At 41.8% G+C, this 274760-nt stretch overlaps 1 protein-coding gene across 1 annotated transcript; it reads left to right on the top strand.

Annotated features, from left to right (window-relative positions):
* Positions 1-46606: 46606 nt before the first annotated feature.
* hs3st4 (heparan sulfate (glucosamine) 3-O-sulfotransferase 4) lies at positions 46607-149320 on the top strand (the record flags this gene model as incomplete). The annotated part of the gene is made up of 2 exons (XM_080775357.1): positions 46607-47496; positions 148678-149320. The coding sequence occupies exons 1-2, from the start codon at positions 46787-46789 to the stop codon at positions 149318-149320; spliced, it is 1353 nt and encodes a 450-aa protein (XP_080631483.1). The 5' UTR covers positions 46607-46786.
* Positions 149321-274760: the final 125440 nt, after the last annotated feature.

Below are 274760 nucleotides of genomic sequence, written 5' to 3'. Positions count from 1 at the left end.
GCCTGTGTGAATTCATCTCAAATTCACTGTCCTGCCAACACTGAACTGTGGGATTGTGGGTATTTGGGCAAACCTGACGGTCGGTAGGCTAGTAATTGAGCGCCACTGATTGCTCCCGATGTGCAGGTTGGTGCTTTGCATGGTTTCCTCCACCATCGGTGTATGAATGGGTGAATATCTATTGACTATTGGTTGATTGAAAATTTGTATTCACAGTTTGTAGAATGGGTACAGTTCAAACGAAAGTACAGGTCAATACAAAAACTGCTGCGAGGATATAACCAGAAAAAGCACTATAAGACTTGTTTACACCAGGGTTAACATCAGGGTAACATTTAAAGACATTACACTTTGGATGAAAAAGCTATATAAATGCACCATTTACCACTGAGCAGCCCTTCCGCACCCATATAAGGTACCTGGTACATCAGTTGTTTCTATATTATACTTTAATGACGTAATTAAAGTGTAACATCAAAGCTCCATTCATTGAATATCTCCATGGCGTGAACATTTGACACGGCTCTTAAATGGGGTGACTTATTTTCTCTCTGACAGCCTAACGATCAACCCCCCCCCTTTTTTGTACTCTCAAATGACATTGTCATCATCATTTTCCTCCCACAAGTGTCCTATTTTAATGTATCTTTTATTACAAGGCTTCAAAGGGCGTATCATTAGAATAAGAAAGAGCCTTGTAAATCCCCATTGTAAATATATACAATACAGCGTCTTATAAGCCTTGTTGACTATAGTGACTACTTTAGCTCTACGTAATAACATTCATGCACAGTATATGCCTCTATGTAAAGCATAGATTCATGTGTTGCTTGGATGAGTCTGTGAATATTAGCATTGTCAGTATAAGTAACCCTGTTCATAACAAACAGTTGTGACGTGGTTTTTTATGAAGCCGTTTCATCACATTTGAAAATTACTATATAAAGTCAATTTGAAGAGTACCAGTCCAAAATGGCGAAACCTTTTTGAGAAGGCTATATGGATTTATTTACGAGCGTTCATTGAACTCATCCTCTACGAGTAATGGATACGCCTCCAATCTCAGTAATAGTATTTATGAAGTACTTAATGGCCATTAATGCCACCACCATGCTATCAGACTGTCTTCCTGTCCGTCACCGTCACTTAAAATACACACATTCTTGCATCTGACTTAATGCAGAGAAGGCCATTTTACTTAACTTGTTTGTACTGTGTGCCTTTTTGGTTTATGAAGCTGCTCAAATACAATTATTCAACCTTCACTTCCATGTTGTCACTGAGGGTATAAAACCTCCATGGATCCCCTGTCTGCAATTATAAATTAACATTTTGGTTGTTATCTCCGTATTTAATGTCCGCCATCAACCGTTATCAACACCATTCAATGCAGCCAGTATGGACATTTCCACATACTGACGTTGTTGTCAGCCATTGTCCGACGTGGCATTGGTCGCGTTGTCCTACTATTACTAAACAGCTAAATCTAACCTTAACTCTAACCCTAACCTCAGTCCTATCATATCATTCTTAACCGGCCATGTAAGTCAGTTTCACTATGTTTTCACTTCCGAAACATTTCACTTCCACCTACGTATATACCCGCGGTAGGCAGTATGTGTAAATACCCATACTGTCCACTAGGCTGCATGCATTTAATGGTCTTCATATATGAACATACTGTTGATTATTGGTTGATAATATTCGAAGCGGGTGTTCTAAATAGAGGTGCTCTGATCAGGTGTTTTGAGACCAATCACTGATTGTTTTTCTCACAATCGGCTGATGCCAATCTTGTGCGTAAGGGGAAAATTTACAAAATTATTATAATGTCAAAACCCGTGTGTGTGTGTGTGTGTGTGTGTGTGTGTGTGTGTGTGTGTGTGTGTGTGTGTGTGTGTGTGTGTGTGTGTGTGGTGAGGGAGGGAGAATGTTTAGGCCTGTCACAAAGCTGCATGACAATATACTATATATCTGATTGACTTGTGTTTTTTCCACATCAAGTCTAATATGAGTGAACGTGATATTTCCTATGGCATGCCTTAATATTTGTGCATGGAGAGAGAGCTCTCTCTCTCTCTCATTAACTGTAAAGACTTGAGTTTTAGATATGCTATTTTCAAATGGGCAAAAGTTTTAGATCTGCTATTTTCAAATTGGCAAAATATATAATATTTTTGGTTTTGGTTTGTAATAATAATCAAAATCTACAAAGTAACTAAAGTTTTCAAATAATTGTAAAACTACAATATTTTCTCCTGGGATGTGGTGGAGTAGAAGTATTGCAAATTAGACATAAAGTTGACCTAAAAAGTTTGTTTGTTAGTATATGTGTAATGCAAACAAAGAGGGTAGGAGTGCACACCAAGAGTAGGGAGGTGCTGACCACGGGAGATAAACTTTAAAATGGAAGGGAGAGGTCGCACAACTCATCCCGATGCCAAAAAACGTTTATTTACCAACGTTTAGACAAACGAGTTGCCTTCTTCAGGGTATAATGCATTAGAGACATGGGATGCATAGCAAGTGTTACCACTGTCTAATATTTCAAAGCTGGAAAAGCCCATTAACAGCTGAGTGTGTTGTGTGTAGTGTATCCTACTACTACGTTTCATAGTGAAAACACAGTGTGTTGTGTGTAGTGTAGCTTACTACTACGTTTCATAGTGAGAACAGTGTGTTGTGTGTAGTGTAGCCACTACGTTTCATAGTGAGAACAGTGTGTTGTGTGTAGTGTAGCTTACTATGTTTCATAGTGAGAACAGTGTGTTGTGTGTAGTGTAGCTTACTATGTTTCATAGTGAGAACACAGTGTGTTGTGTGTAGTGTAGCCTACTACTACGTTTCATAGTGAGAACACAGTGTGTTGTGTGTAGTGTAGCTTACTATGTTTCATAGTGAGAACAGTGTGTTGTGTGTAGTGTAGCCTACTACTACGTTTCATAGTGAGAACACAGTGTGTTGAGTGTAGTGTAGCCTACTACTACGTTTCATAGTGAGAACAGTGTTGTGTGTAGTGTAGCCTACTACTACGTTTCATAGTGAGAACACAGTGTGTTGTGTGTAGTCTAGCCTACTACTACGTTTCATAGTGAGAACAGTGTGTTGTGTAACTTGTGTGTAGTGTAGCCTATACTACTACGTTTCATAGTGAGAACACAGTGTGTTGTGTGTAGTGTAGCCTACTACTACGTTTCATAGTGAGAACACAGTGTGTTGTGTGTAGTGTAGCCTACTACTACGTTTCATAGTGAGAACAGTGTGTTGTGTAACTTGTGTGTAGTGTAGCCTATACTACTACGTTTCATAGTGAGAACACAGTGTGTTGTGTGTTGTGTGTAGTGTAGCCTACTACTACGTTTCATAGTGAGAACACAGTGTGTTGTGTGTAGTGTAGCCTACTACTACGTTTCATAGTGAGAACACAGTGTGTTGTGTGTAGTGTAGCCTACTACTATGTTTCATAGTGAGAACAGTGTGTTGAGTGTAGTGTAGCCTACTACTACGTTTCATAGTGAGAACAGTGTGTTGTGTCTTGTGTGTAGTGTAGCCTACTACTACGTTTCATAGTGAGAACAGTGTGTTGTGTGTAGTGTAGCCTACTACTACGTTTCATAGTGAGAGGACAGTGTGTTGTGTGTAGTGTAGCCTACTACTACGTTTCATAGTGAGAACACAGTGTGTTGAGTGTAGTGTAGCCTACTACTACGTTTCATAGTGAGAGGACAGTGTGTTGAGTGTAGTGTAGCCTACTACTACGTTTCATAGTGAGAACACAGTGTGTTGAGTGTAGTGTATCCTACTACTACGTTTCATAGTGAGAACACAGTGTGTTGCGTGTAGTGTAGCCTACTACTACGTTTCATAGTGAGAACACAGTGTATAGCACAGTGTAACGTACTGGGAGCTGATGGTAAGTGTAGTGCTCCACCTCAGCAATCCATCACCTATCTCCCAGAGGTCTAGCACATTGAAAAGGGGATAGATATTGTCCAATACTGACAATTATCCACTCTGCCTTGACCTTCCTAGTAACTAATTAGTTTTGTAACGCATTAAGTAATTTATAGACTGAGAACAGTAACTTAATAACAAATTTCTACTTATGAATAGTAATTGTTCAATTACCATTATGAATTATGAACCATTACTATTCATCACTATTCTGCTCATGTCATAATAGGTGAATATCCAGCTGAAATAACACAGATTTACAAAGCAGGCATCTTAGCTTAAATGATCTCAGCTTCATTTACTGTGTCTCTATCTCTCTCTCTCTCTCGTTGAATATGCAACTGTTTTATGCAATATTGTATAAAACTGTATTGCATTATGAAACCTTTATTTATTTATTTTTGCTACTAGATAAGATGCTTTCAAAGCTAACTAGCTCGCTACAGTATATATTTAGCTGATAGTCTCATCAATGTCTGTTGACCGTTGAGAGATTTGACACTAGCTTGGCAGTGTGCCAGTATGGCTCGTCTCCAAGTGATTCACTGCAGCTTTGATGGCTTATAGGATCGTTTATCGGCACTATATACCATCACTGTTGTGTAAATGCCTTTTGTTTGTTTGGTTGTTTACACATTGTCTTTGCAAATCAAATGTTGGACTCGCACTACTGTGTATTTTCAGTATTTTCTTTTAATGGGAAGTAAATAAAATGTTCCTATAACTCTGAGGGGCCCCTAGGGGGCCCTGGATGCCCAGTTGAAGGCCCATGGTGTGTAGGCTACAGGGGGAAAAAAAGGAAAGTGCAGACCCCTTGGGGACCTAAGGTCAATGAAGGATGTGTAGGGTTTAAGTGTTAAATACCAACATTGTCCAGGGTACTGCCATCAGGAGACATTAGGGACTCAAGCATGTGTTCCTATTCATCTTCATGTGCGTATATGCACGCATGCGGCAGTAAGATTCAATCATTTTCCTCTGGATAATTCACTCTGCCACAAAGCATTTCATGAGACATATATTTAAAACACCCAATCCAAGTAAATAATGAATACAATTACAGCTTGCTGTATGAAAGCACTCTTGCTTCATAATGCATGATACAACAGAGCATGATTCTTCAAAAGAGACGATAATGAATTGCCCCTCCTATACCAGCAAATCATGTCTGAATACATTGTCTCATGGAGCCTTGGTGACTACAGTTCTTCCTAGATCTCCATGTAATCAGTGGGCCCATTATATCAAACGGGAGCTATATTATAGTATTATCTCAAATCATGTCATTATTGTTCTGCCCAAGACGTTTTCCATACCATGTCAACTGATAATTTGGTTCGAGCATGTAGCACCACGCCTCCCTGTGATCATTGGAAGTCACATATGGAAGCACGTCTGCCAGCTGTAATGTTAATCAAAAAGTTCCAACTAGACACAAGAAACCTTTTTTTTATATTTCTTTCAAGTCAGCGGCTTAGAAGATGTTCAACGCGGTCATAATTATAATGACAACATGTTCATCCGAAGGATATCTCTCTACATTAGGCCGATCAAACGGTGCTTTATGCTTTTCAGTGATCATACTACAAAAGCATTTTACAATTAAAAGCATTCTATACGTGTATTCTTGCATGTATTGCACATACATGGCTTTACAGTATCATTTGCAAAGCTATGGTTGTAAAAAAAAAAGAGAGAAACTAAAAAAAAAAGATATGCCTTGAAGACATTTCAAGAGGCACCATAGTGAGAAATCTAATTTCCTTTTGCAGGTTTGTAATTTCATGAATTCAGTTCTACGAATGTGAAAGTGTGGGGGGTTTGTGGCTCCATTGTGGAACTAGGCAGATAACATATCTGTATACCTTCTGACCACACTGGACACCTACCGTAGCCTATAACTGCTTAACATTACATTTCATGCAAATATTTCATAGCAATTTTATAACAAAATTCATATAGCCAATGTAACATGAATCCATGGATTAGTATAGACTCAGATTAACAGGCATCCATTATGACACATCCCTGTGCATTTACTTTACATTCTGCCTTAACGTGTCATATTTCACAAATATGTGACATACTACAATTACACATGTCCCATAAACGGCTTGAAAAAGCTTTACCTTGATTAAATGCACAGGACTGCAATCAATGCAGTCATGCTTTGCCGTCTAAAGATTGAGCTAACGCGCTCCTGAGTCCTGACACATAATTTCCTCTGTGGTTTATAGACACTGGTCTTCTAATTCAATGCAAAATGACCAACACGATGCAAACCCACTTCAAATTGTTTTTTAAATACACCTATTTGTTCTAATTCTCTTCCACTGCGCCGTCATAATGCAATCCCATTAACCGTGAGAGAGACGGACTGAAAGCTGTCACACATGCTGAGGTAGGGCTTCTAAAGAGAGAGAGAGAGACATCTGTGTGCCAGTCAGCCATGCGTGCAGTAAACCAGGGCCATAAATTCATAGAATTGAATTAGCCATAACATGAAAGGATGAAAATCTAAAGTGATAGATGTTCTTGCAACGGCGCGTGGACAGGCATTAGAGCGTCGTGCCATATTTCAGCGGGAACAACTGCGGCCGACCGCGATGGGAAAGGAAAGCAGAAATATGAATTGCTTATGCCTTATAATTGAACTTTTCCATCCGTTCTGCGTTTCATTCCATCCTCCTCCGCCCTTATGCTGTGGTGCCACGGGTCCTTGAGGTGCACTGCCTGGGCACAACATGAATAAGTACCACGAACAAAGCCCTGCTAGGATTGCATTCATTTTGCAGAGGCGGTTTCCTCCTGTGCTTCCGACACGACAAGGGTACTTCTGGTGTAACGTCACTGTGCTGAGATGAAATCTAATCCAGCTACTTGAGGTCTGCACTCTCACTATAGAGATGATGGTGTGTCCCTCCTTCACCGAACAACGTATAGCCTTAAAAATGCAGCTCATATCAAATGAGCAACAACAACAAAACATGCATCATTACAGAGGTGGACTGGCCCCTAGAGACAGAAGAGCAGCTTTTTGGATAGATGGGGATGGAGCTCCAAGGAAAGCCATTTATATGATGATGATGATGATGATGATGGGGGATCAAATAGAGCATATGAATATTTAATCACAAGTGCTTTGTCTCTGATGCCCTGAGGGGAAAGAGGCAACTAGCTAACACAATGCTCCTCTCATTTACTTTACGCGCCACCAATATTAAAGCATATACTTGAGAGAAAATGGTTGGCGGGAAGAGGAAAACATGAGAATAATGAATGGCGAATAGCTCTGGTCTGTCTGAGCAGCTATGACTATTAATACTCCACTGAGACCTGAGAACCAGATTCCACAAAATGTCCTCGAAGTCATGACAGTTTTCGGAAAAACCTATGTTTCTAGCGGTACTCAAACTATTTAATGTCAAGGACCACCAGAATATATGTATTTGGCCGCTGACCCCCATCTGAAAATATGTTGTTCCTCGGACACCCCAGAAGCAAAGATTTGAGTTAAAAACGTTTGCTGCGAAAGAATGATATACTATTTTGGGCGCAGAGTGCCTATTTTTCAATAGCTAAAGTTTAAAAAATAATGGTTAAAGTGGTTAAAAGCTAAGGTGACACAGGTGAGTGCTCTGGTCTTAAACAAGCAGTTGGAAAATGCGTGCGTCTTCAGTTAGGAGAATATCCTCCATGGTTGGCTGCTTACCAGCACCATTTATGAAACCCTTGGGTCGATTTAAAGGGATTTTCTAAATCTCATTGCCTGGGTGGAATACTTACTGTATGGTCTGAGACGAGAGGAGGAGTCAGATGGGGTGCAAACCTTAAAGCCTGGCCACCGGAAAAAAATCAATCAATCAATCAATAAATAAATAGACTATCTACAAGCTCACAACCCGTCACAGCGTAACATGTTGTGAGCTTGTATATCTGACTGCTATTCCTTGAATAACCATAGTATATAGCTGTGTGTGTGTGTGTGTGTGTGTGTGTGTGTGTGTGTGTGTGTGTGTGTGTGTGTGTGTGTGTGTGTGTGTGTGTGTGTGTGTGTGTGTGCGCTCTATGACCATTACTACTATAGATTGAAATGCCACTGATCAAAATACAATGTTAAGGGCCGATGATTGACTCATATTTAGTACTGTATGTGACACAGAGGCAGAGTTTGATAACCAGGACACAGACATGGCAAAACCGCTTCCCTGAACGAGGACACAAAATAAATACAGTGTGGATAAATCAAATCCTAGGATAGAAAACGGCCACCAGAAAAACAACGCACAAATCTTCAAAAATGTATTTTGTGATACAATGCGGCAAACGGGCATTGAACTAAAGAAGCATCATTAAATGCAAATTGAGCATTTTTCCGAGTGACATCTCTCTCCAGCCGCTTTTCACATCTCGCCACCTGTGTTCCTTTTCAATTGCACATGACCCGGAGAGACACGCTGGCCTTTTGAACTTTTAAATGTGAGGCCTGCAATCATCGCGATAAATAATGCCATCAAAACTACTCATTTTCAAGATGGGAGCACATCTTGCACATATCAAATGAGACACTTTGCCAATTACTGGAGTGCCACGGTGGAGTTTGAATGTAGGATGATGAACAAGACTGGGTCAAAACATAATATATTGCTAGAATGCAAATTAAATGCTGGAGAGCTTTTTTAATTGAAAGGAGAGGGAAACGATAAAACTCAGTCTGTGTAATCTTGCCGGTGGCAGATTGTTTTTTTTTTTCTTTTCTTTTTGGCATGATTCAATATTTAGTCTAGTCTATGTAAAGATGCAACATTCAGCGATATTCCATATCACTGCGCCTAATGGCTGACATGACGAACAGAGCTAGGTTATTAAATATTTTCAACTGAAGGGATTATTTTCAATGACAGCCATTCAAATCCATCCATGCAGTACCCAGCAGAGTGACGTGTTAGCCATGGCATTGATAGCCTGAACCAATCAACTTAAAAGGATAGTTCAACCCACAAAAAAGAAATCATTTTTTTTCCTATCAATTACTCGCCCCATGGAGACGTAAATTGTTGTTTTGTGGCATTCCTTACTAAGTCAATAATTTGATGACCAACAGTGGTTCCCCGAGTCTCCTTTGTGGTCATCTTAATTATTAGGCTTAAAAAAAACAATATCCATGAATTTAAGTCTCCATGGGGGTAGATAAATGGTTATTTTGGGGGTGTACTATCCCTATAACTATGATTATGAGTTATATGACCATAGCTAACTAATGGATATAACTATAACTATATTCTACAGAGTGCGTGCAAGCACACACACTTACAGACATACGCACACACGCATGCACACATTTCCTCGACCAGCAGCTAAATGTATAGGGCTTCAGTGGTTAATGTATGTTTTATAATAATTCAAATCTACAAAGTACCTAGTAACTAAAGTGAAGTAATACTAGTAAACTCAAGTGTATATTTTGAGGTATTTGTACTTTACCTAGGTACAGTAGCCTACTTAAGTAAATGTACTTAATTACTTTCCACCACTGCTGCTTGGTTAAATATAATAATAATTATAAACGTGTGGAGTTGGGGTGGGAAATTAATAGATTTAAAAAATGTTGACTGAGTCAGCTACATTGTCAACCTAAGTCTAAAACTCACCTTTTTCTCTTTGCACTATAGTTAGTTTCCCCCTAGATGTTAACTGAAGCAAATGTTTTGACAGTTTTATGCTTGTGTTCTTTATCTGCGTTTCTCATTTCTGTTTGTGTGCTATTTCTTGATACAGTGTTTTTGCTGTTGTGACGTGTTGGGGCGACGATGCACCATAAACAAATGCAATTGATTTGAACATACTACTATAATTAATATTCTTACATACTATATAGTGCATTAATATTCTTACATACTGTATAGTGCATACATGGAACATGGAGTGTTGGCAGATGATGAGTTGATTATAGCAAGAAAGTGTTCAACAACATACCTTGGAATCAGTTTAGTTCTGCCTGCTGTATAACAGATGGCAATAGAAAGCTCAGACTGTGTGTGTTCGTGTGCGCGCAAGCCCAAGTCCAACTCTGAGCCTCTTACCTTGATATTTTACCCTGCCTTAACCACCAGTCATCACAGCTCATGCCTAAATCTAAACCAATCAGAAGCGGAATAGGGCGCGTCATGATATTAAAGTAAACCTTATAATCCTCTGAAATTGTCCGCTAATAGTAACGAGGTCATTTACATTTCAGTAATTATAACTATGTACAGTAATTGGAAAATTACAGTAATTAGTTACACTTATAGTTACCGCATAAAGCAGTGAAGTTGCTTATTGACACGTTATTCCCAACACTGAAATAATGAAACGAGACTTTAATTCCACAATCTAGCAGACCTGCTATTAACTGTGGATATTCCCAACCTATAAACTCTTACTGCCAGTGGTATTTGGCTGAACTGTAAGGCACAGGGAAGCACAGCATGTGTCTATACAAAGTCACAGAGGCGTTCCAGTTCCTTCTCGGTGTGTTCAAAGCGGTACAGTGCAGTTGACGTTGAAACCCTCCCTCTGCATATACTGTACTGTATATATATATAACATAATAACAGATCCTCTGCTCTGCATTAGCAGGCAGCTATACGGTCTATATCTAGCCGAAGCGACCCTGCGGTGTCACGCTGTGACTGCACCGTGGCGGGTGGATTCTGCAGGGACTGTGGCGGATGCAGTTGAGCAGCGGAGGGAGGCTGACATGCACCTTTATCACATGGCTTAACCCATTCTGACCTGAGATCAGATTCATACGAGGTTTCCACGGGACACACACTGGTCTGATGAACCCATTCTGACCCGAGATCAGATTCTAAAAATGTCAGTCGTTCTTCGATTTTTTCAAAAATAAGCAGAGCTACAAGCTCGTATCGCGCCACTCGGTGGCGCGATATGAGCTTGTAGATCTGCTATTTTTCAATAGCTAAAACATAACATGATGCTAACACCAAAATGGGTGCCCGGTCAGAATGGGTTAAGGAGACTAAGGCTGAGGAGGAGACAGGGCCGCTGATGAATGGGATGCAGGTCTATGCCTCTCCTCTTCCCTTTGACAGAGCCCCTGTAATCTGTTACAGAGCGGACCGTTGCCTCCATTAACTTCTGACACATGCACACCTGCACGCTCCCAGACGCCACTGACCTGCCACTCCCGTGCGTTCACTCCCACCAGCCCTTCAGACTATACTACTGTGGAGCGGGAATAGTTTGAACGCTATACTGCTGCTACATGTTTAGCCCATTCTGACCTGAGATCAGATTCATACGAGGTTTCCACGGGACACACACTGGTCTGATTAACCCATTCTGACCTGAGATCAGATTCTAAAAATGTCAGTCGTTCTTCGAATTTTTCAAAAATAGCAGACCTACAAGCTCGTATCGCGCCACTCGGTGGCGCGATATGAGCTTGTAGATCTGCTATTTTTCAATAGCTAAAACATAACATGATGCCAACACCAAAATGGGTGCCCGGTCAGAATGGGTTAGATAGACAATGCCAGCGTGGATGAAGGGTGCTGCTGTGCTGCTATAACTACAATCCCCTGTGAGGGTAAAAAGGATATCGCTGCTGTAACACACTGTGTGTTTTACACTCGGGTCGGGTCAGGAATTATTATGCATGCCATGATTGGAAAACACTTAGCGGTCAGCGTCTGCCGTTTTTTAAATGTGCTATAAAGTGGCGACTTAACAACCCAGTGTACTATAATGTAAAATGTGAAAATGTAACTAAAGGAAGGCCGACCAGGTCAAAAAACGAAACGAAAGATAACCACGTCCTCTGCTTTTCTCCTGGGCGATGTTTAACCCTGCAAGACCCGGATATGTTTCTACTTGCAAAAAAGAGATTTCAACCTTACTACTATTTTGTACTACTAGGACTTTGCAGAGGAAAATATGTAAAAGAAATATATATTTTTTAATGCACATTTATAATAATTATTAAAATAATAATAATAAATGAATCATTTACATTTGGGGGATATCTTTCACAATAATAAATGTACATGAGGAATACAGAAGACACAACAAGCTTTACAGTATGTTATGTACCATGACATTCAATGCGTCTCATACGGATCCCTTCTAATAGATTTTCACAAACTGACTCCAGAAATCTCTCACACAATGAATACACACCGTCGGATGAAATGTACTCGTCAACGAACTGCAACACCAGAAAGATATAATATACCAGCTGAAGGCAGAACTGCAGTCATATCAGTAGATATGCTGTCAAAGGAATGGGAGCTTCCAGCAGCTACTCACTGCCACATCGTGACATTATTTTTCTCCTCTGCTGAACACGTGAACACTCATGCATCGACTTATTTTGCAATACGACGTCTTAGAACAAGTTCACTACATCCGAGTAATCTCTGTAAATAAGTCAATTGGGTTGACCTTTATGTTCTGGCCTGACAGTATACTTAGAAACTAGAAAGGTGCGCCCGGTAGAGCGCTAATCTCCACCGGGAGGAAGGCCCTGAAGCTGTAGGCATGTATGCAGTGAACCAGGGCCGGCGCTGACCATTTGGTTGCCCTACGCATATGTTTGATGAATGGTCTAATGAAGTGCTGTCACCTCATAAACACATGTAAAACTGAAGAAAAAAACAAAACGGCATGTGTTTCGTCCGACGTACTAACAGTCTGACAGGCATCAGTACGACACCCTACCCAAAACCCAGACTCTAAACCTAACTTCTCAGGGTTAGTTTTAACCTGCTACGGGTTAGTTTTAACCTGCCACGCAAGTCTTGAGCCACAGGTTAGTTAGGGAGTTGGGGAGCGACGGTGTTGTCGGACTAATGCCTGTCAGACAATTCTTAGGGGTGTGTGTGTGCGTGTGCGTGTGTGCGTGTGCGTGCGGAATGCACAGTTTTGTGTGTATGAGCACGCAATGTGATCAACTGATTGTAGTATGGAATGTGATGTATGATGATGTACAGTGTTACTGCTGTCATTATGTTGTAGTTTTGCTACTTGAATGAGTATTCTACGTTTATTATAAAAAATATATACATTTGGGTAAAAGGTATTTTTCTGAGTTATAGTTCAGTCACTTCCGGCACTATGCCCATATATGGTGTGAGTCGGTAATGGTTCACAATCGTTGTTTGCTTCAGTCCGGTCAGGAGAAATGTTTGTAGCGTGTTGCTGAACAACAGGTGTGACAGGTTGTAGTTGTAAACCTTTACATCAAGACATATTGACTATATGGTTTAAATGTCTTTGTCACGGGGCAAGCCCTATACAAAGACACTTGAAACTGCTTTCTATAACATGCAAGGACTAATGTTTTAAACTTGTGTATGGAAAACTGTGTTAACTGATTGTTTGCTAATTGTCTCTCCTGCACTGCTGGTGGCATTGCCCTTGATTTAGGAAGTGCTATGCAGGGGAGGGGGGTTACTTATTATGCTTTGAGTATTTGTCATTGAGTGTTCATGCTTATTTATATTTGTTTAATGGTAACACATCTTTAGTATGTTTAGGTTACTTTTATACAAGGGATTATTTATGGCAGTATTTATTTATAAGTATTTATTGAGAAGAAAGGTTGCTAATTGCTCTGTGTCCTGTGGTAGGATCCACCCCTATTTAAGGGAGGCTGCAGGTGGGTGAGTTGGTTGTGGGCTTTAACACAGGTAACAGTCCTGAGGGAGAGCTACAGGGCCTTGTGTGACCAAGGTTTAGCCTGGAGAGAGTTCTCATCCTATTTGGTCTTGTTCAATTGTGTTTGCCTAAGTATTTGTTTTGTTGGTCTATTGTTGGCCAGTATTTAGTTTGTGTATGTGAATTGCACTGAAGAAAACTGTCTGGAGGTTGGTGGAGGAGTTTGGGGAAAATAAAAGCCCTTAACGAACATTTCTGACTGTTCTTGGAGCCTTGGCCGTTCGGGCAACTTCACAGTCTTATTGATGGAATAAATTGTATTTCAGTGCGTCACTGTGTTTATGGGAACTTCAGAGGGCAAATAACTCATTCATTCTCTTCCGTTTATGCAGCAGCGTGAGTGAGGTGTTTGTATTTCCCTTTTTGCATTTGTTTATTGTTTGATATTTCTGCAACAGTTTGACGTTGTGTATTTGTGTGAGAGACAATAAATGCACCAGTGAGAGAGAACTACCTTGCTTCCTAGCTGAAAGGAGTGACATACAGTATGATGATAAGAGCACCCCTCAATTCACACAAATGTGATTTGATCTATTAGTGTAGATTTTCATCTTACACAAACATTAAATTCCCATTGACAATGAATGGAGAATTCACGTCATATGTGTCTGAGCAAATCGGCTTAGTGTCTATCTTTGAGGGGCGCTAGGCTAGCCCCTCCTATATACAGCTTTAATATGTGTCTTTCAACGATAGACAATAAAGACAAATTTAAACAAACATTAGCACCCGTTGCTAATGTTTGACATTATGTTTGTCCTATACAAATTCCCATTGACAATGAATGGGCAATTTTACGTCGGTGTCTGAGCAAATATGTGTCATGATGATGACAAGAGCGCCACTCACTTCACATGGGTGTCATTTTAAGTATACACATGGGTTCTAGCAATGACATCTGCGTTCTAAAGTGCTTTGTGCCAGATGCAAGATAGCTGAGGCCATGAGTCTTCATCAGGCTTTAACAAACAAGCTCATTTGTCTTCATTATAAAACAGCTGTGGGTCCACCTGTCACATGTTCAGCCCCCCTCCCCCTACTGATGATGCATCACTTCCTTGTATTTACCTATAGTCTTGCACATTGATTGACATTAATTGGGGTCGCATTGCATTGGTCATTTTCAATACATTTTGGCATTTTAATTCAGCACAAACCATATAATGTGTCTTGAATCATGTTGGAGCAGTGGTTTTCAACCAGTGGTCCGCGGACAACACCAGTGGTCCTTGTCTCCTTGAGCGGGTTCCAAGTGGTCCCCAGCTAAAGTGTTGGTAACCAAATGGACCCTTACAGATCATAGGAAATAAGGGTCCAAATTGGTTTCATTTTATCATGCCATCAGGCGGGGAGAAGAAGGAGAAATGATTTTCCTTTTTCCGTCCACGATCAGAAGAAATGTCTGAATCACACATCTCTCATGAGCCTTCCACCCCAGTGTGGACATCATTCTGTCCTCCTACCTACCCTCTGTTAGCACACGCATTCTGCAACCATGTGGAAAGCATAAGCATACACTGTCACAACAATAGGCTAGCATCGCACACTGACTGAGAGTGTCAATTTTAAGCTGAACGATTTCTGCCTACGTACAGTTAAAACAGCAGTTTTCTTTATTGTCCCCATTAGTATTATTTGTTTATTATTTTTTTGCACTTTACAGTTGATTAATTAGGCTAATTAGCAACAAATATTGATTGCTTTATGATGATTTATCTACAATTTATGTACGTATGTCTAATGAATTTATGTTCTTGTATACAAATCGGTTTGAAAGTGCTCTTGAATTAATCATATTAAATGGGGATGTGTGTGAAAACAGTGTTCTTATCCTTGTGTTAAATGCATATATGTGTTGGCTAACTACCTCTATGCTAATATAGCTTGTGCAATTAAGGATAAAGATTTTTTTCCCCCCACACACACACACACACAACAATCTTAGAAGAAAACTAGAAAAAGTGTCCAGGTCTCCACCAGGAGGATAGGAGTGTGTGTGTGTGAGATGTTTGGCAAAATGTTTAGGAGCTGTGTGGCAAAGGTTTTTCTTTGGCCTCTATGGAGTTGGCATACAAAGTTATCCACAGATCCGTGCAGTTGGAGGTAAAAACACTTTTCGGCCAGTTATAGCGCCACCATGAGGCTGAGTTGAAAAGTTCATGTGGCATTTCTTCCTCGGCCTAGTGGGAATGTGCGTGCACAATTTCACGGAAATCACACGATGTGTTCATGATTTGCAGCATTTTGTTTGAAACCGTGCACTCGTGCGAACTTTGGAAGCCAATCTTAGCCAATCAGGATGGAGTCGGAGAAATCTGAAAGACCCGTTTCGTTGAATGGTTCTAGAGAGACTGTGTACCAATTTGCGTGATGTTTGGACAAAATCTGTAGGTGTACTGTCCAAAAACTTGTTTTTCACAAAGCGGCCTCCTGGTGGCACTATAACAGGCCGTTCTGGAAAATTTCGGGCAGAGGTTCATCGTTGACATCCAGGGAGTGTGTGTGCAAAATTTGGCATCGACCAGGTTAACAGTGCCGGAGATTAGCTGTTCACGGAAGGACGGACGGACGGACGGACGGACGGACGGACGGACTGACTGCAAAACATACTCTCTCCCCACGCCTTCGGCCTGGTGGAGACAATCAGGGCCAGAATGTATCCCTTTACATGATTTCACACACAAACAAAGCACTTCCCTCAGTAGATTCCGAACCGAGGTGGAGAATTCTATGTTACTCTTGTTGTCTTTTCAAGTACAGTATTTATCATGGAGGAGACGGTTATGTACAGTATGTACCAGGGAGATTTGTCCGAGATTCAGGATATACTTCTCCATTTAAAGAAGACCAGAGGGCAGGGAAATGTTCACATGGACAAGAAATGTGGTCTTGCTCATAGGATTGTGATAACACACACCCAGGCTGGGTTTGAGTTCATCCACTATGTCGGGGAGATAAAGATTCTGGTTTGGGTTTTCTATTTCTTCCAGGATACGCAGAGTTCTTATCACAGGAGTGGGACATGGTGCAATTTTCTAAAGACAGAAAGCCAGTTAAACTTGCAGAGCATGCAGCGGTTTCAAAGCAATTGCATTTGTGTGATTCTTCAAACACGACGGATTATATTGCTCGTGATTCCACTATTCTCTAAGATTATAAAATACAAAATACCTTATCAGTAGGTTATATATGATGCATAATAATCCCACAAAAGATTACAAAAAAGCCAATTTTGTTTTATAAGTGCATATTGAGACAATCCAGTTATGTCCTTTTGATTTATAATATCATCTGTAGACTATATGTATGAAATTAAAGAAATGGAAATATATCACTATAATATTGAATTCCCATACATGCAAAATAGCCAATATTTTCTGTAAACTTGCTGAGATTCTGTAAACTTTCCGAGATGTTTCCTATAATGAGTCACATGCACAAAATATAAAATATTTTTTGGTTAAAACAAAAGGTTTTTTCTTTTGTTAAAAGGTTAAATCACTATATTGTGATGTAATCATCGCTATGAAGTGTTTGTTCAGTAACATGAGGCCCCTTGTCTCTCCAGCTGTTTAATAAACAGACCATTTCTGCCAATCAGGAGAGATTAGTCATTTATAAGCTTAATTTTTATAATGTTACAGTTCCAATTTTGTCTGCTCATGAATTTGTGTTTGTGTCATCACTTACACTTACACTTGTTTAATCTGTGGCCTGACTGTGGCCCTGACTGGGTTCTTAATTGGATACAATTGGTATCCCAGTTTCACTTTCTGAAAATGCATTTTCTGTTTAATAAAAAGCTGGAGAGACATTACTGCAACAAACACTATAGCAATGAGTACCCTATCACAATATAGAGCTTTTAAACACTAATTTTAACCAAAGGAAAATCACTTACGCTACTTTAAAAAGTGATTAAAAAAGTTTTTCATGACTGAATGAAATGCATATTAAAAAGTAAAAGAAACAAAAGCAAAGACATTCTGCTGAAGCATGAAGGTCACAGAGAACTCAGAGGATAGTGCAGAGGAGCCTTTATCAATTCATGCCACGTCCTGAATGAAAAGCAACACAAGCCATATCATCAATTCACGAGGCTCTAAACTGTCCAATTAGTCTTATCTGTGCTTTGCAAGAACAAAAATGTGTCATTTAATATGAAATGTGATAGAAGTGTGTGTGAATGTAACCGTTCCAAGAAAGGAGCACCGAATATATCACCTATTTAATGCCTAATTATATAATAATTTCAATCGGCGCCTGTTTTATGAGGTGCCACGGGTGATTGTGCTCAAAATGACAAACGGAGATTTCAATTAAAGATGGCTTTCATAAATTAAAATGCTCCTGCTATGCCATATACACTCAGCGTTATGCAGCCGGTGAGGGTGTGCTTTAATCCTTAACATGATTGACTGAAGTATCAAAGTGTTGTGTGTGGGTGGAATGCTGAGATGAATCAACTCTGTCCTGGGGAGCGCAGCAGTCCAAGAGGGTTTGGTCGTGACTTTTTAACATTGTTGTCCTAAATAAACGATGTTCCAGTGAAAAGTCTTTGTGACTATGACTATACAGAGTGTTAAGGCCTATTCATAGTCTGTATTTTCGGTGGTAAGGTGACCACCGTTCCGGTGGTGAGCTGACCACCGGAGCTGAAATAACGTTGAGCGGTGGTGAGTAAAAACAGAGAGAAGGGCTGGAGCGGTGGCGGTGGTTTGCTCTTCACCGCGGCTCGTGACGTCATGTTGTAGTTCGGTGGTCACCCCACCACCGTAAATCCAGACTATGTATGAGCCTTTAAGGCTCATACATACTCCAGTTTTTGGTGATGGCTTATCACCGCGGTGTAGTTTTTAAAGGGTTGGAAAACTACACCATTACGCCAGTCGCGGTGATGATCAGCTATCACCGCGGACACAGACCCATCTCTCTGTTTTTACTATCAGACAAGTCTTTTCACTCTGGAGCTATCACCCCGTTCACTGATTGGTCTAGAAGTTGGGTAAACCACAGGGAGGCGGGGTCAATCCTTCAGGACGAGTATGATGGCCTCCACTCTTATCACCGTTTTGAGAGCTTGTAGATCAGCTATTTTCGGGGCGCAACCCAGCACTCTTTAGCTAGTGGAAATGCTGTGTACGACATGGATTTCGAAACAAATTTGTTTCAACGCAAAATACTGCGTTCAAGTTCAGGAGACCGAATGCTGCCTTCGGGTATGGCATGGAAAGGAGGGGCATGTGCATTTATCCTTCATAGTAAATGCTGCCTTCATGGTCTGGAAACGGCAGTTGTTTTACAGACGGGTAAAAGGGCAGGGGCTGAAGCCCCTTTTGCTGTCTATGTATGCACGTCCCTGATACGGCCTCTTTTGCAGAATGCGCTCCACAACATCCCGGCCAGAACGCCATGTCAAGGTCCATAATCAACTCTCTGCACGCAAAGTCAGCCTGGGAGAGTCAATGCCGTGAATGTTTAGGAGAGGTTGGATGCTGCAATGCATGGCCACTACAAATTGGCAATGAGTGGACCGTTTCCCTCAATGACGCCCCGGGCCGTTGCAGCATCTGAATGAATTGTAACATATGATATAGCTTCAATATCAGATTAAAGACGGTATTCAAATATGTGTCCAGTGCACTCTTTGTGTGTTGAATCGTATATACACCTCAAGGGGTGTCATTATCGCCCCAGGCATCAAGTGCTGAAACCATTCCGTGCTCCTCCACAGGCGAGCCTGTGTTTCCCTCTCGGCAGGTGCCTGTTGCTATAGGAAGTGTATAAATCATGGAGCGCGTGCGACAGCTGTCAGCCACGATGACACTCCTCATAAACACTGGCTGACCGGTGGCCATGGCATTGTGCTTCTTCATCAGCTCGCAGGCCCGTCACAAAGCAGCGCTGAGGGCAACCGTCAACCACCGTCACAAACCGTCGACATCATTACCGCAGGCTAGTGGGGGGAACACCACGTCGCACTCGCTGCTTGACAGACAACACTGTTATTATATCCCGGCTTTACAGTCTTTACTTCTGCTGGTTTCCTTTAGCACGATGAATTGTATAACGTTGTGCCAACCATGCAGCAGAGCAGTAGAGGCACAATAAGGCACACAATAAATTGAGTGCAATGGGTTTACGCCACGCGGCAACACACAGCACAAGCTGATGTCGACGTGAGCGCAGCCGGCCGGCCTGCCCTGATTAGATAGACGCCTGGTTCACATTAATATTTCAAACGTGATCATTAGGATTATGATCCAATAGCAAAGGCCACGCAGAGTAGACAGTTCCACGCAATTAAAGCAAGCTGGTGAAAATTCAGCACGCGAGGAGTGGTTTATGTTTTTTGCATGGGGTATAATATGTAGTGTATGTATATATGTATTTATAAAATACATGCATCATGATATGGATCTAAGTAGACTATAGAAACGTAATTTTGCTCCATATAGCCTACCATATTATGGTATGTGGATTCGGAATTGGCGCGAAACGGTTTGAGAAGAACTACTGCTTTAGAAGGCCTTTGTGTGTGTGTGTGTGTGTGTGTGTGTCCTATATGAACCACTGTGAGGAATAATAATGTCTCTTTATAAGCTGACAGCAGCCCATGAGTCTTTGTGGGCAGCTTATTGCCAGACATCTCTGCAGAAGAACTCATGCTTCACACAAAAAAAACCCCCATCCCATTACTTTTTGACGAGCTACACACATGGCTGCAGCACACTAGACCATTTGGACCTGAGGACGCATCTGTGTCGCCGTAGCTTTTATTTTAACCATTATGTTAAACTTTAGTTGTAAAATTGCATTTCTATACAAGCTCATAGCGTGGCAAATATGTACAAATCGGGTCCTTGACATGAAATAGTTTGAGCACCACTGATTATAGAATCATAGGGTTTTTTTCAGAAAACTGTCAGGATTTAGAAGACATTTTGTAGAATCTGGTCTCAGATCTTAATGGGCTAGACAGTTATAGGAAGTGTTTGTCCCCATAGTGTCGCATGGACTGTCTGTGGTTTGATCATTTCCAATTGTCAAAACCAATATTCAGACTGTTGCATCGGAGCATCCCAGTGGATTTCCAGATGATTTGACCAGTCCTCCTGCACCTGTCCCCCGACCACACTGTTCCATTGCTGTTGTGCTTTACCAGCTGGCCATGATAACTGGGTCTAGGCTATAACTATTTGGCTAACTAGAGGCAAACAATGGATATATCCATGCTGTCTCTATTGAGCCGTAAAAAAAACACAGAATGGCGAGGCAATGTCGCTGCGAGTTAGAGAGAGACACGCACGCACGCACGCACGCATGCACTCACTCACTCACTCACTCACTCACTCACTCACTCACACACACACACACACACACATGGAGTTCTTATTAGTGCACCATCAGTGGAGGATTCAGAACATGGTCACACTTTATTCTGTGGTGTGACAAACTGAGAACATTATCATTAGGCTACTGCTTTTGAACACTTTTTTAATTATCACAATTATCTGGTACCACAACTGAAATAATCATATGACAGATTTAGTTTTTTTTTCTTTTTTTTAACAAAACATACATTACCAACTTCCGCCCTATATACATTTCAGCCATTTGAAAATAGACGATCTGTAAGCTCGTGAGCTTGTGGATCTGTTATTTTCAAAAGATTTTACACATTTGAACTTTGAAACTTGTGGTCATTGTCCCCTCAACAAAGGGGACATTCTGCACAATCACAATGAGTACTTAATTTGTACTTTTGGTAGATTTTGATTCCAATACTTTTGTACTTTTACTCAAGTTCATTTTTTATTCCAGGCTTGTACTTGTAACAGAGTTTCTACATTGCAGTATTGGTACTTTTACTTAAGTAAAACAAGTGAGTATACTTGTTCCACCACTGGTTACTTGAAAGCTTGGCCCGATATGGCCAAAGAAACCAAGGCGATGAATCCCCTGTTGAAGCAATCCTCTGTCCATTGTGTGCCCACAGATGGTGTCCAACCTGAGAGAAGTCACCTTGGATTGGAAATGCACTACTCCCCAAGTTTCTTGTTTCCCCCACCCGCAGGTAAATGAACCCACTAAAGCCGGGTAAGTGTCTTTGTCATTTTAGATTTTAGCATCCGCAATAGCACACACACGAGCGCACATACACACACATACTGTACATGCACATACTGTGCATGCAGTACACGCACATACACGCACATGCATGCACATGTTGCAGAGTGGCTCAGAGCCTCAACCTGATCATGGCCTCAAAAGTCTAATATCTCCCCCGGTCCATAGGGATATCCCTTTGGTCTAGTGGTTAACTCTTGAGCCCCATTGCCCCCAGCGGCTGTCCATCTCTGAACAGCGCTCAGCGGGTCAATGGTTCCAACTCCGATGTTGCGGATTTTCCCCCTGGACCCCCCTGGAGGTTAAGATATTGGACTTTCACGCGTGAGACCTGAGTTTGAACACACACACACACACACATGAAGACGGTCGCACAGAGGGTCTTTCTTGGCCAACCAGACTTTGAAATTGGCCACCAAAGCCGATTCATGGTATTGTATGCAGCAGTGCACTGCTGGGATTACACGAAATGTTAGTGGGAAAGAACATGCCAGTATACCGCATGTTGAAGGATAATCCTTGTGGTGCTTTGCCAGCTGCGGCAACCATTAGATTCCATATATAATACTCTATACTGTCGTGTCGTCGTCTTTAGTATCATTTTGAATTGTTAGAAGTAAAAAAAAAAAAGGAAAAAAAGAAAGGATAATCCAAAAATGCAAAAAAAAAGAAAAAGAAAAGATTATTTTGTCTTTTATTTAATGCCATGCCAGGTTTTTGATGTACTCAGCTGCTTATGTGTTTGTCTTGGAAACAGAATATGTGATTTATAGTTAGGCGGTGGTGGGGGTGGAGAAGAAGGCGAGGGAAGCTGCTCTGTTCTTCCTTCTTGTCGTGCGCTGCTGCTGCTGTTCACTTCAGCTTGCCGTACGTCCACCCCGATACGCACCCCCAGGCAACTGTGCCTTTCATTATTTCTTTTGAAACTTTCATCTGAAGTCTCGGAGGGATTAGAGCCCTCTTGATTCCTGACACAGTCAATGAAAAACAAGCCTTTTATATACAGAGAGGCTTACAGCCCAGAGAGAGAGAGAGAGAGGCTGAACTGAGAGACCCCCACCCACCCACCCACCCACCCACCACCACCAACCCCCCCTACGCCACACACACACACACACACACACACACACACACACACACACACACACACACACACACACACACACACACACACGCACGCTTCGCCCTCAGCCGGGAGGCTACAGTATAGTGATGATTTACACAACAAGTGGATGGATGCTCCCGTTTGTTTGTCTTTGTCATGGTGCAGCTCCTCGTCATAGTCACATTTTAGGATTGTTGCTGTGCTGTAATAATATCCTGCAGTGTTCATTTAACTGACGTGTAACCAAATGGACCCATTTTGGTTACGTTCGTACACATTGAGTTACAACCAAGGTTCATGTTTTAAGTTGTTATTAGAGAAAGTAAAAGATGAGATGAAATGAGATTTTTTTTCATTTGCTGCCTTCTTTCGTTTTAACGATTTTTAGCTACTTTTGACAGGTGGACGGGGGCATTCGAAGTGGCTAAATATGTATTTTTTTTAATGGCGATTTCTTTATTTGCTATAGTCCTACGTACTGTACTAGACCCCAGGAAATTACATCTGGCCACAAAAGATCACAGGTATACTGAATGTGAAGCAGGAGGTGACACACTGACACACAGTATGGTATCCTTTGGGGATACTTGGGGATACTATTGCACCCAGTGGGTGGTTAAGAGAGTGGTCAAAGTGCGTACCACATAGGCTTTGATGGCGGATTCGCTGCACATCAGTCATTCACTGACTCTCTCTCTCCCCTATTTCCTGTCTCTGTGCACTATGTACTATCGGGGGGGGAAAAAAAGATCAAACCAAACAAAACAGAAAAACTGCAAATTGAATCACTGGTTTACCATCTTATCGACACAAGCCCACTGTATACACTACAGCGGGCATGTGATGTAATGGAGGTGTATGCAAATGTTGATCTGTTTGGATTGGCAGGTTTTGGCATCATCCTCTAAAGATGAAATGGACTTGACAGATGAGCGCTGTTGCGGGTGCTGAACCCCGACTAATCTAATATGTTCTGTCTGGATTGATATAAAGTTAGATCAGACCCCGCACAATTATCTGGGGCATTTGGATCAGACTTAACAGGATCAATCCCCTCGATTGATCCCTGGATCACTGGATTGACCTTTTTATTTACTTCTCAGTTGGTGCCAAACAAACAGTTAGACCATGATATCATTATTTTCCGCGCTGCCGTTCCCATCTTCATGTCTCATTAATATGCGCCATGTGCGCTCAGTTTTAACATAATATTGCATGCATATACTGTATCTATGGCATGGGGGGGCATGACGTTTTTCTCTAGTATGGAGAATAACGGGTCATCTTAGAATTATCTCATATAAGAATTGTGGTCCAAAAATAAACAAAGTGTCTCTGCGATATTGTCGGGGTGGTGTCTCCGTATCTTTTAAGACAGTCAGTCACTCATATTTGAATAAATACACGAACCCGTGGACTTGGCGCCTTCTAGCGATATTGACGTCAGACTTCAGTGCTCTAATATACGTATAGGTGACCGGGGTCCCCCAGGTCTCTATGCTTGGTCCGCTCCTTTTCCCTGTCTACATCAAATCTCTGATCCGACTAGCTCATTGTTGATCGACACATTGTGCGCTTGTATAGATGAACTGAATGTTTGCCAATGAATTGTTTCAAAACGTCCCGATTTCACTGACGGGGAACTCAAGGAATTGTTTAGCAAGCAGTTATTGAAAAGTGGTTGTGCGAGCTGGGTATTAGGCTATATTATTGTGTTGTATTATTCATTCCTATTATACAAGATCCTCAAGCAAAAAGGCCGTGACAGTTACTAATCCAGGATAGACAGACGACGGTGGCCCTCTATGTCTTAACCCTCTTATCTCAGACTCTGTTTGAATGTGACAGTGCATAATGATCAGCAGGAATGATGTCGGCTGATTCCATATAACTAACCGCTCCATGGGAGAAATGTTGCAATCCCGGTTTCTCCTACTGCGAACACTCTGGTTATTAAATAGTGTCTCCGAGTCCCGTTGGGATTTACACACTGTGTAATGATGCCACCCTCCTTCCTCTTTCTCCTTTGAGCTTACCTTTGTCAGCAGTTTCATTACTTTGCACTTTGCTACTAAGCAGGTGGAGCTAATCTATCTAGTTTGCCCTTCAGTTATGGTTTACTGTCCGGGGGACTGGACACAAGTGTCTCCAATAATCCCTTAATTAGGCGATGATGGACTATTCATTTAGTATGCAAAGCTGCAAATCTCCCCCTGCACTGAGTGGAGCGCCTCTGCAGTGGTGCGCAGGCCAACGCTAATGATCTCGGCAAGTGGCAGCAATCCATTGCAGTGCTGCAGCGAGTGCACATTAATCTTGCGGGGTGATCCAGTTGATGAATGACCCTGGCCCAGAAGCCCTGGCAGATCCCACCTTAATTATGCTGAGGGAGCCACACCTGGGAGGCACTCGGGGACGTCGTCTCGCAAAACTCGGGAACGAGCGACTCAGGAGAAGGCCCACGAGGCCACGCCGGAGCAGCTTCCAGCACGGCACTCTAGTCAAGGTGCCTCCACTGCTATACGCGTTGTGGGAGAAGTGGAGGGGTTTAACACCACTCCAGGGGAACGCATTTAGATTGAGTCTTATACTTCCCCTAGCCCAAGTTGTGGAAAGGGCAAATGGAAGTCATCAATTCCAGACACCTCACAATGATGGGTCATTAGAGGCAAGTGTTTTTTTTTAGGCCAGCTCTCTGAGTGAAACTCATTCAAGAGTTTTCTTTTTTCTGTGATTAGGCTTCCTACAAGAGCATTTTCATCACTTTTCCAATAGTGTCACAGTTTAAGTTCGCAAATGGGTTCCCTCATCACATTTCTAATGATCTTTTTTTCTCCACATGGGATTTTCGATTTTTGAAGAAAATCAAGTCTGTGGTTAACATTAGAGTTTCATTTTTTGTCATAATAATATACAGCAACTAGATAAAGTGCCCCTCGGCGCACAGGTCTCCATCAGGGCAGATCAGGGCAGATCCGTCTTGAACACATGACTAATGAGATAGTGTGTAACGATTTGCAGGATTTTTGTACAGAATCTGGAGGAGTAATATTAAAAAAGGGTTTTTCCAAAGTCTCCCTCCTGGTGGCGCTATACCAGGCAGTTCTGGAATATTTGGGGCAGAGGTTCATCTTTGGCATCCAGGGAGTGTGTGCAAAATTTGGCATCTACCGGGTTAACGGTGCTGGAGATTAGCTGTATGCACAGACGGACGGACGGACATACGGTCACACACACACACACACACACACACACACACACACACACACACGGTCGGAGTGCAAACCATACTCTCTCCCCATGCCTTCGGCCTGGTGGAGACAATTAGTATCTCAGCTGTGAATGATGAATATTGTAAAAGATAGTGTAAAGATCATTTGTGGAATTAATGTTGTTGGAACAAAACGAGTGAATATCATAATTAAGCCTTTGTTTGCTACAGGGCTTATCTCCTTGGCTTAATGTATCCAAAACCTGAGGCAAAAATCCCATTTCATTTGGTGGTGGGAAAATTACTCACATTTTGTACTTGAGTAAAAGTATCAATACTGCAATATAGAAATAGCCTACTCTAAAGGTGGTTGCACACTGGACGCGTTTTGCGGAAAACCGACGGAAAAAACCTTAACCTCAGTAAAACTATACCTAAACCTAACCTCAGTAAAGTATACCTAAACCTAACCTCAGTAAAACTAACACAGTGGCTCGTTTCCAAGAACCCTGAAAGCGAGGCAGATACCTTATTAGCTTCTTGGAAGGGGTGTGAACCCGAGGCGGGGGTATAACTTCCTGGTTGGCCTACAAACAGAAGTCACCCCTGGCTGAAACAGTCTGTAGCGCTCCCATTAATTTACTGCTATCACATGTGCTAAGGCCGAGCGTGTTTAATCAGCCTCCTCATGTTGGCACACTAAAGATAGCTCACTGTGCACAATGTGAGAAAGCAGACGAAAATAATGTGATTAAACCTCAGTATACGGAGAAGAAAAATATTTGAAAAAGACATGAAAAGTCACAAGGTCCATTACATTGAGTAACCGTTCCGGGAAGTGGACGCACAGATGGTTCTCAATACATTTCACACATCTGTTACATCTCTGTTTCAGATTCAAGTAGCAGGTCCGTTCGAATCACAAATGAAAATCTTAAGAAAAAAATCTACAGCACTTTAAGAAGAAGGCAGGTTGATATCATGATTAACTTCCGTCGTCCCTTATTGAAAGGACGTGTCCCTTATTGAACTGATAACACACTTATGTTTGGGAAACAGTCAATGACACACACGCACAAGCACACTCGCAAGCTCAGGTCGCGGCCCAATTTACACTACACCTAAGTAGAAATAGAAATAACGTGTTGTCAGACAGAGGTTATACCCAAATTATACACACTTATTCCTACATTTTGGTCTAATAAAAAATCGCATAAGACCTAACAAAGCCTAATAAGAAATAACATGTTCTTAATTATGCTTTTATTATTTCATGTTATTTCCGTTTACTGTTTTTATATAGATAATACTGTAGGATACGTATACCATTTAAACCCTGAATTATCATTTTTGTTCTGTTTTCACCAAATCTCTATCTACAAGCTCGTAGATAGGCTATTTTTGGCTAATGCTGCCTCCCAGAAAATGGATGCTGGGGTTCAAGTAGTTAATTAATGTGCAAAAACTATACTTAACATTTTATGGGGGCGTACTTTTTTTTCTCTTGGAAATAGGGGATGTTCGTATTTTTTTGTGGCTTTCGCCTTTATTTAATATTTCTATGGAGGGACAGACAGTAGGCTGACAGGAAATGGGGAGAGAGATTGGGGGGGGGGGGGGGGTGACATGCAGTAAAGGCCGTCGGGATCGGGAGTCGAACCCGCAGCACAGACTGGATTACCAGCCGTGGTGCACTGGACCACTGAGCCACGGCCCAGGCGGGGTGTTGGTTATTTGAATGCTTACCCCATCGGGAATCAAATGGGCCTCAGAAGAGCCAAAGTGCAGCTCCGTGAACTCTATGACAATCTTTCTTACTGTATTAAGAAACGGGCTGAGAAAGTTGTGCGGCTCTAAGGGGGGCCTTCCGTTCTGTCGGCCCTCAGCCTTATCCTGTGGGGAACACCTAATCCATGCCAGCACAGTGCGCTGATTCACACATCCTCCATCTTCCGTCCAGTAATGGTCTCCATGGTCCCCATATGTCCTTACGCGACACTATTGAACACCCGTTCAGGGAGAGGTTATTGGATTCTCCCGCGCACAACAAGTCCCAGCATGGGCAATTTGTCCTCCTCTCCTCTCCTCTCCTCTCCTCTCCTCTCCTCTCCTCTCCTCTCCTCTCCTCTCCTCTCCTCTCCTCTCCTCTCCTCTCCTCTCCTCTCCTCTCCTCTAGCCACTGTGACTTATCTGGGAGCAAAATTTTTAGAAAATCTCATTATCTCTGTGTTTTTGAAATGAGGATCAATGGGGATTTTGTCCCTTGTTTTATTCATAAAGCTATACGGGATGCAGAAATTGACCCATTGTGCATTTCCAAAGGTATTTATCTTCATGTCGGTTGCATTTGCATTAGTTTCCTCTAACGTCTACTGTACATTCATCACATTTGTTTTAATGTTTAACTAATGTTTTACTGTTTTAATTGTTCTACTTGTTATTAGATGGGTTTATCAGCAGCATTGCAGCGGTTTTAGCCACATCGGCTGTGCTGCTGTGAAACATCAACATGCATACAATTGCATTCACTTAACCCATTCTGACCGGGCACCCATTTTGGTGTTAGCATCATGTTATGCTTTATCTATTGAAAAATAGCAGACCTACAAGCTCATAGCGCGCCACCGAGTGGCGCGCTACGAGCTTGTAGGTCTGCTATTTTTGAAAAATCGAAGAACGACTGACATTTTTATAGAATCTGATCTCAGGTCAGAATTGGTTAATCAGACCAGTGTGTGTCCAGTGGAAACCTCGTATGAATCTGATCTCAGGTCAGAATGGGTTAAAATAAAGTTATAGGATCTAAAAGGTCAGCGGGAAACCGGGCAAAGCCCCCAGGGAATTTTCTTTTAAGGACTATCTGCATTTAATACGCATCCATCACTTTTTATCATCTAATTAGACCACACAGTGGCAGCCCGGTCAACACTGGAGGAAAGCAGAATTATTGATTAAATAAAGTGTGGTATCTATCATTTCACCTGCAGCATCGACACGCCGGCCAATTGGCCACGCGGTGGACTAACAATATAACCTGAACAAATTATGTTGTGCCATTCAAAACTGTAGGCGTTTGTTTATTTTTCCACGGCGGCGAAGAAATCACCCCGTCTGTTGGCAGGTCATTATCTCTACGGAGAGATTTACCAACACACATCGCACCGTAACTAATGCGATGCCAATTTAGCCGTCCACACACACTGCATGTTCAAATGACCACTTCTGTCCCTGTATGTGTTGGCATGTCATTAGAGAGCAGCATTAAGAAAACTGAGAATACAAGGGTCATGATTGTGTACAGTAGATCGGTGGAACGGTTTGTTGTACAGGGCAGTATAAAGCTTAACCCATTTAGCCCCGACGTCGAAATAAAAATAAAAAAGTCTTCTGAAAGAATATATATTCAAAGATTTGTGCCGCATTTTCACGATTTAAAAAAAATAGCAGACCTATGAGTATAGCTAAAGTATAACATAATGCTTTAATAGTTAAAACACCAAAAGGCGTTCCCGCCCAAAGCGGCTTAAGTGGTTAAGAAATGCAGTAAGCATGATATGGTAGAATTGTTTTGGGATTAAAGGATCATATTTCTTTGTATTTTCGTAGTGGCTCTTGCCGGAACAGGGCAAATGAGGAAAACAGAAATATAATTGGCACGTGTTTAAGTCCATTTGCATTGGTGCCAAAGGCATCTGTGTTTTTCAGAAAACTCTTGTTTCCTGGTTTAGAACAGTAGTTCTTAAAAATAGCAGATCTACAAGCTCACAGTGCTTTTGGAATGTTTGGAATTTTTTTTAATCATTTTTAGATTTATTTATAATTTTTCTTATTTACACAACTCTGGGAGGGGTCCTTGGGGGTTACTACTAGCACAAAACATGTTCAGATGTGCGCGACCAAATACAGGTAGGCCTACATATAATTGTGGGGGTCCTTGGCACGAAAAAGGACATTTAAAATACATAATTATGATAGATTCGGCCTCAGGTCTTTATTCTTTTGCTATTGGTGCTATAACACATTTTGTTATTGGTGAACCTCATACAGTAGCTCAGGCGTTGCCGTGTTTATACCGTGTTTACTCTACTGTATGTCCACAAATGGTTTTATTTCTCATCGTAACACATTGTGGTGTAGTAGCGGAGGAGGCTGTTGTAGTGACGTGGGCAGGTGCTAGAAGAGGAGGAGGAGGACCAGGTGGGAATATTTGTGCTCTTGAGAAAGGTGTGCAACCAAATTAGCCTGCTGGAAAAACTGTGTTTGGACGTATATGCACAGTACTTTCTCTATAAATACAGTATAGCCTAAAGTCATAAATTATTGTTATGTTCGTGGGGGAGCAACAGCATTGTGTAACAGACTATTGCAGTCTGCGTTGAACTAAGCCAGGGTATAGGAATAGGACAGTGGTTTTCAACCAGTGGTCCGGGGACCACCAGTGGTCCTTGAGGGGGTTCCAGGCGGTCCCCAGCTCAATGATGGAGAGTTGGTAACCAAATGGACCCTTATTAGATCTTTAACTCTTGAGAATGTAAAATGGAACCAAATGGACCTGAACATCTGCATTACTTAATTTACAAGATGTCTGCACACAATTAGAGAATGTAGAAGAATTGTTATTTTGATCAACGTTGGCCTGTTAATTCTCCTAATGGTGCCAACATCGACAATACAGCGCATGGAATTGTGCACAAAATCTTATCCGACGAATTTGTATCTGCAAGGCTAAATCTCAAATGGTTGTCCGTGGCTCAAATACCGAATAAATAATGGGCCTTATATGAAAAAGGTTGAAAAACACTGGTATAGGACATCTCTTTTGCCTGCCACAATAGACTATATACACAGTAAAAGATCAGACTATACACAGTAAAATCCTTAGTGTTAACTGAGAGTGTGACCAAATATAACCAAAAGGGTGTGTGCAAATGGAGAGTGTGTGCAAATGCAACCAAAAGGGTCTCACGCAGTGGTGTTTTTGGCAGCAAATTTCTATTTTAGTCTAGTCATAGTCTTTGGAATGAAACTTAATTTAGTTTTAGTCACATTTTAGTCACCTGGAATGTTTTAGTGTTGGTCTAGTTTTAGTCGACGAAATATCATAAGATTTTAGTCGACTAAATCTACAGTTGATTTTGTCGACTAAAATGTATTTTGGTGGGCCTTGATGCCGTCGTAATGGCTGATTTTACACTTTTACACAAGCTTGTTTGTAGATCAGCTATTTTCAGCATTCAAACCAAGTGTAAAATGACTTATACTGGATCTTTTGTCCACTAGTCCCTTCCTAACATTTTAGTCTTAGTTTTAGGTGAAAAGCTGCCTCATTAGTGTTAGTCTAGTTTTAGTCGACGAAATATCAAAAAAAGAAAAGCTGCCTCATGGTGGCGCTATAACGGGCTGTTCTGGAAAGTTTGTTGGCATCCAGGGAGTGTGTGTGCAAAGTTTGGCATTGACCGGGTTAACGGTGCTGGAGATTAGCTGGCAACAGACAGACAGACGAACGGACGGTGTGCAAAACATAATCTCCCCATGCCTTAGGTTGGTGGAGACAATTAAAAGTGTGCAAATGGCTTCCCACATGAAGAAGTGCTGCAACCTTGCAATTTCCCAGAGTTGCTTGTTATATTTTATGCTATTGTCACGTATCTTTGTTATACCGTTGTGATTTTGTTGTTGATTGTTGCTGAAAGGTGATGTAACACCTTAATTTCTCTTCTGGGATGGAGAGATGAATAAATTACATATAGTACCTACCTAACTACCTTCTTCTAAAACAGGAGTGTTAATTGCATTCAGCAGAGACGGATCAAGATTTGTCTCAGACAATTCTCAGTATACGGCACCCAATGTAATTAGTCTAACTGCAGGGCCGGAAGAAACCTTGTTCTTAAAGGAAAGGTTTGTGTGTCTGTGGCTACATACATTAATTGGACATCAAGTGTACATGTTTTCTTAAATTAGGCTTGCAGTGACTTTACAAAGCTCCACACTAGTCCACACTTCATCCCATAATCCCATAAAATGTGTTCCCACTTACTGTACACTTTGAACCTCAAAACCACTAAAAGTCAAAGATCAATCCGCTTCGAAATTAACTGAAAAGCGTGCTCCTCGGAGCTGGGTTAGGCTGGGTTGCCTAGCTAGGGCCTGTAAACTGGCCATAGCCACTTGGAATGGGATCTGACACACACACACACACACACACACACACACACACACACACACACACACAGGAGACCTGGGGTTCCGAAGATCCCACTTTGAGAACCACTGCACAAACAGACCTACCTCTGCTAAATGCCTAAATTAGGCTACACATTGTAATTGTACAGTGTGGGCTACTGAGTTGCGTAAATCTAGCTTTGCATGGCTTTACTCAGCCCATTTCAGGATGTTATAACCGCTTGCCAAATAGTCAATTAGTGCAAGGTGCTATTGTAGTCCCCGTACGTTGTAATCGCTGTTGTCATATCACACCCACATATGCCCGGCCCCTGACTGTGGTATGTGCTAAAACCCAGCCTGCAGCTTCTCTTCTAGCTCTCATCATCATGGTGAATGCTAAAGACCACATGCATACATGATTTGCAGTGGTGGAAAAAAGTACTTGCTTGTTTTACTTAAGTAAAATAATCAATACTGCAATGTAGAAATACTCTGTTACAAGTAAAAGTCCCGGATTCAAACTTTACTTGAGTAAAAGTACTAAGGTATTGGTATCAAAATGTACTTAAAGTACCATACCAACCAAGTACCAAGTACGGAATGTCCTTTTTCAAGTTTTCAAATGTATACAAATCTTTTGAAAATAGCAGATCTACAAGCACACTATGCGTCGCATCGGCCACTGATGATTTGTACTTGGTTGGTTGCACGCTGTGTCACACACCCAAAGTAGCCGATCTACAAGCTTACAACACGTCGCACCGCAACACGTTGTGAGCTTGTGGCTCGGCTATTTTGGGCGCGTGACACCGGCGAATAACTAAGTATAAATCACTCTTCTGCTATGACATATGCTATCTCATTATAACGCTGCAGCCTGACACCTTGTTGTTGTCCCTATTGGAAAGTATGTTGTGCTGAGATACTGTATGTCTGTTACTCTAACCAAACCAAATGCTACCCATGGTGTGTGTGTGCACTGTGCAGTGCAGAGTGTTCGGGGGAACTCTGAGTTACTTGACCCGTGGGTCCGTTTTAACAACTTAAACCCTTAAGTATTTCTTTGACTGGAGTAAATGGTAAATGGTGCATTTATATAGTGCTTCTATGCAAAGCGCTTTACATAGATTGCGCATTACATTCACCCACATTCACACACGATACCTGCAGAGAAAACCATGCAAGGCACCAACCTGCACATCGGGAGCAATTAGGGGTTCAGCGTCTTGCTGGACTGGGAACCTCCCGGTTTTCCCGTCCGACCGGCCGTTCTACCGGCCACTCTACCCCTGAGCCACCGGGGTCCCCTAGGGATCGGCTAATTTAGGTGAACGTTCACGTATGACTAGTGTTGGGAACAAGGAATTTCTCGGGTTTAAACCTTAAAACCCTCCTTTGCCTACCCGAGAAATCTCATGTTTCTTTAATGTGTTTTTATCCAGAATTAATAGTATTTTATTTACCGTCTGTTAGCTGTTTTCAGCATCCGTCGCTAGCCTCCGGTGGCACCCATGTGTGGTGACGTCATCGAATATCCAAAATCTCCACGCACACGCACGCAATCTAACGCATTTATAGGCCTCAGATTGAGCTAATGGAAGATGTTTAGAGCTTAATAAAACTTTAAACCGACCTCGCGGGTACAAAACCATTTACGGTTCCATTTGTACACTCTCAGAGTGAAATTAAAACATTTGAATATCAATGCTACTGTATACAGTAGTAACTGTATAGCAGACATCAACCTAAAGTATTATAGACGAATAACAGTTTAAGTTCAAATGTTATTCTGACCCCTCCATGAAAAGGCGTCGTTGTCCTGACCCCTTATCCATCATTTATACATTATGGATAATTAGTGTGGACTTAAACTGTTATTCGTCTATAGTACTTATGACCTGCTCAAAACAAGGACGCTATAGGGCTCAATTACACTCTCAGAGGTCAATTAACAAAGGATTTTACGGTGTGGTGTCGAGCCAAATGCATTTCCCGCTAGGTTCAGAAAGAAAACATGGAAATCCCTTATTAAGTTTATAAGATATTATGCCAATTCATGCTCTCATGTTTTAAGCAGCCTGAGAAATTAGTTTTCAGCCGTGCTGTACACTAGACTCTAGTGTACAGCACGGCTGTACTCTAGTGACTAGAGTATCCATTGATTATTGACTGCACTGTGAAGATCTTTTGCATCTGCTTCCAAGAGACAAAAGTGCATTATAATGGAAATCATTTCTCTGAATTCCTTCCCTCACTCGGTCTGAATTCCCATGCTCATGATCCACACACACTAATTTGCTAAAGAATCTATTTAATGTGGCTCTGAAAAGCTCCACCATGAAAAGCTCCACTGGCAGACATAGATGGTTAAATACTGTAGCGTAGCTTCTCACTTGGAGGAAACAGAACCAGAACAAGAAAACTTCCATTGCAACGCGCTGTGAGCTTGTAGACATTTTCTCAGAATGTTTGTGCCTATATTTTCATAGAATGTTTACGTATTTTCTCTGAATATTTGTCTATTATGATATGCCTAGGATAAGGCAAGTGTTTAAGGCAGAAATATTTCAAGGGTGTGCATGTATACATGTGGCCATTCAAGTTTAACAAAATTTGAACTTAAGCACGCAAACACAACAAACGTAAATCTCCTTTCACGACAGAATGATGGAATCAATCACCCTCCAACTCCTTAGATTAAGAAGTGCACACTTTGGCCCACATCTCATACCGGTGTACAATGTATTTCCCTTTGGGAATAAAAAGAGAAAGCTTGAAGGATTTTTGAACCAAAGAAGTGGCACAACAATGTCGTACCCCCCCAAAAAATACACATAATTTATTCTGGCTCGAGGAGCAGATCCATTAATTCAATATAATGATGACCTTCTTACCTCCAGATGGTCAGTTTTACTGTTATGAATCATGCTAGTCAGACATTACTGCAGTGACTGATGTGTATGGGTGTGTTTTATACCTGTTACAGTATGGCCCACAAAACCTGTGTTTAAAAACAAAGAAGTGCAGTCCAGGCCTTCCCAAAATCCCCACATACAGTAGCCTCCCTCCCTAATATTGTTGAATTCCTGTTGAATTTGGCAGGACAGCAGGTGTGTAGGACTAGGAGTGAAGAGGAAAGATGCGTGCACACTGTCTTCACTCACAGCAAATATGTTTGTGTTTCGGAACTTTCGGTCGAACTGACCCTTCATCGGGTATTTGAGACACCCGATGAAGGTCGGTTTGACCGCATCATAATTTCAACAGTTTTGTGGGTGTGTGGGTGTGTGTGTGTGTGTGTGTGTGTGTGTGTGTGTCTGTGTCTGTGTCTGTGTCTGTGTGTGTGCAGTGTGTGTGTGTGTGTGTGCTAATAGTGACATAAAAGTGGTTTGACTGGCACAATAATCTTGTGAATTGAATTTGAATCGGCCTGCTTGGTGCCCCGCCCCCATTTTGAAAACCTTGACCATTCACCTTTACGGTTCTGTAACTGTATACAAAGAGTTAGGATTTTATTGTGTAAATTGAGGCAATTTTTTACCGAGATTGGAAATCAAATGGGGGTCTGTGGCCTAATAATGTATATCAAACTTGAAATTCCAAAGGTTGAGAATCACTGATGTACAGTACAGAGCAGGGGTAGATATTCATACAATATCTGACCGACAGACCCACATATCGGCTATTAAGTCCAAATAGAAAAACTATCCCCACCTAAAGAAGGTTTATTAATATTATACTTATTATAACACTGATACTCCATGTTGAGAGTGACAGGGCAGGGAGGGTGAAAACAGTCTAATTAAATTAAATTGAGATATTCCTCTAATTTGGCCTTTTTTAACTGCAATTTACAGTCTAAATTGACGTTAAAAAAGGTATAAGGTCCTGGACGGATATTGGCCCGAGGACAAACTTAGTTGCCTACCCCTGCCGTAGAGGAAGTGTCCTTATCACTTATCGGAGTCATTGGTTTCCTCGTGAAAGAGAAGCTGAGGAAGGGAGAATAATTAATTGTGTCAGTGATCTCATCAAGACATGCATCATTCATCATCATGGCAAATCGTGTTGTTCTAACCCTGAAATCTGAACCATGCAGGGCTCTGGTAAAAATGCCTACACGTCCTTTGTGTTCAGACACAGCCACGGTCCAATTTCCTTCCCCTGGCACTAAATGAGTCTTTCGCAAGGTCAATACTCTTCTTAGAGGGATTACCAAGCACTGAATTACAAACGAGACAAAATCCGGGCAGATATATAGGCCAAATTACTACCTATCATAGAAATGATCATCACCGTAAAATGGAGCAGGTGAGGCATGTAACAGGATTACATCCTTGATGCACTGAACTAACAAACTAGATCTGATCTGTACAGCATGGCTGGGACCGCCTAGGTTTACTGAACTAACAATCTGTACGCAGTGCCGGTTCTAGGCCTTTTGAGGCCCTAGGCAACATATTATACAGAGCCCCCCCCCCCTCCTGCTTTGCCACGCCGGATAAAAATTGTAAATTTGCCATGAAAATGCTTCAATCTGGTGCACTTTGAGATCAAAATTAAGAAGCTAGGTGGGGGCCACATGTTTATAAACAAATCACAAATGTTTATAAACAAATCCCAAATGTTTATAAACAAATCCCAAATGTTTATAAACAAATCCCAAAAAGTTTATAAACAAATCACAAATGTTTATAAACAAATACCAAAATGTTTATAAACAAATCCCAAATCCCTTGGTCCTACCCCCCCGACCATGAGACTTACTACAGGTCAACTGGTAGTGGTCCTACCCCCCCCATGAGACTTACAAATCCCAAATGTTTATAAACAAATCCCAAATGTTTGTAAACAAATCCCAAATGTTTATAAACAAATCCCAAATCCCTTGGTCCTACCCCCCCCCGACTGTACGGGTGCACGCTTTTGGTTACTGGTTAGACATACCATTGGTTATTATCTCAAACCCTCACCCTAACCCTAACCTCCCACGGGGCAACACACCTAAACCTAACCTTAACCCTCTCCCAACCCTTAACACACCCCTCACCAACCTTAATCCAGTCGGACCAATGCTGTCTAACCAATGCTGTGTCTAACCAAAGTATGTACGAACAATCTGTCCAGCATGGCTCATACTGCCTAGGTTTATACGCTGTGGAAGGGGAAGTGGAATCACTGTTTTGAACCGTGAATGTGTTGCTATAGCATTGTGTATTATTACCAGTGGTGGGGAAAGTACTCTCACTTCATGATAGATATACTGCAGTATCAATACTGCAGTATCTGTTGCAAGTAAAAGTCCGGAATTCTAAATGCACTTGAGTAAAAGTACAAATGTTTTGGTACTTGAAGTACCAAAAGTATAAAAGTACTCATTATGCAGAATGTTCCATTTCAAAACTATTTGGATCCAAGGTGTAGTGGAGCAGAAGTAAAACTATTTTAAATTGGAAATACAGTACAAATGTACAAAAGTACAAATACTGCATTTTACAGTAACAAATGCACTTAGTTACTTTCCACCACTGATTATTACCATACGTACTTTGTATTCCTGGCACCTATACTGCCGCTGTAGCAATGTAATCAGATTACTAATCAGTTTAGTGTTTCAGGCCATTTGTTTGCATTATACACCTCCAGACAGATACCCGCAGCATGGGTGGCAAATCATGTAAATCAGGCATTGTAAATGGTGCATTTATACAGCGCCTACTGTATATCCAAAGCGCTTTACATAGATTGTGCATTACATTCACCCATTCGCACACACATTCATATACACCGATGGCTGAGTAAACCATGCAAGGAAGGCACCAAGGACATTTAACCCATTTTGGGCGGGGACCCCTTTTGGTGTTTTAAACATTATGTTATAATTGAGCTATTGAAAAATAGCAGTCCTACAAGCTCGTAAGCGCTACGAGCTTGTAGGTCTGCTATTTTTGAAAAAATCGTTAAAATGTGCCTTTCCGAAAATGGTCATGATTTAGAAAACCTTTTTTTCTAAATGGGTTAACTGGGAGCCCGGGTTCAAACTGGGAACCTTGTGGTTGCCATCCGACCACTTACCGCTGAGCGACCGCCGCCGCCCCTTTCATGTGCTTTTATAGGCTGCCACAGTCAAAAACGTTGAGTTTTACGAGAGGACCGATCCTGTGAAAACAAGTGCTGGAGATCAGCCTCTCAGTCATTGCTGTGAGGAGTTATTTTTGTGGCATAATTCATATGGCAGTGGCAGATATGATGCGCTTCACAATAAAGACAGGAATGGGCACAGATCCAACATGACAAGACATGAGATGGAAACAGGAATGATTACATACTCTCATACTGTATGAAAACATATGAAATCTCCTACGGCTAAAGGCTTGAAATCCACCCAAGATATTTGTTTGTTTTTGCCCCCTGCTTTTATTTCACAAAGCTGTTAAAATGTATTGTTACAACAATGTTTCATATAACGGCCCTTACTTAAAGTAAGGGCCGTAAGCAGCTGCTCATTTACAGTAGCATTTAGAGAACTGGTACTATAACCTTTGTCAAGACTGCATAATGCACAAAACACCCTTCAATTAAATGTTATATTAAAAAATCTGATTAGAAGAGGTCAAAAAGGTAGACATCTCTGAGAATAGGGAAAAAGTGCCGAAGGGAGCATTAGCAAGTTGGCTTATAGAGTTAAAAGGTCAAAGATGGAAATTAAACTTTTATTGGTTCATCAGCATCGGATCATAAAATTGATTTCATTGGGAAATAACCCTATTAGCCACTCTAACACAGACTGATTAGCAGTGTAATTGTTACAGAAACTTGTGTAAATGAAAGGAGTCAGTATATGAATATGTAGATTTTCTTCCACCAAGCTCAGTAGACGTGAATAGATGAGCAGTTGATGTTGAGATTACCTTAATTTATGAGAACACGGAGGAATATAATTAACATTGATTTAGAGTGCTAATCCTGTTTAACCCATTAAAACCGGGGAAGCACCTGTATCATTTTATACTTTGGCTATTTTTGGAGAAAGAATACATATAAAATAATAAATAATATTTTAAAGTCAACATTTTTTAACTCAAATGTTTGCTTCTGTGGGTGGGGGTCCCTGGAACAACATGTTTTGAGATGGCGGTCCGTGGCCAAATACATAATACCTTGGCGGCCTTTTACACGAAAACACTGACGTAGCAACATAAAGTCCATCCATCTTCAACCGCTTATCCGTAGTCAGGTCACGAAGGCAACAGCTCCACCAGAGAGCTCCAGACTTCCCTCTCCAGAGCAACATTAGTGACTTCCTCCTGGCGAGACGTTCCAAGGCCATTGAGTCGATGTGTTTCCTACACCTGCGCCTTGGTCTGCCCCGGGGTCTCCTCCCAGTGGGGCGTGCCTCGAGGACCTCCCTAGGGAGATCCTAACCAGATGCCCGAACCACCTAAGCTGGCTCGTTTCCAGCCGCAAAAGCAGGGACTGACTGAACTTTCTCACCCTATATCTCCCGTCGAAGAAAACTAATTTCGGCCGCTTGTATTCGCGACCTTATTCTTTCGGCCATGACCCACACTTTGCATTCTCGCTCAATTTAGAAGACATTTAGTAGAATTCGGCCCTCAGGCCTCAACGGGTTAAAACATTGTCATTCCAAGCAGTGTCCCACAGAGACGACGGCTAAGGAAGTGTAAACCAGTGAGAGTTCGAGGCATGCTGCAGAACAGCACCTCTGTGTTCTCATTATGCTCTCATTACCAAAACTACATTCTTACTCAGAAAACTTTTTTTTTTTGCTGGACCGCAACAGCACAACCAGCTCTGTAAATGTGACAGTCCTTAATTGGCTGCCTGGCTGGCGGGCGGGCGGACGGACAGACAGACTTGTGATACTTGATCCATGCAAGTTGGAACATAATCGACTGCTTAACACAATCTTTGCCATGAACACAGGAATCCGTTTTTCTCTCCACAACCCTCCACAACAACAACATAGCTATAGCGTCGCAGTCCCGCCCCCTTTCATGATGACGACAGGCCCAGGAAATAATTCCCCATGCATTTTTCCCATAGACATTTAAAAAAGTATTAATTAAAAAAAATGTATGCCTCGAACAAAGCCAATTTTCGGATCGTGACAAATCATAACAAACGAAATTTGGGCCTAACAAATAATTAGAAGAAATAAAGGGCAGGGTAAAAACCTTTTTTTGTTGTTTTTCTTCTTTGTAATTATTAAATAAACACAATATTTGTCACAATCCGGGTTGGCTTTGTTCGAGGCTTACAGATCTTTAAATAAATACTTTTTGATGCTTTCCCTGGGCCTGTCGTCATAAAAGGGGGCAGGACTGTGATTCTCTATTGAGGGATATATACACGTCGTGGATAGTGAGGGGGGCCTTCTTCTTCTTTGGATTTTCATGCATTTTTCTGGCCCATTCTGGCCCATTATAAAAATGTGGTTCCATTTGTACACTCTCAGAGTTACAGACCCATAAGGGTCCATTTGGTTCCTAACTATCATTTGGCTGGCGACCCCCTGGAGCTCCCTCAAGGACCCCTGGGGGTCCCCGGACCCCTCTTTGGGAACCACTGTTCTCAATCACTAGTTCTCACACTTTAAAAGATATTTTAAAAAATTATGAAAATGATGTGCTGTGAGCTTGTAGATCTGCAATCTTTGAATAGCCGACGCAACATGATCTGAAAATGCATGCATGTACAGTACAGTAGCGGAGCCCAGAGCCCACCCATCTGACCGAATGCTTAAGTGGTCGGTTGGGTTGGGTTGGGTGGACCGTGAATGTTGGAGTGGTCGCTGAACCAGAAATGGTTGAGAAGAGAACCACACAGCGTTTCAACTGGCGGTCGGCCAGCAGAGCGTTGGAGTTTCCCCATTGGCTGTGGCTCTTTCAAAATGATTCGGTGTAGTTTCCAATTACATCGTCACTCAGGGGCCGTTTACGGTGGCTCCACAGTCTTCAATTACACCCGCAAGGGTCTTCAATTACACCCGCAAGGGTCTTGATTTACACCCACGGGGGTCTTCAATTACATCCTCAGAAGGTGGTTGGACTTAGTTGCAACTTCATCACTCAGCTTGGCGGAGAGTTGTCACTTCCTATGTATCTGTCATTTCAAATTACAAGCCACCTACGTTTTTGTTCAACAGAACCGATATTGCAGCTAAACTAAGCTTGTACAGATGATCAGCTATCACGTTTTCCACAGTATAGTGGTTAAGAAAGTGAAAACCCTGAGTTTCTTTTTTTAACCCGAATTGAACCCTGGTTCACTCCACACTGATGATAATGCATGGTCCAAATCATTATGTTCAGACAATAGAATGGATAAAATATCTTGGTCTCTTTGGCTTTTCTTAAGGAGAAAACAACAGCATGTTAACAGGCGGAGGGCAAGGGAGAGGGGAGGCGAAGTGTTTCTCGAAACGATGAGTTTTCAGGCTATGACAGACAGGAGGGGGCGTGAAGTGCTCCTTGAGGAGATGGGGAAGGATGGAAGGCAGGGCAGGGACAGACACTGTAGGCCTCGCTCGCGTCGTCTTGTGTGAATCTCATGCACAGATCTCTCTCCCTGGAGAGGATTTAGGGGGGGGGTTGGGGACGAGGTTGTAGCCTGCAGCATTTGTGGTTGAGCTGCAGGGGCACAGAGACAGAACCCTGCCTGGCCACATGTCCTCTCACCCTGTAGATAGGAAATCACTAGAGCCTGAGAAGGGATAGATGGTGACTGATACGCTTGTAAGTCCAACACGGGGAAACGTTGTGAATGTACAGTATAGTATAGAGGAATGGGCCATGGCCGTGGTGTTGTCGGTAGAGATGAGGAGGCCTTGTAAGAGGGCAGGTTTTTCTTTTCTCCCCCACCTATTTTTTCTTCCCAGGGAAGAACAGGAGCTCAGTCTTGTCAAGGCTGGACTTGGTGGGGGGGTGGGAGTGGGAGTGGGGTGGGGGGGGGGGCAGAGATCCAGCTGGAGTTATCCACTAGGCAAGCACAGATGCTCACCTCAACCTTGTATGACAGATGAGGCAAAGCGGTGGAAAAGTCAAGCACACGGCTTTAACAGAGGTTCTTTTCTCCTGACCATCATGTTAGAACTGTTCCTCCGACGGGAGTGGTTGAAGTGTTGTGAGGCCTGGATCAAATGGCATCTGGAAAATAATCTCTGCAATATCGTTTTAGAACCTGCTGTGATGTGAATACAACGTGGCCGTGGCAAACGAGCGGTTCTAGCGCTGAATGTATTGCCCTGCTTTGACAGGTATAGTCATCATGGCTCTGCAGGCAATGATTGTATGCTGTGTGCATAAAACGTTTAATCTAAATATAGTCAACTATATATAGCACTGACACATGATGTCAGTGCTAATGGAAAGTGTCACAAATTAACCCACGCAGACATACGCTATACAGCGTAAAATTGGGCACTATATTGTGTTTACAATGTGAAGAGACATCTGACTGTAGTCGTGTATACGAACCTTATCTGGGTCAGGATGCGTTATTATGATGAACATACTTAAATACACAATAGAATGCACATTTAAATTAAACCCTGACAGTTCCCTCTTGAGTCCTCCCATCCAGTGGGACCAATGCATTTCATTTTTAAATAATTCTTTCAGCGAGTTCCATGAATCAGTAGCAGGCAATGTTAAAGCTCTTGTGCTTAATTAAATTATGACTAGAGCAACAGATAACCAAAAAAAAAGAACTCTCATCAGACTTTTCCCACAACGATATTATTATTTTTGTCTCTCTCTTTACAGATCATAAGAAATAAGGAAACGTGGCCATAAAAGGGCCTTGTGTGGGTACAAATTATACCAATAAGTAAGACTGTAAGTGGACGAGTGGACAAGGCAGAGCAGTCACGGGGCTGCGCCTGCCAGGCAAAGTGATGAGTGAGAGCTTTATGGTCCGTAATAAACCTCGCAGACAAAGAGCGTCCGGGACACAAAGACACGCTGGAGACAAAACATCACCGCCATAAAATTCTGGCAGGTATCTATCTACGGTGCACTGTAAAATCCTCAGTGTCGTTGGAACTCTGAGAGTCACAGGCCCCGCCGTGAGGGTCCATGTGGTTATTGTAAACGTGGATATTGGATTGTGCCGTGTATCTACAGCACAGTATAGTTTATTTGTGGCTGTGAAAGAACATCATACATTCTGTTACTAAAATGAAATTACCCTTTTAACAAGGTGCTGAAACTGTAGCCTTAGAGACATTCAGTCATTAACCACTTAAACTCTATACTGCACTTTGCTGACCGGGGTCCCCCAAGGGTCTGTACTTCTCCGCCTCCTTTTTCCCTCTACAATAAACCTCTGTACGGAAAATGGCCTACAGTATCTACAAGCTTACAGCTTTCTGAGCTTGTACTGTAGGTATAGGTCTGCTATTTCCGCCAAATGTCACAGAATGTTGACATGCCCAGAATAGAGTTTTGGCACATTTGAATTGCTGCATGTTTGTTGAATTTATAAATGCTACCCATTTGATCTTGCCAGCCTTGTGAACAAGTCTCTGAGTATGAGAATTTTCTTTTTTTTTTTCTTTTCCAGAAAATAGTTTTATTGATTTAAAAGATAATTGTAAAATCGGCCTCATGCAGGTCTTAAATCTTAATTGGTTAAGTTACCTTAATTATGTATTCTTGCAACTATATACAGCATGTGACAAAAAGCAGAAAGCCGAATAGGGGTGAGAATAAAAGAACTAGATGTACAGATTGTGAAGAGGCAGCGTCTACCCTTTTAATAGCATGAAAAGTACATAATGGAACAATCACAGAGTGATGCATATTAACAGACTTGGTGCTTGGAATATACCCACGGAACAGAGAGCGTGTGAGAAAGAGCTGTTGTCCTTGGGGGGTATGTGATCACACCTATTTCAATGAAACCATCAAGCCATCCATGCCCCCACAATACTTTATGTAACTGCTTATTCTTCCATGCCCCAAACATGCATACAGCATGCGTGCGCGCGCACACACACACACACACACACACACACACACACACACACACACACACACACACACACATCCTCAAACTAGCCTTTAGATTAATAGCGTATGCAATAAACTTTATATATATACCGGTATCTGTGCCAAGAGCACACATTTTAAGGAGTTTTCCACCCCGGGCCAAACGTTAATTTGACTTCTGCTTTCCATTGTTTTTACAGTAGGTAACAAATAAAACACAATCCATTATGTTTGAGGTTAAAGTTAGCGTTGGTTGATTTTAAACAAAAAGGACAAAAAGTGAAAAATCAACTAGAGGCTTATTCTTCCAGACCGTAAAAGAATTGTCATTTTATATGGATGACTATGGCAGGATTAACCGAGGCTTATTTGAAAGTGGCAGCATGAATTTCAAGAGGTTTTCAATACCCTCAATAATAATTATAGGGAAATCCAACGTGCTGTGCGTGTGCGTGTGTGTGTGTGTGTGTGTGTGTGCGCGCCAGGGGATTCATAACTATGTGTTGGTGGGAGACAGAGGAAGGGGGCAGGATTTATTTCCTCTCTGTGCAGGTCCCATTGGATGGCATAGATTTTCTGATTCTGTGAGATTCCAATTGCAGAATGCAAAACAGAGCTGATTTATCCAGAGCATCACACACACGCGCACAGTGTGCGCGTGTGTGTGATGCTCACACACACACACACACACACACACACACACACACACACACACACACACACACAGCTTGTAATATGGCACATCACACATAATAAAAGTCATTTCTGTTGTTGACATGACAGATTGCTGGCAACAGGGACTGCCCAGACAGATACAGTACAGTTCAGACTGAGAGGATTTCCCTGCGTGTGATTGAAATGTATAGCTACAGTATTTGTAGCACTCTGCTATGTGTCGAACGCCAAGGCTCGGTGCTAATTGCCACCTGCCATTTAGGGAATGACACATGCATTGTTAAAATTTGTTACAGTATATGTGTTGGAGACATCTCTCAGCAGAAATGTGTTTCTTTCTATTCTAAGTCTCCAGAGTATAGAATTTGGATCGAGTGTCAGCTCACACTGCAGACTTGACTGAAATCTCAGTTTTAATGATGTGGAACCAGTCTATAAATGCAGTGTTGATCAACCCAAGCATAGCCTATATACTCTTGAACAATATGCCAAAGTGGAGAATTAAGCCACCCTCATCCATCTTGCATTTAATTTCTCATTATCAGTACAGTAAAATAATAATAATTTAGTTATGTTTTCATTCAGAGATAGTAGCACTGATACTGACCGACCGTGCAGTTTTGTAATTTAATTTGGAACACATTTTATATATTTTTTTAAATGTCTCAATAGGACCACCAGTAGAGTGCAGACATGAGCTTCGTGTAGGAACATGTAAAATTGCATCGAATAATCTTGACGGGATTCATAGTGAACTTTATAGAAACAATGAGACAGTATAGTATGCGTATTGTGTAGTACAGTAGTAGACAGTATAGAGGCAGACAGGGGCACAGCCACACTGCATCGTCCATAAGCTCACAAGTGATGGTGTGAATGAGGGGAGGGGGGAGTATTTCTACTCCACACTATTTTAGATTATGAAATCTGACGTTTATAGCCTACTTGTGCGCGGATAGAGGAGAAAAAAGTGGGTGTACACTTTATATTTGTGCGGTGGCTCTACAGTCAGTGCTTGATCAGTTCAGACGAGCACACGCGAGCCCGATGCGCACATCGTAAGATCTCTAAAGGCACAAGGACAGCATTCCTTATAGTAGCACAAAGAGTATAGATCCATTTAGCTTAGGTTGTTAGTTTATGTTTCACAAAGTTAGGGACGATCGAAGCTGGGACTTTTTTTTACAAGGGGAATTCTTTGTTCGAGATATCCGACGGATTTAATTGTTGCCAAATTGGCGTTTGAAATCCACACACACACAGCTGTGGTGAATCGAGGATTGAGTGATCGAGCAGTTGATGAAGACGTGCTTTCTTTGCAGCCTACTTCAAGCACACTCTGCCTGCCCGTTCTGCTTTTTTTCTTTTCTCCATAAAATGCCAAGACTCCACATCCATCATACTCTGTCCAGTTCAAGCCGGGCGGCTCATTTGGAAGGACGCCAGACCTCCAGTCTTTCAAATCTGCAAGTTCAGTCCAATAAATGGTGACATACTCTTGTCAGCCGTTGGAATAAGAAATCGATACTCAAAGAGAAAGCGGGGACGCGATATTCTTTCGGAATTTCCCATCGATCCGTTTCCCACACTATCCTTATAAATATGCGATTCGGTGGTGGTGGTGGTGGTGCCGGTGGTAGCTCGTCGGTGCGGTCCTCCGCGCGTTCTCAGCCGGAGGAGCGGTGCTGCTGCTGATGCTGATAGTGTGACAGATTATTGTTGTTTTGGAGTGTCCATGCAAGACTTGGGGTGGAAACATGTCTGCAGCAATAAGCCACTTCTCTGAGAGGGTCACTGCTGTCAGAGATGGCATTTTGGTCCAGCACGCAGGTCTTCTTTACCTCTAAAGTGCCCCGGAAGATCCTCTTCATGTTCACGCTGTCCCTCTCCGTCACATACCTGTTCTACAGCTTGATGAGCTGCTACAACTCGCTGCAGTTCCCCTTGCAGGAGAACGTGTACGTGTACCAGGGGGAACGGCCGCAGGTCACGGAGGAGACAACTTTTGTCACGCTGAGGGAAAAACTTTATCCGACTTCGTTCCTGCAGCCGGAGGAGGAGGAATTCGCCGAGGCTGCCAGCGCCGCCACCGCGTCCTCCGGTCAAACCGCCAGTGCCATCTCCTCCACTCTGAAAGATTATGTGGAAGAAGCGGAGCAACAGAGGACGGTGGAGTCTTGGGTCAGGAGGAGTCAAGCGGCGGCGGCGCCGGCTCCGACCAAACCCTCCTCCGCCTCGGCGGTGCATCGTCACGGTCACACCACCACCACCAGCACCGCCGCTGTGGTGGAGCGCCATGAGCAGCAGGACTTCAGCACCACGGACAGTGAACTCGGCGTGAACTGCACGTCGGATTATGGCGAGAAGAAGCTTCCCCAGGCCATCATCATCGGGGTGAAGAAAGGTGGAACCAGGGCTCTGCTGGAGGCTCTGAGGGTGCACCCGGATGTTAGAGCCGTTGGGAATGAGCCACACTTCTTTGACAGGAACTACGAGAGGGGCCTGGACTGGTACAGGTGAGATCTATTCTAGTATAGGCTTTGATCTCCCGGGATAGAATTATATATAGTAGTTTCAGAAACAATTAGATACATTTTTAGATCAAATAATAGGCCTACAAATAACCACCGTAAATATGTATTTTATATAAAAACTAATATTCTTCTAATAAACTAATTCTTCTTATAATTATCCTAATTATTCTTCTCCTTCTTCTAATACTTATATTAATATTGCAGTCATTACTCAGTACCACATCAGTACTGAATTGAATGTATGTAACCGTAAACCATGCCATATCATACACTAGGCCTATATTTTTGCCTATATATAAGTTTTTACCTAGTTTGACGGTTTGACCTATGCAAGAAAGACATGATATTGCTTTGGTTGAAGTGCGTGAGTCAGTACGGAACAGTGTATGCATACATTGCATAGTATTATGTCATCGTGGTCACCCTGAGTCCATGGTATTCCTACAGCTGTCTGTACTGTGGGTATAGGGCTGATAATAACACAGGCCTGTCACAGACTGTGTCACACCGTTTCCTGTTTTATGTCAAACCTATGGTCTGGATGTGTGTGCGTGCGCGCACACACACACACACACACACACACACACACACACACACGGTTTTTGTCTCACTTTGTTTTCAAGAAGATGATAGATGGAGTTAGTTAATTTTGCTTAAGCCTCTTGTTGAACTATTACATTTTGTCTATGCTCCGTGTACTGTAACATTTACTGCTTTTTTTAATTTACTACCTCATTTACTCTAGTCACGGTTTAGCTTTGACCAAAATTTTAAATTAAAACCCAATTGCTCGGTTTGAGTTTTAAAAACTGATTGTTCGGTTTATTTGAATGTTTAAGTAGTGTAGCCTTAACACACATACAAATGCACACAAGCATACACACACATACTAAATAATGCAGAAGGCAGACGCTATTGAATATAGTGTAGATGTTGGATTTGCATATTCCAGTATCTATTGACAGAAGTGCATTTTTAGTTTAGTGTATTTTTCGGTGCTGTGCCCACCTCAAAGTCCTTGAAGAACTTAATCAATTCCTTTCCCTTTCGATTGTAACCACAAAGATAAACTAACACATATTGCAATCTTATAAATCTGACAATTACTGACATACATTTTGTAGACCTGTAAACTAACAGAAGTGATCAGCATAGCCTCCAACCGTCTGTTGGCACTGTACACCATTCCATTTACAGTAAAAGTATCATGAATGTAACTCCAAGAGTGCCAGCTCATTGAGTAATCATTTAATCGGTTGGTTTGACGTTAGTTGACCAAGAAATAGTTGGTTGATTAGTAAATGTTCGTTTTTTCCTCTATATTGATTTATTTCCTGAAATAATAATAATAATAAGCATGCGAATAACTGAGATTTTGCTTTTACATCATTGTAGTTGGCAAACTTAGCATGATTTTACAGATTTGTCGATTACATCTAATGATTAGTTGATAAAATTCTTACTATAAGAGTCAACTACTGTAAGAAGTAATTTAGTGAAAATGGGCCTTCTTGGCATTCAATTCCATTCAGGTATGTGCTATTAGCCAGAGAAGGGCCATTTATTGTTTATCAGTGGTGTTCACGGCAGTACAATCAAGTCCAAGGTTAAATCACCGTCCATGTAGAGGGCGGGCGCTCAGTAAAGCATTATTCTCGTATGGCAATGTTTGTCAAGGGGAATTTAGGCTTTTTAATGGACTCACTGAGCTGATGAGGATGAGGTCTCCGAGTACCTTCACCCAGAGAGCTGTGCTGTGCGTGTTTCCCATAGAAGCCAGTCTTCTGCTCTGGGTTTGTCAGCCGGCGAGGAGCATCTGCTTCGGTACTGTTGCAGAGAGAGATGGGAGCTCTCTGCTGTTCATTTAGCCTGTGTTAATGTGAACTGTTTCATTACACTTATGGTTATGGTGCAAGGCTCATTAAACAGGAAGATGACAGGCTTACATAAATAATAATAAGTGTGCTTGTGTGTTTTGGTGCCCCTGAGCCAATCAAGTCCCTTAAGCGCCCTTAATTTTATGTGTGTGGTTGTCCTGCGTGTAGTTTTAACCTCAGCGTGATTTGGGCATGAAAAGAATGAGATATTCAGGGAACAGGAGTTTTGCACCCCCTGGGGAGAATAGAGCCAATCTGTCTGTTCTGTAAAACAAAGTACAGGGAACATGGGGAAATACTTACTTAGTGCAAACCTACATCTGTTGTCAACATTCCTCATACCGAACAAAGTTAGGAGGACAGATACTGTGTATATATACTAGGCCTATATTAAGTGACGTGTTGTTATTCGTCGCCGCTTGCAGAAGGAATCGAAATGTCATGTCCTTTCCTCTGTCAGAGAAGTACTGGCTATTGTGTGGTGAATGGTTAACCTCCATCTAGATGTATTAGCCAAGTGTTCATAGGCAATAAGGGCATTTAAGTATGGATGTGTGTTGAGGGTCCTTGGCTACACTTTTGATGGTTAACAACAGCCTGTGTGGTGCAGAATGCTTATGTACTGAAGTGTCGCATGCAGTCAATTGCTCTTGAACTTCATTGCTACACCAGTCTAGAAATGTCTTCTATGCCAGTTGGAATTAACTGCAATAGTATTGGTCGACGATACTAATGTGCACTAGAGATAATGGCGGAAATTATACATATCTTCAACATTTATTCCATCACATAATCACCTCACTAGATGTATGCTGCAGACTACTAGGCAGAGTTTCAGAAAAAGGTGTTTATTTAAAGTGCTGAATTAAGGCAAATAGTGTAAATTTATGACGTATGTTTTCCTGGGTCTAGGACTATAGTAAATAATAATAAAGAAATTGCCATAACATTTTGTAAAAATGTTATGGCATGTTATGTTCAGCCACGTGTTCAAAACAAAAGAAAGCAGCAAATGGAGATCCTTTATTTTCTCTAATAACAACCTAAAACATGAACCTTGGTTGAAAATACAGACGTTGTCAACTTGTCAGAGCCATCATCAATGTAACTAGGACATTAAGTACATTCAGCATGGCTAGCTCGTCCTTGTCATGCTGCGTCATTTGCTATGCAGAGCTACAATGAGAGGTCCAAGTTATCTAAACTCTTGTCTGACACTCAATTCTGAACCAAGAAACCTTTGTCACAAAGCAGTTAGTACAAATGGCCTAACCTGTCGTCAGCCACGTGTCAGTTTTAAGCACCCTAGTTCCGTATTCACCGTCGCCCACTTTTCTGGGATGATGACACTTGTTGCTATGGATACCATAGGCGACGCATCCACAACCAAACAAACGCATCACAGAGGCATTGATTACTAGGTGTGATGATATCCAAAATCCCCAAACAAAGTAGCCTATACAATTTAATTGTTTTAGTACTGTGTAAAGACGAGATACAGCATAAATGTCACTAAAGGTATTGCGTTGACTTTGCGTGTAACCTTTAGAAGCAGTTACCTCAGAAAAGGAGGCTTGATCTGGAGGTCAGTTCATGACATTTACTCTGTATCGTTTCTCTGTACAAATATGGCTTTACCACTTCAACCCATACACGATACAGTACTGCACTTTGTTGACGACAGTCCCTCAGGGACAGAAGCTCTCATTGAACGTACATATGACATATCGTTGTTGTCTGTTGGGAAGAAACCACCTAACTCAATTTTTAAGTTTTATTTATAACTTTCTTTTCATAAACCAATGCTATTGGACACCCTTTACGTCTGTGTGTTGTGATTCGGTCAAAACCTCTTAACTCCATTGGACCCTCAATATACTGATACTCAATATCAAAGATACTGCGCACGCGTTTCTCTTTCTTATTCGCCAAGTTTTCTGTCAGACAAGGACCTTTATTAGGACGTAAAGCATACAGTTGATGTGGATGTATTCATGTAACATGTTTTCCTCATTGTACATTTATAAACGAGATGGGAAGGCAAACACTTACGGTATTATCTAATTATTGTTTGTTGGTGATTAAAAGGCATTCCTTATATCCAGACGGTCTGAAAGACAAATAAATCAATGAACAGTGCAGGCGGGAGAGTGCGGTTTTATTTATTTAAGTTCTTATCTAAGGGGATTTACTCGCAGCACAACAAACATTTTTGAGTGGGTGCATGTTGATCTCTCCTTGCATAAGAAAAACTGTCATCAAAACTGTCTCATTGGGGAATGTTGGGCATGGAAAACAACTTTTCTGTGATAAAAAGCCCAAGTTTTTAACAAGCATAACTTTTTTTTCTATCATCATAGGAATTACTTTAAAGACAACCATCTCAACCATGACCCTGCGGGTTTAGAGAGGATTAATTTGCCTATGATTCACAAATATCTTTAGTAAATAAGTGAAAATCTTGCGATCCAATTAAACAAAATTATTTGGATTGTCTTTGTGTGCTTTGGCAGTGAAAACTCATTGGAGACTGTACCATCAACGATATCTAACACAAAAGAGTGTATGATCTATTGTGAAGCGGATTAAAAATAAAAAAGCCCATGAGTAAATTTAACTTTGTCACCTACATGACATGCAATAATGCACATGGTTGAAATCCTGTCCTGTTGAAATAACAGCCAGGTCTCCAAGGGCTCTATTTTTGTCCATGCTAAACCCCCTAAACTACTACTTATTTCTTTCCTATTTAAAAACATTTTTGAATAGTTAAAATATCCAGTCTACAAGCTCACAACGTGTCGATGTAGATTGGCTATTTTACGATAAAAAAACACCGAACTGCATCAAAAGTAATCAACAAACTATAAACAAACAAACAACTGATTTTGGCCAAATTGTCAAATAATATATGAAAGAGGCAAAAAATTAGCTTTTATCCAAGGCGCTTTACATAGATTGTGCATCAATTCACCCATTCACACAAACATTCATACACCGAATGCCGAAACCATGCAAGGCACCAACTAGCACATCAGGAGCAATTTGGGGTTCAGTGTCTTGCTCAAGGGCACTTTGACACTAACATGGGGGAGGCTGGGTTCGAACTGGCAACCTTGCGGTTACCATCCAGCCTGATGCCAGGGTCTGTGTTGGGAACCACTGTGCTGTCTGATGCCAGGGTCTGTGTTGGGAATGAGAACCACTGTGCTGTCTGATGCCAGGGTCTGTGTTGGGAACCACTGTGCTGTCTGATGCCAGGTTCTGTGTTGGGAACCACTGTGCTGTCTGATGCCAGGGTCTGTGTTGGGAATGAGAACCACTGTGCTGTCTGATGCCAGGGTCTGTGTTGGGAATGAGAACCACTGTGCTGTCTGATGCCAGGGTCTGTGTTGGGAATGAGAACCACTGTGCTGTCTGATGCCAGGGTCTGTGTTGGGAATGAGAACCACTGTGCTGTCTGATGCCAGGGTCTGTGTTGGGAATGAGAACCACTGTGCTGTCTGATGCCAGGTTCTGTGTTGGGAACCACTGTGCTGTCTGATGCCAGGGTCTGTGTTGGGAATGAGAACCACTGTGATTCCTGATGCCAGGGTCTGTGTTGGGAACCACTGTGCTGTCTGATGCTAGGGTCTGTGTTCGGAATGAGAACCACTGTGCTGTCTGATGCCAGGGTCTGTGTTGGGAATGAGAACCACTGTGCTGTCTGATGCCAGAGTCTGTGTTGGGAACCACTGTGCTGTCTGATGCTAGGGTCTGTGTTGGGAACCACTGTGATGCCTGATGCCAGGCTCTGTGTTGGGAATGAGAACCACTGTGCTGTTTTGAATTGGTGTGAGTAAGCTCAGGCATTTATTACACCATTTAGTTCTGTGATACAGTTATCAATTTCTTTGCTAAGTACGTACAGGTACGAACATGTTCGTACCGCCCTGTATACTCCATTATATAAAGCGGTTGAGCCCCATTGGTCCGGTTGCTATGCAACGCCTCCCTCCGTCACCACCAGCTATGGGATCTTTACAACTCCTCTGCATTTACCTTGGTTACAAGCAGGATTTTCAAAGCTCCATAACTCTGAAACTACAAGCGCTGTCCTTGGCGATCGATCCAAAGTCCGGATGTCATTTGTGACTTTGTCTCGCATCGCTCCCAACATGTAAACATTTCTGGCGAAAGGTAAATAGCGTGTGCTAATGCTGATGATAGCCGACCCTTACAATGAGAGTCTGCAGGCTGCTACACACCTGTTGCCCCGCCCAAACAAGCAAACGAGTGTGTGTCTCTCTCTCTCTCGCTCTCTCTCTCTCTCTCTCTCTCTCTCTCTCTCTCTCTCTCTCTCTCTCTCTCTCTGACGGCGCACTGTTAAATCGAGTCTATTATTCAGTAACGTTAAAATATTAATTGTGTTGTGTGACTGTTGGTGTCAATCAAAGCGTGATGTGCCACGCCCACACACAGTCTTGTATTTAGCAAAACGAGTTGAATCTCACACATCTTGTAGCAGAATTACCACGGGTTGGGGTGGTGGTGGGGCAGAGAGGTGAAGTTCCTGGCCGCCCACCACCACCACCACCGCGGGGAGACCAGAGGAGTTTGAATCTTCAGCGGTGCCTCTGTATCCAGCATGGCTGGATGTTCAAACAAGCTCATAGCTCGAGCTCGTAGATCTGCTATTTTATAGAAAATTGTCATGATGTAGAAGACATTTGATGTAGAAGACAGGTCTAAACGACTCTATAGCGTCAAAATCACTTCAGCCACTTGTCTTGAACCTTATTTGCTTCGGCTATTTGAAAATAGCCAATAGCCCTATACAAGCTTATAGATCTGCTATTTCACTTGTGTGAAGTGTGGGGCGCTCTTATGATCATACTGTACATCATCACATTCCGGCCAATCGTATAGCCCCTCCTATATACAGCTTTTAGTCACGTCTCACATTTGCCATTGACAATGAAAGGAGAATTTACGTCATATATGCCGTCGTCTTACATACTGTAAGTTGAGACATTAATTTGTGAAGAAGTATATTACATTTTCATTGGATGATGTACGAAGACAAGAGCACCCCTCACTTCACACGGGTGTGATTTCTATCCTCACATTCCGTGTTCAGCCCACGAAATCATCGAGGGGTACACCCAAACACACACAGCTGGGCATAGGAGGGGCCAGCACTCTAAAAATACTACTATACTATACCGGATGAACTTTATACTGTGTCCATTATAAACATTAATAGTTATAGTTAACCCAAAAATCCAGAAATAAATAGGGGGCCATCCTGTTGACAGTCTTCTTCACTGCTAAAATTCTTGTTTACGCAATAAATACCAGCCAATGGTCAATGCCATCCAACATACTGTAGGTAAGATTACATGTATGCATGTCAACTTTAGTGTGTCTCTTTGTTGAAATGGCATGTTTATTGCTGGCAGTTTGCAGTTGCAGAGAGTTATTCAGCTTTGTGAAAATCAAGAACGAACAAGGACATTTGAATCAAAACTCTTGATGGAAACAACTAGGGGAAAAGAGCCCAGATATGGAAAAACTCACTTTGATTATGGCAATCATTTGTCTAAGTTGTTTTCATGAACAGCAGAAGATGGTTGTGTTACTATTCCCGTTTGTTTTCACCCAGTGTTTTCATTCATTATGCATTATCCAGTGCAGACGCTATTTGACATACATTAATGTTGGACTGGTTTATACTTGGATTATGGTCAAACAACCCTACGATAATAATGCAATTGATATCACAGTTTTACAAATAGTCATAGCAACATGAATATTCCCAAATATGACTATAATCTAATTTATTTAACCACTTTCACTGCAGTCCCCCCCAGGGGTCTATACTCGGTCCCCTAATATTTCCCCCTTTCCAAATATTGCCAAAAATAGCCAATCTTCAGCCATGTAGAGGAATGTTCACCTGTAATGATTTGCCCCAGAATATGGATTCTAGAGTGCATGTGGTTAATTATTTGAAATGGTTTATACATTTGATCCCTGTCTACTTTCCAAATCTTAAAGATCACATTAAGCATGAAATAATGCAGTGTGCAAATCGAACGGCACCAAGCGTCAACAGGACAGGTCTGGATAACATACTGTACTGCATATCGAGCCAATACATTGCATAATTATTTACAGTAGCCTATACTGTAAAAGGAGAGTTTTTCAGTGGGTTGCATGCAGGGGTTGTGTGTGATCGGGAGTAATGCAAATAAATAAATTGCTTCCACACTTCCTCTTGCATTGATTCAATTGGGATAATAAACCATAGTTCGGATTTAATTATAAAGTTATTTTCTTTATCGATGTAGAGCAGCCAAATTACACAAAAGCAGCTCAGACTGCTTTGATTAAGTGAGCGGAGGAATTCCTGCCGCAAAATACACGGCCACTTTCTCAAAATGAAATGGAAAAGGAATCTATTCAGTGGGCCAAAATTGAGAGTGGCAGAGCATACAGTGATGAACCAGAGTTTATTCAAGGTCTAGATTCTTATTTAAGGATAGTGCCAATGGTCCGTGACCACAGTGTAAAACAGCACTGACTGGTGACAGAATGAGGCCTGGCAAGCTGTCACACGTTGGTGTTAGAATGAATGAAAAGAAATTAAATTCATGAATAAATAAGACGACTAATGATTAAAGGTTATTCTTGTTGTGCCATGTTTGCACTTGTAATGCTTGTTTATTTGTGGAAATTTATATATGTATATATATATATTGGGTTTGCAAATTTTAAAGCACTTTAGTTGTTAAGTGACACACAACAGTGGCAATGTTCTCAGTCTACTCGTTCAAATCTGAGGGTGCACAAATGGAAATGGAGCCAAATTGACCCTTTGGCTCCATTTTGTGCACTTCCAGAGTGAGAAGGGAACCATTTGCCTATTTTTATTATTTCAAACCTTGAACTCGATGATGCGAAGCAACACATTTTGACAACACAGGGGTACAGTTCAGCATATCGTGGGAGAAAAGCAGACATGCAGTCGGTTGGAAGATATTCTACGGTTTTTTGCTTGCTCCTTGATGAATATGTATTTTGTATGTATTTGATGTATTACCATGTGTTGTTCTAGTCGCTCTGGATTAAGAGCGTCTTTAAATTACACTCTTAGGCTTAGTTATACAGTCCTTCACTGTATTGTAATACTATCAATCCTAACACCACATGCCACCTTATTAATTTCAGCATAAAAGCTTGTTTGACCAGGGCAAATCATACAAGGAGCTGCTCGCCGTGACGATGCTAAAACACGACTGTTCAGCACAGTGCTATTTAAACAAAGGGTCTCCTCACACACGACAGGTGGGACAGTTATCTCAGTGTTTTCTCAATTGAGTGAAATCTCTCAGAGGTTGAAAAGACCCAGGTACAATCTGTGTAGTCATGGCAACATTGTTGTAACATGAATATGTAGTAAACCTGCTCTAAATATTGACTATTCATGAGCCGAGTGACAATCTACATTCATGTAATCCGTGTGCAAACATTGGGGACGAGATTGAGAGAGTTGAGATAACACCCTGGCAGTGTTGATTTATTCCAAAATCCCATGTCGGTGTTCAAAGCACATGCAGACTTTGTTTTGATACCAATGTGCCAATATCAATATGTATCTAATACAGTATGCGTTCTGCATGTTCAATAAGGGATCCCCAATACAGCGTCACTCATGTCATATAGTCTCGCAAAGCCAGACAACTATTCCGAAATCTCTGAATGCTGTTAGTATATATAGAGTCTGGTACTACACTTCCCGAAATAAGAGCAAGGAAGCTGGCATTTTCCGTTCGCGGAAATATATTTTAATTATATCTTTACATTGTATTTTTTTGTTTCCATTTCTGCAAGTAAGCTATAACTATGCTTAGATGATTTCGATTCATAAATTAAATCGATTTGCGCGACTGTAAAGACGAAACGGAAGTGGGGAGGAGGCTTCACTTCCACTTTATCACTTGCTCATGATCAGAGCATCCGTTCTCCAGACCAGTGGTTCCCAAACCTTTTCATGGGAAGGACCCCACAATTGACACTACAGTAAGTAGCCCACGGACCCCTAGTTGAAAAGACATGCCAAGGAAGGACCCCATAAGAGAAGATTGTTACGGCTCTATCTAGCAGTGATTCTCAACCCGATTAATTTCAAGGACCCCCAGTTTGACATGCATTAGTCCAGGCATTTAATGGCATTTCTATTGTTATGACCTGGCTCTTGAACCATAACAAAGGAGGAAGACACACGGCTGTTTAAAAGTGCATAAACTAATATTTATGCTGCCGCGGGACACCCAATTTATATTGTAAAATCAATGTTAATTTAACTCTGAGAGTGTACAAATGGAACCAAACAGACCCGTCAGGGTCCATTTGGTTCCAACCTACTGTATCATTTAGCTGGGGACCCCCTGGAACTCCCTCAAGGACCCCTGGGTGTCCCCGGACCACACTTTGGGAACCACTGCTCCAGACTGTATGACGGAAGCATTTGAAAATTGCGAGAGGCAACAGTCTGGCAACGCGGGCCTACTCATGTCATGATCGCTTTGTTTGCCGTTTCTGACATGCTTGTTAAACGTGTTCCCATGTCTATTCAGGGTGAATGTTAGAGCAGGTCCAGTGAAGTTGGCTTGGCTCTATAATTTAAATAACATTCACCGCCATACGCCACTCCCTCTCAACGTGGGCTCCAGGGACACTCGGGGGTCTCAGGGATTGATAGTTAGGAACCCTTACAGGTCTGTAACTTACACCAGTGCGCAGATAGAACCAAATGGACCCGTAGAAGGGTTCATTTATTTCCATTTTTACACTTTCAGTTAAATTAACATTGAGGGCCATATTTTTCCCATCTTAAGTACAGTACCATGTCTCACTGTAAAATAGGGGGCAGAGGATTTTAGTGTAGATTGGGGTCCCGGAGACCGGAGGTAGAGAGAGAATCACTGTATTATTGATAATAAACTTTCTCTGTGTAGTATGTAACGTAATAATAGGGTCCAGCCTCAGCAAATGCAATGAATAGGCATTTTGATTTGTTATGGGATGTAAATTTATTTTTATTTAATCATTTACTGCATAAGCAACGATAATGTAGTGGATTCTGTACTGAATGACCCGTCACTAAATAAATATCACACTAAGAATTAGAGCATAATATCAATACACACTCGTACTATATTATATTAGGGGGGGTCCACTCAGTCTTTATGAATCATTGATACGAGCCCCAGGTTACTCACATTAGCATCTGCTAGAGGCAAAGCAGAAGCAATAGATTCTGACAGACAGAATACATGAACAAGCTAGAGATTATCTATTATTTATATATTAACAAAATGTTACATTGGTCGTTCTGATAACAACAGCTAGTTGAATGTAGGTTCTGTTTAGCTATCCTGAATAAGCTATGGCTTGTAGTCTATACCTGCCTGATTATCAGGTATAGCAGCCTCCAATGAATGAACATTTTCCTGTTTAGTTTGTGATTTGAGTCACTGCTGCATATTGTAAATGGGGAGATTTTAACGATTAAGCAAATAACCCCATTTCTTCCTCAGCTGTTAAAAGGTTGAACAGACAACCTGTTCATGTATTGTAGCCTATTTATACAAGAACAATATCCTAGCCTATGTGCAGCTTGAAACGGCCAAACATGCTTATTGATGTTGACAGACTTGGCATGATATTATCTTCTCTTTTAATAAGAATCCTACAGCTTCCTACATCTTAATCGGATGACAGCAAACCCAAATCTAATTTATTCAAATTAAAGACAAATTAAAGGGATGTACAATTAAAGGCCACCTTCTCCAAAGAATTAGTCGTGCAAAAGGCCATTCAGATATGTCTGGTGTGAGTCTGGTGTGCTGCGCTAAGGTGATTCAGTCACATTATTTTGGTAAGTCTGAACAGGAATCATGTGTCTTTTTGTTTGTTCCTCGTTTGACTAAATTAAAGTCAGGGAAATGGGCTTCCATCTGAAGCTGATATTGGCCCTACTATCTTTGTGCTGTCAAACAAACAAAGCTTTTATTGTTCATGTCATGAAAACAGATGGCATATCAGCGGTATACTGTACGTTGTGTGATTTCATTTCTGTGTTGAAACGGTAACAGTTGTAAATCAGTAAATCAGTAAATAACCTCGTACAGTAGGTTGTGTGATAATTAATCCTACAGTAGTGCATACTCGTTATGCATGCTTTATTATTTGTAAACCACTGTGCCTTGCCAGTGTCATCAGTGTCTGCTTTTGTTCCGCGGTGCTTCATATGATGTCGCCTTTAAAAAGATTTCAGAGAATTAGCTTCACCATTTTTGAAGGACTTCTTTTTTCTCTCTCCTCCTCTTTGGGTATGTTCTATTAAATCAATATAAACTACATAGCTGTGAAGCCCACATGGATGTTTCTATCGCAGCCAAGGCTGTTGAACAAAAGGCTCTCATTCATTCTTCTAGATTATCATTGGGTAGAAGAGAAAAAATACACCCCCCCCCCACACACCTCCCATTCAGCCCAACATTGTGAAAAGCAGCTGCAAAGGATTCCGCGTGGCCTCTTCTTTTCTGAAATATTCTATTCGTGGAGGACATGTCAGGACATTGTGTGTGTGTGGCTCAGCCGCTTTAGGACATTTACCAGGGAGGAACACGGTGTACTCCTCCCGACATTGGCGTTGCGGTATACCTGCAACCTTCAGGCGGAGGACAGCACCCCTCTGACAGGAAGTGTGTAATGGAGACATGGATTCCGCTGCCGGGCCCGTGCTAGGCCGCGGAAGAGTCTAAAATCCCAGAGTTTATCCCTTGTTTAGCCCTGGGTTCCCTCCCTCAGACGCTCTGCAGGCAGCTTAGCCCCTGACTCTTGCCACCCGACTGGAGGGGGCCTTGACACCAGTCGGCGGGGAAACAGTAGAGAGCGGCGTGCCAGATCCCTGCCACCCCCCCCCCCCCCCCCCTGCATTCTCACAGCTGGGCCCATGCGCTGCGCCACTGCCTCGCTATGTCCCGCTCCTCTCTACCAGCAGGGCAGAATCTGCCTACGCCTGATAAGAACGTCGCCAAGGCTCGCAAGGACGAACCTCGGAGTGCTTCGAATGCGGCAGTTGAGGAATTAAAACTTTTTTTTAATTAGCAGCATGCGCACGCTGGCGCCCGTCAAGAGAGTGGACCGACTGGCTGCCGTCAGGTCTTTATTCAAGGCCCCGCCGCTCGTTTCAGCTCCCGAGAAGCGTCGTAGCGTTTCTGCCAGCGACGGCTGGTATAGAAATCGTATTTGTTTCCCCTTCAGATCGAGCGACAGATGCGAGGATAAGCGCCACACCAAAATGGCCCCGAATGACAGCCAGCCCGAAGTCTCTTCACTCCACCTCAGACTAAATGAATGTACTGAACACTATGGTTCCATCTTAGCCCTGTGTTAACTCTGTTGAAACATTGGCTTTATACACTTGCATTGCATCAGGATTACGAGTGTACGATTGCAGTTTTCTTTTAAATATTACATGTTTGCATACATTTACTTTATCCTTCATTGTGTAATAAATGGAGTCATGGAGAGTTAAGCTGCTTTAGCTGTTAAAAAAAAAGAAAACGTTCACTACACTCTATGGATGGCAGCACATGCACAGTGCAGTTTCAGATTATACATTCTTTTGAAACTGACTTTGTGTTCTCCATAGAGGTTGTTTTTATGTTTTTGTAGGAGATGCTCTTCCAACAGGGTTTGTGTTTAGAATGTTTGAGTAGTCAGATGACAGACATACTGTATGATGATGATGATGTATGACATCAGATCAGCCATAGCTGGATGGGTAGAGAGGCCGTTCTGCCAAACACATAACGCCCTCCCCCCGAACGCTCATCCTAACCATCTGAGCAGCCATCAGCTGCACGTAGCTGGAACTGAATGGCCTCCCTTAAACCATTTAAACCTGAGGACGATTCTACAAATGTCTTCTAAGTTTTCTGAAAAACCCATGTTTCGTCGTTGTTTTCATGTCAAGGACCCCCAAAAATATATGTAATTGCTCTCCGAAAAACGTTGTTTGTTGTAAAAACGTTCGCGCTGAAAGAATATATTCAAACATTTGGGCCACATTTTCACGATTTTTCAAAAATAGCAGACCTATAAACTCGTGCCACGCTATGAGCTTGTAGATCTGCTATTTTTGAACAGCTAAAGTACAACATAATGCACCAAACACCAAAAGGGGTTCCTGCCCAAAATGGGTTAAACCTGTTATGTTACGTTCTGTAAGTATTCGTACAGTATCGGGCTGTAAACGCAAATAAGTTTTGAGCACATAATGCTGCTTTTATTATCTGTGGCATATGGGGAGAGGAAAAACAAAACAAAACTCTGGAGTTATTTGGACGGATGATGTGCTTCACCAATATCCTGCAGCCTTTGGTCCTGTTGAGAATAAATATTCACATGCATTCCCGCTCTGTCAGACACATTCATTCAGAGGTTGATGCTTTCAAGTTGAATTGTGTTTCACTTACGGTTAGGATTTAATTCGGCAGCTTTAGTTTCCATCGCGGGGATGTGCCCATGGGGTACTGTTCCCCATCATTGAGGCTCATATCCTCTGTATTTTTGTGTCCGTCAAAAAGAGACGGGTAGAATTCAATGTGCTGCCTTGCCTTCCTCTCCATTGACAATAGGATATAAGGTAGATGGATGCTCATGTTTTTGTTCCGTGACGTGGATGGATTGCCTGAAAGTGACAGACATTGCTGGGCCTGGTAAATTATTTATTCTGAAACCAAAAATAAAGAATAAAGCTGAACCCATTTTAAGCTTTAAAGGGATGCCTATCTCCCCTCCTTATTTACATGCCACAGAATTGCCATGATGTGCTTCCAGCCAGAAAAGGAACAATGATTCCCATTCTGCAGGAACGCTGCTTTACAGCCATCTTTTAAATCTCTATACGAATAAGACTTCCACGGGACAAATAAGCATGTCAATCATACTTGTCAGGATTCCAATTTTCCCTTTCGGCTCTCCTGGAGCACTTGCGCTGTGCGCTGTGCTCCTTATCGTCTGTGAGGAATGCAGGCTCATGACACAAACCAAAAAGCAAGCCTGATGCATTTTTTCAGTCAGAGGAGACGGCTGACAGCGCCGTCCGCAGAGCCCAGATACCAGGGGGGTTGCTGGGAGTGTGTTTCAAATATGTGCCCGTGACCTGATATATGTTGATGCATGTTATGTTTTGCTGAGGGATATGAAGTGTAAAAAAGATCATACCTTGTTGTTGTTGTTGTTGTTCCATCCCAGCATTACCTTATACATTATCTTTCCGTCTGAGTGCCTGTGACTTGTTTTGTTGTTTCCAGAGGCAATACGGTACATGTCGTGATCACTGAGCATGGAAATTTTAAATATAAATCAAAAATACATATTTTTTACCGCCTGAGGATTATTGGATTTCTTTGAACGGGTTCGAGGTGTGAAGGAATGAATGGGCGAAGTTATATATACTACCGAAAATGGACGTAATCGCACGAGTCATACGCGTCTTAGATAGACGGACTTAATTGAATTAGGGCTGGGCGACGCGCTGAGACTCTGGAGGTGTGAGCTAATTCTATTGTTTACACCCCTGAGTCACTGTCACAAAACAAAGACAAACAACGTTCATTGGCTTCCAGGAGCGTGTTTGTCTTGATTGTCTCGCGTCGCCTTTGAAGTTGTTCATCGCTTTATGTTGTTTACTTATTCATGGTCTTTCTTTGCCTGAAATCACCACGGGGCTATCCCATTAGAATAATTTTAGCACCACGTGTGCAGCTGTGTATGAGCTGAGCACTAGATGTGTAATGCGCATCCAAACAGTATGTATACTATGTACATAAACGCTATATTCTGGTTTTGCTAGAGGAGTTTAAAGAGGAAAATCTTCCCTTTGAGTCTGATTTTAAAACCGCCTTAATGAAACATTTTGTTTAATTTCCAACCATCAATATGACGCGTTATTTTATTAATCGGCCTCCAGTTGTACAGGAATGCTCTCATTGCTCTTAATATGTCGGAAGACATTTTTATACCGGCTGTGGCATTTGCCAAACTCCCCTGGGACTTGGATTAAGCTGATGAAATGCAAAAGGACGCTTTTAGGGATTATGCTAATTGCTAATTGGTGTATCAGAAGGTGATTGTTTTTTCCTGGATAATTTGGATTATTGGCATTAGAGATTTGGGAAAGAGTTGACGTGTTGTGCCTTTCTAATGAGGTCATACCTTCCTGCAGCCATGTAACGCCTTCTCTTGCTGTGGCTAATGTGTGATATTTTACATCATTTATGCCCTGTGGCATGTGTACAAGCAAACAGACATGCATGTATACAGTATGCACACAGACACACATATCCCCTCGCAGTAAAATGTCTTGTTCAAATATCACCTTGCAGTGAAATTATGCTTGTTTTTAAAGATAGAATATTTTTGGTGACAGAAACCATAACTAGGTAAATTGAGAGGCTTATTCCTGTGTTGCAGACATATAAGCCAGTCTTTTATTTATTTTTTTCTGAGATTTCTCGTGAGCTGCACTATTCATTCCATGCATTTTAAGTGTGTCTGGGGTGACTCTGCCAAGTAAGTCACTTTCCACTCCAGTCGACCTCTAGTTTGTTTCATGTCTAAGAGACAAGAGAGGAGGCAGAATCTTAAGTATGAATTGATTTTTGAATAAGCATACTTTCACTTTAAAGCACCTGCAGAACATGCTGGGCCTGTGCTATGTGTCCAACGATGCCATTTTAATTGACTTGAGTAATGAACATGGATGGGCCTTTTGTCTCATTGACACAAGGTCACAATCCTAAACTGGTTCCTATGGTCTTATCGAAGGGCCAACTTACCATGAAAGTGCGTCTAAGCCGAGGTGAGAAGGTAGCTGCTGTAACTAATGGGTTTATTTAATTCAATTTATTGCTGCAGCCCCTGTATCATAGGAGGCATGCTGCCCACTGCAAGATTGAGCTTTCTCCATGAGAGAAACCGAGATTAGCACCCTTTTCAAAAGGGCAAAATTCACTCTCATGTCATGCTGGATTTTCTTGCCCAGATAGCTGGATGTATAAATCTGCAGAACTAAATAAGTATAGGTTTGCGGTGAAATGGGGCTCTCAAGCTTTTATTTTTGCTTTTCTTTTCTGTACAAGCCCTCTAATCAGCATCACATCGAGGCCATGCTCGCTGGGCCAGGAATCAGTAATAAATGAGGTCTTTGTAAACATGTCCACAGTTGGATGCAAGGGAGTAATGCCTTTTGATTCAAATGTGCCAGGCGAAAGGCACTCCTGCTTATTCTGCATGGCGACCGTTTAGGACTCACGTCTGTGTTTTTCTGTTATGCGTTTCTGGGGATTGTGTATGGCATTCTCTTGTCACAATTAGCATATTCTAATAATTAATTCCTCTGTAATACCATTATGGTGGTCACATGTCAGACCATATCAGCGTCTCACCACATTGTCTCCAATTAACTGTTTCTAAATTTCTGATGCAATCTGTAGAATATAAATGAAGTGCCTGAGCTGAGCAGCCCAGGGCTCTGTGTTGTCTCAACTCATAAATTGCTCTTTCTTAAATCTGTTTTGCTGTACACGTTGACTGTTTATTCTTATTTTTATTGAGCTAAACACATCTTGGGTAAACTCAACAAATGCTGTGGGGTCTAGAAAATTAACAATATCACAACATTACAACGCTGAGGAAGGCCGACTAGGCCGAAACGCGTAGTTGTCTGCTCGTCGGAGGTAAATAAAATCATGTGAAAAGGACATATATTGAGTGCTGGCATTGTCTTCATTCTAGTATACATCATGGAGCCTTGCACCTATAACTAACCTGGAGTGTTGCAGGTTGTCTGCCCTGGCAGTACTCTTCTCTTCTTACATAATGAATGTACCATGGTGATAATTAGTTATTAGTTAATGAGGGATGCCATAGGGAGAGGGATGTCACACATTGAGTTTAATCAATTTAAAGTTGGTTTTAATTGGCATGTTTCTTGCCTTATTTCATAGTTCCAGTCTAGTTTGGCAGTGTCCTGTTATAACAGTTGCATCTTCACATTATCATTCAGAGTATCATTGTCATTCATTATCATAGAGGCTGTCTATTTCAAGATATCTTGTGGTGCTAAATAATATACTTTTCATATAATATCTATAGGTGCTATTTCCTTTGTCTATAATAGTAATGATTGTTTGGCATGCAGTACTTCAACTTGTTGTGTTGTCTGGGTGCTTGTGCTACTCCTATCACTTTGGGAAGATTTGACAGCCCAACTGTGTAAAAATGATTGAATAAACAAAACAAAACAAGACAAAACAAACCAAACCCTGACATATTCTGCTACTGAGTTCCCCATTGATTTATAATGTATGCCTTCATGTTGTAATGTAACCAAATTACAAACGCATGATGGTACATTGGTACAGTCTCCTAACCTTTACCCTCCAGTGTTTCACTGGGGAAACGGCACCTATTTATAGGTGCACCCACTGCACCTATTTCTGTAGTAGCTGGAAAAACTTTCACTCATAGGAAATCAAATATATCCTGCTCAACTGAGAATTTGATGTAAAAGCAAAGTTTTGGTTGTGGTGACACTATTGCCCTGAAGACTGTCAACAAAACCTGGAAGCAGGAGAGCAGATGTATTGAATATTGGTGTATTGAAGTTACTAGTCCTATACCCATTCGAATATATGAACACAGCGGTTTTCTTAATTTCCAGATTTTTTTTTCATTTCCTGAAAAATGAACATTCTGGAGCAGATAGATATATAGGTGGCCCATATAGTGCATCATAATGGAAGCGTGGGTTGCACTGAACCGTGGTTGACATCAAAGAGGACATGTGCCATGATACCCACAATATCTTTTATTTTCCTTTGCTTTGTATTTTCCCTTGCTTTTGTACTGCTTCCCCCCCATCTACCTCCCACACAATCTACATTTAAAAGCCATAACAATGTCCACCACAGGTTCCGTTGACTTTTAGTCAGTTGCTAAGAGGAGTTGTCCTGGTTTGAAAATTAATGTAATCGTTCAGTCTCGTCCTGGTTAAATAAAATGCTACTGTAGGTCTGAGTGACTGAGTCTCGTATTTGAGTAGTGCAACTACTCCTAGACAGCTATGTGTGTCCCTGGGTCCCTGGGTCTGTCAGAGCACGAAAATAGCGTTATAGCGTTTGTTCACCACCAAGTGTCACTGTTGGACAGCCTAACACACAGACACACACATGCCAGGGAGGAGGGCTAGTACAGTACAGTACAGTACAGTACAGTATGTACTGTTAAAAACAAAGATCTGATCTGCAAGATCACAACATGTCGCCTTCGCAACACGTTGTGAGATAGTAGATCGGCTATTTAAATAAAAAAATATATATATCTAAATATTGCTTTGATGCTCATATTATCCTTAGGAAGTATTAAGTTGTTTTTATTATAATATGCATTCCATAGGGCTGGACCACAGCTGCAATTTTCAACTCCAGATTTTTTCATAATGGGATGAATATAGAGTTGCAATACCCTCCATTGACTCCCCACTCATCCAATAAATATAATTTTTATATAAGTTATTCATGCATCCCTCTTTTATCCATCCGGCGAGGCGGGTCGCCGCATTTTGGGAGCACCAAGTAACTTCTCCAGGTGCTCCTCTGAGTAGCCTACTAGACCAAAAAAGTTGTGTGCAGCCCTGCCTATATCCACTATACGGTACATGCTTTAAAAATAACATATTGCCATTCATGTTTAGAAGTTTGGTGTAATTTCATTGACACCTCATTTAATTAGACTAAACATGCAAAATGAAAACAAAACGAGATACAGCACTGCAAACACAAAGCAATTAACAGCATTGCTATGTAAAATAGGCACTTCATGGCTCATGACAGAACGGGTGATTGTTTTCCCGACGCCTGTTCTAATTATTCTAGGTAATACCTATAGGACGTGCACGGTAGGTGGATGTTTTCAAATTGCGTGCTTCAGCGCAGACTGCAGAGGTATAGAGGTACATGTCCCCGTAGATTCAACTGCTGTCACCTACACTACAGCATACTGTACATGGGCAACTGGTGGCCCGGGGGCCACATGTGGCCCCCACCTTCACTTAATGTGGCCCTCAGGTTAATATCAGAATACTGATATATTATTGATTTCAGCTGTTACAATTCCAAACATGTCAACATGAGCCGCTTTTGTACGTCCAATGTGTTTGGAATTAGTTCATAAAAGTAACATAACTAAACTCAATATAACTAAATTAATTTGAAATTAAATAAAAAAGTTATTTTAAAATAAATTGCCAATTTTTATTCGGGATTTCAATTCAAATATAGCCGCGCGACGCGTTTTGAGCTTGTAGATGGGCTATTTTTTCTACGACAGTAATATGCAACGTGGCCCTCTGGGAGTGTGGAAAATATAGTGGCCCTCTCCCTCGTCAAAGTTGCCCACCCCTGCCCTACAGTATAGCTACTAGCTTTGGTTTATATTCAGTAGAATGAAATGTAGGAGAGAGATGGCAACAATCATTGGGTAATATTGAAGGTGGGTTAAGTGAAATATTTTTGGCCGAAGGCACGGCCAAGAGACTTATGTGTTAACCCCTGTCCATCCGTGTGTGTGTCTGTCTGTCCGTCCATCTGTGAGCAGCTAATCATTGGAGTGATCGGTGCAGAACTTTGCATGCACACTCCATGGAAGCCAAGGAAAAACCTCTGCCCCAAATAGGCCTGATACTATAGCGCCACCAGGAGGCCGATATTACGTCTGTAGTCTCCTACAGACGTCCAAACATATCATGCAAATTATTGCTCAATCCTGATTGGCTAAGACTAGCTTCCACGACAATCGGATGCAGTGTGTCCGATTTGGCTTTTTTGTAATTTTGGGTTGAAAGACAACATGTTACAGTTTGCCAATGGCACTATAGAAAATGGTGGTTAACACATGCAGCGAGATTCAGAGGGCGAGTTGCCTATTTTAAGATGCCATTCCTACTACTGTACATAGTATACATACCTCTGTCCTTGGACAACATACTACACATATTCCTGTATAGGCTATTGCAGTACCACTTCAGTTCAGTCTGGTTCATGTTTCTAGGCTACTTGCAGCCTGAAATACTTTATAGAACACACAACAGATTTGAGTGACTGTTTTTGTTTTAATCTCCCCGCAATTTTTGCAACTCTTTTTCCCACCCAGTGTCAATTGACTAGTGTAATCCTGGGCACTACGCTCCCTCTGCAAACTTGGGGAGAGCACCGGACTGACCTCATGCTGCCTTCAATGCATGAGGAGTCAATTTCCCTGGTTGGACGTATAGCGCGTGGAAGGAACACATTATTCAAACCAGTTGTCTGTTTTCTGACATCAGTATTCACTGTATATATTCTATATTTAAGTATTTTCCCCCCACCAACCATCTATAGCTTTAGTGTTGCATCTTGGCTTTGGAATTTTTTAATCATCACTTAAGCACTATACTTTGGCATACGACAAATAGCTAAAATAGCTGATCTTACAAGCTCACTGCAACAAGGTTTTTAAAATAAGATCATGGACACCATATAAGGACGCCAGGCTTAATGTGCGGCCGTTAAAATACCTTTATACAGTGAAATATATTTAAACAGTGATTTATTTTTTACATTATTATACACATAGGCCCTATAATTGTATTAATACAATTGTAAGCTGTTGGCCCCATGCAGTCATTGCAGTCCACAGGTTGAGAATGGGCTGTGCTTAGTGATCCGGAACAGAAGCATGACTGTCTGACTATGAACGTCACTACTGTATACTGTAACTACAGCCCCCGGCTGTGATTTCAGGCTCCTTATTGTGTTTATGTTTCAGATGGGTTTCCACTGCCTCATGCTTAATTCATAATCCGTCGCGATGCCAGCAGCGTCGACGCCGCGCGCAGTGAGCTTGTAGATCTGCCATGATTGGCGTGCGACACCGTCGTACGACTACATATTTACAGTATGTGGCTTATAGCTGCGTTCCGACTGCAGTTCCCTAATGTCTTGATTTAATGCACTCTCAGAGGTCAGATATTGTGCGGCTATAAGTAGTCTGCCCCCCCCTCCCTCCCCCCGACCACCGTCCCATTAATAACTGCAAATATATCGGGGGCACGCTGACAATTTCTTCCCATTGCATATACAGTAGGAGCGATTTGGAATGGCGACATAAGGGACATCTTTATTACAGAGCGGGAAAGTGGATCGTCCAAACACTAGTCTGTTTTCCCTCCCTTTAATCACATGTCCAAAGCGTGTGGTCCGTGTCCATACTAATTAAATGCACAGTATACATTCCCAGTGACATTGTTGTATTTGCTTCCCATTAGAGGCCTCCTCCTGAGGCCCTCCACTGATTTATGTATGCATGTACAGAATGAAATATCACAGCAGAAGAGATTGGCCCGATTTCCTCCATCCTGTACAGTGCGAAGAAACGTTAAGTTAACGTACTATTGCCAAATATGGCCATATTGAAGTCAAACGTGTGGAGAAATGTGTGAACGGCGGAATAGGAAAATGTGACAGTCACAGATATCAACTCCCCTGCCAGAGTATCGTGGCTTAGCAGCGGTGGGATATTCAACACAAACATATCAGATCTCCTTTCATCAAAGGATGCGGATGCGGTCAGACAGAAGAATTATTATTGTTGTCAGCACGAGTTTATCTTGATATAGCCCCCGAATAATCAACTTTACCCAGCTTGCACATTTGATTTCATTCAAGCATGCAACGGTTGCCGGGAAAACCTGTGCAAAGCAGACATCGCCCCCGGGCTGCAGTCATGCATGATGCAATAGCTGTGGCTCACATGCGAAGTGCATATGGACCATATTCACTGACTGTTTGAAAACAAGGATTCTCCCATGCACTGTGTGGAAGTTTATTGCAAAAAAACAAACAAAACAAATTAAAATACACCAGTTAGTTCCTCGCTGTTTATGGTTGGTAGATTTATATATATATTTTTTCATAATTTTCATGTTGAGAAAATGAGTTTTGCCAAGAGTAGAATATTAATTTCACCCCTTTTAGAAATGAGTAGTGTAATGAGAAGTAATCAAAGACTTGCCTTTAATTGCATACATGAACAAAGGAATATTTTTGTAATGGCGATCAGCACCATCAAAGTTAGTGGAAGACTTAATGCAAATAGGATCCTTGGAGAATAAGTGTGTGTGTGTGTGTGTGTGTGTGTGTGTGTGTGTGTGTGTGTGTGTGTGTGTGTGTGTGTGTGTGTGTGTGTGTGTGTGATATGCATGTGCATGCATTTGTTTCTGAATGAGGACAATGGTGTGTGTGTGTGCAAGAATGTTTGTGTGTGATATGCATGCAAGTGCATGTTCTCTGTGTGCGTGCGTGTTTGCGTGCGTGCGTGTGTGTGTGTGTGTGTGTGTGCGTGCGAGCGTGCGTGTGTGTGTGTGCGTGCGTGATTTTTCTGCATGTGTTTGTTCTGAATGAGGACAATAGTGTGTGTGTGTGTGTGTGTCGAGCACGTGTCTGATTCAAGCTTTTTTTCCAAGGAAGATGCAACATGTTGGCCTGCCCTTCTACATAATCAACATCATTAGCCATTCTATTTTCTCTCCCCTTGCTATTAAAAATGAACAACCCCACTATGGCTGCAAAACTTGGCAGCCGGGACTTGGTCTTGATTCGCAGGCGAACCAATAAAATGGTTTAGTGGGGGCGGGCATTCTCTCAGATGTTAAGACGTATGAATTATGCACAAACCAGCTATTCCAATATTTATCAGTACAGTACATGAATATTATTTGAATGCATACACGGAAATCATGCCGATTAAATTACGGTAGTCATATATTTTCAGCTTAAGAGTGATTGATGGCTATAGCTGCGTCGTGCATTATCAGGGTATTATTAGGGTTGTATGCTTGACGACTTTTTATGAGTCGTTACAAAAGGTCAAAACGTCTTGAGTGGCATGAGCAATATCCGATCGTTCAACTGAAGTAATCTCATTACTCCAGTCAGTGTACACTCACAGCAACTGAAGTCAACGCTGCAGGAACGCCATCGGGATAGGCTATAGTGAGTGTTCTGGATGGATGTTGTGGTGTTATGGCTATAGTGAGTGTTCTGGATGGATGTTGTGGTGTTTTTAGGATAGGCTATAGAGAGTGTTCTGGATGGATGTTGTGGTGTTATGGCTATAGTGAGTGTTCTGGATGGATGTTGTGGTGTTATGGCTATAGTGAGTGTTCTGGATGGATGTTGTGGTGTTTTTAAGATAGGCTATAGAGAGTGTTCTGGATGGATGTTGTGGTGTTATGGCTATAGTGAGTGTTCTGGATGGATGTTGTGGTGTTATGGCTATAGTGAGTGTTCTGGATGGATGTTGTGGTGTTATGGCTATAGTGAGTGTTCTGGATGGATGTTGTGGTGTTATGGCTATAGTGAGTGTTCTGGATGGATGTTGTGGTGTTTTTAGGATAGAGTGTTCTGGATGGATGTTGTGGTGTTTTTAGGATAGGCTATAGTGAGTATTCTGGATGGATGTTGTGGTGTTTTTAGGATAGGCTATAGTGAGTGTTCTGGATGGATGTTGTGGTGTTTTTTTGGTTTGGTTTTAATTATGCACTGGAGCATTGTTTATGCGTCAAACCGGGCCTCGTTCCAGAATCATTGATTGGCAAAAAACACCAAAGTGGATGCAGAACAAACGGATCACCCCCTTTCTCAGCCGGTCCACCATGAAAATAATTTCCAGCATGGTTTGGGACACACAATGAGCTGTCTTTTAAGTTTCATCCTTCTGTTCCCATGTCAAATTGGGTTGAGCTGTGGAGTGTTTAACCTCTCCACCCCTCCCCGAATCCCACAGGCTCTGGCAGGGAATATCCTGAGTGAAATGAATGCAGTGGTTGGTGAGCGGCCGATTGAGGAGGTAAATGAAGGATTGTGAATGACGGTCAGATAATTGGGGTCCGCTCTGCTCGCCTTTGCCTCTCTCTCTCTCTCTCTCTCCGAGCTAGCTGGGGACAGGGATGGAATGAAGGATGGGGAGGGGAAGGCTTACCCAGCTGCAGTGGAACCCATTTGAAGTAGGCACACATACAGTATCCCCCCCCTTGTAGTCTTATAATGGCCCTTTAGTACACTCTGAAGTGAGTTCCTTAGATATATTGCATGTTGCTTACCTATATTGAAAGTTACTCTCCAACTCCGCTGTCAGTGGAGGCCCCTGTGGAAATTGCTGTCCATGCTTGAGGGGAAACGGGGGGGGGGGGGGATGGGGACGACTAAATGGTGCACCTTGGCAGCGCTTGCATGCAGTCACCCACGAGCACCGTGCGCCAAACACTGACGCGCGCGCTTTCGCTTTGACTAATAAATCATTGAAGCTTCTGATGTGCGTCGATGGGAAAACAGTGTCAGTTTTGATACCTGATTAGCATTTCTGTCACTTTGCCTTACGTTTAACATAACTCCAGCCGGGCAACTCACTTCACACACTGCCCATAGGCATGACAATGACGGGCCATTCCTCAAAGTGACAGCGTGTCACGGAAAGGTATCGGCGGTCGGACGGGGAATTGCGCTGGAAATTGAAAAATGTGATGTATTTTGATAGTGCACAACATCGTAACCAATGCATGCGCAGGTAGGACGGCATTATCAGAAGTTCTGTTAGGCGTCCATGTGGTGAAGATAGGCTAATTCATAGCTCCCGTGCTATATGCTTTTGCACTTGATATCTTGGCTTATAGCCAGACACTGGTAAATAGATGCATAGGCCTACAGTAGATATACCTTTTATTGATCACATGAGGGAGATACAGATGTCATGGCAGTACCGCAGTTAGAATCATAGGACAGATACAGAAATAAAGAAGAGGTGCAACTAAGAATACAAAATAGTACAAACAAGCGTAAACGGTGGGTAGTCAGACTGCTAAACGTATTCTTTCATTCATAGAGGTGAAATATGCAGACGGCCGAGGCTACAAAGCTACCCCAGCCCTAGTTCCGTGTAAGGCAGGTCATTTAAACGTGGACAGTTCAATCATCATGTGATTTGGAAATGCAGTATAAAGGCAACTTGTGGGTTATTTTCTATCAAGTATGCAGTAAAAAAAAAAGCCTAGTGTGCATATTGTGTTATTGGTCAATGTCAGGACTGTTAGAGGGGAAAAGCATAATCATATTTCGACTAGGCACCATACATATACCTGAAGATATTTTCCTGAAGATTCAGAAACATGACGTTAAAAAAAGTCTGAGCTGTAACCTGGAGCTGATGTGTTCATGCATGTATTCATGCATGTTCTCGACTGTTTTCAAACATGACATTTCTTAACCACTTAAAAACCCTCTTATATACCGTAATTTCCGGACTATAAGGCGCACCTGAATATAAGCCGCACCAGCCACATTTAGGGAAAATCCCAAATATGTACGTATACAAGCCGCACCGGACTATAAGCCGCAGGTGGCCCCCTAGTGGCCGTTGCGTTAGCTCAGAGCCTTAGATGGCTCTGCGTTAGCTGTAAAAATCCATAGATTAGCCGCACCGTTGTATAAGCCGCAGGGTTCAAATCATGGGTAAAAAGTTGCGGCTTATAGTCCGGAAATTACGGGTACTTTGTTTGGCTGGAGCATTGCGAGCTTGTAGATTCTGCTACATGGTTACACCAGAGTATAGGGTCCATGTGGTTAGGAGTGTGTATTGTGTGTTCACTGTGTTGTATTTATTGTTATAATTGCTTATGTGTGTTTCGTGCTCAGTATAGCCTGCACCAAATCTAGTATTGTATTGCTGGGTGACATGTGACCCATTCTCATATTTCTCATCATTGAGATTTGAGAGATTTGGCGGATGATCGATATGTGAGCCTCAGATTTCATAACAATGACACTGACTTGTTAGTACAAACAAGCTATAGCCACACTCGGCTCCTCATCAGATAAATCAAAACGTCTAATGTGGAGTTAAGGAAATGGTTTAGAAATAAGCAGTCGTAGTGTAGTGCTTGCAACATGACTGGGGGGTGAAAAAAATGCTAATGTACAATAATATACTTGCTATTAAAGCTGAATAGCGCTGCATTTGTTGCTTTGTCTGCATAAGTATCCTGGAAATCCCAGGATGTGACACTTTTCCACGCAGGTTTGCCTGAGGAGACATTGGAAAATATACACTATATACAATAGAGCAGAGTATAAACCGCAATGTGCACAAATTGACCAATCATAGAGAAGGTGAACAACATTATACAGCAGAGGCACTAGCTCTCATGATGTATGGTTTACAAATGCGTCTTCCTTTTAAATCAGTATAGTTCTCAAACTTTTCAGTGCCGAGGACCTCGAAACCCTTTCACAGTTTTTCAAAACATTTTCAAAAACAGCAGAGGTAAAGGCTCTCAGCGTGGCACGAAGTGATGCTGTGAACTTGTATATCTACAACTTTTAATAGCCAATTCTAAAATCGAAAGTGACACAGACGCTCTCCCGATTTTAATGCATTCAGATAATGACAGTCGGGTTTCATTCATTTCAGTGCGGATTGTGTACTAAGTCATATTTTGACAGTGGCTCCAAAGCGAGTATCGAGTTCATTTCAAGTTTAACAACCTTGGATTCTCCTCGTGCAGTTTGTGCAAAGCTGAAATCCCTAAGCCTCTGCAAACAGTGTGAACGTTACCGAGAAGGAAAACAACCTGGGCAAAGTTACTTCGTGAGGGCCATAAACCTTTGCGACAACGCAAGTTTTTACTAATAGCCTGATTTATACCTGGTTGTGCGCCATCACACACGCCGCGAGTAGCCAATTTACAAGCTCACAACGATGCGGTGTGTGAGCTTGTAAATTGGCTATTTTCGGCTTGCAACATTGAAAATACTGCCAAGTATAAATCACCTTTACGACAGATGAAGTCCGTAATGATGACTCATGGCATGGCATAACTCTTTTATTTGAGGATATGTTTGTTTGTTTTTTCTCTTCTCTTACATAAAGCTCAAATGCTCATTATTAAAGTTGTTCATTGAAACATTTTCGAAATAGACATGGTGGTATTTACACATTAAATTAAATTAAATCGTTAATCAATGGGATAGTTTCCCTAAAGGCCCTTGTTTCTGATTAGTAAATATGGACATTCTATTTGTCTTGTTAGAGCCCCCCCCCCCCCTCCCCCAGAGAAAGAAAATCTCTGCAAATCCTTTTCAGACATTTTACAGTGATTACACACAGTATTTGAATTCACAACTATTGGCTTTTCAAATCTGCTTTGCCATGTGTACAATCCAATGCAACACATTAAACTTAAATTTAACGAGTGTAATTAGGCTATAGCTCCAAGTGCTGCAATGATTAGATTTTTAGAATTTATAATCGGCGCTCTCTCTCTCGTCGTCGGAATCTCCGAGTGCAGGTGGGCCTCTTGATTACGCGCAGCTGTCAGTGCTCGTATAACGAGTCCTAGCTCTGGTAATATCTGGAGTGCTCAGGGCGATGCACAACATGATGGATGTAGTGGCATAACCGTTCGTTTTATGTTGACCCCCAGTTGAGTCATATGCCACGCAGAGATGGCTCCGGGCAATGATGTTATGAATGAAGTGGAACATCGGCTTGACATCACTAGGTCTACAGTAACTTTCTCTCCCAGTGACTGCAGTGTGATAGCAGTTCTGTCTGTCTGCAGTGGAACAAAACACTTTACTGTCATGTACATCGTTAGGGATAAACCCACAAGTTTCTGACAGCATGAAAGCGTAACATTTGATCATAGACTGGGGGAAAGTGGAACAAATGTAAGAAAGTCAGAATAGAGCATGCATTAACTTTCCCTGAACTACTATTGTTGAGCGGTGCCTCCGCTCCATTATGCAGCTATGCGTGTCCCTATACGAGTATACGTACGTACGTACGTACGTACGTACGTATGTGTGTGTATGTCTGTCCCTGTGTCCGAGCACGGAAAGCTGCAACAAGGTAACTCTGTCATTTCTCGACCGTTTCGGACGCGGGAAGGCTCGCCGGAAGCGGGCCAGCCCCCTGGAAGCGGGCCAGCCCCCTGGGCGCGTTCCCTGCAGGGTCTGGATGTTGTGCGGGAGTTGCACCGCTCACGTCACACAGATTATTATTTTTTAGTGCCAGTTTATAGTGGACGTCAGTGATTTACTTTAGTTTTACAGGCTCCATGACATCCCTCCCACCCTCCCACCCGCCACTGATTTTAGTGACAGAGTTATGGGGCACTGGGGGTCCTTGAAATTATGAACTTTGAGATTTGTATTTATCGGTTTGAAAGTTAAATGTTGTCAATTGGAAACTTGAGAACTTTGGAGCTATTATACGTGTTTTGCAAAATATCGCTGTTTCCATAGCAACCCATCACCACATATCAGGAAAAAATGCTCCACATAATTAGCACTTTTCTAATTGTCCAAAGTATAAAGCCATAAGCCATAACATCTACAAATAGCCTCTACAATTGCTGAGAGGAGCCTTTTCAGTATATAAGGTGGATTCACTCACGCCTCTGGGGACGTAACGTGAGTGAGTCCATGTTATCAGTCTGGCCAAAGCCAGGCTACCATTTCTGTATAGTTTCATTCAGTATACGGTAGGTTGATACTTAACTAGATTATGTAAACCTCAATCTACACACTTTGTAAAATATCCTGGAATCCCCCATGAACAATAGTTTGCGTGCTAAGAATTACTATTGCAGTGGAACATGACATACAGTCAGTAATGTCTGATTTTAGCATAAGTGGCTTAATCCAGCGAGTTACAGTAGTGTTACATGCTCCACTCATTAATTTCACAATCATGGCTTAATGCCAGGAAAAGGGATAATAATATCACCCCAAAAAAAAGAAAAACAATAACCTCCTGTTTCTGTTTCATTGAGATATGAATGCACCATAGGCTGCAAAATGGAGACAATTATCTGTAATTCATAGAAGCTTATAGAGTCTTACAAAGGGACAGTTATTTGTTAAATAATAGCCCATAATGCAATTATTTTTGTGGTAATGATTTAGTTTGTTACACCGTGAACCGTCTAGCAGAATTTAAAATGGCCATACGAGTTCTCTGGGTTCCGTGGCGTTCTCTGATTCTCCTCTAGAGTTGGACAGAGAGTACCCTATAGGGGCTTGACCCTTGCTTTAAGGCGTATGACCTACATTGTATTGAATAAAGTAGATCTTCTTTGTCATCCCCTTAGAGAGCTTCTGATGCAGGAACATATAATGGAAACAAAGAAATGGACGGTTTGGGAGAAGAAAACACAGCCTCAGGGCGCCGCGTGTTGTCATTGTGTAGCTTTGTCGCCTCTATTACTGTCATCTCTTACTCGTTCCGACTGAATTCAATCTGAACTATGATTTTGATATTGCATGTCATTTATCAATTTTTGACAGAGTCCTTTCACGGCCATTGTTAAAAGATGTAATGTGTTGAATAGTGGTCTCTGCTGTAATGAACTGAAATGACTGATGCCTGGTGACTAAAGCAGGCCATGCAATGTGAATGCAGATGCTACCTTCTGTTAACCCAGCATGATTAATATACAGTGAAAAGTGCTGAGTTTGGAGGGTCTACCTTGGCCTGCTATACACTTTCCAATTATATTGTACCATTTTAAATAGATGGTAGACCTCATTTCACAGTGTAGGCATGATCAGGTACTGTATGCTATCGCCATGTTTGTAAACACCAGGAGGGACTATAAGGTTTGTAATTTTAATTTGATCTTAATATACCGTACTATCCATTCATAGAAGCCATGGTAACACTTGAGCGTCATACCAACGCATTATTTAAGCAGTATTTAACGTCCATGCCGATCACGGATCACAGTTTTATCTGCAGGCTGGAGTTTTTAGATGGTTGTTCCTTCGAGTGATAAAACATTGACTGAAAAATGGCTTAATTTCAATGGGACTGTGTTTATCCTCCACCGTTCCTTTCATAGGTCTGGATCCTCATATATTCTCTCTCTCTCTCTCTCTCTGTGTGTACCTGTACGTCTCACTACATCATATTTGTAGCTGTACACAGTACATATTTGAGTTCCACGGCACCACCCAGTAATAGCCTTTTAGTGCTCGCAGCCGTACATCTGCAGAGCTGTTACAAGCGCTGACAGCTTTAGTGGTGCGACTGCATTAACCCAGCAGTGAGAGAGAGTGAACCGAGGGAGAGGAGGAGTGAAGTGAGTCTGGTGAACCCTGTACAGTAGCTTTCACCCGGGCGGGTGCCATTTTCACCAGTTCAGCTCATAAGTGTTACACATTCCTTTGCAGCTGACGTGTTCTTCTCATTACACACCTACACACTTCTCATTGTGTAGGTTTACATGCTTATATAAAGAGATAGCTTCACCTATCCCATAACCCCAGGGGGGCATTGGGGCAACACAGACCAGCTCTGTCCTCTGAAAAAGATATACACAGCCTATTATTCAGTATACAGTGATAGGTCACCACCAGCACATTTTTTCACTCTGTGTCGATTATCTAATCTAATCCTGGGCGCTACACTTCCTCTGCCAACCTGGGGGGGGCAGCGGACTGAACCTCATGCTTCCTTCTATGCATGAGGAGTCCAAGCCGCTTCTATTCACCTGACAGGGGGAGTTTCCCTGGCCGGACGTAGCGCGTGAAGGGAACACGTTATTCCTCCAACCAGTTCCTTTCTGCTCCATCAGGCACCCCGGCTGGCCAGGGGGAGGTCGTTTAGAGACCAGGATTACTGCATGTTTTTTGTGAGGGTACCTACCCTAGGGGACACGGGGAGAACATGGAAACTCCACACAGAAAGGCCCTTTCGCCAACACCGCCTCGGGTATAGGTACTGATGACGCGGAGAGAACACGTCCCCAGCGCCCACATCGTCCGCAGCTGGAATCGAACCCAGGACCTTCTAGCTGTGAGGCGACAGCACTATACCGACTGTGTCACCGTACGCTATATCTTTAATAGAGCAGATTGTTTGCCCCGGAATATAGAAGCTAAGGTTCAAGTTCCAGGTTCAAGGTTGTACTTATTGTTACATCTTGTGTACAGGTACATGAGAGTAAAACTTATTTGTATAACATTCGATACAACAAAAACACAGTGCAAGAAAGAGCAATCAAGGACTAAATGTACATCATATAACATATGATGCCGATATGTAACATATGTGCATGTTTGTAGTAGCAAAGTTAAGGTAAACTTTTTTGTGAGCAGCTTCACAGTAGGTTATGTTCCATACAACACAATTTGAGGCTATGTTCCAATTCCATATATGGCACTGAGAAAACTGCCTTTCTTCGTCCTTTTTTTCAAACTTGACTACAGTGGTCTCAAAAACATAAGCAATTAAAAAGCAAACGTTTCGGTCCTAAGACCTTCGTCAGTGCTATAAGGTCTTAGGACCGAAACGTTTGCTTTTTAATTGCACTTTGAGCACAGAGCACTTCATGAGCATGATAAAATAAAAGGAAAAAGTGTTTTCTCGGTCTAAGGAGTTTTCCTTCTTTTTTTATATGGTGAGCGAGTCTTTTTCTGTCGAAGTTTCCCCAATTCCATATATACCATTTGTACACCCTCAGAGGGTGTTGAAATGAAAAAAGACAAGGAGTTGAAAACGGAGTCAAGAGCGGCAGGTTGGCAGTGATCAATAAAAGGAGAGAATGTCCTCAGCCCTGAGATTTGGTTCCTTATCATTGCAGAAGCACATTGTTCCATAAATTCTCACTGTTAATCTCAGTGGCGAATGTCTTACCTGTAGCTCAGCTATCGATGTGACAAATTAGCTTCTGTTAATAAATTATTTTGCCGTTGTCACGGGGACAGTCAAGAAATGCTCTTCAAAGTCATCATTACCATTACGTGGCCAAAGAATATCCAATTAAAATTCATATTAGAGCATGGGATGACATTCTTTTATTTATCTGCTCTGAACGTGGCTGTGCTTTCTCTTGTCATTCCTAGTAGCGGCATCACAAAGTGTTTGTTCCGCCTTGTCACCGCCATGACGACCATGGCATGCAGTAGCCTCAATATGCCCCCCCCCCCCCAAACACACCTCCTTCGCTTTAACCCATTACGATCTGTGTCGCCTTAGCATCTAACCACTTCAACCATTATTTTAAACTTTAGCTGTTGAAAAGTAGCAGATCTACAAGCTCGTAGCGCTTCACTCTACTTTTGGAAAATCGTGAAAATATGGCACAAATATATATTCTTTCACAGCGAACGTTTTAAACTCTACTCTTTGCATCTGGGGGTCTCTGGTACAAAACATTTTCAGGTGGCATCAGCGGCCGGATATACCGGTATTTAATATTGGGGGTCCTTGACATGAAAAGGTTTGAGCACCACTGACATAGAAACACAGGTGTTTCCAGAAAACTGTCAGGATTTAGAAGACATTTTTTAGAATCTGGTCTCTCAGGTCCTCCTAATGTCTTCAAAGATATCACAGAATTATAGAAAAGACTGGGTGTTTGTACTCCCCCTTGCTGGGTAATGGCCTGGGGAAGCTGATTAAATAGCACAGGTGCGTCCAATGGGCTCATTCCTCTACAGCGTGTGGGTGCAGCACACTATCCCATAGTGTTCACACCCGCCTATACTGAACAATGGAATCAGCCACACATCCCACATACTCCAGTTGCTTGTTTATTTATTTATATCTATCATCCTTTCTTTTTTCTTTTTTTTTATATCCGCCTATTGTACAGTATGCAGCAATCAAATCTATTGCTTTGGTGTTATCATGCGGCACTTTAAGATTATTTATAGAAGTGCGGTCGACATAAGAACAATGCCAGAGCCAAAAATAATATAGAACGTTTCTGCACCTAGGGTAATATCTGCGTGGTAAATCCTAGCTGTTCCCAGCAGCTCCAAATGTGAAATGGTGGGTGAGAGAAGGGATGTGTGGAAATAATGTAAGCAGTTTGCTTGTTAATTACAAGTTAATTAATGAGCACCACACGCGCATGCGCGCACACACACACACACACACACACATACACACACACACAGAAAACTATGATCATCAGGTTTTGGAGGAAAACATATTTTTTCTTCTTCTACTTCCTCTTCTTTTTTCTTTTTCAAAAAAGTGTACAGAAAATGTTACAATGAAATGTGTATGTGGCCACACCCACCAGTTCATTAAGGATACCTGTTTTTTTTAACTTAGCACCACCCACCTGAATTTAAGCCTCGCCCACAGCTGTGTGTTTTATAATGGGGGAGGTTGAATTTATGATATCACTAAGGTGGTGTACCGGTATTTTGATTTGGCATTTTGACTCAAAGGCTTTCAACTTTAAGGAAGAAACAAACAAAAGAATACACAGGGAAGACATTTTGAATTATAACCACACCTGGGGGCCTTAGAGTAATGTTAACTCCATATAGACACTAGTAAAACGGGAAAATAAAGTGCAAGCATCACAGCACTCTCATCTTTAAGCAGAAGGTCTCTGGGTTCAGTTTAACCACACATGCCACACAGTTCACCAGGGTCCACTGTGGACACTGTGGAGCCATGTGACCACGCAGCCGTTGATCTGCTGTCATTGCAGAGTGCACTCAGGGCCATTGGGCCCATAATGCCTTGAGTGCCGCTTTCCCGAGCTGACATCACTCAGTACAGCCACTCTCCCAATCTAGCTTCTCTCTCCCCATATCCAGAGTAACAGGAGTGGGATTACCAAAACGTGGGGTGGGGGGGGGGTGTCGTCCCTCCTACATTCCCACCCCGCCCCCACCTGTGCAGGCAGCAAACGCTTTGCCTGGGGCACTGCACGCGATAGCGAGCGAGAGAGACAGAGCTCAGCTCTCTGGCACACACTAATCTGACCACCCACTAGTTGTGACCCATGTATTCCCAGTGTGAGCGGCAGACTGGGGGACAAGCCCGCCCTTCCATCACTGTCACACGCAGCACTAATGAGTGCCAGGGGTGCGCAGGGTCAATGAATAAGCTGATTTGCCTACTGATAAGTGATCACCAGGAGGTACTGCACGCGGCGCACACTCAAAAACCCTGAGTGTTAATTTATCAAACCTGTAACTCTGAGGGAGAAGCCCTTTGGAGTCCATTTGGTCCATTTACTCTCTCTGAGTTACAGGTAAATTAACACTCTGGATTTTACTGCGTAGTAGCAGAAGGGAAAGTGCATTGCATTGCATTGCATTGCCCAGACTAGTATTAAACCTCTAAATGGCGACTGATTATGACTACAACGGCACCGTTTTAAGGTGAATGCAGCACCTTGAGTTGCAAGGAGTTCCATTGGTGTGTTTGACCTTAAACCGGTTTTGTTGCAAGGAGTTGCAACTGGTGTGGTTTTGGGTTCAACTCTGACCGTGTCTTTCATGCTCTGCAGGGTAGAAAAAAAGGGATCTTCTCTTCTTGCAGCATTACATTTATTGAGCAACGTTTCCGTCGCTCAGACCTTCATCAGGCATGCCTGGTCCATTGACCTCAGGCATAAATAAATGTAATGCTGTAAGACTTAGTGAAGACTAAGTGAAGACAGTGTGCGGGATCCCTTTTTCTCTACTTCTCCAGCTCCAGGTATCCAACGCACCTGTCCGCTGTGTAGGTGTGCATATAAGGACGTTTTTCTTCATGCTCTCAGGGTGAAACTGATACTTGGGGCCTTGCAGTGCAGTGAAAGTGATCCTCCAGCCATACTGTAGTAGGCCAACACAATGGACCAATCTCCCGAAATAATAGGTCCAGTGGCAGCCGGGCTAATGATAATCCATTTTATTTGATATTGTTCTTTTTGAGGACGGGAGCCCATTTTCGTTGGATCTATCGCATAATTTTGCCTCTCCAAAAGGAGTGTTATTTAAGGACTTAAGGCTTTATCGCTCATATTGTGTATGAGCCTTTGTTATTCCTAATGGCGGAATAAGTGATTTAAGAATGAAATTGCCCCTTTGTGATTTCAGCATGCCATTCAAATAGGTAAGCGATAACAGCCGGCAAACTAATTTACATGTGATTATGCAGCTGTTCCTGCAGGGGGGGGGGGGGAAGAGAGAGAACGGGCTGTAATTGTCTAACTTTTAGCATGTAATTACATGGCATTTATGCTCACTATAATCTTAGATACTGTACTAAGTGCTGTGTGGCAGAATTAATTAACGGAAGAGGCACGTTGTCTCCATATGTGCACAGCTTATCTGTTCACATTGTTATTGTATTATAATATATATTCCTGTCTGTGTTAAATAATGATAGTCTCCATCTTTCACGTGAAACAGTTGTTTTTGCTTGCCTTGCACCGTAATAACCAACTTCTACACAGTCAAATCCGGAGTGTCCGTTTAACCATTTTACCCTTTGCCGGACCGTTTCCACACCCCCAGAGTTAAATTAGAACTTCCCGTGCAGCTACAGAGTCATTAATCCCATATACCTTGTGGTTTAAAAGACTCCCTCTCGTTGTGGTCCACGGATAGCTTCTTATCGTCCTGGTCATGTTACCCGCTTATCTCCCTCCCTCTTTTAACTCCTATGAAAGCGCCATCGAGCTGTTGATGTCTTTAATCTCCTGAAACGAAGCCCATATTTAACGGGGACGGGCGGACGGTGCGGGGCTAAGAGCGTCTGAAATTTCAGGCTTGCGGGGGGAGGCTTATCCTCTTGTCATTCAGCGGGTCGGGTTCGCCCTCCGTGCTCTCTCGTCGAGGAGGGTCCTCTCTCTTCTTGGTAATTGTAGACGCAACACTTGATGCCTTTATTTTGGCAAGACCTTCCACGTCCCGACTCCTCTTGATAGGGGAGTATTGGCAGTTCTCAGGAAGACTGGCAGTAGGCGTAATCAATCGGGTCGTCCCGTGTCAGGGAGAGACAGCCCAGCCCAGAGGCCGGGGCTATCCATCAGGGAGCGCAGGCAGCCCTGGGGCCGTGGCACTGCACCTGCAGCCACTGCGCGCGTGTGTGCGTGTGCATGTGTGAGTGCGTGCATGTGTGTTTGCGTGCGTGCGCGTGTGAGCGTGTGCGCGTATTTAGAGGCATGTGTGCATAAATAAAAAGGTTGTTTTAATTAGGTGGCGCTCTCTTGAAGTTTACTCAATGCTCATGCTCCTTAGTGCCATTACGAAGTGGTTAAATAATGCATCAAGGAACACAGCCAAAACGTGGATTCCTCTCCTCCCGTTCCACGGTTTTGCAAACGTTATCACCTCTGTAACATAAAAAAAGGGCACTTCAGATTTATTGATGTTAAGAGTTGGGTTTTAGCCTACCTAGGGAGATGGGAACTCACAGCAAGTTATGGTTTATGGGGGGGACGCTATTAATGACTGCCGATGGGACTACGGTGGGCATATTTCTGGGCAGCCTTTACATTTGGTGGCTTGTCACTGGCAGTCTATACTGCTGTCTCCAGAGTATCTGCATTAAATGTAACACACTAATCTTCTGCTTATTCTGCACCAGGCTGCATGTGGGAGAAAATCTGTATAGAATAATGTCCATTGTTTATTTTTCAGCATGGCGACCAAAACATATGTGTTTACCGGTGGCGTTTCATATAAATGTCCCGGGCCGGTGTGTGATCACCAATCACAGCTTTCTCATTTGGAATCTTCGTAGCGTAAACACAAACCTTTTAGGTGTGCATGCGACTGTGTTAATGCACAGATTAGCACAGATACCTGAAATAAGAACTGCAGGAGTCATAGTCACGCTACAAATAACGAGCCATCCAGCATTCAAAGGTATTTGACAGCTTTACAGAAAGTGTACAGTATGTTGGCAGCAATGAAAACCACTAAAGATACAATCTGAAATATAAAGTTGACAACCTAATGTTTGGGTATATATTCTCTTATACAGTATGTGCTCGAAGAGTTTGAGGTGAAGATGGAAACTGCACTTTTTAAAAACAATCTTAAACTCAAATGCAGTTCTTTTTTTTTTAACTCCCATTGTTTCCAGAGATAACCAAAGTTAGAAAATAAATAAATGAAAGTCTCACTATACAGTACAGCCAAAATACACATCTATCAGAAGCTCAGACAAATTCTGGTTACGAAAAAGTCTTAGAATCTAACAAACCACAGTACAAATAAGATCCATTGTATCAGCACAAAGTTCTAATCCTTGGTGTCATACATTATCCCACTGCAGTCAAACATCTAAAGCTCAATACATACGATTTGAGCTATTATTGAGTAATGTTGAGATGAAACGCTTGGAAAAAGTGCATCTAACCTTTAACACTAGCACGTCTGAAGTAAAATCAGACAGAAGTAGCATGTGCTTAAATTCATATTTAGAAAATGTTTCAGATGTAAAAAAAAATGTCTGAGATGATGATGGTCATGGAAGGGGAACCTTCTGAAAGCTTCATGGTCAAAGATAATTAACTTCAAAATCTAAAAAAGATAAAACGGTCAAAATGACCTCTCAGACATGCTGGTGTTTTTAAAGGGAGTGAATTTGCTTATGCCAGCAGGATAGTGTGTGTGGAACACGTGTGGGTGGTTTGTGCATTTCTTTCCTAAGGACAGGTATGCATTATTCTTGGCTGGAAGTTTTTATAGATTCAGTGCAGTGTTGAAGGTCCAGGGGAGACTGTAGAGTGTAGACGGCAAAACCACTCCACAGTGTCTGCTATACTGTGCATACAGTACGGATGCAATCTGCTGTAGTATGGCAGTACAGTAGGTCAGAACTTAGAAGTATGTCTTCATTCGTTTATAATACAGGTTCTGTTTTATTACACGGCTATGGTCTTTTGCTGTATTTCGTCACTTTCACGGGCATATCATCATCCACCCTGTGTGGGCTTGTATATGAGTCAAGCTAAAAGGCACGAGTTGTAAAGTGTAGCACTGTGTTGTCTGACCCAGTCCGGCATGGGACCGCAGGGCAGGGCTCCATTTGTTAAAAACAACAGAGGCGAGGGGGCATTTTCTTAAGCACTTAAGCCCTATTAATAGTCCTTTGCACGTCAAATCCATGGAGTTATAAAGGACAGAGAGCATACTGCCCCCCCCCCCCTGCTATTTATTTCAATGGAAGTTGGTGTCCAAAATGTGGAAGTGCTCAATGTTAAACCCCAGCTGCAGGGGTTTCCTTGTACTAAATGCACGGGCCCCCGCCTACAGTTCCAGCTCTGACTAGTATGGCCGAGCGCTTCAACATTGGCCAGCCATTTTGGGGGCTTGGTCAAATCTCATCATGTCGTGTTGTGAGCTTGGAGATATGCAAAAAGACGCCAGTGTGTGCTTAAAATACATTTAAAATATATTTGTATATGTTTGAACCCCCCCCCCCCACAGCTCTGATCTTTTGCAGTATTTCTTCACTTTTACAAGCTGATGAATCATCATCCACCCTGAAAAAAAAGTGAGGAGTTGTTAAGTGCAGTCATGTGTTGTCTGACTGAGCCATGCAGTCCTGGGACTTCAGGGGCAGAGTGGCAGCCTGCTACTGATCTGACATGTTGCACTGAGTGATCCACAACAAAGGCGGACCTAGCCTCGGTACACAGGCATTTATTTTCGTTCGCATTCGGCTCAAAAATGAAAGCCTTGGGAAACCCATTGGATGATCTGGTATAGGAAGCCCACTTCCTTGTATTTTGCTAACCAACCAGTAAGACGCCCTGACAGTACGTTGAAACAGTGGGCAAGCATCGGCCGACACATCGCCTAATCGCCCATTATCGTGCGAAAAGATGAATTATTTTTATATTTTCGGGTGACCATCGCCTGTTCGCCTGCTATCGCCGGTAGTCGCCGGGTCCCATAGACAAATAATGCACTTCCGGAAAATTTGTCTGGCTGTCGCCCGCTGATAAAACGTACTGTGAGTGTGCCCTGAATGCCCATATATGGATTTTCTTTTTTTTTCTTTTACGTTTTCGGACTGGGTAGGGCGTAAAATGTGTGCTAATAGTAAGGCCAGGCAGGGCCTCGGGCCTAGCTATGCCCAGTTAGGGCCCAGATAGGGCCGGGCCTTCATTTTGAACTTAACTCTATTTTTCGCCGGGCGCCGCTGCGCTAATTCGTTTGGGGTGGGCCGTCTAGAGTTTGAATGGACAGGTATCAGTCAAAAGGGAGACATCGTAGAGAAAGGACAGGTGGGGAAGGATCAACATATGGAATGTCAGAACAGGTCAGCTGCGGTCTCAATAACGGTGCAGAGGCACGTCGCTCCAAATGTAGTGTTCTCCGCTGTTTTCTACCGGGGAGGGGAGGAGGGGGGTATTTCCACAGAAATAGAGATTCCTACAGTATTTCCACGAACAAACGGATCAAAACAAAATACTAATGTATTCTCTCGCTATACCTCAGGCAAGTCATCACCCCAATGTTCTCATAGTACTGTAAGAAAGAATTAATTAATCTGAGCAAAGCATAGGCCTAGACTGGATCCCCACCCTCTTATGTTTGGTAAATCAGTGTTTGTGAGCACCGAGAGGAAATGATGAAATGGAGCTTGCATGGTGATGAAACCAACTCCAGCTCTAACTGTGCTCATCTATTTGCCCCCAAGACGAGACGAGACGAAGTGCATAATTATGACCGTAATTGTTAAATAACTATGGCTCGCAATGATTGGGCTAGACAGTTTTTTTTTAATTATTTGCATTTTGCTTTCCATGCTGTGTTCTCATCAGCAAAGCCTGTATATTATGCACATTCAGATATCATGTTGTGTTTTTTTTATATAAACGTGCAGGGCAATTATAAGAAGAAACACCCCCACTGACATTAGAAATAAGTAGGCTGTCTCAGGTATGCACAAAGGTTAGCAATTTACACATCAACAACAGAACGTAATCGGTTCTTTTTTTAACACATTGAAATTGCAGAATTGTTGTCACTAGATTATTAAGCCTATCCGTGTTTAGAGAAAAGATCACTCAGTTGCAGTGTCATAATATAATTATATGTAATTTTCAGAAATAAAATGGAAAGCTTTGTTGCCCCACGGTTATCTCTGGAGTGGTCTCAGGACTGCACCATTCTGCTTTTATGAAAACAAATGAGAGAATAAATCCTGCCAAAGGTCCAGAAATACTAATTACCTGCTGTTTGCCGAGCTTTGTGCTAGACACATTTCTGGGGACAATCAATAATTACACACAAAGACCAGACAAATGAAATCACTCTGATAACCTTAGAATGAGACTGGATGAAGTTCATTAGCGATTCCTCTGGCATACTCTGTAATATGCAATATCGTAGACAACTAACCCTCTTACCTTTATTGTCATTTGTCCTCGCCGTGTGGATAAGGCATAGGAATAATATTTCCAAGACAATTAATTAAAGCCTTAGACATGGGCTACTCAATACGGCCCCTAATCTGCGGCCCGTCATGGTCATACCAATACAAATATAATTAGTTATTTTCATTGTTTTGAACAAAATGTAGGTATTGTATTGTTTGTTCCAAGAGAAAGTGATAGGGCCTGATGTCAGCTGAGTATTACTTATTTATTTATTCACCTGCGATAATCCGTTCATTATTATGTTCTCCACATTTTGTGAATGAAGCCTCATTTTGTAACTTCATCATTAATCACAATGATTTTGTTCAATGAGGTTTGGCCAATTAGATGGAACTGTGGCGTTTTCCTTAATTTTTAGATTAGCCGTGTAGTCTGTTGCAAAATAAATGTGTAAACATTTCTAGCTTTAGCTTGGAATTTTGCCTGAGCCATCTAAAGATGAGTAGCCCGCTATATAATGCCTGGGCGACGCTGGCTCAGGAGGTTGGGTAGAGCCGAGAGCGGCTGTCTTTGAATCCGAAAGTTCGATCCCCGGCTCCTCCTGGCTAAAGTGTAAATGGTAAATGGTGCATTTATATAGCGCCTTTATCCAAGGCGCTTTACATAGATTGTGCATTAAATTCACCCATTCACACACACATTCATACACCGATGGCGGCAGAAACCATGCAAGGCACCAACCAGCACATCAGGAGCAATTAGGGGTTCAGAGTCTTGCTCAAGGACACTTCGACACCAACTCTGCGGGAGCCCGGGTTCGAACTGGCAACCTTGCTGTTGCAATCCAGCCACTCTACCCCTGAGCCACCGCCGCCCCAGTGTCCTTGAGCAAGACACTGAAACCCTGGAGCGGAAGTGACCCGTCTTGTAAACTTATAGCGCAGATTTCGACCACGTTCTGGCCTTGAGGGGATGCACACATTGTGTTACATACATTTCTAAAGCGCTTTGGAGAAAAGAGCTGTATAAATGCAGTCCATTTACCATTTAATATCTTAGCCAGGACTTCAAATTCAGAGCCATTATTTGTTTGATTGCTATTTTCTATTTGCAATTTTGCACACAGTTTCTCAGCTATTTGGCATCTGGCGTCGTGGTTGTACTGCTACGGCGATCTCAGCATGGATTCAGTGGCTTGCTGCCAAAATTTGCCCTAACAGGATTTGCAACTCCACAAGCAAGCAGCATGGAAAAGATTATATACAGATCGATGCAGGGCTATGCAGAAAAGGTGATGCCGATTGAGCTTGAGGATCAGTTGAATGACCGAAGCAGATGCCTCACTATTATTATTATTATTAATATTATTATTATTCCACAACTTTAACAAGGTGTTTTCTGGTACTAAACAAACTCACAGCTGTTTCCATTTTGTGATTTTTCTTTCCTTTTTTTGGCTTGTGGAATATGAGAGGAAGGAGGGCAAACTTTTTTTATAAACCTAATTAATATGTATGGGGAGGGGGGGGGGGATAAAAATGGAGAAGGACGTTATTGAAATGACTCTGTGATTTTATAAAATAGAATAGATTTCACCTTGGGTTGCATATTAAGTACGTAGGACCTAGAATTAGAATGCAGAATATACATCTGTGCTTATCCCATTCTGGGAGGGATCACCCCTGTTGGTGTTTTAAGCATTATGTTACACTTTAGCTCATAGTAGTGCATTGTAGCGCGGCACCGAGTGCCGCACTACAAGCTTGTAGATCTGTTATTTTTGAAATATCGTGAAAGTGTGGTGCAAATCTTTGAATATATATTCTTTCAGAGCAAACGTTTTTAACTCATATCTTTACGTCTGGGGTGTCCCTCCCTGGAACAACATATTTTCAGATGGGGTTCGGCGGCCAAATACATATAATTCTATGGGTTCTTGACATGAAATTGTTTGAGCACCACTGACATAGAAACATAGGTTTTTCAGAAAACTGTAATGATTTAGATGACATTTTGTAGAATTTGGTCTCAGGTCTAAATGGGTTATAGCCTACTGTGTTAGTGATTACCATTAAAGGAGAATTCCAGATTAGCTGTTTTCTTACCCTCTGTTGTTATTCTATCCAATAACGAGTGGTACAGGTGAAAAAAGACATAACGTCCACAGTGCAGCGCAGCTTATTTTAATTGCTCTGGAAAAAAATTAAATAAAGTCCACACATCTGTCTTTCATAATGAAAGCTCCACGTATGGAGATCCATGTGTTGTACCAACTTGGTTCATTTGCAAGTCTGCGTCGCGGCAACCTCAGTGGTTATCATGAGACTGTGCAACAGATTACCTCAGATTAACAATTAACTCTAATATGCAGTGCACTTTCCAACCAGTGTGTTCTCTATTAGAGAGAGTTGCTTACTTACTTTATAAGCAATGAGCCACAAATTATATCGTGTTCACCCAAGTGTAAACTTACATAGACATGTATTTGCATATACTGAATCGTTATAATGAATGCTAACATATGGCAAGTTAACATAGTAAATCTTTTAAGGAGATGTTGCAAATTAGAGTGGGCTAATTTAATCAGGTAAATTGATTGTGTGGTATAACTAAAACATGCCATGCCTCTGCTTTTTGCTTATTTTCTTTTTAAGAAACTTTGCTCAATACATTAAGCAGTGGTTCTCAACCACCCGTGGTCCTTGAGGGGGTTCCAGCTGGTCCCAACTAAATGATGAAGAGCTGGTAACCAAATGGACCCCTTTAGATCTTTAACTCATGAGAGCGTAAAATCAAACCAAATGGACCCTTAGGGTCTATTTGGTTCCATTGTACACTCATCAAATGGTGGTCTGACTCTCAAATGCCGAATAAATAATGGTCCTCGATATGAAAAGGGTTGAAAACCACTGTATTATAGGGATTATATAGACTTCGACATTGTGAGGTGTTGGAAAATACTGACAATAATGCTCAACGGTACAATAGGCCTTCTCTGTGGTTCTTTGTCTCAGACATTGAAGGTAATTGTCTGGGGGTCATTCTTAACAGCTTTAACATGAGTGTATTGGCTGTCATAGTGCATTGATTCAGCTCTTGCCTGAAGTAAAACGGAAACATGCTTTTACTTCAGCACCAGCTGTTGTCTACACACGTGCGCTACCCCTCGGTGCTGGAGGAAGACATATCTGCTCTGCCCGGAAAAATGGTTTTCTTTCTCTTTTTACCTTAATTGTTCGTATTGGGAACCATACAGAAGGTGAGGCAAGGCACCGCTTGTCAGAGGCAAGGACGGCAAACACGATTCACCCCAGGAAAGGCTTTTATGTTACAGTGATGGTAAAGTAAAAGCATCAATACAGCAATGTAGAACTAGCCTACTCCGTACAAGTCTGTCAAACTTTACTTGCGTAAAAGTAGGCTAAAGTATTGGTGTCAAAATGTACTTAAAGTACCAAAAGTTAAAGTACTCATTATGCAGACTGTCCCAATTTACAAGATTTCACAAATCTTTTGAAAGTAGCCGATCTACAAGGTCACAATGGGTCGCATCGCAACGCATTGTGAGCTTGTAGATATTTTCAAATGGCCGAAATCTATATAGGGCATGGTTAATGCCTGTTTTGTAATAATAAGCAAAGTAGTGGAGTAAAGTAAAAGTACAATATTTACCTCTGAGATGTAGTGGAGTAGAAGTATTGGAAATTGGAAATACTCTCTCTCTCTCAAAATAGTACTTAAGTACAGTACTTAAGTAAATATACTTAGCTACTTTCCACCACTGATCAGTTCTCGCGGTCACTATCTGATCTGGTATGAATAAAAGGAACTACCTTTATACTCTACGATAAAGAGTACTGCTAATATATAGACTAGAGTACCGTACTGTATATCAGCGACTGTGTGCGTAGGGATTTGCACTATCCATGAATAATTACACATTTAACCACTTAAAGCATATAGACTGTGTTGAGCGGGGTCGCCCCAGGGCTCTTTTCTTGGCCCACACTCTTTCTCTCCCCTGTAGCACGCCAAATCTCCTCGGTAGACGATCTACCGTAGCTCACAATGCGCCGCGATGCGTTGTGAGCTTGTGGATCGGCTATTTTTTGCTGAATGTATGCCTAGTCAGTATCGCATCCCCCGAAGCAGACTGTATTGCGTCAAAACGTTGGTAAAATGAAAAGGTTATTGCATCGTGGCTACGAGCTTTGAGACCTCTTTTCTGTGCAACAAAGAATGTCTGCCTCGTATGACATGCCCAGAATAGGGATCAGCGCCCCCGCTACATGTATGCGCAATACGCACTGCGAGTACAGGGCAACACGCACTGCGAGTATAGGGCAATACGCACTGAGTATAGGGCAACACGCAGAGGGGCAATACGCACTGCGAGTACAGGGCAACACGTAGAGTATAGGGCAACACGTAGAGTATAGGGCAACACGTAGAGTATAGGGCAACACGCAGAGGGGCAATACGCACTGAGTATAGGGCAACACGCAGAGGGGCAATACGCACTGCGAGTATAGGGCAACACGCAGAGGGGCAATACGCACTGAGTATAGGGCAACACGCAGAGGGGCAATACGCACTGCGAGTACAGGGCAACACGTAGAGTATAGGGCAACACGTAGAGTATAGGGCAACACGTAGAGTATAGGGCAACACGCAGAGGGGCAATACGCACTGAGTATAGGGCAACACGCAGAGGGGCAATACGCACTGCGAGTATAGGGCAACACGCAGAGGGGCAATACGCACTGAGTATAGGGCAACACGCAGAGGGGCAATACGCACTGCGAGTACAGGGCAACACGTAGAGTATAGGGCAACACGTAGAGTATAGGGCAACACGTAGAGTATAGGGCAACACGCAGAGGGGCAATACGCACTGAGTATAGGGCAACACGCAGAGGGGCAATACGCACTGCGAGTATAGGGCAACACGCAGAGGGGCAATACGCACTGAGTATAGGGCAACACGCAGAGGGGCAATACGCACTGCGAGTACAGGGCAACACGCAGAGGGGCAATACGCACTGCGAGTTTAGGGCAACACGCAGAGGGGCAATACGCACTGCGAGTATAGGGCAACACGCAGAGGGGCAATACGCACTGCGAGTATAGGGCAACACGCAGAGGGGGGGGCAATACGCACTGCGAGTATAGGGCAACACGCAGAGGGGGGGGCAATACGCACTGCGAGTATAGGGCAACACGCAGAGGGGGGGGCAATACGCACTGAGTATAGGGCAACACGCAGAGGGGGGGGCAATACGCACTGCGAGTATAGGGCAACACGCAGAGGGGGGGGCAATACGCACTGCGAGTATAGGGCAACACGCAGAGGGGCAATACGCACTGAGTATAGGGCAACACGCAGAGGGGCAATACGCACTGCGAGTATAGGGCAACACGCAGAGGGGGGGGCAATACGCACTGCGAGTATAGGGCAACACGCAGAGGGGGGGGCAATACGCACTGCGAGTATAGGGCAACACGCAGAGGGGGGGGCAATACGCACTGTGAGTATAGGGCAACACGCAGAGGGGGGGGCAATACGCACTGCGAGTTTAGGGCAACACGCAGAGGGGCAATACGCACTGCGAGTATAGGGCAACACGCAGAGGGGCAATACGCACTGCGAGTATAGGGCAACACGCAGAGGGGGGGGCAATACGCACTGCGAGTATAGGGCAACACGCAGAGGGGGGGGCAATACGCACTGCGAGTATAGGGCAACACGCAGAGGGGGGGGCAATACGCACTGAGTATAGGGCAACACGCAGAGGGGGGGGCAATACGCACTGCGAGTATAGGGCAACACGCAGAGGGGGGGGCAATACGCACTGCGAGTATAGGGCAACACGCAGAGGGGCAATACGCACTGAGTATAGGGCAACACGCAGAGGGGCAATACGCACTGCGAGTATAGGGCAACACGCAGAGGGGGGGGCAATACGCACTGCGAGTATAGGGCAACACGCAGAGGGGGGGGCAATACGCACTGCGAGTATAGGGCAACACGCAGAGGGGGGGGCAATACGCACTGTGAGTATAGGGCAACACGCAGGGGGGGGGGCAACAAGATGTGTGAAAATGTGCCAAGCCGACCCTCATAATAACAATATTCCCCTCTGTGTAATGACGCACATGTGTCCACACAAACGCAGAGAGTAGCCGATCTGCATGAGATAACGCATCGGTGTCACCGGGGGAGGGGGGGGGGGGGGTGGCAGCACAAATAATATGCGAGCAGGGCAACCAAATCGCCAGTGACGTCCCTGGTAGGGATGCTAGGGTTTATCTGTTCCAGTTAATGTACTGTGGTTCTCAAACCTTTTTAACTTCAAGGACCCACATAACTGTGAGAGTGTTGTACGGCGCTATTTCACTGTATGTTTGTACACATTTTATGTTCCAGCATCTATAGTACAAATACAGGACAATGAATTACAAAGACCTTTGGAACGTGACCATGGTGGAGGTAAAGCAAACGTCTTTGTCAGTTGTTATGTGTATATTTTGTGTGGGTAATTGTGCTGCAGTGTCGTGCACCGCTTTCACTTCCACAATTTACAAATGAACTAGTCCATACCCGTTTGGGGATCCATACTTGCTTGGGGATATGACAATATCCTTTTTTATTTTCCGTTCTTTTGCTGAATGTGGCGAATTTGGTTGAGTGCATTGTGAGTACATTTCACCCAGGTGACGCAGCTCTAGGCTCCAGGCTATGTCCTCTATCGTCTTTCCTCTGTCAGTAAAACCTACTTGAGTAGGTTATACATTAACCTACACTTACACGTTTCTGCCACTGTTTGCGACCGCAGGTCGCATTTACTATGAAAACCTCCATTTCCGTGTGTCATGTCACGCCTCCATTAATGCGCTACGTCTCTGTCTGCGTGCGTGTGTGTGTGTGTGCGATCGAGAACCGTTTGCCCCACCGACTTCAAATTCGACACACGCGCTCCACACCCCCGCAGGGAGTGACCTGTTCTGACATATGGAATGTCAGAACAGGTCAGCTCCATATATGGAGATCTAAGGGTTTGAGGTCAGATGTAGATTTGCTGGCCGGCTCCATATATGCAGAATAGATCTAGGAAGGTGATGATCCAGTCCTCTCCATGTATGGTTATCCAGGGTTATAGATGACGTCAGTGTCGTGATCTTCATATATGGTGGCGTGACATGTCACGAGGTCAGGTGTGATGTCACGAGGCGTGACCACATATGGAGGCGTGATGTCACGAGGCGTGACCATATATGGAGGCGTGATGTCACGAGGCGTGACTATAGTAGGATATGTATAACGGGTGTCCCCCGTGGCACATCCATTATGCGATGCTCAGTCAATCACAGCGCATAATGGCACACCTTCCAGCCAATCAAACAGCCATTTTCTCATTACAAAAATGAATAGATTCTGTCTGAACACAAACATTAAATGCCATTGACAATGAATGGACAGCTGAGCAAATCAGCTGTCGGTATGTCGGTGCAAACCCTCAAAGCCAATATGATGTTTATTTTCATATTTGTGTTTTATTGGATGATGTACGATGAATAGAGCGCCTTTCACTTCACATGGGTGTGATTTTTAGTTACTAAGTGCAGTACAGTAGATGTGGAGACCGCTATCCTACTCATAATGGTATATACACAGTAATGCGTTCCAAGAAATGTACAGGTAGCTCTTCTTAAACGAGACAGATGTCCATCTTGCCCCTCCTCACCAACCCCCACACACAGAATTCTAGTTTACTCATACATTTCAAAGTGGAAACGATTATTTGCTGGGTGCTGAAGGAAGCCTATAGCTGCTTCTCTCCGGTAAACCTGCGTTTCTTCTTTGCAGTCTGTGCAGTAAATCAAATGAGCTCGCTCATCCTTTTTCCTCCTTTTTCGCCCTCCTGGTTGATATTTCGTTTCACATTTCTGAAAATCACGCAGTGTAGTCCGAGTTTGAGGGCGTTGTTTACTGCATTAACAATGCACTCCTTGGGAAGAATCCTCATGGAATAGGATATGCTGTAGTTTGTTGAGAATCAAAGGGGGTTGCTCTTTTGGCCCCGTTTGTGTGTTGTCAGTTTACTGCCATGTCACTCTGCTGTATACTCCCTTTGTGTTGGCAGAGGGCTAGCGACGAGGCACTATCTTTGATAGGGATCTGTGCAACCTACTGATAACCTTTTAGCATGCTACCATATGTCTGCTTGGGCACATGATGAAAAGCAAAGTCTCCAGAGTGGAGGAGAAAGGAAAGTGCTCGGCGGGCGTACCCTTCCAGTGACATTATCTCAAGTGAGACTTACTGCAAGTGGACAAGAACGGAGGGCAAAAAAAAAAAAAAAAAACATTGCAGGAAAACTCACGATAACATTGATCAAGGAGACAAATAGCATCCTCCCACAGAGTCGTTCATCATCACTTTGCTGTGCAACTAAAAAAAACCCAGATGGGTTCTAAAAGATAATGCCAGTGTGTGCCAAATACTTAACACTGATTACGGTATGGAATGAGTGCATTTAGAACCCTCTGTCTCTATCACAACATTAGCCACTAAATGATTGTATCATTAATATACATCTCCAACATCTTCCTAAGTTACAGTACCTTTAGACACTCGGAGGAAAGTGTTAAAATATAAGGTGCACAAAATGCATCTTAATAATAGCTCACTCGGCCACAGTGCAAGAATGGATACAGTATGTACATTTCTGTGGCTCTTCCATGGGAAATGTCAAAAAGCTGTCCGCTTGTGTTTTGTTATTTTGACTCCAGAACATTACATAAATAATGTGATGTGTGGCCATTGCATAATCATTTACATAGTTTTCATCCTTACCATTGCGTGACATCTGACATATGGTGTATCGTCAACCTTTAAGAGATCACCATCATCGCAATAGAAATAAAATACTGCACTTTGCCATAGTGTTACAGGGCACTACTCTGGACAGTTTTAAATGCTTTACACATTAGTGTTCTCAATGTACTTAATTTGATCAGTTACGTACATTATACATGAAGGCAAGAGACATGTTTTCATACGAGGAAACATTACCTCCTGCTTCTCACAGAACTCTTGTGAAGTCTATAAAAGTGTCACTTTGTGACAGAAGTTCTCATTAATCCTGAGCATAATCCATTAATGGAACTGAGCAATGTTCATTTTATTTATAGCAACGTCTTTCTCGCTTACTGTTTGACAGTCTGGGTCTATATATTACTGTTTGACAGTCTGGGTCGCCCAGTCTTTTTTAAGTAACACGTGCGTACAATAAACTGTACAGAAGGAGAACACGTCATTCCCAGAGTGACGTGTATTTGTGGTATTGATACCTATTGGTCTCGGGGACTGCCCGTAACTCTTTTTTTTTTTTTTTTTGGCTTTCACCTTATTTATTTTTATTGATAGAGGAATAGATGAAAGTAGGCTGACAGGAAATGGGGATGGTCTCAGTGTTTGTAAGCCTAATTTAAACAGCAGATATTGCAAAACATGTCAATAAATGGGACCAAATGTTGCAACCACATCACAATGTTTAAGAAACCTTTAACCACACCTTTTAAGCGGTTATATAAATTGGTTATATTAAAAAAAAAAAAATCCTTGACCTTCAGGACCTGAAACCAATATAATAACATTAACCAAAAAGCAAACAAAAGTTTGTGAATTAAGCACAGAAGACAGAACTAGACATTATTCAAACCAATATATATTTATTATTTATAATTTTATTGTCGGCAGGTCAGGACATGATTGTGGCATATTCGCATGCTCCCCATTCCCTTTTTTTTTGTCCATTTCCTGCTCCCCATTCCCTTTTTTTTAGTCCATTTCCTGCAGCAATAACAACACATGAGTGAATTTCAGTGGACTTGCCCCCTTCAAAGCACACTGATCAAGAGTGGATGGGATAGTGGAAATCTTAAAAGCCATTCAGAGCCAGTGACCTCGTTAATCATTTTAGCCCGTATCACTGGAGACACTCCACCATTACCAGCACGCACGCACGCCACGCATGCACACACGCACACACGCACACACACACACACACACACACACACACACACACACCTTAAGAGAGCTATGGCCTTAGATGTTTTCATGGCATTAAATATACTGTGGATAACGCGCAAGCTTTGAGCAGGCTTTAGCTTTTAGCGCCTTTTCACCCGGGGCATATTGCTTACATGGCGGAACACAGTATTTCCCTTGGAAAAAAAAACACACACACACTAAAAACAAGGAACATAACCCGGCTTATTCATTGGAGAGTTTCAGCTATTATGAGGAGAGTCTTCTGTAAAGATGTACTCTATCCTCTTACAACTAAAACAGCCCAGATAAATAAATAAAAGCATGGCCTACTGTAGCTTCCCCTCCGAGCGGGGGCTAAAATCACTGGTAGCACATTGACTATTCCCAGATGTGACAATTTAGGAGGATAGATCACATGCTGGGATGGGGGGGGGCTGTTTGCTGTAGGACATACAGTACCGTACAGTACTGTACAGTACTTGAACGTACTGAACTTGTTTGCTGTAGGACATACAGTACCGTACAGTACTGTACAGTACTTGAACGTACTGAACTTGTTTGCTGTAGGACATACAGTACCGTACGGTACTATACTATACACTACACTACAGTACTTTAAGCAGCGGCTGAACTTGTTTGCTCTCTGAGTCTTGGATGTTTATCCATCCAGTCTCCTGCTCCCACCCGGATTAGTGGGAAATCTATTAGCCAATTTGAAAAGGGGTTAGCCCTATTGGACATGTTTCACCTGCAGTATCTCTCCAGAAAAGAATCCCATCAAAGAATCTTGAGGGTGTACCGTTTGGCTTGTCGTTTTTTCCCATGTAATTAAAAAGGCCGATGCCAGCCATCACCCTAACAGTCTGAGGAATTTCATTGTCAGCTTTGCAAGGTGGTTATGAAATTGGTTTCTGTACGCCATGGTCTTTAAAACGTTCATATATCGGCCTCGTCACGAAGCTGGCTTTGAGTTGCGTTTGGTAGGCAAAGGTGGTGCTATCCTGGGTTGATGAGTCGATCATTAAAAGGTCAGGGGCACACAATAGAGGACAGCTTGTGCAGCCACCTCTCAACAGGACTCACTTCATCTCGTTTACAACTCAGTGGGCGCGCTGACCGCGCTCGCAGTGCTACAGCTATGCAAGGGAATGTGACGTGCAGCTAACAAATAATGGCAAATTGAAATATACACAATGCACTGCTAGAGGCTATAGAGCTGGCCGATATAAAGGATTTGTTTTGTGATGCAAATGTTTCAAGGATGCCACATTTCAGGCGGTATTGTCACGCAGCGAGGAGTCTTCAGTCTAATGGTATCACCTTTAATGAGGCAGGGCTTCGTGACACGTACGCTCCGATATTCTTGTCCGGTGATATACGAACACTTAGCATAAACTCCTCAAAACACAGCCATAATGCCTGAATGAGTGCTTCACAGCAGCAAGTATGGAAATGCTGGTAACGCAGCATATATAGCGAATCTCAAGCAAACGCTGAAAAACAACACACTTCTCAGCTGCCTGCTGGCTCAGCCTGTTAGTCCTCAGGCCATATTATGGTCCTACTGTATGGGAGTGCAAGGACGTGGGTTCGAATCCAACTTTCCTGTCTTTCTCTTATGCTGACTGATATTAAATAAATACAGCATTCATTTAAATGACAAAATATATTGCACAGTACACAGTGGCTGCTATGCTCACGCACCTTATTATCTCAGGCACTATGTGTAATTTATCTTGTGGAAAAGAGACCCCCCCTTGGTTGTACAGCCTGTAAATAAGATAAGAGACCCTACGGTTGTGCCGTTTGTGTAACAAGCTTGTAAATAAACTGGGAATCCCTTACTTGTATTGTAAATACGATAAGAGAGACCCTACAATTGTGCTGTTTGATTGTGGAACAGGCTTCTAAATTGTCTTTCTTGCCTTAATCTCCTAACCCCCCCCCCCCCCCCTACCTCCCTCTCTCTTCTTCCCTTTCTTAGTTTTCTTGGAATATACAGTGAAGTTGTTGAGGAAATAGCTACTGTATTCTCCTCTCTCACAGAGAAGATATACAGCACTCAGTTTCAACCCTTTCATCATATAAGTCTATTTTGGAGTACTGCGGTCTCTTAATTCAGAAGGACTTATATTTACATGCCTGCTGCTTGCCATCAGCGACGCCTAGTCGCCTCGTCATTATAATCATATCGTCGTATATAATGACTTGAAGCATCCAGAGAAAAGGGCTTTCCTACCCAGGAAACTCTCAAACGATGGCTGTGGTTGTTATAATTTTACGCCACAGGCTGCAACGTTCTCTCAGTCTGTATTAATTTAACTCTGGGAGTGCACAAAGGTAACCAAGGGTACATTTCCCGAGATCGTACACTCTCAGAGTAAAAAATAACACTGAGGATTTTACTGTGTACACTCCAAACGATATACCACCTATCAAAGCTGAGCCATATAGCCCACAAACCATGTTCCATGCTAAATCTCTGAAAACAAAACAAAAAGATAGAAATGCCTTTTCTACATCCAGTTGCTTTAGGGAGAAATTAGAGCCTCACCATATTTAGTGACTGGATTTAATTAAAACCGCTGTACACTGCGAGGCGGTACTCTAGTTGGCTAAATTGATCTTAGAATCAAATTAGCCCTTAATGTCTGGGTTTATCGCATTTATAGGGCTCTCGGAACAAGAAACCCACCATTTAATTGCCATTCGCCGTATTTGCTGTATTCAGTTTCCCCATAAAAATGTCATCATTGTGTCATTCTCTGCTTTTAACCAGTGAGCGGATGCTGTGAATTTGTGTTTTGACACAAAGCAAATGACCTACTTTGGGATTTATAGTCATAAAGCTGTAGCATGTCCTGATAGGAAAAGTGAAGGAAAAGAAAAAGACCCCCAGTGAGAGGGGGGACTCTCAGTCCCCCCTCTCACCTGAGAGTGAGAGTGAGAGGGGGGACTCTCAGTCCCCCCTCCCACATGAGAGTGAGATGGGGGACTCTCAGAGTGAGAGAGGGGACTCTGAGTGAGAGGGGGGACTCTCAGAGTCTCACTCTCAGTCCCCTCCCACCCCCCCTGTCTCTGCCTTACCTATTTCACCCCGTTTCATTTTCATTGCTAGCTAACCTTTTCATTTCCCTGCTTTTTTAATTTGATGTGAGTACCTCTGGCCGTGGCCCGTCTCCATCTTGATGGAGCTTTTAACACATTGCAACCGGGAAAGCATCCATGTCATTTTAGATTCTTTTTTTCTTTCTTTTTTTTCTTTTTTTTTGCGTATTTGGGTATTCCAAAATAGACGCACAACGTAAGCTTGCAGAGTGTTACTCTGTGCCACAGTGCCGCACTGCGTGAGCTTGTATATCTGCTATTTCTGTGAGAAGTGAGAACCAGAGCCACTATAGTGGCCTTTGTAGAGTCGCGGCCTCGCGGGCCCTGACGGGTTAAACATTGATATAATGGCGTCAGAGAACACGGAGGCTCATCTGGGAAGAGTTTTAGTGACCTCAGATGATGCCGAGCACCTGCATGGCTCTCAGAGGAGACGAGAGGAGTGAGGAGCAGCTTCTCCCTTTTCACACAACACTTTCAGACAGAGGTGAACTCTCTCATAGCTGATGAATTCTCTTTTCTTTTCTATTTTTTTAACACTCTTTCTTCTCAGCGGTCCCTGTTGCACCTTTGATCATAGTCTATTTTTACAGTCTTTCATTGTCACGAGGAGGTAGCAGCCGATACATACAACACATGAAGAGAGAGAGAGGTAGCAGCAGATACATACAACACATGAAGAGAGAGAGAGGTAGCAGCAGATACATACAACACATGAAGAGAGAGATGCAGAAGCGTGGGGGATACGGAGCAAAGTCACAGTCGGTATAGAGGGAAGCACAGGGTGGGATTTTTCCAGGTTGATTGGCATGGAGCTGTATATGTTAGCATTCTTCTCTAATGCACTTTCCCTGTGTTTGATTGCCTTCAGAAAGGAAATGTCTCGTTTTGAGCTGAGCTTAGCACACACATGCCTGAGCGGGCACACAGCTTATTTAGGATTGCCGCCGTGGTAGTCACAGCATGCCTAAACATCATAGATTTTGTGTTTTTTTCTCCCTCTCACCCGTTTCTTTGCTGATTGCTGTTTCTGTGTATTTGGCATGGACCCCCCCACGACCCCCCCCCTGTGTTGTGTTGTGCAGAATGCGCTGGAGGATGCCATGCTTTGCTTCGCTGTCTGGTCGAGCCAAGCCAAACGCAGCTTCAACATTTCCAAGGATACATTTAGGCCCCATTTAGACTGCAGTCACATCCAGTCAAATATTATTCAAATCAGATTTATTTCTCATTTGTCACATGGAGAAAATCAGTTTCCATGTGACTTGTTTGTGACCTGGCTGCATGATTTAGACTTATTGAAACAAATCAGATTTCAATCTTGAAGTGAAACAGATCTGATTGATTGAAGTATTTATTGACAGTTTGCAGAATTGCAGTACCTTTCAAGCACAACTCAATACAAAAAACTGTTAACTGATGACCAATAAAGCACTAGACTTGTTTACAAGAGGGTCCACCTTGTTCAATTCATCATAACATTTAGAGACATACAAATATACATTTCTATATAGCCAAAAAACAGGAAATCATCATCATAAAGGAGGTAAAAAGGGAAAATAAACATATACAGTGAGGAGGAAAAAGGGGTGGGTGGGGGATTCAGATTTTACGGGGCCCAGTTTCGAATTGCAGCCGTCCGTAGGTGCTCTTTGAAAGCGGTCAAGGGATTTGCATGTCTTAATGACCGTTGGTAGGGCATTCCACATTTTGGTGGCATAGGAGCAAAATTAGTTTTGTCCCTTGTTTGTGCCAAATCTGGGTGGCACATGGTTTGTTGAGCTCCCTCTGGTGTTGTGGGTGTGGACTTCGTTGACATTAAGGAAGTATTTAGACAGGTACATGGGTATCTTGGTGGTGTATCGAATCTTGTGGACCTGACCCATTGCACGATGCTGTACTCTGTCGTCGACCCTAAGCCATTCAAGCCTGTCAAAGTGGGCAGGGGTGAGGTGGGTTCGGGGAGTGAGGCCAAGTAGCAGCCTGACCAGTTTGTTTTGGGAAGTCTGGACTCTGGAGCCTTGTTTGAAGGGCCTTTGAGGTGCTGTGGTACCAATTGCATGCATTCAGGCTAGATTCAGGCTATAGATTTGGCTGCCAGTGTAAATTGAGTGTCAAATCGAGTGGCAAAGTGAGTGACAAAGTGAATTTAACGTTGTTTTAAGTCATTTAATGCAATCAAATAATTATGACTTTTCTGTTTGGATGTATGGGCTGTCAATGCCAGAAAGTAGTTTTTTGCCACTCAGTAGGCATTCTTGCATAACTTCCGGGTATGATGATGATGTCACACACAACATACCCTCTATACCCGGTTTGGTTTGAGGACGCCCACTGAATACAGTCAATTAGTTTGACAGCCACACAGGCTGTCATTTGATTTAATAGTAATTATTGCCTATATGATCTGTTCCTCAAATAGAATAATGATAGCTTATGGCGCTCCGCTTTGTATTGAACTGCAAACTGCATGTGATCTCCGGGTCCCACTGCACAATATATCTGCACAGTGTACGTAGTACAACATCAGTAGTGTCTGGTGGACAGTAACAAAGTCATTTTTTTAAATCAGTCTTTTTCTAAAAAGTATAATGGCCTTCATCACATATAATGCTGATGTTTTGCTTAGCTGGCTTATTTTTAATTTTTAATGAAAAAGCATTTTCTTTTGCCAGCTGTGGCTCAATTGACCTTAAACGGGTTCAGCTAAAATGAGCCACTCATCATCTATAATGGGCCACTGGTGCTGCAACGCAAAACAGAGTCATTTCTGATGAACACATGCGTGTGACTTTACATTGTATTAATAAAACAATGAATAGCATGCAACACCGTGTAACATCACATTTACTTAATAAAACAATGAACATTAACAACTGTGTGTGTGTGTGTGTGTGTGTGTGTGTGTGTGTGTGTGTGTGTGTGTGTGTGTGTGTGTGTGTGTGTGTGTGTGTGTGTGTGTGTGTGTGTGTGCGCGCGCGCGCGTATTGGTCTGTACAGGCAGTCATTAGTACAGAAGCAGTCATCCACTCCTCAGTGTCATTGTGTCAATGGATAGATAGATGAATAGATAGTGACATGGCCATTCACACACACACACACACACACCAGCGTTGCAATGGTCTATGAGGCGTTCCAATAGTCAGCCCATACAGCTTTCCGTAGCACTTGTACTAGCCTCGACGACCTTACAGACGTATGCAAATGCAAAATCTATGTAATTTTGATAGCACTTTACGTACACTAGACATAGTGTATACTTACGTATAGTTTCATTGTACATAATTTCTACCTTTAGACAGATGTTAGGCTCTTAGCTTGCTTATGATCCTTGATGACTATACTATTTCTATACTTTGATGTGTTGTTCTTGCTTACTGTAAATCGCTCTGGATTCAGAGCGTCTGCTAAATGCCTAAATTGTAATCTACAGAGTAGGACTACAATACAACATTTCTACAGAGTCGGACTACATTTAAAGACCCTGTGACATCCAAAAAAGCTGTTTATGTTGGCTACATAGTACAGTACATACTGTACACTGCTGTGGTAAAGCAGGCAGCACAGTACAATCCTCAGTGTTGATGTAATTCAGAAGGTGTCCAAATGGGTCCAGTGACGGTCGGTTCCATTTGTAAATACTCTCTGAGTTACAAATGGATAAAAGAGCACCTAGGACTTTACTGTATTGAAATGGTCAAGTTGGAGCATTATTCCCCTGAATGCTTTGAACTTGGTGGCTTTTAAAGGATTAATGGACACTATACAGTCGTGCAACATCATTTCCAGATTTTGCATTTGAAATGGTTGTTTACAGCCTTGTATCGGTGGGTGCTTTTTATTTTTTAATAGTTTTAATATCCCCGGGAGCTGAGCAATATAACACCAATTCCTTTAGGATGATATCTGTCCTTTGATCATGCAAAAAGTATTTCCATGTTGAATTCAAGGGCGGGGCAGGCAAATATACCGTCTGACCGACCGGGACACACATTGTTTATTTTTGATGCATGTTCCACCCAAAAGCCTTCGAGTGCATCATTAAACACTCCATGGGCTAGGTGAAGAAATATGATCTAAACTTAGTAAAAGTATATAGGTCCTAAAGGGGCAAGCCATCATTTCACACGGTAGTTGTATTATTATTATTATTTTTACACATGAAATAGAACATGAGACTTGTACACGAGGCAGTACTCAACAAACTACTGTATTGCTTTTTTTTTTTCAAATGATAAATAAAGATAAATGTCATTGATTCATTAATTAACAATTATCTCTCGAATGTCTATGCTATTGTGATGGGTAAAACATCTTTGCGTGGACCGTAGGAATATTTTAGGTATTATGAATTACTTTGGGAAAGAGTATTAATCTTGTGACACATCTGTCACAAGATTAATAGACATTCACATTGTTCAGAGGCTCCCTGAGGAATGCACCAGAAATGGTGAGGTTTCATTTTGTAAATATGTGTTGAAAGTTGAAACACATCTCAGAGTTGGAATGGTGCGATATATGCTGTGTCTGGCTGCTGAAGACTATTCTTACCCGCTTGTGTCAACCAGGTTCATAAACCACTTATCTCACAACCACCCCGTTCTTCCACTATCATTCAGTCTATTTTTGCCAGACTAATGCTTAAAATAATAAAGTAAAGCTTTTTGTTAAATAAACATTTGACCTCTTATTTAAGCTATTTTATACTATTTTGGAATCCAAGTATAGGGAATCGTTAGGAACCAGAATTGATAAGCAGAACTGGTTGGCGAAAGGGCCTTTCTGTGTGGAGTTTGCATGTTCTCCCCGTGTCCCCTAGGGTAGGTACCCTCACAAAAAACATGCAGTAATCCTGGTCACTAAACTGCCTCCCCCTGGCCAGCCGGGGCGCCTGATGGAGGGGAAAGGAACTAGTTGGAATAACGTGTTCCTCCCACGCGCTATACGTCCAACCAGGGAAACTCTCCCTGTCAGGTGTAAAGGAGCAACCTGGACACTCATGCATGAAGGAAGCATGAGTTCAAGTCCGTTGCTCTCCCCAGGCTAGCGGAGGGTGTGTAGAGCAATTAGATAATTGACACAGGGGTGAAAAATGGGTTACAAAATCGTGGGATAAAAACATTTAAAAAAAAGCAGAACTGGAATCGTCATCGGACAGTGACTCCTACAAATCCTAACGATACCCATCCCTAGCCACCATGAGGCTGTGTGCTTTCAGAGGCATATCCCAAACACCCGCTTCTACTGTTTCAAAGTGCATGAGTTAAAGTGTGTTCTGCCTACTTGTAATTCAGATATCTTGTAATTAGAATCAACACAAAACACTAAACAACTTGACCAAGGCCATGTTGCATGCTAACCTTAATTGGAGCATGGCTTGTTTTTAACTTATTCACAAAGACTGCATAAACTGATATTCCTTTGCAACCAATAGTAATAATTAATGTACTGTATTTGTCTGCTGTCTGCTATTCTTCTCATGTATATTGCTTCGAAAAGAAAAAACAATCAGAAAGCAGAAAACAATCAAAACCCTAGTGAAATGGCATTTCAAGTAGGCTATCTGACTTTGCTACTGCACATATTTCTGAGTGATTGAACAGGGAAGGCAGACAGAACTAGACTATTCATACACTTTTGCATGTTATTGTTTACAGTACAGTACTGTAGGTTTATAACATGACCAGGGGTGTGATCTAAACTGTTTTGTTATCTAGACATGTAAGATTAAGTTATTTTTCCTACTTATTTGTACAATATTCGCTCTTATGCATATCTTATGCTTATTTTCTTACTGTGTAAAAATAAGCATTTGACTTATTTTCATTAGGATCAAACTCTAAATTCCAATATTATGTTTGGTGTGTGTGTTTTATTCTCTGCCTCTGCTTCACATTTCCAAATTATAGTTCCAAGTCAGGTGCTTGACCTGATTAATATAGGCACAAGAAATAGTACACTAACACATGACTACAGTGCGTGCACAACTGCACATGCTATGCCATGCAGCGGCAAAATGATTTTGTATTGACGTTTTCATGGCCATAATTTTAGTATTATGTTTTCTTCATCCTTGCTCAATAAAGAGAAAGTCCAGAGCCATTATTTTTGTTTCCATGGTAACCACCCAGAGCAGGTGAAAAGTAAACACTCACCTAGGCCTTGGTAGATATAAAGAGGCTTGTTGGCAAGTTGTTGTTGTTTTCCATTTGTTCTTTTGAACAAATGAATAGAACGGACGTATGCGGTCTATATACAATATTATACGATATACACTTTTGGATACATTTGAGACGTGTGTCATGATGCAGCGCTAGTGTACACGTCCACCTTTAATCATGGCTGCCATGCAGGCTGTCATTATCGAGCACGTTTTTCATTTCGCGCCGTCATTTCATTTCTCTTCTACTCAGATTAAGTGATAAGAGTTTCAAAGTGGTTCTGACATGTAGATGATGGACGACGAGAGTAAATAAGTCCCACCACGGTTTTCGCTGCTCTTCAGACAGTGTCTGGAAGCAGACTATAGTGCACAGGGGTTATAATGTCTCTGCTGGAGATGAAAGGAGACAGTTTTGACTTTGTCCGGGAAACGAGCTCTATATATGAAAGCAGCGATGCGCGGAGCTGCTGTGTGATGCTGATCATGAAATTATAGGAAGCACAAAATCAGACCATTGTTTCCCGTCTGCCTTGATGCCTACATGAAATACGGAATATTTATAGCTATAGGCCCGATGCTCGATCAGGGTAGCCAATCCCCCCCCCCCCCCCCCCCAACCCACCACACACACGCATCCGCTGCCTATTAAATTGCAGTGTGGAAGACAGCCTTCAAACGTCTCAAACAAGCATATAGGGAAGCTTGTGATGTTGATAAATCCATGTACTGGAGCGGTGAGTGATTGTGCAGCTCATTCCAGGATGTTACTATTAAAATGCGGCTGATGAAGATGGCTGCATACTGGCATTTTTTATATTCCGTGAACGGAGTCTGTAATTCTTCATGGTAATTTGTAGGCTGAGCTGTAAAGAGATAATCCACCTTGAGACAGTTCTGGAGTCAAGCTTCGGTGGCCCCCGTGCATGCAGCGTAGTGTTAAACCACGAGGACTATCTTGGCAATGTTAGACTTTACTCCCACATGCAGGAGCGTGACATAGTTGCCATTATGTAGAGACAAAAACAAGCAAAGCAATTGAAACGCCCCGTGAGTCACAGGGCGTTTCTGTTGCACTTCAACCGCATTACCCACCCCTGGCATCGATCCTATTTTGGGCAAATCAGATCTTTTGGAAAGATGTCCACAATTTTTGAGAACAGCTGATCTACAAGCTCACAACTCATCACATCGCGATGCATTTTCAGCTTAATTGTGTATCAGCTTTTAGCTATATGTCGTACAAAGGTCGCCTTCAAGGTATACAGAGTGGGTACATGTGTTTGGTCCGATGTACTAACAGTCTGACAGGCATTAGTCTGAGCGCCGCCGCCGGTGTGGGATAGGTTAATTGAAAATAATGGAGGCGGCTGTTTTGACGCGCAGTGTTCACAGACGGTGTGTGTTGGGCTTTAGCCTGCCACGCATGTCGGGAGCCACGGGTGAGTTTTAACCTGCCATAGGTTAGTTTTAGCCTGCCACGCATGTGGGGTGTTGTCGGACTAATGCCTGTCGGACTGTTAGTATGTCTAACCAACGTATGCACCCAGTACTCTAGGGCTGAAGTGGTTGACAGATACCAGCCTCTGCGTCTTTGTGTCTCTTTGGATCGAATTCAAGGCACCATTACATGGTCAAACACAACCGTTTCAGAAGAGAAGACAAACATCCATATTTAATGACATTGTTTGTTTCTGTTTCTCTTTTGTCTCCAGAGTGCCATCATCATCTCAGTTATAGCGTATGCATGGTATGGGGTCGTCCGATGCCAGCTGAATTTTTCATGGAGCAATCTGTGGTTCTTTTTATGTGAACGCGTTCTCTAAGTACTGCAAAATGGAGCGGTTTAACCAGTTGAACACGAGCAGGGGGTTGGAGGAAGTGGGCTGAGTGTGTGGGAGGTGAGGTCTCCGCTTGAGAGTGTGCTTGTAGCGGTTAGTGAAATCTGTCAAAGTGATGCTCATTTGGTCCAACATGGAGATGTGGTTTAGGTTGGAGATTATAATGTAGTCTGTCTGCTGCTCACGGTCTCACAGTTGAACCTAATTAGTCCAAAGCAACGCGTCATTTGCTTGAAGATCAGTTCTTGAAATGCTGTGGTGTCACCAGTCGTTGAAAAAAGTATTAAGATATTTTGCTTATCAATATTGCAATGTAGAAACAAAGTCAAAATTGACTTGAGTAACAGTACAAAAGTTTGGTATCAAAATATACTAAAAAGTACTTATTATGCAGCATGTCCCATTTCAATGGTAAAAAGTACAATATTAGTCTCTGAGCTGTTGTGGAGTAGAAGTAAAAGTACAGAAAATTGGAAATACTCATGTGAAGTAAAAATGTTACTCATGTACAGTACTTGAGTAAATGCTACTTTACACCACTGGTGTGGACACATTTCTGAGGGAATATGTGGAAATGCCGATTCAGAAAAGGCATTGTATAGCATTCACATTTATCACATTGCACATGCATTTGCACGTGCTTGCGCCAACACACACACACACACACACGCACACACGTGTACACACACACACATTTGCACCTGCGCACACATTTCAATTCCAGTGTTTGGTTTGCCAGGTGAAGAAATGAGTTTGGGCGGCGGTGCTGACAACTGTGCTGTAGCGGAATAAAGCATAATTTTCAGTGAGGATAAAAGAGCAATGCAATTTCTGGGCAGCAAGAGGAAATTAAATATTTAGTCCGTGGTTTTGTATCGATGCTAGTGAATTGCAATGCAACTGTTAAGCCACAACGCATTTCTTTCTTTATGCTGAAATAATAACATCAACAGTGATATAAAACAGTGGTTGCCACTTGCCAGACGTTTTCATGTCAAGGACCCCCAAATCGACATTTATTTGGTCGCAGCCTAGACCCCCATTTGAAAACACATGCCAGGGACCCACATAAGAGAAGGTTTTCACGGCTCTATAGCTGTGATTCTAAACCATTTTAATTTCAAGGACCACCAGTGTGATATGCATTAGGACTCGAATCCCCATTTAATGGTATTTCTATCTGTGGGACCCCAATTTATATTGTAAAATCACTGTTAATTTAACACTGAGTTACAAACCCATAAGGGTCCATTTGGTCCCCAGCTAAACTATATTTTAGCTGGGGACCCCCTGGAACTCCCTCAAAGACCCCTGTGGGTCCCCGGACCCCACTTTGAGAACCAATGACATAAAATAATGATGTACAGTAAGACCACTTTTCTCTGCCATGCAAATAATTTGAGTTTGCGGTTTAGCATTAAAGAAGTTATGAAGATAGCTACCATAATACTGTACGTAGTATGTACTGTATATGTAATGCTTTGCTGCTCAGTTCATTTGATGAATAAAAAATTTGTCCAAAGACTTGGTAATGGCTTGGCCAGATTAAAAGTAAACTGGTAAGATGTTTTATGTGTAAATAATGAATGCATTGCAAATGTGTATACATTTTAACCATGCACAGAAACTACTGTGCATGTGCTGCATATTGACTAAACTGTAATATAAAAAGATCCAAGAGCAGCCTTGACAGACTAACAGCCCTGCTAGCTACACCAACCCAGTGAACCCACATCGCCATCATTAGAGCCTCACACTCTCACTAGAGACGTTACAAATAAGAAGAGTATTAATAATAGTGCCAAAGTGGAGTGGGCATTGTTGTATATACTAGGCCAAAAGGTTTGGCCTAAGGGTGGTGCTAGAGGAAAGTCCATGTTGTTACCTAGGGTTAATTCTCCAAGGAGCATGAATGCGTTCAGCTCAGTATGTTTCACAATGGACAATCGGCGCCTTACAGTTTGAGCTACGGTACTGTATCCTGGACGATGTTAGTCCGACATACTAATAGTCCGACATATGTGGCCGGTTAAGACTCACCCGTGGCTTCCGCGTGTGGTTAGTGTTAGGTTAGGGTTTGGGTAGCTAGCTAGGGTGTCGGACTGTAAAGGCCTATTCATAGTTTGGTTTTTCGGTGGCGAGGTGACCACCGGAGCTGAAATAACGTTGAGCGGTGGTGAGTAAAAACAGAGAGAAGGGCTGGAGCGGTGGCGGTGGTTTGCTCTTCACCGCGGCTAGTGACGTCATGTTGTAGTTCGGTGGTCACCTAACCATCTAAAATCCAGACTATGTATGAGGCTTCAGACGTCGGACCAAAGATATGCACCCCTGTATCTTTTGTGCATGCAGAGGTTTTATCATGGTGGTGGCTACAAGAAAGACCATGGACCAATTACCGACACGGATCCTTGCCCAGTAGCGGAGGTAAACATTGTGTTTACTGGTCAACACAGTATAAAATAGTACATTGTCTTCTTAAATGTGTGTAACTACTTCAGTTCTAATTTTGCTGCTTGCTCACAAAATGTGTAGTTGCACCTTAATTGACACCCTGGCACCCAATCTCGTTTTTGCCCACAGTAAAAATCTTCAGTATTTCTCAGCATGTAAAAATGAACCCGGGCAATTTGCGTTAAATTTACACAGAGGATATTACTGTGTATAATGAAACACACCCCCTGAAATGTAATTTTTTCCAAGATCGAACGTGAAAGAACTGTTTGTGTGTGTTGTATCTATGTGCAACCAAAGGGAGGTGGAACAACGTGGCTCACAGGTCAGATGGCAATGATGCCAGAACCTCCCAAAAGGTCACGTGTGTCATTTCTTGATTTTTCCCCCCCGTTTATAAAGGGCATGTGTTCTTAGGCCGTGAAGGACAGCAAGACGCGAGGGAGAAGGTGACCTTGAGGTCATTGGTTCACCCCTGACTGTAAGAAGTACTCTCTGCCGAGAACTTGGCCAGCGTTGAGGCGGAAAAAGGCCATGCTCTTTGATTCCAAATCACTGATGCTATGTGCCAGGTCCACGGATATCACTTCACAGTTCACCCGTCACTGAAACATCCACTCTAGCTGCAGACTAATTGCTGCAAAATGGAATTGGCCTGATAACCTGACTCTGCTCACATCAAGCCATGGCATATTTATCTTTAATTGGGTGCAAAGAAATTTTAAGACCTCTCTGTGCTCTATTTTAGATGACATTTAACCACTCTGACTGGCACTTTCTTCACATTTTTTATCCACAACATTTCACAAGACAAGACCAACCTATCGAGACAGCTATCAAAAGCACTACTCCACATTCTGGTAATGACTTCAAAGGTTTCACTTTCTGAAACCTTTGAAATGGCTCCGCTCAGAGGGAACGGCTGTTATTTAGATTGGACTTTAGTTAAAAATACAAGTATGCCATGTGATAATTGCATGGAAGAACACATGAAATGAATGTAGGCCTACAGTATGTAAGACATGTTATTTCTACTGTGTCCCTCAAACATAAAAGAGAGACATGTATGATGTTGTCGCTGTCAGCCTGTCAGGCAGAAATCTCCATAATTCAGTTGAGTTTTTTTGGTTGTTTTTGAGTGGTGCAACCACTCCAAGGAACAGCAATGTCCGTGTCCGCCTACGTGTTCACCTATGTGTCTGTGTGTTCGTGTGTTGGTTAATGAGCACGTATAATGAGTACCAGTAGGGGCGCTGTTGTGCCAGAACAGAGAGAGGGATAGTGCTGCACTGTTGCCTGCTAATGAGAGAGAGAGAGAGAGGGATTGGATCCATTGGAACACAGGTTCCTTTTTTCCATTTCCTGAGAAGTATAACAGTTATGGATATACAACAGAGACGATAGGCTGTGTCATATACAGTACTCACTCATGTATGCATCTTTTATGATAAGGCTGTTGCTTTTTATGCTTTGGCATCAAACGATTTAACACATTCTGTATCTAAACCTTAAATCAATCTGTTTATATAGTGCACTGTATTATAAGAGAGAGGGAGAGAGAGAGAAAATGAAACATGGAGCTAATCCTATGTTGTTTTTTTTGTGGACGGTTCAGTTGAGTTATCTCTAAGGCCATTCAGCTGCAGGTTACTGATAACAAGCAAACACAATACAGAGTCCAGATGATTATCTTACAAACAATTCAGAAATTTGAGGTTTACAATTTCCTGTTGTTTTTCCGCAGACATGTTTTTGACACTGATAATGAAAAGGGCAAAGAAAGAAGAAGGAAAAAAACAATCTTTACAAAAGCAGAGTCAGCACAGCTGTTAATTATTTTGTCCTCTAAGGCATTGGCCTTGGGGAGATATTTGGAGAGAAAAAAGGCTATTGTTCAGCATATGTGGGGCAGATTTTGTTAATTGCGACAGAAATTACAGCAATCTAGGCAGTAACCATAACCGGCGTGTGTCATTTCAGCAATATTGACGTTAGTTTAAAGACCTCATCCGATAACTGGCTTATTTGGACAGTTTTTCCGGTGGATATTAGAGGGATACACACACAACATATTCTTTGACATAGTTATTGACCAAACAAGGTGGTAATGAGCCTATCATTTGTCTAGCAAGTGGTCTACCTCCGTTTGACGCGTGTGCCTTTGTTGGATGCCTAAGTTGTGCATTTGTTTTTGCAGCAGTAGTTTCTTAAAAAGTGCTGAAAGAAATAACTATGGCACACAGACTGACAGATATTCAGAGGCTCCTGAGCAGCACCTCTATCACAGAAGGCACCAATAGCACACGGCGCCTTGGAGCATGGCTCATTCCAGCAGAGATGGAGTGTAGATAGAGAGGGAATGCAACATGCAGTCCAGAGTCCTGTGGCTCATCTCTGTCACGGACAGGCTAAATGACAGGAAGGAGACGGGTCTCTCTGTCACCACTGACTGCACTGGCACTGTAGGCTTCAGCAGTGAATGCTTCCCGGTGTGTTGTGTGGCACTGTAGGCTTCAGCAGTGAATGCTTCCCAAAACGGTGTGTTGTGTGGCATGTCCAGGTGCACCTTGGGGATTTCTGTGACAACCACAGATTATTATTGCAATATTATGCAACTAAGAATTGTGATTTTATTTATTTACTATGTCAGTACCGGCTTGCATGTGCACACTAATTTCCCAATGCAGTGGCCAATCCCCCCCCCCACACACACACACACCCACACACACACACCTACATTTTTAAATAAATGTGTACTTTTGTGTGCCTTGAGATTGACTGTGCGCCTGTCATCTTGTGCACAAAAGTTAAAACGTTTGGACCAAGAAATTCTGCAAGAGAGTGTGAATGTGACATGATGAAATTTGTCTCGTTAGCTCAGCCGGTAAGTCGATAACTCTACCTCGTATTTATGGTGGGCAATGCTTGCTAACCTACATACAGTAGTCAGAGTCCGAGTGATCAGGTTAATTGAAGAAAATATTTAATGGCTTTTTAATTGTATAAAAATACATAATTTGTTTTTTTTAAGTGCTCTGGGTGAACCTGGGAAGTATACGGATGTTGCTGAATATTAAAGCAAAAACAGTCGTATGAATTGATTGTTATCTCTGGAACATGAAAAGGCAGATTACTGTAGGTTAATACAAGTGGCCTTTAATCTGTAACATTATAGGCTGGCTATAATTTGCCTAGTCATAATAAATTGCAGTTTCCTGCATAACATGTTCTCCCTAAGTGGGTTTCTACCAACAACTTCCTCCAAACTGTTCAAAATATCACTCGCTTGCTGTTGTTTATCTTTGGATAAACAGCAATTTCAAGTTTAATCACAACTCAGGTTACAATAAGGAGAAGGGGAAAAAAACTACTTTTTTCAGTAGCAATGTCTGCCTTGTTTAATAAAGCGAGACGTGCATATTAAATTATTCTAATGTCTGGCATGAAGCATGAATAATTACAGTTATGTTGGGGATGATTTGACAACATGACCACTAGACTTTGTGTGTTCCTGTCACAAGCTGCACATTAAAGCCGCATGGAAATCTGTGCTGTGAAGCTTTCATATACACACTAGCCTGGGAAGCATTCCTTTTCGGGTTTATGATCCAGTCGGGAGCGGAAGGTAACTGATTTGTAGTTATCAAACCTTAATCAGAAGTAGGCCTACTCAAAATTCCCCGTGATCAAGGGCATCGTAATTTTAAGACCTACCCAATAAAAGGTGTATGAATCTCACATGTTTCATGTACGTCTTGGAATAGTTCGTTTTTATATCCATATTTTATTCCAACTCTCGTAGCGACTGGCGCGACTAAAAACAAACGGGCTTGACAAAACATAGCAACACCAAAAAAGTTTTATTTTTATTATTATTTTACGATAGGGTCTAGACCGGATCACATGGCGCTTTAGAAACAGACCAGGCTTTCCTCCGAGGTGAGGTGGAAAGCCTGGTGACGCGAGGTTATCTACACACAGATGCACTAACGACCATGGAGGCTGTCCATGTTGTTGTTTTTTGCCACATCCTTTGCCAAGCATCAAAACACGACTCTAAACTCATCTTGATATACTCAGCGACTGGCTGCCAATGCTAAATATACTGTATAATCTTTATTGATATTAGTGCCAGTTAACCACTTTCAACCTGGCATAGATCCATTTTGGGCATGTTGTTGTCAAACATTATCGCCTTCAAATCACATGTTCAGAAATAGCGAAAATAAATAGACAAGCTCACAACTCGTCAGAATATGATGTTCTGTATCTTAAGCCGTTGTCTTAACCCGCTGTCTTAAGACTCCAGGCTCCGAGCTCATGCCAGATTTGATCAAACACCGTGGCACCCCCGTCCCACACCCGCTAGTGCGTTATGGCAGTTAACTTTCCAGATACATTGAAACTACCTATACTATTTACACGATAGCAAAACTGAAACAGCTTGGTAGATTTGTCTGTGGGATTGTGTGTGATTATTATAATTTATAAACAAAGAATGGAGAGCCAGAGGGAAGGGGCCATGTTTTGCACAACGCAACTTTAAGGTCTCATATGACTACTTGCCGACCTACAAGCTCAGAACGCATTGTATCTGCGACACGTAGTATGCTTGTAGGTCGCCTATTTTTGACGCGCAAAGTATGCCTCTGGCTTTAACCAGGGGAACATCGACATGGTGTAACTTATGGTTGTGTGTACATAAACTAAAAGCACCACCTACTCACCAACATTTCTCTTAGAAAACGGCATCACCATTCGTTTAAAGATCCCGTGGAGAGTGGTGGATCATGAGAGGTCTCTCTTAGGAGGGCAAGAGTGTTCAGGGACAGGCAAAACCCTTTGGCTTTCACTGACAATTATTTATAAGTGAGAGGTATGGATTCTAGTTGGAGGGAGTGAGCTATCCGTGTAAGCTTCTTGAGCCATAGGAGCTGTTGTCTGCAGACAATATCTAATCCATTTCATAGTGCTTTTGTATATCCATATCCCACTACAACGTAACTGATTGTAACACAGAAGCCTCGTACTTCTTGCACTTGTAAGATAGGTATGAAAGTAAACCTACTGCCTTGTATTTATTTTATATCACATTTTTATTTGAGTAAATCTTACACCACCAGATGTATTCTGATAGAGGCTATCAGAATACATCTAAGCAACACATTAATTCCATGAAATACATAAATATAACAATTATAGTCAGACTTTCTCATGTTCTAATGATGGGGCAGTGATAGTATAAGCTTATTAACTTCCGCACGGCATTGACACAGTTGGTGATTTTGTTTTTGCCAGCTGGCTTAGGCCTGCATTTGGCAGCCGCGACTGTGTTGCTTTTAGCCTGGATTATGTGTTTGAATTGTTAGTATTTGTCTAATGATAATAATAGTTTGGTCTTTGTTTGTTTAATATGCGGCTCTGCAACTTGGACACGTTTGCGATTGGTCATGTGCTGCAACCCCCCCCCCCCCCCCCCCCAATGTGATGACTTGATTTGGAAAACCTGGGTTGATTTACATTTTATTTATATTTAGATAATAGGAAAATCTGCAAGCTCACACATAAACACGTCGTAAATATGACACTGTGTGTGTGTGTGTGTGTGTGTGTGTGTGTGTGCGTGTGCGTGCGTGTGTGTGTGTGTGTGTGTGTGTGTGTGTGTGTGCGCGTGCGTGACTGTGTGACTACAGTTCCAAGATGAAGAATCAGCATCTTTTAATAATCCACTGACTCGGTGAGGTCAAAGTGAATGTGGAGTCACGGTTCATAATGAGGCATGCAGACCTCAGCTGGACCTCGTGGTTAAGTCATTGCTCCTCACATTGTAAAACATGTTTACGCACATGCGTTGCCTGTGCCTCACATGCAAAAACAAACATATTAACATGAATCATGCAAATCGAAGAAAGGTTTTGCATACAACATTCAGCCTGCTTGTTATATGGATAACTGAAACATGATCATGTGTATAATCAGATTAATTGAGTGGAAATAATTTCCTGCAGGCTTTCAGTGGTTCTGCTCGGATATGAAAAGGTATCCATTAAAGTCGTTAATAACTACGACTAGTTCAGTTAATCCGTTTATCTTCTCTGGAAACTCAGGTTTTCATTGCATTTATGGATGCAAGATAGTTAATCGAATTAATTGATTATAAAAAAAACAAATGTAATATGATGATGAGATGAGATGCTTTATTCATAAAGCCTGTCTTCTGCCCTAGCTTAATTTAAAAAAAAAAGAAAAGATGCGAGCGCGTGGACTGGCCAAAACCAACTCGGGACTCCTGAATCGCTGCCCTCTACAGTCTACAGTACGCCATCCTGGCTAGCATCAGGGTGCCAGTGCCAGACATATACTGTAAGCCCAACCCCTGGCATCCAGCAGCCAAACCCAGTAGTCACTTTGAGTGGCACCGCACACGGAAGCCAGCCACGTATGGACTATGTCAGTATGTATGTCGGACATTACTAACCCTAACCTCAGTCTTAACCGGCCACGTATGTCGGACTCCGTCGCAGTCTAAAACTTGACTTTATCGGCAAAAGAAAGTTGTTTGCGGTTGGCACAGAAACGTGCCAAGCCTCCCCATATTTCTGGCAGACGCCCTTGACGGGTGATTTCTCCATTCTGCGTAGGGGTGTTACTGTAGCTGTGCTGTCACGCACAGCTGTGTTTAAGTAGGTGGTACGCCTATTTCCCTTCCTGGCCGTGACTTGTGCTATAGCTGGATCCCACAGGGTCCGTTTTCTCGCCACCAGTTCCGGTTCCGACGTTTCCAGCTATGCACTCTCTGCCTTAGGTTGAGACCAGGCTTTTCTCTTCGCAGATGAGTAAGGCTGGGGCCGAGGCTAGGCCATTCCAGGCAATACGTGCCCTCTGGACCTTCTGATCCTATAGTCAGGGATATAAAACCTAATATTTAATATGAAAAAACACTGCACCTCTAAATTATTAGATTAACCAAAAAAGTAATTGATGGAATAAAGGCTAAGATTTGTTTTTATAGTTGCAGCCCTAATTGCAACAGTTTCTTTTAAATCTTGTGGGTGAGGTTTTAATCAGTGTAGCCGAGAACGGAAAGCAAACATATATTAGTTGTGTGTAAAATGAGGAGGCATGAACCTTAATGAACTGAAGGAACTCATGCACAATCAAATGCACCATATTTTAAGAAACACTAAAAATGAAATACCGTCCGTTCAGCCACATTAGATACGGTATATAATGTAGTGACAGTATGACGCACTTAATACTGTCTGGAGGGGCTGAGTTATTTAAAACACAGTGACAGTGACTTTAAATCTAGATGCTCAATATATCATGTATAGAATAGCAACCAAAAGGAGGAGCTCTGAGTACAATAACTTCACTGCAGGCGGTGTCATCATGTGCATGTGATGACAATAAAGATCCTTGAACCTCTTACCACACTGGTTCCCAAACACTGGACCCATTGGTGGGTCACGGACACAGCCCTGTCCTCCAACCTCAATCTGACCTGCATTACACACGCCAAACATTCTAACAATCATCTTAATTAAATTAATTTGCGTGACCAGTGTCACCAGTGAAATGCATGTTGGGATGGACACAGATTAATACTGGGACACACTTTTCCGCGCAACAGACCCACATGTGTAAACAATCACCCCCCCCCATCACATTACCCACACTGAACATAATTTGCTGTTCATATATTCAGAACGGGTAAGGACTAGTATATATACACAATATACAAGCTCGCATTGTGGCACAAAGCTACATGTTGTGTGCTTATAGAGCTGCTATTTTCACTATAGTTTGGGTCCTGGGAAAACAATAATTTCTCTTTTTATTTAGGTCACGAGCTTAAAAGTTTGGGAGGCAGTGGGCCTCACCCTACATATTATTAACCAATATTTATTTATATTGGTGGTCTTCCAAGCGTTATGATAGCATACTGTATAAATGGGGCATCTGGGTGGTGCAGGGGTAAAGTAGTCACCCACCACCTGTCTCCCGTGAGGAAGCAGACAGCATCTGAAACTCAGGGACCCCATAAGAAAGGTTTCTGAGACTGTTTCTAAGACTAGATATTAAAATTGCAGATTTACGAGCTCAACACTCGTCACGATGTGTTGTGAGCTTGTAATAATAAAGTAATCTGGTGTTGCTGACTGGGGAGCAACAGTGGAACCATCAATGTTTAATGGATAAGTCGAGAGTGGAGCGGGTGGGCCAATGATTAGGACTTCAGATTTATTGCAGCTGAGTTTTAGGAAGTCTCATTGCAGTTTTGATGTCAGTCAGGCAGGAGGTGAGGGTGGAGTAAGTGATGGCAGTGATGGTTGTGGAGGGGAGGTAGAGTTGTGTATCATTGGCATAACAGTGGAAACCGAGGCTGTGACAGTGGCCTTGTGGTTAAAGTGTCTGCCCTGAAACTGGGAGGTCGGGGTTCGATCCCTGGCAGCGGCCGGGTCATATAACAAAGACTGTAAAAAAAAAAAATTGGGACCCAGTACCTCCCTGCTTGCGTGGCACTCAGCATCAAGGGTTGGATTGGTGGGTCAAATCAACTACAAATGATTCCAGAGCGCGGCACAGCTGCGGCTCACTGACGTACCGCGAGCGACAACGCGCCGTGCAGCGACGTCGTCCACCCCTCCTATATTCGCTCACAGAGTCTCTATTTGAGCGAGGTTTCGCTGCCCCAAACACTTTTATTGGTTGAGATCTACACGCTACTATTTATAGATTATTTGATTGGTTCAGGCTACGTCGCAACGCAACAGCCGACGTGCATATCAGGACAGTTTTTCCACACGATATCGCCGTCGGAACGCTCGCCCCTTGCCTGTGTAGATTAGGTGTTACAAATTGTAGGACGTTGACTTGACGCGTGTCCTGCAAAATATCTGTATATTGGATATTTTCGATCAACCAGTAAGTAAAAAATATGGTTAAAGTGTTTAAACTGATTTGTTATGCTATACTAACAGAGGGGACCACAGCAAATACTCTCCCCAGACCCCACTTTTTAGAACAACTTCTCTGTGGTGCCTCTGACTTGGCCAGTTGCTCCAATTAACACACAGTTGGCAGTGATTGCGGGTTTGAAGCTAGTCTGAATGGTGACTGTCACTGGCAGGTGAAAAGAAGTTGCCGGAGACTCCATTTGTATCAGAAGAAGTATGAGGTTGTCTACACCAGTGGCTCTCAACATTTTTCAGCCAGAGACCCAAAAGAGAAATTGACTCTGGAATGGAATATCGAAGAAGTATAGTACAGTATGTCTTCGCTGTCAGGTGGAAACCTTGTATGTCCAAAGCAATTATATTATTTTCATGGAACGAGAAAGAAAGAAAAACCTTCTCCAATGCTAATGTCGTTATGAAATTCAGTCACAGGTGTTTTAGCATCGCTATTTTGGGCCAGATCTACAAGCTATTTTTGCTATGTTCTTTAAACAGGGTATTTGTGGTTATTTAGTTACTGTAGCTGTGCTCTCTCTTCTGTGACCTTAAGAGGTGTGATCCACTTTCCTGTAACAAGGTGTATGTAGCGGTTCAAAGACTGGGCGGTTCCTCTAGAATACAGACATGGAAATTGAAGGAGTTGAAGTATCGAGTAGTAGACACAAATTGAATCAAATCTCTCTAGCCACATCCGGTTTTATTGATAAATGTAAGTTTATCAAATAAAGCACAATTTAACCAGCTTGTCTACACAGAGAACAAAGGGGAAGTACTGGAGGAAAAGAAAATAATGGAGAAAAATAAATAGCAGAATGGATAGTGTGTACATCATAAATGTCTAACAAAAAATACAACCCAGAATATTGGAGTTGTTGATATTGTGTGTGTGTGTGTGTGTGTGTGTGTGTGTGTGTGTGTGTGTGTGTGTGTGTGTGTGTGTGTGTGTGTGTGTGTGTGTGTGTGTGTGTGTGTGTGTGTGTGTGTGTGTGTGTGTCTGCCTGCACATGTGACTGAATGTACTGTAAGAGCACAGGCTATAGTACCACATCAGTCTGTAGAAGTACATAAATAATAGACTGCAGGGATTGGACAAGGGAAGAAGAATGAGTTCTGAGATGGGAGTTAAGGCAAGTTGTAAGCTATGCCAAACTACACCCTGAAGTCATGTGAGTGAAGGAGGGAGCTACGCTCATGAGTAAGTAAGTAGTGTGAATCCATGATGTCCTGGGGCACTATTCGTTGCAGGACTGTGGGTTTACAGGGAGGGAGCAGTGAAGGCAGACCTAAAGTATTGAAGAGCCCTATTACATGTTTTTGTTTGCCGTGAATCCTTTGGCTGCTGAGTTTTGAATACAGTGAATATTTCTTGGTTTTGAGTTGGAGCCGGGCAGTCAGAGATGTTTGTTGCAACAATGGTTGAAAGGAAAGCATTTTGATTGATTGATTGAAATCTTTATTAACAGTTTGCAGAATTACAGTACATTTCAAGCACAAACTCAATACAAAGACTGTTAACTGTGAGTGGACGACCCAATTAAGCCTTACACTTGTTTACAACAGGGTCCACATTGTTCAATTCATCAAAACATTTAGAGACAAACAAATAGACACTTCTATGTAGTTAAAGAACAGAACAGGAATTCATCATATAGGAAGCGAAAAGGGAAAAAAAGTATATATACAGTGAGGGGAACAGGGGGATAAAAGAAAAGAAAACGAAAGACAGAGTGTAGGGCGCCTGCACACAACACCATGCGTTGATGCCATGTGTGCATATGTGCAGGCACCCAACACCATAGATAGATCCATTTCTTTCATCATAACCGCCTGAGCCCCATGCATCCCCATTCTGGGGGGAATGTTCACCAATATAGAACATCTACAAGCTCAGAACGCGTCGCAACGTGACATGTTGTGAGCTTGTAGATCGGCTATTTTCGGCAAAGAGATTTGGTGTAGAGGGGGAATGGAGCGCACCCAAGTACAGTGCAAATCAGCTCAGGTTTACTAAGTAACTAACTAATATATAAGGCCATGCTTAAAGGGCAAAACATGCCTAATGCCAGTAGAGAAAATGACATGCCAGCCTTGCCAGGTATACACACAGCTTGGATGGGACAGATTAAGCTCTCTGAATATAAAGTGCTTGTATAAACTGTTTGTGTTTGAAAGGAAAGGGACTTTACTCTGTTGTGTCTTACATTTAACAAATGTTCCTGCCTCAGGCTTGGCTCCAGGATGACATGACTGAGGGGGGCAGTTGAAAATGGCGAGGGGGCACACATAATTTTGATATAGTAAAACAATACAGTATGTGTACATGAAATTCTAATTTGCAACTGAGGGTGACAAACGCAGCAACGCGTGGACAGTGAAGTGATGTTGACGGGCCTATAAGGCAAGGTAATATATGATAGAACTTACAATTACTGTATGTTTCAGAGGACGCAGAGTACAAGGCAGCTATAGGGGCTTTAGAACTCATAATGCATAGGAATAGGAATTTACTTTTAGCCACTTAAACCCCAAAACTTGTTTACCAGACAGACTGTGGTCCAGTGCTCTACTGTATGCAAGGCCCCCTCATTTCCCCCTCCACAAGGTATCAAGGTATCTTTTTTGTCAACTCAGAATCTCTTCACTGAAAATAGCCAATGCTCACAACACGTGGCAAGTTGTCGCATCATGACATGTTGTGAGTGCACAGGTCTGCTGTTTCTTTTTACATCTGCTATCACCCCAGAATAGTTCATGTGGTTAAATAGTTGGAACCTTTTGGTTTGCTCATGGAGGATAGGTATAGACATACAGCTCAGCTCCCACCCTCAGTGCTCAGTATTGGAGGCATACTCTTTTGGATTAACATCTGTTTAAGATTCCTCGCATTACAGGAGACACCAGAAAAACCGCAATGCAGTTTGCTCTTCCAAATCGTCTAATCTCACCGCTTAATTGAATATACTGACGTTAAAGGAGGAGAACTAGAGACAATAAAGCCTTTTCCAGATGCAATTAAAATACAACAGATGATCTGGTTGAGCATTCGTTCATCGACCTGTTTAGGAATACGTCTACCAAATACATTACAAATGTGGTATTTTTCTCGTGCTTTATTATAATCAGGCTTTAGTTACTGATAATATATGGTGATTGTTGTGGTGAACAAGTGCTAAACCTTTTAGGAGTTCAAACCGGCACTAAATGTACAAAGTTCTGCGTTAATGGGGCTGAAGATGAGCTTCGATTCAATAGGTACTGTACAGTAGTAGAGGACGTGGTTGAATTGTACACCTTTCAGTTATGCTGATCTAATCTATAGTATAGTTAATGGCTGAGTCTCGACCCTTTTGTGCCCCTTAACAGTTTGTTGTAAGGTTACAGGTTAGCCTTTGTATATTATCTCTACTACTGTATGTGTAGTAAAAGTGATTATACACCTTCTGCTACAGCAAGAAAGATGACAAGCTATTGTATTGCTGTCCCCGAACAGAAGGATAAATGCTCCTACCAGACTGAGGATGATTATTATTATAATAGTATTATTTATTACTGATGGTGTGAGAGTATGTACACAATTGTACTTTGGCCTTAATTTGTCCTTTTTTCATTTTATTTCTTGCTTTCATATGCCTTTACGTAAGGCAGTACATGATTATTCAGAGCAACTGTACACTTGCAATTGTGTAACTTGGAGAGTGGAACCGACTGGACCCTTACTTTAAAAATTAGCGTACCTTTCTAACCATTCCACATGAATGCATTTTGGTTGTGATGTGTGACCACTTCTCTAGATCCTAGCTGCACGGGTCCCGTACACTGGGCTGTTATACGGTTCAAACAGACACTGCAGTGACCATGTAGCTCTATACCCGTTGGCTCTCACCACATTATTGTGACAGAGAAGTCTTCATTGAAGCTGTTGGAAATACATTTCTTATTAGATAGTGTGACCGACACTGCTGGCAGGTTGGCTCACACCGCTATTCATTATTCATGATACAGATAAATAAATAAACAATAGTAAAAAAGACTGTTGGACTTTAGTGCTAGAAGGCAGAAGAGGGATGGAAATGTGACTTTAAATGCACACTAAAAGGTCCAGAGATGTCGGTGACCTAAACTAAACAATTAAAACGTTGATGAAAAGAAACATCTTGGACTTTATGAGGGCATCATGACTATGACTTAAGTAATCTCCGTATTCGGGCAAGGTTTTTCCAGCCTGATAAAGTTTGGCGCTGATCGGTACAGTGATTTGGGAGATTAACACAGACAAGACGAGGCGAGACAAAACAAACTGACCTATTTCTGGAAGACTTCCTCCATGATCCCACACGGTAAGAAGGTGATTGGTGGCTGTTGGTGATCAGACTGCTTTATGGTGGCCAGTGTGTCAAAACACACCAAATATGAATATCTCTGTTCAAATGTTTGAGACACATTGTTGGCATGCTTACCGGTATATCAGGCAGGTTCTACCATGTGTATACATCCCACAAGACCACATCTCCGTTTGTTTTATTCACTTCATCTTTCCTCGCCAGACACATTTTGTCCACTCGCGTTTGTTCCAATTGAAATCCCTCAAGTCCATTTGAAAAGTGTTGTACTGTTCAGGAGTGCACCGATGATGAATGGTCCAGACTGTGAACTTGTTTGCTTGAGAACTGTAATTTCACTCAGGGCCTCAGTTTTCCCCATAAGCCTTTGCAGCAGATTGTAATAAGTTCTGTATACTGTGGCCAGAGAGTCCATTTACGCTCAACACTCTGTTAACCCAGGTTCACAGCCCGTTGTCAGAATGGAGACTGACAACGGAGACGGAATTAAATGTACGGTGTGTGTGTGTGTGTGTGTGTGTGTGTGTGTGTACTGTATGTATTTAAACAACTCCCGAATTATTTTAACCGGAGAATCCGCTACTGTATTCTAGGGAAAACGTTCTGTGAAAATAGCCGATCTACCAAGCTCACAACGGCCGGACGCGTTGTGAGCTTGTAGAGTGTGTGTGTGTGTGTGTGTGTGTGTGTGTGTGTGTGTGTGTGTGTGTGTGTGCGTGTGTGCGTGCGTGCCTGCGTGCACTAGGAATGGCCCGGAATCTGCAGGGGTCAATAGGTCGTACTGTGTAAACAGCAGGTCAAGGGTCCTACTCTAAACACCCATATGGACAGACGCAGGTACACACATAGCCCTTTAAAGGAGACGGTGCGCACCGCTCAAAAATTGAGGGGAACAGCCCTGGGGGAACCCCATCAGTAATAAATAGCAGATCTACAAGCTCACAACGAGTCACATGTGAAAAATTGGTTTTAAAATGGAACTATCAGTGTAGAGCTAAAGAGAAATCCAACGGAGACGAAGGCCTAATATTTGGGTTTATGTTGCCCATAAACATTTGAAGCATACTGGGGCTCTTTGGCAGCAGCAGGGATTACACAAGATAATCTGTAGTGTATATAATATCTGTAAAAACACATTATGGTGCATTTGTAATGTGCGTGTATGGCAGATTCACTTGCAGTGTCAGGCTATACCTCTGCTGGGGAGATTAAGGATGTATGTGACGCCTCACTGGAAGTGTTTAAACACGCTGCTCCTTAAGGCCTCCCAGAACTACACTATAAAGTCCATCATATCTCAATGTCAGCCAATATTATTGGCCAATATTGGCCTATCACAGATGTATCAGTACAGGTGTATCTTTATGTTGTACAATATTCTGGTGTCCAATATTTAAATTATTCTATCTGTGTATAATAGTAATAGTAAATAATTATTATTAATATTATTATTATTATTAGGCCTATTGTTATTATTATTGTGCACTGAAACTTTGGACAATAACATTTATTGTTAAACTGTGTTGTGTAACTTTGTGAGCTTGTAGACCTGCTATATTTTCAGTGTGCAACACATGTACACACATCTACTGTGAACACATTCCACAAAACGACCGTTTTTGCAAGGACCGTGGTTGCAAGGAATATGCTTTTTGGACAGTGGAATTCAAAAAGCACACGCCATGCTTTGAACCTGGGACTCATAAAAGATACATGAAAATAGACACTACAGTGGAAAATAGCTCTGTTGGTGCTATACATAAAGCCTGTCCAGCATAGAGAAAGACATTAAATTGAGTGGTTGGCCGCTAGCCTGTCTTTCTTGTTTCGACAGTGCTGTTAACCCACTTGCCCTCATGTTGTTTTGAAGCTAGTGTACTTCTTTCTCTTAGTGCACTCTCTGAAATCCCTTCAGTCTTTGGCAGGAATGGAACCCTCTGCAAAATAGCTTGGAAGAGCAGCCTGTGAGATTAGAGTGTTGGGTTAGATCTCGCTGTAATACAAAAATATATATAATACACAGCAAATCCAATTCCCCAGTGTCATGTCAGCCCCTGTGTGTGTGTGTGTGTGTGTGTGTGTGTGTGTGTGTGTGTGTGTGTGTGTGTGTGTGTGTGTGTGTGTGTGTGTGTGTGTGTGTGTGTGTGTGTGTGTGTGTGTGTGTGTGTGTGTGTGTGTGTGTGTGGTGTGTGCGTGCGCGTGCGTGCCACTTATATACACTTACACTTATATTGGCTGTTCACTAAACTACCCCCAGCATAAAAGGCCTAATGTGAAGGCTGGTTTATGCTCACTAGTCCACGTACAACACACAAAGTACAGTCAACATGACCTGCCGTTGGAGAAAGACGCACAGAAGGCTTGAGATCAGCTTAGAAATCCACCTACGACATCATTACAAAGCAGAAAGGATTTTGACAAACATAAAAAGAAAAATATTCATGAGTAAGAATACTGCAGTTGTCATTCTTGCGTAAGAAAATTCGTGTTGAATGTGATTCCCCTCTCAGTCTACAATTGTGAAAATAACTGTCACTCAATACGTTAGAGTATGATGAGAGACTGATCATAGATGGCGCTTACAGTATGCAGTAACAAACCCCTGCAGAATGAAAATAACTAAAATATGCTCCTTTTTGAGAGATACTGACTGTAAAATGTGAATGTGAATGTGAATAAATGCTAGTAGACACTCACAAGCGTGCGGGTGCACTATTTTTTTATTTTATTAATTTAACCCCCGCCCACTAGTATTTTAAATTGAGCAATCTCTGCCAGCCAAAGCACAGTTGGGATTAGCAGAAGCTCCAGTGATACTGTAGGTCAGCTTAGCCCTTAATGGAGCAGCTTAGGTCTTGTGTGCATGAATATGAAAGTTCTTACTTAGCAGCCATTTCCTTACATGCCCGGCCAGATGTTCTGGAAAAAGCATCAACATCAAACGGCTTTAAAGCCATGATTTCAATGTAGTCTTTTTATGGCGCAGGATGAAATCAAGGCAGTGTTTTCTTTGTGGGTTATTATAGCCATAGAAAGCATGTCATTTTTTGACAGAGAACATTACAACATACTCTAGAGTGGCTGAGTCAGATTGAGCTTTAGAAATTGCATATTCGTATTCATGGCATATTTCTTTGTAATTTTACTCAACGATGTTATAGGATGCTGCACCTTCAAAGGCATTATTTAAGGGTTTTCATAAGGACATATAATCACTGCTCAATGATGTTGAATGTGCATGTAAATTAAGTTCCTTTTATATGACCTTTTAAAATCATATTACACTGAACACACTGTACTGTGTCACACAGTACAGTACTTCTGAATCACAGCAATTATGGTACCAGCAATATTTCCTAAACCTTTATGTGGTATAGTATTACCATATGTACTATGCTGTTAAACTGCCATCCAGTTCTGCCAGTAGACTGTTCCAGTTCTAATGAAACCGTAACGCATTGAGCACTGAGTGAGACTCCTTCTCTGCTAAGGATGACATTGGACGAGTTTTATTAAAATTCACAGATCGATGTGAAATGGTTACATACTTTAACTTTTGATACTATAGTATATTTTATGCGAACACTTTTGTACTTTTACTACTAAGTACATTTTAAATACCAGATAAATAACAGATAATTTCTACATTGTGGTATTGGTACTTAAAAGGAATAAGGGATATTTCACTTCAAAAAAAGTTAACAGTTTTTAAGTTGCTTGTGTTGCTTGATTCAGTATTTAGATATTTGATATCTTTCTATATGTCATACCTTCCTATACAAACCCATTGTAAACCCAAACCACACCCATGGGTCGACACAAAACAAAACGGTTTTAGCGTTCGTCCCAGCTTGGTTGCAAGGAGTTGCATGGCGACCAATTGGTGTGGTTTGGGCTTTACTTAACACTTATATATAGGAAGGCGGAGTGTCTGATAATATGAAAATGTAATATCTAAATATTGAATCGAGCAACAAAAGCCTGCGTAGACGAGAAAATCCCCCAGCATTTTTGTGAAAGTGAAATATCCCTTTAAGAACAAAATGTAAGTACTTCTTAGACCTTCTATGATCTATACTGTGCATGCGTGGGTGCGTGCAGGATCTCGCCTGCTCTCCGTCTTCTGTGTAATCTCACCTGCGTGCGAGTCCAAAGACTATCGTCAATAATTGTACATGCCTGATACTCTGCAGCACTAGATGAATCAATAAACAGCCAGACAGGTATACGTATACGTGCTAAAGGCCAAGAAAAAGCTCATCATTGCAGTGTTACAGTTGAGAACGGAGATTAGTTGAAGAGCTAAAAAAAAAAAGAAAAAAAAGATCTGTTCGACTTTTTATGCTGTGATATAATTTATATTGATATGGGAGCCGCCGTGCTGTCCTCAGTGAGAGACAGGGCCTCGTTATATCCACTGATAATAATATGAGCTCTGCCGGGCCATGGTTGAATGTGACATTTCAAACTTCACAAATCACCTGTTTCTTGTGCAGCCCCCAGAGCTAGCAAGCTCATATCTCTTAATAATATTCAAAGATGGAGTGCCGTGATTTTTCACCCCATAAAGCATGATCATCAGGTACTACAGTATATGATTATACTAGGAGGAAGATTATTTTCTTTATTTTCTATTTTTTCAAAAAAGTGTACAGAAAGTGTTAAAATTATGCTTTTATGTGGCTGTACCAACCAGTTCATTAAGTATACCTGCGGTTTTCACCTTAGCACCACCTTAGCACCACAGCTGTTGTTGTATGATAATGGCGGAGGGATTAGGGCAGGGGTGCCCAAAAGGTCCACATGGAAACGATGTTATTAACAAAATTGTGTTTAAATTACATTTCCATCCCTCGTCTCCGTTCTAGCACTAAAGTCAATATAGTCTTTTTAGTACAGGTATTAATTTCTTTCTTTCTTTTTTTTTGTATCATGAATAATGAATAGCGGTGTGAACGGTGAACCAACCTGCCAACAGTTTCTACCTTCTAATAAGAAATATATTCATTACAGCTTCAATGAAGACCTTTCTTTCTCATTTGGTGATTACTTTTGAATCCCATGCCCACACAAATAAATAAATGCTAATAATAAAACTTTCCTACTAATCCATTGAGAAATTTAGACTATGGTGTTGAGCGGGAACACCTAGTGATCTATCTCCCCATGCAAAGCTCTGTCTCGGGAAGAGTGGTTTAAGCTTTATCTCCCATGCAGGCCACCCACCCTGGTTCAAATGCCGGCTACAACATGAAACGTATGGATTGCAGCTTTAGGTTTATTGTACGACCAGATGATACAATAACCGATAGGATGATACGTGTCATAGCCACAGTCACTTTGCAGGATCTTTGTCAAATAATCCTCTGTCGCGCGCCATTATCTTTGGTTGCTTAAATGCTCACTCACTCGCTTACTTACTTACTTACTTACTTACTTACTTACTTACTGCCCTTTATGCTGGCTGCCTGGCATGTTCAGGAGGGAAGTAAAAAAATAATCTCCGCTCCTGTCTGTTCTGGGCCAGGGTATTTTATATCTTTGGTTGCAAAAGACAATAAATATTCCACCAGGGATAGGAATAGGGTTTCCCGTTGCCAGACTGTTGCCTCTCGCAATTTTCAAACGCTTCCGTCATACAGTCTGGAGCACGGAAGCTCTGATCATAAGTAAGCGATAAAGCGGAAGTGTAGCCTCCTCCTCCCTTCCGTTTGAAAATATATTTCTTGAACGGAAATGCCAGCTTCCTTACTCGGATTTCGGGAGGTGTAGTTCCAGACTCTATATAGCATTTGGAGATTGTGGAATAGTTGTCTGGCTACGTGAGAAGAGGACAGATCCGAGCACTCAAAGAATAATGGAGGAGAGGGTGTAAAATCAAGGTACTTTAATCATGCCCTGATTAAGACCTGTTGCTGGTCGTAACACGTTGTAAACCTTTTGTAAACATAATTAAACGGCCTCTCCTCCGTTATTGTTTTGAGTGTCTGCGGATCTCTCCTCTACATCAAGATTTGGGTTCTGTTGATCCTAGAAGCACCCATCTACGTTTTTAAACTAAACTTTTATCTCTTATGTCACATTGCACATTCCAAACACACGCAACTGCAAGGTTCCCGGTTCGAACCCGGGCTCCCCCAGAGTTGGTGTTTAAGTGTCCTTGAACAAGACTCAAACCCCTTATTGCTCTCTATGTGCAGGTTGGTGCCTTGTGCATGGTTTCCTCTGGCATCGGTATATGAATGTGTGTGTGTGAATGGGTGAATGTAATGCACAATCTACGTAAAGCTATATAAACGCACCATTTACCGCAAAAAATAAATGTGATTGGGGCATCATTATCCTGGTAAAAACAAATGCATCAGGGCATCGCAAGCACCCCAGTCCATATCTTAAAAGGATGCAACATGTGTTCCTGAAATGAATAGGGAAATCCCAATATTACGCCATTACCAATGCCAATATGTGATGAGGACAGTGGCAATAATAACATATCACAGGACCATTTTCACTTGATGAAAATCACACATGCGTTACACTATGAATTGCTATGCTACACACATATACAATACTACATTTAGAGAAGCCAGAGAATGCAAGGCATAAAAAAAATGATGATAACACAGTTAATTTGAATGGCTTGAAATCAGCTGACTAAGATTACACACACCAGTAGGTTCATAGGTTGGCATACTTTGCTTCCAGGATTTATTAATTTTTTTGTTACATCAGCTATAGCTCAGTCTTTCAACCATTTACTGTTAATTTAATACATGATGACTTGCTCTCTATATCACTATAGACCTCCATTTGTCTTATTTCCGTGCCCCTTAGTTTGGTTCTCTGCTATGTTGAAGTTCTAGCATCTAGCACACCAACTGTCCAATTTCCGCAACATTTATGTAAATGTATCATACCTATCGCCTTGACTTGATGTTATAGAAGTGTGATTAGAGGTTGACATGAACCCTAGCGTCCCCATAGACCCTGGCCTGGAGTGGACATTTATTGAAAACAGCATTGTGTCAAAGTGCATTGTAACATAACCGGTTGTGCGCTTGTAGATTGGCTATTTTCTGCTGAAAAATTGTAGACCCCCGGGGGACTCCGGTCAGCAAAGCATATTTAAGAGGTTAAGTCTGGCATGGATATTGTTTTGCTGTTATTGCGCTTCGGGGGTTTTCTCATCATATCATAAACGCTGCACAGTTTAACCGAGAAGTCGTTTCCAATCCCGTCACGAGATCTTCTTCTGAGAGGGTGGCACAGTCAATCAAACTCTGAAACCCGCTGTCACCTCGAGTCATCTCATTCACTAACAATCAGGGGTGGATTTAGTGATTTGGGCCTAGCAGGTACTTTGTATGCGGCCCTCCTCAGTATCAATTCTCATCTCACTACCTTTAGTGCATTTGTGTATTTTTTACTATACTGGAGTATTTCCGATTTTCTAAGGTTTTACTTACTACTCCACTACATCTCAGAGTCAAATATTGTACTTTTAGTCCACTGCAATTATTTGAAAACTTTAGTTACTAGTAGTATAGTTACTGAATTTGTAAGTCTTTGTAGATTTTGATTATTATTACAAAACACTTCAGAACTATACGGCCATTTGAAAATAGCCGATTTACAAGCTCGATCACAATGTGATGCATTCTTCATAATGAGTACTTTCTAATGTTGGTGTTTTAAGTACATTGTGATACCAATACTTTTGCACTTTTACTCAAGTAAATTTTGATTACCGGACTTTTACTTGTAACAGAGTATTTCTTCATTGCAGTTTTGATACTTTTATTATGTAAAATAATGTAGAAGTTTTTCCACCACTGGTCTCAAAACCATAGTAACTTTTCGGAGGTTGCATAAACTTTACTTTCCTTCATTCTGTCCCATTTGAGTAACCCTCTTGTCATTGTCTGTAGTTTGCATTCCTGTACTTTAGTCTCTATGCATGCTAATCAGTCTGTCACCTCTGACCTCTCTCACGCCGTTTGATTGATTGATTGAAAAATGTATTAACAGTTTTGGAGAATTACAGTACATTTCAAGCACAACTCAATACAAGACTGTTAACTGTGTGTGGACGACACCATAAAGCATTCAACTTGTTTACAATAGGGTCCACAATGTTCAATTCATCATAACATTTAGAGACGTACAATTTAAGAGCAGATTTTGGTCCCATAATTCTTTTTGAAACGTTCTCTCAAATATCTGGGTATAAAATCAATTGGCAGAAGTCAGAGGTGATGCCTGTATCTAGGTCGTGTGCCCGGTCAGAGGTTTCCAGTTTTCCATTTAGATGGATACCAGTGGGAATGAAGTATTTGGGTCTAAAGCTAAGTGCTGAGTTCACAGATATAATAGAAATGAATCTGGCACCACTACTTCAAGAGATGAAAAACTTTGGAAAGGTGGAAAATGGGGCAAAGTTAATACTATTAACATGGTTATAGCGCCACAATTGAATTATGTATCAATGATGCTACCACTGACTATTCCTAGTGGGATATACAAACAATATAATCAGATGGTGAGAGATTATTTGTGGAATGGGAAAAAGCCAAGGATTAATATTAAAAAGATGTGTTCCCCTAGGGAATGTAGCGGCTTGGCTCTTCCGAATGTATAAATGTATAATCTATCTTTTGAATTGTCTAAACTAGCGAGGCAATGTTGGGCTGAAGGTGATAACTAACTGGACTGGGTAAAGATAGAAACGTCTATGGTAGCTCCTTTCAAACCCATACAGGTTCTCTCTCAGATTAAAATGGTAGAAGGGGGGAAGAGTCCCATTTTGAAACATTCCCAATGGGTATGGTCTGAGGTCCATAGGCTCATGGGGAAATCCCAATATAAACAGGGATATTCTTCTATATGGGATAATCCATGCATCTTGATAGGTAAACATTCATTTTGCTGGGAGCCTTGGCAAAGAAATGGCATAGGTGTAATTGATGATTTATATATGGATGCAACTTTTAAGTCATATCAATTTAACCTGATGGGTAGGGGTGAATTTTGGAAATATCGTCAACTAAGAACTAGTGTGGGAAGTGTGTTCAGCCTTAACAGGGGTATAGGAATCTAATATGTTGAAAACTATTTTTGACTGGCCACCAACAATGCATAGGGCTTCAATAATTTACAAAAATATAATGGAATTACAAAGTGCAAAGACTGAAAATCTTAGATTAATATGGCAAAGGGATTTAGGATGTGAAATAAGTGAAGAGACATGGTCAAATATAAGTTCCAATGTTGGGTGGGCCACTAGGGATATTAAAAGCTAATTTATAAATTACAAAATTATACATAGATTCTACTATACCCCTGTGAAACTGTTTAGGATGGGCTTGGTGGAAGACAAACAGTGTTGGAAATGGAAAGGGGAAAATGGTACATTTTACATGCTTTTTGGGAATTTCCTGTGGTTTTACCTTTCTGGAAAGAGGTACTGGGGAAACTTGGAGACTGGATGGGGCTAATACTACAGAATGCCCAAGGTTATGTCTCTTGGGAGATCGCACAGTGCTGCCACAGGGGGTCACCAAGGCACAACATGCATTAGTGACTGCAGGTCTTATTAATGCAGACAGGTTGATATTGAGAAACTGGAAGAGCTCGGCTACGCCAGAGATCACAGACTGGACCCAACTTATGACTGAAACGGCATCCTTCGAATAATCAATTGCCAGGAAGAACAATGTCAAAGGAAAGCTTTGCTGTATGACAAAATAGCAAAACATATAGCTGATCTACCAGCTAACATCACATTGCACAGTGATCAGTATACCCTAAATGTACCTACTGTACATGTATATAGTATATATTCCAGTATGTCAGTTTAACTGGCACGTTAAAACTTGGAGATGCAGCTAAACTATATCTCATTCCTGGAAAATAATAATAATAATTCATATTGATAATTATTCCAAGACCTGCACAAAACATAGTTCTTCCCCAGTACTGCACGTAGACAATAATGGTTTCAGTGGCATGCCTATTGAATCTTAACACTGACGAGGTCACCATACTTCAACAAAAGCCTATCTGGAGTGTCTGCCTAACATCTTGCACTTTTCTTCTATGCAAGCTGGAAATACGGCATAACGGGGACGATAACAAACGCCTCCAGTCAAAGAACAGGGAGTTATCTGACGTGATTATTTCTGACAAGAAAGTCATCTTGGATCCGTTCTGATTTGACAGTGTCTGTCGGCGACAGTCAGAGAGATCGAGACACTCAAAATAGGGAGCAAGCTAGCGCCGCCAACTTTCAGGAATTAATTGGGGATAATGCCACAGTATCCCCGATGGGATATACAGGGCCCGGACATTCCATGAAATTAAATTGTCGAAAAGTGATTGGATGAGTCCAGACTACAGTAGAGCAGGATAATATCTGATAGATTCAAAATATATAAAATACAAAATATATAAAAAATAAAATCGGAGACAAAAAATGGCTGCATTGTTATACTGTGATGACATGTTTTAATTTTAACTGAACCTAAAAGAGCATACTCGTTGCCTGCTCATAAACATGATAGGACTTATTTCATGGCTTGCAATGTCTGACTGCTCTGTTTTGTTTTACTGTTTTTAAAATGTCACACAGACAGAGCAAGTATTCAACTGGGGTTGAATCAATGCTGCCTCCAAAAATAAAGCACCATTCTCCTTATCCACATATATATATACATACAATTTATTTTAGCTTTCAGCTTAACACCTATGTGTGAGCAATCAACCAAAATATGACAATCACAAGGACAATATGCACTGTGGGAGATAGGTAAATAGGTGGATTTATTTACAGTATGTGCATTATATTCATCCAATCACACTTTGACATGGAGTCAGGAATCGAGCCGGGAACCTTCCAATTCCAGGCAACCGCATGCATGGCCTACCAGATTTATATTAGTTTTCTGTATATTGAATTCTACACTCGAGTCAAAATAAATACAACATATGCAAGGCTATCCAATATCCTATTGAAACATCCATTTTCAATATACCCATGGCACAAAATGAATTGTGATGCGAGCAGATGCTCTTAAAGTCAATGTCTCCGGTGACTGGTTTGTCGCCACTCTCTCTCCGGTATGACATTAGCCATATGGGTCCTCCACGCTGCCGCGGCATGCTTTTATGTCTTCTCCGCACGCATGCTTATTTACACGCTAATGGATGCCCTTCGCTCTTGTCACCCGAGCAGATGTGGCGACACTATATGTAGGTGTTTAAATGCAAACGGTTAGTATATAGTGCCTATATACTGTATACAGCTCGCACGGTTCAGGGCTGTGGTTCAGACTGCTTAACAATGGCTTCATAAAGCTCGTTATCAGAGCTGAACCTACAGTATGATAATGCTCTGTGCGGCCAATATGTTGCAGTATACACGACGGTAAGACCTTCACTGTTAATGTATCCATTGTTGACCTGGAACAGATCTATGTCACTTTAGCGTTTAACCACTTTTAACTATTAAAAAACAGATGTGCTGTTTTTGAAAAATCATGAAAACACTCAAATCTTTGCTTCTGGGGGTCCCTGGAACAACATATTTTTAGATGGAAATACATTTAATTTGGGGAACCACTCTTATAGAAACATTGGCTTTTCAGAAAACTGTTAGGATTTAGACCATCTGGGAACCCATTAGGCGAAACGCAGGAACAACAGCGCCCTCTTCAGTCTGTCTCGAGAGACAAGGATTTAGAAGACATTTGTAGAATCGGGTCCTCTTTCTTAATGGGTTAACTCTGAGAGTATGCAAATGCAACCAAATGGAAACCTACGTGTCCAATTTTGTTAATTTGTACGCTCTCGAGAGTTAAATTAACGCTCAGGATTTTTTCACTGGTTTCTTTTTTAACCAGGTTTTATAAGGGTGTCACAGCAGCTGCCTTGCAGCATTACTGTGGACTGTGGAGTTTGAGTCAACCTGGGTAGATTCTCCCTAAGTCATGTGGATGAGTGCTGGCCATTTTCCTCCGGCTGGGGAATCTGTCTCGTTCAAACTGTCATATTAATCGGTTCTGGTTAACTGAGCCAGATCTGTAATATTTCCTGGAGGTACGTTTTAGCCTTTGCCTCAGGCGTAGTCAGGTATGACTTCCATTTACTGTTCTCTTTTAAGCAAATACATCCTTCACAGTCATTTTAGATGGTAAACGGATAGAAAAAATACACGTCTTTTCATCCCCCCCCCCCCCCCTCCCCCTCTCCTGTCGTTTCTGCCTGGGAGAGTGCAACAAATCATCACGTTATATGTAATTAATATCATATTAGGTAATGTTGTGATGGAATTTTATGTACAGCGAATACAAAAACAAATTGCATCAGGGGCTACTGCCCCTTAATAATCAGGCAAGTGGCAGGCTGACACTGGTGTAATACTGATGAAGTTTAGGTCAGTATATGTGTTCGCTATTAACTTGGTTTTTCTTAACTTTAAGGAAATACCCCCCCCCCCCTAATCTTAGGAAGGGTGTATAAACTATAGAGCGGAGTGGACAGTCGTCGTCGTCGTCCCCCCCCCCCCCCCCCCCCCCCCTCACAGCTATTCATTTCAATGGGAGTTGCTCAGTGGCGTTTTGAAGCACCAAAGTCTTCCGGGAAGTACCTCTGTTCGCTCGATATAATTGGTTGGCTCCTCTGAGAGCATCTCTCACGCTGTGTTGTGGTACCTCTACGTCACGTCACCTCACACGTTCACAAAGCAAAGAGTCAGTGGCACGGTCTCTTGTTCATGCATGTATTGTGCCCGCTTGCAGTTCCAGCTTTGACCAGTAAAAATCCATTGCTTCTCTATTATTCAATTATACTTTGGTTAGTGGATAATTCTGCCCTGCATGCCCTGCGCCACCCGAATATCTGTGATATATCGTTATTGGCTTTTTTTTATTCCACCCGAGCGCACTCAGGAAATACATTTTGACTGTATTTCCTCCCGAGTAAAACACTCTGTCGAAGGAAGCCTTAAATGATGGTTTTACTTGTCAACATTGCAACAGTGTGAAAACAGTGTGAAATAAATAACACATGCTCACTTGTTTGTGTGTGTGTGTGTGTGTGTGTGTGTGTGTGTGTGTGTGTGTGTGTGTGTGTGTGTGTGTGTGTGTGTGTGTGTGTGTGTGTGTGTGTGTGTGTGTGTGTGTGTGTGTGTGTGTGTGTGTGTGTGTGTGTGTGTGCGCGCGCATGCGCGCGCGAGCAGGCTTGCGTGCGCATGTGTAGCCCGAAGCATTCATCAGCTCATCCAAAGACAAATAAACAAACGCGAGTCAATATTCAATTCTGTGGCAAATTGCTATTTGCTGTACTATGCATTTGAGTCCTAATGAACAATTATGTAGGGCTTTTATTTTTGCCATGGGCATCGTATGCTCGTGTCTACACTGAGAAAGGAGACCACTGTCCTTTTTAAAATGTCTCCATCACTCTGGCAGAGACGTAAACTTGGGTGGCGCAGGAACATTTTCTTTTGTTTATTTCATCTACGATGTGAGATAAGGCTGCCATGAACTGATGATGCAGTAAATTACGATGTTCCAAACACCCACATAGTTACCCCCCCCCACCTTCCACTCTTGCCCGTGCTTCATTTCACGATGTTCTGTGTCCAAAGGGCATTTGAACGCCAGCCTCAGATCTTGTGCTGCAGCAGACAGTCTGGCGTTCTGGGTAGAGAAGTACCTGGCTCCCCCGCCATGTTGGATGTGAAACGGTCTTCGGGGGGATCTCGAGGAAGAAAGGATGGAACAGGGTTTTGATCAAGCCCAGCTGTCAGTTCTATACTCGACGCGGCTGCCGTTGAAGCTCATAGTTCTACAGGAGTGTTATAATGGGCCTGCTTGCTGTGTGGAGAGGCTGTGTTATGTTTTAATTAAAGCAAACTGACTCGCTTCTAGCCGCCCGCTCGGCGATGATGTGTTTGTAACGATATACTGTATAGCCACGAATTTCATTGCAGCGCTTTAGAGATAGAAACGTTTTTTGGGGGGAAAACCACTACTAAAGTTGTTTGCTCCGTGACTCTGCGGAATTGTAAAGTACAAGTATGAAAGTATTAAATTATTTAAAAAGGACTAGCTAGGTCAAAACCTAGTATGTATCTGGACTGTAAGGGATATCTATCATCTTATCAATTATGTTATTTCACCAGAAATGAGTGTGTTTCATAGACACTATAGTCTCTCTCTCAGACGGTTGACTCGCTTCATTCAAAGAAAAAATAGGGTGCTGTTTTTCCTTAATTTTTTGTGGATGAGTTCTCAGATTGCATAGACACACGCACGCACGCACACACGTGCACACACACACACACACACACACGTGCACACACACACACACACACACACACACACACACACACACACACACACACATACACATACACATACACACACACACACACACACACACAGCAGCAGCAGTGTGCTGTCCAGAGGCAATATGCAAATATATCAATCCAAACAGATGACAATAATCATGTTTTAGGATTGCTTACGATTATGAAAATTCATGGGGTTGTTTTTTTGTTGTTGTTATTTCGTTTTTGGGGGGCGGTAGCCCCTCCTATGGCCAGCGTTGTCTGTTTGTGTGAACACAAAGATGATATTTTGATTGGCTGAGCAAACTACATATTGAGGATAAAAAGTGAGGGCAGAAAAGTGAAGATGCCAAAGGTGATTGGCTGGAATTACATTTGTGATGATTTGATTGGCTGAGCATGGAAAGTGTATGTATGATGATAAGAGCGCCCCTCACTTCACACAAGTGTGATTTCTCTCCTTTAGATTGAAAAGATTACGAGAGGTCGTAGACACTGACTCTGTGCTCGTAAATTATTCTTTCGGTTTGCAAAAAAAGTATTTTTTGCAAACCGAAAGAACGTATAAGATCACTGCAGAGTAGAGACCTACACAGGACCAAAACTCCATCCCTGCATATACCGCCAGGGCCCTATAGAAACATCACACCAAAGACCAAATAAATGTAATCTCTCTCTCTGATGTGCGCTTTCTCTGATGCGTGCAGCCATGCACGCTGTGATGCATGCTGTCTCTGTGTTCTCTGATACCTGCAAACACAGAACACTCACATCACATATACGTTACTGTGAGAGGTAAACCCGCATGTCGTTTTATGAAACACGATAACTACAGTACTACCAAGTGCCACTGACATCAATGCTCATTGCTCACATATTAATGAATAGACACAACATGACGTATTTAAAATTGGATTGAATATAGGAGGGCCGATCAAGGTTAATTTCTCATTAGCTGGTAGTGAAACGTCCAACAAGGAGGTGGAGGTTTTCACCTGGACACCTGGAGATGTAATGACATTCACACATTGACAGAGCAGAACCAGACAGTGGCCTTGTGGTGTCCGCCCTGAAACTGGCACTCTGCTTGGCACTTGAGCAGAACTGTGTCTCTTGGTCGAGGTGGTCTGCACACTGACTGCGGTCCGTCGGACCCCCCTGTCACCTTGAGGGTGTTCCGGGGGTCCCCAGGAAAGAAATTAATACAAATCTAAAGTTTTACCACTTGAAACGTATTTCATTTTTCGGCTATTAAAAAACATGCCGATGTACAAGCACACAAAGCGGCCAACACGTTGTGAGCTTTACATGAAAATGTTTAAATGTTTTGAGAAAGGCTGCCTTATCCTGTCCGTGTACAGCACAGCATACCTCTATTTGCACAGACTTTAACTTGTTAGGGCCACTAACTGAACCAGACCTTCACTAAAGTCACGTCAAATGCAAAACCGTTCGCCGAGACGCCGCAGTTAATAATGGACTATTTGTATCGTCACAGCATCAGGGTTTTTCGTCACGCACTTTGACTCACTAAAGGAAATAAAAGGCATTTTGATTTTTGTGCAGTCCCTGATTTCTGTGTCCTTCTGGGAGGAGAAGGCTGTTACCAAGTGAAACGGAGATATTCTTTATAGCCCGTACTTGGGTTCTTTCCGAGATAAGGCCACTATATGGAACCCCATCACTCCACACGGCACAACAGAGGCCAAGTGCTTCTATATGGTAATGCTTGTTGCAGTTCTGCACCACGGATACACCTAACGTACTGCATACAGTACTAAGTTACTATTGTACTACTGCCTACAGTACTACCGAACTACTGTGTACTACAACATGTGTACAGTATTGGAGTAAAAGCTAAATGATTAAAAATTAACCTACTCCAGTAAACTTGAGTACAGCCTACAGTATTGTACTTGAGTACAGCCTACAGCAGAACAGTGACACTCCGACCCTCTAATGTGGGAAATAATAAACACGGTTTGCTTTGTTTCTGTACTCTTCAAACGCTGACACCACAACACAGGAATGACTCACCTGACCGACGGCCATCCTCTTCTCTGTAAACCACAGGCATTAATGTTAAAGTGTGTGCGTGCGTCACTGTTACTGAAAATATGCCCCAGCTAGATACATACAGTGCATACGATACGGAGATTACGCACCGCATAATTGCCAAACATGCACCATGTTTCTGTGCATCTCTTGAAGTATTGCTGCTCATAATAACAAAGATGCTTGCAGCGTTTTGTTTTTGTTTTCCCCCCTTTCATGTTTGCTGTCAGATGTTCCATAGGGCTGTCTGTTTTACCTTGTGTGACACTGACACATATAATGCATGATAAACCATTCATTTTGCATGGTAGGCCTATATTTGGTTAGCGTCAATGGTTAGTTTGTGTACCCCGCGGTATCCGTTAGCTTCAATGAAAGATTGCTCAGAGACTTAACAATGGAATGACTTAATGGAATGACTTAACAATGGAAACGGCGAAATGTGTTGAACCACTTTAACCCCAGTTATACCCCAGAGAATAGCCTGCTCACAATTAACGCATCGTTACAAACTTCTTATCTTACGGGGGTAACAGACAGACAGACAGACAGACAGACAGACAGACAGGATCGATCAGATGGGGGTCCGCGGCCAATTTAATGAGTGCAACGAAAATGTTTGAGAACCACTGCTTAAGGAACATGGTGATATGATATTTTCATTAACTCTGGACTGGAACTACAGTACCACTGAGCACAAAGCCATGGAGTGTCTTGCTGTATTTTTTATGCACCACTATTACATCTATTACATCGTTAAGTAATTATGTAGCGCTGATGTGTTTCACGAACTGACTTCCACAAAGTGTGCTTTGTCTAACAGCTCTTTTAGCATAATGCAGTATAGGACCAGATATTAATATATTAAGGGGTGATGATGCTCTTGCACTCAACTTACTGAAAGTTGATCTACTAACCTAACCACCAGGTGCACGAGAATGTTACATAAGGAGAATATGTAATAAACTAGGGCACAGGATTGTTCCACCTTAAACCTCATTAATATGTATGTTTTAGTGGGAGGTGAAGGGGCAATAATGGGGGAGTTATTTAAATTGCTCTGTATGATTTACTAAAACATACCTTGACTTCTGTAGCCTATACGTGTCTCTGAATTAAATTGCTCTGTATGATTTACTTAAACATACCTTGACTTCTCTCCGTATCTTCTGCATGCTCTACACAACGTTATTGCATGTAGCAGAATGCCTACACGGATGGGATTCTCAAAGTGGGTGCCGTGACGCCAGTATACAGGGCCTTTTTTTTTTTTACTTTTTTTTTTACTCATTTTACTTTTTTCAACTAGCGACACGGTGTGAGCTTGTAGAGCGGCTATTTGAACTATTCAAAAAAGATTGTTGGCTCAAAACAAGCTTTATTTGCAGCTCATTTCTCTAAACGATATGACCCCCAGATCCTAGCCTGAGCTAACGTGTCGCGGCTGAGATTTGCGAACGCCCTTATTGGTTCACCGATCTGTCCGTCAGCCCCGGCCCCTACTCTCCCCCCTAGTGCAGCACTACGTCACATCATTTGGAGCAATTTTTGGACTTACATGGTGTGCAAAACTTTTACCGTTGGAAGCGCAAAGTACAAAGACTCCATTAATAGATCAAAATTTAAACTACTTAGGCTACAAAACAAACCGAAACTAAATTCTTCATCATTATTTTGGTTACAGAAGTCAGCCCGCAGTATTACTGGCTGGCAAGGAGACTGTCTTCCCTGTACTGAAGCTATAGTATATCTGGACTCGTACAGAATGCTTGATTGCATTTGACAGGATGTGGAGAGGGTTCAGTGGATTAAAACCCGGCGACAAAACAATGATCAATCCAAACGAGAGATGGAGGGAGCTTTTATTGCTCTGCCAGTGTTTATTAGAGAAAACCCAGCTTCTCTGTAGTCTCCTTCTGCACGCCAAGACACAGCTCGGCCCTATTAGTATCCGGGATGTAAATTAGCAAGACCCTGAAAGCATCCCGCCTTTCGCTAGCCAGACAGGACATGATGAAACCTTTAATAAAATGCTTGGGTAGGTTAAAGAGCATGTTTTGTCCTGGGCATGTGTGAGAGAGTACGTAGCACGGAGGAGGAGATTCTCTCAATATTCTCTGTCTGTCTGTCTGTCTGTTTTGCATAGTTGCTACAAAAAAAGGACTGCGAATGAAGGGGTTGAATGTACTGTACTACGTATGCAGTGCTTCCGCTGATAATCTTTGTTTTTGCACTTTATGAATGCAAATTGACATTTACTGCTGTCAAATGGCTTTCTCCTCATTTCCACTGAATCCCTTTGCTGCCATTGGGTATAAGTTGAAGATGCTAAGTCATTATAATTATTAGTTCAGACGATTATGAATAACATTTTGCAACATTTTTACACGCACGCACACACACACATGCACACACACACACACACACACACACACACACACACACACACACACACACACACACACACACACACACACACACACACGGAATGGACCTTTCAACTCAATAAAATGTTTGCTCTAGTCTACATGAATGTACATCGTGCAGTTTGGTCATACAAACAAATAACCCTAAAGGGTGATTCATACTTCGCTGCTCGCGCCAGGTATAAACCAGGCATAATAACCCTCGCCCTTATTAGATGGTGGAGTCGGAGCACGTAACTTTTCTTTTTCACACTTCTGTTTGTCTATGTAAATATCGCGCTCGGAGTCTGGTAAAAACAGAAGGCAAATGTCATGCGATGTGTTCTCTGGGTTTGCGCCTGTAAACAGCAGATGGTAAGCAGGGCCTATTTAGCGTTGTGCATTTTATTTACCTACCCACCTGAATGACCCGTGTCGAGCTGAGCAGCTGATGCGGAGAGTAACGAGTGTTAACCGTTTCCTCTTGTTTACTTCGGTTCCGGCAGACTGCAAGGCCGGAGCAGTCATCCGCCACACACGCCCAGGGAGAATTACCTTGTTTATCTGCCGTTGGGATTTTCGGTGCCGCCTCTCCTTCACCACCGACATTTGAAATGCACATGATCCATGACTGATTCCCAATCACAATGGGAAAGTATCTGATGGCTCGTGCGTTTCCATCTTTTGGTTAATTAAACATTATAATGAGCAGCATTGGGGCGGCCTGATGAGGACAATAGTGTGTTACGTATATAAAAAGGTTACCTTGAACATTGTTCATCTGTCCTGTCAATTGGATATGCTCCAAAGAAGCACAGCACATTACCACCGAGACACCCCGGCTCGCGCACTAGGCTGAAGGTGCCTCACATAGGTGGCTTTCAAGGTGATTAATTGTAGCGTGCCTCACGGTTTGCCCTCCTCGCGCTTTAATTTCGATAAACTTTGTGCCATCTACCATGCCTCATACTTGGGTTTTAAACAGTGAAGAGCTCAAGACCTTGAAAGGTTAGAGAAAATCTTTAGCCATTCATTACTGTAAGTGAAGAAGTGTGCCCACATTGATGGGATATAATGAAAACTAATATTCCTCACAGTCGCCATGCTATCTGTAGATATGTTTAATATCCCATTACCGGGGAAGAAGTAGTTCAGTTCTATGGTGTCTGGAGAAAAACATAATCCAAGGGGAAATTACCCATCAGGAATGCAATACTGTTACTGAGATGCAATTACTAAGCCACTTGTGAGACGTGCGGCTCAGTATCCATATGTGTGTGAGGGTGGTCGATATGTGCATAACAGCTGATGTGCTTTACACAGTAAATTGGATTCTTTGCAGAGAACAGCTAATTTAGAATATGTCCAAGATGCGAATGATTGATGTGTCCGTATCGTTACTGTACGTTTGCACTGCTGGCCAACTTAATGGGGGATTTAAAAAAGAAAAAAAAATGCCAGAACGAAATAGCTTTTATCATTGAAATATAGGGAATATTGTCTAACAGTGCAAGTCTATGAAAAAACTTCATTGTATGCTTGTAAACAACAAATGTATTTCCACAGACTATACTTGGATTCCATTTCCTTTTATACTACACCGTAACCTCATGGTTCTTATGGTTGAAGTTCTAAGTAAATAAGTGCCGTCTCACAAAGGATTTATTGTACCAATTTAGCACAGAATCCAATAGCAAATAAACAAACAGAACAGCAGGGATTAGGATTGGACACAGATGTAAGGATTTGATGAGGATTTGTTTGATGTAATAACACAATGCTTTATTTGTCAATATAAAAATGGTAACTGTCGAAATATAAGACGTATGAATGATACTTACCTCTAGCACTGATTGATTCCACCAGCTCTTTCTCAGAGAAAACGTGACCATGGCGAAAGGCGTTCCCGCCACCCCATACTGACAGGACACGGTTCCACAGACAGGAACATTTCTAAGCTACAGTTAATGATCACACAATGACACTCAATGATTACACTGGTGTTCCCTTCATTGAACAGCCTCTAACCTTAAACATTGGACAGAGAGGAAAGAGAAAGTGCCATGCTCACAAGGCATGCATGTGAATGCTGAGGAATGAGACTCACACACACAGCAGAGCTCAGTGGAGCCTCGCACGCATAATAAATGTATGACAAAACAATACCCCGGGCGCCACAGTATTAATGATATGCAGCGAACTCATTATTAATGTTCCAAAACAGCTCCTGGAGTAACACAGATGGAGTCAATTAAGCAATGAGCATACTTGTTCGCCTGCCATTTTATCTCCCTTTCTTTTATCTCTCACAGATTGCTGCATGGATGTAATTAGCTGTACATTTTTCCTCAGAACATAACGTCCAGTGATGATAACGCTCATTTTCACTTGTACTTTCAAGTTTGATAAACGTCATGAATTTGCTTGCACAGTGTAATTTGTGTCACATTAGGGCATAGTAGTGGCAGCCATTTTGTGGTTCAACAGATAGACAACCCTTTTTTTTTTCATAGAGATTTCCGAAAATATTTATGTAAATTATTTTGAAAACCTGCATCTCCCGTCCGTCAGTTAGTTAGTCACCCCACGCCTCCATATATGGTCACGCCTCGTCGTGACATCACACCAGTGGTGGAAAATAACGAAGTACAATTACTTCGTTACTGTACTTAAGTACAAGTTTGGAGAATTTGTACTTTTATTGACTACTTTTCTTTTGCTGTATTTTTACTTTTACTTCGTTACATTTACAAGGAAAAAATCGTACTTTTAATGCGCTATATTTAAAATCGGACACCTCGTTACTCGCTACAAATTAAATAATAAAATCTTATATTTGTCTTACTGGAGGAATGCGCAGTTGAGAATTGAACAGGGCTGCTCCACTCTCAGATAATAGGGGGCGGAGTTGTGTTCTGCTGCCTGGCCTGCTTTGAAGACGGCAAGACGCACACACTGTGTTGTTTTGTCACACGCATTCAACATGGATGCATTAAACATGCCTTAATATTTAGCGGAAAACCAACCAATAAGTCCCTATCCGACACAAATTAACTAATCTTTCTCAGCCGTCACTGGAGCGCGCATCTAGCTACTGCATGATGATCATGCACGCTGACAGACAGCAGACACTGTCCCAACTCCTAACACAAACACTGAGGGAACTTGTTGTTGTACACACATAATGTGCCACGAAAAATAGCTTCCAATAGCTTAGTTGGTTATTATCGCTTCGAGGAGGTACGTGTCCATAATATCGCCACGAACGGCCAACAAAAGACATCTCTCTTCCACAGTGAATGAAGCCTAATTTATTCTTCGCCGTACAAAGTGTTCCGTGCTGAAAATAGCTGATATACAAGCTCACAACTCGTCGCGTCCGGACACGTTGTGAGCTTGTAGATCAGCCAACCCCAGCATGCGGAGATGCAGGCTCTGAGAACGTTCAGAAACTTTTGCCTTCACAATAAAAGCATGCAAAAGCCCATATAGAGAAGGAAAAATAATTCGGTGGCATTTCACATTGCAAAAGAGCAATTTTTGTAAAATGTAAAAAATATATAAAAATTAAAGCAAAAAAATAACGAAAAAGAACTATAATAGTTCATTTTTCAAAATTTGGAATGATGAACTATGAACGGAACTAGTTCATTTTAAAAATGTTGAACTGTGAACTGAACTATAGTTCCTAAAAAAAAGAACTTTCCCAACACGATGTATGCTGTTGGGGGTTCTGTATTTTCAGTATTTTTTGGAATAAAGCCACTTTTGACAGGATGACAATTTTGGAAATTCATTTCTTTGTATTCATTTTGAAAATAATTTTGTATTTTGTACTTTGTACTTGTACTTTGTAATTTTTACTTTTATACTTAAGTACATTTTACGCCGGGTAAATTTTTGTACTTAAGTACATTTTATTTGAGGTACTTTTATACTTTTACTTAAGTAACTTTCTTAATGGGCACTTTGTACTTTTACTTAAGTAATTTTCAAGTAGAGAATCAGTATTTTACTTAAGTAAAATATTTTTGTACTTTTTCCACCACTGCATCACACCTCTATATATGGTCACGCCTTGTGACATCATGCCTACTGTATATAAGCACGCCTCATGACATCACGCCTCCATATATGGTCACCGCTCGTGTGTGTGTGTGTGTGTGTGTGTGTGTGTGTGTGTGTGTGTTTGTGTGTGAATGTCACATTGGTCCTGAACTAACTGCTGTGTCTGCTGTCTTGTCTGTCTCTGTCTCCTCAGAGACCTGATGCCTTCGACGCTGGAGGGCCAGATCACCATGGAGAAGACGCCCAGCTACTTTGTGACTAACCACGCCCCGAAGCGCATCCACACGATGGCCAGGGACATCAAGCTTATCATCGTGGTGCGCAACCCCGTCACGAGGGCCATCTCAGATTACACGCAGACGTTGTCCAAGAAACCTGAGATTCCGACCTTTGAGGTGTTGGCGTTTAAGAACCGGACGCTCGGTCTCATCGATGCCTCGTGGAGCGCCCTGCGCATCGGAATATACGCCCTGCACCTCGAGAGCTGGATGCAGTACTTCCCTCTGGCTCAGATGCACTTTGTTAGCGGGGAGAGGCTTATCGTCGATCCGGCGGGGGAGATGGCCAAAGTGCAGGATTTCCTGGGACTGAAGCGGATTGTCACGGATAAACATTTTTACTTCAACAAAACGAAAGGGTTCCCGTGTCTGAAGAAGCCAGAGGACAGCAGCACCCCGCGGTGCCTGGGCAAGTCAAAAGGGAGAACTCATCCCAAAATCGACCCCGACGTCATTCGCCGACTGCACAAGTTCTACAAGCCCTTTAACATGATGTTCTACCAGATGACTGGCCAGAACTTTGAGTGGGAGCTGGGGGAAGGTGGAGAACCCCGTTAGCTCTCAGGACTAGCAGACAGGTGATTCAGTGGGAGCTGGGGGAAGGTGGAGGACCTGTATAGCTCTCAGGACTAGCAGACAGGTAATTCAGTGGGAGCTGGGGGAAGGTGGAGGACCCCGTTAGCTCTCAGGACTAGCAGACTGAGAGCTGGGATAAAGGTGGACAGTCCCGTAGCTCTCAGGACTAGCAGACAGAGAGCTGGGAGAAAGGTGGACAGTCCCGTATAGCTCTCAGGACTAGCAGACAAGTGATTCAGGCACATATAGCACAGCCACACCACCAGCCTTCTCAATAATACAACAAACTATCGTTTGGCATCTGCATCTTCAGAGAGACTGCTTGAGCACGTCAATCAATCATGACTATGTCTTTGCAATGTCTGTATACCCATCGGCAAGAGTTTACTGACATAATGCTTTTTTGTTCTCTCGATCCCCCTCAATACTAATGTTGTTGATGGTGGCAAAACATTATTGTATATATTATACATAAAATATATTTATATTTGTGAAGAGGAGATGATTTATTCATTTTGTTTTTAAAGCAAAAGAGCTGATCTTAAAAAAAGAAATCCTGTTGACTATGGCAATGCATGCGATGATTTAAGTGTCCTTACCTCGTGAGCCCTAAGGGCAAACTCTGCCTGTTTTCCCCCTCCCTTTACTTTCCTTGCAGTCTGTTGCCCTCACACCCACTCACCAGCATACAGTAGAGAAAGACATTCTATTCAAATGGCTGAGGCCAAGAAGTGCTATGGATTATTTCTTTTGACACTGTCCTGCTGTTGTAGAGAAAAGAAAAGGAAAGGAAATTGGTAGACAAATAGTACAAAAATCCCTTGACATGCACTCATCTTTTTTCAGTTGTCAGTGTTTGTATTGTATGTGGAGACAATCCTTCTGTTTTTGTTCCATCATCCCAGTTTGACCAAAGTGTTAATTTCCTTGGTGTCGATATCTCTGTGGCCCGCACTCAGTAATTGCACACACATTCAATAGCAAAATAGATGTTTGGCGCCTGCCATTCACGTTCAATACTTTGAACTGCAAATTGGCTGCATCGTTGACAGCGTTTTAGCGTCCTCATAGACCAGGAACTCTTGGCGTGGTGTCGTATAAATGACTTTAACATAATGACATATAATTTGTTAATTGCAAACATCAAGAGGATTGTTTATGCTTTCAATCATGTTACACCCTGACATTTTTCATGCCAAAACATGCTTGATAGACCAGAAAAGATCAATCTGACGGTTCTCTACAGTCTACAGAGTCTGATTGCATCCCCCTTTCTCGTCGACGTAATACAGGTTAATGAGGGTGAAGAACAACACAGGACGACTGCACACAAGTTGTCTGACAAACATATGCCGCGGTGACGTTTGCCGTCATTCAAGTTTTATTGGCCTGTTGAGTGAACCTGTCAATGGAACAATGTCAAAACGTGAATTTTGCTAACGTATCCAGATAAATTACTGAGCTGTTGCTGTACTGTATGTATCTAAATCAGATCGACTGATGCTTGTCAGGGACATGTCTGTGATATACCTAAAAGTTATAGCCTACTTCCACCTGCTTGTGATCCACAGGACAAACTGGGTCGTCACACACACGCTACATGCAGCGGCCGGCGTGGCCGCAGGCGGGTGGAATTGGGAAAGGGGAAAGAAAAAGTCTAAAAATAAATGATATATACAAATTAAAATGATATTATATTATATATTCAAATTAATCATGATCAATGAGATTGTTGGCATCCCTTTTTTGGGCATGCCACACAATTTCTCATTCATTATCAAACGTAGAAATCTTTGAAAATAAGGAAAATAGCAGATTTACAAGCTGACAATGTGTTGCAGCATGACACGTTGTGAGTTTATAGATTAGATATTTTCTTTTTTTCTATTTTTTTATTGTTTTGGGTGAAGCCATTTCGCAAAAAGGGCCCCACCGCCAGAGGCTACGGCTGTTTGTGGGTCCTTGGCTTGGAAAGGTTTGGGAACCACTGTGCTATAAGAGTAAAGATTATAATAACAGGGTTTCGGCAGGTATTTGTTTCTCTCTCTGAATCCTACTTTATCCATGCTTATCCAATGAAATAAGAGTAACATGACCCATGATCTTGTTTTGCATAACTTGCTGTGCATCTATCTGTCTGTTGTCTCTGGACTTTTCATCAATTGAGACAATCAATAGTCAATGAGTCAATAAATACAGTCTGCTACACATCAGTGGTTTGGCACAGCTATGATGCATTGCACTGTTAATCTCCCCTGTTCTCCGAATACAACGCAAGGTTGGATTGGTTCACTCTCTGCAGACCTTCCTGTCACTCTGGGGAGGCCCGGCACCGCCAGCTAGTTACGCGGAGCAATTGATTCAATCAAAGTAAGCACTTTACTGCCCTTTGTAACACCAAGTCTGAACACTTACCGCTGAGTCTCACTTTCCCAGAGACACAACTTCCACTTTGAGGTTGTTGTGTGCAGCCATCCCTTGGTGTCCTCTTGGCAATCACTCTGTCTGTCTGTGCATGTCTCTCTCTTTCTCTCTCTCTCTCTCTCTCTCTCTCTCTCTCTCTCTCTCTCTCTCTCTCTCTCTCGGTCTCTCCCCATCTTGATTCCTCTAGCTCCCTCTCTTTACTCTCACCTTATATAACCGCTAAGCTGATAAATAAAAGGCGAATAATATTTGCAAATGATTATGGCTCACACACAGCTAGAGCTGTTTAAAAGCTGGATGAATTACAAAAAAAAGGAAATTCGTATTTCTTTGAGAAACAAAGAAATATGATAATCACAAGTTCACAACCAATAAGACAGGACTCCGCAACGTTTCACACATCCATCCATAGCCGAATCACCCTCAAACCATGCAATCTGTCTGCTAGTAATTCAGTAAATTCACAAGAGAAACCTGCAGCGTTATTAGAGCAGCTGTGGACGTGCGTTTGCAATGTGCCGAATGTCTGAGTTCACTCTGTGCTCGAAGTCGAAACTAAAGTGACAGCATTTGCATTTTTGCCAGGCACATGTGCATGGGAGACTTCCTTCCTTGCCACAAGTTTACGTGTGTATTTTTAAGCTCTCGTTAGCTGATTCAGACGCTTATTTTTCTTATATTGCAGGTGAGGATCGGATCGGTGTTGGTGGGCACGGACGCGGGGTGCTTTGATTCATCCTGCGAGAGTTCCAGCGCATGAAAGACTATGCTAAGCTGTCCTCCACGTGTTTCTCCCTGTGGGGGTCGTGTGGTGCTGTGTGGTTCACCGCTGGTTTCAGCGTAAAGAAAAGGAAAGACTCGGATGACAAAGAAGTGTTTCCTGCTCATTATATGAGCCATTGCTATCATTTTACTGAAATGTACTAATGTATTAATGTTGTCTGGTGGTGGACAGAAACACAGTATATTTGCTTGAGCACTGCGTACAATACACAGGTTATTTTTGGATCTTTTTCCAAAGACAAATATTTTACTTTTGACTCTTTCCAGGAAGCATCTACGTTTACGAGAAAGCATCTGTGTCATTTTAGATTTTAGCAGATATATACAGTATTAAAAAATAAGCAAACATTTTTTAACTGAAATATTTGCTTCTGGGGATCCCTGGAAGTACATATTTTGAGATGAAATTACTATATAATCTTAGGGTTCTCAGGGGTCCACTGATATTATAGAAGACTGTTAGGAGTTGTAGAATCTGCCTCAAGTCTTAATGTATTAATGTGTGTCGCCCACGACTGGCATGAACTGAAATAATGAGTGGTGTATTCCCTGGCCACCAAGTGCACCCGACTGACCTACCAACCAATAAGGATATCAACCCTAGCTGAATTGTTTATGCAATGCCGCATGTTCCATTGCAATGTGAAGGGTTTCTGTTAATTATTATGGATGGAAAATTTAATTCCCAAGGGAAGACGTCTTGTCGTCCGTGGCATCCGGTACTTAATTGGCAATTAGACGTCTAGACGTTTATGGCTACCAAACAATTGCAATTGGGTCCAAACTTCACTTTTCAAGTCTATTAATAAACTCACAACTTTTCATTTCATCTAACTGCCACTTAAGAGGTATGATGCTATGAAGGACACTGATAAGTACTGTACAGGTTTACTATGCAACTGATATCTCTTCTGTAATAAGTCTCCGGTAGGACTCTCTCTGGTCATCAAATTATTGGCTTAGGAATGTCACAAAAACAAAACACATCTCCATGAATTCAAGGCTCCATGGGGTGTGTAATTCAATAATTGTTTTGGGTGAACTACTCCTTTAAGCCTCAACAAAGCATGTTGTGACATCACTGAAGAAAGGGAATGTTATTGTAAAGTCTGCAGTGGATTCCCGAAACTTTCTCTGGGGATGTGCAGTTTAACTAATAGCTACAGTAGACGCTCACACAAGACACAGCTATGTGGGCAGGGATAGTGCTCAAGAAATAATCTAATTGGTTTAGGCATTTTATAACAGAAGGCACATGGCCACCACATCAGTAAGAGCACACATGTTACCAACACAAAACGAAACCTGTATGATAGAATGCCAAGGGTGAGCCAGAAAATAGCAGCCAGGAGAATTAGACTAGCAGGACACTGCCAAAGACACCAAGAGCTGCCGGGCCAGCAAACTAGTGCTGTGGGAACCAACACACGGGCACAAGGACGTCCCACATTAACATATGTACACAAGAACAACACAGGAGCGCAAAGCACCAATGAGCTGGCCAGATGTATGGAGAACCAGGATGACTGGAAGCAACGATGGAGGGCTCGTCTGAAGACGACCCAGAGAGAATTCATATTTAGTCTTTGTTTAGTTATTTCAAACAAATGAAGAAAAAAGATCTTCCAGTCTCGTTGCATGATGATGGCTGATTCTAGAATAGGTGACCTATTTGAAACAACTTTTCAATAAATGCACTGATGTATAACATAATGCACCATAAAACTACAAACCACAAAATTGTGGTTAGATCGTAAAAATTGCATTAGGTTTTGATATTCGATAGTGTTTCAACAGTTTAGTAAAAGAAGTAAGTACATTTTATTTATAAAGCACCTTTCGAAACAAGGTTACAAAGTGCTGTACAATGAACACAATATAATCAATCAAATTAAAACAAGACATAGTGTAATGATGCAAGGAAAAATGGAGTACATCAGTACAACAAGCAATAAAACATAATCAAGAAGGTCAAATAACATCGGGAAAATGTTTCAGAAATAAAAACGTTTTCAACATACATAAAAATATCAACAGACTCAGCGTTGTTAAAGTGAAAGGTAGGGCGTTCCATAATGTACAGTAGGAGCAACTATACTGCAAAAGCGCGGTCACCTTAGTCTTTCGCTTAGTCTCAGGAACTTTTAGGATCTTGGGACCTCAGAGATCTCACATTGTCCATGGGGGGCATGGTTGTCTTTTTCGTTTTCTCATGTCATATGAAAGCAGGGAATCATATCTTCAAATTGACATATTGGTTGTTCAGTTTGACCCACCAGTTTTGGAGATATGGCTTATAGAGTAATGTCTTACAGAAAACAGTGAGTTGAGAAAACATGAAAGGTTCACTAGCTACATGTTTAATATTCATATTGTCGATTTCAGCATTGACATTTATTTCAGACATGCTCTAGTATGTGAAGAGTCTGCCTGTGCTATTACCAGTAACTCATTTTGAATAAAAAAAATATAAATTCAGTTTTTCTCCTCTGGTGAAAAGCTTGAGGCTGCACGATGGCAGCCCCTCAGTTAAATGTGGTCAAAGACAAAAAACTGCCAGCAGCAGGAAATGTGTGTATTTTCTCAATAAAACAACATACCGGTATAGTCAAAATTGTCTTTAATGGATCAACATGCTATATCCCATGGAATCCCTCCTCAAATCATATAGAATAGACCTGTAAACTCTATTAAAGTCCTCTGGCAGTACCTGATCCAGCATAACATGTGATTAAAGTTAAAAAAAATCTGCCGTTTTCCTGCATTCATTGCCGCTGGGTTTATACATTGGCAATGGTAGAAGCCAACCTGGGCGATTCACCCGATCTGTCTGCACATCCCAGGTGAGGTACAGAGGTAGTACGGTGCACATCACTACTACTCCTCTGACCTTCTCCACTGCAGCGTCCCCCGTGAGGTGTGCCCTGCTCTTTCAACCACCCTCTGTAGAGCCTTGCAGTCAGTTGTGTTTTGAGCATCTTCAGTATAAATATTAAGGCAGTGATGCAACCTGCCAGGAAACTCATAATGGTGGAGCTATAGAAGCTTCAGAGTGGCACGGGGGTCACGCGGACAGTCTCCAGAGGAAGAAGAGCTGTTGTCTCACATGATGTGATCAGCCTATAGGTTATCACGACACTGACTGACGTGAGCCCTGACGAACTCGACGCTGCTCAGTGCTCACTCTCCACCACAGTCTTGGCGTGGAGGTGGTTGATATTATCTGCAGTCTCCTGATAATATATTTCCATAGACCCGAGTTGGCCTGAACTCTAGATGTGAGGGTCTGAACCTTTAGTTTCAAAAGCATGCATGATCATCTCATTTGTTTTGCCTGACGTTAGGTCGGAGGTTGTTTTCCTTGACACAACAATGTCAGGGCAGGGCTCTCACCTCCTCTCTGTAGGGCGGCAGTATCATTGTCTGTAATCAGGCCAATGACGGCGGTGTCGTCCGCAGTGCGAACTTCATGAGCTGTTAGCTCATGAAGTCCCTTATGCACTGGAGATATAGACCTATTTGTACTAGCCTGGCTAATAAGCCAGACTCGGCAGGCAATTTTGAGTGGTGCAACCACTCCCTTATGGAGCTATGTGCTATAAACAACAGCATGGTTGTTTTTCACCACCTGTGCGCAACCTAACACACACACAAACACACACGCACATATTAACTGTATATTATGATGATTTCAGGTGTGCCAGTACAGTACAGTACAGTGACAGTACAGTACAGTACAGTACAGTACAATACAGTACAGTACAGGGTACAGTAGAGGGTACAGTAGAGGGACCCCCACACGGTAACTGTCATTTCTCAACGGTTTTGGACACGGGGAGGCTCGCCAGAACCGGGCCGGTGTGTTCATGTGTGTCCCCAACCCCCCCTCCCCCCGGCGACCCCCACGCTGAGTTGCACCACTCACTTCACACGGGTGTGATTTTTTTTTGCCAACGGCTGATTCGGTCTGGCTTATTAGCCAGGCTATATTGGTACAGGTACATGAATCATGATGGGGAGTAGTTTTGCTATTCGTGACTGTGGATCCAACCAGCTGCGATCCAAAAAATATGACTTTGAACAGATTTTTGTCTTAAAAGAAATGAGGACGACCTAGAGAGGGAGCAGCAAACACTGTTAACACGAAACCTGTAAATCACAGCAGCTGCAGCCACTTTTGATCGGCAGCAGCTAGCTGTGAAACAGCACAAAAATAATGCCCCAGAATGACTGCAGCTTGTTCATAGTGGTTCAACAACTTATCTTCGCTCGTTTTCTCTACTCAGGGGCTCATCATCATCCCGCTGTCCCCGATATACTCCAGATAGGAAATGGACCCTTTTCACAATCACAGCAGACAGGTTGACAGGTAAACACAGCTGAAGTTAATAACAATTAATTGTGGCTTGTGGGTGTGTTTCCTTTTAGGTGTTACTTTTTGTGCCAGCAGAGATAGCTCTTGTGCAGTTTAACATCATGCTGGCACTGACACACAAGAGACTTTGAATGGAACACACACACACACACACACACACACACACACACACACACACACACAAATGATATATTACCTTGATGCTGCTTGGTCTGTCAACATGGCTGCTGTGAAAAGGATCTATTAAAGGCTGTCCCCCGCTGCAGCAGAACAACAGAAGCCAGGGTTAGCCACATATATGCCTATAGATTCCAGAAAGTCAACAAGCCACAGTTTTACCATTAAAACTAATGCAGTGCCAGCCAGGTGAAAATGACTTCCACCTGACCAGTGTTATTGGCCAGAGCAGTGTAGGGTTAGGGCCAACTTGGTGTCTTGGGGAATGTACAGGAGTCAGTAAGTCAGTAAACCCACCTCTGAAAACCACAAAGACACAAAATAAAAGAGTAGGCTAGCTCCCACTTATTTTGTTGATCTACCCATGCATGCCATGCGTCATGGGCTGACGTCAGGAAGGAAATTGCCAGTGCCAGCCAGACTTCATAATGAAAACCCAAGGTAAGATTGTTTGAGCCATTTACTAAGTAATGAATATGTTGAAGGAAAAAAAGTCTGCCATTAACCTGGAGGTACAACCAACACAATTAAGCTTTGTGTCACAAAAAGGACCCAAATCCGCTCTGGGAACCCCTTTTGGTGTTTTAAACATTATGTTATGCTTTAGCTGTTGAAAAATAGCAGATCTACAAGCTCATAGTGTGGCCGCGCTACGAGCTTATAGGTCTGCTATTTATGAATATAATTTCTTTCACAGCGAAAGTGGCATATATGCCTGTAGTTCTATGTAAATCCACCAGGGACACTGTCACTTTAAGTGTGCCATGTTCTGGGGGTCAAGGGTTACACTGAAAAACGTCTTGAATAATAAGAAGCAACCTGTATTTGTGGGGATTCTTTGAGAAGATCTTGATGATTGTAAACAAGAGGTGAAAGCTGAACTTGGTTGATATGAGTTTTTGTGTCTTTGTACTTGGAAAAGGGTGAAGCTTGGGAGACCAGTGTTTGCTCAGTGTGTGAGTTGGCCATTCCTCATACACTGTTTGTGATAGTGCCACTACCGTATTTTGTTTAGATTTATTTTATGTTACAGGCTTGCATGCCATATTTGCGAAACTGTGGCATTCTTTATACCAATAAGATACACCAACACCAACTTCTTGGGAAATAAAGAACCCCAATATATGTCTGTGTCCTGTGCCCTATTTGCCAGGTTACATATGTACAGATGGGGGTCTGCGGCCAAATACAGATAATTCTGGGGGTCCTTGACATCAAAAAGGTTGAGCGCCACTGACATAAGGTTTTCAGAAAACTGTCAGGATTTAGAAGACATGTAGTATCGTTCCCTGAGACCGCATGCACCTTCTGTAATTTGTACTGTATGTAGTATAACAATGAACCATTTCCATTATTTGCTCTAGATATGGAAAATGGATCAGCAATCTGCAAAGCAACTTGATCCCAGTCTATGCAGGCCTACCCTGGTGATAATCTCCACACAAATCACCCATCTGGACAAGGGCTTCTCTAAAAGAGGCATTATTATAATCGATACTCCCACACACCCAGGTAAGTCTTGCATATAAAGAAGGCTCATTTTGGTATCAATCAATGCAGTTAATGGTCTCATTAATTTACTGTTGATTCATTTTGTCTTGAGTGGATATTAACCTTCTGCCAGTAAACATTAATTATGTGTGAGAGGTGTGGTCAGTGTATACCATATTATTGGAGCCACATAAACAAAAATAATGAATGAACTACTGATATGTACAAGCTTTAACCCATTCAGAGCGGGAACCCCATTTTGTGTTATACTTTAGCTATTGAAAAATAGCAGATCTACAAGCTCATAGACAAGCGGCACTCGGTGCCGCGCTACGAGCTTGTAGGTCTGCTATTTTTGAAAAATCGTGAAAATGTGGCGCAAATCTTTGAATGTATATCTAGGCTTTCAGAGCAAACATTTTTAACTACAAAATGTGCTTCTGTGGGGTCCCTGGAACAACATATTTTCACATGGGGGTCCACAGTCAAGTACAGATAATTTCCGAGGTCCTTGAAATGAAATAGTTTGAGAATCACTGACATAGAAACATGGGTTTTTCAGAAATTAAAGGATCAGGAAATCAGGTCTAAATTGGTTAATTATGTCTGGCTGACATCTGACATTCAAATAATCTAGTCATTGATCAACCCCAGAGCTATTCTTATCTCTTACCTCGCACAACTAACACACACTGGCCCAGACGTGCCAAGGGAGGTTTTTTTTTTGTTTTTTTTCATGTTTTGTTTAGTCATGCATGCATTTGAGGGCAATTATCATGCTCTGAATAATCATAACTTTATACTGTAACTGGCAATCAGTAGTGTTGCACCTGGTTGCTGCTTCACTGTGCATCTCAAATATGGTTGTGATACAGGATATTATCAACAGAATATTATCATCAACGACATTCGTTGTTGTGATTTGTTTTATTATATAACCTTAGAGCCTTATTCACAAAGACAATGAGAAAATGGCATTTCATTTACACGTTAATTGAATGAATAGATTAAAGTTGACGAGGAACAAAATGTCATTGAACAAACCGTGAGCCATTGAAGGTCACGCGTTTTCCGCTATGTGTTTTGGTTCGCTTTCTGCCCAGATTAACTCCACTGTGTCTTCTGCTGTGAGTTTTAGCAAACCATTTTGGCAGAGTTCCATCCATGTTCGACATGGATCAGCAGTGGGGTTGCTTGTGGTGATGGTTCAGTGCACGCGGTGGCACTTTAGACCAGTGGTTCTCAACCTTTTCAGGACAACACACACACACACACACACACACACACACACACACACACACACACACATATATTTTCACAACTTTCTTATTATATGACAATTTGGGACAGCGTTTGACCAGTTTTTATTGTAGTTGATTTTTGGGGTATTGTGAAAAAGGAAGGGATGTCCGCACACTGAGTTGTAGCTCCCAGGAAAATTCTTTATTGTTGCATCGTTTCGACCTCTGTGGGTCTTCGTCAGGTATGAGTGTACAACATCATTAGGCGTATTATATACAACAGCATATGGGCAGGTCTACAAGGAACAAGCTCTGTTGCAATGATTAAAATCAAGCTAGACACGCCCACCACATCTAAAAGGATGAGGCTGCAATATGTTTTGGGGGGTATTAAAAGGTTTTAAATGGGCCTGGGCGGACCGAGCAGTTCAGGCACATAGGCTGGTAATCCAGCCTGCACACTTGCACAGTGTGTCGCTGGTTCGAGTCCCGATCCCGACCACCTTTGCTGCATGTCTTCCACCCCATCTCTCTCCCCCTTTCCAAAAAAGCAGAAAAAAGTTTTAAATGTCCTCACATTGTCACATTACTGTCATCTGGGGATCCCCCAAAAGCATGTCCCGGCCTATACTGGTTGAGAACCGTTGCTTTAGATGAAGCTGGCTGGCTTGGTGATGCATACAGTTAGACAAATTCCATTTAGAAGGGCCTTATGTTAGGTTCGGAAACTTTTTTTTTCCATTTCAAGCAATTTCAAGAGGAGTGTACAAATGGAACCAAAGGGATCTGCACCAGTCCATTTGGTTCCATTTGTACACTACAGACCTGTAAGGGTACCTTTTATAATAAATTCCAAAAGATTTTTGGTTCTGAGAAATTGTATTTTTCAGAAATGGAAAACAGAGTTATCAAGATAAGCGAATCACAATACACGTACAAAAACAATCCTTGCGATTCGGCTCCTGTCCACATCTATTCCTAATCGCTTTTCCATGCCAGCTTATCTCAGTATGAAGAGCACAAGTGGGTGCAGCCTGTGGCTAGCGGCAACACAGATGCACTGCTAGAGAATGGCTACTGTGCCAAGAAGGTTTTGAACAGTTTTCCCTGTGCCAGAAAAAAGCAATTGTCTTATTCTCTCTATAATATCAGACATCTGTGGAAATGCAGAATGTACACATGTGGAATAACCTATGCTGTGACCTACAACTCAATGATATGAACATAATGAGTCTGTAATTATTCTTAGATTGAGACATCTGTCCTGCATTCACTGTTAGGCTATAGCTTTTGAACATGAAAGTGACAGGCCTACTCAAGTGAGGTTACAATATAAACGCTTCTGAAGTCAAATACTGTATTTAGTGCTTAAGACGCGCACAGTGCGCACACTGTGAGTAATGGCGGATTTGGCAAACGGAAACGGCGGAAGCTCGACAGCACGTCATGAACGACACCGTGCGAACAGGCAATCTACGGGGATTGTAATACTAGCGAGGGCCTACAGCATACCAGTGCTTCTCAAACATCTTCATCTATTTGGCCGTGGATCTATTTATTTATTTATTTTGCCATACAGTTAAAATATTTCAAAAAGATTAAGCTCGGTATACATCGTGATGCATCGATTGTCTATTTTCAAATAAACAATGTAGGTTTAAACTGATTTAGATGCTGTGTTCATACATGTTGCTGGTGTCCCCCTGCAACTCTTTGAGAACCACCGCTATACACATAGTAAAGTACTATATGGAAAAGGGCATTATATAAAATGCAAATTAGATGACGTTTTAGGCCCCAAGGAGCATATACAGTACGTGTGGCATGTCATAATACTGTATAATTAAGTAAGGCTACAGGGTTGGTTCCAAGTCAAGTGAAACACCTTGAGGTTCTGCTGCTTATATTATTATGCTTGCACATGGGAAATGGGGCAGCCGCGGAGTTCTGGGAACACTTTCTACATTATCATCACAACAATAGACCTTGTTGTTACCTATTCAGATTCAGTTGTTAGCAATGGCTAAGATAATTTGCCTCTAGAAGTCTGCAATTGTGGATATTCTCTATTATTCATCATGTTGGATGCTTGCAGAATCAGAGGTCCATGATCGGAGCACGTGTAAACTCCAAAACGCAGTAGTAGAGTTGATCTCAAACATGTATCAGACCGCAGACCCCCTTCTGAAAATATGTTGTGCCTGCATGGGGACCTCGATCCATGCAGTTTTCGGCATGAAAGATAACCGGAAACTAAAATGGGGCTTAAATGTTTAACCACATGAACACTAGAAGCCCTAATTCTGGGCCGAACATTCGGCTGCTTTTGGGAAAGATATTTGCTATACAGTGAAAAAAGGAGGGGCCAGCCTAGTATAGATTCATGGGGGACTCCTGTCAATGAGGTTTAAGTGTTTAAACTGTTTCTCCTTTTGCTGGAACTGCCTCAATTAAGGGCCCCTGGGGTCAATAGTAAACAGGATGCCACTGAATCCGTCTGAATTTCTGTACATATTCAAAATGCTGATCAGCCTCAGATATAGTATACTGTCTTAAGAGGACCTTGTCCTGTACTAGAGAGTTAATTATGTTTATTTTTTCAGATTATAGAATCCCAGTATCCGTTTTTAGCTAGCCTACAATGTTGTGTCTATGCAGATAGCCTTTTTCTTTGCTTGGTGTAAATCATTGGAAATGTGTGTCCTCACACTATACATACTGTAGATTCAACATGCGGAGGTCCTGAACTCCGTCCAGGGCTGGACTGGCCACAGGTCGTACCGGGCATATTCCCGGTGGGCCGCGACCGTAGGGGGCCACCATGATTGACCAGGCAGGCAGGCCAATAGGCGGCAGGCCACCAGGAAAGGTCCGGGCGTGCTGCCATTCTGCCAGTGCCATCATGATAATTTCACTGTACCTGTATCAGTGAGTGACAAATAAACCCTCTACAAAGGGTTGTGTAGTTGTCTGTTGGTTTGTATCATTTATGTTGTTCTGTAAAAGTGGTGGTATTAGGGCTTGTTTGTTTGTGTGTGCCTCGGCAGAGTGGGCGGTAGAGTTTCTGATATCTGCGCGCTGGTTGTGGTGGGCCGGTTCTGGGCCAAATTCACACGAAAATGACCAGCCCTGCTCCCGGTGACACCTGGTATATGCCAACACGTCAGTGGGCAGAACGGAGATGATGTGTGGGTGGTGGTGGCGGCGGCACACTGGCAGTTTAAAACATTTTGACCTGAGATGTAATAGAGAGAGGAGCAGCTGTCTTTATGACATCATTGAAACTCGTGCCTTTGGGATTTCTAAATTCCCCGGTGACTACCACGTTAGTATATATACCTTGATGAAGCCGAAGCTTAATGCTAATTATTGAAATGGCATTAATTCATAATTGCTTTGCATGAACTCTCAATACTAGTGCCTCCATTAACTAGGTCACCTCTTAATCTTTTCTTTCTTGCTTATCTTATAATGGGAGCATATAGTGATCTTCAGCAGCCCTTAGACCGTGTCCCAGTGGCCTTACAGAGGCCCTTCCCTGTCTGTACAGTGCACAGCCCTTTTTTAATTAGACGATCACTTTGATTGCTATCTTTATTGGTTTGGCATGGACTAGTATTAACAGCTCGTGTGTGTGTGTGTGTGTGTGTGTGTGTGTGTGTGTGTGTGTGTGTGTGTGTGTGTGTGTGTGTGTGTGTGTGTGTGTGTGTGTGTGTGTGTGTGTGTGTGTGTGTGTGTGTGTGTGTGTGTGTGTGTGTGTGTGTGTGTGTGTGTGTGTGTGTGTGTGTGTGTGTGTGTGTGTGTGTGTGTGTGTGTGTGTGTGTGTGTGTGTGTGTGTGTGTGTGTGTGTGTGTGTGTGTGTGTGTGTGTGTGTGTGTGTGTGTGTGTGTGTGTGTGTGTGTGTGTGTGTGTGTGTGTGTGTGATGATGAGCACATAAAAATGATTTAGAGTAATTTATTTGAATTATACATAATCGCGGTTCTCATTTCAATCTTTTTGGTTTGCGGTAACGTGTCAATAGAGTGTCTGTTTACTGGGCCTGGGCAACAACAACACTGTTGTGATGCTGACACTGCATTCATGATGCAGCAGTATACTCCAGTTGGGTCAGGTTTTCACCCTCCAGCAATTCCAACCGGGAAGAAAAACAATGCGGAACAACACAACTAAGGTTGAAAAGAAAGATCTTTTTGAACGACACCCTCCGTGTATTCTATACCCAGTAAAATCCCCAGAGTTGATTTAACTCTGAATGTACAAATGGAACCGTGAACGGCGAGGATTGTTTTACTGTGTGTATAGCTCCTCAACGCTGGAGGTACAATAATAGACTATACACAGTAGGCCTATATCTTTCAGTCTGTATAATGGATATTCAGCTTAAACTGTGTTAATTGTTATCAATTACAGTAATAATAGCGGTTCGAATAGAGTGTGCAGGAAACAAGCATTTTCCAGCATACACTCTGTGAATCTGAAAGTGCGTGTGTGTGCGTGCGTGCGTGGTGCTTGCGTGTGTGTCCGCGCTGCGGCTTAACTCCAGGGAGTATAAGGCTTGTGTACATTTGGTGTAATGAACCATCTTGGGATCATATTGTTGCTTGCAGGTATTCCCATCCTGCTGCACAAGCTACCAAACAGACTGCAATATGTATCCATTAAACAACGCTATCTCATGTCTGCCGGATTGGCCAATTCTAGAGACAAATCCACTTCTCATAGAATGTCTTTCTAATCAACCGAAAGGTCAGAAAAGAAACAAATTGTATTCCCTTATCAGAGAGCGTGCCGAGGGTGTCTCTAATCATTTACTACAGTATGTTAATTCAACACACAGACATGCATGTATTAATCTGAACATTTTCTTCAGGCAAATTACCATAGTCGTTCATCACAGGTACAGGGAAAAGCCAGGATTTATGTTTAAAACATTTCTTTTTCTGTTGACTGTTTTAAGAGGATTAAGTAGGTCTTAAAGAAACATTGCCTGTCGGTATATTTGCAAAGTTGTTTTGATTTGTCTCGCTTTGGCTTTTTTTATTTGTCTTTTATGTGTGAATTTTTGTGATAGACATGAGATGGGGAGCCAGGGGGAAGAGCTGACTTGTGTATGAACACAATGGCTTGTTATCAGAATTGCCCTTGTACAGTAGGGGCACAATGCAGAGTGCCGCGCTACGAGCTTGTAGGTCTGCTATTTTTGAAAAATCGTGCAAATCTTTGAGTATATATTCTTTCAGAGTTTCAGTTTTTAACTCAAATCTTTGCTTCTGGGGAGGTCCCTGGAACAACATATTTTCAGATGCCGGTCGGCAGCATATTGCATATACTTTTTGCGGCCCTTGACATGAAATATTGAGAAACACTGATACAGAAAAAAATACATTTGTGCATGGACATTTGACATCATATGAAGAGATGGGGAATGGTAGGCCAGAAAAGGTTCCATATGTAGTAAGTGTATTGATTGCATTCGAAGCTGTAGTAAGATTGGGCCAATGGGGATAGCTGATGGGAAGGTGTGATCCAGTTAAAGGAGAAGTTTCATATAGGCTACTGTAGAATTTTCTTTAATTTTATTTATACGTTTTATTTATCAGGGACAATACAAAAAACAATGTGCCAAGTTATAAAAACATGAAACCGTTGAATTGTATACAGTACATGGAGTTTATAGCCGAGGCTAATTTGCGACCCCAGAACCTGGTTAGGCCTTTCTATAGTTTGTAAATACATCAAAGATATAATCCATTTCTAATAGATGGAAGAGGAAGAGAGGTCATCAACAAGTCCACGGAGGGGCGCCCCGGGCACAGCCATCACAGAGGAGCAACCAGCACAGAGGCGCAACCAGCTCCGGGAGAGATGGCCACACCTGGCCAACAGGAAAGTGAGTAACCTGCCGGCCACGTGCAGCAAACCAGTGCCTTGTGTGTTCTTGGGGAGATATAGCACGCACTGAGGTCTGAGAGGTGTATCCCTTTTAGTGAATACGATGACTGGCCAATAGTGGTTCTCAAGAGAGTGCATGTAAATGGAACCGAATGAAGCCGTATTGATCTGTAACTCTTGCAAGTAAACGAGTGGAACTTACTCTCATAGTTGAATTACCGTAACACTGAGAATTTAACAGTTATTGCGGTCGCAGAGATAAAAATGGTATCAGATGGGGGTCCGTGGCCCCTAATGCTTATCAAACTCGGCAGCTTTGAAATTTAGAACGGTTGAGCATCACTGCTGCAGTATTAGGAATGGATTTAGCAGAATGTTCTCATTTAGGGACACACTGACTGTGTATCTTCCGATTTATAATTTATCAGTGGTAGTAAGTAACTATATGTACTCAAGTACTGTACTTAAGTACAATTTTGAGGTATTTGTTTTAACTTTACTTGAGTAGTTCCAATTTTCAAAACTTTTATTTCTAATCCACTACATCTCAGAGTCAAATAGTGTACTTTTTTACTCCACTACAATGAATTGAAATATTGAGTTACTTTGTAACTAGTAGATTATTAGAAAACATGCATAACCACTTCAGCCCTGTCTTTGGTTCACAATGTGTCACGATGCGATGTTTTGCGAGCTTGTATATCTGCTATTTTCAAAAGATTTTAATACATTTTTAATTGGGCCATTCTGCGTAATGAGTACTTGTACTTTAAGTACATTTTGATGCCAACAGGGTATTTCTACATTGTGGAATTGATACTTTTACTTCTTCCGCCACTGTCATTTAAGATTCATATAGCGTTCAGTGCCAGAGTAAGAGTCATGGATCATATTTCAGAATGAGGAAAAGCACTATGCACAGGATGTGCGGGCTGAAAAAAATGGTATTCAGAGCATAAACATTCTTTGATGTTTCAGTGATATGCAAACCAGGCACACTCAGCAGGAGGGGATTTGTTTTCAAGAGGCAGGGAAAATTCTAATTCGGAAAGTCAGTTAGCATGCAGTGAACTGAATGTGCACACCACACTCTTAAACAAAAATGTCCAAAGGCATTAATTTATATGGCGGTGGCTTGACTGGGGTGGAACTCTGAGATGCTCTATGCACCTATCTAACATGCGACCTGGAGGTTTGGATTAAGAGATCCCACAGTGTAAAATGCCTAAAACTCTTGGCAAGCGGTATGATTTATGAAAATAATGCAAAGGAAATAATTACATCTGCAGATATATCTTTTTAAAGATGTTGAAGTAAAAGTATGACATCTAGTTGCTGTCTGTTGTCTCCACATACAGTGTTTCCCCTAGCCTGAGAAGCTGATAGTGTGGGGGGGAGCTTTCACACATGCACGCTCGTGCAGCGCACGCATTTTGCAGTCTTTTGGCCTACTAAAAATCATATACTCTGGGGGCTGGTCATGATTGTGTGGGGCCCCCCACACGATAATGCATATGGGGCGACTTGGGGCGTGCACAGATAGACATGAGGCGGGGCTAGAGAACCTGCCTTTTTGCCCTCTGAATAGCATTGTGCCCTTTTGAACGTTTGTTTTCCCTTTTTTGTACAGATTGTTCATTTTTTTTATTGTTTTGTACAATATGTGGCACATGGTGACATCGACCAATTCTGTATTTAAAAGCTGCTAATATATTATAAAAATCTATAAATCGCACACACTATTAAGGCAGCCGGCGGTTCCACGCTCTGCAAAAGGTGCCCTTTTTTCACTTTTGTCACCTGCCCCTCAAAATGTCTGTGCACGCCACTGATAGCGGAAACACTGGGCATACAAGATGCACTGAACCACCCAATCCCCCTGCAGAGTGTAATAACTCAGCACAACTAAGGAATCGGTGAGTCATTCTGCATAGTTTGAAAAGAGATGCCTCCCGAAATATGAACGTCGGCTATACTTACAATAGGTAATATGTTATCACGTATTCATACAGACTCATACAGTAAGCCAAGCCCACCTACTGTAGGTGTTCAATAGGCGTGATACACCAGTCCAAACGGCCTCCACCCATATCTGATTTTTTTGTACAAAGCAGAAGCATTGGCGCGCATTTTTCAAATCTTTAATAGAAATGTCTTTCTTGGCTAGCAATCAAACCATAACTTATAATAACCAATAAAAAAGACATGATACTGCGGTAGTTTTCCCTGATTGGCAATCTGTCACATTACAAAATGATTTACAGCCACCTAAGTTCAGAATCATCTATCTCAAGTGTACAAGTAGGCCATATTCAATGGAGCATTGGAGCAGATATTCATCTCGGTATATGTTTTTTTTTATCATGGGTGTGCAGAGGTGACACTGTATCTATTCAATGAGGATCTACACCATTGTATTCAAAAATGTGAAACTGGAAATGGCTGTGACCTAAACTGAAAACCTTTAGAAAGCCCTTCTCTTACACAGGGCCCATATAGGTGGGGTTGGCAAAAGGGCCTTTCTGTGTGGAGTCTGCATGTTCTGGTTGGAATAACGTGTTCCTTCCACGCGCTATGGCTACGTCCAACCAGGGAAACATCCCTGTCAGGTGAAAAGAAGCGGCTTGGACTCCTCATGTATTGACGGAAGCATGAGGTCAGTTTGTTGCTCTCCCCAGGGTGGCAGAGGGAGTGTAGTGCCCAGGATTACATTAGACAATTGTCACTGGGTGAAAAAAATGGGCTGCAAAATTGTGTGATGTATACAAAATGTTTTCAAAGGGGTTAGTAGTCTTTCTAGTATAGTCTACCTTCAACTTGTCACAATGCACTGTGAAATCACAACATGGCATTGTTAATCAAAGTCCATTACTATGACACACTCGACTCTGGATAATTAGTGCTTACTACTTTAGGTACATTTTTATACCAATTGTACTTTTACGCAAGTAAATGTTGAATTCTGGACTTTTACTTGTAATTATGTCTATATACAGTATTGATACTTTAAGTAAAACATGCGAGTACTTTTTACACCACTGATACTCATGCTATGCTATACGCATTGCTGCTAGTAGATATGGTACGACAAAAATACAATTCTATAAGTCCTATATATGTGTGAGAAAGCATAATTCAGTGCTATAGTTCTTGTGTAATCCTTTCAAGTCAGTCAAGCAAACACCGGGGGTGAGCTAGGGCTGTTATACCTATTTAGTTTAGAGACTTTGCCCACAGCAATTACACGCAGGCCGAGTGCAATAAATAACATATCAGCTGCATGGTATGAGGACAGCTTCAAGACTCTAAACCTAAACTATTGCTGTGCTGATGCACACATATTTACTTCCTTTAGGAATTAATATAATTGAATAATCTAATTAAACGCTTCATTAGCTACATGACTACACAGTATTCATTAGTTTCTTCAATTAATATACCATATATCTTGTATTTGTAGAGCAATGTTCAAAGTGCTTTACCAGGCACATAATTATGAAAATGGAAAGATGCTGCAATTAACATTGATAGAAGAACAGCAATGACATAAACGAGTGTAAAACAATAAAACAGCAATACAAATTAATGCATGAAATAACAAGCTAAACAAAGGCTGTTTCACTCACTGGCATGAGTGGCATGGTGTGTAGGAGAGGGACTGTGGAATGAGCATCCACACAGGGACGTAGCTGACCATAAAATTTTGGTTGCCCTACTCTTAGGATATTTGTGCTGCTCCCCCTCCTGACATGACTGCTGCATTTCCTCATGCAGATCGGCTATTTTCGCCGTTTGTGAGGACGCACACATGGCCGCTCGTTGTTATGCGGCGGAGCTGCGGAGAAAATTGTTATTTTGAGGGTCGTTTTGACACTTTGTGGTACATTTTGTTGCACCCCTCGGCGTGTTGCCCCCCTCGGCGTGTTGCCCCCCTCGGCGTGTTGCCCCCCTCGGCGTGTTGCCCTACTCGCAGTGCGTATTGCGCGTATAGGTAGCGACACCACTGCATCCACACAAGTACACTGTCAAACCCCAAGGACACACTAAGGGTCAAATATGCCCGATGAACGCATATACCTACTATCTCTACTCTCTATTTTTTCTCTTTAGTAAGCTACAGTATTGATCTGATACTGTAACTGTACTACAACTAATGAAGTGTATAGTTAAAAAGACTTGTTTTGATGATGTCAATTCTTATCACCATGGTTTTGAGTGCAAATTAATTCATATCCCTATATTTTAAAACGACACATATTTTCTAAATGCATTCTTAATTAATACGGTTATAATGTATTAATTGAAGCTACACACACTTGTTAAAAGATGAAAGTAATACCAAAGTGAAATGGATTTCTTTCTAACCTTGACAGACGAGGTGTTGATGGAAAGGAGGTCATTTTCAGTTGATCTGCAGCATGTCACTCTAGAATGACTATTGAAATGATATGTCAGCCCAGGTGAAACTGGATGATGGATCTCATCACATCGACCTCTGACCTCGTGGCATGTAAACCTGATAATTGAGATATAATTGGAAAATAGATGCTCTCAGGCTTTCAGTAATGTTTATGTACAGTACCACACCGAATCAATAGATGTGTCAATCAGCTGTTCGGTTGAAAGATGGGTATTTTGTAGCACATATACTTTAGTCCTTTGTCACAAAGCGGTGGGAAAGGAAGAATAGAATACGGATAAGATGGACCTATTATTAATGTAGTTCTCATAGCAGCACTGAAGTGAGGATAAAACACAGATACACTATACATACACAGAAAGTACAGAGACTAGTAACACTATAGTAACACACATACATACACAGAGAACAGGTACAGAGACTAGTAACACTATAGTAACACACATACATACACAGAGAACAGGTACAGAGACTAGTAACACTATAGTAACACACATACATACACAGAGAACAAGTACAGAGACTAGTAACACTATAGTAACACAAAGGTTAAAGCCAGCATACTGTGTAAACATGGCTTAACATGCGACCTGGCTTTCTGCACCAGTCCTGGTCAGGTGTGCATCGTGTATAGGCCACCAGTAGGTGGAAATGGAGACAAATCTAACACGTGCAATCAATCACCAACAAACACCTGCATATAAATAGAGCTGAAGACCTAGGGACTGACCCGGCCACCTGCACTAGGCCTAACCGGACACAAATAAAGTGCAAATCAAGGTAACTTGCATTGTCCTTGCCGTTTAAGGACACGGAGAGGAACTTAAACCACTTTTATAGCTGCTGAATAGTTGTTAATGTAAATATTCTTTTTGTAGAGGTGTGTACAGACAATACTTGTGTGTATATACTATATTGTTATTAAGACTACTATACCGCACAGAAATGTAAATGTCACCTGGTGATCTTGTTTAATCTAGATAAGCCATTCTAATCAGCAGTATCTCAACACAGCCATGCCCTTAACATCCATCATTCGCTTGACCTTTGGACTTGCTTGCTGCCTTTCGCTTTTGCAAATGGTGCTGATAAAAAATGTATTATTGAATCATCTACGCTTCCCCTTCATTGGACAAAACATAATTTACAATTTGCAGTAACTTCATTGCACATTTAGTATTTTACACATTGGGCTACTAAAATATATATACCGGTATATATTTATTTCCCGTTTTGAATCTGCCTGCAGATGGACTGATTTGATAAAGGGTTTAAATACATTTTAATTGAAAAATGCTGTGCATGTGCGTTCGTGCGTGCGTATATATAAATGCACCATTTAGCAATTCAAAAGTGCCATGTGTTGTTACCATGGTATGATCTGTGATTTCAAGGCAGTTGGTTCATCTACTCAACAAATTAAGGTCACAATGACAACCGATCCGAGAGGTGCTTGCTATTTGGATGACAAAAAAATCAACTGGTTTTGAAGTGTGTGTGTGTGTGTGTGTGTGTGTGTGTGTAGGTCAAAAGGAGACCGCACAGAGAGTCTTAATTAAAAGTCATCGGGGATATGACCTAAATTCAGTCTGTCCAGCCGTTTCATTACTGACAAAGAATCATTACATTAGATGTCACAGCAGATCAATATTCTGACGGTGTGTGCGGCGCCCTCATTGCCATCTCTCCCACGCCAAAACCTGTGCACTGACTGCAAACACACACACACACGCCACGCAACCAGAAAGATGAGGTCAAGATGTGTTCAAATCAGCACCACCACCACCATCCCCCAAGCTAAGACAGGGGGAATCACGTTTGCCGAGGCATGCTGTACCAGTGAGGCATCATTAAATTCCTTCTCTCACTGGTTATTGTGCATAATTCATACCCGCCCGTTGAAATATAAATGTTGCTGTGTTGCAGAAACTCTGGTAGACCAAGGCACAAGATGAGGGCCAGACTCAACCCCCAACTGGGAGTTCATATTCAAGGAAAAAGGCAAGGGTGAGGAGTCCTTTTGGACAGCTTGTGGATTGCCCTGCAGCAGAATCAATTTTGAATGTTATACTGAGACACACAGTAAACACAGCTGGTCATTGTAATTGGTCATTATGTGTAACATTTTCTCATTCAAACCAATGCAAACAAAAGCTCTTCTTGCACTGTGATAAAGACCGTGCATCATAAATGTTTTTATGACTATCTAGTATCTATACGCTCAGGCAAAGTACTTAACTTTGAATCTGGCATGCATTTAGATTCCCTAAAAATTCCCCAAATCTCCAAACATTTCAGAAGAATTCAAAACAATTCCTTTTTATATCATAACATGGCACATTGTGAGCTTGTAGACTGATTAGTTTCACTATTTTCGCAAATGATTATTGTAGATATGGTTAAGATCATGTGTTGTCTCTGTAAACTAGCTCTGAGTTTGTACAGGTTTTCAGCATGCTCTTTCCAAATATTGGCCAAAAAAAAAAAAAATAGGAAAAAGGGAACGTTAGAGCTCCTGTCAGGCAGACAAAATAATATATTAAACAGTATCCTATACCAGTAAGACGCCTAAAGGGCGAGGTTGCACGCACACATCCGCCTCGTTGACGGCAGACTTCTGCTGGGCGAGTGCTGGCACTTTGGCATGGAGGGTCAGATCAACATGGAATGCATTCTGTATACGGCCATATAAGGAGCATGTCTTGAGTGTACAGGGTTTGATGAGGTCAGAACAACATATGGAATGTCAGAACAGGTCAGCTCCACACAGTATATGGAGATCTAAGGGTGGTAGCGGGGACATTCTCTTGAGTGTACAGGGTTTGATGAGGGCCCAGGTACTGTAGGCTGTAGGGCCTTAATGTTCGGGCCTGTTGAGAACTTTCCCGTCCAGAATGGGTTAAACCTAGCCTTGTTAGTTGTTTCTAACCTTAACCTCAGTAAAACGGTGTCAAAAGCTAACCCCTTATTCCTAAACGTAACCCCAGTAAAACTATGCTTGACCCTAAAATTATTTCTAACCTTATTCTCAGTAAAACAAATACAAGAAGCACCCCACCGAGCTGTCTGTGTGAGGTCAGGGGGAATACAATGAGGGCGAGCATTCCAGATACCGGCACGAACCTCTAGTAGAAAACACATACAAAAATTAGGGAGGCTTTTCCACCCACATGCTTATCAAGCTCGCCCAAATTGATAATTATGTATTTAGCTGTGGACCCACATACAAAAGGAAACATCTATGTTCTGCCCTATGGTAACAATATGATTGTTCTCTACAGTATTATAATCTTTCTCTGCTGTGTATACATAGTTTTCCTGTATGTGTGTTTTTCTAGTGTTTGTTTGAGTAAATAAGAAGTTGTTCTATACTCGCCCAATAGCCTGTAGCTTGGCTGGGAGGCGGGAGCTCCAGCAAAAACAAAAAACAAAAGGGTCATTGTGATGGGGTAATTGCAGCTGGAGGTGAAATATAACTGGTAGTTTATACTACGTACACTATAAATATGATTAGAATTAGCCGTGGTCAGACATGGCCTTGATGTGACTATATAAGCTCCTCCCAAACTGGCATATCAGCTGTGCCTCTTCTTCCCATGAAACTAAAAACATATTCTTTGAAAATAATGAATTCATTCATCATAAAAATACATTTTATTTTTCAGCAGCTATCTTAGTTTGAACAAGTTTTGTATTTTTGTTTGTATTATGTCTCGTATTTATTGTTTGGGAAATCCCATCTCTATCTCAAGTTGGCTGGCTGACTCAATCAAGACTAGAAATTGTCAGTCAGAAATTGAGATAATAAAAGGGTTTATTTTATTTTGAGAGTGAATTTGCCCCACGATATGAATACATTTTGATTGTCTTACGTGCTCAATGACGCTTACACAACTTGCCACGATCGAGTGTCCTGTTCCTGTTTGTCCTAAACAAACCCTCTCACGTAATATTGCTTAATTGTGGCTGTTTCAATTAAAGAGTGTAGTTAACAGAATTTAACTGTGCAATGCATGCAGTGACAATGAAAGACCATCATCCGCAATTAACATTATTACCGTTGCCTATCAAAATATCTATTGTAAAAAGCGTCTATTTCGGCCATGGATTTTGTTCTTTAAACCCTGGGAACCCCTTTTGGTGTTTTAGCTGTTGAAAAATAGCAGATCTACAAGCGGCAATCTCATACGAGCTTGTAGATCTGCTATTTTTTTAAATCGTGAAAATGTGGCTCAAATCTGTGTGTGTGTGTATATATATATATATTCTTTCAGTTCAACATTTTTAACTCAAATCTTTGCTTCTGGGGGGTCCATGGAACAACATATTTTCAGATGGGGGTCAGATGGTGAACCCCCTCACTGTCAGGTGAATAGAAGTGCGTCAGAGCAGCATGACAGTTTGTAAGCTTGTAGATCTGCTATTGTCGATGTGACGCGTGATGCACAACAAAGTATAAAATCAGGCTTTATGCTGCACGAGGAAGAACTCTGAGCTCAAAACAAACTGTGTACGCTTGACGTTTGTCACCTGCTGTATTTCAGAGTTACGCACTTGTGTAACACTGATGAATGTTCCACTTTTTGTAAGAATGGAGCTTCCGTTCCGTTGTATCTTGTATTATACTCGGAGACATATTGAAAACGTGCAGCTTTTTGACAGTTTTAAAATTGTTGTCATCATTCCAAACGACTTTGTTAAACCATGCAAATTCAATGGAAGGGTTTTAGTTTTGAATTTAGACTTATATAGCCTACCACAGCTGTACGCACTTCTCACATGCAGAAAGATAACCAAAGTTGGAGTATAGTCAAAGATAGGCAGGAATGTACACCTGCTGTACTGTTTGTGAGTATAAGAATGTCACAATGGGATTGTAAGGAATATGGATGATACTACTGGAACAAACTACTATAGGTGCTATAAGGTATTGAATGGTTCCCATGGAAACGGGTGGTGAAGGTTGATGCATTGATAACCGATAAGGCATTCTGAAGTGTTTCTTAGAATGTGGTCTGTCACACACATGGAATTATTGCAAAAACATTTCCACGGTTGGCGGAAATACCACAGGGCCTTGTATCTTACTGCTGTTGAATCGCTCGCATTCCCACCGGCGTACAGATCAGCCAGGATGTACTATAGGTTTTAATGTTTGGATTATTGGTCTTCATTCAGTGCAGAGGCTAAAGCTGTTACTTTCAACTACAACTACTGTACAGCACATGTGAATGTGATGCCAGAGGTCAAATACAGTTTTTATTATTTTGTTCCCCTCTCTCCCTCTCTCTCTCTCTTTTGTTCTCTTTCTGTTTATTAAGAGAGATCGTTTCCGGCAGGGGTCTTCAATGTTTTTCAGTCCGATGAACCCCTACATATTGTATGAAATGATGTTGCAGATGAAACTTTTTCATAGATTCCATATAGCTTCATAGACTTGTTTGACAGTACTATCATCAGTGTTGTTGTATAAATTGATGTTTGTTTGTTCATCTGTAATTTCACACATTTAACTAACATTTCCTAATCGCAGCCAATATAGGCTCTAATATACGTTACATGCAGTAGGTCGATTGCATTGTCTTGATAAGTAACCTACTGCAGTGGTTAATTCCCAAAGTGGGGACCGGGGACCCCTAGGGGTCCTTCAGGAAGTTCCAGGGGTTGCCCTAGCTAAATGATAGTTGGGAACCAAATGGACCCTTGTGGGTCTGTAACTCAGAGAGTGTACACTCTCAGAGTTAAATTTACTTTGATTTTACAATATAAATTGCCATTCAATTGGGGTCCGTAGCCTAATTCAAGTCAAACCAGGGGGGTCCTTGAAATTAAACGGGTTGAGAATCACTGCTAGAGCTGTAAAAATCTTCTCTTATGAGGGTCCCTGACATATATTTTTCAAATGGGGGATGCACGGGCTAATCCGTGTCAATTTGGGGGTCCTTGACATGAAAAGGTTTGGGAGCCACTGACCTAAACTGGTTGATATTGGTTTATATCATTGGAAGCGGGTGCTTTTAGACCCTCTTCAGTGTGGGGATACATTAACCCAGAGGACTTAGCCGTGTGGTGCGTTACAGCAGCACAGCTGAGGAGGCCCTTCCTGGAGCTCCTCCTCTGTTGCTGCCTGCACGGTGGCGACACCGTCCATACAATCTCTAGTTATTCTTCCCCCGAGCCCAGTCACAGAGACCTGGCCTCCCTTGTATTCAGTAGTGGAAAGTAGTACATTTACTTAAGTACTGTACCTACTGTAAGTATACAATTTTGAGGTATTTGTAGTTTACTTGAGTATTTCCAATTTCCAATAGTTTTACTTCTACGCCACTACATCTCGGAGGCAAAATTTGTACCTTTACTCCACTACATTTATTTAACCAGTGTTCAACACTGTACTATTCGGCAAAAAATAGCCTATTGCGTCGCGACGCATCGTGAGCTTGGAGATCGGCTATTTTCAAAAGATGGTTATAACTTATACAGTACATTTGAAAACTTTTAATGGGACATTCTGCATAACGAGTACTTTTACTGTTGGTACATTAAGTACATTGTGATGCCAATACTTTTGTACTGCATTTACACAGAGTACTTCTACGTTACAGTATTGATACTTTTACTTATACAGTACGTAAAACAATTGTGTACTTTTTCCACCACTGAGAGTGAGTGTTTCTCATGTGCAGCCAGTCAGTGATCCACCTTTTGGGAGTCTCTCCCTCTCCCTCTCCCTCTCCCTCTCCCTCTCCCTCTCCCTCTCTCTCTCTCTCTCTCTCTCTGCAGTATAGTCCTGTACCCTGCATGCATGGCTAACTTGGGCTGTCCTTTGCCACTTGAAACGCCATCAGTAAGCGATCACTGTTCACTACGCTCATGATTAGAAGTTAAAAGCTGCAATCTGGTAATAACCAATAAGCGTGAGCCCTAAGCGTGAGCCCTAAGCGCAGTGCCGGGCCCTATTCCAGGTGGGCGTAGAGGGGGAGGAAAAGAGGAGGCCTAGTAGGATAGACCTCTGGGGGGGTGAGTCTGGTCAACAAGTATATAGACTTTAAGTGGTTACTGAATAAAACATTATGTTAACCAATCTGTGTGATACAGCAGTGGTTCTCAGCCCTGCTTTGAGCTCTGGACTATACTGGTGCATTTGAACAATATCCTCAAGGATCACCAATCTATACCCCACCGGCCTACAACTCTGTGTGTGTGTGTGTGTGTGTGTGTGTGTGTGTGTGTGTGTGTGGTGCTCTGTGTGTGTGTGTGGTGTGTGTGTGAGTGGTGCTCTGTGTGTGTGTGTGGGCGGGTGGGTGGAGTCACTTAGCAGTGGCCTTGAAAGTGCTGTATTTATTGGCTATGGCACAGTATTAACCCATTGAGATCTGAGACCAAAGTCTACAAATGTCTTCTAAGGCGCAATTCAGGGGGGGGTACCGTCCTAAAGCCGGCTCTTCGATACTACTGAAAATTTCTGACGAGCCGAAATCATTTCGGCACTACAGCGGTAAATTGGGAGTATGAATCGGCCCTTAGTCTCCCCCAGGCGCAAAGTTTAATTGTTTATGAGTTTAAAACGTTCGCTGTGAAATTATATATATTCAAAGATTTGCGACACATTTTTCAAAAAATGGTTAAAGTGGTTAAACGACACTGACGCGTTCCAGGTCTCAGTGCTTTAATGATGACAATATGGGCTGCTGTGGCTGATCCTATCTGCGGGGCTCATTCATTTTACCTTCCCTGTCACAACACTGTGTGTACTAATGAATAATATACCCCAATACTAACAGCAGGGTAATTACACCATAATGATGCACCTGCGTTTTGCCCACAATGTCAGAAAAAAGGGGGGGGAGATATATATATATATATATATATAAAAAGAAGAAGCTTGCAATATGTTGGAAATCACTGCATGCATGCTTCCCCCCCCCCCCCCCCCGCCCCCAGAGTCCACTCACTCACACTGTGGAAAAAACACACACGGACAGAATCCTCTGCAATATGCCGTAGTGGCGGAGAGACCTTGAGTTATAATATCGAAATAGATGCATCGACGCCATTAGCAGCCAAAGCAAGGCTCTCCCGGTCCCTGCCATACCCAATGTCACTTTAAATGTTATCTCTATTACTATTTATTATTCCAAAAATGAGAAAAACATTTAAGAATGTCTTAAAAAAACAACACTAATGAAATCTTATATAAAGTGCATTATATTTCTTCTATCGGCATTGCGGGTATTTTTCTTGTATGCCTCTAGCTAGCGTGCAGTCCATGTGTTTAGATATTCTAATCTAGGGTATTTGGGTTTTTTATGCCTTTATTCATATAGGTAGAGGTAGACAGTAGTGACTCTCTACAAAAAGTCGTATACTGTGAGTGGTATACCAATGACCACTTTAGGATCTCGGCCTCCCTTTTGAAATGGGGAGAAAGATGGGGATGGCGTGACACACAGCCAAGTTCGTCGGGACTCGAACTCGCGACACGCTGGATTACCAGCCTAGGTGCCCGGACCGCTAGGCCCGGGCCGTTAATGCACATATTTGACCCAATGTTAAATACAAAGTGTGTGCAATTAGAAAGGGAAATAGCAATAAAAGTGATCTGTGTATCACCATGTAGACCTGCTGTATATGCTCCATAACATACTGTACATAATGTAAACTGTATGTACTGTAGCTCCTATAAGGGAGTGGTTGCACCACTCAAAAACAGATAGTGTACAACTGTACACACTATACTCAATCATATACTCAATGTCAAATTATCCATTTGTAACTCTAAGAGTGTACAAATGCAACCATATGGACCCTTATGGCTTACGTGTCCATATGGTTGCATGTGAACACTGTCAGAGTTAAATGAGCAGCGCTACTGCACCTGGCTGTTCGTGTATTCCGTTAGCACACACTTTGTCAGGAACTTGACTGCAGGTCAGTATAAGAATGAGTTCATGCTTTTCAGGGAGGTCAATATGAAGACAATTTTAGCCAATGATGTATCCTCTCTGGCAACACCCAACATTTCTCAGCTGTCATCACCATCCAGACTCAATAACTATGAAGGATTGGCCTGGGCAAGGTCAGGCCTCAGTCACCGTGTCCCAGTAGCTTCTCCAGCTGATCGTATTGTGATCTAAAAAAGAAACTAATGAGGCTGAATCACGACTCTCGCTCAGCACCTTTTTCCCTGTAGCAAAAGCAAGACGTGATTCGAACAAAGATGTTTCGTACAGTGTTTTTACTATAGCAGTGCATTGTGTGCATATATACGATACCAAATAAACGCAATATAATGTATCACTTGCACACATTGCTGCTGAATAAAGCATTAATGTTTAATGAAAGTATGATTGTACACCAGCTATAATGTTAAATTATTAAAGGGCAGCAAAGAATATGAGGATACATTTAATAAGCCACATCAGTGTAAGTTAGCATGATTGGCTCTCATCCTCCAATTATGTTGCTCACCTATTGCATTCTTAATAACCACATATCTCCACAGAGGCTTACACAATAGGCTCTATATTGCAGAGCTATATTCAGCATGTGATTTGCTGAGGTGTGTGTGTGTGTGTGTGTGTGTGTGTGTGTGTGTGCGTGTGCGTGTGTGCGTGCGTGTGTGTGCGTGCATGGGGGGCGGGGTGGGGGATTGGGTTTCTCCCCCCTCTGGTAATTTGGCCCGTGGGAATGATTTATCTGGTCAGACTGAATTAAATACATGCATTTCCTTTTGGTAAATGTATAGTTTGCTGAGTTTGATATTTATGTTTGATTATCACAATTTAATTATAAAAAATAAAAAACAAGTAGGTTAACCTGGCTGGCATCCTTATTTTGGGATAAGTTGCATGTGCAAAGTGAGGGCCGCTCTTAGCATCATACATCACATTCCGTACTTTGGCCTCTTCACTTTTTATGTACTTGCTCAGACAATTATTTTCTTTCTTTCTCTCCTTCTCTTTTTCTGCCAAAAATAACAGTTCTGGCTTATCCGTGCAGTCGGTTATCGCGAAACTTGGCAATTTTATAGAGGGTCAATTGCCCAAAGGGTGGCTATAGCACTCAATGGAAAATGCTAACTTTGAACAAGTATACTGTAGCTCATGAACCGGACTGGTTTGACCGTCAGCAATAAAACTTCGATACACATGTTTCCTCATGCCGAACAACTTTTGTGTTCCGACTGTTGACCTCTGACCTTTAGATCTCCCACCATTTTGAATTATATGAATTTCCTCCTGGGATCTTTGCCTGAACAGTTATACACGTAAAAGTTTGACCTATATCGATGACTATCCAGGGTATGATGAGGTCAGTGTTGTGATCTTCATGCCATATATGGAGCGTGTCACGAGGCGGGACTGACGGACTGACATGAAGTGTGACTGACATGAAATGCAGGCTTTCATAGTAATCTGCGACCCACGGTCGCAATACCTGCAGCCAGGCAGCGATGTTGTTGAGCAGCAGGCACCGCTCAGTTTACACGGGTGTGATTTTTTTCTTATTCGTCTCGTCTTATCGCTACTTTGCAGCTACATTATTTTACTTTATTTTGATACAGGCCATATTTTGATACAGACTGGCTGATCTCACAGCACTGCTCATAATGTCAACCTGATTCTGAAGAATGTGATTTTCAACAAGCAGATATAGTCCCTACCCGTTGGAAACGCATAGCCAGTGGACTCATAAAATACTCTGCCAAAGATACAAGACGAGTATGAATGATTATAAATCTATTATTGGGGCGAGTGAAGAAAATAATGTTTTCAATCTGCATTGGATGAATAACAAAGGCCTACTAATCCATTCAGAGAACACATAATATGCCACAAGGCAGTGACATATTCTGTAAGAGAAAGTGCATACAAACAAAAAGGCTCTAGGATTCCACAGCTCCACCATGCATGGGCTTGTGAAGAATCACCTACAGTATGTGTATTTGCTGACAAGGATTACATAGACAGAACGTCACAACAAGGCTTCAGTACAATGCAAAGATTCACAGAGACACTTACACAGTGAGGGCTTATGGTGGCTTGATGTTGTACTGTAAATATTTGTATATAGTGTACTGTATGTGTATGGGTGGCTGGGTGGGTATGAGCACGGAAACAGCATGTTGTTTTTCACCACCTGTGCGCAACCTAACACACACACACACACACACACACACACACACATATACACACACACGCACATATTAACTGTATATAGGATGATTTCGGGTGTGCCTGTACAGTACAGTAGAGGGACCCCCAGTCCCCCACACGGTAACTCTGTCATTTCTCAACCGTTTTGGAATCGGCCCGGCCCCCTGGCCACGTTCATGGGGTCTGGATGTTCCGGCGAACCCCCCCCCCCCCCCCCCCTCCCGGTAACTCGGGACCCCCACATGGTAACTCTCATTTCTCTACCGTTTCGGACATTTTTATATATATTCAGCTATTAGTGTATATTTTCTTCTTACACAAACTTGCTTGTAGATCTGCTATTTTCAAATCGCTGATCTAAAAGTGGTAGAACATAGCCTATAGTAGTCGTTTAATTATTTTGGGCTTATTTTCTTAGACCGCGAGAAAAAACCCAATGGCGCCGCCCTGTAGGGGGGGCAATGGTGCCGCCCTGGAGAGGAGCCAAGAATAAGGAATAGTCAAGGTTGTGATATGTTCTATATAATTCTAAGCCTTTTTATGTTAATCCTCTATAAATTCACTCCGGTGGCAGTCAGTAGGACAGCTGCCTAGTGTGCCAGCTGGCCCTGGCACAACCTTTTTTTCCGTTTTTCTTTTTTACACAAGCTGTATATGCAGGTGTGAACATGTCTTTATCGGTGGTTGAAGGCAAAGGCAGGGATTCCTGCTACTCGGGTTGTCTTCCGTCTAAGCGAGCACCCCATGGGGGACGAACAGGAGGGACAGATTTAACGTCTACCACTGTAAATGCCTGACTGTTAATTAAATTAACATGCTTTTACTGTCTACATAGCCCTTAATTAAGGCGATCTTCTGATATCTACACAGCCCTTAATGAAGGCAATCTGCTGATATGTCTCAGATCGGCAAGATTACTTATGATTTCCATGTGTAGACCGTATCTGCTTTGTATTTTAGCAAGACGTTATGCTTATGGGAATTAACTATAGCTATTACTCCCAAGGCGATCACGTGTGAGTGTGACACAAGTTAGAGAGCAGAAAAGTCTGGCGTAATTTACACATCCATCCATGTGTCGCCTTTTTTCCCCTATTCTGAATTCCCATAGACTTTTTTTAATCAGATATGAATATGAAGAATCAACTGACAGCGAGAAAACGCTAATGTTAGCCTAATGCCGCCGAATTACAGAAGTAACATTTTCACCAGAAACAGACTATGGGTGACTCACTATTGTCGAGATATATCGCAGAGACAGTTTGTTTATTTTTGGACGGTTGAACCACAATTCTTATATGAGACAATTCTAAGATGACCTTAAATATAAGGATCGCTGTTGTCTTTTAACTAAATTAAAGTAATTACTGTATCATTGTACAGTGTAAAGTGTTCAAGATAATGGCTGCCTTTCCCAAACGCAAATGGTGTAAGACTTGTAGTGCCGCACATGCTCAGTTGCTCCTCTAGGCCGCACACAGAAGCCTGTGAACATAGACATTTTATGCATAGATGTGCCATGTAGGCCTCAGGCCTCAGGCCTGATGCCTGGTATGAGCTGTCCAGATCAGCTGTCCAGCAGTCAAAATATTATTACATTTATTTTCAGAATGGTAGACCTGAGGCCTACCAGGCCTGAGGCCTAACTAAATCCAATATTTAGTTCTGGCATTATCAGTGGTGGAGTGTTAGAGTCCTTACTCTAACATTTAATCATTTAATTTGATAAATACAATTTCAGATACACCTGTGAATAGCACCAATTGGATCAAAGGAAATCACAATTACCATAATCCAAACCAGGAACATTGTCAGTCATACTTTTGTGCATATACTTTTAGACTTTATAGTGTATTACTTAACCGACTCGTTCATACTCTTCTTCCCTCAACTTATTTGTTTCTGAAAAGTTTATATGCTTATAAGGAGCTCTCCGTAAATGTAATTAACAGATATTCAAATCAAAGTCATGCAAAGCAGGACAGTGTGTACAGACAGACCAGTGCATGGCGTGAAGGCTGTACCGAATTATCAAGATATTCAAGCTTGGTGACACTGATTGTTTTTCATTCTGTGAGAATTTCAATTTGTCAGGCTATTCACACACTTGTCTGACCTTGGGTCTCTACTGTCATTAGTGAAGGAGATCTTTACACAGTACCACAATTAATTAATGGAAGGGATGATATTATAGGGGATTATACAGCATACTTAGCTTTCTTTATATAATCATGATGTGCAAATATGTAGCCGTTTTAATGTTTATTGTCATGAAAGCAAAAGTACACCTTTCAACATTATGCATTTATCATTAATTTACACATAGTTTAACAAAAAGTTACATACTATCTTATCAAAAAGTGACACTTTGACACGTAACACAATTATGTAGATACAGTATACTGTACATCGCCATACTCTTGTACTATACGTCACAATGCCAGAAGAGTGGATAGAACAGTCCCCAGTTCTACAAACGTAAACAAATAATACATGATGAATAAACACCTAAAAACAACCTGGTGTGAAGAAGAAAAAAATATATAGTTTAATAATAATAATCATCCGTGGACACAAATGTTCACCTCAACAAAAAAGCAGTGGTTATCCCCATCCCCTGTAGGAAATGTATTATAGATAAGACAGGACTAAACCATTAAACACAGATTTGAAAGTTTTAATAATTGCCAATAAACACACAGTCCTATACGGTGTGTATGTATGTTCCATTTGATTCCATTTGTACACTCTCGGGGTTAAATTAGCACTGAGGGTTTTACTCTGTAGTGCCAAATGTGGCTGCAGTTGTCAAAGTGCTATTGTCAGCGAAGGTTCTGTGCACCCTCTGTTCCCACCCTCTCTTTTCATCCTTCTCCAAATGAATAGTATCAGCCGTCCCGTTTGTTGCATTGACAGCTACTCTAATTGCCTCAGGGCAGCAGATTCCTTGGTTCTCCGACTGGGGAATTTGAAGTGAGGGGGAAATGATACCATATGCGAGCATCATAGCTTTGATAGGCCTCGCCTTTTGCACTGTCAAAGAGCCTTCAGCTTCAGGGTCACGATCCATGGGCTAGATCTCGGAATTCCTCCGAGATGTTTGGTAACTTGATTGTGAAGGGGAAATGGTGTCGGCCGTATACGTAGCTCCACATTGTCCCTGCTTATTAGGAATATTATGAAACTTGCGTAGGTGTTTAAGCTTAAAGCTCTTGTTTGGTGAAGTACTTTCAGTGGCCCTGATGACAGAAGATGAAACGGAGCTCCAACGTGGCTTCTCACAGGCTGTTCTTTTCATGTGAGCGTCAGTGGCACTGGCGTCTTGTTTACATCCTATTCCTATAACTACTTCAGCTCTGAGGTTTATTGAATCTTAGCATGTTCTTGAGGTGCTCAGAATGACATGATTGCGTGTTATTTATTTGGTTGCCTGCGGGGCTGTGAGAAAAACTGCTGTTCTTCAGAGAACGGTGACAAAACTCAATAATGTGACATTTGTCAGACATCAATAGCAAAACATTTTACTGATGTTTAAAGTCATACTGTGTAACATGAACAACATCACTATTTCAATCTTTTGTGCCCATACCCTGTGGTGGGGTTGACAAAAGCCAAGGGCCTTTCTGTGTGGAGTTTGAGGGCGTCACCAAAAATACCTATTCGACCCACTTGTTGCACAGTGACGGTGTCAAAAAGGACAAAAGTAAAAATCACAATAGAGGTTGAGGTCCAAATCGACAATGGAAGTTTCATGAATCTTGGTCGGAATTGTCAGTAGGCTGACCCGAAGACGTGACCTTTAAAGGCAAGGTCACGAATCTCACGATCCACGTCTAGGTCAAATTAGCATATTTCAGGTGGAAGCAGGACAATGGGTGAGGTATACAATCTACAAACTACAAAGTGCTATCTTTCTAGTCTTACCAGTTACTGCACGCCATCGTTTTATGATTTAGATTCTAACTTTAATTGCTTTAAAGACACGACCAGAACCCAGAGCATGCGTAGGTGTGAAACATTCTGAAGCACTTACTCGGTTGACCGGGAGACGGGAGTCCCTCAGGGCTCTATACTATTGACTTTTCTGTTTTCGTGCTACGTGCTGCGTTCTGATCTTAGACTAGAGTATATGAATAGAGACGGCACCGGATTTCTCCTCCCATCCACTTGCATTTAGTTGCTCAAAAGCGCCTGAGGCGATTTCACTCCTCCTTCCGGGTAGGAACAGAGTGCATTCTGGGATGGATTGCCCCAATAACATGAACGTGCTGGCCGTTGACTATCATTGCACGCATTCACGTATGAAACAGCGGCGTTCGCGTATGAAACAGCGGCGTTCACATACTGTATGAAACAGCGTTCACGTGTCATTTGGTCTTTAGCCTCGAGAAGACTAGGCTAAAGACCAAATGTGCTACCACTTGAAGCTGCAAGTGTAAACAAATGTGGTGGAGAGATTAGAGCAGTGCACGTTGGAAAGGTTGAGGTCTGTGAGGGTGGAGACAGTCGAATGGTGATATGATACTGTATGGTCAAGAAGGAATTGTCTGTTCAGCTTGTCTGCAAGTGACCAATGGAGTGTAGTGCGCCTGACAAGAGGATGAACAAAGAAAGGTTTATTTGCTGTGTGCGAGGTCGGACGCTGTCCAGCCCGTTGAAATAGAGAGAAAATGTTTGCAAGAAAAGGATTGTACATAGCTGAATTTATAGGTCCTGAAGTGCATGAAAAGTAAATAGTTAGGTGATTAATAAACTATAGTTCTCCTATGGACTTGCATGGTTATATCATCATTTCCAACAATGGAGGGTTTGAAGTCGGCATGTCTGGGTTTCAACTGGGTCTATGCAAAGCGCATAGAATTTACACTGGACGTTTTTTAATCCCAAAAACATTGCCAGGGATGCCAGTTTGAAAGTGGTCAAGTATGTTTTATAAATATATTTAACCATTTAAAAGTATTTACAAGTCTTTTCCTCCCACTTTTCCCTGCAAAAGTAATGATTTTGGACATAATGTACAGGTTTTCCACCTGACAGTGAGCATATGTTACACTTCCCCACAGAGGGCTCTACCGGGTGAGGAGAGGATGTGGATGCAGATCTATCTAATTGAACCAGAAATAGATGAGATACAGTATTGACCATTGGCTGTTGGAATGGAACAACCATTTAGCCTTGCCTATGTCCAGTCATGCTGCGTGTTATGATGTTCAGCAGCAGCAGCAGGCTGAATGAATGTCCCAAATGGACAACTGGGTAGACATTTGATAAGGAAGGAGAATTTCTCATCTCAGCAGTTTTAACAGCGCTCATCTTCAGGTTAGTCACAGCTATATAGCATACGATGCAGCACTAAACATGTACTGCACCAGTCCAAAAAGGAATCCTCCCAAGCCAAGGTAGACATGCAGGGTCTCTCCAGGCACCACAGCCACCCCCTCTGACTCACCGCCCCTCTCTCTCTAGGTCGTCCTCAGACTAGCCCTCCATCGTCGCTTCCAGTCATCCCCGGTTCTCCATCTGGCCAGTTCGTTGGTACTTTGCGCTCCTGCATTGCTCTTGAGTACATCCATATCCCCATCTGAATTCTGGATAAGTGCCAAAGTAATCTGTGTAAATGTTTAATCTCGATCCGAGGCATTTTTTTCCTTCTTACTTTTTTAAGTACATGTCTATAACGAGTACAGTTAGTGCTCCTGGTGGGTTTACATTTTTAAAGAGCTTGTCTTACAAAATGGTAGACAAGACTGCACCTTTCAGCCGACTATGAGATGTGTGCAAAAAAAGAAAACACTACCACACATGTGACGGCCGGGCTACACCAGGCTTTTTGCACGCGAGCCCCACATACACGGACTTAAAATAGGACTGGACCTATAAGTGCGTGTGCGCGTGTGTGCGTATACGCGTAAACACGCGCAAAATCGGCCGGTGTAGCCCGGCCTTTAAATCAATTAGAAACAGTTTTACATTTATGTATTGGTTTATTATATCATATTATGGGATCAGAGACTATACTGCCTAATGTGCTGCCGGCTATACTCTGTCAACAACGGATATCTTCATATTGTTTTATGGACAAACTATAATAATTCATAATACAAACTTTACATACACATTTTAATTCGTATGGAATCAGAATTGAAACAAATAAACGGTGCCATTGTCCGTTGGTGCCAAGGACATGCCTTCAAAATAAAATGACAGGAAAATAGAGGATACATGGAAATACAACGTGTAACAACGGACAGCTTGATAGATAGATGAGTTGAAACTATATTTGGCCGTACATACAGGTAGCGCAAAGGGGTCAAGAGAACACATCCCTATGGGGTACCCGGGAAGTGGGGGGTAGAAGGATCTAAAAATGTACACTGGCCCATGCAGTGCAGACAGCCAAGCCATGATTCATAAGCTGTGGTGTGTGCCTGTCATGGACATAACATCCTCAACAGTACATCAGATCACTGTTCACCGCCACATTATTCCCTCCACAGGCGCATGTTTAGCCCACTTGACAGAACATTCCAATTTGTCCTTTTTGTTCGTGCTTTATTTTAGTATCAATGGAAGATGTCTTCTTGATTGTCACACTCGGCACTGACAGTAAATCCATATACAAGCAACCTGGCTGTCACCACAGTCGTACAAAATGTTGGACGGTTCCATCCGAACAATTTGATTTGAAGCAATTAGTTCTTGCCAAACTGTTTGATTTAATCTTGATTTATGAAGGGTCAATGAATCAATAATAAAATATAATGTATTGATTTTAATTTGTATACCTTTTTTGAGTGGTGCAACCACTCCTATAGACCGCTATGTGTGTCCCTGGGTCTGTCCCTGGCTGGGTCTGTCCAAGTACGAAAATAGCGTTGTATAGCGTTTGTTCACCACCAAGTGTCACTGTTGCACAGCCTAACGTACAGTACAGTACAGTACAGTACAGTACAGTACAGTACAGTACAGTACAGTACAGTACAGTACAGTACAGTACAGTACAGTACAGTACAGTACAGTACAGAGCCACTCACTTTAGAGGGGTCTGATTTTTTTAAATACAGTAGCAAAAATGGCACAAACACGTTGCTTCACAACACGTGATCTTGTAGATCGGCTATTTTTGTGCAGCAATACCCTCCAAGCAGCGTGATTAAAAAAGGTTACAGTATGTCACGTTTGTCAAATGATGCTCTCCATTTCACATGATTAAGATTATTCTGCAGTATGTAGCAGCCTACTGTAAATGGCATACCTTGCAAATCAGCAAAAGGAAAAAAGGATTGAGTTGACATCTGCAGTTCTCACATCCAGGTAATGGCAACAATAAGCAAAAGGAAAAAACATTACATTACATTTTTCTTCTCATTAGAAGATCTCTCCTCACAAAAGAATGTTGCGAAGAAGCTGACAGCACTGGGACTACATTACTGAGGCACACGTCGGGAGTGAAATATTAAATTGAACATCCCTTCCTGCTTCACTGATCACAGCTACCACTCAAATTTAACTTGTCCTGATCATCCTTCTCTAGACCAGCAGTAGACTTATTCTGACACCACGTGAGAGCAAGGCTTGTGAAAGCTATCTCCTCTCTTCTGTAAACTATTTTATAGCCAAATGAGAAAGGAGACAGCTGTTTATTGACTGCGGGGCATTTTGGCCAGCCAAAGCTTTGCGCCCCTATGCACTTGCTCTGAAGATGTTATAATAACACTGCAATAAAATATTAAAAGGAAAGAGGGAGGAAGAGAAGGGGAAAGACATGCAGCAAAGGTCTGCATGTGTCACATCGCAATGCGTTGTGACTATAACTGGGTTCCGTAATACCCTTTTTGTTGGTTGCACTGCACCTAACTTTTTCATATGCACCATCATATAATGTAGGTGCACCCAGACATACACATGCACACATACACTAGAGTTAGTAGCTTGAGGAACCGAATAGAACAGGCCGCCAATTCTCTATTAAACTCAATGGACGCGACCACCATGTTCTATTCCGTTTTGAATGGTGTTCTCGTGCTTGATGGAGTGCAATGGTGCGACCAATGAAAATCTTTGGTTGCACTGGACAGATTATTGGGAGCATGTGCCATGTGTGCCCATGGTGCACTCTGGAGCTCTGTAATTACATGATACATGGTTGACATTTACTATTTTAGCAGATGAGCAGCCATGTGGTAGCCATTTGACATAATACATCACATATCATTACTGTGGGGTGGAAACCTTGTATGTCCCAAACGTTACTTTCTTATTATTTAAAACGCTTTAAAATGGTGAATATAGATGATCTACAATCTCACAATGCGTTGCGTGATTGAGCTTGTAGATTAAATACTTTTTGTGCGACACTCTTGTCTCCCGACTGCGGCAATATACATAAGTCAACCAAACCTTGATATTTCAGTGAATACACAATTGTAAATCAGATATGTATTCAAACTGTAAAAGCAATATCACTCGAGGATGTGAGTTATGGCTAACTGCTTTGATAATCTGTGCCACTTGCCTTCGACTTGTGCTTGTGCCACTGTTGTTATTCGCAGTATACACTTGTATTTACAGTGCTGCAAGTTTACCCAGCTTGAAAATGAATACAAAAACAAACTGAAAAAAGAAAGGCTTTATAGTATAAGAAAAGCCACAAGACAGCATATAAATGTGTTTTGAGAGGTGATTCAAACCAAACAATATGCTTCCTCTGGCGTGGCCATTTGCACAGAGCCAGATAAGTGTCGTGCACACTCACGATAATAGCTGTAGAGGCAGGACCAGTTCAAGGCTGGCTGTGTGTGTGTGTGTGTGTGTGTGTGTGTGTGTGTGTGTGTGTGAGAGAGAGAGCAGGAACAATGACATTATTATAATACCGTGCTGCACCTCGTGTGGAGAAGGCTAAATGCTTGCGAGCAGCCAGCCCTGAACCACGTGTGCACTGTGCAAGAGAGAGAACAACAATCTGATGGCAAGGAGATTGTTTTTTCAGCTAGTCTGTGTCTGTGAAGGATCAGTTGAAAGACAGGAAAATGAACAAAGGATGGATCCAACACGAGGATTGTCCACAACAGGGTCATGGATCATCCTCTGCAAGAGCAGACATGGCCTCACCAGTGCACCTCTGAATTGAAATCAATGACGGCCTATAGTGCTAAATACAATGCTGACACCTAAAGTCGCAAATCAAGTGTTTTTGCTATCTTTAGCTATAGAGATCTATTATAGTGTATATAGATCCAGTGCTGAAAGAGGCATTCATATGTTTTACTTACAGTAGGTAAAAGTATCAATACCACAATATACAAATACTCTGACGTTTGAATACAGGCCTTTTACTTTTGACAAACTAAAAGTACAATAGCAAATATATGTACTCAAACGTTTCTTTTCAAACACACATAAAATAGGGCTTTAGTGGTAAGTATTCTTTTGAACTAATCTAAATCTGCAAAGTAACTCATTTAGTTGGGCTACTAAAGCTGTCAAATAATTGTAGTGGAGTAAAAAGTACAATTAATTTTTCTGAGATGTAGCAATGTACGTATAGATGTATAAAGTTTAAATGCTCATGTAAAGCAAAAGTACTAAATGTCACCACTGATCACATAATCCCATTTGGCACAGCCAATTCAGTATAGATACGCTCTTTGCTCTAGCCAAATTAAATGGCCAAATGTAAACATGGGTACTGTATACACAGTAGACTGTGTAGTGTTAAACCAACATGCATGTACACACTCAACCGGGTTGAGTGTGTGTATTCACTTCTAATGAATATTTAGACTAATGTATATTTAGAGACTGTATGAAACTGTGTTGCGTCGTTACTGTAAGTACAATGTAAATGTGTGTTATATGTGCACACCACCACCAGAGACAGACCGTATGATGGCGCGCAGGTTAAGCCTAATTTAAGCTTTGGCAGAAAAGTGTTTTTGTCACGTGTATATTGATGCATATTGCACTAGCACTTCTGTACTAGTGAAAGGCAAGCCTCCGCCGCGGTCAAAACAGTAGTCGTGTAATGTACGGATTTTGGGGTTTTCTAGGCGTGTAGGCCTATGTACGGAACTATTTTCCCGCTATTTCTGCGAGATGGGTTGTCATGCATACAAAAGCACTGTAGCACAAATAGCCAATGTACACGCTCAAAACACGTTGCAATGCGACTCGTTTTGGGCTTGTACTGTTAAACCTGCTAGTTTTGCTATTTTGACATTTGAATCCTGAAAAGTGACTGTTTTGAACATGAGGTTTCTTTCCGTCTAACGGCGACGATTATGTAACTTATCAGAATATATAGCTCCGTCTTATAGTTGATTGAAGGGGAGCCCTTATTTTGTGCCACGTATCTTCGATGTTGGAAGATTGTGGGCGCAGAGGAAGAAGGGAATGAGAACAAAGAGGCGTACCAGCTGGTGGAAAGTATCGAAGTAGCTACATTAGTAGTGCATATAGTCGTACAGGCTAGATCTGGAAGACATACTGTAATGACAACCCCTCTGCTTATATATCGCTGCAGTCCTACCAATTTAAATTAACAAGCTTTTTGTTTGTGGCTTTACAGTATAATGGTAGTAAATAACAAGCCAAACTTTAAATTCTTAACATCTAACATTTTGGTGCTGTCAGGCAGTATTACAATCCTTAGTCTAGGGAAGGATAAGGATTGCAACATATCGTTGGAAAGTGAAATGTTGTTTTTTTATGACCACTTTTGTTTCGGTTCTTTTAGGTTTTTGCATGATTTTACAAAGATATTATCATTCTCAAATACATGATGGTTAAAGACATGATCTTCGATACTATTTATTACACAATAGAAAAGTACTTGGTGCAAATCAATAAACAATCACAAAAACTCAACCTAACGAAACACTTACCTAACATAAAATAAAAAGGAATGAAATTTAAGCTAACTATAGTAACTACAGTACACCAAAAATTTACGTTTACAAAAGTCAGGCGCCACAATACTACTACTGCTGTGTGAAGTTGAGTTGTCAACTTTAGTTTGAAGCAAAACAGTGTCGGCTATGCTGGGTTCAAACATCCTAAAGGTGAACTTGACTAAATACCACTTGATATATAAAACCTTCATAAGCAGCTTGCACTGCAGAAAGCCTAATGAAGTTTGGCGTAGCAAATTATTTATACATACAGAACAAAACAAGAATTTGGCAGGCAAGCCGGGGACAGCACTACAACAAGTATACTGCCGAAGACCTCGGGTGTTTGCTGGCCTTATATAGGCAACCCCAACCAATCACAGGAAGGGCTGGTTATTGGCATCCAGCACTCAGCAGATGAGCAGCACACACACTGACACTCAGTCTTACACTCTTCCACAGCCAGTCCACTGGCAGAAACCTCTTATCTCCATATTTCAACAGTTCTTTTTACTTTTCGGAAATTAATGTATCATACGTGTGTCGCACAAAAGTAGTGAGAATAGCAGATTTCTTTTGCTTGTAGATCCGCTATTTTCACTATTTTAAAAAGGTTTTATAATGATACTCAAAATAATACTGGACATACAAGGTTTCCACCCGACGACAACGATTTGCTGCTCTAAGAGAAAGATAGCAGTGAAAGAGAGCTTGGTTCATGCATGATGGATCATGTCTGCTCTGCGCGCTAGATCAATACCCTGCTCAGGTATGCCTGCTCCCTTATGGTCCAGTGTAATTAATTGATTTAAATGATTATTTAAAAAGTAAAATATCAGCCATTTAATTTTGTTCACATCGATTTGTGTGTGTGTGTGTGTGTGTGTGTGTGTGTGTGTGTGTGGGTGTGGGTGTGGTGGGCGCGTGTGCGTGCGTGCGTGCGTGCGCGGATTTGGAACTGGCTGCCAGTAGTCTAAGGAAGACACTCCATTTTCTTTTCAAATAGGACGCAACCTCATGGAAGCTTCACGATCTGTCCAGTAACTCATGAACCTTGTACATTGAAAATGTCATTTCCCCTAGATTCCTTGGATCTTGACACAGCTGTCCATATAGGCCATGCCATATTGCACTCTAAATGGTTCTTCAAAACATACTTTTTGATGTTCTATTCCTACATATTTTGTCCAAAAGTCACACATTGGACTCATGTGATAAACGCGTATCGTATCGATTTCTGATATTACCTACCGATTGGCTATAATTGGCTTCCAAGAGTTTTTAAGAGCCAGTGTTTCATATCAATAATGACACAAAGCGAATTGAAATTGTAGAGTGGCCACTAATTATTTGGTAAGGTACATTTCTCTCTCTCTCTCTCTCTCTCTCTCTCTCTCTCTCTCTCTCTCTCTCTCTCTCCCTTGCTCTCTCTCTCTGAAAGTTACTAGAGTGCAAATCCTATGTGATATGAAATGTGTACTGTAGGCAGAATATGGATTGAAAGTGGAAACTGGAGTTAACAGGAGTTAAGTGGTATGCAGATTTTATTGTTGACGTGAAGGCTAAATATGCAGTTTAGTTTAGTTAAAAGGATTTTAACTAAACATGTGCATGGATGCACCTGGGACGTACAGTCCCAGTATAGCTACCCTCGATCAGTCCCATTTAGGGAAAGACAGGGTCACACAGTGCGCCGCTCCCGAACTATACTCTGCTGGGACTGGGAGGTCTGGCGCGTGGAAGGACTATAGGCTCTGTGGCACTGGGGGAACCACAACTGTTCCGCAGGCTCCACCAGGCAGGGATACGGTGGTCCTGTAGGCTCCACCAGGCAGGGATACGGACGGTGGTTCTGTAGGCTCCACCGGGCAGGGTCCTGTAGGCTCCTTTCTGCGTTCCGCGGATCTGAAATATCACTGCGCTACTCGGTCTGGAGAGTCTCCTATTCTCCACAGGTAGGCGGGATAAAGGCTGTAATGGAGCCGAGGCTTCTGATTGGCCTGTGGTGCGGGTTGAGGAAAAACACCAGTTTGACGTATCAATGCGCACTGTGCAGCTGCTGCTCTTGTCCTGCAACGTCCCCTTATCATTCACTAAACTCACCCCACACAGCCGTAAAAAATAATAATTGTATTACTAAATCTGACGGTGTACTACTGAATCGTTTACAGCAGGTTTTTACTCTCAAGTCTTGGATTGGAATGGCACTATTTTTAACAGTGAGAAGCATGGAAAGAGTGGCGCTGTGACATTTTCAGATCCGCGGAACGCAGCGAATCAGGCTGGAACCCAGGCTATGAATGGCCCTCCTAATTACCATGGGGCCTGTTGGGCCTCCTCCTCACGGAAGACACAGTCTGGGGCTCCAACCCATACTGCCCATGCATGCTGTGTTCAAGGGCTTATAGAGAAATGCAACGTTTCAGTTGCTCCTAACTTCAGCTTCATCCACAAAGTGGATAGTAAGTAAGCCTTGCCGAGCATGAGGGCAGGATCCTCTGTTTCTGTAGCATGAGGCAGCTTGATACATGTACAAGTACACCCCCTGGCCATGACGTTTATGAAGTTTATGTCACAGGGACAAAGTGGACAGACAGGATTTATTTTGATTTATTTTGTAGGCTTGCTACAGTATCTGCAGATAATACACAAAAACACATCCTATGTTGTTTGTACATTATTATTACAATAGTCTTTAAATAGCATAAATGGACAATTAGGTCTGTATAGTCCAGGTCTGTAACATTTAATTGGACATTATACAACGAAATAATCATCAATTGGTCACAAAACATGCTTCTCTCTTATTGGATTAATAAAACATAAATAATCAATATAATCATGGCTAAGACGATCAATAGTTGCATCTCTGTATTTTGGTGGATACATTCTTCTGTGTTCATCAGGTATGAGGTTGTTTTTTTTTTTACAGTAAAAGACTGTTAGTGTTAGTTCATCTCAGAGACAAGGAGGAGTTGACAAGATGTTCTTTCCCCCCCCTTGAGTCACACAATTATACATCTTTTCACCACCTGTTGCAGTGGACTTTTTGACAGAGCATACACACATTAAGCTGGGGTGCTATGTCATGCTGCCATCAGAATACAGTAGCTATAGCCTAGAAATACTTGGCGCTTCCTGACAATGTCAGCGTTTACAGTACACGCACAGAACAGGTTCATCATTGACTTTAATTATGCTAATAATTGCATTAGTTGTTTACATGCATAACGGAATGATTTGCAGTAATGCTACCAATTTCATGCACTCTGATTATTGATTGAACATATTCGTATCCTTGCCAATGTGGATAATTTCAACCAACCCTCATTATGCTGTTATGTTGTTATCCATTGTTTTTGCTTTAATAGCTAGCTGTGACCAAGTCAGTGTTGATTTTGACAGCAAATTTTGATTTTAGTTTTAGTCATTGTTATATTATGAGTTGCCCATGTACATCTAAGTCTATGTACTTGATATGTATTGTGTACTGCCTGTACTGTAGCATACTTATAGATAGGCTATGAGAGACATCTCAGCGCCAGCAATATTGCTGCCTTAGTCACGGTACTTTGTATCATATCTTATTGTCACGTCGTTATGATCCAGCACTATATATGTTCCTATTTGTGTAATAAACTTTGTGAACCTTTAGCGTGATACTGTGTCGCTCCCGGGCCGTACCAAAGGAATAATTCAACCGGATTATCACACACCACCCAGCCGGCACACACTACCAGTCTGTCAGAACCAGACGAGGGTCCAGTTTAGAAAATACAACAGTCAGTCTTTTGAATAGTTTTAATTTAGTTTTTCACCTGGAATGTTGTAGCCTTAGTCTAGTTTTAGTCGACTAACTTTCATAAGATTTTAGTTGAATGCCTCGCACGTAGCAGTGCGAGGCAATGTGAGCTTGTAGATCGGCTATTTTCAGCATGCAACCAAGTGTAAAATGACTTGTCTTTTACTTATACTGAATCTCTTGTCCACTAGTCCCTTCCTAACATTTTTGTCTAGTTTTAAGTTGTTGACGGAAATTGTCAATATATTTAGTAATCTAGTTTAGTTTTCATTTAGTTTCCATTTAGTTTACGTCAGTGAAAAGGTAGTCGACAAAATCAACACTGGACCATGCAGCTACTGTAAGCCACTCTGTCGTCAGTCTGTCGTCAGTCCAAAACCTTCACACACAATACAAACTAAAGCCAGCGATGGATATGGAGGCCGGGGGATCAACACGCAGCACAGATCCTCAGCCAGAATTGATTCGGGGACGTCCAGATTATATGGTTGACTCACTATATCCAGGCAGCTACTGGCATGCATGACCCCTGCAGTTACATTTTACTCGCAACGTTGCTGCAATTTAGGAAATCTATACAAACTTCTTGTACCACATAACAGCCAAAGGTCCTGTGGGATTAGTGTTGCAACGCTTGAAGTGTCTAATAGTAATGACTGTCCATTTGCCCATTTGTAGGTATTTCAGCTCATATCACGTTTAATTAATTTTGGTTAATCATCCTGCAATCTGCCTGTAGCCTAACATTATGACATAATACAGTTGGATATCGCTCAAGCCATTGAGTAACCAAAATCAGTAGGTTATTGGGTGCACAGTGAGTTAAGCCAATTTTCTAATCGGAAGATGTACTGTAATATGCAGTGCATGGTGGTAAAAGTCCGCTATTCAAAATTGACTTGAGTGAAAGTACAAAAATATTGGTATCAAAATGTAATTAAAGTACCAAAAGTAAAAGTACTCGTCATGCAGAGTGCCCCATTTAAAAATGTAATGTTCTACATTATGCATGTGGTTATATTTATATACTTTAGTATACAGTATGTAAACTTCTACCACAGATCCCAGATACCACAGATAGAGAAAGGGCAGAAGTGTCTCACACCATTCATCCTTGATGTCTGAGCTCACACTTATAGAATGATTGTGGATAGTGTCATTATCTCTATCCATCTAGAGCTCAGGGGAAATCACAGCTTGTTCTATCAGTCAGACTGAGGAACCGTTTCTACTTGCTCTGAGCCTCAGTGGTACTTGAGGTTAGATATTTCACGGCATTGCCATGACAACCGTGAGACTCATATTTTCAACTGGGAAAGTCAGATAATGCGATCCTTGGGAATGGAATAGCTCATGTATTTATTCTCCCTAAAAGATTTGAAATTTGTTTGTAACAAATAACACTTTTCGATTCTGCATCTAACATTTTCTGTTGATTACTTTTTTCTAGCAGGGTGTTAAGAATTTATCTTCTTGCAACTCGTCGGTCCGTCCATTCCTCTGTCGCACCAGTTTGGTCCTAAACACCATATCTCAAAAACTACTGGCTGGATTGCCATGAATTTGCTTTGCATTTTCATGTCCCCAGGATAATGAGCGCTATTCATTTTGGTGACCCCATCGCCTTTGCTCTATCGCCACCCTTCATCCATCTCTGCATTGGCCACACGATATCTCACATACTAATGGACAGATTACCATAGGAACTTGCTGAGCACACTTGCTGTCTGCAGTGGATGAACTCTTAACCATTTGAGTGACTCCATGATGTTGCCTATAGTGCTGCCCTCAGGTCAACTTGGCAGAACATCATATTTTATAACCCAATGGGCAATAATATAAACCCTATACTGATTCAGGTGACTCTGTGGCCTTTCCTCGCACCTGCTTCAGTGAATAATACAATATGGTCAGCAGCTCAGCAGAGTCGGCACCATATTCAGAATGGTCAATGTGACAGATGATTGGATTAGTGCCTTTATCCAAAGAGCTTTAGAATGTGCATTACATTCACCCATTCACACTCAAACACTGACAGCAGAGGAAACCATGCACCAATAACATGCTTGTCGGGAGCAGTTAGGGAAAGGGCACCACGCCTTACTACTTATCCCTAAACTTATGTACTTGCCATTTTCAAATGTTCAACTAGCCGATCTACATCGACACGTTGTGAGGTTGTAGATCGTCTATTTTAACTATTTCAAAAAGTTTTTTAACTTAAAAAAAAAAGATGACAGTTCGACACTAACACAGGGGGAGCCCGGGGTCGAAACTGAATTCGATCGAACCGCTTCGCAAGTGGCCATTCTACCTCCTGCCGCCAGCAGGGACAGGACTCTAAAAACCTAGCCTGGGAAGCATATTCCTTTTTGGGTTTATGATCTGGTCGGGAGCGGATGGTAATTGAATTACCTCATGTTGTAGTCATCAGGTTGGTAACTTATGTCATGTTGTAGTCACTGATTTGTAGTCATCAGGTTGGTAACTTACAGTACGTCATGTTGTAGTCACTGATTTGTAGTCATCAGGTTGGTAACTTATGTCATGTTGTAGTCACTGATTTGTAGTCATCAGGTTGGTAACTTATGTCATGTTGTAGTCACTGATTTGTAGTCATCAGGTTGGTAACTTATGTCATGTTGTAGTCACTGATTTGTAGTCATCAGGTTGGTAACTTACAGTACGTCATGTTGTAGTCACTGATTTGTAGTCATCAGGTTGGTAACTTACATAATGTTGTAGTCACTGATTTGTAGTCATCAGGATGGTAACTTACATCTTGTTGTAGTCACTGATTTGTAGTCATCAGGCAGGAAACCACAACCTCAGAATCAGAAGTACTCAAAATAATCCCTGCGGTCATAATTTTAGGGCCTATACCAGGGGTGCCCAAAAGGTAGTTCGCGATCTACCAGTTGATCACAAAGGCTGTACAGCTATAGATTACAGGACCTAAAGAATATTAAATTTATTTTAAATATATAAAAAGCTATTTTTGGAATCTGCCACTTGAGTTAAAGGTGACTTGATTGATTGACAAAAGGGGCCTTTAAGCTCAAACTCACAATGCATTATACCAATAAAATCCTTGATGCGGCGTAGTTTTGCTGATTTATAATATGATTTTAGTATTAGTATATCTTTGTTATCCCACGGCGAAATTCTGGGTATAGGACCTAAAATGATGATCGTGGGGAATTATTTTGGTTAGTTCTCGTTTCCTGCCTACAAATCAGTCACTACAGCATGACGTAAATTACCATCCACTCCAGACCGGTTCACACGGCGATTTAGTAACACAGAACCAGGCTTTCCTCCGAGATGGAAAGCCTGGTGACGCAAGGTTACTAAAAACCAGTGTGTTCCCGATGGAGCTCTCCAGACACACACAGACACTGAGGTCCCCATCCATTCCACACACAGACGGACAAGTGGAGAGAGTAATGCAAAATTCATGTTCTGTCCTACAGTGCTGTCGCCCACCGGAAACAGCTGATATACAAGCTCACAACTCATCACATCTGCGACACCATCGTGTGTGTGCTTTGGGATAAACATCCCACAAGGCTATCTGGACCAATACAGAATAGCCAATTGGGCGATAGGCGCTGCCAGTCATGTAGCAGCATGTGTGTGTGCAATAACATCTCCCCAAGCCAACAATTCAATAGGATTGATAACGTGGAGCTGCAGGTATTTTACAGATTACAATAAGTGTGAAGTGTTGGGATACTGAGAGATTACAGGGCCTGTAATTAAAAAGACCGCCTTGTTTGTGTGAATCAGCTGAGCTGTCAGCTGTGAGTGAGAGTGTGTTAGAGAGCTAGGAACTTAGGCTATATGTGGCCTGCCTGATTTAACGTGACACACAATGAGGGGAATATCACTGGTTCACTTAGAGCTAAACCCCTCAGAGGAGCCCTCCATCGTCATTTCCCGTCATCCCGGTTCTCCATACATCTGGCCAACTCAGTGGTGCTTTGCGCTCCTGCGTCTTTCTTCAGTACGTCCACATTATTATGTTAATGTGGACGTCCTTATGACCGGCACCCGTGTGTTGGTTGAAGGTTCCCACAGCACTAATTTGCTGGCTAGTGGCAGCTGCTTTGGCAGTGTCCTGCTAGTCTCATTCTCCTGGCTGCTATTTTCTGACTCCCCCTCGGCATTCCATCATACAGATTCTTGTTGGTAACATGTGTACTCTTGCTGATGTTAAGTACTGCGCGCAACATTCTGGTATAGCAACCGTCAACTTGCGTCAAGAGACTTTTCTGCAGGGTTGGTTTCAGGGCCCAGCAATCACTGCCGTATAGGAGAACAGACTACCGTATAGAGGAAGTTGGGTTTGATTTGGCCCGGGAGGTTGTTCGGTGTTCAATACACTGGCCATGCTGTTCAGGGGGCTCCACACAAGTGCCTTTCTCACTTTAAGATCAAGTTGAGTGGACTCATCATGAGCCATGGGTACAGCTTGAAGTCCTTCCTTCAGAGCAGTGCCTTCTGTTGTTGTCGGAGGTGGATGTTGCGAATGGATGTTATCGGTGATAACCTCAGTTTTCTTGGCATTCAGCCTGAGCCCATGCAACCTTGGCACACTCATTTAGAGCAGAAACTAGAATTTATGTCACGGTTTATAATAATAAACACCATAAATTATCAAACCAGCCTTTCCTTATGTTTAAGCCTGTTTATATAAAACCGTACTTACCTGTTCATTCCCTAAATTCAGAGTTCTGGGGAGCTTTGAATGAGACCATTAGCATTTTATACCGTATACAACACTCACTGCCCCAGGAGGATTTCAGGGAGGTAAAGTAAATAGATTCATATTTGCGCTTTGTCAACTGAGACTTAGTTATGAAATGTAATTACAGATTTAATTGGAGCCCTTGGATTCTAGCATCATATTTATCATTATAATAATCAAATTAGCGTGTAACCTCATTTTGATTCTCTTATAGTGGCAACAAGCACTGGGACTGAAATTACCTGTCTGTAATATATATATTTTTAAAAGATGTTCAACTTGTACCTGTACGCCGTTGTTGTATTATTTGTTTGCGAGCAGCCAGTTAGCACCATATGTCACAGAGTTGGTGTGCGTGTGTGCCCTAATGTTACTGGGGGACATGCAGTGCCCTGCACATAATCATGAAATAAATTAGGGGTCGCATGAACAACATGTTTGTTAGCACTACCAGCACGTGGGGGATAATCATTAGCAGAAAAGCACTTCGGCTTCTGTCTTTCTGCTTGTATCAAACGGAGACCTTATGGAGCTTATCAGCTCATATCCTGTCCCTGGGCTTACCAGGGCAGAATAAGGACTGTCAACATTAACACTTGAAACTTGGTATGTGTGTGTGTGTGTGTGTGTGTGTGTGTGTGTGTGTGTGTGTGTGTGTGTGTGTGTGTGTGTGTGTGTGTGTGTGTGTGTGTGTGTGTGTGTGTGTGTGTGTGTGTGTGTGTGTGTGTGTGTGTGTGTGTGTGTGTGTGTGTGTGTGTGTGTGTGTGTGTGTGTGTGTGTGTGTGTGTGTGTGTGTGTGTGTTTGCGTAGGTGGCTAACCACCACTCATTTTCTGTAGTGTTTTATGTTAGCCAGCTCTACTAATGCAGTGTAATCAGATTGCTGAAGGCAGCGTTGCAGTGGCATAATTTAAGGGCCAACATAGGGAAGATAAATACTATGTTGCAAATGGCCATAAAAATAGAAACGTACAGCATGACCAAAGTGCATTCCTACAAAAGAAAAAAATATATATACCGGTATGTGTGTATGTGTATATATATATATATATATATCAAGCTGTGAGTTACACACGCAACACTTTACAACATTTTATCCTCCTAGCAAAATAAAACAAGTGGTGTATGGTACATACAGTATTCATACAGTGTACTGTACGTATAGTTTACATAATTCATGTATTGCTGTTGGCATGCGGTCAAGAGCTCTTGGGAATGTAGAAAATACTGGAAATGTAATAAAATATGTCAAGCCAAGTCGTGAGTGAATTGTGATATGGATGCCTATACTGACAGAAGAACACCTGTGTGGGTTGAATTCTGGCCAAAGTCTTGGGTCAGACTTTCAAGGTGTCTTTATCGTTGTCTCTATTCCATTCCATTTACCAAGCGTATTTTTATTTTTCCTGGCTTGTTCGTACCTAATCCTGATTGTCTCGGGGGAGTATAGCTCTTTAGCAATCTACTCCCCTTGGTTCTGTGGCTATACGAAGCCTCTGGCCACTTGGTAGCGTTTGAAACGGTCCGTGGTTGGGATGGCTATGATCTTTGATAAGCCTCATACATAGTATATTACCTTGTGGAGGGAAGCTTATCACATCCACACTGATGTGCTCGGCTGTCCGCATGACCCTCTGCACTGCTTTGCAGTTGAGGTTAGTAATGTTCCCATAGAGGCAGCCAGGTATTCCCCCAAAATCCCCCAAATACACCTCGGTATTGATTGCCTGCAGCTGGCCTACAGGGCAAGGCTCCGTGAATTCGTCTATACTTAGTATACTGCACCCGAGATGTTCCTTTTCACTAAGACCAGAATAAGAATTGAATACATTAAATATCAATGAGACGAGTCATAGGGGAGCAACAGCATCAAATGGGAGCGAAGAGGGGCGTGACCACATGAGGCAAAACTTGTAATCTGTTACTACTTGTTACTAAGGAAAGTAAAAACGTTACAGTTATATGTATTAATGCATCACTGCCCAACACTCAACTAGTACCTTATTTATTCAAAGATAATTTAGCAGTGTAAATGAATGAATTAACGGATTATTGCATGTAGATTATTGTCAGAGTCAACAGAACTCAAGTGGTAATATAATCCTGCTGTGATTCCCTGACCACGCGGGGAGAGAGTTGGCTCACGTTGGTGCTGGCAGGCCTCAACTCATCGCTCCGTGTCCTTTATATTCTTTTGCGCCCGCAGATAAACTTGAGCGTCCTCTCCAAACCACCTTGGTGGTGGCCAAGATTCATCCATGCTTGACATGGAAAAAGTACCTTGAGCAGGGTGTGAGACCGCTCACACACAGTGCCAGTTCACTGTGGGCACTGGGCAGTCAGCGGTGCTGATTGATATAATCCCTTGGGAAGATACAGTTTTCGCTTGCACTGATTTGTCAACTGCCATAATATAATCCACAGGGAAGATATGTCGGGTGACAAATTAGCGTGAATTGATCACCCTTGTGTTCATTTTAAAACTCTGCTTCCCATGGCAATTAACGGCTGGGTCTGATAAAACCAATAGCAACTAATTAGTTATGTCCCCAAAGTGCCCAAACATAAAGAATAGTCGTGGATGTAGAGTTTCTTTACTCTGAGAAACATAGTTACACTGTAATATATTCCATTATTACCAGTAAGACGCCCGCAATCTCGCCCCAAAGGGCGAGGTCGCGTGCACGCATCCGCCAGAGACTGCTGGGCGTCAGGCGAGTGCTGGCGGTTTGGAATGGGTGGTCAGATCAACATATGGAATGAATTATGTTCTGGTCATATATACTAAACTACTAAATACTCATTGACTCGTTGACCTATTTCTAAAATATTAGCGCAACTTTTGTTCAACTTTGACCCCTCTATGGAACTATTTTTTGGGCGTAGTGATATGGACACAAAAAACATAGTTCTGTGTGATAGGAAAAAAAAGGTACAATACTTGACTGCAATATTTGGATCTGAGACGTAGTGCAGTAGAAGTAAAAGTATTGGAAATTGGAAATACTCCAGTATTAAGTAAAAATATTATAATAGGCCTACCTCAAAATTGTAGTCCCCTATACATCCTACACTGGAAATGTCAAAAGTCCACAACGCATCACATTGTATTGTATATAAGTACAAGTATTAGGAAATACATACTATATTTTCTTTTTATTTTTTATGTGGCATCCTTGTTTCCCTACATGCATGCACGCACACATGCACGCACATAAACACTCACAGTTTAAAACCGGAGTTAATTATTTTTTGCAAAATTGCCCTACCCCACATAGTGACAGCATGGCGCCACCTTAGGCAATGATATATTTTCTCATTAGCTCTTTACTCATACGAAACTATTCTCTTTTCAGATGCCAACCTTAAGACTTATTAGCATACCTTATTGCATTTCTTCAGTACATCACCTGAAGTGATATTGCTTATATGTTTTATGCACGTAGATTTTAAAGCACTTAGCAATTAGACGTGGGTGACTGGTAAACAATAATATACGGCTGCAAGGACAACCTGGGCCTACATCAGATAACTGTCACTGTCCATCCTTCTTCAACCGCTTATACGGAGTCGGTCGTGGGAGAAACGGTTTCAGCAGAGCTCTCCAGACTTCCCTTCCCTGAACAACATTAGCCACTTCGTCCTGGGGAATCCCGAGGTGTTCCCCAGGCCAGTGTGGACTCTGTGGAGATGTATTTGGGGGCATCTGGTCCTTGGTCTGCCAGGGGTCTTTCTCCCAGTTGGGCGTGCAGCGAGGACCTCCCTAGGAGGTAACCGTACTACAGTAGATGCCTGAACCATAAGCTGGGTCCTTTCCAAGTAAAGTTCTCTCTTTGTCACAACAGTGTGGTACAGCGACTGCAATACCGCTCCTGCTGTTCCGATTCTCTGGCTGATGTCCTGCTCCGTCCTCCCCTCACCCGTGAACAAGAGCCTGAGATACTTCAACTCCTTCACTTGGGGGCAAAGTCTCATTCCCTACTTGGAGTGCACAATCCATTTGTTTCCTGCTGAGAACCATGGCCTCAGATTTGGACACGCTGATCCTGATCCCATGCCCCTGCACACTCTACTGCGAACCGATCCAGGGGGAGCTGAAGGACTCGGACTGGGACCACTTCATTCAAAAAGCACTTCGCCTTGAGGCCCTCCCATGAATATCACATGATAGGTGACAAGGCACAGCCCTAGCAGAGGCCAACCCCCACCACAATCCGACCTACTACCGAGCACACGGACACCTCTCTCGCTTTGGGAGTACAGAGATTGGATGGCCCTCAACGCCATATTCCTGCAGCACCCCCTTTTTCTCCCCAATTGAGTCGTTGCAAATTAATTCCTCCCCACTTGTATCTGACTCACCTGCCAGTGAGGAGCCCCACCGCACCGGGAGGACGTAGGCTATAGCTAGGGCCTTTGTTCATTATGAATGTTAACTACGGTAGTACCGTGGTACATAGGGCATTAAGTAACTAGTCGACTAGTAAATCCACTAGTCGACCTTGTTGGTACTAGTTGACTAGTTGATTCCCCCCCCCCCCCCCCCCCGATTTTGTAGGCCTTAAAATCAGGTAGATTATAGTTATAGTCACCAATGTACACAGTTTTTCCAAAAAATAATAATATTTGAAATACATAATGGGTAGAAATAGATAATAAGCAGTTAAACAGTAAACTAGGCAACTAGTCAACTAGTACAAATGACGAAGTGAATGCCCTACCGGTACATCTTAAATCTGATTGAATTCAGTTGTGTGTAATTGCATGCAGTTCATCCTGCCATCTTGGTTATTAAATGGCTGTACTGACATGACTACTGTGTAGTGTGTACTGTATGTACGTTCACCACAGCTCAGTGGCCTTGTGGTTAGAGTGTCCGCCCTGAGACTGGGAGGTCGGGGTTCGATCCCCGGCCGGGTCATACCAAAGACTCTAAATAATGGGACCCAGTGCCTCCCTGCTTGACACTCAGCATCAAGGGTTGGATTGGGGGTGGGAAGTGAGGACGCCGGCGTCGACTGTTCGCCGCTTCACATTCCAATGTATGAACCATTGTAAAGCGCTTTGAGTAGGCACGTAGTGCATATGAAAGCGCTATAAAATGCAATTCATTATAAAAATGCAATTCATTACAGATATCAGCAACAGTGCCTGTGTTTTAATTGAAATACCTAATTTAATTAAGCACCCACATCAGTGCGGAATAGGTGTATAATGAGTGGCTTTTGTTTTTAAAAGCATGATTGTGCAAGAGTGGATCCAACACTTTTCATCCCTTATGCCTTGCGGATTGTTAATTTGTATGCAGCCACTCACATAGCCTAGCCTAGCTGCCCCTTGGAGAGCAAGAGGGTCCACATACTCCTCATTCCACCAGCACAGCTCTGAATATTTCAAAGGGATGCAACACGACTCGGAGAAAACTCAGATCAGTATAGATGGATTAATCAATTCTTATGGTATTTCACAAAGGGAAGATTGCATTGGGGTTCAAAGGAGGAACTTGTTAGTCAAACACACGTGGGAGATGTATGCTGCATTATCTCTCCAGGTTCTCTCGCGGGCGGCTGGAGTCTATATGTGCTTCATTTATCGGTATTTGTATGGAGAGTCCTCTGCATTGATCCATATGGAAGCCTTATAATTGCAAAGGGGGAGACGTAACGGTGGGAATGCTCCTCATAGTGAAACATGTCTCCCCTCCCTGTCACCTTCCTAGACCTACGCGCTACGAGCTTGTAGGTCTGCTATTTTGGAAAAATCAAAGAACGGCTGACATAGAAACATAGCTTTTTCAGAAAACTGTCAGGATGTAGAAGACATTTTTAGAATCTGATCTGTGCTATATTCCCTGAAAAGTAACTGTTTGTTTTGGACATGCAAGGTTTCCACCCGACAGCATCGATATGCCAATTAAAGTTCAAAAGGAGACAAACAATATGTGACCCTCTTCACCTGTGTGTATGATGTAGCAACCCTGGACAGCCACCTCGCAAGTGTTTACGTGTGAACTGATGATTAATTATGAATGTCATACATACGTTGTATGCCTCATGTATGCGATGTCTCTCTGAACTGACTAGGTATATATTCCCCTTCTTCTCAGTGCTCGGTACTTGCCATATGAGACCGCATGTTATTTTATTTTTTAAACCCGCATATAGGTTTAACATGGTTAAACCATAGTGGTTTTTAGGTTTTGTTTTCAACCTTTTTCACATCAAAGCCCATTATGTATTCAGCATTTGAGCCACAGACCACCATTTGATGAGATTTAGCCACGCAAACCCAAAACTAAAGAATATTTTGTTGTTGTTGGATAAGATTTTATGCAGTTACATGCTGTGGTACCATATACTGTAGGAGAGATAACAGGCAACACATTGATCAAAGTAAGACTTATATTACATGCTCTGATTGTGTAGACTGTGTGTACATTAAGTAGCCTAATGCTGTCTTTAATAACAATCTAACTCTTGAGTGTAAAATGAATCATTTGGTTTCATTTTACCCTCTGAAGAGTTAAAGATCTAATAATGGTCTATTTGGTTACCACCATTTAGCTGGGGACCACCTGGAACCCCCTCAAGGACCACTGGTGGACCCTGGACCACAGGTGGAAAACCACTGGTTTAACCCATTCAAACTGGGAAAGCCATACATTGTTATGTTATATACCTTTTTAAACCGGGAAAGCATCTGTGTCATTTTAGACGTCACAACAGAAATCATTTTACATTTTTGGATTAAAAAATAGAGGATTTTCTGAAAACTTATAGGGATAGGATCGGCCTCATGTCTAATTGGGTTAAGAAAAGGTTAGACTTGCATGCATGGCAGACAGCTTAAAGGAACAATTTGCATACAAATGAAATGATACTGTATACTCACTCTTCTACATTATACAGAATTCTTTTCAACATTCAAAATTCTTTACAACAAAAACATGGCATTGACAATATTACATATACTGTAATTACTAATTAGTAATCTGAAATATACACAGAAATAGTCTAACATAGTAAAAATATATATATTTTACTTGGGAGTTGGGTGGAACATTGTAACATGTAATGTGCTTTTACATTTAGGGCTGCAACTAACGATTATTTTCATAAGTGATTCATCTGCCGATTATTTAAACGATTAATCGGATTATGACACTTATTTAGCTATCACCTTAAAAATATATTTTAGGTTATTTTAGACATGTTCTAACGAACAAAAAAATATAATTCATTCAAAATGTCATTTGATTAGCTGCTGATTAGGCTGCTATTCAAATAAAAGACAAACTAAATTAAAATTAATTAAAGCAACATGGTGTTTTTAGGCTTATTCTGACTGCATACATTTGATTAAAGAATAGCTACACATGTGTCAGTCTAGAAGGAACAGTACTCTTCTGAACTCAAATAGGAAATATTGTTCTTGTTCTTTATACTATAATCGTTATGAACTTATGTGTCATATTTTGCTCTGCAGTCGCTACTGTGCAACCATCATCAGATTGTAAGGGAAGAGAGATGGCTCACTTCTCTTTTACTTTACTTACATTTAACACTGGAAAAACTATGGTTAAGTGCATGGAAATCACCTATGATAAATTGCAAAAAAATTGTGATTAGTTGCCGATTCGATTAATCGATTACTAAATTAGTTGACAACTAATTGAATAATCGATTGGATTACGATTAATGGATGAATCGTTGCAGCCCTAATTACATTACAGGTCTGTGTTTAATGGTCTGGCAAAGTATGGGAGTTCAGGTATCGATTTGTCCGTGCCTCAGGAAGGAGAATTTGATGTTGCTTTCTGGTTTGTGTGAGTGAGATTTGGCATCCACTCCGTCCAGTGACCCAAGCACGCAGTCTCTTACACCGCTTTTCTCTCAGTACGTTTAGCAGTGGTGGAAAGTACGTAACTAAGTACATTACTTGTGTACTGCACTTAAGTAAAATGTTGAGGTATTTGCACTTGACTTTTTGTACTACATCTCAGATCCAAATATTGTACTTTTACTGCACTACATTTATTTTAAAACTTTAGTTACTATAGTTACGTTGCAGATTTTCATTAACTATTTCAGACCTATACTGTAGATTACATCTACAAGCTCACAATGCGACAGTTGCGACACATTGTGAGCTTTAGATCGGCTATTTTCAAATTTGTATATTTAAATACTTGAAATGGGACATAATGCATTATGAGTACTTTTACTTTTCGTACTTTAACTACATTTTGATACAGACACTTTTGTACTTTTACTCAAGTACATTTTTAAGTATTTGGATATTTGAATACTTTTTTCCATAGCTAATGTGTCTTCATAAATTCAAAAGACTGTTGAATACTACAGAGTACCATACCAGTAAGATGCCCTAAAGGGCGAGGTCGCGCTGAAACAACAGAGCCTCTTAATACGGCACAGTTAAGAAGCAGGAGTTAAACCATTAATCTGGTGTCGATGAGGTCAGATATAGAGTTTCTGGCCGGCTCCATTCATGCAGATCTAGGTGATGATCCAGTCTTCATGTATGGCTATCCTGCAGGGTTTGATGAGGTCAGTGTCGTGATCTCCATATGTGGAGCGTCACATGTCACGTCCGTGACTGACTGACTGTGCTCTGAGTGCTGCAATGCTCCGAATGTTTGATTGATATTGAGACTAACTGTGTTTGGTTGGTGGGAGGTATTGTAGCAGGTTATCTATTGTGTTTATCTGTGTTGGTTGGAAATCTCAAGATGCTGCTCAAAGTTCTCAGCTGAGGTTTGAATAATGTATCACCTCCAGTGTTCAACAAGCTGTAGCTATAGATGAGGATTTCACACCTGCTGCATATATACTGTACCAGTTCAGTTTCTCTCCCTGCCTGCCTACCCCCACCCCAACTGATCTTCCTCAACCTACTGTATACAAATTTCACGCTCACAGATTGCAGGCATTCGCTGCAGCTCTGACCCCCCTCGCATCTCTCTCTCTGTCTCTCTCACTCTCTCACTCTCGCACACACGCACGCACGCACTCACGCATGCACACGCACACGCACGCACAAGAGACTGAATCAGTTTCCACATCTGGTCTGCGTACAATGCAGAGCTAATGCAATGCGATAGCATGGAAAACAATCAGGTGACGAAGGCCTTGGTCCTGTTGATTGTATTTTCTTTTTATGTATCAACAGACTTATATCTCTGCTACCCTTTAGGCTGTTTCCTTTATGACTACCAAGTGAGGAGGTTTTCTCTGAAAAAAAAGGGTGTGCCAAGAAGAGCCAGAGTGAAAATAAAATAAACTGAAACATCAATCAATCTCTCATTTACTTTCACTTCACTTCATGCAATATCGCGGTCAATTAGATTGTTTTATTTTGCATTATATTGTTTTTAGTGCAGCTTGAGAAGAAGGAGATTTTATCATCACATTATTTGTTTTACAAATTAGGTAGCATTTGTCTTTTGACAGTATGGACTGCTTGTTTCTCTTCCAGTCTGACTCTGTCTCTATAGAGGTATAGGTATAAACACATTGGTATACAAAACATATAAGAATAAAAACTCAACCAGTAACACTTATAGCCTGTGCTCGGCAAATGTCTGACCTGGCTGCATGGCTGGTGGCCTAAAGCTCGAAATGGATGCCTTTTTATAAATGTTGACAGAGTAAAGGCCACTTTATTATGCGCCATATACCTTTCTTCATTAGAATACAAAGTGCATCCACATGGGCTGCAGCCTAAAGTCCAGAGTAAATAGCTAGCAGTTCATTTGTTGTGCTTTAGGTCAAGGTGATGGGTGATAAATGAGCCCTCCGAGGCTGATTTGGAGAATGCCCGTGGAATAAATATAGTTTAAATGGATTTGAGAGGTCCTCTCCACTTCATTGATCTTCATTCCTTCTTAGCGATGTGAAGTTCTCAGTCTCTCGGTCTGTAAATGAAAGCCATTGGACGCTTACTGAAATGGAAATTTCCTTTTGATTTATTTTATCGGACTCACGTCGTCGTTCGTCAAAACTAGTGTATGTTGAAAATATTATAGTAGAGTCCATTAACCTTACATTGAGTGACACCTATTGTTGTTCTTGCTCCTTTTCTTTTCTTTTCTTTTCTTTTCTTTTCTTTTCTTTTCTTGTCTGAGGTACAGAGTAGAGGATAATTGTTCAGGTTGTTATTATTATTATGGTGCTCATGATGATAATTGTGTATTTATACCAGAAAGATTAACAATAGTAACGTACTGGCAATTAACAATGTCATGAAATTAGCATAGGATATGTATAATTGCTGATATACTGTATAATGTAGGGTGTAGGTTCATTATGATAATTACAGATGGCACATGTTTTTCCAGAACTAAATCTCAGATGTCTCAAAACCCATCATCTGTAAACAATACAAATTGCTTCATATTTAAAGCAAAGGGCACCAACCATGAATTGATAATGCTATGTATCAAAGGATACTTCAGCTAAGAGTTATTTAAAAAAAAAAAAAAAGCCATTCTTAAAATGAATAAAGAAACCGGTGAATTGATATTTCCCTGAAGTGCACATACAAAAATAAATAAATATGATTTTGGGGAAATGAAACTAAACTGAGATATCTTATCGGAACGACCCGACACCTGTTTGATTGATACTCGCTGGAGGAGTGCAAAAACACAGACATGAAAGAGAAAAGATATATATATATATATAATCTCGAATAAACAAACACACACAAACCCTGTAGATATCTGTATTTGCCAAACCAACTCTTGTGAAGCTCCCATGCACATACAGGCTGCGCGGTGCACCCAGGGCGTCGAGTCAGATTTAGTACTCTCCACACGTCATGCTGGGGCCACAACAAGGCTGCAGAGCCTGAATGCTTAATTTGTGGCCAGTGGGATGCTTTATCCACACATATAAACAAGTGCTGGCCCCATTGCATGCACGCTCACGTGGGCCACGCGTGGTCTGAATTGTCAAGCAGGGCGTGGAGCTCCCTTGTTAACCCCCAGAGCCAGATTCCTATCATCCATTCAAGGAAGACGTCAGACCTTGAAAATCAGGTTGTGTATGGGAATAGAAATCATAGCGAGCTGGGGTCTGTACAGACAGAGCACAGTGTGCACGGACGGAGCATATTGCTCATGCTATACTGATTTCCTATGTCCGATTTGTAAGTGGTGGAACAAAGTATTCAAATCCAGTAATTGAGTCAAAGTGTGTCTGTAATACTCATGGTCAAATATTGAAGTGAATGTAGCTCAGTCAAATGTGTACTTTAAAGTGCCAGGAGTACTTACTTTAAAAAAAAAGAAAAATGCTTAAGTATTGAAAAGTACATGCGTGAGCTTGTAGATCTGCTACTTTCACTATATTTTAAATGGGATTTAAGAGGTTAATTCATAATGTACTTCCCCAGTAATGTAGTTAAAAGTGCAATATTTGTCTGTGAAATGTAGTGGCGCGCTGTGAAAGTCATAAGCGTCACAAAATACAAATACTCAAGTAAAGTAAACGCGGGCATGCCGAACAGCAAAACAGCATCCAATTAAACTAAAGCAACACCAATAAAATATATACACATTGGTTTGTTGTCAGCAATGCTTGTCAGATACACATTATTTATTCAGTCCTTGATCTTTGAGAATGGTTAAAAAGTATTCCTGCAGTACTTTGTGGCATGTGAGGTCATGCACATTGAAAATGATTATGTCTAATAACACACAGAGAGGTGTTGTTAAATAATAAGCCATAATAGAAATACAAGACATTTTGTTTTTAGACTGATTATACTGGAACCAATATTATTTTCTTTCTGTGTCCGTTTGATTTTAACTGATCTGCATCAGACAGAACTATAATTTTTTTGGCAATTTGTCTTGTGAACCCTATTGACCCTTGACCCTTGATCAGCTTGCCAGGCTTTGCCGGGTTTATTGCGGTGACACTGCATCACTTTGCGATGCATCGATAAGCCTGTTCAGGTTCCGTATAGCAAACTTTCCCTGTGGTCATTGCGTTGTTGATTTGCTATCTCCCCTCCCCCTCTCAGTCCTGTCCCTCTCTATCTCTCTCTCTCTCTCTCTCTCTCTCTCTCTCTCTCTCTCGTGCTGATCAAGCTCTGGTCTGATGTCACACTCAACAGAAACCCTTGCCTCACAATGACTATGTTAACCGTTGTCTAGCCTGAAAATACGCTCCCTTTTATTGGCATAGAGGGGCGGATCAAACTAGCGATGGAAACGGACGCCGGCTCCCTATTGGTTCACCAACCTATGTGCTATACTGTGTGTGCCCGCCTCCCCTCCCCTGCAGCGGAGAACACTGACGACACCAAATTTGGAGCCCCTCTGCACTTATTGGTTAGCGGCAAGCCCTCAGTGAGGCTCTCCAATGTTGAGGTGGTAGGTGGTAAGAGCTGGGACTGCAGGAGGACTCGTGGAGTTATGACGAGGAAACCCTGTGCAGCTGGGGTTTAACATTGAGCGATCGTCTGCACTTCCGCATTTTGGACACCAAATTTTGGTTCAGTCTCTATCCTTTTAATACTCTATGGTTAGCGCTCCTGTGCCACATTTGCCACATTTCCTGATGCACTTTTTTTCTTTTCTTTTGAAAACAAACCGCCTGCGGTCCCCGAGGCTAACCGTTGCATAACAATGGCAGTTGGGTTGACGGTGGGTTTGGACTATTATGGTTGGGCACAATCAGCTTGCCCACCCGCCACATACTGTACTTGGCGGGTGGAAACTTGAACTTGACATAGTCTTCTACTATTGAGAAAAAATGTGTTAGTGGCGATGGTCATTCTTCCTGCATGCACATTAGACATTTTACTCTTTTGTATGTTTGTGTTCATAATTCCTATTCCCTTTTACCATGTCTTTGTTTTAGTCATACTGTGGCTGTGACGAACATCTCATGTATCCTTTTGAAGGAGAAAACCTAATTCCCTGCGCGTCTCAAGTCTTGGTTGAGAGGGACTTGTTTGTTGTGGCAGGGAGCATGATTGGACATTCATTTTTAAATGGCAGTGAGTCAGTCCAGTCTTACATGGTCTAACACTTAGACTTATACTTAGGCTCTAAATGATGCAGTGATTCAATACTTGCTACATTGACACTACTACCGTACGGTAAATACTTTAGTAGTGTACTAGTCAGACTTCTCAGAGTTATTTTTCTTTCAGCCTTGCTATTGCACCCTTGAGGGCAAACTTGAATTATGCAAGCAGTGCACCTTTTAGGTACTTAAAATAAATGAGTACTTAATGATAAATATTTATTATTTATATTATTATAAATTATTATAGTCATGATCAATTATTAAGTGAAATACAAATTGTAAAGTTAGTACTTGGTAATATTGGTTGGATAGGCGGTTCTGGACAGCCACATACATAAACAACTCACTCTCCCTTGAGTCCTTGCTGATGCGCGAGCCAAGTTAGCAGTCGGGCCGCTCCACTGTAGAGAGAAACTTGCCTTTTGTTATTAATCATCAGAATAAAAATGCACACACTCGTGTGAAGTGAGCGGTGCATTTTATCTTGTTTACAGAAGAAATTGTTCTGTAAAAAATCCATAGACTTGGCTGCCACATGACGTCACGGGGGACACAAAGAGATTATCAATATCAACAAGTTATCTATATATTTACAGGCCCAACAAACCACAATCCGGGAACATGGCTTACATTTCCGCATGCTAACTTTCCAGGAAGAGAGTTTCGTTTCTATGAACTTGGAATCCTCATTGATAATTTCATTGGCAGGCAGGTTTCTGAACTGTCCCATCCCTCCATTGAGACACAGAGTGAGAAAACAGAAATGGTTCTTATAATGAGCATTATTTCAGGACCAATTATATGAAGACACATTGAGATTAGACGACACACTCTGCAGCAGCTTGTATGCTGCACACAGAGATTTTGAAAACATGACCAATGACAAAAAACTCCCATATCTGCTGGGCGAAGTCCAACAATGTGCAAACACAGCAGCAAGATTTGTGAGTTTCTGTGATAGGAGAAGGATATAAAATGGAACACAACCACCCTAAGGACTGTAAATGAGTCCGTTGATGAGGGCTAGGTGCTCAGAAAAATGACATTCTCTATTATTGCCAAAGATTTCTTTCTTCAATCAGTTCCAAAAATAATGTTCCAAAAAAATGCCTCAGGAAAATATTTCTTGCACAAAAATAAAATATAACTTCCAAAAATGAAAATAACAAACTTACATGCTATGCTTTAAATTCAAGCATCCAGTCTGGACATTCCTAGTCCCAACACTGTCCTAGGGCAGAGCTTCCAGAATTGTGCCTCTTTTCTCCCCTGTCTCACCATGGACTGACTACATGAACTCAAACCCAGACCTCTGACTATTGGCCCATACCATCTGTCTAGAGACAGGTTTCCCCATTAAGCATTCATAAATCTAGTGAACATGCAACACAGAAAACATTTCCCAACATTTACAGTATATTTGTCAATACCAAAGTAATCAACAAACCAGGTCTTAAACAACCTGTCTCGTTGCAATCATATTAAATAATATGTATTGCCAGACACATGCACCCCTGCAACATGGTGCAACCCAATTTGAATCCTCCACCTATAAAACGAGCAGTGGATTCAGTGGTGACTCTTTTGTGTACTTTTGACCAGGAAATGAGGATGGTGTGAGTAGTGGGTGTTTGACAACATAGTAATGGTAACTTAAAACTGTTTGACTTTGAAAGGAATAAAAGTATGTTGGACCAACCAATTGTCTCTGTCCAAAGTATGAAATTAAATGAATGAATATAACTGTATATAAAACTGTAGAACAAGTCAAGATCAACTGATTGCTAACTTTAGCAGGCATAGTTAGCAAACAGTGTTTGATAATGACCATTGACTGACATGTGGAAATATTGAGTATGAAATGAGGTTATGATAAACAGAAAATGAAATACAATTACACATGTGTAGCTCAAGAGGAAATGTCTTTATCACAAAGACTAATCATTGTGTATATTCCTGAATTGAGTGATCTTGGTACATAGAAATTGATCTATTGAAGATTCTGACTTTCAAATGTCCCAGGATAATGGTGCTAGAATTAAAAGATGATCATTATCTTCAATCTTCATATACAGCACATTCTGTCAACATCGCAGCAGTAAATACTAGAGCACAGTGCATCTTTAATATAAGCTTTTGACTAATATTAGGCCTACTGTACTCTGTAATGACAAGCTGACAATACCATATCGAGTACTCTGCAATCCTCTTCTACAAGGTTGCACAATTTCAATCTTTGTTGTGGACTTTGTCTAATACTAATCATCTCTTTACTTCTTCCAGATTCAGGGAGAGAAAGCAACGGGTGCGGACAGAAAATAAAAACAGAGGGCCCCAGGTGTTGCTTCGCCGGTCGCCCCAATCAGAAGAGGCCTTCAACAACAACAACGTCTAGAATTTACACTGATGGCAAAGACAGTAAGTAGCAACAGTTACAGAACATGGGCAGGGTTTTAAATGACACAAATCGATGCATGTCATGTCATAGTCTCTAAACGGGTGCATAGGTAGAAATGACTGCTGTTTTCCCACTGTACAACAACATGTCTCAGTCTAAGCCCCTCACAGTGGTCATGACATGAGGGACACACACTTATTCTGTACCCTTCCAAAGACACGTGGCGTACTCATCTCATTGCTGGATTACTACAATTACCATAATGCTTTGCTGCACTTGTGGAGACACTGGAGAGGGGGAGCATAGACATACTGTATAAACGTAGACGCCCTTTCCGGCTCTGGAGCGTATTGTGCTCAAGGGAGGGCAAAACTCCTGAGATTTCTTGCGAAGCACCGCGGAAGCATGAGCGTGCGTCACAGAGCGCATATTCGGGTCTGTAAGTCCCGGAAAAGATGCGCTGTGATTGGCCAGTAATCACTTGAGTGGCAGCGTGACGTAACGTGCCTTCCACACTTCCGCCATACTTCCTCCCCCATGCAGTGTAAATTCTTCTGCCACTCCTTCAACACACATCGCTCCAACGAACGGCAGCGGCGAATGAGGCATCTATTTTTTTATATCGATGAGGGGGAGGGCTGTCTTACTGAGACAACATGTAGTCCAGGAATCAAGTGAGACCAGTGTCCATGACATCACAGACACTTTGAAATACAAACATTTCTAAAAACACATATTATCCACGTAAAAAAACTCCAGGAAAGTTTCTTGTCTCCCGAACATCATTAAAATAAGATCTGGTTGCAAAAGGCAAGTGAAGTGGCTCTTTAAGTAAAACAATTGAGTACTTCTTCCACCACTGATGGTCTCCTCCAGGCCAGGTAGTTTTTTAACAAGAGCTTCATTGTGACTGAATAATAACTACATCTGGATTTCCTGTGAAGTGTTACAGTATGAGCCAGGTTTCCACCCGACAGTGATGATTCCCTGCAGCTCACGTTTCCTCGTTGAATGTCTGACGATCCTCTTTGAGCCACTATCTATAGGAAGGAAACGCTGTCAGATATAGGCCTATACCACAGCATCTATCTAACTATAGGAAGGGAACGCTGCCAGATATAGGCCTATACCACAGCATCTATCTATTCTAACCACTGTAATATTACTTAGAAGAGTAATATGTTTACTTTACTTATTACTCCTTAGAAAAAGTATAATAATATGTAACTAGTAACTTGTTACTGCCCAACACTGTATCTAACACATATACAGTAAACAGTAATAGTAAGAATTAAATAATAAAGAATAAAGAATAAATCCACACTGGGAGGGGAAAAAAACAGAAACACAATCCATTCTGTATGTCTTAGATGTACTTAATTGATGAACTGTACACAGCAGCATTTGTGCCTATACATCACTTTCACATGCATTCTGTAACACTTGCAATTCCGTGCCAGTATCAAGAACTTTATTGCTGGCTAACTATCAATACTAGCAGATTGCATGCCAAAGGCTCAACTGTAAAGGCATCGTCAACATTGAGTGGTTTTTTTTTCAAAGCTTGAAAAGGAATACTCTGCTAGCCTTCAAGATTGCAAAGATGTTTTTGTTTTTTTGCAATTCAACTAGACTGAGGAAAAACCCTTTGAGTTGTCAACGTTTTTGGGAAGGTGTGTGTGTGTGTGTGTGTGTGTGTGTGTGTGTGTGTGTGTGTGTGTGTGTGTGTGTGTGTGTGTGTGTGTGTGTGTGTGTGTGTGTGTGTGTGTGTGTGTGTGTGTGTGTGCGCGTGTGTGATAATCAATGAGCTTGCATACTGAGGAATCGATTGACAGTGACTGAAATAAACTAATAAGGTTTCTCTGCAAAGAAATCTACTATGTTTGACTATCTTATAGTGTGTCCTTGAACACAGAGAGTAAGCTAACCACCTCTGTATGGTCAGCACCTGCTGTACAAGGTGAAGGATGTGCAAATGTTCAAATAAATACTGTGATCTGCCTTTTATGGAAAGGTTTTCCTGACTTGCGGTTTTGTAGTTCTCTTCAGCTTCTGTTTCAGAAGCAAAGCCTTTGGTAAAAGCCAAGCCCTTAAAAAGGGAAAATAAATGTATATGGAATACAAAGCCTTTCCTTCTTAATATTCTATGATATATTTTATTCATAGATGATTATATGGCTAGATAGACAGATCTAGCCATATAATATGCTCTCTCTCTTTGAAGGACCATTATGGTATGGACTCTTTAATTAGCAGTGATGTCAGTGTGATGTCATTGTGATGTCATTGGCTCACTGCCTCATTTAAACCTTTCTACGTGAAATGAGACACTTGCCGGTGTTGCATTGTGTTTAGTTATTTTATTTTCTCGTATCCTTACATGAGCTGTCCTACTGCACAGTCTGTGCTAACCACAGGTTCGAGGTGCATGCTGTTCTTTGCAGAATCAAAACACAGAGACTTTATTTGGAGAGCAGTCAACTGATCTGTCTATACGAATAACCAGGGTTCGTCTTTCTAGACGGCTAATCTAAACCAATAAGCTATGGTGTGCATTCCGTGCATTGTGATTCCTTTCCTGCTATGGGTATACAAGAGGTTCCTGGAGCCTGTCCTCCAGCCTTTCATTTCCCCTATAATGAGCAAGTTCTGGACCAAGGAAACCATTCCGGAGACTGGCCCATGTGACCAAAAAGCCAGTCAAACCAGTAATGGGACGTGCAAGCCTCACAGTAACAGTGAGGTCACTGGTAGCGGGGCAACTGCAGTAGCAAGATCTGAGTAGAGAAGAGACTGACGGCATCCTTTCTATGAATGTGTGTATCAAAGTCACCTTGTGTGTCGTTGGACCCAGCGGGGAATGCAATGCTCCGTGAGAATTCTGTCCAATCTGTGGTTCTGCAAACAATATTGATGACTCTGCAGTGATCCCAACTATTGCATCTGCATGTGTCTGTGTGCTTATTTCTGAAGGCCCGAGTGAGTGCAGTGCCGAGTTGGGAAGAAGTTGGTAGGAAAATGCACACATCTCTCTATCCGTCTGTGTGTCTGTCTGTGTCCCTTTTCTGCCCATATATGGAGATCCCTAATGTCCTCAAAGTGATAATGATTATACTGCACTACATACTGGGTAGTAGTGGGTATTGCATAACTAATGTGCAAAGCTGTTCGCAGTTATCATCAGTACTGAAGTGACAATATAGCCTGGCCTTGTGCGGTGTGGTGCGTGTTTCAACACTATAGAGGTTTTCTTTATCAATGTGAAATGCAAACAAGAGAAAGTATAGTGACCAAAAGCCACTGGGAACGTCATCTGTGTGTACGTTTTTTTCTTTTCTATATTTTTGGTTGGACAAACGACAACCTACCTCAAACCCTATAACCCATAACCGTAAGCACGGGAGCAGCACATGTTCAATAGGTGCGGATCCCAATTTGTTATCCCACGATTTAGCAAATTATTTTCACACTGTCAATTATCTAATGTAATCCTGGGCGCTACACTTCCTCTTCCAACCTGGGGGGGCAGCAGACTGACCTCATGCTTCCTTCTATGCATGAGGATTCCAAGCTGCTTCTTTTAACCTGACAGGGGAGAGTTTCCCCGGCCGGACGTAGCACGTCCGGCCGGGGAAACCGGCCCATAGCAGCCAGGGGGAGGTATAGTTTTGAGACCAGGATTACTGCATGTTTTTGTGAGAGTAACTACTGTAGGGACACAGGGAGAACATGCAAACTCCACACAGAAGGGCCCTTTCGCCAACCCCTCGGGTATGGGCACTGATGACAGAGGAGGGGAGAACACGCCCCCCAGCGCCCACAGCGGGAATCAAACCCAGGACCTTCTAGCTGTGTGTCGACAGCACTACGGAATGTTCCGCCGTGCCCCAGTGTGGAGTATGTTTGTTGTGTGTTGAAGCATGCACCACACCGCACAAGAAGGCCAGGTTATTGTCGGTAGTGAGTCATCTCTCTTCTGTCAACTAAGTGCACAAATTTTCACGATAAAAAAAAAATAGCAGATTTACAAGGTCATAGCGTGGCACGTGCTGCGATATGAGCTTGTTATTTTTCAACAGCTAAAGTTAAAAAAATTGTTACATTAAAAGCTAATGTGACACAGATGCGTTCCATGCAGGTCTTCATGGGTTAAGAAAGATACTTTACTTAAATGTTTTTAGGCTATCTTGTTTTAATATTTTAGAAAAAGCTAGCCCATGCCCAGCTCTCCAGCTTTCTGGGTTTGTGTAAAGACAAACATTGAACACAAAAGTGAGGATGGAAAAGTGAGGACGCAAATTGTGATTGCCCGCGTGATTGGGTGGGAGATGCCATTGGTTGAGCATCGCATAACGATTGTGCCACGGGGGTCATCCGTATTATGTGGCTGGTAGAGAGATGTCAGACATTGCGCAATACCAAAAAACTCGTATACAATACTTGGACCTCTTAAGCTACACCCATGGCTGTTGTATTAAGAGGATTGACTGATTTGGGCTTTTTGTCTCAAAGGCTTTCAGGAAGAAGCTATACACCAGGAAGACATTTGCATATTTAAAAAGGCATAACATCAGTACTTTCACGCATTCATGTAGCAACTCTTATTGATGCAACACTTCCTTCTCAGAAAATGCATTCTGAGAAGGAAGACATGGCAGTGTATCACAAGCCGTGCATATCCACGGCTTCCCAAGCCGTGCATATCCACGGATACCCAAAGCCGTGCACACACACACACACACACACACACCACACACCACACACCACACACCACACACACACACACACACGATCTACCTATCTATTGAATATACTTTAACTGTTTGCAAAGTTTTGCAAAGCGGATGTTTAATCAGTGGCACCGTTTCCATTGAGGTTCAATCATCCAGAAGATAAAGGCATAACATCAGTGCGTTAAAAGGTGATCTAAAAGCGCGCTAATATGTTTAAATAACTATAATAAAGGATACATTAAATATAATATCGCCTGGTGCGATCGTCAACGCTGCCTGTGCCTGCTTGCAGTAACAGCACGCAGCACGCCTCCGTCCCCTTAAGGGAAAGGGGGGGGCGTTTTTGCTTTTTTATTGAATAGTGGCCTTGATCTGTTCAACTTGTCTTTCTTCTCTCAAGCTGAAGCTCCTTCGCTGTCCATGGTGCTGAAAAGGATGCATAGCATAGGGCCTAGCTAGGCCTATCAGAGGTTGCCAAATGGTGTCATATTGTACTTGCATTTTGCACCACTAAGAGTTTTTTTTAACATCACGTTAAGTCGTCTGATTTTACAATTTGGCAGGTTATCCTAGATAAGCAATATTCAGCTGTTTTTATTTGTTGCTATGTTACGTACCAGCTCCGTGGCATTAAGTGGTTAGAGTGTCCGCCCTGAGACTGGGAGGTTTGGTGCTCAATCCCCGGCCGGGTACACACACACCTATGTTGGTGGTGACGTGACCTCACACCGTGACATTCATATGAATATACCCATTCTACTGTGGCATCAGGCACTGACAGATTCCTCCTGGAATGTGTAGACTGTAGAATTCAAAGCACACCTTCTTTACATTACCTGTATCCTTATCCGTTTTTCACACAAATCCATTTTTCTACGCTTTGCACGATTTGGTTTGTAGTGAGGCATTGTGATGTATAGTACACAACTGTGTACATAGGCACACGGTAATGTCAATACATTTATTCCATTCCATTCTTGACTAGTTAAGCCAGCAATGGAACATTTATCTTTTTGTGTCATTATAGGTGCCAAATCTGATGACCCGTTTTCCCCTGACGGGGTTCCATGTCATACAACATTTGCCAAAAATAGGAAAAGGGAGCATGACATGGAAAGGTATGAGCAGCACAACAGGATGCAGAAAAGAAGGGTAGAAGCTAGGTGTTGTGGATGTTCTCTTCAATTTGTCCTCCGTACCAGAAGCTGAGCCTGCTCCACCTGCTGAGGATGAGCAACAGTGACGGAAAACAAATCATAGTGATTGAAAGGTGGCAAATTGGATCTAATGGCCTCAGGGAGGAAAACCATATGGGCTGAAATACAGTATAGGAGATGGTCAAAGTAAAAACAACGACTGGAATTCTTACATTTATTTGTGATATTCCTACAGATACAAATCTCGCTCCTTTCCAGCAACTGCTGTTAACTCGTATGCGGCTGGAAATGAACATTCTGCTTTCATTGTTTAGTAGTATATATTGCCTGTCCATATGCACGATTCAAGGAAATAAATACACATACTGTCTTCACTTACCCAATCAAGATACATTTAATAGGCAATGTTACAGTCTCCAGGGATTTCATATAATGTATAGGCTATACCTTTAATTAAAATATATATTTCATTATGCAGCACTCTGTTATGACCCTGACCTAGGGGTGCCAGGGAACATGGCAAAAACAGGCGAGACACAGTTCACAAAGAAATTAGCATTTATTAATAATCAAACTAAACAAAACAAAGAATAAACAGATGAGTTGTGGAAATCGGTAAAGTCATTAGTGCAATGTGTGTACATGCATGAGCGGATTGTCTAGTGTGGGAGTGAGAGTGTTGCATTTGTTAACATGAATGGTGAAAAGAGTGCATGGGTTGCAGAGGTGAAAACATGCAGTCGAAAGAACTGAGGACAAGGGAGACAGGCTTATGAAGAGGCGTGAGCACCCAGGTTCTCCCCAATTAGTCTGATGGCCTTTGTTACACTGCTCCCCAAGTCCTATAGGAACCAATGAGAAATAATAATAATAAGCAAAGAGAGGTTCGTCTGGGTCAGCGTGGCAGGCTGCTCAGATCCTTTGATGTCGTGACCCTTCCTGCCTTCTGCTCAAACCACATGGCACGCTCTAATTGTAATATAATACATTGCTCTACGATTGAAAAGGTTTATTATGAGTAACACCTTTACAAATTAGTTATACAGTATGTAAACACGGATGATTTAACATTAATTTAAAGTGATATTATAATATGATGATTATTGCAGCCTGTTTTCTGTTTTCTGCACTTGACCTGTACCCTGGATCATAATGTTCTCACTGCTTCAAACTGGTTTAATGACAGATGTAGAAATTGACCCTGATGAAGGCCCATGCAGGCCGAAACGCATTGGTTATTTTTTAACCCTTGTTGTTTTTAATCTTCATGAGATAAAGGATCTTTCTACTTCAACTGCACAGAGCTCTTTCAAGTTTGCCACCTTCTCTCCTTCCATATTTTGACTCCTCAAGGTATAGAACTTTTAAAGAACTTGTGTGCTGTAGAAATGTACCTGTTCTGTTGTTCTGAAGATGAGAATTGCATTGCAGAACCAATGCAAAGTCTTTAGTGCGGTGGGCTTGAGACAGTGATTTGTTTTCAAAGCAGTAGGCGTAGGTTTGTCTGTCGTCGTTTTCTCCCTTGTCCATGAATGTAGATGTCACCAGACAGACATATCGGCAGGCCATGCGCAGATCTCCAATCGTCTGGATACACAAGACTAGATAAGTGGGGGCACATAGTCATGTGTGAATAGGGTGTACAGCAGTTGCCTGAAGTATCAGATGAGGTTCCCTGTTTGACCATCTTTGGCCAGTTATAAGAAGTCTAGAATGAATCCAAATGGAGACTTCTTAAGTGTGCACACTGACTGTGAGCCACAGGAGGGTTGGTGACCAACTTATTGGGAAGTATACTATAGTGTAGTATTAAAGGCTGAACTACTTTACAGTTGATCATCCTATAAGTGTTATTGTTCCAAGTGTATGGAGAACAGTGGTCAATTGCATTGTCCATATCTATTTGCTGTTGGGCAGAATCAGCCTCTGCCAGGCATTTGGCTGCTATGGGAGTGAGTGAGATCATTAGGGCACTGTTTCCCAAACAGTCATGGCTCAAGTAAAAATCCCCTTTTTTCTTACATTGGAAACATAATATAATTGTTATTATATATATTTTTTTAAATATATAAAACATTTCAAAGAATGTGTACATTTTTAAACAAACCAAAAAATTTCCATAAATAAAGATAATAATAATAATTAAGAAGTAGTGAAAATAGCTGATCTACAAGCTCGCAACGTGGCGCAAAGCGACGAGTTGTGTCCTTGTAGATCTGCTATTTTCACTATTTTGGGTCCCGGGCAAAATTGTCTAATCTCTCTTCATGGGTCTCGACCTGAAAAGAGTGTGAATTAACCACTGCATTAGGGCATGTAAACACAGACTGTCTGCTGTGGTCCCTGACCCTGTATACCTTAAATATCAACTAATAGAGCACTGAAGTCTGACGTCAATATCGGTATATCGGTATAGGGCGCAAATCCACGGGTTCATGTACTTTTTATTTGCATTGTAATCCCCGGGGGGGATTTTAGATCACCTCATATAAGGACTGTGTTTGAAAAATAAACTTGTTTCACTCATATGGATATGAAGAATCGACTGACTGAGAGAAAACGCTATTGTTACTGCTACTGAATTAGTTACATTTTCGCTAGAAACAGACTGTATCATATATGAGTGACTGACTGTCGCAAACGATACAGAGACACCTCCCTGACAATAACGCAAGAGACAGTTTTTGGACCACAATGCTTATATGAAAGGATTTTAAGATGACCTCGTTATTCTCCATAGAGAAATTACTTCCGTGAACCAGGGGATGAGCGAGTGACGTCAGGACTTCGGCGCTCTATATCAATCCCCAGAGAGGACGGTCGAGGAGGTTAAAGATGTCAGTGAAAAAGCTTAGTCAGCTGATCGGCACAGCTCTTTCGGGACACGCCCCGGCACACCATCTGGTCCAGCTGCTTTAGCTTGGATTGATAGTGCCCATCATTGAACTGTTTGCACTGACAAATGCTTCTCATAGGACCAGTCCAGTGCCAGATGAATAAACTGAACGTATTTCGTCCCAAGATGCATTTACTTCATCTGCTCTTGGTGGTTTGTTTGAGCTGCGGTACGTTTTTTTGTAGTTGACTCTGCTTCACCCTTCTGCTGCAAGGACATCAGTTTGCTCTTGGGAGAAATTACAGTCCTGAGGCTCTTCCTCCATGACAATGAGGACATTGCCAGTATGCCATTGTGCACTGCTGTTAAAGGTAATGAAAAGCATTTAATTGGCCATGATTGAATCTCCCTGCATTAGACTTACCCTCTACCCACTACACCTAACCCCTTACCATCAGCCTAATCCCATTTCCGTCTAACAATGCAGATTTACGCATGTGACTGGCCCCGTCACAGAGCTTCTGTTTGTGTCTGACATCAGTGCATCATGGACGGATGAAAGTGAAAATAGGCCCTGCATGTGCACAAAATTGCAAAGGCCACCCAACCCCACTAACGTGGCGATTGTTTTTTTGGCATGGGTTTTTCAACTGCCCCTAGCAGCCCAACGGTAAGGCTGACGGAAATTGAAGTGGATGTGTTGGAAGCAGCCCAAAGTGAACTTTACTCAGGTATCTAGTTTGTTGTCTGACCTTCCTAGCCTGTGTTATTAAAGAAAAACTCACTGGCCAAAACTCAATCGAAAATCGTCGAATGGTAACACATCATGGCCTCACAGGAAGCCACGTTTTAACCTGCCACGCATGTCTAACTAACCGGATGGGCAGTCCCCTCGAAGGTCGGCTAAAGTGACCGTTTTCGAGATGTTTTGGCCATTATCTCTGCAACAGAAAGTCCATTCTTCTCAGTTCAAAGCGTGACTTTTGAATCAAGAGCCCCTATTGGCTCAGGATCCCTGTGCACATGTATACACTTGTAAGTAAATAGCCTTGCCGAGCCATGAGGCCCATAGGGCAGGAGCCTATCTCCTGTTTCTGTAGCGTGAGGCAGCTTGATCATGTACAAGTACACCCCCTGGACATGACACTAGCCCAATCCAACCCTTGATGCCGAGTGTCAAGCAGGGAGGCACTGGGTCCCATTTTTAGAGTCTTTGGTATGACCCGGCCGGGGATTGAACCCCGACCTCCCAGTCTCAGGGCGGACACTCTAACCACAAGGCCACTGAGCTGGCTATACGTGTATACTTGGCACAAGCCATAATCTGTCCATGCAGTGCTGGCCCACTCACTCACTCACTGGACAATTTTAATAAAGGTTTGTGCCACAAGACACATTTGCCTTGCATACACCTTGCGTACACCTTAAGGGCAATGTGCTGCACCCAGCCCAACCACGCACTGGTAATGTCATGGAAGAAAAGCCTAATGTAGGCTACAGTATAACGATGCATTGCAGTTTGGTTCGATACAAGCATTTATCCCCTCATCTAATGTGGATTAGAATGCATGAAAAACATGCTAGTATGTTTGTTTTCCAGCTTGAGGGGTTGAACTACAGTATGTGTGATTATGGAGATGTATTGCTGGCTGGGTCTCTTACTGGGTGTGCCTCAACTTCATGGACAGCAAATACTGTACCAATCCGCCTACACCAGTGCATGTTAATTGGGTCCCCAAAATACCAAATATGTAAGCAGCGAAAAACAATGAATCCATTCACTGCAAGCCTCATCTAAATCCACCGCCAAAATGAAAATTTTATTCAAATACAATTAAGTAAAAAGTTAAATGTGCCATTAAAATAGAAAACAAGAAATATTTGTCACAGTGCGTGTCAGGTGAGGACCCAAAAGCAGAACAAGCAGGTCATGTCCAGTATTTATTAGCAACGAACAGTATACACAGGCACGAACACAACGTAACAAGAATTTATAGTCTAGCAAGGGAACACAAGGAATTGAGGGTTTAAGTAGACACAGGGATCACAATACACAGGGATTGGCTGGGAGACTATGTAGGACTATAGGACACAGGTGGAGAAAACTAGTAATCACAGGGAGGTGAGACAAGACAGGCAAACACTAGGAAAAACAGGAAACACTAGGGCATCACTACGAAAAAAAAAGTACACAGTTCATGACAATATTAGTCTAAGGCTGATTCTAGAGGTAGGATGCATCCTCTGGGGAGCATGAATTTGTTCCCAGGTTTTCTTGCAAAGGATAAATGTGTTTCCTAAAGGAACGTGAACAGCGGTGTGTGAGGAGGAAACGGAAACCAAAGCGGAGGTTTAGGGGAGGCATGACAGTTATGCTACCTTTGTTCAAAAGGCCCTAATTAAAAAGGACAATTAAAGTCATCCAGTGCAGGTGTGATTATTAGCACAGGTGCCCTTGATGAGAGCTTTCATTATTCAGTTCAGAACAAGGAGAGAAGAGAACGTGTGCCAGCAACAGAGCTGAACATTTGTATTGTATTTAGTCTGTTTTAAGTTACACGTTCACAACCTGTCAAATATTTGAGTTGTGTGCGGCTCTGACCCAAAGTAAGTCACAAATCTATGTTCCCTGTGGTGTATATAATAATGTTCTACCCTACCACCTATCTACAGTCCTAATAGCTTCTTGTGTGTGGTAGTAGAGCTATACTCTCACCCAACAGGGAGGGGACACTAGACTACAGAAAGAAACAGCTAGAAGGGCTATTAGTACAAAACAGACTGAAGTCAAACAACATTGGCGTGGACTTCGATTGCAGGGTTTATTCAGCTGATCACATTCGATGTACAAAAATGCTGTTATTGGGGAGGATGTTTTAAAATTCACCATCAAAGCTAGACTGCAAGTATTACCAATCAGGTACCCTGACATCCACACTCCACTCTGTATAAATCATCATGATTCTGAACAACACCTATTATATTGCTCGCCACAACCAACGACTGTATTGTTAAAGTGTCTGATGCAGTTTGAAAATATATGCCATCCAGTGCAGCAATGTATAAACATTCCAGAGTGTTACCAGATTGGTTTAGTTGTGCATGCAATGTTGCTAATATCCCAAATGTTTTTCTTGAGACCTGTCACGAGGAGGTCCTGATTCTGGAGGTGGCCGGGCTGTGTCTTTGATTTGTATATGTGCTAGGCATTCCAAGATAAACATTCTAGCACAAACCTTTTTTCTTGGAATCATAACAAACCTTGGGTATCGATATAGATTCGCCATACTGATATTTGGAAGCCTGCGCCATACATAAACAGACCACGCGGCCATTAGTGGCCTAACAATAGCTGACATGACAAAGGACAAAGTAAAAAACAACTTGCCAAATACTGCTGTTTATAGGCAGTTTGTCTGTGTGGAGGAGAAAGTGCCATGTGTATCCTTAGGTGCCCATGAACTGTCAACCCCGTTATATTTGTTTCCTTATAAAAGGTATTATAATTTGCGGGTGTGTGTCTGTGTGTGTGTGTGTGTGTGTGTGGGGGGGGGGGGGGTACTATACTAGTATTCGAAACCGATCCCGGAGGAGACTCATGTCTTCACCCTCCCAATGACCTGTGGGTGTTAGCAGGGATGGCTCACTTGTAGAGAGGCAGGGGAACTGGGAATTGGCTTAATTATGTCTGAGTGGGGTGTTCGGTAGTATAGTATTTTTTATTTTTTTACATGCTAGAACGGGAAAAAAACATTGAATGGATGCACCTGGGACGTATCCTCAGTGATGTATCCCAAGGTTATCAGGGTTTTGGGTCTCGCAACATCATAAGGCCTCAGTCCGGTGACCCAGCCGGCTTACATCTCGGTAGCTACCCTCGATCAGTCCCATTAGGGAAAGACCAGGGCCACACAATCCGTTGCTCCGGAACTATTCTGCTGGGACTGGGGGCTGGTACTGGGGGCCCTGGGGGGGTAGATCGATCTGGCACGTGGAAGGACTAGTTAGGCTATGTGGGTTGACTCCTGTCTGGGCCCCTCCTTCGTCTCACCAGGTCCAGGACCATGCAAATAATAGACCTCAGATCTTCCGAAGGCATGGGATCATAAATGAGATCATTAATATCATCGTGTATGTCATGCCCCTGAGATTTCTGCCACTCAACATTTCAATAAAATGCTTTTGAAAAGAGATATTCATTGTGAAGACAGTTGAGCACAATTGTTAATACCACATAGGCTCATAATGTCTGACAGCGAGTCTACTCTCTCACAGCTCAGCTCTTTACCACATTTCAGTCAACATCTATCTCTCCCTATTTCCTGTCTCTCTCTATACTGTAGTGTACTGTACCTATCAAATAGGCTGTAGCCCCAAAAATAGAATAAATAAATATTAACAATTGAGTTAGGTTTACAATTGGGATAAGATTCAGTTTAGGATTTGACATTTATAAGAGAGGTTTAGGGGTTAGTCTTAGAGTCGGTGCCTGATTTAGTTGTGCCAGTCTGCCAGATCATGCACCGATAACTGATGTGTTGTGAGCTTGTTGAGCCACTATTAATTATAAGCAGAGCAGACTAGGGTTAAGGGTGAAAAAAGCATTCACAAAGTGTGTGTGTGTGTGTGTGTGTGTGTGTGTGTGTGTGTGTGTGTGTGTGTGTGTGTGTGTGTGTGTGTGTGTGTGTGTGTGTGTGTGTGTGTGTGTGTGTGTGTGTGTGTGTGTGTGTGTGTGTGTGTGTGTGTGTGTGTGTGTGTTCACGCGCGCATGTCTAAGTAGTAGGCTGTTACTGTACGTTACACCACTGGATGTCAGTTTGCATCATGTTGCTTGGTTGGCGCTCCTGTCAATCACTTATTGAAAAAGGTGGTATTACGCATGCACTCATCTCAAATTCAGTACAGTTCGCAGTGAAAGCTTTACTAGATGTTTAGCTGGCCCTGATGAAGTCACAATAAGTGACTAAAAATAATATAATAATTATTATTATAATGACCAAAAGAGAAAAGAAAATGCCTGAAGAATATGCAGGTATAACTTTTTTTGACAGCACAACTGGGAATGTGTTCCAAATTCTGAAACGGATGTGGAAATCTAGAATAAATGATTTTGTGAACCTTAGGCAATTTGTTGCTGTTCACTAGTGGTCTCCTGGTGTTGGCCCCATGCAGTCTGACAACCATGTAAAATATCTGCTTATATTATGACTTCACAGTGTGCTCCCTCGTGACCATATGAAATAACTCCATCAAAAATAAATTTCTTGCTCCTACGATATTGTGCACTCCTCAGTCACTGGAGGTCACGGAGGTGATATTGAAAACTCAGTCTGCAGCCAGGGGGCCCTTGGCAGATTTCTAATCATATCTGAATTCATTGAAACCGGGCAGGCTTGTGAGACATCACATTCCATCAGCGGAGTTGAAAGGGAAAAGAGAGAGATGAAATGTAGAACACAATCCTCTGTTCAAACGTCACTAAATATCTGACTATTTAATGGATGACAAAACCTGAACCGATGGCATTTCTTCTAAAACAATGTTAGAATCGTTGAACTGTGAACCACCGTGCACTGTACATTTAGCACTCTCCTGTCTCTACACCTTGTTGATGGCTCCAGAGAAAGCTTACATTTTGTACATACGTAGAGGGCGAGGGAGTCTCTGCTGTGACTATGACATCTTTCTTAGTGCATCATCTTCACACTATATTTCCTTGGGGTAGATGGAGTGCACAGGGGGAAGCATTTCCAGCCGTTAACTCCTACCATGTAACCAGACATTGCTTTTAGGGGTCGCCTGTTAACGGGGGTTAACAATCCCCTTTTACGGCGTTCAGATTGAATATTCCCAGAGTCTGCGCCTCGGCATAGACTGAGTCACTACGTCTGATGGCTCCATTATTTTTGGGGAGAAGTGGCAGTACTCTTTTTATGAGTTTTATTTTCCCAGCGGTATGAGGCTTTCAGTGCTGCTGCCTTTACAGCATGGACAGTTTTGACCATAGTACGGCAGGTTTTCCCTTGTGCCTTTATGATTTTTGATTGTTCTCTGATTTCCGGTCATACACATTTGTGATTTTAGTGCAGCTTGGAATGAAATTAGTTTAACTCTGACTTTTTTCTTCTTTATTTTTACCATTCCTTCTGGAGATTTCAATATACTTAATATATTATCTATCTATCAAGTATCATAATATCATATTCCTTTTTTTTTTATTATTTTTTTATATATATATATATATATATATATATTTTTTTTTTTTTTTTTTTTTTTTTTATAACTTTCAAGATTTTCAATTTTTGTAGACAAACAACCCCACATATACCCCACCCTCCCCGGTTCCATCACAAAGCAAGACAACAACAACACACAAAAAAATAAATAAACAGGTATTAAAGGATATAAATAATAAATTAAGTAAATACAATAAAATAATTTTTTTGCCTTTTACTAGATTAAGGGGCTACACAGTGAACCAAATTACATGTAGGAAAAATACTTAGGACACATCATCAAAGGACAGTGAGTCGGAGGACAGTGAAAGGGTGAATTCAAGGAAAGGGGACCAAGCCTTTACAAATTTCTGGCGAGATTTGAACCTGTTGTATCTGAGCTTCTCCAATGGAATAAAGGATAGAACATCCTTGACCCAACTTGTAAATGTTGGAGGTTTATCAGATTTCCAATTGCGGAGAATAAGTCTCCTCGCTATGAGTGAAGCAAAAGCTATGAAATTGGCTTGGGAAGAAGTAATTGGTGCATCGTCGTTGGGAACTCCAAATATAGCAGTTATCGGGTTGGGCGCAATTGGCATATGACAGATGGTTGAGAAAGCATCAAAAATACTATTCCAAAATGGGTTCAAGGAAGTGCATCCCCAGAACATATGTCCAACAGAGGCTGGCTCCAGATGACATCTTATACAAGTAGAGTCAATGTCAGGATAAATTTTAGATAGTTTTTCTCTCGAGAAATGCAAACGATGTACTATTTTGAATTGAATTAGGCAATGTCTAAGACATAAAGAGGTTGTATGAATGCGCCTCAAAGAGAGTTCCCACAACTCTTCCTCCAGCTCTAAATTCAGGTCCTGTTCCCAGGCTGATTTTGTTTTATCCAAGAGAGGAGGGCCAATCTCCTGTAAAGCCTTATATATATTAGATATGCTACCTTTGGTGTATGGGTCCCAGTCTAGTATGGTGTCTACTATACTCTTATCTGGCATAGCTGGAAATGGAAAGTGTTCCTTAGCAAAACTTCGAACTTGGAGGTATCTGAAAAAGTGAGAATTTGGTAGCTCATGGTCATCTTGGAGGTTTTTAAAGGATGCAAATGTGCCATCTATGAATAAGTCGCTAAAGAAAATCAAGCCATTGACGTGCCATGTTTTAAAAGCTGAGTCCTCTCGCGAGGGAGGAAAAAGATGATTGTTGGTCACGGGCATATGGCCACACGTATTATTAAAATCAAAGTGTTTTCTGAATTGGCGCCAGATTCTGAGAGAGCTATTTATTACTGGATTGCTAGAGCGTATGGAATTACCATTTGGCAGTGAGGAGCACAACATGGCCACTAGAGAGATCCCGGGATCAGTTAGAGTTTCCATACTGGCCCAAATTGGACCATGTTTGTATTCATGGACCGCAACCCAATAACTCACCTTTTTAATATTTGCCGACCAGTAATAAAACATAAAATTAGGCAATCCCAGGCCTCCTGATGGTCTTGGTAATTCCAAAAGAGCTTTTTTGGCACGCGGACGGGCTTTATTCCAAATAAAAGTAGAAATACAACTATTAAGGTCCCGGAAGAAGGTTTTAGTTAAGAACAAAGGAATCATTTGGAATAGATACAGAAAACGGGGCAAGACAGTCATTTTAATTGTGTTAACTCTGCCTGCTAACGAAACGGGCAACGAAGCCCATCTCACGAGATCCAATTTTGTGCGGTCTAGAAGCTTTTTAAAGTTGTGTTCATACAGATCCTTATAGGAACGAGTAACGGAGATTCCCAAGTAGGTAAAGGAATGAAGTTCCAGCTTGAATGGGAGGTTGGTATAGTCAAGATCTAAGGCCAGGTGGTTAATTGGGAAAAAAAGACTTTTAGAAAAATTCAATTTATAGCCTGAAAGCCTGCCAAAGTGATTGAGTATGTCTATGAGCGGAGGGATGGATTCGAGTGGATTTGAAATATATATGAGCAGGTCGTCCGCGTAAAGCGAGGCCTTGTGTACGGAGCCCCCCCTCTCAATGCCAGCTATTCTGTCATCTTCTCTAAGAGCTATAGCTAAGGGTTCAATAGCGATATCGAATAAATATGGTGAAAGACTACAACCTTGGCGGACCGAACGCTGGAGCTGAAAGTAATCTGAGCATATAGAATTTGTCAGTACTGCAGCTTTAGGAGCTGTATAAAGAAGTGTGATCCACTTGATAAATGATGGGCCAAATCCAAACCTCTCTAAGACCGTTAGTAGGTACCTCCACTCAATTCGGTCAAAAGCCTTCTCCGCATCGAGCGACAGTACCGCCTCCGGCCACTGGGTCGACTGAGAGGAGTAGAGTATGTTGAACAGTCGACGCATATTATAAAAAGACTGTCTACCAGGCACAAAACCCGTTTGACATGGTGCGATAACCTTGGGAATTACTGCATCGAGCCGATGGGAGAGGATCTTGGTGAGGATTTTATAATCACAACAAAGAATACTTATAGGCCGATATGCACCACAGTCTAGAGGATCTCTACCCTTTTTAAGTAAAACTGCAATAGTTGCTTGTGTCATTGTCTCCGGCAACTTCTTGGCTATAAATGCTTCTTTGTATACTGAACCTAGGATGGGGGTCAATTTTGCGGAGAAGGCTTTGTAAAATTCTATAGGAAAACCATCAGGCCCCGCTGCCTTGCCGCTGTGCATAGAAGTAATAGCTTGAGCGATTTCCTCCAATGATATGGCAGCCCCAGTACTAGCCTGGGCTGCTGGGCCAATTACTGGAATGTTAATTTCGTCAAGAAAAGCATTAATTTCTGAAGTATCAACATTGGACTCTGATGTATAAAGATTACTATAAAACTGTCTGAACTGATCATTAATGATTTTAGGATTTGTGGAGGTCTCACCCGGTGCTACACGTATCTCTGGAATAGCTCTGCCCGCCGCTGCCTGCTTAATTTGGTGGGCTAGGAGTTTACCCGATTTATCACCATGCTCGTAAAACATTTGCCTAGATTTAAATAGAAGCTGTTCAGTATGTTTTATCGATAAGTTATCAAATTCCACTTGCAGCAGTAGACGTTCTTTATATAATTCAGGATCAGGGTCAACAGAGTATTTTTTGTCTAATTCAGCTATTAGAGTGGACAGTTCTGTAATACGTTGGGTACGTATCTTCTTATCAAAAGCTGAATAAGAAATAATTTGTCCTCTTAGGTAGGCTTTAAGGGATTCCCAAATAACAGTAGAAGACATTCCTGGGGTAGAATTAGTAGTTAGATAAGTATCAATATGGCCATTCATTAATTTTATGAATTTATCACTGGTTAGTAATAGAGGGTTTAGACGCCAGGTTCGCTGAGGCGCTACACTGTTGGGGAAACACATATCCAGTTGGACTGGGCTATGATCAGATATTACTATACTGTGATATTGGCAATTTGTAACAAATGGGAGAGAGCCACTATCGAGGAGAAAGAAGTCGATTCTGCTGAACGAGTGGTGAACGGGGGAAAAAAATGAGTATTGTTTAGCTGTTGGATTAGCCCTCCTCCAAGGATCTGAAAGTTTATAGGAGTCCATAAATGATAAAACAACCTTACCGGATTTGGAAATTGTACTGCCGGGCCTAGGTCTGGATCTATCTAAGTCTGGATGTTGAACAAGGTTCCAGTCCCCAGCTTGGATCAGATAATGTGTGTGGAGATCTGGTAGCTTTGCTATAAAACGAGAGAAAAACTGTGGATTGTCCCAATTAGGTCCGTAAACATTAGCCAACACCACCTGTGAGCCAAAAAGACTTCCAGAAACTATTACGTATCTGCCATTGTTGTCAGAAATCACTGAAGTGGGGACAAAAGGGACCCCCTTCTTAATCAGTATGGCTGCACCTCTAGATCTATCATCAAATTTAGAACAAAAAATCTGTCCGATCCAACCTCTTTCAAGTTTAGATGCATCACTTGTACGGAGATGGGTCTCTTGTAAAAACATGATTTCTGCACCCATAGATTTCAAATGCGTAAATACACGAGTACGTTTAATTGGATGGTGGATCCCCTTAATATTCCAACTAATAAATCGAATTGAGCCTAAGTTACCGACATTGGGACACATCATGATAAATTAGTGAAAATATTGAAAGAAAATATCAGGTACAACAGGTCCAGCAGGTCCAGATACGACGTAACCCTCAAGCATAATCGTTCAAAAGTGAAAAGGCACACATTATAATAATGAAAACCATATTTAACAAAAAACAAATGGGGAAGGGGGAAAAAAAGAAAAAGGAAGGAACCTATACCCCTGTGCTGATCAACTAACCCGAAAGAGATCGCACGTTCCTCCTCTAAGCTAGAGAAGGAAAAGCACATAGTGAGTGCTCAAAACGCTGGGAAACCGCAAAGCAAAAACGGAGAAACCACACTTTAAGAGTGTAGTTAACGAAGAGCCCTGAACCTAACAGACGGGGCTCCGCCAAAATCCAAATTGGAAATAAAAATATAATAATGAACACATTATTACACATTATACATAGCCTAACTCAAATATTCAACGCCAAATATATCCCTATTATTGATTTTCTTTTAAAGAACAGAAAGAGTATAGATGTGAAACATTCGGTTAGCTTAAAGACACCCATACTCGTATCAATAACAAATCTTTGATTGAATATATATACTGTATAAGTGTGTATACCGAACATAAAGCATACAGTATGTGGGAGGTTTTGATGATCTAAAAGTAAATGTGCACACACACACACACACACCCACACACACACACACACACACACACACACACACACACACACACACACACACACCCACACCCACACCCACACCCGCACGCACACACACCCACACACACCCACACAAACTTGTGACTTGACCAGGGTCTCCACTAGAGTGGGAAACATCAAAGTCTCACGCACGCACGCACGTACGCACGCACGCACGCACGCACGCACCAACCTTAAACCAAATTTCCTTCTGAAAAATAATGATAATAATAATAATAATAACAAAAAATAGGGAATATATCCGAGTTTGTTGTGCTGTTCAACAAACAGCATGTTAGATATCTGAAATATAACCATCCTGTCATATAAGCTACAACACAGCGATAGGAAAAAAAAATGATATATACAATACACGGCTCACAAGGAACAGAAAAGAGTGGACACGAACATTAGGCAGCAGACAGTGTCTGTAAGCATAAACAGTGTCCGTAGAAGCCAAGCAGGTCTAACTAATAAAATAATACAATGAGAACAAACGCAAGGGGCAACGACACAGCCTCTCACACACAGAAAGAATTGTTAATTGTAATTGTAATAAAATAAAATGCACTGCACTGGTAGTATTTATCATGATATGAAGTTCAAATACACAATTATGAAAAGAAAAGAGCAACAGTAGTCATAAATATAGTTTCAGATTAGTCAGCCAACAGCAGAAGTATAAATGTGGACGTGAAAAATAGTTGGCAAACTCGGCATAGATAATAAAATAAAATAAAGTTGTCCATTATATCAGCTTCTTTGTGTTGCCAATCAAACTAGAATTAGATGGGATCATGGGCCATATTTAGAACGATGTGTGCAGTCACACTGACAATGCACATTATTTACTCACCCGAGGGAGATTACCAGGCAGGCAGGAGTCATTTCTGAGTGAGAGGGTTCGAGTCATTTGTGTTACAGTCTAGACAATCAAGAGTCACGGCATCAGTGCGTCTGTCACTGTCATTATGGAACGGAAGGCGCAGGGGCGTCTTTGCTGACTTGCGATGATGGTGCCGCTTGCCGAAAGATGTGCTTCGCGTATGTCATGGCTTCGTCGGCATTCTGAAACTGCCTCTCAGTTCCATTATGCTTTATGAAGAAGCGCGATGGGTAGATGAGACCATACTCCTTGATCCCACGGTCACGGATGAAACGTTTCACTTCTCTATACTTCAGCCTAGCCTTGGCCACAGCCTGGGGGAAATCTTCGTTTATGTAAATGTTGCTTCCGTTGTAGTGGAGGGGGCCTGCTTCTCTGGCACGTCTCATGACATCAACACGGTCTTGATGGTAGTGCAATTTTGCCACGATAACGCGAGGGTTACCCCCCACTCCTCTTGTTTGCAAACCTCTGTGCGACCTGTCAATCACAATGTCCCGGTCCAATCCCAAAACCTCTTTTAATAGCTTGGAAACTGCTGTTGGTGAGCTTGAACCTGCCGTTTCAGCTACGTTTGCAATTCTTAAGTTGTCTCGTCTCATTCTTCCCTCTAAATCCAATGATTTCTCCTGTAAACTTGCCACTTCTGACTCTAGTTTACTTATTTTCGTCTGCGCCACAGTCATATCGTCCGAGCACGCCGACAGGCCTCTTTCCATATCCGCCACAGTAGTTTTCATCTTCTCCACATCAGAGCATATTGTTGCTGTATTCTTTGCCACTTCTGTCTTAAGTGAGTTTAACTCGGACCTGACACTGTCAAATTCCTTAGCCATCACAGCAGTTAATTCAGACCTGATCAAGGCGGCGATGTCATTTTTCAGTGAAGAGAGGATTTCAGCTTTCATGTCTGCTGGGTCGGACATTGCGTCAGGAGTCCGGGAGGAGTGGCTTTCCTCCTGGGTAGTAGAGGCACTCGAGACCGCGGCTGCAGGCTTCGGTGCGGGTGTTGATTTGGTGGCCGTGGCGAAACTAAACTTCCGTAGATTATATTCCATAAAGCAGGCAGGCCGGGATACAACTAATGTATCTTGAAGATAACAGGTTTGGCGATACTTTACGATATTTTTTAAGGTTGAGTTGTGTTCAGAAATAACTTTTTTAATAGATTTTGGCGGAGCTCGTCAAACACACAACCTACTCCATTTCTTGCTCGTTAGCGCCCCCTCATATTCCTTTTAATTAATTTATTGTAAAAACTACATTTAAATTGTAATATAAGTGTACTTGAAAATCAGAATGCTATATAGACTATTCAGTCTAAAAGTTTGCATGATTTTAGTGTGTTTTTTCTACTCCCTGTTTAGTGTGTAAAAGGAAAACAAACAAATCTCAGAAAGAGTATGATACTATACGTACGGTATTTATCTTTGTGTCGCTGTGCATAAGCCTGACAGCCTTGTTGTGTAACAAACACAACAAGCCATCAATATGATTTAAGAGTAAAGATTTCTATTTTGTTTTGCACAAATTAAATGCATTGAGAGGACAGAATAGAAAAGTGCTATATGTTGGCCATTCTAATTCCATTTCGGTCGTGGGAATAGTCATGGAAAGGTTTGCTACTTTGCTTTGATCTACTTGCCCCCCTCCTTTCCTCCCTAAAAGTCCAAACTAAATAGCCTATCTTGGTCATGTCTGCTCACAAGCCCTCCTATCACTGTTATGCTGACGACACTCAACTGTTTGTTTTTCCGCCACTCTGCCACACAGGTTGACGACCACATCGATGCATGCCTGGCGGACATCTCACAGCGGGTGTCTTCCCACCACCTCAAGCTCAACGCAGATACGACTGAGCTCTTCCCAGGTAAGTCCTGCCCCATTCAGGACCTCACTGCATAGACAACTCCATGCAATTCAAAGGAGATTTATTGGCATGAGAAAACAACATACATTTTCATTGCCAAAGCAAGTGTCAAAATATAACAAACCTGAAACAAAATCTGGAAATATGGTACAGCATTTTGTGCATTTTGTACAGCATTTCACATTGCGTCATACATGTTATACAGAGTATATAAAGCTTTTTTTTAAACTAATAGCAACTATTTGCAGTCACTTTGGGACAAATAGCAGCATTTTATTCTCAAGACTATTTAAATAGTATACAAAAAGGTCTATCAGACCTGTCTGAAGTGAGTGGTGCAACAGCGCCCCCTGTGGGTTCCCTAATCATTCATACAGACATAGGGACGGACGGACATTGACGGTTCTAGGAGTGGTTGCACCACCCTCAGGTTTAAGATGTGTTAGCAGCTCTGTTTAGATGTGCAGTAGGTCTAGCTGTCTACTTGGTAAGTTGGTAGGCTACATATAGGCCCTGGTGGCCTCTGTTCCAACAGCCAGGATCCTGTGTGTTGTCCTGGTGGACAGGTGACTTTCTTTTACCCTTCCAGACGAGGAGTGCCCAACTCCTTCCTTATCCAGGGCTCAGTCCTCTCAAAGCTTGATTACTGTAACTCCCGCCTTATACTGGCCTCCTGCGGCATGCTCACTTAAGCCCCTCCAAATGATCCAGAATCCACAGCATTCGATATACGGTTCAAGGGTTCAAGGTTGTACTTTATTGTTACATCTACATGCAGGTACATAAGAGTAAAACTTTAGCTTTGTTTGGCTTCCTTACAGACAATGCAGCAGCATAGATGGCATAACATTCAAAACAACAACACCACAGCAAACAAAGAATAAAGAATGTAAGAAAGAGCAATCAAAGTGTAAAACAATAGTAACATTATGTACATGTGCATGTTTTCCCTGTAGTAGCAAAGTTAGGTAAACTTTTTGTGAACGGCTTCATAGTAGGTAGGTTCCATATACAGCGGGGCGACTGTGGCTCAGCGGGGCGACTGTGGCTCAAGAGGTAGAGCAGGTCGCCCAATGATCCATGGGTCGGCGGTTCGAATCCCGGCTCCTCCTGTCTACATGTCGAAGTGTCCTTGGGCAAGACACTGAACCCCAAATTGCTTCCGATGTGCTGTTTGGTAACTTGCATGGCTTCCGCCGCAATTTGTGTATGAATGTGTGTGTGAATGGGTGAATGTAATGCATGTAATGCACAATCTATGTAAAGCGCCAATGCACCATTTACCATTTTACAACACAATTTAGTTTAAGAAGGTGCAATTGATCGAGGCTATATGTTCCATATGTACAACACATTTAGTTTAGAAAAGTGCAATTTGATCATGATAGTGCAAGAGGGGGGTGGGGGCTAGCATTTTCCGGTTTCGCTTTGGTTCTTACCTCAGTATACCTGGCCTTCAACCTGCCAAATGTCACCCCCATTTTCCACTCCCTCCATTGTCTCCCAGTCGCTTCCAACACAGAGTACAAAACACTGATGTTGGCCTTGGCCTTTAAGGCAACCAAGGGACAGGGTGTGTGGCACACTGGCACCCCATTATACCTTCAAGGCCTGATCCAACCCTGGCTTATAACACCTCCAGCTCACTTCAGATCAGCTAGTAGAGAAATGTCTGTGTGTTTCTATGTCAAGAGTTGTGAGCGAAGTGGTTGCTCGTGTTTTGTGTTCTCCTTCTGTCCTATCATGCGTCACACAAACTTTATTCCATTCAACCAGCCAGTGGACTGTCACACCTGCACTCCATTCTGCTAATCTTAAGTTTTCTTTTTGTCTGTGCCATTTTCCTGTATGCTTCCTACTTGTTTTATTCTATTGGATGTTTGCATGGAGATTGTTTATGTCTGTGTATTTGTAGTATGTGTCTGTCTCTCTGTCTAAATATAGGTAGGGTGTACGCCTTTTAGCTTATCTTCTTCTGAATTTCAGTTTCAGTTTGAATTTCCAGCTTGTGAGAAAATAAATCTGACAGTTTCTTTATAGTGCAGGGTAAAGGGTATAGGGGTTAACCACTCCGCTATCGGCATTCCCTTACTCCCCTTAAATGTTAGTAATAAGTGAAAGTGAAACAACCTGCTGGGTGCCATATAGTTCATTGGTTGTGAGTGAAGGCATTTGGGGACATGCAGTGGCTGGGGAGTCTGAGATAGGTGGTGAAGGGAGGGGGGAAACTGACTGGCTTTGAAACAGCAGTGGCTCGTTATCATCAAGGACCACAATGGAAATAAGCCTTCTAGAATTTTTATGCTTTATCCTTTTTGACAAATAATATTTGTATTTATATGCATTCTTGTAGAGAAAATCTATCGATAATGATGCCCCTTATTATTGTTTATCAGAAAGGGGCTGTGAATTGTGCTTTGCAGCTTTACTTTTTACTGCCATGTGTCAAAACCCCTGAACAGTCTGGATTGAACTCTGGACTGAATGTTTGGATGTTTGTACTGTACAGAAAGCCTGTTTGGATTTTATTTTGTCAAGCAGTATAAGCCCAAACAAACCCGAACTGAGCTTCATGTTTGTGTACACTCACTTCTGTTTAAGCCGACCTAAAGGGATAACATAGCATTGAATTATTGACCACCCAATTTAGGAAACCACCTAATGAAAAAAGATCCGCTGCAGTATTCCATAGGCATACATAAATAATGAGCCATATTGATTTGATATGAACCCGCGAGTCAAATGAAAGGCAAGAAAGAGAAGGAAAGAAGGAAAGAAAGAGAGAAGCTGCATAACGGCACTGTTTTCCCCCAATCAACAACATAGTTCCTGTTTTGGAATGCAGCAAGAGAGCTGAGAGCAAACAATGAGAATACAATACAAACGCAAGGCTGAGTTACACTCGATCTCAGGGGAAGCTAAACCCTTCTCCTGCCCTCAGGTTATGTGAGTTGCATATCAGACCTCCTTGGAAAGCCTGGATAACAGAGGTTGTCAACATGATCTACTGTACAGACAGACGAGACAAAGCATATCGTGGCGGTCGAGCAGAAACCTTGTATTTCCACATCTCTTATTTTTGTATGTATTTTTTTTTTCATAAATTGTTGTATGACAGCGTCGCACAAAAGTAGCAAAAGAAAAAATGTCAATCTACAAGCATGTATGTAGTTGTGAGCTTGTAAATCTGTTCACCATGTTTGAAAAAGAAAATCTCTTAAAATAGAAATGTCATTCTGTCTGTGCATTTTTATAAATATTTACCAATGAAAAGTATTAACTATAAGAGTGTGTGACTAAATAGCTTCATTGGACCCATTGTAACACATATAGGGTCTTTTTTTAACAGCGACGATATTAAAATTCAAGTGTTATCTTTCCTACCACAGCAACTGTCACACTTTATTACTAATGTATATGTGACTATCCGCCAATGGCTGTCTGTCTGCCTGACCTCCTTGGTGACCTCCTTGGTGATTTAAACTGACGTATAGTATGGGGACACACATACCTACTGGAGTAAGTCTTAAGCCTAATTTATGCTCCCTCTGCCGATGATGTCGCACACCAAGGACGGTTGAGAATAGCAGACCGACATGTTGTCATATTTGCGTGACAGAGAGATGACTTTCCCGTCCAATTTCATTCTATGCACCAGACCTGCAGGCAACACATGCTCACCGAAGCTGTGCCCCATCTTGGGGGAGGGGGAGAATCATTGCCATTGCAAGCCTATGGAATGTGACCTAAATTAGCTTACCGTATGTCATTTGACATTTTGTGTTGATGCGCTGGGTTCAACCGGCAACCAATAAGACAGACGTACGCGCCGCACGTTGACCAAGGACTATTAAATGAGGACAGGAAGCGAAGACCGTACGATGGACTCCATGTTGCTCCCTGGAAGGAAAGAAACATGCACAATGGGCTATATGCAGCCAACACTTCCGCGTTCAGCTTCCTTGGTCTCAATAGAGCGTCGCAGTCCCGCCCCCTCGAGAGACCCGGTTCATTTTCCTCATAGACTTTTCAGAAAGTATTTATTTAAAGACGCTTACGCCGCGGACAAAGCCAACTCTTGTCGTGACAAATCATGACAATAAACTCAATGTTTTGGGCCAAAATATTGTGTTTTGTTGTCATGATTTGTCACGACTCGAGTTGGCTTCGTACGACGCTTAAAGGGTCTTTAAATAAATAGTTTTTGAAATGTCTATGGGAAAAATGCATTGGGATTAATTTCCTGGGCCTGGCGTCGTCATGAAAGACTGCGACGCTCTATTGCACATGTTTCTTTCCTTCCAGGGAGCAATATGGAGTCCACCGTACGGTCTTAGCTTCCTAACCTTATTTAATTAACCTTGACGTTGACCCCACTTGGCAGCCATTTTGCTTATAGTTCTCTTCAGTGAGTCAAACGAACAACACCGGAAACCACCACTCATGTCGGCACTTCCCACAGCCCCTATTCTCGGCCCGAGACACCATCGCGGCACGACAAAGTATGAATCGAGCTTTAAATCTCAACTTCTCAAAATGTACTGCTCATTCTTCTCATATTGTCATCCTTGACCAATATAATACTGCTCGCAATTTTATTTTTTTCCCCTGAGAATAAATAATTTAACCTTCTCGCTTGGCAACGAAAAGAGCAACAAAAATTACATTCCGCTTTTTTGACCAACATGTTTTCTTTCAAATTAAGTATTTATACCGTGTGGCTGTTAAAATGACTAACGTTTCATATTTTAAAAGGTGAAATGACTCATGAATATGGGTCAGACAGTATACCTGGTTAAAGCCTAGGAAAGCAAAGGAAAAAAAATACAATTTCAATTAATGCTGGCCAAGAAGAGAGGAGCACCAGGCAAAAAACACACTTATTAATTATTCAAAAGTGAAAACCTGAGCTGCTGAGCCCAACAGACAGGCATTGGTAACATTGTACTTATGTGCTGCTGTGGGTAGCTGCCTATACTGTATAACGCCACAGGTTTTCACAGCCTGCCCTAGGGAGGGGGGGGGGGGGAATACAATTATATGTACAATACCAGATATTATCTGATATTGTTTGTACTGTACTGTACTGTACTCTTGTGCACCGGTGTTGTACACCACAAAAATAGCAGATTATAGTAAAACCTTTCCTTACATTTCATGAATTTATGAAATATAATTTATATCCAACCCTGGGGACCGTATTTTGGGGAGTTGTGTCTGCCTTATTTATCTAACTGTCAGTTGATCTGGCCAGTTTTGTAAAGGTAGGTGTGGTGTATTATAAACTAACCTCATACCAATACATTAAATAATTTGAGGCAAAAAACCCAAATACAATTTTCCTAGGTCTGCTGGGAAATCACACTGCACTTGTAATGCATAATCTTTGGCCCCGAGTCTGGATTCATGAAAGCATCTTAATGTGAACATTAACATTTGAACCCTTGTGGTCATAAAATGATTCGGTGCAGAATGAACTCATCAGACATTAGACGCAGGGGAGAGCCTCAACCGGCTGGTTGTGCTTACATTACTGCTGTTATCTCTCTCACATGTTGTCAGAAACAAGTGAGGAGGTGAGAGTTCTAATTGAGGGCCAATACATCCATAATGAGAGTGGTGGCACCACAAAGAACAGTTTTGTTCAGAGACCTTTTGACAATTATGATGACTTATTCAATCCAGTGATGTGCACATGAATAATTCTTAATGATTCCCATGATTATGGAAATCATAGTCAACACAGGTATCATGATTTAGGCAATCTGAGAATCCCATCGTCAAATATTCGTGAAAACAGCGGCCCCTGTTGACACGAGTCAACAGTCTGTCTTGAGAGACTGTTTTAGGTGGTACAATAATGTGTTTATTCACACGGCTGTCCTGTTTACAACCTATTATAAATATCTTGTTCTAAAATGGATTTGACCCTATAGTTCTATTGAATTACTTAAAAGTCAAGTAAGGTTTTGCTATGAAATAATCAGTTGCTTCTTCTGTCAATCATGTTAAGTCCAAGTAAAAACTATTATAAACCACATACAGTAAACATGGTTTAGATATATCCTATCATTTTAAAACCAAAACCTCCCGTTTCTTGAGTGAGACAACTGTTTCTACAGTATGTGCAAACGAGTGGGTTGCGCAACGCAGATCCAGTTCCTTGCTGGTGATGGACACAAGAGGACAATATGAAAAAGATAAAAGTCTGCACAAACATTTGCTAAGTGTTTCATTTATTTTAAAACACTGTCGTCATTACAGGCACACGAAATTGAAATATAAAAACGATCAATGTTATAATGTCTGTGCTTGTTCTAGGCCACAATCAGTCACTTTTTTGCTTATTGGCTTATTTGCTTACGTGATAACTTCAGTATGCACAGTTTTAATAAAGGCAGTACTAATTGGCAGTCAATTCAGTTGAGTTAAAACTTTTCTAGACAGCCAAGTGAATAGTAGTAGTGAATGTAGTTTAGCTCCTGCTTCTCAACAGTGCCTTATTAAGAAGCTGATCTGTTGTTTCAGTGCAACCTCACCCATTGGGGCGAGGTCGCTTTTCGCCCTCAGGGCGTCTTACTGGTATTAATAAGCTATCATCACGTGATAAATGATATGGTATTGGAACTGTGCACATTTGCATATACTCACTAGTACTGACCAGCATTATTCATAGACCGTATAGTAGGCATTTCCTTCCTATATAGGCTACTCGTACAACTCTATTTTAAACTATGCCTAAAAGTTTGGGTGTGTTCCATAGCACGCCGCATAGTGAAAGTGACAAGGAGACACTATAGACATTGGAAGTGGATGTACAGTATTGGATGCATCCCAACTCTCTTCCCTCATGTTTCTCCACTGTCCTCACTTGAACCGGAAGTTCAACTCGGTATGCAACTTTGACAGTGATGAGAAGTCTCCAGTCTTATATTCCTGCACCAAGGAGAGGCATCTCTGAGGAGTTATGAGGGAGGAAACAGAAGTGTATCTCCTTCCAGGAACTCTTACCAAGCTGAGCAGCATGACGTTAATGACTCCGCACCTATACAGCTGGCAATGTTATGCTACACGTGCACGCACGCACGCCGGTGTCGCAGGGGATGCCGATGTGAAACTATAGCAGGGCAGGATAAACCATAAACTTAAGACTGCTAGTTGTGTTGTATCCATACAGATTGGTCAAAATAACAAATTATTTTGTTCACCATGAAAAAAGTTATGGATTGCATATTTAAAAGGGTTATTTTGGTCTGGGTCATGAAGCTGCCTGCCTGGGCTGTTGGTGTGCCTGTGCTCCAGTGCTAAAGCCACTCCCTATAGGTGAAAGTTGACAAGCGACAGATTATGGACATATTATGTTTAGGTGAGTGCAATTTGATGTGGTTTTATTTATTTTTTAAATCTGTGAGTTGAGAAATGTAGATGGAGAGGCGGCAGAAATGATTCCCCGTTGGCTCTTGCAGCCATGCAGCTATTCAGACCATATTATGCCTGCCTCAGTGCCTCCTGCATCCTTTTCTCACTTTGCGCTTCAGGCGTGCAGTGAATTCTCGGATAGGCAGCTGGCAACATATCAGTGAGGTGGACAAACATCTTTTGTTGAATTTGATTACTTCTCTGTTCGTAAAACAAACGGGAGAGCAGCTGTTGTAACATTTGTCTGGGGCTGAATTGAAACAAATTATAATGTAACCCAAATCAGAGCTTACATGTAAAGTGGGGCCTTTTTCCCCTCAGAATGATTGTTTTCAGAATCACTTAGTTCAGTAAGTGACAGTGGTGGAAAAAGTATTAAAAGGTTTTACTTAAGTAAAAGTATCAATACTGCAATAGAGTAAGTACCAGTAAGACGACTGCAATATAGTATTAGTATAAGTACTGTACAAGTAAGACGCCTGAGGGCGAGAAGCAACCAGGGTTTGATGAGGTCCCAGGTCGGGCCGGGCCTTCATTTCCTGTTCCTGTTGAGAACTCTAGTTTTGAGAGAGCGAGTGCATTTTCCGGCAACGGCATCAGCCGTGGAACACCCGCGGCAGGCGACAGTGTTTCTCGACGGCATCAGTCCGACACTACCCCAACCCTTACCCTAGCGAGCGGCAGTCAAGTGTCATAATCCCCCCAGTTTCCCCGGCAGATGCAGCCCCTCCCCCCGGCAGCCGGAGAATGCACTCGCTGCTTCTGCTAGTTTTTCGCCGGCTGCCGGGCGAATATACGAGTATATACAGTAGGGCTGAAGTGGTAATTAATTATATTTGTAATAATATTACATATCTACAAAGTATAGTAACTGAAGTTGTCAAATAATTATAGTGGAATTTGAGTACAATATTTGCTAGAGTAGAAGTAAAAGTAGGCTACCGAAAATTGGAACACTCAAAGTAAAAACACCTCAAAATTTAAATACAGTACTTAAGGAAATGTACTTAGTTACTTTCCACCACTGGTTAGTGATGCCTAATTTGATTGCTACTGTCTACTTTCATGACGTGAAAACAAACTGCAATGCAAACTTTTAGAATGACAATCTGGTTAGTGGTTGCTGTGGTCGGTCACTGTTGCTTTAAATGTTGGTAATCTACTCACACCAGGCATTGCAATTAGTGTGGCATGGTTCCCATAGTGATCATAAATAATGTGTTAATGCTGCTATAAGGAATTAAATTATTCACATCATTGGTTTCTAAACAATAATGATTTAAAAGCAAAGGAAAACTTGTCTTCGTCTGATTTACTTGATTTCTCCTGTTCTCATTGTAAATTGATTCAAACAGAGTATTATTTGTGTTGTTTATTTATTTGTGGTTTGCATTTTGTGAAACCGTATGCATGTGAGAAGAAACAAAACTAACATGTTTCCACATCTTTTGACCATTATTATTCACAATCCAAACATTTAACTTGAGTCATTTCTAATTAGCTACGACTAATTGTAATTAATGTAGTGTACAGCCTTTCCCCCCCCCCCCCCCCCCCCCCCCCCCGCTATTTTTACATATAGCCCACATTACCATTTGTTTCATAAATAATGGGGAGAATTGTCCTATCACAACAGCAACCATTCCTGAATACAAATTAGATCCTTGGTCCATTTCAATCAGGGTTCAGAGCTTTAAAAGCTCTGTTAAATGTGACAAATTATCTCTTTCTCTCTGACTCTGGGGAAAATGCTACCCTGCCTTCTAGATCTTAAAGCTGCCTTCAACACCATGGTCCATGACATCCTTTTGACATGTCTCAAACAGTGGGTTGGTGTAAAGCAGTGGTTCCCATTTCCAAACCTTTTAGCCTGTGATCCAAAAGAGAAATTGATTAAAACTAGTGAAAATAGCAGATCTACAAGCTCACGTGTCTCTTAGCACCACGTTTTGTTGTGAAAGAAAAGCTTTGGAATGTTGGATCTTAGGAGAACTGTGTTCCCCGGCTTTAGCTTAGTCTCGCCTTTGGACCACGTTTGATCCCGGTCGTGCGGGAAGTACTGGGAAGTACTGGGAGCTGATGGTATAGGTGTGGCGCTTCACCTCAGCTATCCATCTCCCAGTATAGGCTAGCGCATTGTAACGGGGATATACTCCTGCGTGTTACCGGCTGATACGGACAATAAGCCACTCCCAACCTACGTCGTCTACTATGAGAAGCGCTCCTCAGTTAGCCACATCCAGACAAAATTCGGTACAAAATAACCAACCTACAAGCTCGCCTCACCATGTGTCCCATTGCAACACGGGAAATAAACTGTATGATGATATCCGGCAATGACCCAAACAGAACCTCCACCATGCATGCAGTCAACATTCTGAAAGTTCATGGCACACAACAATTCTGTCACGTGTCATAAGTTAGAATGCATAAAAAAGCATGCTGAAATATGTTTTCCTTGGATTCAAACCAAAGTGAAACAGCAGAGCACTGGAATAAAGCATGTTTGTAGTACTGTATGACTTTGGAGTCGTCTAGGACGTCGTCTAGGAATGAGACGAGTGCAGGCATGCAGACAACGGGCGGTCCTGTTTGACCCCAAAATTGACACCCCTACTGCACATCTCCTCCCACACTAGCCCTCCGCGAATACCAAACACACCACCTCGCCCCTGGAAATTGATAGCAGGCGGGTAGGTGGAGTTAAGTTGCTGTGCTGCACACAGTGTGACAGCAGGAAATGTAGTTCTTGTTTATGCGTTTGCTCAGATAGTGAGTCCACGCGACAAAATGTGATTGATTTTCATATTTAAGACTAGCCCTGAAACATGACTGCCATGATAATTGAGTCATGAACCATGGCTAATTTAAGACTTTCGTTTTTTTTGTCCCATAAGTTTATTTCTTGGGGGTGTTCATTGTTCTGTGAAAGAAATTTAACCTATGTTCCTTTTATTCAGTTCAGTTCCGTTCAGAATGTTGGACACACAGTACATACATAGCAAACATCATTTCCATTTATTTATTTTCTTCCTTCTTTTGAGTGTCCGTTGCTTGTATCCTTTTATTAATTCCTGCTTGCATTTAAACATTTTGTCATCAATCAGCCATAAGCTCTTGTTAAAGCTTACAGACCATTTTAAAACTGCTGTCCAATGTTTTGCCGATTTTGTGCAACACTGTAATTCATTCATAGAACAGCATGAAAATATTAAATATGGAGAATGATGCCGACACGTGAAAACCTGTACAACACATACCGGGGAAAAAAGAACCTAGGCCTGCAGCTTATGGGAACAGGCGAGGCCGGCATGCCTCCTGTTGAATAAGGATCTCCAGCTGTTCATACTTGCGATTTTAACGCTGAAGGCCAATCGAGATGGAACTACTGTGGCCTTCGTAGCAGCTAGAGAGCCCAACTGGAAACCATGGCAACTCGCTGCTTCATATGCCTCTCCTCCGGCCCTGTCAGAGACGAAGACAAATACCTGCCCAAACCGTATCCCGTTCAACACCTGCATAACATAAGGCTTCCAATTCAGCACCATATGAATTATGACATTTTTGATGGACTGCCGTCTCTTCAATGTCTCCATATCGCACGGAAAACACACACACCGTATACCCCTGAGATAACGTGACTCCGTCGTTTTGGTTTGGCCCGGGATCTTTTAATTCTCCCTCTAATGCCTATACAGTAATTTATGTTCCGCCGCATGCCGGTGTCGCGCGCAGCACCGAAAATAGCTCTATAAGCTCAGAACATGTCCCGGGTGTGACTCGTTGTGAGCTTATAGATCTACATATTAAATCCGGCTTAATACCGCGGGTGAAACAATTAACAGCACGGAGACAATTAAGTTAATCACCAGATTCCTTTAACCAAAATTATGTAATACGCTTGCATTTAAGTTATTGATTAAAGCTGTCTGCACATAACAAGCCACCCCCCACACACACACACACACGCACACACTCTTGATAATGATGCAGTAATGATGCAAAACTAATTTCCATTCTAATCATTAAGCATATAACCACAATTTTGGGCATGTCGTTAGAGGTGCAGGAAATATTTTCATTCATAGTTTTGAGACCTTTACAAAAACAGTCAAAACAGCAGATCTACGACGCAATGTGTTGTGAGCTTGTAGATCTGCTATTTTCGCTGAACCCCAAAAAGTAGGGCTTAAGAGGTACTTAAAACTAAACAAAAAATACATATTTTGTGAATGAATTCTTCGCTGAATTCCGCCAATCCGACCATCATGTAAACCAATGATGTTCTAATGTTATTATGCATAGACAACCTCATTAGGGCATTCTGAGGTGATACATACGGTAGCTTTTTCTTTCAAACGCCACTATTTTTAGCTGTGTTGAAATTGGCACACGTCTGTGATAATAAATAGTTCATGTTAAGATGGAAACATGTAAGTGAAATGTGAAAAGGTGTAGATTGTCTTACATGGACCTGTGATGCTGGCATGACCCCAGGCCATGAGTGTTATATAGTGGCTCATTCGTTTGAATGTTTCAATTAATTGCTTCCTAAAAAAAAAATTGTTTTTAAAGGGACGTGCAGAGAGTGAAAAGGCAGGGACACAAAATGTTGTGAGCTTGCTTGCTTCGGGGCGTAACCCAGCACTCTTATCTAGTGGAGATGAGGTGTACGACATGAATTTCTAAACAGATGAGTCCTGAATGCTGCCTTCATGGTCTGGAAAGGGCAGTTGTTTTACAGACGTGTAAAAGGGCAGGGGCTGAAGCCCCCTTTGATGTCTGTGTGCATGTCCCTGGTTTAATGTACCAGTAGTCCTTTTGTAGAGTGTCTTTGCTCGCTGTCTCTCTCACTCTTTCCCCCAGATTCATAACACTTCGTAACCCTTGGTTCAAGTACAACAGGTGCTCAGTCGGCAATAGATTATTTATATACAATCCAACCACCTCCCAAAACACACACACACACACACACACACACACACACACACACACACACACACACACACACACACAGCTACCTGCATAGCTTCATGTCCACAACCAATGTGTGCCGTGCACTTAGAAAAAAGACAAAAACACATAATACATTATCACAAATAAACATGTCATATTTGCAACAAACATTAATTCACATCAAACTCCACATCTTACTGTAAGTTGCATGTTTTCCATAGACCTTCATTACCAATACAATTAGAATGCATACATAAGCCACCATATCAAAATGTATTATAAAAAGATAGCAAGAATAAAATACATTAACAAACATACCTCAGCACAAGAATGACAAACAATAAAATGATCATGTTTCTCCCCTTCCAGCTCGGTGCTAATAAAGTGGCATGTGCAAGTGGCATTTTGATCCAAGGTCTGTCCTTCCCTTCAGCCTTGGCCTGCATCCTTTCCTTATGCCATTCCTCGCTCCTCTACCACTGAGGCTGTTTTATATAATGTTGCCATCTGCAGCCTCGTGTTGGGCGTCCCACCACAGGTGAAGTTCATCATTTCAAACAGAGTATTAGTCCCAAAGTTTGTGCAGGAAACAAAATAAGCTTCAGAGACACCTGACATTTGGGCAGGAAGCCTTCAAAATAAGAGTCTTTAGGGACAACACATTGTAGCCATATAAACTCCCGTTACAAACACATTTACCTTAGGTAGGTAGGTATTGAGTATTTCCAATTTCTACTCTACTTTGGATCCAAATATTGTACTTTTACTTGTAACAGAGTATTTCTATACTATACTATATTCTATACTCGAGTACAAAATGTGATAATGTGAGTACTTTTTACTCCACTGCTTTCAACCAACGATATTTGGATCATTTCAGGAGAACAGCATGTGCACTAGTACAGTATAGCCTTTTCACACCATGCTACTGTACATTGTTACTGTATTCCATCGTGCTATAATTGTATCCATGATGTTATTGTACTCCACTGCTACAGATTTCAGATTTTGATTAAAGGGATAGCCCTTACACAGAAAACATTTTTTTATAAATATCCCCCCCCCCCCAAAGAAAAGCAAGAATATGAGTTAAAAACGTTCGCTGTGAAAGAATATATATTCAAAGAATTGTACACATTTTCACAGCTTTAACAAAATTGCAGATCTACAAGCTCGTAGCATGGCACTCGGTGCCGTGCTATATGAGCTTATAGAGCTGCTATTTTTCAAATAATGCTGCTATGTTTAAAATAATGCGTTAAAGTGGTTAAAAGATTTTCTCGTCATGGTATAAGCTAGCATAATTTGTCCTTGATGGACACATGGCCCTCGAATGCTCTGTCCTTGAAGAGAGATCACGAAGTGAGGCGCTATCTGGTCGATGCGGGGACATCGAGTCAATCACTGGCTTACTACGCCGTTTCAACTCCATTATAGTATGGCTGACCATTTTGGCTTTTTGAAAGTGTGGTCAGCATGTTTTTGAGGTGGAGCTTCCCAGCTTAAGATTTCCACATGCAATGTACCCGAGTGCATTTTAAGTGACAAACTGAATGTGAATCTCACTCTGAACCAAAGTAGTACACAGCATGTGCCCCATCATGTGACGACGTGCTGTGAACTTGTAGATCGGCTAATTTCCGCAGAATGTGCAAAAATGTTCGTCTGTTAGTGTGAAATGCCAAGAATAGGGATGCTGTCTCAGTCATGAAAGTGCTGTTGCCAATTGATCATCACACGCATGATTTGACCGTGTGCCGTTGCAGCTGTTAACAGACAAGAAACGGCGGCTGCCTCTGTGTGTGTATATAGCGGTATATCGGGGCTGACGCAGAAGTGCATGTTATTTGATTAAATATTTACAGCAACTCGACCCCAACCTACCAAAAAATAAATGATTAAAACATATTCATCATTTGTTAATGCTATTCTGTCATCAGCAGACTACCCACTCCGTCTGGCTTACTGGTTGGTGGCTGTTGGTGGTGGCTTACTGGTAGCTGCTATAGCGTCTCTTTGCCGATTTGTGGCTAACTGGCTAATGTGGCTTAGTTTTCTACGACAATCACAATCGCACGATTAATGGTCATCCAGGTCAGCCCAACACTAGGGATAACAACTCTCATCGATGATCTCATTAAGTCATCCATATATAGACTTAACTAAAATAAGGAAAGCCTGTGTCCATGCAGAACGCTTCTCCTAGCAGACCAGTTGTCCAATTAGGTCCAAACGGGGCACAAAATCGTCGGCAATTGTCGGTTTAAGTTAATATTAGATAATTAATTTGCCCCTGCATATTTTGGCTACTAGAGCCATTGAGATGGAATGAGTCGTGCCGTCTGCGTCCGTTCACTCCATCAACCTTCAGTCTTCCATGTATCAGGCTAATACATCGCTGACGTTTATTTCCACCAATGTCTGCCGTGCCATGACATAATTCTTTCTCTGGGGCATTTTGTCTGGGGCATTTCTGGTGACAGACAGTAGACAAAGTGTGTGCTATCATGAATTGCCATCTGGTTGTGTTTGTTGTACTGTAGATTATTATATTTATATGTGTAATTTCACGGATGAGACACTACAGTAAACTATTGTTAATTTCTTATGACTGTCGTAGCAGTGTGCTGCAGCAATGAGGTACTTTTGGTACAGACTGGCCGCCGTGGCCGGCATACCAAACACTCCTCTTCAGTCCCTCCCTATCCTAGGAAAATAATATAGAATAGTTCCCACTCCTTTGGGGTGTTTTTTGTCACATTATATGTAGTTTATATCCACATAGGTGAAATTCGTCCTCTGCATTTACCCATAACAACAACCTTCTATAACAACAACAACTAGGAGCAGTGAGCAGCCATACGGCACTCGGGGAGCAATTCACGGTTAAGAGTCTTGCTCGGGGACACACATCGACACATTGCTGACCTGGCCTGGAATCGTACCTGGGACAACCAGGGGCTCTGGCTCCCCAGGCTCGCTCACTAAACCACTCAGCTATGCTATATGCTATGCCGCCCCATAGCTGCAGTATAGCAGAAGTAACGCTGCAAACCTGTTTTCAAAACCGTATACATTGCTGACAGATTGCTGAAATAAAACGATATCACGAGCTTATGGAGTGTGTTAGACCACAATAATCCCTATTCCCATCACTTCTGCCTCAGTGTGTGTTCGCTCACGGGCAGCAATACAACCCTCTCCGGGGGAAAGACCACCATGCAGCATGAAGCTTTTTATTGTGGGAGAGGAGGAGGGAATAACCGACACTGTGTATAGCCTAAGGACCATGCTCTATAACTTTGTTTTCATAATTAAATAACATCCTCTGCATTCATAACGCATTATCTAATGCATTTTCAGACGTAAAATTACACTGCTATACAAAATTAGATTACACTCGAAGGTGCTGCCCAGCTAGCAAGTTATGGCGCGCCGCCTGCGGGAGGCGGTCGCCGCGCGCCGCCGATCGTGTCCTCCGCCGGGCGCGTCGCACGATGTGGCCGCGTCGTTCTTGATCAGCGTGTGCCGTGCGCGCCGACGCGCGTGTAGCCGGCGCCCCGCTTCTCTGCCGCGACTCGAACGTCAGCTACCGACGGCAGCAGCAGGACAGCGTGGAGCTGTCTTATGACACCCCCCCCCCCCCCCATATATATTGCGCCCCCGCACCCCTCGATCCTCCCCCATGCTCACCTCCCTCCCACATATTTATAGAAACATAATAAAGCAGCAAATGTATACTTAATTTTGTTTCTTTATTAGGAAAAAAAAAGGTTACAATGAAATCATTTAGGCACATAGAAATAATATGTAAACAACCAAGTTTAGAATACAAGTGGTTGATTTTTATGTCATTTTGCTGAGAATGCACTTTAAGACCACTCTTTGAGAACCACTGGCTTCTAAAATCTATAAAACACCAACTTTCCTGAAACCACCAGAACATGTTGGATAAGATTGTGTCCACATTTCCACAGTTTTCTGAAAAACCTATGTTTCTATATTAGTGGTTCTCAAATTATGTTATGTCAAGGACCCCAGAAATATTATGAAATTGGCCGCAGACACCTACAGTATCTGAAAATATGTTGTTCCAGGGACTACCCAGAAGCAAAGATGAGTTTAAAAACGTTTGCTCTGAAACAATATATATTCAAAGATTTGCACATTTTCAGGATAAAACTAAATAGCAGACCTACAAGCTCGTAGCGCGGTCCCTGGAACAACATATTTTCAGATTGGAGTAAATCGTTTGAACACCAATGATACAGAAACATCTAGGCTTTTCAGAAAACAGTCATACCATTCAAACACTTTAACCATAATTTTAAAAGCTGTTAGATTGTTGGCAGATTTACAAGTTCACAAGCTTGTAGATTTGCTAATACTAAAATGTGGCCCAAACACAGTGAACGTTTTAACTAAAATCTGCGAGGATTTAGAAGACATTTTGTGGAATCAGTTCAAGTTTAATTTCTATAAAACACCAAGTCTATTCTGTGTGGAGTTAGTTATGTAGGCCCAGTAATGTTGCAATAACAGTTACACAGCAATAAACAGAACACACAATCGAGATTCACCTTTTGAGCAAGAAATCGTGCAGCATACATTCAAGAGTCCATTTGGAAACCCCTATAGCGGTGGGTTTGAACCCTTTTCATGCCAAAGTTATTCAGCATTTGAGCCACGGACCACCATTTGATGAGCTGCCTGCCGTGCCTGTCCGTTTCCTTCCTTTATGAAGCCTGACTGGTGGTGGCCGCCAGCAGAAGTTCCAAAATGCACCCTGTCCAACGTCTCCGGCTCTCAGACCCCAGGTCCCTGTCACTGAAGTCCAAGATCCCCTGGTTTTAGCCACTTTAACCATTATTTAAAAAGCTGTAAGCTGTTGAAAACGAGTTTGTAGATTTGCTAATTTTGAAACATCGTGAAAATGTGGCACAAATCTGTAAATATATATTATTTTGCAGCAAATGTTTTAACTAAAATCTGTGAGGATTTAGAAGACATCAGTTCTCAAGTGTAAGTGCTTAAGTCTTTAAAACACCAATTCTCTTCTGAGTGGAGTCAGGAGTTTCTGAGCGTAGCAATGTATGTATGTCCCCATGTCTGTATGTCCGAGCACGGAAAGCTGGGTGCGTTCCTTGAGGTCTGGATGTTGCGTATAGTAGAGGGTCAGGGAAACCCGACTGGTGGTAGCCTTTCCAGCAGAGGTTGCATTTGAAGTCGATAGGTCTTCCTCCAGCGAAAGTTCGTCTGAAATCACAGAATTAATTAAATAAATTATTTTCACCTTAATCATAGGCCTACCTACCATCACTGCTGTGAAATGTGGGATAACATTTTGATGGCTGTGAGAACCACTGCCTTAACCCATTTAGACCTGAGGACGCATCTGTGTCGCCTCATAGGTTTTAAACATTATTTTAAAAGCTGTTATCTGTTGAAAAATAGCAGATCTACAAGCTCATAGTGTGGCACAGAGTGCCACAGTACTCATCATAATACACCTCAGTCATTTAAAATGTTATGATGGTAACAATGGTACACAGTTACACATTGTTGGGTGCCAATTTTCTGTCCTTGGTAAAATGAACAATTACCTTAAATTAAAGAACGATGTCTCAGCTCTGTACAGCATGTCACCTTGTCTGTAAAATGAAATCAAATTCAAGTCAAATTTCTTTCAAATGTAACAGCAAACTTGAGGCAAGAGAGCTTGTAGCATGCAACCTTAATTCAGTGGTAGAAATGTTCTTACCGTTTGTACGCCCAACAGATCCAAGTCCTGTGTCTGAAATCACAGTAACAACAAAATGGTAAACATTGTATGTACATAAAAATCAATTTGATGAAAACAGAAGATCTACAAGCACACAATGTGCTGCGAGCTTGTAGACCAGCTATATTCAGCATGCAACCAAGTGTAAAAATCAGGCTTAGAATAAAACAACAAAATGACAAAAATTAAATCAAAATGTGTTGTAATTAGACAAATCTTTATTTGCAATTGTGGCCTAGCAAAGTTCCTTTAGAGGAGACAACAGAGAGAAGAGTAAAAGAAATGGCTCAGAACGTACCGTCCTGCATGGCAATGCTCATTTTGGTCACTGCATCTGCACCTATAATAGAATAACAAAAAAAGTCTGTTTTAAACATTAGCCTACTATGTGATATTTTTTACATTTGCAAGACAGACATTTGACGAAGATTTAGCCTTGCAGACCCCACATACACACAGACCCCATGCTGTATTGATGTGGTACCATAGGAGAAGTTCTAAAACAAAGAATGACAAAAAATGTGATTTACAGCTAAATGCTGTTTATGTAGTCTACACAAGCAACGTATCAAATCTTATCTAATTCGAATAATTGTGTTTAAGGACTTATCAACACAATAAGAAGTTACCTGTTAAAATAGCATGAGTTATACGTTTGCTAATGCTAACCTTATCCCCTCGTCCAAACAATAGATTGCCCAGGTAGCTAGGCTAGCTAGCTAGAGGGAAACATACACAGATAAAGATCGAAACGATTCTAACACCTGCAATTACACTACACACGGTAGATATCGGATATAAAAATACACTGACCTTTCAACTGAATTTCTCCGGAGAAAAACTGTGTAAGAACTAATATAAGCATTTGTTGGAGAGTCTTGTCTTCTGCGACTGCCTCCACCCCCGTACGTCGATTCAACAGTCAACTAAAACAACAACACTGCAATGCATGCCGGGTAAAGCCTCGGCTCCAGGCTAGGTAGGCTAGCCTGAACTAAAGTTACAATTACTAGTCTGCAGGTACATATTATTATTATTATTATTATTAACAACAACAATAATAATAATAATAAATATAACCGCAAGAAGAAGAAGTAGAAGAAGAATCCACTTAATTATATTCAATAGTTAAAAAATTATGTATTTTATACATCCTTGTCTGAGAGAGAGAGAGAGACGGGCGGGGGAGGCAAGCCTTACGTCAGCGTGAGGAGGGACTGTAAATCGCTGTAAATTCACGAGGCATTAAAAAGTAACTGATCGGGATCGTTTGACGCGCGGACAGCGGGGGGAAGTCCAAGCCAGCCCGGGCGTGCTACGCTGTGAAGGCGACAGCGGGAGGCGGTAGCTAGCGGGGAAATGTTAGCTGGGTGGGGACAGTTGGGACGATTGTCTGGGGGTATTAGGGGCTTTTTATCGTAGGAAGGCCTGTTTTTTTGTCCGTAGAACAGAGATAGATAAGCCAACAGCTCTCATATTAAACCACATTTCAACCATACTTTACAACTACATACAGTAGTCTCTTCTTATGTCTCCTGCGTTTAACATTAGAGCTCAGACTCCTCTTTCATAGTAGGCGGAGACACAAATTAATGCTCATTCTCGTGTGTGTGTGTGTGTGTGTGTGTGTGTGTGTGTGTGTGTGTGTGTGGTGATTATTATCTCTACCGTTTGCTTTGTGTTTCAAAACATCAAACTTGCTGGATAGCCATTCAAGGCATTCATAACTGTAATTTACATTTAGCTGAACTGATTGCTGCTGCAAGAATGTGCATATGAACCATGTATGAACATAGATACAGTAGGTACTATATTTGCCTTGTGCTAATACAAAGAGTGGCCTTTCTACTTACAGCACTGTATATAATATACAATGCAGCTGTTCTTAAGTGTTAAGTATTTGTACAATTTTATGTTGTTGTTTCAACTTAATCACTTAACGCAAGTATCTAATTTGCATGTGAGTCACTCTCGATACTTAAATCGTGAAGAATCATTTTTACTGTAATACTGTAGCTGATGAGTATCCTAAATATATTAATAGTAATATGTCATACTATGTCTATAAATTAATGTACATATACACCATATACTGTAACTCCTCAATGCAAAATGTTCAGTGGTGGTTGGTGCACTTACTTTACTGTACCTTCGGCTACACTAGTATGGCTTATGTTGCAGTACAATCCGATTCTCATTTCATCTTATCTCATTTCATCTTATCTATTTATTTTCTTCACAACTATTGCACAACTTTATTGCCTAAATCCTACAGCATGTGACCCAAGAGGTGAGAGTATCCGTACTTTGAAGACATTGATCCATTACACAGGTTTGCACTAGCATGCTCTGCTATTCACTGGTGGAGAAATTGGCTCTTACAATTCAGAAGAGTGTGATAAATTAGAGAAACGAACAGGAAATATTGTTTTACTGCTGACCTTGTGCACAGCATGCGGAGAAAGGCCTGAGCCCTCAAACTGATAGAATGCTGGTGATTTGATGAGATGGGCCTAAATGTTTGTGTCAGCCTTATAGCGGCAGAGAAGGCAGGGAAAGGCATGCAGGCTTTTTTTTTTGTTAGCATGGTCACAAGATGGTTTACAGGGAAGCACATCCACCAGTAATGGAATGAATAAAATGATTTATTTAGTACGTGCTTCCATGATATTTGATATGCTTGGCTACGTTTAGCCCATAGCCTCATCATAATGAAACAGCAAGCAGTCAGAGTTGCAGAAGAAGCGTCTGGCTGGAAGAGAAGAAGACAAGAAAAAAAGCCTCTTCTGCCCCAGGCTCTGTTAAATGATGCTCTTCGTCCACAGTTACTCCCTCATTTATCTTCTTGTCAATATCCCTCTCAATGCTAGAGAGGTGTGGAAACACACATGGAAATGTGTCTGATTATAAATTACGAATATTTCCAATAAACAAAGTGTAATATAGTAACATTGTTTTCTCTTGCTCCCTGTATTTTAGAAATTTCCAACATATTGTGAGTGACGTGGCCGAAGGCCAGTTCGTCTAGAACAGGGTTTGGGCTGTCTGCCACACGCCATTGTTGGACTGTATATTCCCGATAACGTCATTCACTTGCACTGATGGCCTCTTTACAGTAACTTAACATTGCTTGCAGGATGCGGCAAGGTGTGATGTGAAGATTGTGCAGTATTCTTGATGGTCACATTCAGCATCCTAAGACAATCTACTGTATTTACTGCAAGGTCTCAGTGTGACAACGCTACCAGCCACTACAGTATATGCACTTCACTTTGGTTTAAACGGCTGTTCAATGATTTGTATCTGTGCGCAAAATGAAATAACTAAGATGCATTTAAACGACCTATACCTCTTTACTTGACTTCACTGGAACAGCCTGCCAGTTGTTAGCCTGTTTGCCGGGCAGGGTATTATAGCTATTCGGCTGTATGAGTGTCCGTATGTGAACAAAATAACTTTGGAATGGAAACGTATATCTTTATGAAACTTGGTTGGAATGTTCAGTAGGCAGCCCTGAAGGGATGATTCACCTCTTTGCGCCAGGGGTCTCCATTTTGGGCATGTCATTATAGGTAAAAATGTTGCTTGTAGTCGACGCAACAATGTCATAATATACTGTAGTATAGGGTAATTAAGCCCGAGTGGTTAAATGTTGGGTCAAACGGGTCAAAGTTCATATCTCTAGTATGAAGAGAAGCGGAGAAAGGGCTGTTGATGCAGGGAGTTTCAAAATCGTTTTCATTTGTCTTGCTCTGGCTGCTCTATAGCGTGTGTTTTTTGATTGACAAGCGATATGGAGCCCCGGGAGGTGGGGCAGGGGTGCGTTACTTGGAGAGAGGAGAGCAGACTTGTTCTGAAAGACGCTTGTTAATATAATTACCCTTGATTATCATAGGGGCCACGCCACATATCACACAATGCATCTTAAATCTACCAAGGGCAGTGGATGACGTTGAATAAAGGAGCTTAGTTGACATACCCCAAAGCAGAGGTGGTGTGTGTGTGTGTGTGTGTGTGTGTGTGTGTGTGTGTGTGTGTGTGTGTGTGTGTGTGTGTGTGTGTGTGTGTGTGTGTGTGTGTGTGTGTGTGTGTGTGTGTGTGTGTGTGTGTGTGTGTGTGTGTGTGTGTGTGTGTGTGTGTGTGTGTGTGTGTGTGTGTGTGTGTGTGTGTGTGTGTGCATGAGTGCGAGGGTGGGTGCGCGCGCAGCATCACTTAACCCAAAAAAAAGTTATAAAATTACTCACCTTCATGTCAGTGAAATAGAAGTGAGGTTTCTCTGTCCAGACAACCCAAAAAACAAAGTTATTAAATTACTCGACCTCATAAGTCAGTGAAGTGAAATAGAAATGAGGTTTTTCATGTCCAGACACACAGAGAGGTTGCCAGAACAGATATTGGCATGTTGTTCTAGGTGTAAAAAACAACTGAAGTCAATGATTGCACTGTGAGTGAAAAACATTGATATGTTTATAGTGCATCTTCACTGCAGACATTATTTGGTTTGGTTAGTTTTTTGCATGCATGCGCTTTAGACCCCACTCTGTAAATCCTGTAAATAAGGCTGGAAAAAGCACAGGTGCCTTGACATGGATTAATAGCCATTTCCACTTTCTGTTATTTTTGCTCTGGAAGTCTGGTGAGCTCATCAGTCAGTTCTACATCAGGCTGCAACAGCAGCTTGATAATTGTATAGTGGTAATAAAAATGGGCATTCATACACAACCCTTATTGTAGTGTTTCATACGAACAGTCCCGTCGTCAGGGAGTTAATGATATGATACTGTGTGTGTGTGTGTGTGTGTGTGTGTGTGTGTGTGTGTGTGTGTGTGTGTGTGTGTGTGTGTGTGTGTGTGTGTGTGTTTTTAAAGATATTTTAGTCATGACTCATGATGCCATGTTCATCACCAAAAACCTGTCATTAAAAAGGGGACTCACTTCACTTCCTGGACCTCGATGCAGCCTTTCCCTCTCCACAAGGAGAAGTGCACTAAAGCATTATGGGCATTGTAGGATTTCAGCAACCTAGGCAAACCCTAAAGCACACAGACTTCATTATTTTATTGGCCATAGGGTGCACATTTCAAATTGTGCTACTGTTTTATACTACAAATACTATTAAAGGGAAACTTCACCCTTTTTGCAAAAAATGATATGTTAATGACGTTTAGAAAATTACGAACACTTTCCTGGGGTCTTTATGTGTGTAATATGTGGTTTTAGATATTTTAGATTTTAGCAGTGAGCCCAGTGTCTCTGATGTCATGGACACTGGGCTCACTTACTTCCTGGACTACAGGAAGTAAGTAACCTATCCACAAGGAGGAGCAGTGCACCAAAGCATTATGGGAATTGTATTCCAGGAAGGAAGTGTCGATGACTTCAGAGACACTGGTCGTCTCACTGCTAAAATCTAAAATATCTAAAACCACATATTACACACCTAAGGACCCCCAGGAAAGTGATCTAAATCTTCTAGACGTCATTAACATATATTTTCTTTTGCAAAAAGGGTGACATGTCCCTTTAACATTGAGTGACTGCAGTTTCTTCCAGCTGTGAAATGTACGTCCCTTCAAGAAATAAGACAAGAAGACAAAGAAAGACACAGCAGAGTGTGGATGAACTGAGAAAGTGCACCTGTCGACAATTTTGAAGTCATTGCACTTCATGCTGTTTGTACCTCCGACAAGAATAAAGACTTCAGATAACATTAAACACGTCACATTTTATTGGGACGCCAACTTGAGAAAATCTTGCCACCTTGATATAGTCTGAATGTGAATTCTAAAAGTAGGATTTTCTAGGCGCGTCCTTTCAAAAGCCAGAGAAATGACATAACGTATTATTGAAACGTCTCCTTTCTTTTTCGAGAAAGCGACACATGTCCTGGGTTTGTTTGAGAGGTTCCGGTCTAGGTTTCGTTCATGCCACATGCAGAGCAGCGGTTGTTAGGGCGGCCTACTAAAAGTAAACAAAGGGGCCTACCGGAAATATGCTTTCAGAATCTGGTCCAAATTCAGAGTGCCCCTTTCAGACAGATGGAGGCCCGTGTGCGCAATGACTACTCTGGGAGTGCAGCACTCAGAATTTGCGAATGACAACAAACACACTGTCTTTCTTTCCGAACGACCAGAAAGCACTTCAGCACTCTCAGAGCATATTTCCGAATGCACCCAAAGGTTACCCATGACATGTACGCCTGATTTATACTTTGTCGCACAACGGTGCCCAGCTGCAATAATGGGGCATAGCAGTGGGTGTGGTTTTCTGGTTCCACTGAAAAATTGACCATTAATGTTTCCCATAGAGATTTACAAAAATATTTCTATCAATTATTTTAAGCCCAGAGAATCAAGCCATCCAGGTTCTGTGGAGAGAAAAAAGAAAATCGCTAAAATATGGTATTTATTAAATGTATACAGTATATCATATAATTAGTTTTTTTTTTTGCAGAATCAAAGGTTTCATGGTCATGAATCACCAGGATCATGGATGGCTTATTTCTAGGCTTAAATAACTGATAACTGGGAAAAATGAATGGCCGATTTTTCAGTGGAACCAGAAAACCATGCCCACTGCTATGCCCTATATACTGTACACTACAGTTTCAGTATGCGATCTACAAGCTCACATTACATCACGATGCAATTCATAATGACATGCCCAAAATAAGGATGCCGAGTTGAAAGCGGTTGCTTACCCATCTTGATTCTCACTCATTTAGCATACTGTATTTAATACAACTGATCATGTTTCAGACGGCATAGTGTGTGTGAATTATTGATTCTGCCTTCAGTGCCTTAATGTCGTTCACCTTGGCTTACAGCAGTTCTCTATATGGCCTGAATTGTTCATTGTCTCATCTGGACCAAATTAAAAACAAAACAAAAACAATTCTGAAATCCATCTTACTATAAGACCTGCATGCTCCATCTATTTCTAAAATGTGGTAAATTCAAAATATTCCTTTAAGACTTGCTAATAACGTGCAATAAATACAACGGTATGGTTTGCAAACCTTGTTTATTTTGGAGGTGCAAGAAGGAGAACATATTTGTTACAGTTTATTATCCTAATGTTTTCCCTTCTCTGCATATAATAATATAACACACCTAGCTGGCATAGTAATAACAGTAGTTATCAAAGTTAACAAACCGTAAACTGATTCTAGCATGGGAATCTATCAACATCTGCCACAGAAATATTGTGAATAATTGTTGAACACTACCTTTTATGCTGAAGCTGGGGAAGAGGCTATTTTTCTTTGTATTGAGCTAATTATGTGGCCAAACACAGAACCCAATTCCCATGAAGAGGCATTTGGAAATGTTTGGATTGGTTTAGGAAACACTCACATCATCAAGCTTTATAATCTGAATGAAATACAACTTTCTAGTAGGATGTGTTTTGGTTTCCTATAGCTATTAGGCATGCAACCTGTTTGGACGCCCTGGTTTAGCAATATGTTATATGACAAGAATATGTATTAGATAAATCTATTTTCTACAAACTATACAATATTGTCTTATTTGGAAGTTACTGGGATTGGTTAGTTTATATTAGAAATGGTGGTATTATTGGCCTTTACAGATTTGATTGATTTACTTTATTAGTCAGAAAGTCAGGTATAGTCAGACATTAAAGCGATTGTTCGTTTCGGAACTGTGTTCTTCAGGGTATCGTGAAGAACAATGAACATGAACATTTAGACTGTCCCATGATGTTCGTTTCTGTACTCTGTACTGTGTCCTATAATAAAGACATGTATTGGCACTTTGGCTGTGTGCGGCCACCTTCATGTCCCTAGAAGACTATACTATTCAGTTTATTGTCCTGGACTGGCACCACTACAAGGACTTTTGTGTGCGTTGCGTTCTTGTACACTATAGGGTAGTATGAGATGATATCATTGTTGTAGTATGAGCCCCTTATTGTGGCTGTGGGTGTCACTCACTTTGGAGAGGTAGAGTAGCCTATGAGGGTATTGAGGGCACTAATTACCAACTCCATTTTTAATTGCTTAACCCTGTCTTCTATGAATAATAATCACACAATATCCCTTGTACTGTATATCCTTGTGCTGTAAAGAAAAATCAAGATATCCTTAATGTTGTTTTAACTCAGAAGTTTGTACACTTTATTGTGAAGTGAAATGGTGTGCATGTGCGTGTGCTTGCAATCCCCTCTGTTCATTAGGGTAAAAAAACAGAATATGCATCAACTTGACACAAACAGAAGTCTTGCAGTCTGGCATAATTAATCACCCTCTGACACAGCCTACATCTAATGAGCTATCCAAATTGTAAACAGTTTATCATAAAATGCCTCTCAAATATACATACAGTCTTCATATGCAATAAATAATATAGGAGTATGTTTGCAATTATAACAGAAAGGAATCTGACCAGAAACACCAAACATTTTGGGTTTAAAAGTCTCATCTCTGTGTATTTACATCAGAGGGGGGGTATATGAATTGATCTACTTGATTACAAAGCTAAATCTGCACCCGTCAACAGCTAAATAATTGCTATGGGCACAGTCACACATGTACAAATTGAATATTCTCCACTCGGGTTACACACCGGCATTCCGAAGCCCGCTATTCTGACCCGCGGCCATTCTGACGCAGCGCATTACTAACCCAGAGCCAGTTGCACCACCTCACATTAAGTTCAAACTTAGCCTAGTTATAGCTTAAATGGCTTGAGACTATACAGTAGCTCTCCACCAGTTCGCTTCCATTTATATGCGAGCAAGGGGCTAATAAAACATAATTTTCCGCCGGTGGCAAAGCAAATTTGCACGCAGAGTTCAACATTGGTGAACTTTACTGGACCTCAACTAAAAGAAATGTGTGTAAGCCGGAAGGCAAAGATTATGAAGCATGGCTGAACCTATATTGGCTTGAAACTTTGCATTTTTCAAATGATGTTGCTATAAAAGGCTAGTTAAAAAATGTGTGGGCGCCGCGGGGCCTATTTCTTACGATAACGCCATATATGAAAATGACCGGGTTGTCACACACAATTACAGTTACAGTAGCCCATTATACTATGTGTGTGTGTGTGTAAGAAAAATATATATTATTCTGGAACTGCCATATTCTACTATGAATTGACCCTGGCCATCCATCTTCATGTCCCAACACAAACAGAAACTTTGGTTGCAGGCCCCCCCCCCCCCCCCCCCCCCCCCCCCCCCACACACACACACACACACACACACACAAACACACACACACACACACGCACACACGCGCACACTGTTACTATTCCCCCATGTGTCCTCATTTCCATTGTTTGACTTTTTCGACTCCAATGATCAGTGAAAGGAAACACATCCTGGTTGGAGCAGCTGTACAGTACTATACAGTATGTACGGATGGTGCTGTATAGAAACTATGAAGAGTGGGCAGTCACTATAGAGCCTTCATTACTCCTGACTGAGAGAGCACCTGAAGCCATGTGCATGCAGCCTAGAATGTCGGACTGGATTATTCAGGGGTGGTTTCGAACATTGAATATTAAGGAAAGGAACGTGTGCTGTACATATTCACCAACAGGCTGACATCTTGGCAATAGGAGACACCTGGATGTTTTACCATGCAGCAACTGCTCTCATTCAAATTCCCTTCAAATTGACAGAATATTGATGATATTGCAGTGGCATCTCAACGAAAAATAAATTCGGTGTGCAAGGAATGTTCACACACATGAGAGGGAACATATAATATTGAACATCGGGTACTGAATCTGATATATTATTTTGTATTGTACTGATCAATTATAATTGCTTTACAAGTCTCACTCTGATCAACTCTACAGTCTTAGATGTGCCAAAATGGCTATGAGATGCAGACTATCTGTAAACTACAACTCCAGTTGGTCAAATTCAGCATTGTCATCATCGTACTGCATGTCTGAACTACAGATGTTGCCGTCTGTCTATACAACTGTTCTATAGGCCTGCCTTATTAAATCTGATAGAAATCGCTTTACTGAATTATCTGGTTCTTCAGACATAGTCGCAGCAACAATAGCAATAATAAAAGGGACAAGACACTGGAATAATTAAGAAATGAGAGAGTATACTAGCGAGAGTAGTAGTAACATTATGAAAAACCATTTGACCCTTGGTGCTTGAAGGGTATACTGCGCAAGGTTTCGTTGCTTAACTTATAAGCATCTATCTGTGCCATTCCTTGGCATGTATGACACTTTGGGCTGCCTCTGACCTCAGACAAGCTGTGTTGGGGGGGACGGGGAGCACTGGCTTCCACTGGCACAGGTAAAGGCCAGGGTGGGGTAGCCTCGGTCCCAGGCTTACTTATCTGAGAAAAGAAAAGCCTGGTCACAACGTAAGGCAGAGAAGCTATCGGTGGATGTATCCTCCGGAACATCCATCAGATGTATTTACCCCGGATACGATATTTTCCCGACCAATCACAACACTACATTCGCGGAGAATGTAAACTGATTTGTAAAGCATCAACGTCATTTTCTTGGGCAATACTTCCGCTAAAATCCCACAACTTCCGCCCAAACAAATGATAGCCTTTACAGCGTAGGTCTTGCCCAGGGTGCGGGTGGGGAGAGGTGGGGCGTGCTTACTTGGTGTCGTGCGTAGAATAAGGACAATGCAGGTGGTCAATAAATAAAGTGACGTCATGAGGTTAATGTATACTGGCACTGACTCATGCTTCTCTGTTAAAGATGGTAATCTACTGTAAATCAATAGAGCCTCACACTATTGGCATGACTGGGAGCTGACACAGCTTAATTACCCACCGCTCTGCCCTTTAAATCACATGAATGAGATAAAATAAATAATGACCAGTTAAAGTGCCGCTGTCCATGCGCCTCCGTCAAAATCGGCCAACGCGAATGAATTGCAAATGTATGGAAATGCAACAAGCACAGGAGGAATGCCTCGCATCTCTTGGCTGACAAATGGTACGCGGGGAAACACCCAAACTGTCTGCCTCGCTGCCAAGTAAGACAGTTAATCTCCTAGGCCGCTTTATTATTCCCCCTGAAATGTGGGCTACTTTCCTCTCTCCGTCCCATGCTATCGTCTTCCGGTATGACTGCAATGCCTAATTTATACTCTGCCGGGCTTGATGGTATCGTGTGCTGAGAAGCGCTGATGGGAGCTTGTAGGTTATATCGGCTATTTCAGCATCATATGATGAAGTATTATCAGGCTTCATTTGGTGTGCACTGACGGAAGGAAATTTGATTAGATATTGACAGTAACTATTCCTCTGTGGGCTTAATAACTTCAAGACTTGATAAACAAGGATGAATACTAAGGCTAAATAGGAACATAATGACATATGCAGCTTATTTATGCACATAACTTGACATTATAGTCATGCTGTGACGTATTGTGAGCTTGTAGATCTATTTTTTGCCCGCCCCGACACTGGCACACAACTAAGTATGAATCGCACTTTATTTTATCAAAACCTCAAAGTCACCACATGCACCTATTGACTACCATAGTTGACAACATGATGTAGTGGTGACGAGTGCAATGGATCCTGAGATGATGTTTTTTCAACTGGGCAGCAAACTCAATTTACCGAACTCTCCATTGATTTTCTTTTTCTATATGTTTCTTTTTTTTTATCCCTCACATGTTTGTAAAATATGTGTGACAGCTGTCCATGGGGTCATTTGTATAACGTGGCTGTAAACATAATCTAGATTGCTTTCAAGACAGAGTTTGGGATGTATTAAGGGAGGGGAAAGAAAACGTATGATAGGAGTGGAAGCAAAATATGCACCATCTTTGATGGCAGTGGTGGGTTGATAATAACAACGGGAGCGGAATAAGCTTATTTGGTAACAGGCACTTGGATATATAGGCTACAGTAGGTGCCATTTTAATGGGTTTCCTTAAATTCAGAAAGCACAATTATTTGCTGACCCTCAAAAGTCTGTTTGCACCCCAGAGCTTTCAGCATAATCATTGTTACCCTCATTTCCAGTCATTTCCGATTATTTCCTTTCATCTTCCCAATTCTAATGGGCCAAAATAAGTGAAAAAAGACACAATTTCTGTTCTCATTAGAATCATAGCCTTGTACACACTAATTTGCACAATAATCACAAAATACTAGCCTCTCTGTTGTATGCCTATGGGTTAAATTAAAATCCATAATGATGAACTTCATTTGGAATGGCTATGCGGACATATGTTTAGGTCAACTGCAGTTCACACATCTGTTTCCAAGGTTTATGTTTTTTATCGACTGCATAATTGCCAATGTCATCAAAAAAGTCAAATAATGGCTCTTGCTGTACTCTATTCAATATATCTGTTTGGAATAAATCATAAAATGCAAAAAAATAAATATCATAATAACCCACTGCAAGCAGACTTTACCAAGCAAATGTATAAATGCACACTTTAAATTAACAGATTAATAGATAATATAGCCAATAGATGCAGTGACATCTGATGCTGAAATGATTAGTTTTTTAATGTAATGGCGTTGTTGTTTTTAGCCCATAGAATACTTGTTCTGAAGTGCACCCCTTAAAGTCCAAGCTAAATCCAATTGGAACCGACACGACGTCCAATCAGGGCGTCCTGCCCAAGTCACGTTTTTAACCAATCAGGAAACGATTAACAACACAAAGAATGGCAGACGAGAGTAACCAATGAGTCATCGTTATGGAAACGATTCTCTTTGTGCTCATCACTTTAATGTGTATCTCTTTTTTTGTGTTATTTTGCGAGGAATTGCCAGTTCCATCTCGTCTCAATGCTAATCCGACCTTCAGAATTCCAAAAGATTTCTTCTCAACATCTTTGTTTCTACAATGACCAGCACCAATTGGTTGCAATATAATAAGCATCCCCATCCATTGAAAAGCCATCCAAATCCAGAACAAAGCAAAAAGTAAAGTATAACAAAGACCGAATAGAGCACAAGCGTTACAATTGTGTGGTTGAACTTGATAACCTGATACTACACTGTGCCATGCATCACAAATAGCATATCCACAAGTTCACAACACATCATCTTCAGTTGCCACTAGACTAGCAATATCATCTCCCATTGGACCATAGAGAGGCTGTAGAGAAGACAAATTACACACTATTAACATAATGTATGTTGAGCCATATCATTAATCATGGAATATTCTATTACACTATTGAATATGTCCTATTTCGTGACTACTTTTCAGGTACATTAGATCCTATTTCAGCAATTCCCAACCTGTGGACCAGGTCCCCCTGGTGGGCTTTGAGGGCATTGCAAGTGGACCCCCAAATATTTGGCAAATACACTTAAAATATTTTACCTAAACCACACCGATGTGTGTAAAAACAAAACCACTCCCAACAGGCCAAGGAAAAACCTTTGCCCCAGGAGTCTTATTTTTTTTTATTCAACTCCTATTGGAGTTGGCTAAACATCACGCAAATCAGCACACCTTATCTCTATAGTCAAGTGATCAAGACGGATCCGTCCGATTTTTCATATGCCTTCCTGATTGGCGAATTCGGAACATTTGACTTATTCTATAAGTCAAAGTTCACACCACAACTATAACAAATATAATGGTGAACAATATGTTATAGCTATCGTTATAGTTCTAGAGCTCAGTGTGAATGGCCCCATATAGACACGCGACTCCAGCCTCGAATCGAACAGGGTGCGATTAGCCTATGCAGTGCTGAATCAACTCCTCCGATGGCGCTATACACCAAATCAAAAGGCCCCATGCGAAGTGCATGTGCATGTGATTCTCATGCGCGTAACACAATCAAGAACGTCACTTTTTGCGCTTGCGCGCTGCTCCGAGATATTAAGGCAGCTCCCGACACTGGATCTTCTATTTTTGAGTCTCCTCCCATAAGCTGTTGGACGACCAAAAACACTAGCTGGGGTTCCTGTGTTGCGTTACATTGAAATCGGTGACCCATGAATACGGTTGAGACGGAAGCAACAGCTGTACCTAGATTTGAAATAGTCTCGCACAGCAGGGCTCTGCAGGCTGCGGGCCCTGGCGCTTAAGCTCCAGTAAATTCCATTGTTAATCCGGGCCTGCCTATGTGGTTGACAAGATTATGTTGTTGTCGACACACTGTCCATGCAGCCAACTACTGGTATAAAGCCTAGCATGCTTTTATTTTGTACAGTAACCATGAAACATGCTACAACAATCATGATAATTGTGATGAGGTTAATCTTTGGAGGATTGACATAAATAAATACCCACAGTTCCTAGTGAGAAGCTTACTGTATGTCTTCTAAGAAGGTCCAGCTAATTGTTAATTGTTATGCGTCTGGTGATTTGTGTTAGTGTCCGATCCGCTATAGTGACTGTTCCGTGCCAGCCCTGAGTCTTTGTTAACTACTGTTTAGGTCCCCCAGTCCAAGATAGTGTCCCGTTTACTGTCATGGTGTGGTAACAAAGAATGCTGGGAGCAAGAGTGCCCTTTTATCTGCCCTGCGTGGGTCATTAATAGCTCCCTAGGAAATGCTTCTGGCTGGTTCTCATTTATACATTAATCCTCTTTAATTAATTATCTTTCATTTACCTTGGTTAGGAGAAATCAATACCACAGGTTTCACTTAATTTGACAAATGTTCTTTAGCTTAATCCCTTGGTTGTGTGTGTGTGTGTGTGTGTGTGTGTGTGTGTGTGTGTGTGTGTGTGTGTGTGTGTGTGTGTGTGTGTGTGTGTGTGTGTGTGTGTGTGTGTGTGTGTGTGTGTGTGTGTGTGTGTGTACACGTTGGGTATCTGCATATGTAGGTGTGCAGGTTTGCATATAAAACGTATTAAGTCTATGAAATGTATTGTCAATGGTATGAATTATGTCCTATGAGAGTGAATCAAAGATACCATTGTGCAATGAAGAATCCTAAGGTATAGCAAAAGGTATTAAAGCAAAATGTATTAAAAGAAAAATCAGTTCAACACCATGTGATTGTGATATGTTAGGTATGTCAAGTAATACAATCTTTGATAGCCAGCCGGAGCTATCTTGACTCATTGTTTCTTCAAGTACATGTGTTGTTTTTAACGAAAGACGGATGCCTTGATCCTTTGAGCTTTTTGTCTCTTTCCTAGCATTTATATACTTTTTTTTCCCGAAGCTCAAAGAGCCAGTCCCAAAGGTTTCAATTAGAAAAGTGGAGAGCATTGTAGTGTATTCACTTTAATAGTAGGAAGTGATCTCGAGGGTGTGGTGAAAGTTTACTGCAGGAAGCGTTGCTCTGTGCTCTAACTCGGGTTAATTGGGTTCCTTCTTCAGCCTCGGCCAGTAAGAGCACATCGGAAAAGGAACAATCCTTTTATTGCGGGCTGCAAATCTTAGCAGAGTGTAGAATTCTAATGTGTCTTTCGTCTCTTCTTCCTGATACATGCTTCTCTAACGTTCCTTGAAACCTGGATATAGTATCACACACACAAGTGATTTTTCACTTTGGTATTCCCATTCTTAAAATGACCTAAAACCTTAGCTAGTTCAGTAAAGATAACATTTCTTTTTTACATTATTGTTTCTTTGTTGTCGTCTGTTTAGGATCTTCAGAGCTCTGATTTCAACATAAGCTTGTTGACGTTGCATGAATAGTAAAATATGACCATTAGCGTAAGGGATTTATTATATTTTTCATATATGGCCTACTCTAGAGAAAGCTAATTGAAGCCACTGGGAACTCATTGAAGTTCTGAGCAAACTAATATTATGAATTTACGGTGCTTATACTTTACTGGCGCAGCAACACCCTTGTACGATGGAGTATAAATCAAGCATCATGTTTGCCTTCTCTAAAATGACAAGACACACCATGACTGTTTAATGGTTATCAGAACTGGTTGGCCTATAGCATTGCATAGTGATGATAATTGAGTACAATATCCCCCACTCAACTACTTAAATTCAACATCATAAACCACTCAATAATTTTCTAGCTATATTAACATAAACAAGTGCATGAAATTACACATTTCTGCAGACCTCATTTACTTGTGCAGGATTTACTGCATTCCAAACAGAGTTGCAGTTCAGAAGGAAACTATATGGGTGATGATGGAGCAGGGCCAGGTACTTTTCATTGTGCAATAAAACCACGTGGGCAGAACTGAACACTGACACTAAAAAACAGAGAGTGTTTCACATGTTTCCTATCCCATTGATGGATTATTTCACGGATCACGGCAAATAAAATGTGACTCATTCAGCAGAGGGAGTGTCCAACTATAGTCTGTAATATGTTCTTCTGATTACTATAAAGCTGGAACTGTTTGAGTTTTTTCTTCTTCCTTTTCCTCGGGAGTGGAATTAGACGCAGTGAGGGTATATAGGGAATGCTCCGGTTTGACATACTACAGATGCCAAAAGGAGACGGGCATGGAGGGGGAAAAGGCACATAATCTAAGTCATTATCAGACATAAATGAACAGAATGTGCAACCATCTCAAACGAACAAAGTGATTTCACAGATCACTGATGCCCTTTTCTGGAGATGGCAAATTAATGGCTGCACTATATATTTTTTCCTGTAACGGTGTGAGAGTCCCCCTGAATGCAATAGCACTGAGAGCCATAAGGCTTCCCATCAAAAAGGTATTGTCTGCAGCCCTAGACACTAGTGTAATAGTAAAGTGAATGAGGGGAATTGATAATGGGATTCTGCTAATTGTACATTAGCAGAGCCTTGTTAATAGGATTCTGTTAATTGTAGATTAATTTCACTATTGATTAATTCATGCACTGCAGTGTGGGTGTAAGACTGTAAGTAGATGTTGGAAGATAATTGCCCGCAACTTCAAATGAACAAGGGTTGAATCAGTTGCAGTGTCATCACGATACAATCACGCTGAAGATTGTAAATATGAATGTTTATTTGTATTCACGTTAGGTACTGTTAACAGCCTTATTATGATTATAGAATCATCCTTTTATGGAAGTCTTTTAAGCCATTTTCATTAGATGCGAGTTGTTTTGTGCATTCCAAATGAGGGAGAGCGAGTGCATTTTCAGGCGATTTATCCAAAATAACAAAAGAAAAAAGTTAAATCGGCTCTTCCGAGAAATTATAATGAGTTGGAGTTTGTAACAGTTGAAGGTGTCTACATAATTGTAACAATTAATGGAGTATTTAAGGCCATAGCTGAATTCATCCGTGGCTAAAGCTTTCATATTGAATCTCTGGTGATTTTTTCATTTGTGTATTTCCTGCTTTGGTTGGTCTGAATATAAGACTGTAAGACTTTACATAAGACTTTTCCCAATGGAAATAGCCTGAAAAACAGGGTTGTTTAATTATCGGGGACTAGACTAGACTATTTGACATCCAATGTTCTTTTTCCACAAATGAGTCTTGAAGAATGGGAGTGGCCCAGCCATGTGTTGACATTAACATCAAATCTGTTACTGGACAATAACATATGAAAGTGCCGTATAATTAGGTTTTAAATGCCCTATACATCCATGTTGTTGCTGTGAGACACGATAAGTATCATATTGTATATGGAACAAATGCATCATAGCTAACAGGCTCCCGTGAATTGATGAATTCCTCTTCCATGTTTGACACGGAAAAACAGCATGAATGGAAGTGTCCATTCTATACATGCATTATGGTGTTATTGAATTCCATTTAAAATAGAAAAATCTAATTGTGTATTGTGGGATAGTTTTTTATGGGAATGGAATTGATTTCCATTACATACATGTACATTTAAATATGTATGTGGCCGGGCCGTGGCCCTGGGTTTGATTTATGATATGCTTATTTCACTCAGAACATTTACAAATTCACATCAACCTACTTCGAAATACTATAATAAAATGATAAAATAATAATGTATTTGAATGAAACAAGACACTGGGTTGAGAGAGATTGTTTTCTTCTCTAGGTAGCCGCTTGTTGACAGAATGCTTATTAATGG

Source organism: Protomyctophum bolini (assembly GCF_963924005.1).
Source record: "Protomyctophum bolini genome assembly, chromosome: 11".
NCBI classification, from domain to species: domain Eukaryota; kingdom Metazoa; phylum Chordata; class Actinopteri; order Myctophiformes; family Myctophidae; genus Protomyctophum; species Protomyctophum bolini.
This window is presented reverse-complemented; position numbering and strand designations above follow the sequence as displayed.